The sequence below is a fragment of the Parambassis ranga genome, chromosome 16 (genome assembly GCF_900634625.1).
Source record: "Parambassis ranga chromosome 16, fParRan2.1, whole genome shotgun sequence".
Lineage (NCBI taxonomy): Eukaryota > Metazoa > Chordata > Actinopteri > Ambassidae > Parambassis > Parambassis ranga.
In genome coordinates, this window is record NC_041036.1 from 12,813,085 (window position 1) to 13,066,211 (window position 253,127).

General features: G+C 41.8%; 17 protein-coding genes and 1 pseudogene across 24 annotated transcripts; 7 read left to right on the top strand and 11 right to left on the bottom strand.

The window, feature by feature from the left end:
- Positions 1 to 795: 795 nt before the first annotated feature.
- znf804b (zinc finger protein 804B) lies at positions 796 to 31,072 on the bottom strand. The gene is made up of 5 exons (XM_028425888.1): positions 30,917 to 31,072; positions 30,513 to 30,811; positions 11,506 to 11,643; positions 6,220 to 6,350; positions 796 to 5,505 (listed from the first exon to the last, which is right to left on the bottom strand). The coding sequence occupies exons 2-5, from the start codon at positions 30,663 to 30,665 to the stop codon at positions 1,527 to 1,529; spliced, it is 4,401 nt and encodes a 1,466-aa protein (XP_028281689.1). The 5' UTR covers positions 30,666 to 30,811; positions 30,917 to 31,072; the 3' UTR covers positions 796 to 1,526.
- Positions 31,073 to 53,908: 22,836 nt separating this feature from the next.
- On the top strand, positions 53,909 to 57,420 carry LOC114448371 (metalloreductase STEAP4-like; annotated as a pseudogene).
- Positions 57,421 to 61,026: 3,606 nt separating this feature from the next.
- LOC114448032 (serum amyloid P-component-like) lies at positions 61,027 to 62,455 on the bottom strand. The gene is made up of 5 exons (XM_028424647.1): positions 62,429 to 62,455; positions 62,058 to 62,112; positions 61,821 to 61,923; positions 61,447 to 61,735; positions 61,027 to 61,341 (listed from the first exon to the last, which is right to left on the bottom strand). The coding sequence occupies exons 2-5, from the start codon at positions 62,110 to 62,112 to the stop codon at positions 61,123 to 61,125; spliced, it is 666 nt and encodes a 221-aa protein (XP_028280448.1). The 5' UTR covers positions 62,429 to 62,455; the 3' UTR covers positions 61,027 to 61,122.
- A 1,295-nt stretch (positions 62,456 to 63,750) lies between these two features.
- Positions 63,751 to 68,115, bottom strand: LOC114448030 (serum amyloid P-component-like). Its single transcript, XM_028424645.1, has 5 exons — positions 67,982 to 68,115; positions 65,025 to 65,079; positions 64,779 to 64,881; positions 64,411 to 64,693; positions 63,751 to 64,327 (listed from the first exon to the last, which is right to left on the bottom strand). The coding sequence occupies exons 1-5, from the start codon at positions 67,997 to 67,999 to the stop codon at positions 64,109 to 64,111; spliced, it is 678 nt and encodes a 225-aa protein (XP_028280446.1). The 5' UTR covers positions 68,000 to 68,115; the 3' UTR covers positions 63,751 to 64,108.
- Positions 68,116 to 68,667: 552 nt separating this feature from the next.
- LOC114448031 (C-reactive protein-like) lies at positions 68,668 to 70,426 on the bottom strand. The gene is made up of 5 exons (XM_028424646.1): positions 70,326 to 70,426; positions 70,178 to 70,232; positions 69,633 to 69,735; positions 69,265 to 69,562; positions 68,668 to 69,188 (listed from the first exon to the last, which is right to left on the bottom strand). Exons 2-5 carry the CDS (start codon positions 70,230 to 70,232, stop codon positions 68,970 to 68,972), a joined length of 675 nt encoding a protein of 224 aa, XP_028280447.1. The 5' UTR covers positions 70,326 to 70,426; the 3' UTR covers positions 68,668 to 68,969.
- Positions 70,427 to 71,001: 575 nt separating this feature from the next.
- On the bottom strand, positions 71,002 to 76,425 carry LOC114448029 (STEAP family member 4). 2 transcript variants are annotated; one of them, XM_028424643.1, is made up of 11 exons: positions 76,266 to 76,425; positions 75,899 to 76,164; positions 75,483 to 75,590; positions 75,319 to 75,389; positions 75,115 to 75,202; positions 74,070 to 74,348; positions 73,884 to 73,978; positions 73,692 to 73,802; positions 73,393 to 73,435; positions 73,144 to 73,308; positions 71,002 to 71,536 (listed from the first exon to the last, which is right to left on the bottom strand). In XM_028424643.1, exons 2-11 carry the CDS (start codon positions 76,097 to 76,099, stop codon positions 71,279 to 71,281), a joined length of 1,419 nt encoding a protein of 472 aa, XP_028280444.1. In that variant the 5' UTR covers positions 76,100 to 76,164; positions 76,266 to 76,425; the 3' UTR covers positions 71,002 to 71,278. The 2 variants fall into 2 exon arrangements, with proteins under 2 accessions (XP_028280444.1, XP_028280445.1); XM_028424644.1 differs by having other exon boundaries at positions 75,899 to 76,183.
- Positions 76,426 to 90,973: 14,548 nt separating this feature from the next.
- On the top strand, positions 90,974 to 96,078 carry glipr2l (GLI pathogenesis-related 2, like). Its single transcript, XM_028425396.1, has 5 exons — positions 90,974 to 91,323; positions 92,276 to 92,384; positions 93,752 to 93,855; positions 94,284 to 94,361; positions 94,912 to 96,078. Exons 1-5 carry the CDS (start codon positions 91,311 to 91,313, stop codon positions 95,076 to 95,078), a joined length of 471 nt encoding a protein of 156 aa, XP_028281197.1. The 5' UTR covers positions 90,974 to 91,310; the 3' UTR covers positions 95,079 to 96,078.
- A 309-nt stretch (positions 96,079 to 96,387) lies between these two features.
- nacad (NAC alpha domain containing) lies at positions 96,388 to 107,041 on the bottom strand. The gene is made up of 10 exons (XM_028425495.1): positions 106,613 to 107,041; positions 104,370 to 104,650; positions 98,946 to 104,271; positions 98,602 to 98,850; positions 98,058 to 98,149; positions 97,673 to 97,741; positions 97,369 to 97,515; positions 97,141 to 97,275; positions 96,935 to 97,057; positions 96,388 to 96,528 (listed from the first exon to the last, which is right to left on the bottom strand). Exons 1-10 carry the CDS (start codon positions 106,695 to 106,697, stop codon positions 96,514 to 96,516), a joined length of 6,522 nt encoding a protein of 2,173 aa, XP_028281296.1. The 5' UTR covers positions 106,698 to 107,041; the 3' UTR covers positions 96,388 to 96,513.
- Positions 107,042 to 110,746: 3,705 nt separating this feature from the next.
- Positions 110,747 to 115,501, bottom strand: tbrg4 (transforming growth factor beta regulator 4). Of its 2 annotated transcripts, none has more exons than XM_028425440.1 (11): positions 115,400 to 115,501; positions 114,394 to 114,906; positions 113,973 to 114,293; positions 113,714 to 113,888; positions 113,462 to 113,619; positions 113,229 to 113,339; positions 113,000 to 113,144; positions 112,114 to 112,356; positions 111,912 to 112,023; positions 111,710 to 111,824; positions 110,747 to 111,275 (listed from the first exon to the last, which is right to left on the bottom strand). In XM_028425440.1, the coding sequence occupies exons 2-11, from the start codon at positions 114,811 to 114,813 to the stop codon at positions 111,174 to 111,176; spliced, it is 1,902 nt and encodes a 633-aa protein (XP_028281241.1). In that variant the 5' UTR covers positions 114,814 to 114,906; positions 115,400 to 115,501; the 3' UTR covers positions 110,747 to 111,173. The 2 variants fall into 2 exon arrangements, with proteins under 2 accessions (XP_028281241.1, XP_028281242.1); XM_028425441.1 differs by having other exon boundaries at positions 111,139 to 111,275; positions 115,405 to 115,468.
- A 1,333-nt stretch (positions 115,502 to 116,834) lies between these two features.
- LOC114448852 (potassium-transporting ATPase alpha chain 1) lies at positions 116,835 to 124,133 on the top strand. Of its 2 annotated transcripts, XM_028426059.1 has the most exons (24): positions 116,840 to 117,078; positions 117,610 to 117,711; positions 117,929 to 117,988; positions 118,187 to 118,390; positions 118,539 to 118,652; positions 118,751 to 118,885; positions 118,966 to 119,083; positions 119,168 to 119,436; positions 120,142 to 120,220; positions 120,328 to 120,447; positions 120,522 to 120,631; positions 120,720 to 120,854; positions 120,965 to 121,157; positions 121,247 to 121,422; positions 121,512 to 121,648; positions 121,725 to 121,875; positions 122,096 to 122,264; positions 122,378 to 122,532; positions 122,662 to 122,785; positions 122,896 to 123,041; positions 123,113 to 123,246; positions 123,348 to 123,449; positions 123,714 to 123,805; positions 123,914 to 124,133. In XM_028426059.1, the coding sequence occupies exons 1-24, from the start codon at positions 117,067 to 117,069 to the stop codon at positions 123,940 to 123,942; spliced, it is 3,066 nt and encodes a 1,021-aa protein (XP_028281860.1). In that variant the 5' UTR covers positions 116,840 to 117,066; the 3' UTR covers positions 123,943 to 124,133. The 2 variants fall into 2 exon arrangements, with proteins under 2 accessions (XP_028281859.1, XP_028281860.1); XM_028426058.1 differs by having other exon boundaries at positions 116,835 to 117,078; positions 118,966 to 119,436.
- Positions 124,134 to 124,368: 235 nt separating this feature from the next.
- LOC114448851 (DENN domain-containing protein 3-like) lies at positions 124,369 to 134,857 on the bottom strand. Its single transcript, XM_028426057.1, has 28 exons — positions 134,719 to 134,857; positions 133,009 to 133,106; positions 132,726 to 132,915; positions 132,538 to 132,630; positions 132,315 to 132,430; positions 132,019 to 132,143; positions 131,684 to 131,795; positions 131,429 to 131,551; positions 131,248 to 131,346; positions 131,030 to 131,149; positions 130,698 to 130,813; positions 130,281 to 130,436; positions 130,096 to 130,192; positions 129,924 to 130,027; positions 129,610 to 129,797; positions 129,354 to 129,513; positions 129,069 to 129,264; positions 128,824 to 128,992; positions 127,854 to 128,113; positions 127,605 to 127,775; positions 126,860 to 126,983; positions 126,604 to 126,711; positions 126,382 to 126,521; positions 126,043 to 126,203; positions 125,832 to 125,968; positions 125,576 to 125,694; positions 125,105 to 125,242; positions 124,369 to 125,000 (listed from the first exon to the last, which is right to left on the bottom strand). Exons 2-28 carry the CDS (start codon positions 133,090 to 133,092, stop codon positions 124,782 to 124,784), a joined length of 3,825 nt encoding a protein of 1,274 aa, XP_028281858.1. The 5' UTR covers positions 133,093 to 133,106; positions 134,719 to 134,857; the 3' UTR covers positions 124,369 to 124,781.
- Positions 134,858 to 135,617: 760 nt separating this feature from the next.
- On the bottom strand, positions 135,618 to 145,648 carry LOC114449076 (solute carrier family 45 member 4-like). 2 transcript variants are annotated; one of them, XM_028426428.1, is made up of 13 exons: positions 145,498 to 145,648; positions 143,882 to 144,585; positions 142,515 to 142,703; positions 142,239 to 142,418; positions 141,400 to 142,010; positions 141,176 to 141,301; positions 140,826 to 141,059; positions 140,607 to 140,726; positions 140,322 to 140,421; positions 140,011 to 140,091; positions 138,155 to 138,285; positions 137,849 to 137,917; positions 135,618 to 137,706 (listed from the first exon to the last, which is right to left on the bottom strand). In XM_028426428.1, the coding sequence occupies exons 2-13, from the start codon at positions 144,132 to 144,134 to the stop codon at positions 137,404 to 137,406; spliced, it is 2,397 nt and encodes a 798-aa protein (XP_028282229.1). In that variant the 5' UTR covers positions 144,135 to 144,585; positions 145,498 to 145,648; the 3' UTR covers positions 135,618 to 137,403. The 2 variants fall into 2 exon arrangements, with proteins under 2 accessions (XP_028282229.1, XP_028282228.1); XM_028426427.1 differs by having other exon boundaries at positions 141,176 to 141,304.
- A 3,800-nt stretch (positions 145,649 to 149,448) lies between these two features.
- LOC114448545 (carcinoembryonic antigen-related cell adhesion molecule 2-like) lies at positions 149,449 to 155,529 on the bottom strand. The gene is made up of 10 exons (XM_028425554.1): positions 155,419 to 155,529; positions 154,833 to 155,156; positions 154,296 to 154,574; positions 153,906 to 154,169; positions 152,325 to 152,600; positions 151,931 to 152,188; positions 151,697 to 151,799; positions 151,578 to 151,609; positions 151,469 to 151,503; positions 149,449 to 151,079 (listed from the first exon to the last, which is right to left on the bottom strand). The coding sequence occupies exons 1-10, from the start codon at positions 155,492 to 155,494 to the stop codon at positions 150,834 to 150,836; spliced, it is 1,893 nt and encodes a 630-aa protein (XP_028281355.1). The 5' UTR covers positions 155,495 to 155,529; the 3' UTR covers positions 149,449 to 150,833.
- A 7,776-nt stretch (positions 155,530 to 163,305) lies between these two features.
- LOC114448778 (carcinoembryonic antigen-related cell adhesion molecule 1-like) lies at positions 163,306 to 165,915 on the top strand. Of its 2 annotated transcripts, none has more exons than XM_028425950.1 (8): positions 163,306 to 163,429; positions 163,604 to 163,924; positions 164,181 to 164,459; positions 164,674 to 164,931; positions 165,152 to 165,245; positions 165,324 to 165,394; positions 165,496 to 165,569; positions 165,639 to 165,915. In XM_028425950.1, exons 1-7 carry the CDS (start codon positions 163,384 to 163,386, stop codon positions 165,546 to 165,548), a joined length of 1,122 nt encoding a protein of 373 aa, XP_028281751.1. In that variant the 5' UTR covers positions 163,306 to 163,383; the 3' UTR covers positions 165,549 to 165,569; positions 165,639 to 165,915. The 2 variants fall into 2 exon arrangements, with proteins under 2 accessions (XP_028281751.1, XP_028281753.1); XM_028425952.1 differs by having other exon boundaries at positions 165,363 to 165,394.
- A 3,380-nt stretch (positions 165,916 to 169,295) lies between these two features.
- On the top strand, positions 169,296 to 170,694 carry LOC114448373 (carcinoembryonic antigen-related cell adhesion molecule 16-like). Its single transcript, XM_028425290.1, has 5 exons — positions 169,296 to 169,614; positions 169,704 to 169,979; positions 170,063 to 170,311; positions 170,390 to 170,475; positions 170,572 to 170,694. The coding sequence occupies exons 1-4, from the start codon at positions 169,296 to 169,298 to the stop codon at positions 170,461 to 170,463; spliced, it is 918 nt and encodes a 305-aa protein (XP_028281091.1). The 3' UTR covers positions 170,464 to 170,475; positions 170,572 to 170,694.
- Positions 170,695 to 172,790: 2,096 nt separating this feature from the next.
- LOC114449048 (nectin-2-like) lies at positions 172,791 to 176,780 on the top strand. 3 transcript variants are annotated; one of them, XM_028426384.1, is made up of 8 exons: positions 172,806 to 172,939; positions 173,114 to 173,195; positions 173,457 to 173,529; positions 173,688 to 174,026; positions 174,350 to 174,452; positions 175,063 to 175,097; positions 175,185 to 175,237; positions 175,328 to 176,780. In XM_028426384.1, the coding sequence occupies exons 3-8, from the start codon at positions 173,466 to 173,468 to the stop codon at positions 175,484 to 175,486; spliced, it is 753 nt and encodes a 250-aa protein (XP_028282185.1). In that variant the 5' UTR covers positions 172,806 to 172,939; positions 173,114 to 173,195; positions 173,457 to 173,465; the 3' UTR covers positions 175,487 to 176,780. The 3 variants fall into 3 exon arrangements, with proteins under 3 accessions (XP_028282184.1, XP_028282185.1, XP_028282186.1); XM_028426385.1 differs by having other exon boundaries at positions 172,876 to 172,939; positions 173,152 to 173,195; XM_028426383.1 differs by lacking the exon at positions 173,114 to 173,195 and having other exon boundaries at positions 172,791 to 172,939.
- Positions 176,781 to 177,332: 552 nt separating this feature from the next.
- On the top strand, positions 177,333 to 179,437 carry LOC114449049 (nectin-2-like). Its single transcript, XM_028426386.1, has 5 exons — positions 177,333 to 177,679; positions 177,836 to 178,177; positions 178,288 to 178,393; positions 178,510 to 178,544; positions 178,615 to 179,437. The coding sequence occupies exons 1-5, from the start codon at positions 177,637 to 177,639 to the stop codon at positions 178,632 to 178,634; spliced, it is 546 nt and encodes a 181-aa protein (XP_028282187.1). The 5' UTR covers positions 177,333 to 177,636; the 3' UTR covers positions 178,635 to 179,437.
- A 4,840-nt stretch (positions 179,438 to 184,277) lies between these two features.
- grik5 (glutamate receptor, ionotropic, kainate 5) lies at positions 184,278 to 210,999 on the bottom strand. The gene is made up of 19 exons (XM_028424620.1): positions 210,888 to 210,999; positions 210,001 to 210,165; positions 207,352 to 207,449; positions 206,862 to 207,027; positions 202,487 to 202,665; positions 201,681 to 201,734; positions 200,825 to 200,983; positions 200,311 to 200,463; positions 198,918 to 199,022; positions 196,404 to 196,511; positions 194,672 to 194,875; positions 193,708 to 193,821; positions 193,093 to 193,202; positions 192,693 to 192,866; positions 191,469 to 191,634; positions 190,361 to 190,586; positions 187,225 to 187,353; positions 186,095 to 186,261; positions 184,278 to 184,898 (listed from the first exon to the last, which is right to left on the bottom strand). Exons 1-19 carry the CDS (start codon positions 210,997 to 210,999, stop codon positions 184,278 to 184,280), a joined length of 3,210 nt encoding a protein of 1,069 aa, XP_028280421.1.
- Between the last annotated feature and the right edge of the window lie 42,128 nt (positions 211,000 to 253,127).

The following is a 253,127-nucleotide window of genomic DNA, read 5'->3' on the forward strand; positions in this document are numbered from 1 at the left end:
CATCACCAATCGCCAGGCTTGAACGCATAGCAACAGTTACCAGCATCTATAACCCTTGGCAAGACATATTAGAAAGAGCTCATCAGGGTTTAATTGATGCAAAAGATTTTTTTAACCTCCTGATGAAGACACTTTTAGTTTCAAAATCTTCATTCTGATCGATTTATATTTAAGAAAGGCAAATAAAAGCTTAACTCTCCTCTTTTTATATTAAAACAAATTGTTATATTAGTAAATAAACTTAATTGCACCTGTCAGTCAATGCAATTAACAAGAGGTTAGACCCTATAAAAAATGCTGCATTATCTTCCTCTCATTTTAGACTGAGAGCAGACAAAATACTACACTGACTCTCTATCTCATCAAACATACATTTTTAAAGTATCTAATTTACAAGTTGTATTTTTAGGGATCAAAATCAGAAATCCATGTTGCTCTATGATATAACACTGTGAGGAATTGGAGCCTTCACTTTTAGGAAGTAGGATCAGTACTAATTCATTATGTGGACCTTGTTGCAAACATATTGCATGATCAACAAGAATCAACAGAATAAGCAAAAGCATTAAAGCCCATTTTGTTTTTACTCACTCTTTAATGTAACATATCAGATTCATTCAATGCTGTCTCCATGACTGATTTATTAAATGCAGTGTGGAAAAATAAACATCATGTCACACATGAAAAGATGTGAAAAATGTCTCTATCACTGAAGCCATTGAGTGTGGAATAAGCATTGTACCACCGGTCAAGGTTAAATTCACTTTTTACTTTGAATGGATCCTGTCTTTGTAATATTATCGCTCACCGTCACAATATTTACACTATAGAGACAAAACGAGTCTTTACATGTGTCAGATATGGAAATTATTTGTTGTTCTTCTGGCTGTGAATGTGTGTGTCTGATTAGAACTATCTTACACACACTTTCACACACACAAATAAAATAATACAAGGTTGAAATGGCCGTGCCGTGTCCCCCCAGTCTCTGGGACGTTATTTACGTTTGTTGAAAGTAATACTCTAACTCAGATAACCTGAATGAAAGCAAGATAAGGGGAGAGCATTATCAGTTCCTCTTGCCCCTCTGTCCATGGCATGAAGGATACTTCAAAAGGCAGCTGGTCTGTCTGTGGTTCAGAAGCAAAGAGCGAGGATGACACAAGCCCACCTTGTCTTTGAATAACAGGTGCACCTAGCTCTTTATTCTGGGCCTGAATGAAGAATGATGGAAAAAGGATCAAAGTCTGTTTTTTTCACCATCTGCAACACAGCAGAGGCTAAATGGAGTAACAAATTTTTATTTGAAAACAGTCAATAATTTGGCTGCTTGTGTGTATGCACAAGTTAGTGTGTCTGTGTATGGAGGCATATGTGAATAAGAGTTGATGCTAGTCAAAGCACTGACACATCCTCATTGCAAATAGCAGGCTGCAGTTTGTTCAAACTAAAAAAATCCTTCCCCTTAACTCACTGGCCAGTGTTGCCAGGGAAGATTAATAAACATGGCAGCTGCTCTGTGAAAATCATAATGCCTTCTGTTGGAACTTTACTGGCCATGCTCTGTCCATGAAAGGATGTGGGTTCAAGGGTTGCAAGGCTACGGGGGAGAGCGGGGTGAGTGGGGCCGTGTGGAAAGCAGGGGACTGGGGAAGGAGAGGGATGGGATGATGGGACAGCAGGATGGAGGGAAACAGGGAGGAGATGGAGAAGGGGGAGAGAGGAATATGGTGAGGGAGGGTAGGGTGGCGATGAGGCAGGGGGGGAGGAAGTGGAGCTGGGTGTGGATGGATGCCAGGTGAGGGGGATGGGCTGGATGTGGAGGAGTGGGGGGGCATAGTGAGAGCTGCATGTTGTAAAATAATATGATGGAGATTGGAGAGAGGGGGGGATGGTGGAAGAGGGGTGAGGCTGGGGACTCTGACAGCCATAGGCTGAGGAAAGTTCTCTTGCTGGGTCATATGTGGAAGAGAGAGACTGAGCTGGAGTGAGTGCTGTACTTGTCGTTGCATGGCATCTGTATGAATTAACTGGGTTTGAGGCAGCGCTGGGTTTTGAAAGGGTGCAGGTGCGTATTGTTCCCCTGAAGTCCCGCTGCTGTCTGTGTGTGTATAGTTTGTCTGTGTGTGCGTGTCTGAATTTTCTTGTGTATTTTCCAGGACTTTCTGCATGTGCTCCCTCGCCTGCTCTTGCAGGAGACGATATTTGTCCATCTCCTCAGCAGTAAAGCTGATTGGCGGAGCTGTCTCCCCACCTGTCTGTTTGTCATCAGTCCTAATCTGTGACAGGCAGGGATTTGGCATACTGCTGGGGTTTGACTCAACCATGTCCAGAGGACATTTCTGACTGTCACTGGCTGCTCCAGGATCCACTCCACATCCCTTAACTTCCTCCTCCTCTCTGTCATTCTCCTGCCTCTTCTCCAGCTGCCCCTTTTTGCTCTTCGCTTTTCTCTGGATTGCAGGTCGTTTTCCTATCAGGGGCAGAAGCAGCATCCTAGCTGGTTTCTGTGGTTGAGTCTTACTGAGGGACAATGCTGGAAGAGTTGTGCCTGAGCGACTTGTGGTGATGGGAGCAGATTGTCTATGGTCGGACTGTGTATCTGTTTCCTTTTGTCGTGGGGAACTTGTATCACAATGGTGCATGTTGAGGCCTGGAGCTGTTGAAACAGGGGCAGATCTACAGGGAGAGGAGTAAGAAAGTGTGTTAGTAGAAAGCGCAGATGAAGTGGACAGGGGGCTTCTGTGCTTTTTTGCCTCTTGAAGGGACTCTTCTGCCCTTGAGGACATCCAGGGTGGGCTAACTGTCAACCCATCAACAGTGACTCCTGAGCAGGTACTACTCCTGCTCCACTCCCAGCTGAGCTCGGACATGCTGGTGCTGCTACAAGGGCTGCATGAGCGTGGGCTGTGGCATCTGCTGCCCTGTGCGTTGATGACACTCTGACAGCTGTACGTCTGTCTGCTTGTCCACCACTCAGGACTTGAAAAGTGTCTTGAACTTGAGCGTCTGGTTCCTGCACATCTCCAGACACCACCTGGGCTGTCTCTGCTGTCAGCGCCTGTCCTGGAGCCTGGCATTGACCTTTGTGTTCGTGTGTCTTCCCAGCTGTCGCTGCTGCCCCATGTCCATCTGTCCACACTGCTTCTGTCCCAGTCAATATCTTCTGTGCTAAGATGTCTGTGTCTCCTACACTTGTTACTAGGACTGGCACTAAATCTTGCCTCCTGATCCCACTCCACTGCTCTGTTTCTCCAACTCCATCCAGTTTTTGACCTGCCCTCCTCACCCCCTCGCATCCACTCCCACTGCTCTACATCTGAAATCAGGCCTCTGTCTCTGCAACCTGAATATCCCCCCGTTTTCCTCCCCCTATCCTCCCAGACTTCATAATGCCTCAAACTCTTCCTCTTACTATGAATGAATTTCCTGTCCCTGCGGAGGAGTTTTCTCTTTTTCGCTGGGCTGCTACCACAGCTGTTGTCAGGGTAACAGCAGTCAATGAAACTCCTGGGGTTGCTATGGTGACCCCTTTCCCAAAACAGCTTTGAGTTACATCCTGGTGAGAAAGAGTGTAAGGAGAAGTGAGACCGCCAGGGAAAAGTCACTGCATCGCTGTCTCGCTTTCCCTCCCCCTCTGTATCTCTGTCTGCTGTGTGTCTGCTGAGCTGGGAGTAGGCACTGGAGTGTTCTGCCTGCTCTCTGTCTGGCTGTGACCGGCATTCAGTGCTGTGGCTCCTATGAGGCCTCCTCTTCCTGACAGAGACAGATACTGGCTCAGCCTCACATCTCCCCAGGAGACAGCTGCTCCCTGTTCTCCCTACCCTCCTCATCCTCGCCTCTCTTTGCCTCCTTTTCTTCCCTCCAGCCTCCCCTCCCCTCTCCTTTCCAGTGGAGACTGTAGAGACAACACTCCTCACTTTGCACCTTGCTGATTGGCGCTTGTTTGAACCTTTTTCCTTTTCAGCCCTCTTCCGCTTTCCCAGCTTGTGTTTCTTTGTGCTGGCTTTCTTCTTTTTGCGTGACACTTCTGAGACGCCCACGTGTGGCTGTGGAGTGCTGGCACACTTGCACATTGTCTTACTCCCACATTCACACCTGGATGGGCTGATGCTTGTCCCCTGTGTGCCAGGCTGGGTGACAGACTCTAATTTACAGCTCAGGGCTGTGATGGCTCTCTTCCTGATCCCTCTTGCACCCTCTAATCTGCCTCCCAGAGGATTCTGGGAGTTTGTGTCAGAGCTGTCACTATGAGTGAGGTCAAATAGATGGGAGGTTGCCCTCACACAATTCTCCATACTTAGCATGCATGCCCCTCTTTCTGGTCCAGTTTCTGATGAAGAAAGAGTTTTGTTCTTAAGGAACAGGTGTGCGTCTGTCTCCGCATCAATGTGTTGCTCCTCAGTGATTTTCTGCCGGTGTGCACTCAACTTGTGTTTTGTCTGTCTCTGTAAACAGGAGTGAGCGTCTGGTGTAAGAATAGCTGGCACACATGGATTTGATTCATCTGAAAGAGCACACAGCTGATTTTGTTGTGACTCCTGCAGATCCTCCGTGAGTTTCTCTGGACTTTGAAGGTTCAGGCAGAGTGGGTTGCAGCTGTAGGAGATGTGTGGCTGAGACTTGGTAAACTTAAGCAAACTGACAGGCCATCTCAGACGGGTAGAGCCATCTTTCCCTAGCACACACACATACTGACCCGCCTCTTTCTCTGTTTCCTTCCTCCTCTCAGCCTCACCGTCTGTGTTTTTGGTGTGCATATGTGCTGCTGCCAGTGCCGTGCCCCGGATGGTCACCTGGATCTGTGATGGCGCGAATGGAGAATTCTGGCTCCGACTATCAGGTGCTGCTGTGGATATAGGAAAGTGTTCTTTCACTGTGTCTCCTGTTTCAATCTGTTCCTCTACCCTTGCAGTCTCTCTGGGGATTGGCCGCATGTCTTTTTGTAAGACACTTTCAGAGCTGGATTTATCCTTTTCACCCTCACTGTGTTTCCTCTCATCTACTACCCCGATTTCCCTGTCGATGTCTTCCATTATTCCCTTTATTCTTTCTTTCATTTGTTCCCTCTTTTCTCTCTCCTCCTCCTCCAGGTCTGAGAAGACAGAAGCAGAAGGCTCCAGCCTGGGCCCCCTGCGTGAGAAGCAGAAGGATACTCCAAGCCTGCCTCCCACTCTCCCCTGCGCAGGGAGAGGCAGCTGGGGACACAAACTGCGGCAAGACTGGGGGTTCACTGCAGGAGGGTCTGTACTGGATGTTGGAGTGATTAGTTGCGACTCTGCTAGAGCAGTGACCAGTCGTATTTGGGGCAGAGATTGGCATGGATCATGTGACTGCTGACTGAGAGGAGTTGTCCTGTGTGGCTGTGTATCAAAGGGTCGCTGGGCTTGGGTGGAGGTTTCAGGTTTGTCCTCAGGGCTGTGATCTCTTTGGCCCACATCTTTATTTCGCTGTTGGCTCACAACTCTGACTGCACGTCTCAGCCCATAGGTCCTTCTAGGAACTCTGTAATAATATAAGACAAATAACCTTTAGTTTACAACACTTGATTTGCAACAGCTGATTTGCTGATGAACAATAGTGTACAGTGTGGTCATGATGACTCCACTAGGGGGTGTGGGGTGTAATCCAGGGTCTACAACCCTCTGTGATTGTTTCAGTGTATGTTCTATTTTATGACATTTGCAGGAGCAGACATTTAAGAAAGAAAAAGATGGAAGGAAGGAGGGAAGGAAGGAAGGAAGAGGCAAACAGAGTTGCAGAATAAATATGCTGTTCACATACCATCATCTGATTGTAGAAAGCACATTTAATTGCACATGAAACAGGTGCAATCAAGTTGGTTATTGCATGATGCATTGTTTATTAATGGTTGTTTTGATTGCTATAGGTGTGCGAACCCAGAGGCAAGTTTTATCTCTACCTTGCTCACTCATTTTATTTACTAAATGTTTTTTCCTGTTGTTCATTCTTTTCTAAAGCTCCACCTACAAATCATCTGCTCTCAGTGTCAGCAAGAATGTGTCCTCATGTCATATTTACTTCACCTGTGGCCTATCTAGGCCAACTGAGTGCTCTCACATCTGTGGATGCATCCATCAAATCTAAGAAATGTTGACTAGATGTGACGCTCTCTAACCTCTCTGGACTCCTGCCTCTGGTCTCATTACACACACACACTGCCACAGACACACACAAGTACACACTCTTCCCACTCACCGCTGGGTTTCCAGTTGCAGCTGCGCGGTCTGGTGCAGACGCCTGAGAGCCTTCTCCTGTTTACGCTGGTCCTTCCATGATTTTGAGGCCACGTTACGAACAAACTCTCTGTGCTTGAGTTCCTTCAGCCTCTGCGGGAAATGGAAATAAAGCAGGAGAGAGGGCATGGCAGAAAGAGTGTGTGGAAGGCAGGGGGTAATGAGGAAGGAGAGAGATGCAAGACAGGGACAAAGAGCAGAGAGGAGAGGGTAAGCGAGAGATCAGCTTTAGGAAGCTCTCTGCAGGCATCTGTCTTTCAAACCATGCACATCAGTCAGCAGTGTTTGCAGATGTTCTCCTCCAAAGCTCAAGTCCAATTAACTCCATTCAGCCCAGAAGGAAGAGCCTTCCTTTTAACTAACAGCTTAAGAGCAAACACAACGCAACTTGTGAATAGCAGATTACAGACACAGTTGAGAAAAATGGCATGAATGAGTAAATGATGATGATGATGATGATGCTCTTTCTGAACTGTACGACTGACAATTTTCTATTTTCTTAAACACATTCAGTCTGATGGTTTGCCATCAAATTTAAAGAAATAAAAATAAAATTCAACTCTGCTTTGATCAAACAGAGTGAATTGAGAGAACTTCTGATTCAATGATCGGCTTTTGTACTAGTTTGTTTGCTGAGGTTGGTTATACATCACAGAGCACAAAGGCACAGACCTAAAGGCCTTGACAACCAGAGATTTCATTTGGAAAAAATGCAGAGTGAATGTGTAGACTGTATGTGTGGTTGTACATATGAAACTGTCCTCATGAAAAATAAAGGGACAATAGACCAGCTGTGATGTGGTGGGCCTTTACTGGCATTATATTATAGGAAAATTAATAATAAGCTCAGTGTGTGTGTTTTTGTGTATGTGTGTCTATATGGCTATAGCCATAGGTGTGCCAGTCCTCTCAGGGACACAATGATTCATGCCTTCTCTCTGGTTTCCTATTCTGACACACTTTAATCCCTTCTTTATCCATGCTTGGCAGGTGTGTGTATGTGTGTGTGTGTGTGCATGTATGTGCATTTCTGTGAATGTGTGAACATGTTTTTTATTGTCTGTGCATGTCTAAAGGGTAGGGAAGGACTCAGGAGGCTGGGAATAGCGGCAGTATCGTGCACCTCCATCCTTATCTACCTTCTTATTCTCTCTCCTTCTTCAGTACATTTTAGCTCCTCTGCTGTGCAATCCCCCATTGACTTATGAATTTAGAAATGTTGTTTATTTTGTATAATTGTGAACCTATCCCATAGCATAAGTTACAACAGGATTACACCGCACTCACATTTAGATGATGTTACGCTATTATCCACCCATACAATATGTATCACATGCACACATGCACACAAGCACACATCAGATTAGCCCCTCAGACATCAGATTTATTTATACACTCACTCTCTTTCACACCCAGATCTTATGCAGGAGCTGACAGTTGTCAGGTTAATCTTAGCTGAGTCTTACACAAGCTGGTGTCTTTTTACATTATCGCTTGATGCTTAACATCCCACTGTCAGCTCACTGCAAGACAGCATTAAGTATGTGCCACTGGAGCAGCACTTGTGGGTTTGCATCCATTAAACATACAAGTCTTAGGATATAGGTGCCTATGGGTTGCAGACATCATATGTGTGTGTATGTATGCAGTGGAAATATATTCTATAGGAAATATTAATCTTTTTGAAGCACAGGGGCATGGATCATGAACTACTGTAGATAGAGTCGAGTCAGGAACAGGGAGGAAGAAGACATAAGAGCATTATTTCCTGTGTTTTATTTTGAAATCACTGTGTCTTGTCTTCATCTTCCTCATGTGGTCTCTCCTCCTGGTGATTACCTGCTCCTCCTCAGTGTTTCTCACCTGCCTCCCTTCACTCCCTGCCAGTTTGTCTTGTGTGGTTAATCAAGCTTTACCAGCTTTCCAGAACCTGAGTGTATTTCTTAGAACCTCTGTGTATGACCTTTGTGTGTATTTTTGGATTTAGCCTCAGCCCTTTGGTACTTTTGCCTGTGCCTGTTAGTTTATGACCCCAGCGTGTTTTTTGGACTAGCCTTTAGCTGTAGCCTCCTGTACCTCTGCCTTCTGATTTTTCTGGTTCCTGACTCCTGCCTGCCCGATGATCCTCCTGCCTAGTCTTTCTGTACTTTTGCCTTTGACTGACCACCCGAGTAACAACCCCTTTTTGTAATTATTGACTTTGTTTTTGCAAACTATACTGCCTCCTGCCCCTCGCTTGTGTTCGCTCTGACAAACTCTGACAAATAGATGGGGTATATGAGGATAAATGCTTCCTTCTTCCTTGCATTCTGCACACCGCCAGGTTATTGTTGTCTCTTAAAACAGCTCCCACTGCAGGGAAACCTGTAGCTATATTTAGAGATAAACAAAATGTTGCACATGAACCGCTTTGACTGAGCACACAGGGCAGACACTGCTTCCCATGTTAAAGTAGATTCTTTTGTCTTTGGTGGTAATGTCATGCCTGCTCTCCAACATGCCAATCTAGCTGTGTGCTGTGAAGCCTGATGCGTCGGTCAAAGCCTCAATCAATATTCCTTTAGATGTGTTGAGTGCTCAGGCTGAGGCAACTATAGATGAGTCAGAGTTGATTCACATCCACTCGGTCTTTAGAATGGAAGGATGATGTATTCATAGGTAGCATGTGAGGGCCCATGCTAATAGGCGGATTGCTTTTTTTTATTTAAAAGGGAGTGTAATTCTGTTGTAATGAGCAATTTCTGTAATCTGCAGTAAATGCTGATAAAGCCCTGTATTCAGACATGTTTATCCCTGAATCGATGACAGGGAAAAGAGACAGGGCAAACGCAATCAGCTTCCTTTCTCTAAAGCCAATACTCCTGCAGGGGAGTTGTCTTCAACTAGAATTTCATCTGTTGTCTGCATTCCTGTGTGTGTGTGTGTCTGTGTATGTGGGTTCCTACAGTGCCAGTGGCTACTGTCATCTCAGTGCCTCATCCACATCGTTTCATGTGCTTGCCGCTGGCTAAAACAAAGCATTAACATTAGCCTGCAGTTGCTTCAATTCATTTTCAAAGAACAATGACAGAGGAGGAACAGTCTTATTTAATGTTTATTTCATGATGCACAGTGTGGGCGTTCAGAAGTGGGAAGCAGCTTGGCTTGGTTGAGAGATTGCCTGTGTTTGAGGACAAGTGTGTACACGCGTAAGTGCATGACTGTAGGTTTGTCCATGTGAGTGTGTGTCTTGGCATGACAACAGATAGCTGTAGGAGAATCAGCTATCAGCAGAACCTTCAGCTTGTTAGTCCAGAGTGGAGGTTTTGTTATGAAAATGGATGTGAAAGCAGAATGCAGGAGAAAACCTGCTGCCGGGGTTTTTTCCTAATGGTCCATTGGCCTCAACTTGTCCAAACCAGAATAACAGAATCATGCTTGAGCTATGACTAATAGCTTCATGTTTTATTTGGCACTGAATATTTATTCTCCTTTCGAAGGAAGTACAAATTAAAGAATAAAGTGAATTGTAGATAGAACATGTTCTAGTTACATACAAATCAACTGCTCTAATTTTTGGACTAGAGACCGATAGTGTTTCAGTTCTTAAGCAGTAAAATATGTCTAAATGTATTTTTTACAGTGTCTTTAACATAGTGCCATAATTTCCTGATAAAGTGTTTAAACATCTGTTTTTGTAGAACTGTAATGTTTTATAAGATGCCATCCCTCCCCAGTAGGATGACACGGTATTATACTGTACATATTCCGGTTTATAAATTGCCTAGATGTGTAACTTTAATATCTCATGGAAACGTCTACTGTAAAATCCAACTTTATGTTCAAAGGTCAAAATTTTACTTTTACAATTTTAAAAAGCGGTATATTATCTTCCATGGTCCAGAGGTGCAACCTTCCCTTTCCCTTTCCATCAGTACAAATGTGCTACATGCTAAAGAAATGTTCAAGGTAAATACAGCTGAGATGTGACCATGATTCATAAATGAAACATCCAAACTGGGTGGGAGTAACTGTTGTAGCGATTTCATTTACTCCACCTGAATGATAGATTATTGTTTTGGAATCGTAGAAATTTGTTTTTGTTCTAAACACAAGCTTTGAACTTTACACGGCTAGCACTCTAATGCTGTTTTTGGACTGTAATCCTTCATCCAAGTCCCAAGTTTCTTTTTTACACTTCTATCAGCCTGTTAAACCTGCACAGCTATATTTGGTGTCCTCTTTGGCTTAGCTGTACCAAAACGCCAGGGTAGGAATGTCAGCACACACTCTAGATGTAAATTTGATAGATTTAATCAGAAACATATTTATTTGGTAACTGCTTGGATGTAATGCTTTTTGAAAAAACAGAAATATATATACGCAACATTCAATAACTTATAATCTTTCTGCTCCATCACATGACCCCCAAGTGCTCCACTTCTTGGCTACAAATGACCAAATAATGACCCTCACTCCGCTGACCTAAATTCTCTTGGAGTGTGAGATTCAGAGTGAGGGAGGACGGAGCACCTTTGAACAGCAGGTGGGAGGCTGTAGTTGCTGCTTCACCAAATATTGATCGTGAACAGCAACATAAAAAACACTAAAAGATTCCATATATGGAAATTATTGATCAATTAAATACTTGTTTTTTAGGGCCAAAAATGTTTTTTTAAACATTAAGCAAGGTAGATTTTTCAAAAAACAAAACAACCCCAGAGCAACCTATAGGTTGCTTAAAATTCAACTGAAGTTGCACTTATTAATATTTTTATAGGAAAATTTTTGCTGTGTATGTGAAAAGCAAAAACCAAAGTTAACAACATGCACAAGACTATACAACGCACACTGTTAGTTCTGTATCCGACCCTTGGAATGGACTTTTTATTTTGTCTTAGAACTTAAATTACCACAGTTTGGATCAATTGGCATTAAGATCTCAGTATGGAAACAAGTGTAAATACAGTGCTGTCGTTCCTCTGTGTGTGTGTGTGTGTTTGTTTATGTGCCTGCCTTAAATTGAGGTGTTCCACCTCAGTGTGTGTGCTTGTAAGAGATGATGTGGTTGTCACTCTCCTACAGCTACCTGCTGGGAGACTGTACCCAATGGGCAGATTGACATGAAAATGTAAAGTAGCTTTCCATCAAACACCTAATGCCAACACATCCAACGTTCTACAACAAGAGATTATGTAAAAAACGTCGGCTCTGTTTGTCTGCCGGCATGCATGTGTCTGTGTGTGTGTGTCAGGTGCATCTTGTTTACCTGCTTGTGTGCGTGGTCGTAGGAGTTGATGTGGTTGTCAAACTCCTGATGTCTGAGGTACTGCTTGTCACACAGCTCACAGTAGAAGAGAGCCTTTAGATCCTCCACTGAGCAACCCAAAGCTCTCTCTGCACATTCCTGGAGAAGGAGAGAGAGAAGATACTGGCATAAACAGACAAAGACATAAAGGGTTAGAGGGGCAGAGACAGAAAATGGAAGCAGTGTGTGGGGGAAGAGGATGGGGAGACTGGCAGATTGTTAGCCATTTAGAGTAAATCTGCATCCTAGAGACATCAGCAATAATAGCCTCTACATGTGCTCTGCATAAAACTGTTAAACGGCTTCCCATTAAAGTGTGCTGCCTTTGCTGCTGCTGCTGCTGGCGGTTGGACAAAGCCATCGAAGCCCTGTGCTCATGGCAACTTGAGCCTGGGGACACATTTAATACAACCTCTATAATAGAAACCTGTGTATGTAACCTGTAATGGCAAATAGTCTGACTGCAGTGAATGTGCTGTCTAACAATGCCAAATTGTGCATGTGAAAAGTTTCGGACAAATACACAACGTATGAATGCACGTAAATACACACACACACATGCACTGTGCAAATGGCACATAGACCTGAGGGGGGTAAATCACTTGTCTGCATGCTCACATCAGCCACAGGGTGACATGCACAGTTTTGTATATGTGTACAATAGATGTGTGTGCTTGCTTGTGTATGTGTGCTGAGGAGAGTGTGTGCATTCATGCCATGCTCTGCTTCAGAATGTAATTTCCCTCAGGCTAGGGGCTGCCAATAAACACTATTGAATTCTGTTCTACACTGACATGATGGGAATTTAATTTGAGGTTGTCACTTCTGTCTCTCCCCTCCTTCTCCGTTTCTTTCCCTCTGTCCATCTCCCCTCTCTTTCTCCACGCTCTTGTGCTATTCCAGCCCTCTAACACTTTTCCTTCAACTTACTCTTTTCTGCTTCACTTTATCTCCCTTTTTTACCCACTCCGTTTGCCTTTTTTTTTCTCCCTCTGTCTTCCTGGCATGCTCCTTTTCTGTTTGGTGAGTCCTGGGTCATGCAGTGACAGAGTCTATTGCCCCCAATTTGCTTCAGTAATATGCCTGCACACAGGAACAGAGGTGAGCGGAAAAGAGAGGGAGGATGCAGACAAGAGATGGAATGACCCCCGTCTGCCCTCGCAGAGAGATACAAACAGGCCCTCAGCATTATTTTTACAAGCCATCATTAAGCATCTGTAGCTGTATATTTAACTATATGTCATTCACACATATACACACACACAGAAACATATAGTCCTCCCACAGACCACTTCCATCTGCTGCAGCTGGATTAGTTGGAATAGATGAAGAGGGGTGAAGGAAAGGATCAGCAGAGAGGTAACTAATATACATTGATCTTGGGGTGCTCCAGGTATACGTGTGTGCCATGGTATTGATCTGCTTTCCAGGATTAAGTCACTAACTGGAAATGATCCCATCTCCCACTTCATTTGAGTGCTAGCAGGGTGATGAGATTGAGGTAATGAATGCTGTGTATTTGTCAACTTTAGAGCTAATACTAGATCACACAGGAACTGCCTATGAGCATGCGTTTATTATACAGTGTGTGTGTTCAGTGTAGAACTGCTCACAAGCACGTTCCATGCATGTGCAGTTTGACTCTTTTGAGGTTATTTTGAAGAAAAACTGCCAAAGGATAATGGCAGATGTCCACAACAGTGACGCCTGCCACCTCAAAAAAAAAAAAACCTGTTCACCACCATTTGCCTCCTTTGACAACCTAAAACTAGTTCTTCTGCCCAGAGCTCAGTATTCAACTTTTTGACAATGCTGCTGCTGTAAACGACTTTCTGCAGATCCAACTTCTGAATGCTCCACTGGTCAAAGTGTGTAAATATAAGAGCTAAAAGTTAAATGTGATACGTTTTCTAAAATCATCTCTTTGTACCTTTGTGCTCTGTGTATGTGCTCTGCTTTTTTTTCTCACCTTTTGCGCTCTGTCAGGATAATTACTTTTACAATGTAAAATACACACAGAAAGCAGAGTGAACGTACGTGAGCAAAGGTGTGAATGCATCAAAGCAGAAGTGTTTGCTTGTGTGTCCATGTGCGTGAACTCAGAAGTGATTTGTTTGTGTTGGAGCTGTCCTGACAAGTGATTGCCCATTTTTTTTCTGTTGAATACTAAAATCAAACACGAGAGCTTAAATGTAAACACCTCATGATATCTACTCACCCCTATGCACCAACATGCACAGACACACTTATAGAAATTCATCTACACACACCTACACACACTTACGCATGCACAGTCACACAGTCTGTCATCCTGATATACCAATGCCAAATTAATCTAGACCTCAATTTACCTCACTAGCATAAATCTGCTTGTAGAATAAGCACAACTGATGTATCTGCAGACCTGAATGGACAGTGATTGTTTGCATGATTATGCGTGTCAGTGTTTGTGCAGGGCAGGGAATGTCAATGTGTTTCCATGCTTCCTTTCCTGTTCATTTACATAAGAGAAGGGCCATTTTATCCCTCTTCATTGCTGAAATTGTCTCACAAATAAGAGTCGTTATGGGCCGTAACCAGAGTTTCAGACACACACGCATGTAATTTAATGTCTTGAGCTACTGTGGAAAGGAACAGGTCACGCTTAAAGTGTTTCACAGACGTGGTCTGTCAGCATTCCTGAATGTGTGCACTGGAAAGTAACGATATACAATATATTCATGGAAAATTCTTCAGAAACAAAATAACCCTTAAGAAACCGTTCTGATGCAATCACACCGTCACTGCTGTCATTTCTGGTAAAACTGCTAGGACATAAAAATCTAAAGCAGTAACCACATGTTCGTTAGGTTTATGGAGTTCATGTTTAACTAAACGTTTTTCTTTTTTTTTTTAATTTCGCGATTGACCTTCAATACCGCTGATCTACGCAAAAATCCCATTAATCTCATTAAAAATAATATGCTCATCTCTGTCATAACTCAACTCTTACCAGCGTCTTGGCATTGATTTGAAGTGAGGTGGACATAGAGCAGCATGATGTCCCTTTGAGGGCAGGTTTATATGTCTTAATGTTTTATAGAGAGCTGGCCTATGTTATTATTTTTTTTTATTATGCTCTTTGATAATTCACTCCTATGCAAACAATGCATACCATAAATGATGTCCAAAAAATGCGCGTTAACGTGTTAATTTTCACAATTTATTTGAAATATTTAAGTATTTTAAAAAAAGCAGCTGAAGCAAAACGCCCCTCTGACATGTGTACTGAAACATGTACATGAAAAGCTCATTAACGGTTTGGCCAATTAGTTAAGACTCAATTAGCATGGTGGAAGATGATGGCACTGCATCAAGAGACAGTTCTACAATCTAACCGGAAAAAAATGATCGTATTAAGAACACACATGTTTGGCAAAAGGGCGCAGAGGATGAACATGAGCAGCTGATGAAAAATCATCTGCATGAACTGTGAGTAAAACAGAAACAGCACCTCTCTAAATGTACTTCTCTAATGTCTATTATTACAAGCCTTAGTTTGAAAAGACAAAACAAAGGTAATACAGTAGCAAATTGAGTGACTGATTTGATTATGTTTTAAATTGATTGAGTGCCTTAACAAATACAAAGTTATTATTTTTTTCAATTATGCATCCCATAGGTCAGATTTTGTTATTTTTGTTTCATTGCAAATTAATGTTTTGTGACATGCACTTGAACCAAATGGTGTGTTTTGTCAAATGAAGTGGTTCTAATATCTGATAAATAAAAGCAGCTTACTCTGAGAGCTATCAGCGAGGGAAGCAGCTTTTTTTAATTGGAAAGTCTACATTATACTGACGTGATAATTTGCTATGATTCAATCAATTACACGAAAATAAAGAAGTAAAATAGTGTTCAGCCACCCACTGCCTGGAGCAACATTGTCTCCCTCAACTCACAGGTCACTTTCTTGTTGGTTGTAATTAAATATTGAACAGCATTTTCATGGTTTGCTGAGTTCCGCATAGTGAGAGTGTGAAGGATGGCTTATGATATAGTAAACAGTCTGAAAGCATTTTTTCTGCTTAATCTGATGTATTTACTGTTTTAATGGGATGTTTGGTGAGAGATCATTAAATTTGAGCAGGATAACCCACACTGAGATTATGATATAAAAAATACTGTAAACGTATGTTTGTCAATAATTATCTAAAATATGTTTTTCTTTTTAACAATATTGTATTTTTTCTTAGTGGTCATATATAGTCGCATATAGACAGATGGGGACATCATTAATAGTATTTTATCATGAGAGCGGCTTATTAAATATGTTGTGTTGGACATGTGTGATGTAACTGATCGGATGTGATCATTATTAACAGCACAACAGTATGTTTTAATTGCGCTCCCACTATGAAATTCCAACGCATTAAAACTAGCAAAAAAACATGATGAAACAACACTCAGCATGCATAATAAATCTATGATGAGAGAGAGCGTGAGCCTTATAAAAGCTGATTCCCTCTGTTCACATGTATCTGAAGACAGTTCTACTGCTAAGGGACGAAACTTCCTGAATAGGGCTGACTTTGAAGAAACTAGCCCTGATTGAGAGATACACGTCAGGTAACTGGTAGCTGATTGAAATGAGCAATCTTTATGTACAGTGTGTCTCCTCCGGATATAATTGCCTTAGGCTTCATGCGGACAGGCCTGCCTTGTGATGGTGTTTATTGTTGTGAAAGTGTAATCATGTAGGTCTGATGGTTAAACGTAACCAAACAGCAAATGGATGTTAAATTAAAATGAATAAGTAATGGCCCGATGTGAACCTCAGACTGTGTGAAAGTTGGGTTGAGTTGGGTTAATACCACCATCTGCCTACCCAGACTTGTCATGTTGTTGGCCTTAATAACAGCTCAGTAGGCATCTGAATGTGAAGTAAATATTTTTGCAAAGAAGAGAGAAGAAGAGCGGCGAAGAGTGACAGGGACAAAGAGCAGAGAGATGTTTTTGAATTGCTACTGTGCTTTGAGGGAACAATTCAATAAACAATTCACCAATGTTTATCAAGCCCAATTAAGTCTTTAATTATCTTCAGCTATAATTATCACTCTAACTTGGCCACTGTAATGAAAAGAAGCAATTCCATTTGTGGTAAAAAGAAAAATAATTTAGCAAATCTGTTTGCCTCCCTCTCTCTCTGCATATTTACATGTTACTCTTCCTGTTATTCATCCCAGCAGACACACATGTATTCACACAAGTGGAGAGACTTTGGCAGTGTGAGTCTGGCAGTGCTGTGTGATTTCTTGCCATTCCTCTATAGCCAATGACAGCTGACCTGAGGGCTATAAGGCTTGTTACTGTAATGACCTGTAGAACACATACACAAACAGGCTAGCTGAGTGTTAATGAGCTGATATTTGCAGCCTTAATGTCACTCCCTTGACTGCCTTTAATGTGCCTCCATCGTTTGTACCTACCCATTTATTCATTTGGCGTGTGTGTATGCAGAATTTGCATGTGCATCTGAAGCCTTTCTTTTGTCTGCTAGAGTTTGTGTGTGTGTCACACAGAAATATGGCCAAAGCAAGTATATATGTATAAGTGACCAAAGCCAGAATCACAGATGTGATGATCATATATGCGCTCATTAGGGTTTTCTTACAGCCAGAAGAACAGATGTGTTAGCTCAGCTACGTCATTTCACACTCTGTCAACTTCGTGGTTGTGAGAGACACTAATAGGCTAAAAATAAGTAAGTCAAAAAGATTAAAGCAAGCACAGAAAAGTACAAAGTGCTCAGGTGTCAGGTGTGCGTCATTGTGTTTCTCTGTGTGCTGAAGGCTATCAAAGCACTATCCTCTGCGCCATGATATCACCCGTGGTGTCACTATATATATATAAATACATAACAAAATGTTTCTCTGACCTTTCAAGCTGCAGAGACTAACCAAATCAGAACATAATGAAGAGATTGTATTTGCTTGTTTGCCCTGTGGCCTTTGTTGCCATGTTGAAATGAAGAGTGGATTTGATCTTTAATCATCTCCGTCGTCTGTGGACTGTTTAAATTAACAATTCAGTAGACACGTAACATGGAAATCATGTTCATATCTAGTTATTTTTCATTGACTACTGATATCTATTGGCTCCTGCTCTATTAGTACATTCAAAGAACTGCCATAATGCTAACATTCTGCACATTTAGTGCTACTCTAATGAGACGCCTATTGCTCTTATGAGTGCTGTCAGTTCTAAACACATCTGTAGGCAATCATGTTGCTCATGGATTTAAAGTTCTGAAGATTCAAAGCGTCACACCCTAACTCCATGTATGAAAAGCAACATATTACTTCCAACTATAAAAGAAGATGAAGCTCAAAATAACTGCACTGCTTTTCTGGGCTACAGCAGGGAGCTTGTAGCATCGACAAATTGCACCGCTCTCCTGTTGAAGTCATAAATCTATGATTAGTCACAAGGCCCAACCAAACGATCACTCAGCAGGCAATCAAAATTTAATTCCCTGTCCATCACAATGCAAGGCCAAAGGGCCTCTGGGCTGCTCCATCCACCCCTCCCTGCCTTCATTCTTTCTGTCTGTCACTATTTCTCCTCTCCATTCAACAGGGCTACCTTGTTTTCACAGAGTTAGAGAAATACCCAGGCGCTCCACGAACTGAGGTCTCCTCTGTGCCTTTTAATGTATTTTTATGATCTTACCACTCATTTACTCTGCGCTCTTCAGGGACTTGCATTTGAAGATTTCCTTCCTCTTCTTTCATTGCACATCAAGGAGAACATCATATCCAAATTAGAGCACAACAAAGGATGGTGGGAGTAATGGAAGGAGAGCTGAACTTTACTTTCCATGGGTACATGCTGTATGCAGTGGGTTTTGATTTCATTCCCTCTCCACAGCTGCTCTGTGAGAAATGATATCCGAAGATCAGCTAATCTCTTATGGACACTCAAAACCAAAACCAGAAGGGTCAAGGTCAACTATGTTGTAGAGCTGCAACTAATGACTATTTCAATAGTCAACTAGTCATTGACTACCTTAATGACTAATCGACTAATAGTCGACTACTTTGGACCGCTAATTTGTCGTTGATTCATCCGCCTCCATGCTGCTGCTTAGATCTATAAAGCTGAAGATCTTGGGCCAAAGCCCTCGGTTCACGCTCTTTTTTAAAAACAAAAAATGTGTGTGTGTGCTTATTCCCGCATATGCCCAAAGCACATTAAAGTGACAGTTCTCGGACAACCAACAGAGGGCTCGTCCTGGTTTCAAACCCATGACTTTTTGCACCCAAAGTGCCAATCATCCTGCTCCACCATGAGCCACAGAACTTTTCCCTGGTGCAAATGCGCTACACTTGCATGCCATGCAATGACATCACAACGACCCGTCAACTAAAAAAAAGGTCTACTAAATTAGTTATCGACAGATTTTGCCGTTGACTATTAGTCAACTGGTTGTTGCAGCCCTACTATGTTGGTGCCAGATATGCACTTGAACACTCTGCAGAGACTATACAGCCAAAAAGGGGGTAACTCTTTATTTGTGGCTTATATTTTAACATTTGTTGGTGACCATAGATGGATCGTTTGGACTTTGCGTGATGAAGGTGACAAATGAGAACAGCCTGCTATTCTGTGTCTCCTTATTTTCATCACTTCCATTTTCTTGTTATTCACTGGTTCACTATGCTGAACTGCTGTTTAATTGTTCAATGTTAGAAGAAGCAGAGAGCAAAGAGAAAAATTAAGACTGTGTCATGCACTGCAAATACAATACAAGCAAAATTATAAATCATACAACAAATAGTGTAGACAACAAAGTAAATATTTCAAGGGGATTGCAAAGAGTATCTGGGCCAACAGGCTGAGGAACCATGTGGTGACAGTGTTTTGTCTATTTGCATATATTTTCTTGCTGTGGTGCTGGTGTTGGTGGTAAGCCCCTTTAGCTGCTGTTTAATTGATATGTGAAGAACACAAGGCAAAGGCCACAAAAGCTCACTGACTGACAACTGAATGCTGCCCCACATCCCTCATCCTTTCACTCTCCTCCCTCTCATTTTTTTCACTTTAGACTTTTATACTATTTCGGATTCTCCCACATATTGCTTTTCCTCTCTTATACACTAAAAGCACTTGTCACTTATGTGTCCTTCCATCTGTGCGCCTATCGGGCTTCTCTCCCCTCTCGCTAAATGTCACCTCCAATATCAAATGCTTTCCTCTCTCCGAACTGGCAGGGAAAAAAATGGAATTATATGGACCATACACTCTTGACATTTAAATTACAGACACAATTGAAAACCCTGCATGGATAAATGGATATAGAACGTTGTTGAGTTATCACACAAACACACAAATACATCAAACGTCCATGGTTTCCTCTCAGGTGCTGTCTGTCAGAGTGCTCTGGCAGTTGAGTGACTGCATCAAAGAGGATTGTGTCTCTATCTGTTAAAGTGATCAAACTAGCCCTGTAATCTGTCAGAGTGTGATTATACAGATTAGTGAAGAAGACAAGTTAAGAAGATGAAGGTAATCAGTTTTGGAGACAGATTTAAAGCACAGGATTACCATGACCGAAGATTACACCCTCATCTAACTGCTAAGTCTTGCAGATGTGCAGATGTGTGTTGGGCGAGGACGGCTGAGCGGGAAGGATGGGCTGCTGGTGTCGGTGAAGTGAGGAGCGATTGCTCTTTTTCAGGCATTTGTGATTTCAGATTCTTTTGAAGCTCTCCAGTGCAGGCGTGCCGTCGTTTGTGTGTGTGGTTCATTTGTGCTATCAGGGGATAACATGAGTGTGTCCAATATGAGTGAATGATCTTTTATGTGGCGCATTACAGTGTGAGTGCACGGATGACTAATGATACTAAGGACGAGAAGGATGAAATTTACACACAAGCAGAGGCTCCATGTATTTGCTCTACAGTGCTCATCAGACCAACTTTGCGAGAGCAGGTTTCACGGGCCTGTGCAGCAGCTAAGAACCTGTGCTGGGCCTGGGATTGAAATCCTGCGAGACCTCTCTGTTTTCAGCATCCTTCTCTGCTTCTTTCCATCCCTCTGCTCTCCACATCTCCTTCTTTGGGCATCCTTGTTATCTTTCTTAACTTCTATCCAGCCCTCTGTACAGCTGCATTAGTATGTATGGCCGTGTAGCTCAGGGTTTAGAGGTTTATGTCTCCTAATAGACAGAGATTTGTCCTGTCACGCCAACACCCACATGCAGCTTATAGTGTGAGACAGAGGGAGAACGACTCCTTCCGCGCTGTGTGGAGGGTAGAGAAAGAACATTTATGTCCCTGTCTTATCTCCGGAGAGAAAGGTTCCATTTCTGTACAAATCATAAAGCATTCATTTGTGGGTTTCTCTTCTTTTCTCCCACGCTTTCCATCTTCTTCTTCCTTGCCCCGTTCCTGCTCTCTCTCTGTCTTTCTCTCTCTCTACCCCTTTCTCTGCCTCTCTCATTCGCTGTGATTGGATTAAGACCAAAGAAACAGAGTGAGGAGATGCGGAAGGGATGAGAGCTTATTAAGCATGTGAGAGGTGAGATGACATTAAGCTGTACAAAAAGAGATTGAGGAAGAGGTGTGTGTGAGCACATGTGCAAGAGGCGTGTGTGTGTGTGTGTCTGAGTGGAGGTGTGTGTGTGCAGCACATTTCTGTATTTATCCCCACAGAAGGTAGGGTGAGAAGAGGGAGGAGGTGAGGCGTTTAGCTGTGGAGCACTTTAATCAAGGGGCGAGCAATCCAGCATGACCCACTCTGTCATCCATTATTGATGCCTGCCTCAGCCAGGCTGATGAATCATTAAGCCACTCATCAGGCCTGGGAATTCTGCCTCCACCTAGGCCGATGACACTCATTTACATAAATCACACGCTGCTATTTTTCACATGCTTGCACATAAACACAAACACACACCCACATACAGCCACACACACAAAGTTCGTAGGCTTGCTCTGTGATGTTTGTGGCTCACACACACATTTTTTTTAAAGCTTTACCAAAAACACACATTTCTGTCATACCTAGAAGAGGCAAGTTACTCGAGCTGCAAATACAGAATTTAGAATGGAGCTTACGCTGTTCATGACAAGCACTCAGCAGCTGCAACACCAGCAGATAAAAGAGAACATGTTCCACATCCTCCAGACCTCACAGTGTATTTGTTTCCTTTTGCTAGACGTGTAATCCAAACAATCACACATGGCTAACCTTAAATGTGGAGAGAGGAGAGTGAAGCAGGAGCAATGAGAAACAAAAAGAAGCAGAGAGAAGGAGATCTTACAGAGTTTCTGTTTACTGTACTTTTTGCCTCTGGGTTTATGGAAGAGGAAAAGGGGAGAATCTTAGGGAAATTGATGACTACCAACGCAATCCACCCACACATTTCTTCTCATTTTCTTGGGGTCTCCTCTCCTCTCCTCTCCTCTCCTCTCCTCTCCTCTCCTCTCCTCTCCTCCTGCTGTTTCCATATCTTCCCATTCTCTGTTGTGACTAATCCTGTACCACAGGGTAAGAATATACCTCACAGCAAGGGTAAGAAGGCCCCATTGCAGACTTGTGCAAAAAAATGCAGAAACACAATCATGCCAAACATATATACACAAACAGACAGACAGAGGAAACAGGCACCCTGCCCATACAAAGGAGTTAGCCAAGCCCGGTGGCTGCTAGCTGGGGGCTGCTTGCAGACCACTGTGATCCTGCCATTCTGGCATCACGCAGCCAGGACATTTCTGCACAGCGCTAAGCTGAGCGCCTGGCATCTCCAATCTGCTAAACACAGGAATGCTGCTGCTCATGGTAATTGCAGTGGGATGTTTTCTCCATCACGGCTGATATGAAGACCGGTTGAAGCAAAACGGCATGAATTATTAGTATCTGCATCATGTCTTGTGCTGCTGGTGGAGGTATGTCTGATATAATTTGATGCATTGTTACTGATGCATGACTGACCCTGCACTATCAGAATGTCCTAGTAGGTTCTATCTGCTGTAATACATAAACATGAGAGCACACCAGGATGAACACACATGAGAACACACACAATGTTATAATAATACTACATGCAATTACGATTTGTTTTGTTTCTCCTCCCCTATGTGTGTGTCATTTAGTTATGTCATTTAAAAAGGTAATAAGCTCAATAATATCCCTTTCATTTTTCAGAATCCTTGACCCTAACACTGACTTTTTCACCACCCTATTTTTACACAAGTTTTTGTTTGTCACAGGCGAGAGGGCAAAAGTGAAATGAGTGGCGTATGAGAATGTGTCTAAGGCAGCAGAAACATGAAGGACTCACAGCCAAACTATAATCAGATCGTGTTGGTGGATTTCATGTTCAAGTATTGACTGAATGAGGTAGGAATTTCTCACTTTAGTGAAGATTCGGCAATAAAAATTCAAATTGCAAAAAAGACAAAGACACTTACATCAACTTTCCCACCAGTAACAACATTTCTAGTATCCAAACTATGTTTCATCATGCCTTCATCATTACCACATTTATGGAAAATGTTTCTAAAATGGCACTGATACACTCATTTGGGAAGAGATCAAGAACCTATTAGGGATGGAGCCTGATATTTCTATATAGTCTGCATTCACTCTATGACTCTGTGTGAGTGTATTGGTGCACCCAGCAGTGCAGTATGCACTATAACAGTATATTCAGGCAAAGAAATGCAAAACATGAAAGCCTTGATCTTATGTCAACGAATTCAGGGAAATAAACCTTGTTCCATTGCATTAAAATTCTTCTGCCACTTTGATCTATAAATGCAAAGCGCCTTCTTCACTTCTTTCAGTGGTAGTTATTTTTATAAATCGTCCTTATGCACATGAAAAGTGGGAAGAAAAAAGTGATGTGTAGATCAAGCTGAGAATGATATTGGATTTTATTCAGACGGAGTCCTGTGGTTTCTGTTAGGGTGGGAGACATTCCTGGGCTCCTGCTCAGCCAGAAGGTGGTGGTTCACAGCCTCTCTTTCAGTGAGTCATCGCTCCTCCAGAGGAGAGATAATTAATTTGTCTGAGCTGCTCTTAACCCCGGCCTGCGTGTCAGCGGTGGAAACACACGCAGGCGTTCAAGCACACAGGTGCAAATATGTGTAACACTCACGCCTACATTTGCATGCAGGCCCATATAGGATGCAAGCAGCAGTTAATGGAGCTATAACTGTATCGCCACATGTTCCTTTGTGAAAGCACGTGAGTCCAGGTGGAGCAGCAGAATAGGACGAAGAGTTGAGGAGTAAAATGGGGGTCACCGAAAGAACAGAAAAACTGCCCAGCAAATACAACACACCCTCTCTTTCATTCCTTCAAGGATTTTTCTGCAATATTGCTACTGCAATATTACTCCCATCACCCACCCACACACACAGACCCTCATACAGACATATTATACACACACACATACACACACCGGATTCAAAGGCCTAAACAGTTGAACCTTTGACCTGCTAAAAAATGAATGGGCCTCAGAGATGAGATGAAAAGCAATGGGAGGGGGAGATAAGAGGAGTGTCACCCAGAGGGAGATGAGAGCAAAGGTATTGGCTTGAGAAATACATAAAGGAAGAGACAGAAGGTAGTGGCAAACCATAGTTTAAAAAAAAGAAGGGAGGCAGACAGAGGATGTAGAGTTTAGACTGCAGGGAAAATGACTTCTCAGAGAATAAAAGAGGATAAAACCGAACCCTGAATGAGACATGACATCCTAATGACTGTGAAACAAAACGCTTTCATCTCCTCATCTCTTACCTGTCGTCTTCCTTTCCTCAGTTTTTTTCTCAGACACTGGGGCAATGATACTCTTTTGATAACAATATTTTTTGTGTGTAGGATTTGGTTTCGAGTGTGTCAGTTTCTGCTGGAGGTAGCATTCCAGATGGTTCATCAAACATCCCGTAATTATCAAACACTCACTAATTGTATGTGAGTGTGTGTTTATGTGCTGGTGTGTCTCCAGGTGATTATCTGATGCTGCGATCACTAATGACCACACAGACAAACAGCTGTCCCAAGGTAATATACAAAATGAGAGGTAGGCCATCTGCTGTGTCTGTGTGTGCGTGTGACACTGTAACAGCTTGTGTGTCACTCAACACGCATGTGATTCCACAAATGTACAATCTGTAGGATTGCACAATCTGTGGGATTGTACAGTGATTAGCAATAGCGTCTATATATCAGAGACATTAACTGTATGCTAACCTGCTAGCTTCTGACAGTAGCATTGTGCCACTTGGTGCCGCAGGTCAGGACAGTGAGTCAAAAATATTTTTAATTTATAACCCAGCACCCCGTTTCCAGAAGGCACCAAGACAAAGAGACGCAAATAAAGAATGAGTCAAGCATCAGTAAATTGAATAAAAATCATCTCAGTCTCAGATGAGCAAACATCACAGAGGCAGGAAGCACACTCCAACAGAAACACACAAAAGACGCCTATACATAGGTAGAGATGAATATGCTCATGCATCTTGCGCCTCCTTCTTTTATTCCATTCCTGAGGGCATGCTGTGCTGTTGTCGAAAGACTGGCAGGTTGTGTCACCTCAAACAGCGAGTTCATTTACAAGTTACACAATGCCGCACAAACAAATGAGGGGAAACATGCTACGTAGAAGAAACTGAAGGAAAAAAGAAAAACAGAAAAAAACGCTGCAGAGTGAGTTTGGAAAAGTCAGAAAATAGCGAAGCAACAGAGCATCGGCAGCACTTCTCCTCCAGGGAACTATTCTGGTTATCAAGTAGAGGTTATTATGCTATGAAGCACTAATGAATTCATTAGCTAAATGAAATGTCAATAAAGGCTTGAGAGAGTGTTAAAATCGATGGCAACTGTCTCAATCTCACCCCCCCTTCACTCTTTCTCTTTATCCTATCTCACCCATCTGTCCCAATTATCCACCTTTCTCCCCAACACACACTCGCGCTCACTCTCTCTCTCTCTGGAGTGCTGAGTGTAAACTGTGATGGAGGACATTAGCGGTGATCAGTGGGAGCACTTTGCAGCGGTCAGCAGGAATGGTCCAGTCATACAGGACTTTAGCATTCAGCAGCACTCACCTGCTCACTCTCAAACTGCTCCACAAGGGCCTGATGTGAGCTGCTGTGTGTGCGTGCGCGTGCATTAACATTAGGCTTTATGAATGTGAGTGATGGCAGCTTTAAGGACCTTGACTCTGAAATGACTTAACAACTCAGCAGCTACCTGTACACACACTTTCATCCAAATTTAACTAATCTCTATCTTTCTGACATTTGTTGAACTTCATGAATGTCAAGGTGTAATTATCAACTTGATCTTCTCCTGTGAGCCTGATTCTCTCATTATTTTGATCATTATTCTATTTGTGGGTTTTTGTTTACGTTCATGATTAGACTGGCATGGCAAATGGCAACCCCGTTGGCTCATCTCACCTCAGTCCCCTCATGATGGCTTAGTATTTGTAGCTAACTACTTGACTCCCTTTGAACACGGCGGTGTTTTTACGCAGCTAAATGGCTGTTTCAAGGTAATTGTTCAGGGCATATGTTTAAATGCCACCTCATTTACATAAACACTGTTCAGCTCCCTGCGGAATCAATGAAAACACGAGAGTGCAAACGCACACACACACACACACTGCGCTGACTTTGACACTAGTCCTGTACAGCCAGCAATTCATCTGTTTTCTGCAACGGCAGTGAAATATACATCAAAGTGGTCTTCAGTGGATGAGCAGCTATGCATACACAAAGCTATTCTGTTCTACAGTGGGACAGTTTAATGGGGGAGGATTTAAGAATTTTCAGAAATGGAAGGTATGTATCAGGCGGGATCTAAACTGTTAGGAAAATCAACCCAGCTAGATTTTATTTTTTTTCTGAGTCTGAACACGAATCCGGATATAGATCTCGATAAAATCTTGGAGGTGGATCTAGCTGGATTGGCGCAAATGTGGCTCAGGTCTGAATGCAAATGCAGCTAGCGAATCTGGCTAGCGACGTGATACTTTTGGTTCACAGGGACAGTGTTTGGGTCGTGTACAAAAGCCATATGTAAACAACCGTCAAACTATGACAGCTTTGCCCCGAGTTTATGTTCGACAGGGCTACCAAGGAATAAACTGCTTTTTGAACCGGAAAAAACAAAAGAAGGAGCGAAACAGGACAAAAAATAAAACGTATGACGCATGCGCACATGTGTTTTGAATGCTATGTATATTACGAGGTGCCACCAAGTGGTTTGGAGGACAACAAACAAGCCGGATTAAGCCAGATTCAATCCCACTCTAGCTGGATTGACTCTCCAGTGTGAACAGGGCCTTAGAGAGCACTTTAGTTCTGAATGTGTCTTCCTTTCCCCACACCTTCTCACTGCTTCACCTCTTTGTGTCCTCACTCAATGCTGACATTAAAAAACCCTTTGAGTGTTTGAATAATGACTCACTGGAGATGATTAAGCAGTAATATGCATCCAGGATCCAAAGTTAGACACGTCTGAGAGACCTATCACAATGATAATTAGTGGTGATAAAATAGTAATGAGCAAAATCCTAAACCAGAAAAAAACCACAGTACACCACAGGAAGCTAACTAAACAAGGAAACAGTTCTCTTAACAAACAGGAGAGGGTTTGTTGTGGAGCAAGAAGACGGCTGCGTGTTGAAACGGCACTCAACGGGTTCCTGGTGTTTTTGTAATGCAGCGCTGCCTTATCAAAGAGGAGTTACCCCCGACAAATCCCTGTTGTAATATCCTTTGTACTCTACTGATCTAAGCTAAATCAAAGAGCAGCAGGGTGTTGTGCTGGCTGGTGTGGCATTCTCTACAATGGGATGGACAGAAGCAAAAGATGCTGCTCAGCATGTTTAACTGCCTTGAAGAGATGTGTTAAACTTCCTCACTCCAGCCTGAAGGACTCTGTTTCACCTAAAGCAAAGGGGTCACTTTTGAACTGCTTGACCACATGTGCTGACTGTTTATCATGCCGACAGGCTCATCTATCAGGTCATGTCTGAACTAATATGGATAAATCTGAGAGCACATCTTTTTTTTGACCTTCCATACATCCTTAGCCAGCATTTTGCACCACTGAAAACTTTCCACATGTAGATTTATCTACATTAGATTGGACATGGCCTTTGAGGTGAATGGTGTCCTTCCTGCCATGAGTAACATTTGAAAAACACAGCTTGGACAGAACAAAATGTATTTAACATAATTCAGTCCTAGGTCAGCTTTATTTACATCTGTGGTGCTGTGTGTTGAGTTTCTGTGAAAGATGCTCCCGCACAGCAAAGTGATGAATTTGAATCAAGTTGAAAGGAAATCTTCAGAGCGTCTGCTGCTCATGTTATTTGCTTGAATGATTTTCTTTGATGGCATTTCTTCTTTTTGATGATATTTGAAGGGTTGTAGTTCTACATTATGGCTGATACAGACTCTTAATTGTCAGTGTCAGATCTCATTATGTGGCTCGATAAAAGCGGCAATTTCCTGAACTGAGAAATTAAGCCAGCACAAAAATGCAAAAAACTGCAGTTTCTCAAATGACCACTTGAGGTTGACTCAAAAAATGATTCAACCCCCTCCATATTAAATGTACAAATTTGAGCAGAAATAGACATGTTTACATAAGAGTAAAAAACGGTCGCTGTGGATGATCTCACCCTTAAGGGGATGACTTCTCTACTAATGATGCCAACATGTATATGCCAAAAGAATGTGCTCCTCGAGTGGACAGCGTATCCACATTAGACTGTATCTAAAAATGTTTTTAGTGTAGTACAAAAAGAAAAAAAGATCAGATTATTTAATTTTCCTGTTCATGAAATGTATGCAAGGGTAATGTTTATATATCACTTGTTTAGTGTAGTCTTAGGTGCAAGGCCATGGGTGTCTCATTTAGCTGTCTCAAACGGTGTCAAGATGACAATAACCAGAGTCAAACGCACTGAGCTTTAAAACCATTCTCACAAGGGTCGTCTGTCTTTATTTACAGTCTATGATATCTGCAGAGAGCTGATGATGGCAGCTCTGCAGCCGGCGGCTTATGTATGAAATGCAAAGCAGCATAACATGTAATAAGACAAAGCAATGACTGTAATGCCGGAACACAATCACAGGCATAAGTTTAATAGACACTCTACACATCAGTTAAAAGGCACATTTGAAAAGATTATTAAATGTGTAATGTATGTAAAAAATGATGTCATCTTGTAATAGTGTAATTTTTAAGCATTTTTTCATAGCTATAAAACACAGATTGCTTCATTATCATGCTGTAATATCATAGACCTATATATGTTTGCTCTTGAATAGATAATTAAATGTTCTCACGGTTCATTATTCATTCAGCAATGCATATTAATGTATATTTAAATGCCCTACACTGACCCTGCTGTAAACTAAATGTACAGCTCGGCAAACAGCTAGATGATTTAATTTATACAGATTAAAAAAGATGTGATGCCAACGTATGTTCAACATGAAAAGCCATGATAATCATAGCCTGACTTTCATATCATATTTCTGATTAACTCAGAAATCAGCATTTGTCTAGAAATCTATTCCTCACTCTAAAATACAGATATGCCTGATATAGTCAGTGAGCTTTAAATTAGACTTTCCCTGAGAAATTAGACTTGTTTCTGAGAGAGGACTGAACTTTGTGCAGGATCAATAAAAAACTGAGCTTTTGATGATTTTACAAGAAGATGAAGCAGACAGGTGGAAGATCAAGTTCAAAAAGGGAAGCCCTGGTTTGTAGAAAGAGAGATATGTGCTGCATATACTGTCCTTAAAAAGCATGATGGACTGATAGACTATCTAGAAATTGTTTCTCTGTGTGTATTCAAAAGCATGTATAAAATTATGAAGGAATATTTGTGCACTTGACTCATTGCAGCATCTCTGCCAGTCTGACTGCTCAACACTGTTCGCTCATTTACATCACACAGTAAACGCGGGCCGAACATGACAGACTGGTAATGACTTGACTACAAACACACACGCAGACGCACACTCTCTCTCACACACACACTCACATGCACACACTGTTATACACACATACCAGCTGCTCCTTTCCTCCTTTCTCATCAAACTTGTCATCAGCTCCACCAGTTTGTCTCATCTCACATTAAGAGCTCATGAATAATGTGTGATTACCAGAGACCCTCTGAGCAACTCCTGGATCTACAGTACACACACACACACACACACACACACACACACACACCCTAACAGCACAAAATATCATGTACATATTTACATGTACTATAATTTCCTTTGCTTCTCTCTCTTCCTTGTTTTCCCTGCTCTGCTACACACATACACAAACACACACATGTCCACAAATCCCAAAACACACACTGGGCAAGTGCACGCAACAAAATGCCAGTCTGGTGGCTCAAAGGAACCCTGGGCACCAGGAAAAGGTCATAGAGTTAACTTACAAGCCTGGACACAGGTCTCTCTCATGCACACACACACAGAACAAATACTCCGAAGGTAATTAAGCCTATTTTAGTCTGGTCAATTCGTCTCCTCAAAGAATTACTGTAATTTGATGTGTATAATTCACCTAGCTGTGGGGAGGCATGCAGGGACAAAGGCTTCATACACAATTTTCTCCTCTGTGTAAAATCACATCCACAGCCTTCCATCAAAAAGTCTCACAAAAAGATCATGCCATGCAGAAATATTCACCTCCACTGTACTCTATCACAGCATGACTATGTCTGATGGCTTTTTTTCTCTCCTCCCCACAGTAACCCCTATTCACGCACCCACTTATCCAAGCTTGTGAAGAACTTAGTACAAAAACACGTGAACAAGAATGACCCCACTTAAACTCCTTTACAGTCTCCAGGACTAAGGTGTTCCAAAAACCACACACGCGTCCTCCCACTGCGCACACTCTGAAGGGGAGCTATCATCATGTTCTCTTACCGGTGAATCGCTGGTTGCGGTTGGACACAACGGTCCCCTGAAGACCCCTTTGACGCGCCGAAAGTGTCCATTGCTCAGGTGTGTGGAGCTGATAACCAGGTAGTAACAAGCGCTGCACGCCATCCCGGGGGCTTCGCGAGGTTTTGGGCCCATGAAGTGGGTTCTGCTACAATGGTCCTGGTTGTTGGATGTGGTGTCCCAGCGGACGCAAAGTCAGGTCCGTCAGTGCAGGTAGGAAGGATGCCGGACCGGTGAGACGGAGGACGTCTCACTCTCGTCCTCTGTTTGGAAGTCTCTGCCTACGTGAGACAAAAAGGACAAGAGTGGAGGTTTGCTCTGATGTGTTTCCATGAGAGTGCGTGAAGTAGAAAGAGAGGGAGCAGAGAGAGAGACGTTATACTGACCGCGCTCTGCCGCTGGAGTCTGCGTTTGGCATGCTGTCGTCGGCCAGGCTTAAATAAATGAATGAGCGCCTGTGGAGTGCCAGAGGAAGAGAGAGATCCATCCAGGCTCTGTTACACACACACACACACCCACACACACTCTCTCTCTCGCTCTCTCTCTCCTGTTCCTCCCTCCTCTTGCTCTCTTTTCCTCTCAGTCCTCTGGTCCAGTCTGTAAAGTGTATGCAGCCTCAGCCAAGCAGCAGCAGCAGCAGCAGCACAGTTTGAGTTCTCACTAAAGAAAAGAGGAACAAACAGTCTCGCAAGTGCGCCTTCCCTTCAAGCACGTCGAACGGAAAACATCTGACCTCCTTCTTCTTCTGCCGTTTTGCTGCGTATTGATTAGCATCTGTTTTACAGACACCTGTCTTGTGAAATCCGCGGAGCTCCGTGGGAGGGACAGTATATCCATCCACAGCAGTCTGTAGTTATTATCGAGCTCCAGCGCAGGATGACTGAAGTGGTTCCGACTCTTTCTGAGAAACACACTCTCTCCCTCTCTCTCTCTATGTGTGTGTGTGTGTGTGTGTGTGTCTCCCCCTCTTCTCGGGGGCTGCACCGGACCGGATTTCTGTCTAGCCTATAATATGCAGCCCGTGTCGCTGCGTGGGTGTGGGATAGTGGGGATCACTTCAGTCCACGCCGCGCCTGAGTAACTCCGAATTGACCGCCTCCTTCCACACACTTCTCATTTCTTTCAGTTTTTCTCTCCTGTGCGCCACAAGAATAACTTTGTTTGCAAACAGTGTGTGTGTGTGTGTGTGATTTCTGCAGATGACCCACTGATAACATAATGGTCACATGTCAATCTTCCCCCTCATGTCCTCAGGTCCATCTCTTCTCGTCTTTCCTTTGGAGGACATTAAAGTAAAAGCACTATGATCTTGGTACCGTTTGTGGGAAAGGAGCATCTCTCTTGTTGCATCTTCGGGACTGATGATTTGATGCCAGATAAAAGGCTCTTTCTCCGGCTCGGCTTGTCAGACTGCGCCAGTTGCCGTCAAAGAGCAGCTCGGAACCAGCTGCAGCTGTGTGTCAGCGGCGTATGGCGCTGTTCCCTAACGCGGTGCTGAAACTATTAAACTGCGAGCACCCACAGCACTGCACGGCGCGTCATGCATATTTAGCTCTGGATTAGGGTGCCTTTTTTGTGCTCGACAGTGAACGCTGCAGACAGCTCCTGACTTTAGAAGTAAACACAAAGGGAAAAAGTTGCTTTCTTTTGGTTCCCTTGATGAATTCACATACAAGGACACGAGTCTGTGAGGTTGGCACAACTTTTGTTTTGCTGTCAAGTTTAAGCCGTAAGGCAGGACTTTTATTGTGGGTAATTTTCTGTAAAGATACAATGCATCTTAACAAAATGGCAAAGTCTGATAGGCTACTTACAGCCTTTAGATTTAGTGCAGCTTATCTGCCAGCACTGACAATAGAAAACCAAAGAGTGGATGCCATTCCCCTGCATAGAACTTTAATGCACTTCCATTGTTTGTTTTATTAACAACAATATCCAAAGGACACCCTCAAAAGCTCTTAGAAATATTTCTGAGGCAATTGAACTTCCAGGCTCTGCTAACAGAAAACCCTGGCTGGTCCCTGTCCTTTTGCAGCTTCTGCAAACATTTTATTTTCTCAGCAACCTCCTACTCTTTGTGGAACTGTTGCTCCTCACCTACTCACTCTCTCCTTCTACAGCATTTTTCCTGCACTTCAACCGGTGTCTGTCCACTCCTTGAGGCCAGTTCTCCACTTCTTAGCCATGGTCCTCTGTAGTCCACCTGCACCACATTACACAAACCAGCCTCAGAGCTGTGTTATTCAAAGCAGCTTTGCAGTTTGGTTTTGATTTGTTATGACTAAGAGAGTGTGTGATTGTGCTTTTTTTATCTGCATGCACTCTCACACATGAGAGGATTGTTCCTCTGGGAATCCTATTACATGTAAACAAAGAGAAGTGAAGAGTAGGTCTGTTTGATTATTATGCTCCTATAGGCATATTAATAAAATTTTCTTTTGTTGCACTTACATGTTTGTGAGCTAACTTGCGCTTGCATCATTGTTTTCTAGGTCTGTCCCTTGTATATTGGAAGAATGGATCTCCATGTGGGCTGTATGACTGAAAAATCTTTACATGTTACCCTAACAGCCAATGTGCATCGCATGCAAACATTTGCCTCTGTGAGCATTCCTACATAATCATTGAACAGACTTGAACTTGAACTACCCACCACTGTTTTCAGTAGGTTTGATTGCTGGCAGAATAATAAAGAACAAGACAGAACTACAATTGAGCTATAGAGATCTAAAGCTGGAAATCCCTCCAAAGCAAGGCTTATATGAAATCCCCTTCTTTTATCAGGCAGATACTGACTAAAACTCACATTTAATGAGTAAAGGTAACATGTTGATGCATAGGTGACAACATCCTGGTCCATTTTAAACCTATGACAACACTAAGACAGAAACTGCTTCACCCGAAGTACCAAAATACCCAGGGACAAACATATTAATGTCATATATGCAGTCCATTGCAGTGAGGAATGCTCTGATCTGTGGTGAGGCCAAACAACAACTCCACAGAAGAATGTCACAGCACAAGAGAGCCACCTCCACAGGACAAGGCTTGTCTTAACAGAGAGGTGGTGGACTTGGATCCAAGCAAGAACAACGGGCTGCCAACCAGTCCCACCACCACAGCCCTGTAGTATCATTAGCCAGTCGATGGACACACGTGACACAGAGAGGCAGACCAACACAGGTTAGTATGGAGACATTTAGAGCTATCTTAGTTTCACACAGACCCACCCACTGAGGTCCTCCACCACATATAAACCATGTTTCCCCACCAAACAGAACGGATGAAACTACTTGAAAGAGCAGAGAAATGCCTTCTAAGAAAACTCTACAAGTCCAGTGCACAAAAATTTAGAGGCCATCTTTTACTTATTAAAATGCACACTTCCAAATCTCAGCTTAGTTACTTCAAAGCTTTCAAAAATTTCCATTGATTTCCCTGTCTGGTTCCACTTTGTTATTTATTTAGTGAAGGCAGAATTGTATGCCTCCTCAGCAGGCCGTGGCCAGAGGCATTATGTTTTTATGAATGTATTAGGAACACAATGTTGTTCAAACATTCACTTGGACTGAAGCTTAAATTTCAACAAAGGTTACTAAGATTTCATGCCAGTTTTACTGAACGCGATCAATACATCAGGATCATTCTCTCTGACTCAAGTATGAAGTCAATAGAATCTGGTGGTCAGATGTCAACACAATTCTGGCCATGACTCAGGAATTTTTATGCTATATATACAAATTTTCCACACAAATGTCTCATCAGTCATTTCTTCTCCATGAGGTCGCTGTGGCCTCATCATGTTCTGTAACAACACTATGAAAATGTCCAGTGAAAGCCATCTGCACTTTCGTTGCTTGGTGTTTTTGATTTCAAGGACTCACTGTTCTCTTGTACTTGTCACGCTGAGCCGTTTAAAGATCCACTCAAAATTATCTGAAAAATACATTTTTACAAAGCTAAGAACAGGTCTGTTTTTTTCTGAGCAGCAAAGTGGTGAAGTCTGGGTGAAGCTATATGTGTTTGCACAGAATAAAGACATTTGCTAATTGTATCTTGTGTGCAAATCTACCTTGAAGTGTCATTTGCAGTCGAGATTAGTTGTGTTTTTGTAAAACAGGGTCCAGTGTTAAATTATCTCAGAATGTATTCAAAACAGCATCATCATTATGTAGACAGAGGAAGGAGCACAGAAAGACTAGCTGTCCATATTTAGCATTTAGACATCAGCTGCTGCAGAGGAAACAAAGCATACAGGCTTAGCATTATTAGGTCCAACGTGGTGTGATTGTACATACAGTATAATATGCCTGTTTATATAGTAGAGCTTTATCTGCTTGCTGGTTCTGCTCTGCAGTCTAAACTCTAACTCTGTACAGTTGTTGTAATTTCCTCTTGTATCCAGTGGCCCACATTTTACATCAACACAACTCCCTAATGACACTAAAGCTGACTGGGCACCAGGGGAACCTGTTGGCACGCTTACACACACACCCCTACAGATACCCACATATGTGCTATGTCAGATGTCAGTCTGATGGAAATTAACTGTGTGCTTTTTAAGGCACTTTACAGCGTGGGAATACACTTTCCTCACACAAGAAAAGAGAAACCAATTTCATGAAGAAAATGACCTTCATGCTATCTTCTGGCACAATGCCTAGGTTAATGTCTCATACACTTAAACAGTGCTCGGTAATGCATTTTCTACATCCTGGAGTGACAGTGAGAGCAAAGCAGCAGCAGTAATATGTGTCTCCTGTACAATCAGGTAATGCAAAAGACAATGGCACAAACACTAAGACTCAATGTGCAGCTGCGTGGCACACTCATTCACTACCTGCTGGTTCTGCTGGGTGTATGTACAGGGGGGGGGGGGGGGGTATTTGCACTGATCATCCACAAGAGGAAAACTGTTGTGTATATTTTAAACACTCTAATTCCCTGAAGTGCCTCCCCTCTCTCTTGCTCTCTCCCTGCTCCTGGTGCACTCATTACTGCTGGAAATGATGCAGTAATACTGAGAGGAGGAAGGTGGGTGGGTGGGAGCGAGAGGCAAACAGTGAGAGAAAGAGAGAGGAAAGGCAAAATCTCGGTGGTATCTGTTTTCCCCAGTTGCTGCCTCTGGGTCTTTTCCCCTCTCCTCTCTCCTTATAAACCTTTGAAATATTACAGTTAGGTTTTGGGCACATATTGCTGTCTTTTATGCACAGTGGATGAGATTGCTTCTGAATGTATTATGATCCAGAAGTGGGTAGGTTTATGTGTGTGTGAAAATAAATGTGTGTGTATGGCTGTATGAGGATATGAGACGTGTGTTTTCCTCCACAGAAGACCCACCATGGTGAAAACACTATGCAAAGATTTTGTGTAAGTGTGGAGGAAGATGAATATTTGTACAAAAAAGATTTTCTTTCACTGCTCACATATACAGACCAGCAATCCTCAGAGAGGATGATCTCCTTCAACAGATAAATATTGCACAGTTCAAGGTAAATTTGAGCTTTGAAACATTCAATTGCATTCAATTTATGAACAGAAACATACCTGTGGCACAGTTTGACTCTAAGATCCACAATCTATAAGTGACTTTCACTGTGGGTGTACATATGTTTGCACCTATAAATATGTGGGCTTAGTGAAATTAGGATTTAACCTCCCAATATGTCACAGTGTGTGCTAGTACACATTTAGATTTATTGCTCGCCGTTTCTCTGAGTGTGTGTTTATTTTTTTTACCTGCGTGGGTTTGAGGACTTGTTGTGTTCATGTATGTGTCTATTTGAGTGCAAGCACTTCATCAAACTGCCCAAACTGCCCCCCCACTGTATGTGTGTGTGTGTGTACATGCACCAGTGACAATATAAAAAAATGCCATGAACAGTTGTGTCTGCATATGGACAAAGCCATGCAGTGCTGGTCTTGCACTGCAGATTGATGGGAATGAAATATTCTTTAATCTAAATGTAAATGGAAGTGAAATTTACCGGTGGGTTCTATGTAATTACCAGTGCCACAATTTATTAGAGTTGTGTTTGTGTAAGGTGGAGAGTGAGAAAGAGAGAATATGAGAGACAGAATGTGTGTTGGAGGGGGTGGGGGGGTTGAAAGAAATAAAGAGAACAAATGAAAGTGTGGAAAGCCTATCAGAATGACAGAGTAAGAGAGGGGATGATTTATATTTAGTTATGGCTTCATGGTTGAGCAGTGTGTAGGTGCACATTCACTGCAAACTGAGAGGGAACAGGAAATAAGAAGCTGGTCAAATCTGGTCAGAGAAGTGCGCTGAGACAGAACCCTGAGGACCCTGAGGACCCGCAGCACCGTGGCGCTGAATACAACTCTTTTCAGCACAAAGCAGAGAGCAGGGGAAGGAGGATGTGGAAGAGGGTGGGGTTGAGGGGGAATATGGGACAAGGGCCAGACTTCCGTCTGTCAGAACTGACAACCTGGCGTCAGATGTGGACTCGATCTCAATTAGTCACTCTCTGGTGAAGTGTACTGGTATCTTTGATATATGGACGGTGTGTGCTCTGTCCTGACATGAACTGCACTGGCCCAGCAGTTAAAGTGAAATTGTGTCAGAGGCAGATGCACTAAGAAAGATCGACATCATTAAGGTGTGCTGCTGTTTTAATGAGAGTGGAACTCTCACTCGTACTTATGCAGAGAAAGTATGTGTAAGTCTCTCTTTTTGTCTGCATTTGTATGCTTTGGCTTCAACCACACTCTGCTACATTCCATTGGGGTGGAGATTTAATATGTAGTTTTAATCCACTTTAAGAGAAATCCATTTCACATCTCCACATGACTCCTCCATCTTTGCCCCCTCTCTGTATCTGTCTAACCTTACTTTGCTTGTGTCTTGTTAGTTAATCCGTGTACACTGTATTCTGCTGCAGATAGGACCCATATTGGAATACACAACACCAAATGGATCTCCACTAACAGAGCCTGACCAAAAATAAAGTTTGAGGGGCTGAGGCTAATATCAATTACATTAAGTAAAAAATGTGATTATCGCGGTTGTCAATTAAATGAAGATATTATTTGACACGGCACCCATCTGTTCAGTTATAATGCATTCTCTGCATCCTGTGGTTCAAATTAAGGATCTAACATCTTCCACTGCTCAATGAATTTGTGGTGTTACCAGTGTCAAAACCCTGACAACATGCATTTAAATAAATAGTGATATTAACCCACAGAGCAGTATCTCTGCACTGAAGACAGCCCTCATGAAGAAGCACCAAACTCTGAGAAGTTTACAAATTGCAACATTAACATTATCAGCTTTTGATTTTCAGCTTGGTACCAAATGATCTGCCATTGTCTCATCGCCTTTTAAGTGAAATCTGACATCTGCTGCTCCGACACTTTACAAGTGTCTGTTGTCCTATGGAGTATTGATAACATGCTGAATATACACAAAAATGAAAATACAAACAAGCACTGCTGTTGCTGACTACTGGGGAAAATATTTCTCCATACTTCCACCACTTCCCCTGCCTGGTGTGTGAATATCTCTCCTTTTTGTTGTTGGTGTCTCTGCATGTGTGCCATGAACTTTTTGTTGCCTCGATCAACCCCATGCTTGTTTGTCATTGTGAAGCCTTTTTCCAAATGCTTTTCACTACATCAAAAGATAGCGCTGCAACTGGGTGCCATAAAGCATATGAATATGTTTCTCTTGTTTGTGACAGAGGAAAGTTGTTTAGAATGGCACTTCATTTATTTATTGGAATATCAATGGTGCTGTGTAAATAATTGATAAGGTCTGTTGACGGGGTCTCTGGTTTGTCCCAAAGGACAGCAGGAAATAGACTATGGAAACACACAGAGCCAATTTTAGTCAAATAACACTCAAGAGTCCTCTCTTCTATAGTTATTGTACTTCAAAGCCATGACGGTTAAGATTAAAATGGTGTTAGAAAGAGCAGACTCCACCACCCTATGTCAAGGATAGTGTGGAGAGAGGAGTGGAGAGGAGCTATCAGAGCAGTCCAAGCTGATTTGGAGAAGCCCTTATCTGGCCTGGCTTGGCGCCCTTCTGCTCTTGGCTGCCAGCCACACTGAGCGGAGCCTAGCAGGGTCAGAGGAAGTGAGGTCATGTGAATCATGGATGCAGTTAAAGATCCACTTGGCAGCAAACGCCAAATTCACAACTGAAGGTCACACATACATCACCTATATCAGAGAGAGAGAGAGAGAGAGAGAGAGAGAGAGGCATGCTGAGGTAGCAGAGAGAGATAGAACAGGGGGAGAGGGGGTGAAGGAAGAACGAGATAAACATCTTCCATCTTTCACTCTATTGTTCTTTTTAAGCAGAGAGAGAAGTGCTAGTGATGCACAGAGTGGGATATAGAGCCCGTCTTTGCTTGCAGTAACATATAGCCCACCAAGGGAGCTTTATAGTGTTGTTCTAGTGCTTGTGCTTGAAAGCAGAGATGCCATGCAGATAAACAGCAGCTGCTCCTCTATTCATTTTGTCCCTTCTTCCATCCAACTGCACACATACAAATACACACAAACACCTTTTAATCTCAACAAAAGAATTGTATTTCCCAGAGAATTAAACACAGGCAAGTACCAGGGCTCATCCCTGGTGTGTATCATGCTGGTGGTGAGAGCTTTTGGAGCCAAAGGACCAGAACAGTGACCCATCTCAGCCTGCTTTAATCTAATCAGTCCCTTCAACTTCCTAATAGGCTGGTTTCCCAACAGTCTGCTCTACAGGGACTGTGGCTGCTTTTATCTGTTGTATGGCTGTTTACTGATCAGGGGTCAGCACGCTGCCTCGTTCTTTGTACAAGAAACCAAAGCCACATTACAGAACATCACATCCAGGCACACTTTGATTAATGTGCTAGGGTAGCCACTTTTGTGTTTAAACACACAAATAGTGTGTGTGTGCATGTTTGTGTGTGCCTTTTAATGTGCTTGGCCGGGTCTATCAGCTAGACTTTAATCTAATCTGGTAGCTAGGCCTGCCATGGTGACCTGTAATGATTTAGAGCTGACCTCAACACTCTAACTCAATACACTCTTTTCCACTGAGCTGCATCGTGCATTTTTGTGTGCATGGGTGTGTGTGTGTACAAATGTGTTTGTAACAGCAAGCTTGCTTATATGTCAATATAAACTCATTACCATACAACAAGTGAGCACGGGGTAGTGTGCCATGATGCCACCTTGACATTGTGTGTCAGTGAAGGGGTCACTTTTTGACCCCCTCACACACACACACACACACACACACACACACACACACACACACACACACACACACACACACACTTATTCTCCATCTTCTTCTCTCTTTCTTTATCTCTTTGACCTTCAGTTTGCCTTCAGTTTGAGTTTATGGGAGTAACCTCCAATCCTATAAACAAGCCACAGTCTACCCCACACACACATAATCACACACACATACGCACACACAATGGTTATTGGATTCATAACTGGGAGACTCCTATCCTCCTGCTCTCTGTGCAAGATGAGAGGTGTTGAAATGAAATTCTCCCGCAGAAAAGCTCTGCTCTTACCTGGGATTTAGAAAAGCTCTAGTAGGGCTCTCTCTTTCTCTCTCTCTCTCTCTCTTTCTCGCTTGCTCTCTATCTCTCTCTGTCTTATGCACGCACACACTCATACAGAGAAAGACACACACACACACACACACCTCAAGGCTAGAAGAGGCTGTACACCCAAGGAAAGTGAAAAATAAGCAGCATGAGCAAATGAGAGTCAGACAGACAGAGAGGGATTACAATAGGGTACGCAGGGAATGGTGGTGGGATGACAGGAAGAGGAAGAGGAGTTGTGAAGATACTCAAAAAGACATGGGGAGAACTGAGTTTTAGACAAAATTGATCTGTATTTCTGTGAGGCTGCAGAGAGGCGGATGAGGTGACCAGGGATAGTCAGTGGGTTTAGAGGAAGAAAGAAACAAAAACAGCATTAGAGAACTCAATCTGTTCCCATAGTGGAGCTCTAACAACTGCACCTAACCCACAAACACATAAATACAATATACGTTGGGTAGTTTTCCTTATATCAGATCATAAATCTACAAAACACATATATACCTAAACAATAAACAATGAGAATGCATGGATATTGCAGACACGGCTCACATTACATCAGCTTTATTATTGACTTTTGTAAACAACAGCTGACAACAATCTCACCCCCAACTGTTCTGGGATTTTCATTCAGATTGGATGTGCAGTGTTGAACTCGCCAAGCTTTTGCCAAGTCAAATAGACAGTTTAACCCCTGATTAACAACAGTGAATGTCCCTGTCTGCATTATATTTTGTGTATGCCAGAGTCTGGTGTCAGTAGCACACCCAAAACAATGCAAGGCTACAGCACATCTATTCCTCTGCTACTGTAGCAGCATATGGTGCTACAGTGCAACCTCTCTGTGCTGAGTGACATTTTCTGTTATTTTTTTTTTATTGTTGTGCTTATATTTATCAGTGCTCTGGCATTGCATGCCGAAGTCTTACTGTGATATTAAGATCCTTTGAATTGCAGAGGCACAAACACAAAGGGACTGTGACATTATTGAAACACCCTCTAAAAAACTCAATAGACCCTCTAGCACGAAGGAAGATAATAGTCAAAACACAATATAGAAAGTGAACTCTGGACAACCCAGGTCATTTTATACTTTTATACTCAAAGTCATTTACACAATTTTATTCCAGCCTCTCTGCATTCATGCCCCAAAGAATCACATCCCTTCAGCTGCGCATGCTAACATGCATAGCTGCTTAAAAACAAGAGAAATACTAATTATAGCCTTCATAATTACAGCAGTAGAATAAATAACTAGAGTAACTTGCCCGAAGAGTTTGCTTTGGTTAAATTGAGACGACAATAAGAGACTGAATCTCTCAATTATCTGCCTGAAGCAATTAAACGGCTGCAATGATTGCATCCATAAAATATTCTGTCTTGAACAGGTCCTCTTTTCTGTGTTGTTAAGCAGAGCCATTACATCTGAAAATGATTTTTGTTGATGGAGAGAGTACGGTTGAAAAAAGAGCGAGGGGAAAAAAAAAACAGCAGTTGGATGAATCCTGTGAATGATTTCATGAAGTCTCTATTTTAATTATGTCAGAGCAGAGAGAACAGAGATGAGGTCTCAGTGGCCCTCTTGCACTCTCTCCGCTATCGGTCTATCTTTTAATTATCTAACACTCCTGTATGGAAAGCAGAGGGTTGGTATGGAAAGGCAGAGATAGCAGAGGCTTACATTTCTCTCATCAACTGCCTGATAGTACACATACACTACATATCTTTGTTTTGTACCATCTTAAACACCTGTCTTTTTCCATCTCTGACTGGACAATCACTTTTGCCTGTACATACAGCAGGACATTGAAATTCATTGAACTAGAGAATATCATGGCAAGAAACTTTGACTTTCTTTTCCCTGTAGATTAGGCATTAGTTGGGTGTGATATATGATGAAACAAACATGAAGAATGCTGACTGCACCTTCAAAATACAATCTGAAGATGCCTGAATCTCCTGCTACAAGGATACATTAATGGAAAGCATTATGAGATGTGTCACCAAACCATGAATCACCCTCAGTGGTTTGATATTTACCTTGACCCAGGAGCCACCGCAGCTTATTCACTGTGCCCAGCCTCAGTGTGGCCTGATGAAGCGGAGGATCCTAAAAGACATTGATGCTGGTTTTTCATTACAAACCATGTGTATATAAATAATAAGAGGAATTACTTGCCTGAGGAATTTCATCATCTGACCAAGTCTGTGTCAACAGACCTCTACAGATCTATAAGAAGACTGCATGCAGTATTTACACTGCAGGCCCACCAACTGCACATCTACAGTATAATTCACCATTAAAAAGAACAACATACTTCTGCTATTGAAACTCGTTCTGATACAAAAATGGCTTTGGTCTCTGTTGATAAGTTTCTTTTAGTAATTGTAGAGGTATGCAAACATTTTTTTAACTCACAGTTTGAGCCTCTGGCTTCAAAGATGCTGCCACAGGAACTGTAGACAGCTTTTCATAAGCCATGGGCGATGTCACAGACACTTTTTCTATTGTTATATACAGGCTCTGTGAAGACTGAGCCCACAGTTAGCTGCTAAACATTTTTTCAGAATCCTCCACTGGGAGCCCTGTGTGTTTTTCTGTGTTGGATGTGAGTAGCAATAAAACAATAATCTAGCAAACCTGAACTTAAGGAATCACAAAGCATTGCTTGAATTTGATGCAGGTGGCTAAGGCTAGCCAAAACACCAGAAAAACAAACAAGTAACCGCAGTTAGGACCATCTGTAACCTGATTGGAGAATGTTACTGTTAATAATTTATAAAGAGGTATAAGCTCACTTTTTGTCTCCACATTAGTTTTTCTGTTTGATTTGAGCTTATACATAAACGCAGCTCAAAGGAGCTCATTACAGTTTATTGCATTGATCCATAACTTTGTAAAACCACAGAAGATCCCACTGTTACTCTTGGTGTGAGGAAGCATGTGTGGATGTATTACTTGTTTAATCATTTAATCATTGCCACTGTCCCAGAATCAGGATTTTTTCACTAGTGATTGTGAAGTGCTACTCCACTCTCTCTCTCTCTCTCTCTCTCTCTCATGGGACGGGTCTATTTTAGGAACCTGATGTTCTCTGACAGCTTTCACACATTCCTCTGTGGCATTATCGCAGACAGATACACACACGTAATAAGGGAAAGTGTGCACACCTCCATGAAGGAATACTGAGTCCCTCTAACGTTAACATTTACAGACAGTCGCCAGGACATGTCAGCTGCATTCCAGTAAATTGGCTGCAGAACAGACAAGGAGTAGCCTAACACAATACAAAAAATCCAAATGGCATAGTGTATTAAAGGACAAGACATTAACATACAATACAATACAATGTGCCGGAACACAACACATCACCATGTATTACTGTAAAACACACGGAACAGTGCAGATATCCTCATCCATTTAGTATTGAGTGCAGTCAGCCTGTCTCTGTTAGGGATCTGCCAGACATGATATGATATCATGTCATAGTTTCTGTCATAACTTGTCAAGTAAGATTATGGCCAGCTTCAGCCATAACATAGAAAGGGCGAATCTCTCATCGAGGTCTTGTACAGTGTGTGTGTGTGTGTGTGTGTGTGCGATTACAGCATGTGCAAAAAATCAACAGTAGCAGAAAAAACTCAATATGTCTGAATCCTTTGCACCAACATAACACACACACATTTTTGCACTAATGCACACACACTCACTGAGACTGAGGAGTGTGAATGACACTTAAATGTCACTCTAAAGCTCAGGAAGTCAGGGACTAATTACACTCCTCTGCTGACACGAAGCGTTCCATTGGCTCTTTCCTTGAATCTCCACGGCTACCTGACAGGATACGTGACCCGGACAGAGCTGGAGGGATTTATGTACTCAGCAACACACGCGCGTGTCACACACACACACACACACACACACACACACACACACACACACACACACACACACACACACACACACACACACACACACACACACACACACACACAGTGATTTGACAAATGTGATTTGACAACTACATGTACTTTTCACACAAAATGATCTCTTTTACACACATTCTCACTTTTAGAATAACTGACAGGAAGGGCTATAAGTTGTCATCATGGTCACTGCTATTGAGATCAATAAACTCAGCGCAAGTACCCAATAAAGAAAGAGTTCCTCTGGCATTTTAAGTTGTGGATTTAGTTATTCTCTGAGTGCTTCTTTATTCTTGTAATCCTAAAGTCATCCAGTTGTTTGAATAAAATATTCTTCAGAAAGAAGAAGCAGTTTGCCCAATGAATTAAACACGCGTGTTATGTTGCTCAGTTTAAAAAATAGTGGATAAAAATGGGGAAAAGGTTGCAAGACTGGAATGCAGCCCTGGCAACGATGTGTGTACATGCCCGTGTCTATATATACGTACACCTGAAGTGTGTTCTGCGGAATATGAAGGTCATCAGCAAGGCTATTCAGAGTAATTATACAGTTTCTTTTCAGCAAGCCAATCAGAGACGACCATGCCTGACCCTTGACAGGCCAGAGTTCACTGCTCTCAGTGTGGTCACACAGCAATTAACCTACACATACTGTACAAACTGTCTCTCCTCTTTACGTGTCGCCTGTCTCTCTCTCGCTACACACACACACACGCACACACGTAGTCATACACACACACGTGCATGCACATGCATGAATAAACTGCAACTAATGCAAATTTGAATTGCATGTCTCTCTCTCCACTCCCTTTCCATCTGCACCCATATAAATGGGGTCAATTTTATCAAATAGAATATTTTAGCAGTCATTTGCACATTGAAGTGAACCGATTTAGAGGGAATAGAATTTAATGCAAATTACTGTGTACAGCAAGTTCCTTTTGTCAAATACCCTTACAAATATACAGAACTTCCTGCATCCCACAGACTTTCTATTCTCTGGCTGACACACATGCACAGACGCAGAAGTGTTTACCTGTAAAATGACCAGGTAGCTTTTTTTCCTCAATAGGGAGACGAGTCCATACAATGTGACTAGTATGAGTAAGAACGCACACGCACACACCGAAGTACAATGCATCATTGAGTGTGTGTGTGTGTGATTTTTCACCCGTTCTCACAGACACCTGCCATTTGAGGTTTGCATGCGCTGCATTTTGCACACATTCCCCCAACAAGGATGGTTTCTTGTGACACATATACACACTCACTCACACACTCACACACACACATTCACATCATTCATGCTTGAATTCTGTAGTATTTGATTGCTGCAAGTCATTAATTATTTCTGCTTCTCTCAAACTATATTTTCCTGCATGACAGGGACATTTGCCAGCATTGTCTCTCTCTTTCTTTCTTTTGTTTCTCTCTCTATCACAGAATGACAGTCAGCTATGTTTCAAAGGGTAGTTTCCAAGACTTTCAAGACAGATAGTGTTTTCCATTATAAGTCATGCTTGTATGTAGGCTACAGCAGGTTAAATGCTTCATAAAAAAATGACATGTTAATCAAGCCCTCTTTTACACCCATGCAGAATAAAAAGAGAGCAAAAATGATGTCCTTTTGTCAGCTTGGCAGAGTATGAATATTATATATTTAACCAATTACATTTTATATTTATTCATTTATCTGCTAAACGTCTCGTCCTTATCGCTTCTAGCAAGACATCCGCTATTTGGAAACACATTGTTGAATGAAAGCACAGGAATATTCATCACAATGGAACATATTAGAAACACACAAAAGTGTGTGTATGTTTTTTTTAGTCCTAGCAGATTTGTGTAAAAGACAATGAATAATTCCCTTTCTCCATTAAAAATCTTCTTGATGCAGCAGGATGCACAAGAATCTGGTGTGTCTTATCAGCGATGACAGTGTGTACAGTTGTATTTTCTCCCGGGGAGCATGAAACACAAAAATGCCGGATGTTTCTGAATTACTGGGAATGTTTTTTTTTTCTCCCCAATTAAGGAGAAATTTAAGTGACAAAGCTTTTTACATTAACATTACAATTCATAGAAAATCCTACCAAAACTATTGTCACTCACTGAATCATCGCAATATCGCAATAGGTGCCTAAGAACAGACAGACTGTCAGGCAGGGAGGGAAACAGGCAAACATAGACAGACAGGTACTGTAAGAGGTATAAAGATATCAATAAACAGATCTCTTGTGGCGTTTACTTTTATGTTCAGTTTGTGCACAGGCCGAAAACACAGGAAAACACACCATCTTTCAATTTGTGGTTTATTTGAGATCACCAGAAAGATGAGAGATGAGAGAGCTCAGAGATTCTGAGCTGATAATATGACAGTTATGCAAATAAAAGAAGTTGAACTGATATTCATCATTACCATTATACCTTCATATACCTACAATCATCTGAAGATCCAATCATATTTTGGGAAACTATCGAGTCACCATACACCATATCTGAACAAATGAAGTAGGCAGGCATGTCAATTTTTCAACTATGCTCCCACAGTACACTTATTTATCTTACTTTGAAATGCATAACATTAAAACCAGTGTTACAGACGATGTGCCAATGATCTGAACCCCACTCAGGAAGTTATATATGTCTTATTCAAAGCTCTTACATGGAGTGCTCTTAATGCAATTGATGTCATTATGAGCTCTTTCAGGCCTTGAGGAAAAAAGAAATGTTGTGGGCGCCAGTGACTCTTAAATTATTTGAAATAAACTGTTATACCGTGAGAAAATCAGCTACAAGTGGCATAGATGTCAAATGTTTGCCAAACTGCACTGCCAGACCTCAATAATTCAGTCTATGATTGTTTAATGCAATGACAAAGAACTGCAAAATATAAGAAAACACCCAAATTTCATCTCAGCATCAGCAGGTACATTGTACAGCAGTTGGTGTTAAAGTTAAAATGCATCTTTAATCTGAAATAGATTGCACGTAACTGACCTGCATGAGGCTTGTCAGGAACAAAGCCTGTGCTGATTGCATTGTAGCAAAGCTGCTATTTTCAAATCAACATACTGACAAAGACAAGGCCTCTTGGAATAATATGCTTTGGGCAGAAAATAGGTGTTTTATGCCTCTCACCAACTCTGTTTCTGGAAAAGATCTGAATCCCATTTAAATCCACCCAAAAGAGAAAAGGGCAGGAAATTCAAGAAATCAACTCACACACTCACACATGCTTATGTTTATGTTTACCCTAACAGAACTTATGATTGCCTGACACCCTGGAACTGATGCAGCTGCAAAGAGAAAAAGAAAAAGAAAAAGAAAGAAACACCAAGGACTGACACTCAGGAGTCTGAAGGTCAAGTCGTAAACACTTGACTTCAGGTCAAGAGTTTATACCCTCGTCTGAGTTTGAGTCATTAAAAACAGGTTAAAGAATTAGGTAAAGATCGTTTTATTCCTAACATTAAGCACATTTTAGAGAGACACTGCTGGAGAAATGTGCACATTTTTCAAGGACTGAAGTATCGCCCTTGTGTTATGTTTTCTTGATGAGGACAGGCTGGAGGGTTGTGTTGCTGAAGGGCTTTGTCGCTTGACATGAGCACAACAAAATGTGTTTGGATTGAGAAAAACATGATCTGAGAAAGAGAGAGTTTAAACAAAAACAACAAACAAACAAACAAAACAAATCCAACAGTTATTATCAGATTTAATAAGAGATGGACAAAAAGATAAATGTTCATCCAGACTGACAGTCAAGGCCTCAATTAAACTTGGTTACCATGCTGCTGATCTAACACGCCTGCTGGCTCGTAATTATTTTTCACCAATCCTGGGTCTACGCGAGCAGCCTCATTTAGGTGCCGTATCCCAGAGGGAAGTTTGAAGGGGAATGAGAACAAATGGCATCCTTGCCTGTTAGGAGAATTTTTGGCCCCCTTGTTAACTATAGATTTAGTACAAAAATGTACCTAGCAACAACAACCTCATCACTATTAATCATCATACTGCTCATTAAACTCATGCTCTTTCCCCCTCAGATTTCCTGCTTTAAAAATACAGAGCAGGAAAATTGCACCTCTGATGAGTATGTGATTTTCATCCTTATAGAATCAGACTTCTGCGTCAGCTTTTTCCTACCTTGTCAGCTCTTTCACTTGACTGGAGGTATGGCTGAGGAGATGAGGCGAAAAATTCTTTAGGCCTATTTCAGCCTTATAATGGGCTGCCGATTTCCCTGCAGCCACAAAAGAGGAGCAGTGTGGATGCGTGCTATTTGCAGACCACAGCTGTTTGTCAAAGATATGATTATACAGAATGACACAGATACATCAGAGATTTTAATCTCAACTTTCTCAGCATGGCAGACCGAAGAGGGCTCTGTTCAGTTTCATCTATCTCAGATCATACAAGGAGTGACATGGAGTGGATGGGAAGAAGGAAGAAGCTAGATGAGGCGAAAAGATTATCAAAGCTTGCTTTCCAAGGAAAGGATAAGACAATCCCATGCAAGCACTGTCTTTGTGGAGATATTTTCAAAGCGTCTCAGTCCCTTTTGTTGTTGAAAAAAAGGCTGAATTCTGAAATAAGCAAGGCCATTTAATTCAGCAGCGATGTGTGTCGGACGACGGAGGAAAATCTCTAAATCTGCAGTTTGATGCAGCTCCTCCCCGCCTCTGATTTCTGCCGCTTGGCTTGCCAGATAAGATTCTGAACTTTAAACATGCAGTCACTGCTCATCCTGTTAAAGCAGAGAGGGGAGGATGAGGCTCTCTGAGTAGAGATGTTTACTGTATGTGGCATGCAGGTCTGTAACAATAGCAACATGTATGTTCAGTTTCTCTGCATCAGTGTGCACAGTGACATGAACATGATCAATATCAGGACTCTGAGAGATGCATGTGCACATGAATGTATTAATCAGGTCTAAAGCAGCACAGGCATCTGCAGAAATAGGTTACACTTACATCCAAACTGGTTTGTATTCTCCTTAAACCTGCTCTAAGTGTTTCATAATGAACATCCCATGTGTGTCTGTCTGGAAAGCTGGTAATGGAATATTTATAGAATATTTCTGGGAATACTTGTGGGAAACCCTAGTTATAACAAGTGTCTTTGTTCTACCCAGGCACAATTTCTGCTTTCCTGCACTGCATCTGTCTCTCTGTTTCTGTCTATTGTGTCTCATTGTATATACAGTACTTTTTTCCTACCTTTTCTGTCTGCCTGGTTTTCAACAACCTCAAAACCTGAGCTCAGTGAGAACTTCAATCTGAACCTCATATGTAATGCATTACCACAGGAGCCATGATATGAGAGAAATCCCCCAGAACACACCTGTTCTGTGGGCTATTGTTTGTCATTTGTTGTGGCGTGGTACTGTGCAATATGCAACAACTGCACCCCGTCATTCTGTGCACTTTTGTGACCGCTTGAAAATGACCCTCAGGAATTCATCCGTGAATCTGAATTGTTCAGTTTTGGCCCAAAAAAGGTTCACTAAATACATGTTCTTAATGTACAACATGTACTGACAAATTTTGGGCTCCCATGCGAGTTTTAATCAGCAACTCCACCGTGACATTTATAAAATGGCGGTTCAGCATTTGCTTGATGTAAATATGTCCCAGAGAGCATAACTGTAAAATGTCGCAAGATGTTTTCAGATAAGCACAAAAACACTCAGAGTAGAAGGGCCTGTTCAGTGTGTCTGTGTCTGTGTGTGTGTCTGTGTGCGTTTTGTCATGCTACAAATTTTTGCAGGCAAATGCTAAATTTAGATCCAACAATGCATGTTCCAGGCAGTTCATCGCCCTGAGTGAATGTGTTCAGTGTAGTGTATGCTGCTTGGATCATTAATTTTACACTCTCAGGAAACATTTGATCATTTTTTATTGTATAGATTGGTTTTCAGATTAAAATAATTATCTTATTTTCTATGTTCATTGAAGTAAAAATTAACTTTTAATAGAAATCATTTAAAAGTTGACCAGCTGATCTCTTGACATTGTATTTAAAATGTGTGAGAAACGGAGATCACAAACCTTGGACATGGCCTTGGAGCACGTCATTCCACCCGGCGTTATCTAAATTTACTCATTGGGTTCAATAGACAATAACTCAGACAAAGTCTGGTAAAAGATAAGAAAACTAGGAATGAACTGGAGAGTAAAAAGAGCTAAAGAAATAAAGCCAGACTCTGGAGCAGAGTGGCGATGTGACAGAGAGAGAGAGAGAGAGAGAGAGGAAAAGGACAAGAAAAGAGAGTTACCCCCGAGGCAGAGCTAGTAAATGAGTCATCGGAGTGGATCTGCTATCAGGTCTATTCTAACAGTGCTACAAGTGAATGGATGCCTTAAAGGTTAGGCATAAAATGATTTCTCATTTTGCTGCAATATTCCCCCAGGTAGACATTAATGCTTTAGTTATGGACTCGACTGTAAAAGCTCCTGAGGTAACGTGCTGCTTGTCTGCCATAAATACTGCTGGCTATGTATATTTATATTGTGGCTTCAATGAGGCTGCTTTTATGGAGACGGGTGTATTTTTGTGCAAATAGTCAGTAAAGTTGATGTGATGCTGTGTGTCATTTCTACTGCCAGGTAGTCACCCTGTCTACAGAGCCAACTCCCCAGGTGCTGCGGATCACAGCTGAGACTCCATTCAGCTCTGATCGTCCTCACCCACACACACAGTACACACACACACACACACAGAGCTGTGAACTCTTGCAAGCAAAGTCATGCATTCATACAAAGTAAAAAGCCGACACACACAAAGCACTTACGTATGTGCCAAGCTTCATTTCTGCTCTGTTGAGTCTGTTTGTGTCACAACTTTGCAGATGTTTCAGCCATTGGGACATGAACACTAAATTTGCACATATTCTCTTCCCAGTCGTTTGGTTGGAACAGTGGGTTTTGAAATGATAATGAATCTGTGGGCCAGGATCTCCCACATGGCATTGCGTCTGGTGTGGAAACAGAAGAAAGAGAATGAGGCAGCCCTGGAAAGCAGCAGCATAAAAAACTGTTTTCATGTCAAATGTGAAAGTCAAATTCTGGCTAGAAGATGGCTAAAACTTTCCGTGTTTCTAAGAAGTGATCAAAAAAATGACAATGTGAGTCTGAGGTTTCCATCACAGCTACAGAGCTCCTCGTGCAGCTAATTTACAGTTTAAAGTTCGGCTCTATCAATCAACAAAACAATAAGAAAAGCAAAACTATATATAAACTCTGGTGGAGCATCATATTGTGTAATGATTGCACACTTAATAGTTGATTATGAGTGTACACACCAGACAGACAGGTTGAAATGCAGAGAGCGAGGGAAAGGCAGTGCACAGATCAGGTTCCACAGCAATAAAACTAGGAACACTGACCATCAGAACACAGTGTGTGAACATGACAGTGGATAGAGAAATGTCAGAAGAGATGAATCCAAACAGTGTGGTGCTGCATTCTTTGTACACAGCAGCTGCCCAAGGGCCAGATCTGCTGTGTATCTCTGGGAAGGGGGACTTAGGACTCTCTCTGGGGCTGCGTCTGCTCCAGTCTGGCTTCAGTGTGGTGTACGGCAGCCACAGACCTCACAGCTGTGGCCCCTTGCCTCAGGGAGCTCAGGTACAACACAAGGCATAACACAGAGCTTGCAGTGTGTTCAAAAAAGCTCAAACATAATTGTGTGTATTGTATAGGTGATGACCCACGCAGCAGCCAGATCAGCTGATCAGATCAGGGTTAGAGTTAGGAAGGTCGCAGAGTTGTGGTTCAATGTTTATTACATTCGGCTCACTGAGACCATTATTGAAATGTCTCAGTTGAGGCCCTAGCTCTGCATTAGGGTTAGGGTTAGGGTTACAGCTAGGGCTAGGGCTAGAGTTAGGAAAGTCAGTTACCTACCACATGTATACCTTATTTTAACTGTATTCACATCTTTATTGCAAACATCAAACGTATGAGATAACGGATCAGTAATAACTGAAAACATACTTAACATTATTTTTCATTCTTCATCCATCCTGATGGGTTGAACTGAAGGTGTTGGTGGACCTGAGTAACAACCTCAGAAGCCAATGCTGCAGAGGTAACAGACTCCTGTGAAAGCATGAAAAGCAAATGTCTCATTCATAAATGTGTTATGCATTTTAAATAATTCCTCTGGATGTCTCCCATGCTCTAACAGAGGGAACCTTACCTTTGAGCAAATATTTCCTGGCTAGTTGTCAAAATAATTTTTGCCTCAGTATAAGCATCACAAAGTCTGGACATCTCAGGATGTGAGTATAACATTATTTTATTAAAGTGTTCCTAAACACTGCCTAGAGAATAAAACATCAAAACTGTCCCGAATCTCAAAAAAATGGAAAGGGTTGATGCTCCCTCGGCCTGCTGTGTATTTTGCTGAAGTGGAAACATTGATTCTCATCATTTTGAAACCCGTCTGTGTATTTGTAGACAGAAACAATATCAAGTTAAGTCTTTGCTGTGTGTTCTACAGGCTGGTCCCTAAAGCTGCTGCTGTGAAAGTCCTGAACACACTGTCTGCCCGGGTCCTGCAGAATGGACTCCTGGTAGAGCAGACTTAAGGAGTCTGTTAAAAAGACATCAGTGGGACCAAACAGGGGCTAGATGACTAGACTAGACTAGACTAGACTAGATGGTGGGGACTATAAACCAGACAGCTGGAATGTGATGAGAAAAGTGGTTCTCAAGCTTTATTTATTTCTTTTTTGTTGTTGCTGATTATTGATTTTTCTGTATTTTCATAGCAATGCATTGAAAATGAGGATGGTTCTTGGATAAATACACAAACACTTTATGATCTTACAAAGTCAAAAGACCAGTGTTTGTTGCAGCTTTCACTGCTACAAAGAGAAACACAAACATGCCGGAATCTCCAGAGACCAAACCTGAATCTGCCTCAAAATCCTCTTCAACACAAACAAGCTCTCTCTCTCTCTCTCTCTCTCAAACACACACACACACGCCCTCTCTCTCACGCGTTCAGACACATACCACTGCAGTGCTCTATTTCTTTGAAAACAGGTAGCTGTGAGAGTACAGAAGTGTGTGTGTGTGTGTGTGTGTGTGTCTTCATCAGAGCTTGTGTAGTTACAGTATATATCCACATGCACATGCTTGTAAGTGTGTCCTATTCCCTGGCCAGCAATTTGATTAGATCCACAGCAGGGCTGTGGCTCTGTCACATTTACATTCAGATGGAGATTTAGTCTGTCGGCCGTCCCCTGCTGTTACTGGTGCAGTAATGTAGGGAGACATGGCTGGCTGCCCGGTCCACTTATACACACACCTGGGGAAAACTGCTCAATCCTACTGACTCCACTATGTGCCTGTCAAACTGCTCTCTCTCTCTCTCTCTCTCTCTCTCTCTCTTTTTCTCCAACACTCTCTTGCTCTCAGTATCTCCCATCTTTTACAAACAACTTAATCGTCTTATCACAGAGCTGTGAGTGTGATAATAAGCTTTAGCATGGTGAGATCTAGAAACAGGATTACATATTCAGCAGCATATATATATCTCTACATGTGTGTGTCTTTACGTAGTCCCACACTTCCAGGGGCTTCATCTCAAAATTACTGAACAGCACTGAGAGCTAAACAACACAAGGGTAATTCTGTAGACAGACATTGTAGGGGTACACTGTGCAGTCATGCACTAGATATTCCAAACAAGGCCGGTGAGTCATCTAAAAACACTCTTAGAGCATTTATTAGCAACAGAAAGACACAGCTAATTAGAATGCAGCAAGAGAAAGATATTTATATTTGAATGCTATTCGGAGGCACTTTAGAAGAAAGGATTGATTTGTTTTATTGAAATTACTGAATGATAGACAGCATGATCGCACATAAACCGGATGTGAGGTATACAGCTCTCATTACATGCATGTGTGCTTCAGCTCTTTAAATGTTTGTGCAGAAAGTTTTTGTAGAACTTTGGTTTGTGGTTAAAAATTACCTCACTAACCTCGGACTGGGGGGTGGGGTCTAGTGCAGGTGGAGGTCGGATTCACCAAAGAAAGTTCAGGGGGCATGGTGGTCCCTGCTTACAGTAAATATATTCACAGCACAGCCAGCTCCTCAGGGTCAAGGGCACATGTTGGACAGAGATGAGAGATGGTTTGAAAGTGGAGTGACTATGTTAAATGGCAAAATCTCTAAAAAGAAACAGAGATGCTGTAAGCAGCCATGAAGATTTACCAGATGAAACCAACAGTGCAGAAGCTCATTAGCCTTTTCTTAATGAAACAATATGGGTGTGTTCCCACATTTAGTACACCAGCAGTAGAAAGAGGTTTTGGGCTGAGAGCAAAGACAGAGAAATGTACTATTTACTATTGATTGTGGTCATTTTGTGGTGTTGTTCTTGTCAATCACACCAGTATAGATTATTTCCACTGCATCCAAAAATAACAAACACCTCCATGCTCCAGGTGTACCTGTGTGGGAACAGTGCTCTTCCCAGAGTGGAGGCTGCCCTTTCGTATTGCCTCACGGCCTTCTTCTTCTTCTGTCTGCTTATCAGAGACGTCATCTACACATACGTTGAACAGGAAAAAGACATCTCCTTCAGAATCATGGTGTCTCTGGCCAACAAGGTGATGATCTGTCCCTCTCTGCTTGGTCTCATGTTGTGTTACTTGTCCTCAGTGGTTGGGTTCTCTGTGTGTTCCATATTTCAGGTGTTTTTCTGCTGTGTCACTTGTAATGCTGTCTCTGTGCCGTCTGCCTGGTGTTATAGCAGCTTTCATTTAGCTCTACAGAGGGACAAAGTACAAGTATGACAGCAAACCAAGACAAACATTTTTTTTGCTGTGGTTATGATTTGCAATTGAGGGTTCATCACTTCTTGCAGAGTAAAGTGCCTGGCTCATTTTTGCATCTTTCAGGCGCTTCCTTCCCTGACTGGCTGGACTGCTGGATGCTGTGCAGAAAGCAGATGGGTCTCATTGCACTGAGCTTTGCTTTTCTCCATACTATCTACACATTTATCATTCCTATTCTCTACACTGTCAGACACAAACTCATCTCATGAGCGGTGGATGAAGTGCAGCATGCTGCTCCAAAACAATTGCAGTGTTTCTGTATTTTTGTACAAACATATAACACAAAGTGTATATTACATACAGGGGGGTCCACTACAATTACTGTACTCACTCTCTCTTTTTCTTTTAGATTAAGACAATAAAACAAGCCCATTTTACTTTGATAATATTAAAGCATGGGGCACTGACTCATTCTATGTGTTGGGAATCCTGGGCTTCTTTCTTTATGTCCTACTAGCACTAACATCCCTGTCCTCAGTGGGAGGCAGTCTCAGCTGGAGAGAGTTCAGCTTCATTCAGGTCAGAGCACAGTTGGAAATGTACAGTTCTGTGTGTGTGTGTGTTTGCTTGTGTTATCAGTTATGTGCTTACCATAAGTAATATATGAATGTTGTATTGGAGTTTTATCAGCGCTACTCAAGTGTTGTAGACGTAATATGTCAGCGGCACTCGTCTCCACGGACTCTGGGTAACTAACACAGGCACACAGGCACACACAGTGAAAGCCTGGCTGACTTTAGCCTGGGATTTTAAATGTTAAGTTATTCATTAAACAGAATTATGATACCTGGCATAATCCCCAGCAGGAAGATTGTTAATACAGGTCACAGGCCCATTTGTGTAAAGGTCAGGTCCACAGGTAGTGAATAAGAGTCAGAGATAGAGGTCGAGATCAAAACAACTTTTATGATCTGGTGAGAAGTCGTAAAACATATCAAATAATAAGAATGCCAGTTTACTTATTTTGTTGTCGTGTTCACTATTGTCAACAAGGGAGCATCAAGTTTTTAATATAGCTGTTAACTCTGAAAAAAAGTTCAAGATCACTAATGAGCATTAATCAAGCTATCTATTACTGCACCACATTATTATGAATCCTTACTGTGCTGTTTGTACTTATTGTGACTCAGTAGATGAAAACATCAGCAGTCAAATGCTAAAAATGTAAATGAAAGAACATTATCCAAGTAATTAACAATAACTGAGCCTCAAAGGCCACTGGTGCTACAAAACCAATTATTCTGGAACGGCTGTGAAACAGTGTATTTATATCTTATTGTAACACTTGAGGATTACAGGCACACAAAATATCCAAGCATCTATTTTTAAATCTACCAGAAAATACTTTAGCTTTAGTGTATGCTATGGTTTAATTGTATATTCGGTAGCAGAGCATTTTTATTTTAACCAAGCAGCATTTATCCACTGGGAGAAATGACTGTAATTTACTAAAATCCAGCTTGTATTAGGCCAGCGTCATGTCAAAATGTGTAATAGCTACACACTTATAAAAACATATTAATTTCACAAAAAAGGCCCTACAACTGTGCAATTCTCTTTCTTTTGGTCTATTTTATTTGACAGCAGGTGACAGAAGTCCACATGTGGAGTTCGGAGTGGATCGTGGAGCAGTCAGTCAGAGCAGTACACTGTCACACACCATGACACTGTGGGATTAGATTTCCACATGGAACCATGATATTTTCCTTCATTTATTTTCTGTTTTAACTTACTTTGTTTGGTCCCTTTCTTTTTTTTCCTCATTTTAGTCATGGCTGGATTAGATTTAATAAAAAGAAATGCAAGGTTAGATTTAAGGTTTGTGTTCAGCTCAATATCCAAACGTTTAAATTCGAGGCACCTTTGGCTTCATCAATTCTGCCACTTGGAGGAGTGGTGAAACAGAAAACTACGCTAGGAGTCCAGTTGCCTTGACTTTAAATCCTTGAAAGTAACATGACATGGACAGTCTTCACAGACTGTGTGATGGTAAAATATGATGTTGCTCACTGTTTTGCTTTGTATGTTTTCACTGTGTGTGTGTTTCAATGAGCACCTGTCTTCAAGGACACTGGGTAAGGCTCTCCCTAGCACGAAGAGCTGTTTGTTAGAATGTAGCTTGTTAGAGATGAAGTTTAGCATTATCCATGTAACCACATTTGACCCAGCCTATGTTGTGCAGAGAAGTCGTACCATCCTACCAGAGGCCAATCTGCTCAACAACAGCTCAGCCAGAGACTGGACTCTGTATGACCCTCTTGTGCAAAATAATCTAAAATCTAAAAAAACAACTCTTTTTGTAAAAATGTATTCCTCTCATCATTCGTGCATCAAATTAGAGAAACATATTTATTTTTTGTCAATGCTTTGTAAATGTTCCCTGACTATGTCTCATGTTTTGTCCTTCTGCAGTCTAAGTTGGGCCAACTGACTTTGTCCATATGCACGGCACACAGCTTTGTTTATGGCTGAATTAAATTCCTTTGCTCCTCTATGGTACACTCCTCCTGGCTACATGCTCTGATCTGATCTGTCACTCTGTGGTTTTGGTGTTTAAGCTTTTCCCCTGCATTGACCGCACCCTCGACAAGGCTGGGAGAGGACCACACCCAGGGAGAGATGGGCGAGAGCAAGGCCACCGATCTGTGAACTCTTTCCCTCCAAGTCATTAGGATTCCTGGGGGATTTATTCCCCAGAAGGATTCACAGTAGTCATTGTTTTAAATTTGAGCACAGGATATTTTAGGAGACGCGTTATTCTCAGTGATTAATGTTGTTGAAAAGAGGAAAAAAATATATTTACATAACTGCATCCATGCTCAGTTTGTGTGTTATTGTGTCCTCTCATCAGTCCTCTCAATTGTGCAAGAGAGAAACTAAAAAAGGAAAAGCCCAATGGACAAGTCTGTACATATAAACATTTTTTATGTCTATCATCTTGAGCATTAAAAATAAAAAAAGAGATTTCATGTTTGTGTTGCATCTTTTTTTCCACAGAATATGGCGACCAATAGATTGATATCCCCTGCTGAATTCTATTGTTTTGATAAACATAGGCAATAGTTTCTGTTTTCCACTCTCGTCTCCCTTCAAGTGGTGCAATTGTATCCCTGAGGTTGCTCTCTTTTCAGGATGTTATTGATCTCCCTGTTTTCTAACACCTCACTGCTCAAACCAGCCTGCCTCCCTTTCGATGCCTGACACACACACACACACACACATACACACTAGCACACATGAGTAGTCTTTGCTTACACATGCACCTGCACAATGTAGGGGAGAGCAGGGTTAAGCTAATTATATTTCCACATGCAGAGTTGACAAGTGCACACGCAGATGCGCTCTTAGCAGTGACTAAACAGGGAGTGTGGAGGTGGTTGGTAGAAAAGGTACCATAAGATCAGTCTCCACTGTACGTTTTTAAGGGCAATTATTCTCCCTTGTGCGACAGCTGCTGCAGCAACATGTCCTAATAAATTAACGCCACAGTGGGTTGGTTTTCACCTACACCTGGCTATGACTTCACATCTTCACTCAGAAGGCTTTTGTCTAAGTGGGGCTTGATTAAGTTTGGAAAAATATTGTGCTTCCCTGCCATTTTCATGGCTGCCATGGTGAGCTATCTCACCTCATGCAACACATTTAAAATGGACTACAACTGTACAACCCCAGGAGGGCGCCAGATACACAAACAGTGGTGAGTTTTTGAGGAAAAAAACGTCTACAAGTATATATTTACGCTAACACATGCTAGCTTTTTTTTTAACAAACAAAAAAGTCTGGGCAGCATGGGATAGCACAATGTGTACATGGAGAGGTTGTTTGTAATGCTAAATGCTAAATGCTAAATGCAAAAAAATTGGTCTGCAAACATAACCTGGACACATATCAGTTTATTATCAGGTTATTTTCCATCTACTAGCCAGGGACAAGCTCCAGCCTCTCTGTGACCTTGTACAGGATAAAGCAGGCTTGTCTGTCTTACTGATGACACCTTATGATATACAGGAAACACATACCATTTCATACTATTAGCACAACTTGTAATACATCACACACACGGAAAGTTGCATAAAAGAGAGTTGTAGGTGCAAAATTGCAGGCCGGTGACAATAGAGAGTTAACATAGATGGTCAATGAGGAGTGGGCAAATCAGGTCGGACCTGATCAGCCAGCACTGACAGCTAGTGAATAGGTGCAGAGTGGTTAGTATGTACAACACTAATGAGCCACCCACAGAAGAGGAAGACAGAGCAGCTGTCACCATGACTGCTCATACAGTAAAAGAACTATGCAGCGCCTCTTTTGCCCAAAGCAGAACATTTAGTCAGAGACATCCTGTTATCTTGCATCTAACAGCATTATCTGCACACACAATCTGTAATCCGTTACACCCGCTCCCATTGTATTATGCTCTTATTACCACACAACTGCTGCTGATTTTAGCCTATTTCCTGCTGTTGGTGTGTGTGTGTCTGCGTGCTTGTGTGTGTGTGTGTGTGTGTGTGTGAGTTAAAGTATAAAGCCCCAGGATAGAATTTAGATGCAGAAAAGCTGTGTAGCTAGCTATCTTACATACTTAATTCCCTCTCATGTTTAATTTCACACAGACAATTGTGAGACCTATAATAACTTTATGTGTGTCCGGTTATGGAAGCTCAACTCTATATATGCATAAACAAACAGCAAGGAATTATGGGTGAATTCAGTGATCATGGAACACATTTAATTTGGAGTTTGCAGAAGGATTGATTTGTGATATGTACAAGTGGATGTAGAATAAGGAGCATAATTAAAGTGATTACTTGAAATCATGAGTGCTCTCCTGATGTTTGTACTTCAGCAAGAAAATCTTTAGATTTACCATGAAGCATGTGAAATATTCCTGTGCATTGTGCTTATAAAAAACTCTAACACTGCAGAATACATATATAGTTTTAATAACCATTGACACCAGACCTGGGCAAGGTATGGCTTATGGTCGTCACCCCCCCCCCCTTCACTTCTTGTGTCCACACTGCACTGACTGTGTGCGGAGACACATTCCCAGACACACAGTGGATATGTGAGGTGCACATTTTTTTAAAGAAAAGAAAAATGGAAAAAAATAATGGTGGATGTGGCCCCCACAAAAACAGAGAGAAAACCACGGATATACACTGTTGTATAAATGCAATATTTTTGTTTTGCCTTGATGTTTTGTCTTGCCCCAACAATGGTTTTCTTTGAGAGAAACCCAAGGCTGTGCACAAATTTAACACACAGATCATAAGGGGCTTAGAAATAATTTCTGAGATAATAGAATACATCATTTTGAATGGAAAACTCTCTGAAGTTATTTGTGAAGTTTACTCAGAAGTGTTACATCAACATTTCTGATTTAAAATGATGTGTTATTTGGTTTCAAAGAAAATTGCCTTATTGAATGAAATAAATGGTCTTTATATGGTTACATACATTTATACAGATATAAAATTGGACCACTGAAAGCCTCGGGATTGTATTTAAAACCTATTTTCAGCACAGCATGTGGCACTTCAATGGAGCAAATGGGCATCTGAAGATTTCTCATGGTCTGATGGATTAGACCTTTATAATATTCTGAGTTTGTCTGTCTCTCACTCTTTTGAGGTAAAAGTTGCCCTCCATTACATCAGGAAGCTGCCAGTTCTCACGCAGCACATAGTGCTTAATTGATTCAGCGGGAATGTCAAAAGAGAGGTGTTTAAGGTGAGTAGTGTTACCACTGCAGCTCTTTTCTCGCAGCCTAATTTATTGTGGGAGTCCCTGGAGGTTTACAAGTAGGCTACAGCATCACCGGCACTGCCACAGTCTGAGCAAATGTTACAATTACTTCAGAGAAGAGTTCAGTCTGGTCAAAAAATGATGATGATGAACAACTTTGTCCCACTGGGTTATTGCTGAATTTCTACAACACTAGTTCAGCTTTGCAGACCTTCTGCATACTGTATGTCCTATAATATACTGATGCAACGTATAAGGAAGGATTTTGTGCTTTTTAATTTTACACTGACCTGGGTATAATTATAATAAATATAAATAATAAATATTAAAACAATGAAAGACTGAACATGAGCCAAGGATGCAGGGTTTTTATTTATCTGTCGAAAAGAGCAGCTTATATGTCCCAAGATGTACACCACATGGTCCCAGTTAGAGATAAGGTTTAAGACAAAGAACATGATGACTTATTATTTTTGTGACTTTAGTAGCAGGTTGTTTGTTTATCTTCGATCAGCACTCTTCCAGTCATCTGGAAGTCCAGGGCCCGCCAGTTCAGCACATTTCCTGGAGTGAAGTCCAGTTCATCCATGAACCACTGGATTTTACAGGAGGAGAGGGTGTGGTCCCACATGTGGACATCAGACATCATACCAACAAAAGACGCCTGGATGTCAAAACCCCCACCAAGGGAATCCTGCTCCTGTAGATGTGACAGGAGGTTCAGAAGGAAACAACTCTCAGAAATGTTTTCTATGACTGAATAACAGAATATCACAGATGTTTCTGGAGTACTCATCAACCTTACCTGTCCTAAGATAATGACTGGATTGTTGATGACAGGTCCACCAGTGAATTTTCTAATTGAGTGCTTCCCATTCACCCACAGTTGCACCAGACCGGATGCAGCGTCCCATGTGGAACAAATGGAGTTCCACACATTTCGCGGGTAGATCATACCTGGAAACTTTGTCAGTTTGCCGTTGATGTTAAGTGCAAGTACACCATTTTCATCCATAAATATCACAAAGGCATTGTCAGTAGTGCGCGTGGCCAGAGAGAAAAGGCTGTGGCTTCTGCTGAGGTCTGTAATGGACCTGTGTCATGACATAAGCAGGATTATACAGTGCATGTTGCTTTAACAGTCATAGAAACTCTTCATTCATTAAGATGTAACACTACCTGAAGCAGACAGTCAGAGCATTAAAGCTGTGTGTGGATGGACTCAGCTTTACATTAGCTGTGTTGGTTTCTTCTGGAAAAGTAAACATTTTGCCAGAAAGATCTAAAAGAAGAAAAAAATCAGCAGGCAGTCACATTAGTCATACTGTAAAGCACTGTGCCATGCAAACAAAACCTCACTAAAGAATCTCATGTAAACGATCAATAATTATTTAAATAAATTATGAAAACGTTTACCTTGACGGCTGGCAGCACACACTGTCAGCATCATCAGGAGAAGCAAACGCATCATCTGATGAAAAAACAATCAAAAAAACAGTGTAATGGTTAAATCACTGTGTTTTCCTGCACTCTTTGAAAATCTTCAGCCAGCCACTCTGAATGACTGATCTCCCTCTTGCTGCACAAGATAGTAAATCTAAAAAGACAACTCTTGTAAAACTTTACTCATCAAATTAGAGAAACTTCCATAACAACAGATAGCACAGAAATAATCCGTTTTGTTTTACTAACCCCAGCCTGTTGTTCTGCCATCAGTACTGTTTGTACTAACATAATGTAAAGTGCAGGCCTGCTGTATTTCTTTTATCTTGCATCGAGCATCTTACCTTTAAGTTGTTCAAGAGGCGTGGCAACTATGGACAAGAATTAACATTTTCAAATTCTCATTGCCTTTTTATTGCCTTACCTCATTAATGATAAACTAAATAGAAAATCATTAACTATCTCTACACAGGTTCTTTCCCATCAAAAAGTTATATAACCCCATTACATCAGAATACTATGTTCAAATTCTGTCTCAACATGATGACCCCTGTCATGTGGCAGAGTCTGCTCGTTGTCACGTACCAGTAACTTCATTGTGGGACAGACTTGCCTTCTGATGGCACCTGGGTGGATGTCCTCTGTATAATTATCCTGCTGCTCTTAATTCTCTGTTTCCTTCAGCAGGAACGTTCTTTGGTGATGTGACTTCTTCTGATCCTTCTGCTCTTAACTTGTTTTACACACTATACAACACACGCTCACACATGACACCTTCCACTAAGATACAAAGCGTGCACTACTGACCTCCACCCCCATACTGACAACTGTTACTTGTATTTGCCATGAAACATACTAAAATAAAAACATGTACTGGCATAAGGTGCATTGTGCATTGTGATGGCATTTGATTGACTTTGAGTCAGGTTATGACACTCAGAACTCATTGTAAAGGACCACACTAGTTATCAAGGAGTTGTTGTGGATCTAAGTGTATTTGCGTGTGTTTTAGTTAGTGAAGTGATGTGTGTGTGTGTGTGTGTGTTGATTTTCATTATTAATGTATCTATTTGTATTTAATTTTACTTTTAGTATGCCTGTGCACTTTTGACTTATGCTAGCTTCTTGTTTCTAACAATGAGCCAGGAAAGGCAAAGTTTGTTATATTGACTGCACGGTTTTTAACATCATGATAATACTAAGATATTAATTAATTACACTTGAACATGAATAGTTGCCTACAGTACATAACTTGCTATAGGACTACATGTGCATGAAGCATGTATTCACACAGTAAATGTTAACTAATCAGTAACTGATCATTAATGAATTATAAAATTACAATTAATAAACACAGGATAGATATGATTATAAAAAGCCTTTAAAACTACCTGTATATTCTACTTATTAATGGCTAATAATGTAGGAGTGATGCTTTATATGATGAATTAAGTATTTACTAATGCTTAACTAATGCCTCATAGTGTGCAGTTATTATAAAGTGCTATCAATACAATTTATTGTAAGATTCATAAACGTCAAAAACAAAAAAAACAAACAAAACGAGGAAACAAATTCAAATTGGACCTGAACTAAATTAAAACTTCATAATAGTAACACATCTGTTCATATTGTAATGTGTTTGTTCCAGGACTGGGATCACACATATGTTGGAACTCTTTACACCTTTATTGTTCCTCAAGCCTGTGAAAGAGGGCAAAAAGACACCCAGCTGTGACCATGTGGTGTTGAACTGGTCTGCCCATCAACAAAAATCTGCACATCCCACAATGTGAATACAATAGACACAGAGGACAATTCATCATACTTGGAAAAAAACACACCCACTGTATGGACCACAGTAAGCATACAAGGGCTAAGATACAAAAAAGCCTACAAGTGAGTTTTTGAGAAGATCAGTTTTACCTAATATCCATCCTGTCCAGAAAAAAAGTAACCCAGTTTAAAACTAAACATAAGACCTTATGCACAGGAGGACTTGGTGGTTGTTTTGGGATATGAATTTAGTTGCAGGTTGTTTGTTTATCTTCGATCAGCACTCTTCCAGTCATCTGGAAGTCCAGCACCTGCCAGTTCAGCACATTTCCGGGACTGAAGTTCTGTTTATCCATGTACTGCTGGATCTCACAGGAGGAGAGGGTGTGGTCCCACATGTGGACATCAGACATCATACCAACAAAAGACTGCTGGATGACAAAACTCCCACCAAGGGAATCCTGCTCCTGTAGATGTGACAGAAATGATCTCTATAAGTAAATTACAGAATATAATAGATTTAAGTTTCTTAAGTACACCTGAACCTTACCTGTCCTAAGATAATGACTGGATTGTTGATGGCTGGTCCACCAGTGAATTTCCTAACTGAGTGTTTCCCATTCACCCACAACTGTGCCAGACCGGATGCAGCATCCCATGTGGAACAAATGGAGTTCCACACATTCTGTGGGGATATCAATCCTGGAAACTTTGTCAGTTTGTCATTGATGTTAAGCTGAAGTTCACCATCCATATATATCAGAAAGCTATTGTCAGTAGTGGGTGTGGCCAGAGAGAAAAGGCTGTGGCCTCTGCTGAGGTCTGTAATGGACCTGTGTCACGACATAAGCAGGATTATACAGTGCATGTTGCTTTAACAGTCATAGAAACTCTTCATTCATTGAGATGTAACACTACCTGAAACAGACAGTCAGAGCATTAAAGCTGTGTGTGGATGGACTCAGCTTTACATTAGCTGTGTTGGTTTCTTCTGGAAAAGTAAACATTTTGCCAGAAAGATCTAAAAGAAGAAAAATCAGCAGGCAGTCACATTAGTCATAGAAAACCTTAGCAAATATCTATAAGGAATTCTTATTTAACAGAATTGGTCCATCAACTAAATCTAAATAATCACGACACTTAAAATATATAAAAAGGTTATACCTTGAGGACTGGCAGCACATGCTGCCAGCATCATCAGGAGAAGCAAACACACCATCTGATAAAATACATAAACATAATTAATAATTAATTAACTAAACCCAACCATTGTAATGCCATCAGTGCTAAACTGCTACTAGTAAAATACATAAAAGAAAGTGCAGTGCATTACTTAATGTTGCATTGAGCATCTTACCTTCAAGTTCTTCACAACGTTGTGACAACTATGAACATGAATTCACATTTTTAAATCCTCATTGCTTTCTTATTGCTTTAAGGATGAACCGATCACTGCCTCTTTCTAATGAAATAGTTTTATGACCACTTCATATGAATTGTTTGTTCAAAGTTGTAAAAACCTGTTACTCAATAACTCACCTACCTTATATTTTACAGTATAATTCAGTTCAGTTTCTTTCATTCTTCTATTTTTCCCTGAATTTTAAATCTCACACATGTATGAGTTAAAATATGGCAGGATATCTGCAGAGGACTGCTGTAATGTGCCTGCTTTGTGGAGAACAGCATCAAATCAGCAGAGTGAACCCTGGAGAGGGAACAGACTGCGACGGCTAGACAGAGCCCACTCAACTCAGCAGGGAAAAGCTGAGTTTGACTGACCTTCCAGAGAGGGTGACATGTGGTTACCAGGGAAGAACCACAGGAAGCAACACCAAATCACACAGTCTTATTTACTGATGTTTATTTCTTAATGGTGTATGTTAAGACATAAACATCGGTAGCATAGTTGTGTACAGTTTTGTTTGTTTTCGTGCTGTTCTTCATGAGACCGGTTGAGAACTCATCACTATCAATGGCAGCTCTGTACAATCCTAATGTGGATTGAGGATTGTTTATAAATTCCTATATTCTTATTGACAAAGATGGATAGAAACACTGAAAAAGAAGTTTAGTCTGTGCCCAAAGTTTACCAGCATCAATACTGATATTGAAGAACCTGAAATAAATGTTGTCGGCAACATTGCACTGTGGCCTGACGAGAAAATGGCATGATATAAAGTATCAATCTAAAAGCAACAAAAAAAGTCTGTAAAACAATATGGTGCAGCAGAAGATAACACCGGACAGCAACCTGCAAAAAGCGCCTCAGGCAGCTGTCAGAGTGAGAGAGCTAACCACTCAGCTGCTGTGCTAACATTTAAACTACATGTCAGTCAATCTGCAAGCTGTCCTGATATGGTGAACAAGTCCATTATAACATACACGACTTCAGGTCACATTAGGACAGTAGCAGACTGTCTGTAAGCTTGTGTAACAGTCTGGTGAATGTTTTCGTTCTCGGCTGAATGGCAAACATGCCACCTGGCAAGCACCTCTGGGAAAACTTATCAAGACACACACCAAAGCACTTTCAGCATGCGCTTAACTTGACACACAAGGTGGAATTAAAAAGATAAGCTGAGGAGACAAAAACATTTCATTTAAAATGATGCACACTAATGAATGTAAAACATCGGGAAAGCAGAAAGCAAATCAAACAGTTAAGGGGAGGAGGGAAAATATGTCAGGAAAATATTTAGTCCCTATATTTTTGTTTTATTGCTCCATTATCAAGAAGCTGTTCTTTATTTTAACCTGTTTCCTGGGTGCAGTGTGTGTGTGAGCGCTGATGTATAATCAGATATGAAGCCATGGGAAAAAATTAACTCGTAGCATAACAGGGTTGCCTGCATTCATCATATCTACTTGTACTTAATTTCACACATCTGGACAACCTTGAAAAACAGAAATAAGATTATATTTGTCTTGCCATAAAGGCTCGATTTTCTATCCAAGCATGAACACATCCACACACACACACACACACACACACACACTGGTGGGAGTTGTACATTTTGCTGTTTACATAGTTTATCTGCGGTGTGTTTGCTGACATCTACCCTGCCTGTGTACATTGGACTTGTTTACTTCATCATAACAGTTTGTTGCTAAAAATAAAAGCAAAGAAAACCTTCTTCTTTAAAATTAAAACATATGACTACAGGTACAGACACATTTCTTTTGCTGTTTTCACTTCAGACATTTTATGATTTTATGATCTGCTCTTTGCAGTGGTGATTATTTCCTATAAATAAAAGCAGGCTGTGATGGACTGTAATTTCCCTTTATTTAGTTGGTAGTTTTGGGGTGTGGTGATTTATTGGTTGGAACCCAACCCTACCTCTGCACAACACAGCTGATGGTGTTAAACACATCTAATAGGCAAGAAATTCAAGAGATTAACTCATTACAATACACACTTGTTAATTTACAACAATTCCAGGTGACAACTGTGAGAACACTAATGGTGAGCAAAGCTGTCATCAAAGCAAATGGTAGCTACACTGAAGAATGTAAAATAAAAAACAATCTGAAATGGATGGTTTGGATTTTTTGTTGTCTGCATAGTTCCATGTGTTCCTTCACTTCAGTATTAATCTACAATGTAAAAAATAATGAACAGGAAGAGAAACCCAAAAGAAAGTCGCCCAAACTTTTGACTGCTAGTGCAGCTATAGCCACTGACAGTGCATAAAGAGTATTTGTATACTCGTGTTAGTGCACTTCCAAGTACATCTGCACACCTGTGAACTTGTACTATACTGCATTATAGGTTAGCTCTACCAGGTTCATTCATCAATCGTATTTTAATTCTCAAGAAGAATCTAGAAACAGAGGTCTTTATGGTGGGCAGTGTTGCTGCTACAGCTGATATTGTGCAGGCTGATTTTTTTAAATCCCTGAAGGTTTGGAAGTGGCCTGCAGCATCCTGAGTGTCTGAGCACATGTTACAAGTCCCCCAGAGAGAGAGAGGTGATATGAGTGGAGATACTCAGAAAGGAAGGTTCATCTAATGAGCTTCACCCTTCCAAAAATCTTCAGGCTATTGGAGCTTCATGAGCAGCTACTTCAGAAAAAAAACAGAAATGTGTGTTAAACAAGAATTTGTAAACACTTACAGTCTTAAAGAGAACCATTTCCCATTCGTAGCTGTGGATCCATGAGAGAGACTAGTAGTTTACTGATAGAGTGACAGACAGCTACCAACCGCTCACAAACAAACCTGAGTGTCAGAGTGTTTGCTCCTGTCTCTATCCCTGGGACTTGTTTACTTATCCTCACTGTCCATACAGCTGCAATGACAATATAGCTACAATCTTTCTATATTGTGATTTTTAGTATTAATGTTTGACACCATTACATATGCTACAAACATGGTTTGTTACCAGTTTTAGGCTTCTCACAATAGATTGTAAATCTGTTTGTAGTTGTTGTGTTTGTACACTGTAAAAAAATGTAGCATAATATTTCTTTCTACTTTATTGGGTTTAAAGACAGAATCGTAGAACATCAGGAGCTCAAAGTTGGGCTGACCTTTAAACTCATCCCCTTAAATATGTGCGTGAGACTTTATTATAATCAGCTCTTGACCTTTGACCTCAGTTTAAATGTGATTCCAGTACTGGAGAAAAACACTCAACAACAGCTTTGTGAAAACGCCTCAGCCTAACAGTACAGGTGGAGCAACCACAAGAGGGGAATCAGGAACTAACACCAGTGACCACACTTAAATGTGGGCACAGACACAGACGGAAGTGTGTATCCTCACATCAGCTGAATGAAAAAAAAAACCCACATTCTGCACTTATTTGTTTATTCATTTATGATAAATCAGCAACAAGATCATTTTTGTTGTACTCTGCACTTTACTCGTCTCCATAAAGGTGAAGAACAAGTTTAGAAAAACACAATTTTATTACACTTGGCTTAAATCTTACATGAAAAATTCCCAGCATGCAGACAGAGCAGAGAAAAGATAACAGACTGAATAATACAGTGAGTGATTGTTGTTAAAAAGTCATTCATTAATAAAACACATAGGGCTCACACTGGTAAGTTCTTAGTTAACACAGAAACTGTGAACTTTGAGGATACTGATGCTGCTGTTTAGTGACAAACTGTTTGTTTATCTTCGATCAGCACTTTGTCAAAAATCTGAAAATCCAGCGCCCTCCAGTTCAGCACGTTCCCCGGAGTGAAGTTCAGTTCATCAACATAGTTCTGTATCTCACAGGAAGAAAGGGTGTAGTCCCACATGTGGACGTCAGACATCATGCCGATGAAAGACTGCTTCACGTCAAACCCACCGCCATGGGAGTCCTGCTCCTGTAAGGAGAGCAGGCAGTGAATAAAAGTTGTTTTTGTTTATTCATCGTGGTGCTTAAACTCAATAAAAGTGTACCTGTCCAATTATGATAATAACAGATCCTCTAATGTTTGAGCCAGCGCTGATAAATCTCCTTATGGTGGGTCGTCCATCAAACCACACCTGCACCAGTCCTGAGTCTGAGTCCCATGTGGTGCAGATAGAGTGCCACATGTTTCGCTTGTAGTCAAGTCCTCCATATTCTACCTTCATGTCCACGACATGGGGCTCGATCTCCTTGTTGGTTTCATCCCAGAAAATTAGGAAGGAATTGGAATTAGACGGAGTGGCCAAGGAGAACAGGATGTGGTCTCGTTTGAGGTCTGTAAATGATCTGATGACAGGACAAAGACATCAGTGCTGACATGTGAGAGTTCTCTCATGTGTTTTACAGTCTTTGCTACCTGTGACAGACAGTTAGAGCTCTAAAATCCTGTTGTGATGTCTTCAGCCTCACGTGAGCTCTGTTGTTTTGCTGTGGGAAGGTAAACATTTTACCTGACAAATCTGAGGAGACACAAAGGATAAAATGTGTCATTGTCACCAAAAAGATGAAGCTAAAATCTGATCACATCCTTATAACACAAAATGTCTGTACCCACACTGACACAAGATCAATTTACCGTATTTCCTGGATTAAGACATTACAGGAAATTAGGAACAGATGCACTGCTCCCCATGCTGCCCACATTCAGAGCTTCCTTTCAGGAAGTTGCTTTCTGCGGTTGCTTTGTGAAGCATCACACTCTTCATGCAACCACTACTACATGTAAACATTCACTCAAAGCAAATGTAGTTTTTTTATAGTTTTCAAGTAAAAAAATCATGGTTGATATATGCCGTTATGTTGTGATATATTTAAAGTCATGATAGTACACATAGTCTGAACATCTAATATGTTCATATCTCACACTTAAAAATGATTTTTAAGAAAAAGACATAAAAACACCTTGAGGGCTTGCAGCACATGTTGTCAGCATCACCACAACAATCAGTGACTTCATCTGCAAGAGAGAGAGATTAAAAAACAATTAAATCTAGAAAATCCTATTTGTGTGAATTGTTGCTAATTCTGAGTGCCTTGATTGTGATCTTACCTTTAAGACTGTGTCAGGATCTTCTGTGGAGCTGTGCGTGAGAATGGGTGTGTTATAGACTCACTTCTTCCCCATTTCTGTGTGTGTGTGTGTGTGTGTTTCCTTCTTTTACTCCACACAAGTGCTTGATATTGCAGAATCAACAGAATTCACAGAATGCTTCCCTTACATTTTAATAGAGATGTTCTTGGCACTCTTAAGAGGAACTAGACAGGCTCACATACGACAAAGTTTGTGCTGTGTTACGACATTAAATTTGTGAAATGAATATGGGATTACAGTGGTACGTTTGAGACTTAAAGGTGAGGGAGATGAGGAGAGGCAGGCGCAGTTCAACTCTTTACACAACAACACAACGAAACACAGCACAACATCAGTAGCCTATCTATACTGTCACAATGAAATGTCCCAGCCCTTCTGCAGCCGCCTGTGATGGAGGAGTCCTTACACCTCTCTTTCTGCTGATGTGATGAGATCCAGCACTGACTGGGGAGAAGCCGGATGCTGATTGTTTCCTGGAGAAACAGAATCAGATCAGCTAAAGGGATAAACCCTAGAGAGGGATCAGACCGACACGACCAGACAGAGCACATTTAATTCAGCAGGGGGAGAAAAAAATCCCAAAGCTTGACTGAGCTTGCAGATAGAATGAGAAGAAGAGAAAGAAGACAGAGCCTTTTAGTCATGCTGAAGTTTATTTTGAAGAGAATTTAACAGACCTTCACAGAAAGAAGAGAAAAAAGAAAAAAAAATCCAAGTTACAACAGCTAAAATACATCCAATAATACATAAACCTCGGACAGGGGTGCAACAGAGGAACAGTAAGAACAGTGTGTTTTTAGAAGCTGCTTTGACCTGTGTTCAAACTGCACCATTAGCTGTGATTACAAAATGGAACATTTCCATCATTGCATAAAAAGAGGAAATGTGCCAGTGTATTAGTTCTAATGGACCTATGTAAGCAGTGATTTCTTGCTGTCATTCTCTGGATCAGTCTTCTCCCAGCCCTGTCGGATGCGGGTGAGGGTGCGGTCCACGCAGGGCAGGAGGAGCAGCAGCTTCAGCACTAGCACCACCGACGGCACCACCAGAGAGAGCATGTAGGCTGGAGGAGTGTACCATTTGTAGTAGGACGGCTTAAGAAACATGCTCCAGCCATACAGGTAGGTGTGAAAGGTGCAGAAGAACAACGTCAGGTAGCCCAGCTTGGACTGTAAAGGAAAAGCACACACATTATGGGTTTACAGCAGTTTACTGAGAGCAACTGCTTTGTAATAAGTTGTAAAAATGTTTAATGAGGTTTTTGTGCCTAAAACAAACAGCAAATGGAAGCAATACCAGTTGGTCTAAAAGTGACTAAAAAGATCTGAATTCAAATATTGAAAAGACATCACTGCCTTCTGAATCGAGCTGTGTACAACCTCAGTCAGTAAAAGGGCTTTTTTAATATGACACAAAGGGGATTTGTTGCAAGTATGTGTTGACACTAAAGGATCCAGAAGATTGTGCAATATTGTCTCTTCTCTCACAGCTGCTTTTATTATCAGTGCACAGACCCCACACAGTTCCTCATACAAGAGAAGCTCAGCTGTGGTGGGGCAGGCTTTCTAAACTGGCACTGGTTTGTCATCCCATCCTGTTTAGATTAAAAGAAGACCTGCTCCCAGCTGCAGCAACTGAAGAATTCACACCAAATCTTCGATTCAGTTGAAACATGAATCCATGTCTGAGTCTGCAGCATACATTCTAACTTGTTTTAGCATCCTTGCAGTGATGCAGGTTAAGAAATACAGTGATGGACTGACCTTTAATGAGACACACAGAGACAATCCAACTTCTGCACACACATGCAGAAAAACCATAAGACTGGCTGGGGATAATGTATGCCCCCAAATTACATTTGATGAATAACTTAACATTTAAAGCTCTGCTCTAATTTGGGCTGGAGTAAAGGGGAGGGGTGGAATGAGAAAATGAGCTTGACATGACCCAGTTACATTTATGAATACGTTTTTTTTTTCCTGTAGTGCCACTGATTTTATTTTCAGTTGGTCAAAGCAGGAAAAAAGGTAAACATTAGTGTCTGCCAGAGTAAAAACAATTGCAGTGGAGGGGAAGGAGGAAAGTATCACTAACAGACTTTCAGCAGATCACTTCCAGCAGGAAGTGGAAAGCAGCTCTCTGGCCCACGCAACTATTTTCCATCTGTGCTGAAGCACAGAATGATCGTCATCAGTCACAGCTTGAATGGTGGCTGATGGATTCAATAAGACGATTGTAGCAAACTGTTTTTTCTGCCAGTCACAGTGTCTCTTAAAAGTCCAGCAAATCTCCAATGAACTGCACCTCTGCAGCCTGGAGCATAAACAAATGTGAGTGCTGATGCAAAATGTCATGAATACTTATATATTCAATATGTTCAACAGAGATGGATACAAACTGTGTTTGTTTGATAAGAGCATCTCTGTGTTATAATTAAAACATCAATTTACCTATAGCCTGTTTGTGTTTCATTACAGTCTCTTTCTTTCATTTTGTTACAGCAAATGCAGATTCACATGGAAAGTATATTTTCAAGTTTCAGTTTCTGGGAAAAGCAACATGCGCCCAAACAAAGGTCCGTTAGTCAGACTGCTCATCCCAACACAGCACCAGCACCACTGGATCATTCCACAGGCACATGCCCAATCAGTTGTGTGACCTGCGGCGTGTCATCATTTAAACAAGTTTCAGAGGTTGAGCCAAGTGTTGATGCTCATCACAGAGTAGGGCTCTCTCTCTCTCTCTCTCTCACACACACACACACACCAGTATGTACCTGTATAAAGCTAAACTCTCTCCAACTGAGAACATTGCTGACAGACGGGAGGGAGCTTATTCCCAACAGGATGTACAGGCCAAACCCCAGAATCCCCACAGAGTAGTAGGAGTCCGTGCGCCAGGCCATGGTGGTGTCAAACTTATATGTTATGTTTTCCCTGATCTTAAAGTGGCAGAGCAGAGACACGTATTAACATTGCATTACATACTTATAGAAAAATATTTTCATGGAAAACACGAGTCTTACCTGTGATATAGTAATTTCTGAAATCCTGTGTCTCACATAATACCTGCAGAGAAAAAGAACGAATGCCTTCATTCATTTGAAACAATCAGTAACACATAATTCAGTCAGTAACACATTATGGACAAGTTACTGTTTTCTACATGTGTGACCCCAGCCTATTGCATCAAACACAGGATGCATATTGTGCCAAATTATTTCTGTTAATTTCTGCTCACTGATGTTGTCTAACACATCTTCAGCCTAAAAACTAAAGACAAGGCAAGATGTTTCAAATGAGGAGGTGTGCATCTGCTTCCTACCGTATGGGAATGATAAGAGTGTACATCGCATGCAGGGAAGCAAAGGCAAGTGCGAGCAGTCCCAGCTGCTTCCTGCACAGCATCCAGCGATCCAACCAGTCAGGGAAGCGCCTGCACAAACATACTAAAGATTAAATTTGTTGTGACGGCTGTGTGCAGGCGTTAAATATCAGTTCATCTGATATGTCTGACTTGTATTTGGTTCCTCTGTACAGCTGAAGGAAGGCAGCTATAACTCCAGGCAGGTAACACAGAGACAGCATGATGAGAGACACAATGGGAAACACCTGAGTGAAGGGCGATAAACACCAAAGAGGTTATTGCGAAGACACAATTTTAAAGAGAAACATGTACTGTTTAATTTGTAAATGTCTTCACCTTGTTGGCGAGAGACACCATGATTCTGAAGGAGACGTCTTTCCCTTGTACAACATATGCGTAGACGATATCTCTGATGATCAGATAGAAGAAGAAGGCGGCGGTTAGGCCGACGGCCAGGCGTAAGGGCAGCCTCCACTCTGGGAACAGCTGCAGGGGGAAGTCCTCCAGCTCTCTGGCTGCAGACAGAGACCCCCTGTCCACAACAGTGAAGCCCAGTTTGGTAGCCGTCTCAGTGACTGCTTGCTTTGCCTCTGCCATGTTCCCACACAGGTACACCTGGAGCACACAAAAACATCCAGCACAAAAATGCCCTGTGAGAGCACCATACAATAGGTTCTCATTATTATTCATTCAGTTATGTTTATGGACATTCACACAGTGATGGTTGAGACTCTGGAGAACTCAACATAAAAGTGGAACCATGGCTTCCTGTATGAAGAACTAAATTTAGTTTAGGAAAGCAGGTAAACAGTGCTAAGTCAACACCTATGTGATGTTGCTGATGGTGCTCCAAATACAACACATACACACACACACACACACACACGCACACACACACACACTTCTGTGTGTTTTGTACTGTCCTCTGGGATTGCACAACCAGATCAAAATGAAACAGAAAAACCCACATATGCTGCAGCTTTGCAGTACAGAGCGGGAGCAAAACATGTGATGGGAAGCTCAGATCTAAGAGAGACTGTGGAGTTAATTGATTCAAGGATACATCAGAGATGGCATTCACAGTGAAGACATAAGGCTGACTCCTTGGATTTGGCTTCTTTTACTTGGATTTGGTTTGATGAAAACTTCAAAATGAGTTAATAATATAATTTGGACTGAACTGCATTCCTGTGTGAAAGACACTATTATTTTTATCTTGTTGGTCAGCACCCAGTGTGTGAACACATCAGAGAAACTGTCAAACGTAGTTTTGCAGTGGGATGAGGAAATTTGCAAATCCAAAATAAGCAACATAAACATTACAAAAAGAGTTGCATGCCAAAAAGGCAAAAGAAAAAAATCATATTGACATATTGAGTACCTGTCTATTTGAATCTGAGGGTCCATTCTGAAGGGCCCATGCAGACAACGTGTTAAATCCCTTCACCACGTGCGCTCCAGGGATTAATCTGGATAATAAACAGCAAACATGTGCTTAGTGTACTGCAAGTTGTTGTCAAAACACATGATCCACGAGATGTCTCGGTGTGTTAAGATGTTAGGTTATTGCCTAATTTCCCATTACCTCTGCAGATACTCAGCATTGGCCTCTGGGTATAGATTCTTCTTGAGGTTGTTGCTGACATCCACCAGCACCTTCAAATCAATAAAATCAGTCTTGTGGATAAAAAGTCATACATTAACCAAGTGTTGTGTTGCACGAAGACATCTGACTGCACAGCATGGTACCTTCCCGTTCAGCTGAGGTGCAAGCGTTTGCAGAAAGTCATAGTTTTGTCTGTGAATGCAGACAAAGATCAGATTGGCTGACTGGGTCGCAGCTCCGTGGCTCACCGCCTGCATGACACAACACAGCACAACACTATTTGTCTCAACATGTTCAACTGGTTTAACTTGGGCAGTGAGTTCAGTTGTTGCAAAAACAAATAAAAAATTAACTCTGACAAACATTTACAGAAATAATCACTGACCTTGTTTAGTTAATCAGTTTTCATAGCCTGATGGAGTTTTTTAACTACACAAATGATGCACTTTCATCAACGCAGTCTTATCAGCTATCAATTACACAACAACCATCTGGAACAGCATACAGTTGGTCTATGGTGTCTGTGGGAAAAAAATAAATAAATTTCATGCAGTTCTACCTGAGTTCCTGGAGGCAAGGGGCCACAGCTGTGAGGTCTGCGGCTGCCGTACACCACCCTGTAGCCACACTGGAGCAGGCGCTGGCCCAGGGAGCGTCCTAAGTCCCCTGTCCCAAAGATACACAGCAGCTCCTGCTCAGGGGCAGCTGCTGTGTTCAGAGGACACAGCGACACGCTCTCTGAATTCACCTCCTTTGACATGCTGCTCAGTCTGTCAGCCGACACAGCCACAGTCTGACACAAACTGTGAGAGTGTCTCCTGTGGTCTTAAAAGAACAAAACACACTAACCGGTCTTCTGTCAGTACTAGACAGCTGTATTGAAATATGACTGAGTAATGTGTCCTGATTCAAGACTAAATCTTTACCAGCTCTCCTGGGAACAAAGTCAGTGGTTCAAAACATCAGATTTTTTAGTCCATATCGCTGTTCTTCTTATCACATCACTTTGTAGACTGACAGATATTCAGTCTTATTCCAGTTTTTGTATTGGTTTATCCCCTCCCCTTTTAGGATGGGCTCAGGAGTTAGGTCTGTCTAAACTGGGAAACTCTGTGGCAAAAAAACAAGTGTCAGCGAGTAATGTTTTCTTTGTGTTTGTCTAGGAAATATTGTTGCAAAGTATCAGCCTCCTTCTGGGAAACCACTGGACCATCTGTGACAGATTATGCAACACTGGAAAGCAGCACTCGCCTGCCAAAACACTTTGTTTTTTTCTGGTTTTACCTAATCACTGAACTTACATGAAATGAACCCAGTGTTGTGCAGTAAGTGAAAGTCCTGGAGAAATGTAATCCAAAAGAGAAATCTGAAAGGAGTCTGATGGATTTTGTCAGGTCCATATAAGGTTAGAAGGTTTAGGCTTTTACATATCAAGATAAATGTTAAAGTAGAACCTTAAATGAGAGTAAAATGACAGATTATCTGGCAGTATTGTGGAGCACTAAGCTCTCTACTAACACTATCTGGATGAATTCTAGGTCACTGTATGCACACACAGTGTGCAAGAATGCTCCCCACTCCCCTCCTCTTTTTCACTCCACAGTCTTCATTATGTGACCATTAAATTCACATGCCCTGTACCAAGTGTGTGTATAATTATTTTGACACAAATGCAAAACAAATAGCACACATTGTTATTAGCAGGAGGTTATTTGGTGCGCACTTGGAGTCAAAGAACCCGGTCCTTATAATCAGTCACTGATATGGTGGTCAGTAGAGGCGCTCACTGATTCATGGAGTTTGCAGACAAACCCACCAATTACCGAGTAATCTGCACTCTTGTGTTGCCCCTATGAGTAATTAATGATCTTAACCTTTCATTGCTGAAGTTGGCCTCTGAGTGCGGCCCCTCTTATTTTCCCAAAGGTCCAGAATAGCTCTGCTGTTCAGGGCTGAGGTGAACCACAGGCCTAGTGACCTGTCCTAAACTGTAATTACTCCCCCTGCTCTGCTTCTTCTCTAAGTGGCCAGTGTGTGTGTTTACATGTGACACAAATATAATACTAGTGCGCACGTACACACACACACGCACACACACAGACAAATGTAATGTAATGAAATTTGTCGCTGATCTGGTTTCTTGGACAGTAATTAGCCTGAGACCTTAACAGAAATTAATCTGCTGCTTGGTAAACAATTTTTCTTCCTCCCACAAGGACCTAAATTCTTGAAAGAAGAGGGGAGGCTTGATAAACAAGGGGAAATCAAGACTTTTTGTATCAGTGACTAAGAACAAAATCAAACAAAAGAATGCCTGAAGTGTTAAAGTTTAATGTTAATCCATCAGGTCAGTGTTCGTATATGGGGTTTTGTTGTTTGTTTTGCTTTTCCCATATTAAATGGTCAGTTATAACTGATCCAGAGTTCTTTGCCCTCTGAAGGCAAGCTGAAAGATAAAAGCCCAAGCACAAAAGAACAGAGCTTGACCTCACCGAGCACAAGAGATGCAGTCAGGCACTCGTGAGCTATGCAGCAAAACAATCTAGCCTAAAACATTGTAGGTGGTTTTCTGATGATCAAAACAAAACTGAATGGAAGCAGCAATCACATATCAAATGTCAAGACTGGAAAGAGGCACTCTCAGTTGAGGGTGATGATTGGACATTCTAGTATTACCAGGCTGCAGCCATTACCATGATTGGCTTTACACTATGCAATATCTGATTGTCTAAGCAAAATGCAGGCTGCATTAGAGCCACACGTCCATGCTAATGAATTCTGGGACATTAAATGAAGCTCACTGATCCTGCTTTCTTGTACAATATATAATGCAGATGATTGATTGTTTGTTACAGAATATTTCTTGAGGTTTTAATGTATCTTTTTTTGTTTTATGTAGTTTTAAAACCAATAGATTTAAAACTGTGACCTTGGAGATACTTAGACCTTTAGAGGAATAAAGTGAAGTGGATTTTCTCCGGTGATGGGGTTATCAGAGCAGATGGTCCCCAGATAATGGATTACCAGATACATAAATAACTGTAGCAGTTATTCAGTGTAGCATGGTCAGGGTGGGGATAAATTATTAATGATCTACTGCAGAAAGATTTGTTGCAGAGTGTGATTTGATGTCTAAAAGAAAGAGGAAGATGAGGGGGGAGGCGTTGGGAGTGGTTTTAGATAATGGCTCCACAGTACTACATGGGTTTGGTGGATAGAGGAAGTTAGATCTGAAGTGTGACCAAACCAAGGAGCTGCTGTGCTGAAGGGCAAAAAAACATGTCCTGATCTGAGGCCGATGTTTGGTACAGTGACTTTTTTCCTCTTCTCGCTTCACTTCCTCTGCACGACACATCTGCTGCTCTTGTTTCCCTTAAGGCTCAGAATGTCCTCATACAAGCCCCAAAAGCTATCTTTTGGAGGTTGTGTTTTGGGGTTGCAGGCCATGACCCAACACAGCCAGAAAGGCCACATCTAAAAACATCTTATCTGTAGGCTGAAATATGAGAGGACCAGGCTGAAAAACAACCCACCAACACTCTCATCATTTTCTCAGAAAATGGCTGAGCTGAAAGAGTTTTTTTTCTTTCATCAAGTGCCTGCTCACAAATGTAACTGCCGATTCTCTCTGTTTGAGGGTCAATTCATGCTTTTAACATCAGTGTACCAGCATGTGTCTATGACCACCATTGTCTGAATGTTTGTGCATGCATTCAGCTTATTATTTGGTGACAACTGTATTAAATTTGCTTTGTAAAGCATTTGCATGAGTATCAGAAGAAAATAAAGTCCATCTGCCTGGTTGGCAGGAGATATATTTCTTTGCTGAAACCTATCTTGGCTTTGGACAGAATCAGGAACAGTGTAAATGTGCTTCTCTCTATCTCTCTCGCTCTTCCTCTTACACACACACACACACCCTTCCTGTCTCACCTCAGCCCACTGGTCTATCAATGTGATCGTTGTAGAGATTTACAGTGAAATCTCCCTACTGACCCCTACTGCTCTGCTGCTCAATGAGTGGCCTGTAAAGTTAATGGGTCAGATCCAATCTTTCCTTGTAACACACTTCACCCACCCACCCACCCACCCACACACACACACACACACATACACAGTCTCTCTCTTGCAATTCAGAAGAGCATCAGGACATGGTCTCAGCTTTATACAGGTCCTAATCACAGAGGTTATAAAGCTTGACTGATTAAGTGAGCAACAGCCCTGGTAACACTTATTTATGCAATATCAGTGGGGCTCAGAGGAATTCAGACCCTGCATATTGGGTCTGTCTAGTGTGCACAGTTGACAATCGGTCCACAAATAAAACTAAACATATGTGCAGGCACCTTAAATCTTCTGCAGTCTCACAGGGATTTTTTTACTTATGTGTGGGCATGTACAACCTAGGTACAATCTAGGTTCAGAAAGAGGTGATACATTTCATTCATATTAGCAAAATATAATTTATGGAGATCATGCATTTTCTTGCATACCACTGCAAAATTAACAAGGGACCAGGGAAGAGACGGCACTGTCATTGTATGTCCCATTGGATTTTTTTCTATCATCACACTGATGGCAGTTGTCAGGGTGTTTTTTAATTGTCAGTTGCAATTAAACCTAACTGACAGCTGACATGGAGCTCTATTATGCAAAAGTTGGCCCTTTTTCAAGATAATAGGGCCATGTCCCCAACGCATCTAGAAACCCACACTAACTAAACAAACTATATGAGAGACAGCCATCGCCTCATTTCTTTTCTTTCTCCAATAAACCCCCTAAGAAGTCATTCAGGTTTTCAGCCCCTTGTGATGTCATAAGGGGAAGAGCTCCACCATCATCTTCTGCTGGGATCAGTGTGCTTAAACAAGTGATTATTCCACTGCCTATATGTCACCTGATTTTGACAACTGCTAATGATCAATTAAAGCAATTAAAGCTAGCGTTACCGAGGGGGACCCAGGCAATGGAATAGAATTACTATTTTAAACTCAAGTTTAGACAAAAGACAAAATGAAAAAGATAAAATGCTAACACTGTAGTCAGTTTAGTCAGATGTATTTAATGTTACAGTCAAATATATTTTTAGCTCTTAATAGTCTAGTGATTTTATAGCACGCAGTTTGAAAAATAAGGCTTCCAAATTCAACAGCCACATTATTCATAGTCATGTCATCAACTGTATTATGCAGGATTTTCTGTGTCAGTGAGAACTACCAGTGAGACACCTCAAGGCCCTGAGAGGAATATCTATCTGGTGAGACCTGTGTGTGGGTCAGGCACTGCAGGCCAATGATGAAATGCAGCAGGAGCAGCAGGAAGTGTGGCAGCACAAACTGCAAACTGAGTCATAAAAGCAGCAACACTGCTCGACCTGTAGTGTAACTAGAGCTTTTGACAGCTTAAATACATCACCTTATTACAAAGGCTCTGTTGGATGTTGCAACAAAATACTGTAGTGTGACACCTTTGCAGATTTTGCTTCAACGATGCCATTTAAGACTTACTGTCAGTATAACCTGCCAAACTTTCAGACAATTTATGAATATTGCAATTATCCTTCCAAGCACACAAACAACAGAAGTGAAACTTCAAAAAAGCTGGGATCAGCACAGACTGTTGTGTTCTGCTTAGGTAAATCTGTAACTCCAAATGAGCAGAAAGACATTTAGACAAAAGCATTTGAATTACGATTTGTAAAAAGTATGTTAAAAAAGCAAACATAGAGCCTCTGTTTGACTCCAAGTCAGCGGTGCCCAGCATACATCATTGATGCACCTGTGAGTATTTCAGCTGTAGAATAAAACTTCACTTCCTCCGTGTCCGGCCTAATCTGCCCTCCATTTCTGTCTTTAATCACACCAATCCCTCCTCTCTGTGGGAGTTTTCCTCTCCATTCGATCCCATTTCTTCTCAGCTCCTACAACATCAAATCCCACTCTAGAACAGAGGTCCTAACGGTAGTGAATATATAATTCATCCCCATGACCACACACTGCTGAATATTTCACTCTGACAGTCATGTATAATTATAGTTGACTCTGTGTCAGGCTGTCACTCCAGTGCCCCCTCTCTGGTAGTTTTTCCCTTCAGGCCTAAAAAAAAAAACTGTTTCCTGGCAGTGTGGGCCGCCTTTTTGTCGTTCTGGAGGCAGTGGATTGCTCAATTACTGTCAAACATTGACTGGCTAAGCACCATTCACACCTGGTCCCACCTCCAGTAAAACACATAAGGATTCACAATTACTGACAAAAATTATGTTGCACTGAACAAACATCCACAGAATACACACTGCGGTGTTTAGGAAATGTGATAAAGTAAGCAGTGATGATCCTCACGAGGGTGGTAATGAGACTTAATGGGAGTTAATGGGGTTACACTGATCGGGGGAGCACAGAGACCCCAGGTTAATACAGCTACTAACAGGACAGCGGCTGAGCGAGGGGGGGGGGTATATAAACACACGCATGCACACACATGCACGCACAGCCAAAATAAAGGCCTATCTATGCTGTAGCCTGAAATCATTAGATCATTATAACTCTCCTTAGTTTAAGAATAATACATGAGCCCTCTGGAAGGTTCCTGTCTTTGATTCTCATGTCCTATGCAACTGTTAGGGTTATACAAGCTGTGTGTGTGTGTGTCTGTGTGTGCACATGTGCACGCTTGAAACAGTGTGTTCTTGCAAGTCCTTTGCGCTTAGCAGCAGTTAATTAGATCAGGGTGAGTGTTACCTGTGTGGAGGCCTTTGATGAAATATGTTCAGAAAGAGAGGGGGGGTCGCAGAGAATGAGATGGGAGGAGAGAGCCAGGAGGAGAGACGAAAGTGTCAGCATGTGTGTGTGTATGATGTGTGTATGAGAGGGTTGATATATAGAGACGGCTTGAAGAACATAGAGAGGATATAGGAGGGATAATAGTGAAAAAGGAGAGGGAGCAGAAACGGGGAAAAGTGACAAAGAGCAGAAGGGTAGGCATTCATTTTTAATCGAGAGGAAAAGTCAGCCTCACTGCAAAGAGAGAGGCAGATAGATGAGCTCCATTCACTTATATTCCCACACAGATAAACACAGCGCACACCTGTAAATGCAGCCTAAAAACAAACACACTCACATTCACACGCACAGTAAAAAAAAAACAAATGGTGTTTGGGCTGTTTAGCTTTGTGTGTTTAAAAGAGTGGATTGCACTGAAATTTTATGAAACCCATGAGGGAATGTTTGGATTATAGTTTTCCTTCATCATAATCAGACCCAAATCCTCCTTTTTAACTCTAATACTTTAAGTCTAATTACTCCACACAAGCTTCAGTGAGCTGCAGACTGGGAGGGTCTTTATCCCTTGGGAGAGAAAGAAGGAGAGACTGTCAAAGACAAAGGCAGACAGAGCCAGAAAGAGGCAAACAGAAAGACACACAGAGCTGAAAGTGAATAAGAGCACTGCTTTGCTTATCACTATTTTACTGTTATTTTTTTTTTTTAAAAAAAAGCTTAGATTTCCTGACAGGCGCAGAGAGGTACATCAGCATATTTTATCTGATGAGGAAAAAGGCAACAATAATCCAAACATGCCACTTAAAAACCAGCAGGTCGGTTTGGTGGAGCAGGCCAAACAAATGGTTGTCTCTCTGCTCGACAGTGTTCCATTGTTGAAAACTGACAAAAATCAAATGGCTGTGCAGGTACATGTTGACAAGGCATCCAAAATCTAATGAGATCTCTCATTGATTTCCAAAGCACTGCCAGAAGATGAATTTTGATAGTACTCCTGCCTCACTGAAGGCACTTTGTGGTATGCATGCCCTAAGAGGGCACAGTCAGGTCTGCCAGACAGAAATAATTTATTAAGACGAGCCGCTCTTGGTCCAAAAAGGTGGAAGGAAAGAAAAAAAACAGTATTTTGGTCAAATGCCTGATTATAAAATATTAATGACTATTGGTGGAACATTACACTGAGTAGAATTAATCCTGTGTGTCATATGGCCCATCCTCAGCTGAAAGGCAACCAAAAGGACTGGTGTTCAAGCAGTGATGCACCCTCCAGCAATCATGAAATAAGCACATGCAAAGTCTGTTAGTAAGAACAGAACTCATCTCTGTACTCATCCTGAGATTTTTCTCGTGGAGTCGTTCTGACACAATGACACGAGTATCAGGAACACCTCTGACAATCCGGCTTGGGTATTATGCCAGTTCAAACACTGATCCAACATCAAAGTTTCCCTGCGTAAAATATTCTTGTAGTAGATTCACGAGGTCAACAATCCATCATGATAGGCCCCGGGCTATGTGTTTCTGTCTGTACAATGCCCTGCGAGGCGCTGACAGCAGTTACAAACATGCTTTAGTTTTAGGGTCAGCTATATTTTACAAATCCTGCCAGTATGGGTGCTAGTTTTGAGGGGTGGCACAAGAGTGACAGAATTATCAACACATGACATTAAAAGAGTACATCAAAATGGGAAAAGGGACAAACTACAGCAACAAACAAACAAACAAACAACGTTAAAAATGTACAGATCCACTGCAGAACCACATGTTACAGACACAACCTCTAATATTCAGGGTGAACATGTGTGATCCCACTCCTGTTCACCTGCACACTTTATTAGCACTCAACCTACATTGTGTTGTTTATGTAAAACAATGCGTTGTAGAAGCAAACAAGACTATATAAAATTAATATTATACTAATATATTCTGAAAAACCCACTATGGTTTGTACGGCTTTGTTTTTTCCTTTGTGTTCCTTTAAAATGACCCAAACCTGTCCCACTGCTGCCTGAAATGAAAAACACACACTAAATACTTCAACCTGTCCTACTGCTGCCAGAAATGAGGAACACACTCACACTAAGGGATTTACAATAGCATCTTTTGTAAGAGCATTAAAAATGATTACCCCCAGGTATCACCAACCCAGAAGACAGCCAGATTCTCTGCGGGATTTAATAACACTTTACTGACCATTGGCCCAATGGGAATTCAGTTCAAACTACATCTGAACATGAAAACGAAACAGGAAGGACGTTTCATTCTCCCCAGGGGGCTCTCCCCCCCACCCTCTCGTTTGGCTCATTCCCTACTGTTATCTCCCTTCACATTGGCTCCTTTCATCCTGCTTCCAGAGCTGAGGTGATACACAACACAGAGAAGTTTAAAAACACACATACACACAGAAAAGGACAGCGCGCGCACACACACACACACGCACACACACTCACATATAGGTATATACAGACACAGTGGGCCCTATTTCAGGATGCTGTCAGCAGGGGGACAGAGGCTAGAGGAAACACAGGATGAATTCTCCTCTGCCTCATTCCATCACGCTGCCATGACACCCCTATTTACCTCCTCCATCTATCTCTAGCTGACTGTCTACCACCTTGGCTCGCCTATGTGTATCTCTTACTGTGTGTGTGTGTGTGTGTACATGTGCATGTGTATCAGCACATTCACAGTGATGGAGTGAGCTTAGGTGGACACTGTATATTGTGCTCTGTAGTGTTAGAACATGCTGTGTATCCCATCAGCGATTGACAGAAACCCTGTGTTTTTGTTCAGACGGCTGAAACACTGGTACTCATTCTCAGTGGACAGACTTGGAAAGTTTCTTCATTAAGTTTACAGTGGTGCCAGTTCAGAGGTTTCTCAAGCAATCTTTCCAAATGATGCCCCCCACCCCCACCCTTTAACTCAGATGCTTTTTGTTTCTTTCTTTCTTGTCAGCTCTGCATGCTCGGGAGTGTTCCTCTGTCGCTGTCCCGCGGCTTTGCTCCACACTCCATATGTCCTCCTGCAAATATGAGAGAGAGCCACTTTCATTGGGGGAGAACAAAACTGTTTTATCCAATTCCCCAACCTCATTTTTGCTCTGAGAGAAATGGTCCCTTTCTTTATGTCTTTTACACATGTGCACACACACACACATACAAATTGTCCCTACCCTGCTGTCCTTCTATTCCCTGAGGCTATGACCATGCATTTTCACTTCATATTAATTTTTTTGTATGCTCTCGCTGGCCCTCTATGATCCATGACCACAAAGACAGAGAGAGAAACAGTGAGAGCAAATAAAATGGATATTAGCAGAACAGACGTGCCGTATTGAGCTGTCCAGTGGCTTTATCTCTTACTGAAATACTAGCTCGTAATTCTGTAGGCGAGGTACTTTCTTCGTTTTGTGTTTGCTCTGAGGCCACATAGACATGTTTACACAGTAATGTTATTGTTCCTATGAACACTTAGACTGAATTACATATTGCATTTGTCATCGGACAGTATAATGAAGCATTTATCCATCTACACACCATCCAAGGTTCAGTGAGCCTAATACAAATTGATGTGATACACCATATGCATCTCCATAGAAAATGACCTTAAAAAGAATGAATGAACCCACGCTGCAATAGCCAGGGGTCATTACCTCCAATCATCACTTACAGCCTTCTGACAGCCTTGCGACAGACAAGACGGAAAAACTTGTACTTGCTGAAAGGCGGCACTATAGTGCCAACAACCACATCCTCCTGGATATGATTCCAATCCTTACATCCAGGATAAATGACATCAGGCTGTTAATGCAACAATGCTATTCATTCCATTTCTCTACCTAGTTAATTCACTTCGGTGCCGTGAGGAGGCAATCAGTTTAGAAGCAGCAGCGGCACAGATACGCCCTCACATGTACTGATTAATATCATCATTTTCTGCTGCTGAACACATAGAAAAAAAAGTTCCTTAAATGTGCTGTGATGCGTGCTTAGAAATCCAGTCCGCTTAGAGGTTACTATTTTTATCATAAAATATTTATTAACACGTGGTATTCAAATACCTCAAGGACATAGGCTACAGTATGTATGAATATTTGAAAAAGTGCTTACTTGCTGCAATGTGCTTTAAGATGTGATTCCTGCTGGGTTTGCAGAAGTTGATTTGATTAAATCCAATGCACAAACTCTGTTCATAATACTCACATGACAGTTGAAACACTGCAGGGTGACAAATGTGGCTCGTATCAAAATGTTTGTTGGCAGGTATATCCATATGGATAGCATATTCTTAGATATGTATGCATACTGGTGGAGCCACTGGAAGAAAAAAAATACATTTTCTATTCTTCAGAAGTTGATGGCTGTATGTTATTCGTAGGTGTGTGTGTGTGTGTGTGTGTGTGTGTGAGAGAGAGAGAGAGAGAGAGAGAGAGAGAGGAGTGTGGTTGACAGTTGCTGATGGGCTAACACCCTTTTCCAGACAGCTTGTACTCCTGTATCGTCTCGCCAGAGCAATGCAGACTTCGTCAGCATAACAAACAATCCACACCTGGGCAAGTGCGACCCTCCATCCAGTCCCCCATCCTCCCACTCACACACATACACACACACACACGCTTGCATATTCACAAGCACTCACAGTTAACAAATATCTTTTTTTACATGTTAACCCAAAGCTGCACTTCAGCATTCCCAGGGCAAGGTCAGAAGTCATTACAGACACAGACACAAAATAACCCCTGAAACATTTCCATGCTGCCCTGCCCAACCACAAAAGCTGTCCCAGATGCTGAGAAAAGCTCCATCGGGGGCAACACCCCCCATCCCCCCCCTCATGCATAATGCTTAAGGGTGCTTAGTTATTTTCAGGAGCACAAAAAATAGTGTCCATAGTGTCAGGAGTTCTTTTCAGGCTCTGCAAATAACATTTTGTACGACAACTATTAAAGAGCATTAAATCAGCTTGAAGAGCTCATTAGTTACACTGCTTGGACATAACTGTTTAAATTTGAATATATATAAAGCAGGGTGAGAGAGGAAGGAGGCTGGAAGAAACAGGCAGCAGATCCAAATGTCAGAGAGAATTACAAAGCATGTGTACACACTGAGAGCAAAGAGGGAAATGGAAATTATGTACAAACAGGTAGAGAGTACAAAGAGGTGCAATGCCATAATTGCCTCACCATTTTTTGGGAAATTTCCTGGAAGTAATTGAATTATCTTTAAAGGGAACACACTTTTTGACATCAGGAAGAACTTTTTCTTTAAATAAGAGCTTCTTTTAAACCCAAATACAGACATGAATCTTTTTTTTTCACTGATGGAAATGCACTTATAACCACGTGTGTACAAGTAAGAGATTGGATGCAATGAAAAGGGTCAAGTTTTTCCTCTAAGAACAGTATAGAACAATATATAGTCTCACTCCTATATACAGTGCATTGCTTTCCAATCAAAAAAGATCATCATTGAAGCTTATTAAGGACCTCACTGACAAGTGGAAGCATTAGTATCTAAGGGGGTTTCTTGTTGTAACAGCCATCAAACAGCCACAGCACGTCAGTCAGAGACAAGGTCAGACAATACTTGTACTGGTGCTCCTATGGATTCCTCACCATATCACCAGTCTTTATGGCTCCACTTCCTGTGAACATGATTGCATAAGTGTGTGGTTGCGGTGTGTACATGTGTGTCTGTATGAGAATGAGGATGTGAGGATAATTTAATTATGGACCAGATAGAGCGGGTTACTGAGGTTAATATTCTGCATGCACTCTGTTCCTCTCTGGACACAGTAATTGCTTTAAGCACATTAGGAACTTTATTGACTGCGATGGCCTTTTAAGACATTACATTTCTGCTGCTTAGTGTCAGACAGGAGTCTTCCAGCTTTGCTTACTGTCTCCCTCTATCTCATCCTTTCCTGCCTTCCTAAATTTCCCCTCTCTCCTCCTCCTGTCACTCTTCTCTGTCTTTGCATGTGTCTCCTTGTCTGTATCTGCTTAATTGAGGCCCCGTAAATATGATGAGATTTGTATAGCAGCTCATCCGTAGAGGCGGCTTGATGAGGTTTGACTGGCAGGTGATTAACTCCTCTTAACCCACAGAATCATTTGTCCTCGGTGGAACAGTTGCACTAATGACACCATAAAAGGCTTCTTGATGTGTCAAATTCAGGAGTGGCGCTGAGGAGAGAGAGCTTCCAACAACTCCCTCGAAAGAGTTCTGCCCCCTCACTTTCTTTTTCTCTCAGCTAAGATCAATCCTCTCAACACCCCCTCAGTAGATGTCTCCATTTTCACTCAACTAGACCCCTTAATGAGGATAGAGGTGAATGGAAGGAGTTATTAAAAAGTCCTCACCTTCCTCCTGGGACTGCTAAAGAGGAATTATATGCAACTAAGTGCTCTTACAGCCCCAGTTAGAGTTATTTCACATTTCTGTTGCTATAAATCCACATACACTGCAGTCATAGTGGGAAATTATTTCTGGTCCACAAAGACTTCTTTTCTTTTTTTCTTTCTTTTTTTACAAGGGATCTGCAGGAAGATTTTCATTTGGGGTTTCAGGTGAGGAAAAATGAAAATTACAGATTGGAGGGATGGAGGGAGGGGTAGAGAGACATGAGGAAAAAAAGTATTGGGAGGCGATGAGAAGCAAAGGAACGATGTCACAGCTGACAGGGAAGGGAGCCAAGCAATAACTACAGCAGATATAGCCAATGTGCAGAGATAAATGATGTAATATCTGCATGGATCAATGTCTGCACTGTCCCACTAAAAGGGGCTCTCTATAAATTACACTACAATGCACACACATCCACATCACAGACGCACAAATACACACACACACACACACACACACTCTCCACAACTATCTCAATTAGTATGAATTAAGATGTATGGCTGTAAAGTTCCAGCGTCTTGAGAGCACAATGTAAATGTCTTCTTCCAGCTGTCTGCTCCCATTGCCATGCAGATGGAAGGAGGAAACCAATTTGTTAAGATAGCACTATCCGGCTAATGAGAAATCAAGTGGCTTGACTTTTCACATGAATCCCATCATGTCTACTCATATTACCAAACCAAGATGGCATTAGCTGCACTTAGTGAGACTAATAGTTCAGCCATGTCCTAGTTTAGTGTCTGTGCTAACAGTCCCACCTTGTGGCAAATTAAATCATTGCACTCAAAAGCACCACAGAGTGAGGCCGTGCAGAGAAAGATTTACAACCCTTTTCCTCTAAAATGACCGAGTGACAGCACATGAAGTATAATCATTTTTAGCCTAGTCTCACAAGCACTTAAATTCCTGCATAATGAAACGTCGGCATACAGACTCTAATACTAGATCAGACGATGTGACATAAATAAAATCCTTATTCCCACTGTGCCAATTTTTATAGTTTGAAAACATGACTTATATTTTAGTCTTTCAGATCTTTAGGAGGGACCTCTGATGCATATACCACAAACTGGCATTCAGCTTAATAGCTGACTCATTTATGAAGCTGTCTTTATTATGATTTATTGGACTCACAGCATGACTTGCTGCATCAGTTGCCAGGGCAGCAAAAAGCGCAACTGTTGCAAAAAAGAAAAGACTCAACAAGAGTTTATACAAGCTTTCAGTTCTGTGTGGTTAAATCAGATATAAAGACTACCTGCCAACATGCTCACGATGACTATTTATTTGATATTTATCATACTTAGTGCATTGCTTGTGTGTTTTGCACTTTTGCTTAATAGAGTAAAGTAGTTTAACAAATGGATACTGAATCAAACTGTTGATATCAGCAAAGTATAAAAATTAAAAATGTACTTTAGAAGATGTTGATGTCTTCTTGCGTCTGCTCAAGCCACAGAAACTGACCAATCAGTGGGCTTTTCAAGTGGGAGTGGAGGAAGCTGGTCTCTGTAGTTCTTATATGTTAAGTATATCTTAAGTGTGCTAACAGATAACACTCCACTATCTAGTGCAATTGTCTCTACTGACTTTATTCAATTCAAGTCTAACAAAGAGTGGATAAACTCACATTTATTTCTGTTGGGAAATTAGCCAATCAAAATGTAGCATTTACTCACACACACATTAAGCAGTTTCATCAGAGCACTGGTGCTGACACAATGATGTCCTATTGATCAGAAGCTATAAGAGGCTTTTTTTCTAGCGTATTCATTCATTACACAAGCTGTAGCCTGTTAAAACAATGCAGAGACAATTTCAAAAGCTTGTTATGAGATATGCAGTAAAAAAAATGAAGTAATCCATTGTGGGCACTTGCTACAGGCTCAGTGACGCCTTTGTTAAAGCAGGTGCCATTTATTTAGTTTTTGAAATGGTAAATATGTCAGTTCAGAAATGCCACTAGAGCATGGGAGGCAGCATACATCATACCAACAAAACAAACAGTACAAAGCAAATCTACAACATGATGAATGGGGACCCTGCCTTTGCCTGTGTGTCATTTGCTGAAAGCAAATTGTTCAATCAATGCTTTTCACCCAAGACGAAGGTTAAGGAATAACTCATTTTCTATTGGGTTACGTTTGGGGTTGATACAGGAGTGACAGAAGCAGCTGGAAGATAGCAGTGGAAAGCCCTGTATAACGTATAGTGAAAGGACATTATTGTCCTTAGTGAAACACGAGCCAGCAGCAGGGTGCTGTATCATGACAGTATGGATGGTGAGAAAGCTACAGCTGCCATAAAGGCTCTCCCTGGCTACAAACTTACAGAATCTCAGAGCCATATATGGGCATATGTCTCACAGTGATGATGTCACTGATGACAGAAAGGTCTCCCCTTTCATTTGCAGGAATACTGGGGGGGGTGTGCCCGTCTGGGCCACAAAGATAGACAGAGGATATGCAGATAGTAGGGTGTGTGTTTAAGAGAGCAGGTTAGTACAAATAAAGTGGAACCAAACTGGAGGAAGAAGTAAGTTGTGCAATACACTTTACATCCAGAGAAACAGCTGAAAAGGAACATTGCACAATTTCTGTGGGTGGAATGAGACAGGAGAGACCTGAAGTGAATGGAGAAGAAACACTTTCACTGGATCAGTGTTAGATAGACAGCACTAGGGGAAGAGAGGGAGCGATAGAGACTGGAAACAAGACAGAGAAGAGGCTGCTTTCTCTCTGTGGTAAGCTTGTTACTGATCTTACTGAAGGCTTCCTGTGTCAGCACCATGGGAAAATCAGGTAAGTGGATACACTGACTGTACCCTGAGGATTTAAACTTGTTGGCTGTTTGATTGTTGCTTGAGTTAGGACTTTGTAGGTTAGGAGGACCCTATAAAACTGAGTGTGCCTGAGCTTCACATGAGAAGTATTTGATTATTGTATATTTCTTGGCCTAAGTGAAGCAATTTATGGGGAAGAAAACTACCACATGACATATTTGGAATACTTAGAATACCCAGCATAAAATAAGGTAAACATTAGCTGTGGAGACCATACTACTCCACTAGCTATGAGACGTAACCAGAGACTAACAAAGAGGTGATGTTAACAGGCAAAACCAGGGGAGCCCATCTCAGCCATTTCAGCCTACACAGGCTGTGAAGCACACTTGGTAAAATTAAGTCTATTTTATTGTACATTGAGTAGATATATTGGTAGCAGTCAGCATCTGATGTCAGATTAAGTAGACTAACTCATTTAGTTACATGGAGGTATGCTCTGCTTGCTAGCTGGTTAGCATGTCAGCAGTACAAACATGTCATCAATGATTCAGGATGTCACTGATTTTACTGATTTGACCTATAAAGGTTCTTAGTCAGGACAGCACCGGCAACATTTCTGTTGTTTCTGTGTGACTATTTGAATGTGCCCATTGTGTGAGCACTCGAGTGACTGTGAGACTTATGAAAAGGCCAGTGAGTGATAGGCACCAGGCAGAGGGGGGTGGGGTGTGTGTGTGTGTGTGGGGGGGGGGGGGGGGGGGGTGAACGGCATGACGTTTTCTACTCCATCATCTGTCACCAAGTTGGTACTTGCTGTCTGAGGTCAGTCAGTCAGTCTGTAGGTTTCAGCTCAAGTTTGTACTCTGCAGCCATGCGATGAGTCTTCATGTTGCATCATCATGTCTCTTTTGTCAGATGCTGTCAGAGGCTGTCTAACCCTTCCTGTCTCTGTCCTCCCTGTCTCTCAGCCTCAAAGCAGTTTGCTGAGGAGGTGCTGTGCTGCCATAACGAGTACAGGGCCAAGCACCAGGCTCCTCCACTGAAGCTCTGCAGAAAGTTGAGCAGAGAGGCTGCCCGGTGGGTTAATGCACACACAGATCAAATTAGAAAGCTAATTAGCAAGGACTACACATACGCATACCAGTCATTGTCAAACTGCTGTGGATAACAGTGACACTTCCAGCCTAGCTTGTCAAATCTAATACCCACAAAATGTAATATGATATCTAGGGTTTGTTTTCACTGTGATTACAGGTAATATTGACAATTTGTTGGCACTAATTAATGCTACATTAGCATTTTATTCAAATGAAGTGAGTAAATAAAGACTTCACTTGCACAAATGATTACCAATAAGCTCAGAGAAACAGTGATGCTGTGAATTTATTCTTGTGAGTAAACTTGTCCTGTGCTGTCGGGAAGGACAGAAGCAACAATTTGACATAATAGCCTTACAGTCCATTTGCTCAGGAATGTCTGATGGCCGAGCAGCAGCAGCAGCACGGTGCATGGATGGTTTACTGGAACACGATGAATGCTGTCTCTGCCTCTCCCCTTCTGTAAACTGACCACTTTGTAAGCAAGCAGCTGTAACTGTTTCACCCCACTTCAAGAGGGACTTGAGCCAACATTCTTCCATTTACAGCTCGATGTCTTTTGTACAACTTATCAAATGGTGTTGTTTTTTTTAAAAAATATGGTGATTTGTATTTATTTAGGCTAGAACATGTTTCACAAAGGACATGATGATCATTGTGACACATCAGCTTAACACCCTGTGAGAGGCAGGTCAGATTATCACAGGGACTCATTCACTGCAGAGCCATAAAGCTGTAACATGTGCTAAAGATGGTTTGGCATTGTGTTTGCGTAGTTACTATAAAACCTGCCTGCACAGATGTACCACAGTAACCTACAGCATGTGGCTCAGCCCACAGCACAGTCTCCACTATGACTCAGTCCATGTCTAATGAGCTCAGGTCCAGGGGACAGTGAAGTCTATTGATCCATGATAATGCAGTGCTGCTTGACAGCTTGATGATCACAACCATTCAATATTATACCCATTCCATTTATACAAAGATTACTTGACAAATGATATTCTTCTATTGCTATTTGCTTTGACTGAGCTCTGCCCCATCGTTACTTTTAAAAGACTTTTCTCATATGCTGTTTCTGTTCTGAATCATGTCACTGATATGTTGCAAGTTTACTTAATTAATAGTGTTGGTAAAACAGCATTACTAAACTATTTCCAGTCATTGGATGCTCCTCTTCCAACGGTTTAAGCACTATTCATACAAAGGATGATTCACTGTGGTGGTGAACAGCAAGCTTTTAACAATGGAAACATCTGGGGTTTGGTCTACGTATGAGGAAAGGGTGAATTTTACAATCATAGGAAGAGTTGCTCTGGTGTTGTATGACGTCTTTTGTCTCCACAGATATGCTGAAAGTCTGGCCAGCACACGAATCCTGAAACACAGTGTGGAGTCCAGTAGAGGGAGCTGTGGAGAAAACTTAGCATGGGCCTCCTATGACCAAACAGGTGCACACACATACTGTTCAATGACACTGCATATATCTCTTAGCTTCAGTGTAGCTCTGTGGTCCATCCCAGCTGTACGATGACATAATAAAGAAGAGACAATCCGATGACATTCTTCCATTAAAGCCTAAAGTAGAAGCTCTGTGCTGACTGACAGTCCCTGCAAGTGAACAGCTGGGATCTCTTTCCCCTCCACTTCAGAAACCATGACTCACTGCAGAAAAATGTCACCGCAGGCCAGTGTGATTCATGAAACATCCACAGTGCAGTACCGAGTGAGAAAAAGTGCAGCATGGTAAACATGTGCCTGTGGGGGATTTGTAGCTGAAGGGTGTTGTCATCTCACGTTGCTATCATTTTGATTAATAGGCACAACACATGACTCATTTCACTGTCCTTCAAGCTGGACTTTTTTGTTGCACATGCAGGAAAGGACGTGGCAGACCGCTGGTATGATGAAGTGAAACAATACAACTTCAACCGGCCCGGGTTCACATCCGGCACCGGTGAGTGTCTCCGATTTTCTTGTTTTTATCACAGTTGACATCTTGTTTGTTTTATTTCTTTGTCAATTTCTATTTACTTGTTGACAGTTTCTCTCTCGCGGCATCACACTTGCACAGATACGGGGAAGGGTTGTTGGTATTCTTGTGCTGATGTCACACTTCATTCAATGTGTGACTGTCTGACTCAGCGAGCAGCCATGGAGATACTAAGGGGAAATTACAGTCCTCTCTATCACTCCTCAGCTCACATGCCATATCCAGTCAGCCCCATTTCCTCCAGATGGTTTCTCTTAGCCTCAGACACCCCTGTGCATGATTCCATGTAACTTAATCGCACATAAAGCAGATAACTCGCAAGTCATTGCAGTGATTCACATGATTTACTCTCAAAAAAGAAAACAGTCAAGTCTACAAGGCTTGAGCTGGCCAGCTAGAGAGAAATTAAAATTCCTGTATCTGTAAATATTTAGAGCAACTTCACTCTGCATGCAGCCATGTCTTAACAATCGATTCCTTACTCATGTCTTTCTGTTTCATTCATCACTCACAGGCCACTTCACAGCGATGGTGTGGAAGAGCAGCACAAAGCTGGGTGTTGGCAAAGCCATCGCATCCGATGGTTCTTCCTTTGTGGTGGCCAGATACTTCCCAGCTGGGAATATCACAAACCAGGGACACTTTGACAATAATGTCCTCCCAGCTAAAGCCAGCTCCTAAAGAGATATTGATCCTGTGACTTGAATCAGGAATTTATTCCATTTTCTGGGGAGAAGTTGTCTGCCTGCAGTGCTTTAGAAACAAACTCAGGAGAGAATCATTTACTGCATCTAAAGAGAGCCATGCTGTGTTGTGTGGAAAGGCTTTAGTTTATGTGTTTATATTTTTGAAGAGGTCTGTGTATGATATAGTGTTTGAAACAAAGCTATCACTTCTGTTTGACATTGCTAACAAAACATTTCCACTGACCATGGGGATTGTATAATCTTAATTCTGAGATGTTTCCATTACCTGTGACAGTATTTCCTCTATTAATGTCAATACTGAAATAGACCATATCTTCACTGGTGTAAGAGCTAATGCATGTTAAAATAACTGCAGCACTTCTTCTATTTTTAGGGGGGTTTAAATGATTAACATGGGCAAAACAATGTCTATTACTGACAGCCATGAAACACATTTGTGAATTTGTCTGCAGTCCACTGAAAATATAATGATAAGTGTTAGCTGTTTGTATTTTATTTTGAATTTGACAGATCATGAGCTACACTTTAGCTCTTTCTAAACACTTTCTGCATTACAATGCCACTCTCTGTAACTTCACTTACAACTGACCTCCGCATGTTTTAGATACTTCAGATAACAATCTGAGGTTTCAGTGCCAAAAAAACAAGCACCTGTAGGTTGACAAATGTCTCATTTTTGATGTTGCAGACTATTGTGATTTCACTCAGAATTTGAGTATTCCAAATATTTTTATCCCTATTAATCTTTTAAACCCAAGGGACTGAGAAAATAGGTCCCAGCTTCAAAAATGGAATTTCATTTAACATTGAGCTGATGACTCAGTGTGCTTGGTATGTTTGTGTACACTTGTAAAAGCAAACCCAGCATTCCCACGCCTGTGTCCTCTACATCTGATCAGTTGGGGTTTTTTCCCTTTTTTTCTACAATAAATTTGACAGATTGCCAGGAAGACATTTGGCATCTGCCCATGTAAGTTTGTGTCATACATATTTTGTGACATACAGTGAGAGACAAGACAAATCCGCTGGAGATTGCCTCCCCAAAACATTTACATAATTTGTGAACAATTATATGCTATGCTACTTTTATAATGCAGCCTATTATCAAAGCAAGCTATTACAAGAAAATCTGTTCATCTTATTTCATCTAGTCAAGTGACTGGATGAAGTGTGCACTGTAAGACATCTTTTTGACTGTATGTACATTATCTTTTGTTGTTAAAAAAGGTGAAAATGTGAAAATGGTTTAAACAATAAGACTTGTGATGCAGTCAGAGCCCACATTGGAACAGACTTTATTTAGCAGATACTGGGGATGCAACATAGAGTAGCAGCGATACAGAAGAGTCAATGGTGTTTAGGCTTTAGGCTGGAGAAAAGGGAGTCAGGAGTCGAGCGGCCTTCGCCACTTACATGGTCAGCTCCTGTGAGAAGGTGGGGAAGGAAAAAAAAGAAGAGAATAAGACAGGGAATAGTTTAAGAAATGTATTGAAGAGTGAAAAATGAAACAATATCAACAACACCTCGAGAAAAAAATCAGCTGCATCCCTGAAACGCCTCCCACTATTTATTTTTAGTGTTAAGTGTTGCTGCCATCTAGTGGACATAAAGCTGCACATATGACCTACAGAACTGTAGAGGTTACTCAGTTACTGGGGAGAAATTCTACTTGTCATTTGTCCTCCGTTCTTCCTCCTCACATCCCCCATCACCATCCCTTCCCTGCCTGCTCACTGCCTATGACTCATTATTTTGTTCACCATCTGCCCTCCCTCCATCTTTCTCTCTCTCTCTCTCTCTCGTTCCCTTCTTCCCGTCCTCTTTCCTCACCATGATAGCGTTCACAATGTCATTCTTGTTGTGTTTCAGTGCACGGACGGCCTTGGCTCGTGACACATTGGCCTGTGCCATCACCAGCTCAATGTCTCTCTGCTCAAGTCCTCCCTCATCCACCTGATGTAAAGAGACAAAGACAAAGAAAGGTTGTTTAGTTGACAACACAACAGTCCTTTGCATATAGCTCAGACAATAAATACCTCTTCCTCCTCCTCTTCACTTTCCTCCTTGATGGTGAGGCTGGGTGGGACAGGTGGGGCTAAAGGAGAAGAGGTCACAGGCACCTTGAATTTCTCTGCAGCTGCTTTGTGAGCCTGCTGAGATAGATCCTCAATCTGAAGAGAGGAAATGAGTGCACAAGAGGAGAGGAATCAGAGTAAGAGCATACTAAACATGTTTAAGTCATCAAAAGGGCAAGAAAGACTGACCTTTGCCTCTCCAAACACGATATAAATGTCAGATACAGGGCTCTTGAATACATCAGGTCTGCTGATGACAAACAGGATACTCTTGGACTTCCTAATAGTGATTCTGGTCACACCATGGACGGGCTTCAGACCCAGTTTAGACATGGCCTACATACACATACAGCAACAGTAAGGGCTGGGATTAGGTACAGAATTACACAGATTAAACACAGTCGCTGTACTGACTGTCTTTGACCACTGTATGTTTTATATCTACTGTTTTATATCTACTGTTTGTGTAACCATATAGAACTTGTAGTCTGACCTTGCGGGCCTTCTTTTCACTGCGGCTCTGTTTTGGTCTGTTCAGGCCTTCATCTGCAGAGGAGATAGACTGGAGACGCAAACACAAACATCACATTACTCTGAATATTCTCTATATGTCAGGGTCGATAACATGCTAATTTATGAATTTTCCAAGTGCCACTTCTGCTAATCTCACAAACATGGTTCAGCTGTTGTGTTTTCAGCAGGTTCTTACTATACAAAGGACTGGCATACGTCAGTATCACTGACTCAGAAAATGACCTGCAGGTAGTGAACTATCTTAGGAAAAGATTTGTTTAAAACACTTTTCACATTCTACCAGCAGCTTGTTACAAAAAATGCTGACTGATTGAACAGCCCCTAATAAAGCCCAACAGACCAACCTGTGGCTCTGATGGTCTCAGTGGTTCTGGCTCTTCTAGCTCAGGTACTGACCCTTCACTTTCAGACTCATTACAGGAAGCCAGCGTGGAACCTACACAAGGATTTCGAAAAATAAGTGTGTTATGTCCATATTGCCACAGAAACCAATAACTGTAGTACAAGTGATGAGCACATTATAGAGTCTTTCTCATTAGAGCTATGCTGATGGAGAGTGTTCTTTATGAATTCCAAAAGAGCATCTAAACAGTACCAGGGGACTCAAGCAGCCAATGGAAAATAAATCTGATTCTCCCCCTAGACTATATGATTTTTACATCATATGCAATCTGCCACTGGCAATGATAGAAAACATGTCATCCGTAAGCCAGGAAAATACTTAAATGTATGATTATTTTCTATTCTGAATCATATAAATGTATTATTTATATGATTCAGAGTAGTATTTGAGGTCATATAAACATAAAAGAACAAAGGGTGGAGTGTTTAAAAGATGAGCTAAAGAAATTTAGGGGATTTCTGCTCAGGAGATATGAAGCAACCCACAGTTGTGTTTGAAGGAGAGGTCAATCTCTTCAGAAATGTTGTGGCTGTGGTTAACTGGACAGCCTAACTGTCTTTCAGCAAGTTGGCGTGAAGAGAAGGGCTGGATTTCCCATTGATTGGCTGGTCCAGACTCATTCTGCAGGGCTCCGTTTCTGCCTCCTGTAACTCTGCCTGGCTGGCATCTTTGGCCTTGACGGGGCAATCTGCCATCATCTTCACTGTCAGTGTCCTCATCAGCCAAACTGGGACCTTACAGAGCACATATTGATCATTAAACATATACTACAAGATTCAGATTGTTTTGAGGGGTTGTGATATCTACCAGCAATACTTTCTTTACTCACCTCTGCGTCTGTCTTGTGTGCTCCATGCATGAGCTTGCTTGATTTGTTTGTGAGGCTGTGTTTTGACATCAGCCTGAGACTGTGAAAATGACTGGGAAAGAGAGTCTTGAACACATGGTGATTCTTGAGTCCCAGGTTTAGGTAAAGCTGACTCCTGGGTAGCCCGGAGCAGAGTTAATGGGATGGCAGTGGAAACAGATGGTAAAGAGACACTTGTGGGAGATGAAGAAAGGACACCAGTTACCTCCTGGAGGTTCTTGTTGGGAAATCTGGAGTTGGTGGCTGGCCCTGTAGGAGGGGAGGTGGAGAAAATTGCAGGGGTGGTGTGGACCATGGAAGAAGAAGATTGCTGTTGGACTGAGAGAACAGGTTGGGATTCCTGAACAGGCGTGGTAAGTTTATTTTCTGGCTCTGTTGAGGCACAAGGTAGGGAGAGGGAGGACGAGGAGGAGGAAGAAACAGGAGATGTTGTGGAGGAAAGTGGAGTCAGAGATTGTGATATGTTATTATAAGTAGGTGGGCTGTCGTCTGTGTTTATGTTGTTGTCATTAATGTCCACTGTTGTGCCTCTCTGACTTTGAGACAATGGTCTGTTGTCGAGTACTTCCTCCTTTTCATGCAAGTCTTGTTTTTTTGCCAGCAGAATATTGAGGTTGTCTGGAGAGTGCTTGGTAGAATTGCAGTGTCCATGTCTAGGACTTTTGACATCAGGACTGGGACTGCTATCCCGCTGCATCTGTGAACCAGGTTGAACCTTGCCTGTCCTAGATGCCCTCTGTTGACAATCCAGTGAAAAAATGTTTTTGTTGGCATTATGACCAGTCTTAGTTTTAGAATTGTCTGGGATCCCCTTTGACCATCCATCTGCTGTGGTATTAAATGGAACAGAAGGTTTCTTTGGATCATCAATAGTTTCAGGGCTTGAGTCTGCATGGCTGCCTGTCTTGGATGCCCTGCGTTTGTCCTGCTTCCTTCTCCTCCCTTTCTTAGCAGCACTTGGGGTATCTGTGCAAAGTTCCCTCTTGGGGCTGTGGCATGCAAAGTGCTCTGAGCCATTCTGTGCAAAGGAAGATTTTTTCTTCTTTTTGTGTTTTTCTTCATCACTCTCTTTTTCCTTCTCTTCTTCATCGTCCCCTGAGTTACAAACAACACACTCCTGACCTCTAAAGGCATCTTCATTCTTTGGATCAACATCTTTGTCAGTAACAGGACTGGCATCACATTGTCTTTGGCTTTCATTCTTAGACTTCACCATCTTTGTTTCTGACAGAGAACCAGTATTTTCCACTTTATCTTGACAAGTTCTGCTTGGTCTGGAATTATCAGATTTAAATTTAGGAGTGAATGATCCAAAGGATCCTTGTGGTAAAGAAAATGTTGTAATACCCCCTGAAGTGAATGTCTGACTCTCTGCTTCCGAAGACTGTTTGTTTATTTGTGTTGCATTTGCATTTGTTTCTGAGCAGTCTGTTGGCTCCTGTTCTTCATCAGGAGTCATGTCAGAAACCTGATGTGGCATCTCTTCAAGTGGAATATTAGACAAAGACTCTTTAATGGTGACACTCTGGGGTCTCACTTCCTCTGACAGAGCATTAAGACTTCCACACACACCTACCTGCAAGGAGTCAAAGGCAGAGTTGTTATCAATATTATTAGAGTTCTTCCATGGGTCTTGCATTTGTGTGCCTGCATTATCTCCATCATTGTCTGGATTTAGATAACTGACACCATCCTCTGGGAATCTGGAGCTTCTGTCCTCTCCACCTCCTGCTTCTGAAATCTCCTCAATGGACTTCCAATGAGCTAAGTTGGACTCAGAAATTCCCTCCTCATTCTCTGTTTGGTCCTTCTCTCCAATCAGACTGTTGTTATCTTCTCCATCCAGAACAGAGTCCAGAACATTGGTCATACTGGGAACCATGGCCATCTGTGTGCTTTGGCCTTCTGCATCACATGTGAGAAGGCTCTCTCCCTCTAATTCATACCTCTTCCCCAGAGACAGTGAGAGAGACCCCTCTGCTTCCCAGACACCATATTCAGCTCCAGGTCCTGCTAACCCTAGACCAAACCCAAGCCCCATCTTGGTATTGGACCATGCACCAGCTCTAGGACCCAACTCCTTACTTGTGTCTGTTTCTGAGTTTTCCCTTTTAGGGGAGATAGCAAGTGGGGAGTGTGGAGATCCAACAGCTCCCAGCACCCCTTCATCAGTACTCAAGGTGTTCTCCCTTAGGTTGTCCTGAGCAGAGTCTCCAGGGCAGTGGTCAGGGTTTAGGGCCAAATTGTCCCCAAGCTCTGACATGACTTCTGGAGAGGCAGAAATGGGAATATTACTTGGGTTAGGACTAGTGTCTTTAGGGCAGGACAGAAGAAGAACACCTTTATTCAAGTCATTGGTAGCATTGACCATAGAGGGACTAGAATCACCACCTCTACATTCCACACTTGTAGACTCAGCTGAAGCCCTACCATCCATTTGGTCAGACTCAACATCAGGCTCATCGTGAATGCCAGATCGATACATGGCCTTTGCTCCCACAGGCACATCATATTTCCTGGAGAAGGACTTTGATAGTAAAAGTTGACTTGCTCCCACAGTGCTTTGACTTTCCGGGTTGTGATGAGAAGTCTTGATGAGCAATTTGAAAGAGTCTCTTTCTGGTTCTTTTGTCGGCTCTTCCCCAGGATAATCACTGTGTAGCTGCAAGTCATTTTCATGATCATCCTCAAGCATATCATCTGAAAGGACTGAACTGTTTGAGTCCACTATTTCCTGCAATGGAGCGACAGAAGAGAGAAAGGTGTGTGATTCAGTGACAAAGTCAGGTGAAACAGCACAGACAGGAGGAGTGGTGAAGGAGCTTTCCTGAGGCTCTTCAGGAAAGTTAGAAGAAAGAGTAGTGTCTTTCATCTCACTTTCAGTCTCAGTTTGGTTCAGATTGCTGGAGGACTCTGATTGACAAGTTTCCGCTTCTGAAGGACAGGGAAGTTCCTGCTCATCCACCAATTTATCGTTGTTCATGTGCAATGTCTTTATCTTATCTGTTCCACTGGTAGATTCCTGCCCAGACTCTTTTTGGGGTGTAGAGGTTTCAGGGATATCAAGAGGTTTGGGTTCTGTATTGTTGCCTTCGTGTTGGGCTGCGATGGCTTCAGAAAGGCAGGTGGTTTTATGGTACTTCACTTGTTCGTCCATGCTTTGTTGCATGTGCATAGGTTCTCTTTGACCTTTACCAACATCAGACCCCTTCTCAGATTCTGTTTGGATGTCAGTTGGACCAAGTCCATCCACTGGTGGGGGTTCTAGTGATTGTGCATGCCTCTCAGTGCTGTAAAGACGTTCGTCCTCCTCGCCATTATAGGAGGCAGAATCTAATGAGTCATCTGTATCATCCTGGAAACAGAAGGATTCATCCAATCCCTCATTGATTGATGTTTCAGAGAGAGAATGAAGGAAGGATGCTGAGCTGTCCTCATCTGTGGGATCGTCCACTACTTTGCTATCACACCCCTCCTCCTCATCTTCTTGTTCTTCTTCCTCCTCTTCCTCCTCCTCCTCCTCTTCTTCGTCTTCTACTACTTTCACTTCTACCTTAGCTTCTTCACATGCATCCTCTTGGCTGTCCCTGTCATCCCCCTTATTATTTTCTTCATTGTCATCACTGTCAGGAGTGCCAGTGGCATTGCCATCATCGTCTTCATCATAATCATAATCCTCGTCATCATCCTCTTCATCATCATCATCTTCGATATCCGCTTCCTCCTCTCCTGCTGCATATGCATCAACATCCTTTCCTTCGTTTCGGTTATTAACTTCTATTTCAGTTTCATCTTCTGTGGGGAAGAGGGTGATTTCCATTGAATCAGCCTTAAAGATAAGACTGGTGTGGAGGGGAAAAGAGATTAGGGAGGCAGGAATCATCCTTTCCTCTACTGGAATATCATCAACACAGGCTGCTTGTGAGAGCATGAACGAGCTGGGGCCAAGCCTATCAAAAGCTCCAGGACAGAAGGCATCCAGGGGAAACAGGGGCGAGTCAGGGCTAAGGCTAGAAGAGGCCATCGTCATGTTCTCTGTATCAGGAGTCAAAGCAGTGGAGGAACGTTCAGGATGGCTATCCATCTGTCCATACTGTTCCTCTGACATACAGGCACCCAGTTGAAGGCTCAGGCCTGTCTGTATAGGCCCAGTGTACTCTGCTGTCCCTGCACTGGCCTCTTCAAGTGGGCAGAGTGAACTTTCAGACTCTCCCCCATCCTCCTGAGAGTCACTGCTGCTACTGCTCCTTAAAGGTGATTTGTCCTCAGTCACCCAGCAAGGACGACAACTTTCTCTACAAATGCCAGTCTCTTCATCTTTTAGAGTTTCTTCCTCCTCAAGTATCACTCTGTTTGTTATATCTGCCTGGGAATTCATGACAAAATCTTCAGCGTGGTACAGGCAGAAGTCCCCTGCCTTATCCTCCTCACGCTCTGGGCCTGCTCGTCCCTTTTCCTCTGCAACTTCATCTCCTATCTCTGATAATGAGCTCACAAAACAAGCAGGGGCCTCTTGTGTTTCTTCTGTAATGAGCAGGTTAGGAGAAGTGGAGGGAGATGTGGAAGACGTGTAAGAGGAGGTCCAGCTGCCTCCCTCTGCTGTGATATAAGAACCAGAAGGAGAGGTAAGTGGGGAACAGAGGTCTTCACTGTCAGAGGGTGAGCAAGGGGAGAGAGGGTAGGCCGGGGTGCCAGGATACGAATGATGTTTAAGGTGCGAAGAGCGAGAAGCCATTTTAATTGGAGTGGATGGGGCAGTGTAGAAAAGGTCTGGGTCAAGAGATGAGGGCACACCCACTCGCAGTGGGTCAACAGCATAGGCTGGCTCAGAGAAGGACAAAGCCACTGGACAGGCCAGATCAGAAAGAGAGAAGGAAGGCACTTCATCTTGAGAGAGGGATTGACCCTCTACCTTGTTGTCGGCCAGACTGTTATCTGTGGTGACTGGCTCCTGGGATGTAGAGGCAGGGATTAAAGGGTGGTGAAAGTAGGAGGGGGCTGCGGGTGAAGACTGTGGAGGGTCTTTTTTCTGATCCTCCTGTTTTGTCGGGATTTGAGGTTGACTCTCCTCTTTGCCTGCTTCCAGCGGAGTCTTTTTTGCTTGTGCCTGAGTATCTAAAAAGCGTGGGATATCTGGCAAAGGGATAGCTTGACCACTGGGCCTAATCAATGGATTCCCTTTCTGGATTTCTGTTGTTTTGAGCAGAGTCTCTTGACCCATCACCACCCTTGTGTCAATGGTCTGTGGCTCCTGATAGTCACTCTCCACCTCAGAGCCAGTTAGAACCTGTAAATAATACAGTACATTACAGTACAAGTCAAAATCAGACAGTGCTGAAATGTTGCTGTAAAATTGCAATGATTCTCAAAAGCACACACACACACCTTTATTCTTTCCATTTTAACAGGAATATGGCGCCCACATGGTCCATGACCTCCTAATTTTCCAGAGAGTCTGGGTGTGTTGTTGAGGTCAGAGCCTTCTGGTTGGGGTCTTGGAGTCCCAGAAGAGCTTGGAGTCACATGGTATAGTCGTGGTCCAAATGGAGAAGTGCATGCTGGAAGTAACTTCTGTGGAGTGCTGGGAGAAGGGCTAGAACCGCTGTCACTAGGAGACGAGCCACTGTCACTTGGGGAAGAGTCACTGGAAGGGTGTCTGGTCATGTCTGAAAAACAGAAATGTAAAACATTTTGAGGTTAAGAAGAGAAGCAGGTGCATCAAAAATAAAATGGATTTATTGGAAGATAAATAAATAAGATTAGCCAAAAAATTAAACAAATATCAATATAAAGTGTTTAAATATAAATTATCTGGTCTGCAATGGTCCTCCATAAGGCTGGACAATAGAGATTGAAGTGAAACTCTCTGCACGCCCAGTTTCGTTTCTTTACCTTTGTGAGGTTTTGTTTCTCTGTTTCTGTATTAAATAAGGCAAATTGAATTACAGTTTTCTCTCTCTTTTCTCTTTCTCTACACTTTAGTATTTATCATTTGTTTTTTTACATTTTATTACAATCACACAAAACTATACATTCTCTAAACCATCCTCACAAGATGGGCATGCAGAGAGTACAGATCCTTCATTTGCTCTCTTAACTGGGCCACTGCCACAGTGACCTCAATCCACATGCTGATTGGCCATTACAACACACAAGTGGCCGAGCCCAGTGCCAGCCACAAACACACGTCCTTACACACACACACACACACACACACACACACACACACACACACACACACGTTTTACTCTGCTATTCATTCTCTCTTCTGTAGCTCCTGCTTCCTCTCTCGCCCTGAAATCATCTGTAAGCCCTTTCTCATCTAATCCTCTACTCTATGAGGCAGGAGTGACTTGCTGGTTCCTTCTCATGCCTCCTTTCTTATTTTCTTTCTCTCTTAATAAATAGCACATCTGTGCTTCTCCTCCCTTGCTGCTATCCTGCAAGCATCAGCACTCAGCACTCCTGCCTGATCACTGCCCCAATAATAAACTCAAGGTTTGTGTGTGTTGCTGACTCATACCTTGGAGATTTAAACCTTAGAGATGTACAGTAAAGCATGCGAAAATGCCTCTAACACAATTATATGTAGAGTACAGCTTCTTATTATTTCAAAAAGGAGCCAAGCTTCTAAGACCATGTGCACAGGCTACCAAACCATGATTATATATGCATCACACTAAACATCCAACACAGGAACACATTTAGAATGCACCATTGCACCAATAAGAATTAGCACCTGCTTCCTGCCTGTTGGAAAACACAGTAAAAACGAGTGTCTGGCTTGCTGTATGGCAGAAACAGGCCGCAGTTGAGCCGACTGGAGCTGCGTCACAGAGGCTGCAGTGCTGTACTGCCACCCCCAAGAGGAGTCTCTATTTCAGCTACCGCTTAGAATGAGCCATGAAAAACTCCCCACACAACACACAAACACTCACATTTAGTGTATATAGGCTAATCTATTTACTAATATTACTATTGCAAGAGCAGAAATTAGTCAACCCCCCCTTCTGCCATGTCAGAGAGCCTAAATCAGTGCAATAATAAAGCTAAAGGCCTTAAAAAAACCAACCACTGTAAAAACATAAAAATCTCACATCAGCGCAATTAGGTTTCCATGACTTTTAACAGCAGCAATGAACGACAACAAAAGCCGCTGTCCTCATGAGGTTGTGTTTTTATGTCACAGAGTGCTCTGCCATGCTGCTGTGTCATGTTCCTGTTAAGGATGGGGGGATGGGAGGAGCCACTCCACGCCGCTCTGCTCACAAAACAGCGATGCAGATGAAGAGGGGCTAATGGGAGGAGGAAGTATGGTAGTGAGGACGTCAATTTTAGGGTGGGGGGGATGGCTACATAGACCAGATGATTACAATATTTATACTTAGATTACAATTATTTAGAATGTCAGTTGACAAAAAGCAGAGCTCTAAAATGAGTCTTCTCCACACAGCAGATTTATTATAATCTCTTACCCCTTTATTAGTTTTTATATAACTGTCATATTTTCTCCTCTTTCTCCAACCATGCCTGTAAAGCACTATAACAACCTTTCTTCTCTTTCTGTAATCACATCAGCTGCATCCTCTAACACTTATTCGTCCATCACCAAACAACAGAGGTCCTACCTGGTCCGGGGAGCCCCGTCTCCTCAGCTCCATGCTCTGGATGCTTGTCAGTGGGGACGGATCTGTGAGAGCTCTCCCCCGGCATGCTTCTTGCTGGCTCTCTTTGGCTCTGACGCAACAATAAACCATACAGCCGGAACAGACAAGGTGAACAGAGAGAGAGAGGGAGTGAGAGTGAGAAAATGAAGAAGAAGAAGATGAAAAAGGGGAGGGGGATCTGAATGCTCAGCGACCCAGTACTCAGATCTTCCCTGCAGCACGTGTCTGTGTGTGTGTGTGAGACAGAATGAGGCAGACAGAGAGTGAAAGAGGGAGAGTCAGAGATGGGAGTATAGGCTGGTCTCTTTCTGTGGTGCAGCACAGTGATGCTGCTGTTGTGGGCGTGTTTTAGAGCCTCATGAGCCAGTTCATCTGAATATATGTGTGTGTGTGTGTAGAATCTAAAAGCAAGCTGCAGTATTCTCTCTTGATGTACAGTTCCTGCTTTCCTTTCTCATCCCCCTCCCTCCTTTCTATCCTCCCTTTATCTCTCTCAAGCTCTTCTCTGCCCCCCACCTCATCCCCCCCGCACTCTCAGCCAAGCTATGACTGGATCTTGAGAGATGATGTCAGCAGATTTCTGTTGATCTCTCAATGCTGCCCCTCCAACCTTGAAGGAAAGGACCAGTACTGCAAAAACAAGAATGTGGAGAAGCTGGGGGGATTCAGGGAAAACAAAACCGAACAGACAAATAAAACAGAAGCCTGCTTCACCCAGAATCAAAAGAGCAGAAGTGAAACTTAAAAGTACTCAGCTAATTATACCTTCTGTCTCCATGTCTCCTGCTCTGATTACATCCCGGGGGTTTCAACAGGGAGACATTTCCCTAAAGGGCAAGTACAGCATCTGTTTCTGCCTTCCATCTTCAGCTCTCATCATGATAGAGCTCAGTTTAAACACATAGAAATAAAATATAATACAGTAAAAGAAAAACAGACAAAAATACTTATATAGTGATTTAAAGGCCACTAGATTTGGGGCACAGTTTAGATCATTGTGCAGGTAGGTACATCCTTGTGTCTGTTCTCAGATCTATGCTGTCACAACTCTGACTGAACTGATGTTGTTGATGACAAATTGCAACAGTCCATGCAAAATAAGAATATGTCCCATTAACTGTTTTCTAACCTGGTTTTGTCTGATTATACATGTGAATTTAACTTTGAATCATTATTTAATGATCAACAAGTTTCAGCGAGTTTCAGTGGAATAATTTGCCTGTTTTGTCTTCAAAAGTCACAAAAAATGTTTTTCTCATTTCAATTTAATTCAGTTTGTATATTGTCTCTGCTGACCACATCTCAACTTTATAAGCCAAACAGTGAGGGGAAAGACGGTTAGATTGAAATAGAAATAGAGGGGGCTGCACCATTAAACCAAATGATCAGCAACAGCAGTTTCCATAGCAACCCCAAACTTCCCATCACAGTGCCAATTCAGCAAAAATGATTTCAGCTTTAGGCAATGACATCTAACAGATTCCAAACAAGACAGTTAAGTGCTACAAATAAAGCTGCTGATCATTTTTAAAACCTTAAAGACATTTTAAAAACATATTTTTCCTTCAGGCTGTGACACAGAACGGACCTCACAGGCATCAGTGATGCATTGGTAAGCAATAGAGGCTAATTAAAAAAGGTGGATGCATCATCTTATCAGGAGTAATCATTTATTTTAATTTTTTTCCCTTTGCCTTTATATGATCCTTGCTCTTAGTTTCTCCCCTCTGACCTGGCTAGCATGTGTCACTCTTCATCCTTCAGCCTCTGACTGAAGTGCTACTGCCTATAATGTGTAAGCAGTTTCAGGTCAGCAAAGTGTTTAACTCTGAGTCTAGCTGTTTCTTCTGTGAGCTGTTCCTGTTCTGCACAATAAAACTCTTTGACATAAAGAGGCGGCTTTCAAATAAAACCTGATTTGATGACTATTTAAGCACACTCACTAATAAGCTGCCAATAAATATTATCTGCATTAACCCTTGTGTTTTCTTCACATTTTGGACCCTCTGGTATCCCTCGGGTCAAATTGACCCGGGACATATTTGGGGTGTTAAAAGCAATTACAAATCAAAATTTAACTTCATAAGCCATTAACATATATGACCTTTATCTCAATTTCAAACAACAGAGACAACATATGTGTTAAATTATTGCAATCATCCCTACTAGAACACAATTAAAAATGGAAGTTTGATTTGTTTTTGTAATTTTAATATCCACTGTCACTGTCAAATCATGCATAACTCTGAACTTTCTTGGTATGTAAGATACCAGAGCAGTGTTGACTGTGAACAGGAAGTTAGAGGAATGCACAGGCCTTTTCTTCACAGTTAGAACCTCAGGTAGGAGCTCCGTCCTGTTTTTGCACATTGTTCCAACCATTGTCAGCTTTCTTTTGAGAAGCTCCTGTCCCAGGTTGTATGATGTGAAAAAGTTGTCACAGGTAATGTTGTGACCACTTAGGCCTTGTGACATATCTAGCACCACTCGTGTTCCCTGGTTTCTTTCAGCAACCCCTCCTTCTGGCTTCCCTGTATAAATTTGCATGTTCCATGCATAAGATGAAACAGCATCACAGGCAGACCAGATTTTGATGCCGTACCTTGCATATATTGCCTGAAAGGGCAGCGGCCTGTAAACCCCACAAGTCGTTCATCCCCGGTTACACGCTGTCTTACAGGTCTTGATTCCTGGTTGTCAAATCTGATGATTCTTGAAAATACATGGAAGCTCTTCAGAGACATTGTGGCTCTAAAAATCACTCTCCCTGTCTCAGCATCCCACAGACTTTCAGATGACAGATGCCAAAGTAGGCATGCAGATGCATGAAATCCTCCTCTTTCCACTGCTCACCAAAAACACCTCTCCCTTCAAGATTGGTCATATCCAGAACAATTTTCTGAATTGAGTGAGGAATCAGCAGCTCAAAGGATGACTTTACATCCTGAACATGCGTCACTGCAAATCTTGTGGGCCCTGGTACTATCCGTATTATGTTAGCAGCTGAGCAAGGGGGTTCTCCCACTGGGGATGAAGACCATACAGCCTTTCCATTTTTTGACAAAGATATCTGTGGGCCTCTTCCAGTGGCTGGCTCTTGGGCTGCTCCAGCAGCTCCTTGTAGTGCTTCATCTGGAGTTCTTCTTTGCATGTTCAGTGCCTGTTCCTGGTCATCTTCAAATTCACTCTCAGAATCAGAATTTATTTCTAAATTGTCTTCATATTCTTCACATTGCTGTGTGCCTGGCTCTCTTCAAATATGAGCTCTAAAGCCCTCTGACAGCTGAATCTTTTGGTCATATTGAGAGTGGAAGATTCTCTACTGTGAAGTAGAGCTATTTATATCGTTTGTCCTCTCCCCTTGATCAGCAGGTGTAAGACAAATAGTGTCTTTGATGTACAGAATGTTACAAAATATTGCTCTAAATAAGTGGACACATGACACAGTGTCAAGAGAGCGGGAAAATGAGATCAGAGAGCTTCTCTGTGCTTAGATGTGCTTAATGTGTGTGTACATCTATCTATGTGGGTCAAAGTGACCCGAATACCATATGAAGGATGTAAATGTGTGGGGTATAGTAGCAAGTGTGCTCAATTATTTATTTTTTTTTGTACATGTTTATCACAGAAAATAAGCTAAGGCCATGGAGTTTCAGGTAGAACAAATGTATACTTCTAACATTTTTATCCTTGTAAAAATTTGAAACGGGTCAATTTGACCCGAATACCACACAAGGGTTAACATGTCTTTTATGTTTGGATGCATGAGTCTGTTATGAGACATCCCTAATCTCATCAATGACACAGATAACACAGAGGGACCAGTGGAAGAAGCTTGATTAAAGTGCCTTGTATCAGACCTTTCCAATTAAAAACCACAGAGGACATTCCTGCTCAGTGTTGCTCTGGTGATTGTTTGCTAATAATAATAGAGCACTCACACACAGCAGCATGCTGAGATGTACGAACTGGCAGTTAGATGTAAAATGAAGCATCCTCTGCTTGAATTCCACACAAAACACACCCAAAGAGAACACGAGCATCACACACACCACCACATTCTGAATAGTCTTGTGAGAATTAAAAGGTGAAACCTGGCAATAAAACTATTTATTCCATCACAAGATGACACACATTCACAGAGATAATTAAGTTATTCCAATCTATTGACATGCTGATATTCAGCACATTTTGACCAATATTCAACACAACCCAGGAGCTTCTGTTTTGACACAATCCTTGATCATATCATTCCTACAGAAGATCTCGGTAGTGTGTTTATTTCTGTCTCCCTCTGCCTCCAAAACTCTTATGCCTCGTCACCATGGAAACAGGGAAAGCCCCACACGTTGCCAAGGGAACCAGAGTTAAAATATGTTTTTTTCTGCCAAAGTATGAGACCTGTTCTGCAGTGCTGCTCTGTGTGTGAACGTGGGTGTTTGTGTGTGTGTGTGTGTGTTCCCTGTGGTCCCATTTGTTTGTGAAAGCTCTGATTTAGCTGAGCCTGCAAATGTTGTCCAGTTCATTTAGCCATCTCTTCAGCCATAGCCTTTCCCAGTTTATCCTTTAGGTAGGCTAATTTCTGCCAGTCTGTCTTTAGCTCCAGCCACTCATAGTACGGCACCTGTAAGAGAAACATTTTTATTATTTATTTAGATATTTTTTTTAAAAAATGACATAATGCTGTTTTTCAGGCCAGCTAAAAAAATCCTGCACCACTGCAAACCTGAGAGACAAGCGATGCTACCATTGGCTAAGAAGACTGTCCTAGATGAGAAAGAGACAGAGCTTGGATTGGCCTAGATGAAGCAGAGCTGCAGCGGGAGCTCTATTTATACCACAGAATGCAGCGGGGCCCACCTGACTCCCAGCTCTACACAAGTACTAGGTCCAATGTTAGGGTGGCCTTAACCTGTCTGCAGCACTGCTCCTCTGCCTCTGTTCACTGAAATCCTGCTCAGTATCACAGTAAATGCAACATACCACAACCTTCCTGTTGCTTTTAGGTATAACCAAAAACACTGTTTCAGTGCTGGCTCATCTCCTGTCTCTGCCTACCTCCACTATGATGAAGCCAGCCAACTGAAGATGTCGCTTCATCATGGTAAACCGTCCCAAAAGGTCTTTGCTCTTTGAGCCAAAGTTAGGGAAGTCCCAAGCCAAGAAGGCAACCCTAAAAAAGGCAGCAGGAAAATCTTTAGATGTCACCAAAACTGTTGCTGAAAAGCAAAACGTTAAGTAATTCTTCCATATGACTCACCGCCGTGCCCCTACAGGTAAAGCCTGATCGCCCCCGCCACCTGGTAAATGAGGGGCTTTTATATTTGACAGGTCAACTGGTGTATTCTCACAATCCAGAACCAGCTCACCATCTGATTGAGAACAGCATGTCAGATATGAAGTGATATTAGTAGGTGTATTCACAGATCAAGTATATTTATTGTGTACCTTAACTTGCTTACCAATAGTCCACCCATACACAGTGTTAACACCCGTGCGAACAGCCTCAGCCTTTCCACCCACCAAGCTCAGTAATGTTTCTCTGAGACCGCTCTGCAGGGGGGACAGCTGGGAGCTGTGGTCCAGCAAAGACAGGACACTCTGAGAGGACCGAGTGTCTGAGGCACCTGGATGCTCTAAGTGGAGAGTGGTGGCAATATGCCAGAGCTTCAGCCTATAGTTCACCACGTGTGCTGGACTGCCCTCTGCAGACAGAAAGACAGCAGAAAGAGAGGGGACATGTTTCCCAGCCTTATTTCCAAAATCATTCCAAATATGTTTTAGCAACCTGTGAGTAAAAGGGATCAATGTGCCCGCACTGACACATCAACTGATGTTGTGCTGCCACCTGCTGAGTCAAAATGGTATTTTGGCAGTCACCCTGAGTGACCGCAGGACTTCAGCATATATACATGTTTCCTGTCTCTCTCTCTCTCTCTCTCTCTATATATATATATATATATATATATATATATATATATATATATATATATATATATATATATATATATATAAAATATTTTCAAGCTGAAAAGGCTTTGGATAGTTACAGCATGCTTCACAAGCATTAAGCAAAATATGAATAATTGGTAGACACATTTTTTTTTTTATGTCAACTGATATAATTTCCCGAGCCTGACTGGATACACTATTGTTGTGTAGGTATCATATAAAGGCATTTTATCACCCATTACCACTTTCTCCATCTTCTCACTGTTTAGATGAGCAGGTGTGTTAATCAAAGTTCCCAAATGTCTGCTGACACTTCAGGGCGAACTCACTGAAGTAACATGTGTATTGTTCCAAAGTGTTTGTTCTCAAAAACAGGGGTAGGATAATGTCTCTTACCTGACTGTTTAATGACATTATTTTTTTGTAGAAGTGGGATGAGATACTGGGGCTTAGCCTGCTGCAGCACACACAGAGACCAAACCACATCTGTCTGCAGAAAAGGTTCCAGGTCTGAAAGAGATTCCTCTAGCACACAGTGAACCTGCACACAAGGGATATATATTAAAAAAAGGAAGCAGGTCCAACTATGTACAGTCAGCAGAGCAGACTTTACATTCACTAGTACCTTGGTATAGAACTCGTCCCCTTTGCTGGGCTGGAATCCCAGTCGGGCAAAAGTCAAGAGCAGATTGCAGAGTTGAAGCATACTATAGTTTTGACTGTTGTCTACATAGTGCTGGGATAACAAAGAGAGACAGAGAGAGAGTTACCCAGAGAGCAGATTAAATAAACAAAATATTATTAGATAGTTGAACCGTGTTTCACAATTTAATTCAGACAGTCTTGCGTATTACTGACCTCAGCAAAGGCCTCAAAGAGCGGGAGGTGGAGCCATTTGAGGAAACCCAGTGACTTTGCAAAGCGTGTGACATCAGCTGAGTTGAGCTCAGGCACTCTGGGTAACAACTCAGAGGCCATTCGCTGAAATACCTGAGAATGGTGGAAATTCAGCTTCCCTAAACAGCAGCAGAGTCAGGGTTATTACTGTATCACACAGTGTAGTACATATGATGCAAACTACACTCTGTCAAAAATTGTAGGTGCTATTACCATATGCAAAGGCCATGTCCATTATCAGTGGAGTGGTGAACTCGGATGACGGCTTCTGAAGAAGGTGGTAGGACAGAGCCCTGAGCAGTGGGACACACCTGCGACTCTGAGCTGCCAAAGACACACAGACTTTGCGAATCTCTTCAGCTGAAAAGCCCTCAGCGAGCTCCAAAGCCTAAAGAGAGACAGACAATAGGTTAACATCATGGTTAAATATATAATATGTGACAATATATTTCAAAGTATTCAATTGTGACACCTTGTCTTCAAGTCTGTCCATCAGTGTAGGTGCCATCCTCTCTCCTCTGGATATCAGTGCACTGACAGTTTTAGTATCAGCAATTTCAATCCAGCGCAGTTCCAGATGTTTTAATGCAGCATTCACTATGGCCATATCCTGATGTCCTTTCCTGTTTGCTCCCCAGTCCACCAGGTAGCCCAACTGCTTATATGTAAGCCTGCGGATTCTCCACAAAACCTCTGTCTGCACAGAAGTGAGCACTGGGTCAGAAGGAGGAAAACCTATAATCCAGAGAGTCCGCAAGACAGACACCAGAGAGCTGTTCCACACTGTAGACACCTGGAAAGATAGACCCATGCAGAAAGGAGAGGTTAACCTCATCAAGGATTAGCTTCCTTACAAACTGATAATTCACCTAAATCTCATCCTGCTTCCTTACCTGCTGAGATACAATTCTCATCATATCTTGTACTCTCAAATCCATCATCAGGTCTGGTTTTTGCTCCTTAAACTTCCCCTGTGTCTTCAGCACCAACTGGGCCCACTTCATCAGGGCATTAGCAGCTTGATTACCATTTCCTCCATACTTCCCCCAAGCCACCAGGATGTCCTCTGGTGCTACTGCTTTTTCCACCATGTCTTCCAGTGGGGTGCGAGCAGGCATAGCTGGTGGGTTGTTTTCTTTGGTGACTTCCATAGTTCCAAACATTACTCTCTCTGTGACCCATGGCCAGCCTTTTCCTTTTGGTATTTCTGCAGGTCCTGCCACAGCAGGAAGCAAGCGGCCAGCTGCAGCAGGAGCCTGAGCGGAGGCCCTGCAGAGCAGGCGGGCACATCTGCCCAAGAGGCGGCTGGCCATCTTATATCAGAGGCAAGATAGTGTCCACAGGTGGGAATGAAGAGAAGGGGTTTCTTACAATTCAACAGCTAGGGTCACCATCCCACACTGAACCTAAGGGGCAGTACAGAATTAGTGGTGTTGAAAGGAAAGGTGAACAGGCATAACATACAGAATAAGCTCCATTTTCTCAACAACCTAACACAAGTTTTTACCTTTATATCTGCCTAAGCCATCTTATATTATCTGGCCCCGAGACAGAAGGAGGAACTGGACAGTGTCACTGTTACTAAGGTTGTGTAAGCGTTACCTGGCCTGTTCCAACGACACACAGTACCAACACCGCAGCCTGACCTAGTCTTACACTGTATGTTGGTGCAACGCTGATCTAAAAGACCAGATGTATTTTTGTTTGCAAAACCGGCAGATTCTGTCACGTAACGTTATGATCCTGACCTTGTCATGCAACGAAAGAGACGCACGGAAATGCTGCTAACCAGCAACGCTGCGTTCTGCCTTTAAATTCATACAAATGAACTTTATTTAAAAAGACAGAGCGCAGACAAATACACGGGGCCCATGGTTAATGTATAAACAAACAGCTTACCTTACATTACAGATAACTTTGGCGGAAGGTTTTCACATGGAATATCTGTCGGAGATAGTCGCAGGAATGTGACGTCAGGCGACGTCACCACGTGACGGGCGGACGCGACTGTAATAGGCTAAAAGGGTTAAACTCAACCGGTGTTACACAGCCCTGATGTCTGATCCCCACATGACAGTATCAGGTTGAACTGTGAGTTTTGTGATATCCAAATTCGTAATTAGTTTGAATTATCAGTTGTGTGTTAATAATCTGTAGATAGATAGAAAGAAGGTTGACCTAAATCAGGGGACTCTGTATATTTAAAGTGGGTCTGTGCATCCTCCACACCTGAACACCATTCTGTAGAGCTGATAAAATCATGCTGATAACATTGATTACTGTACAATATACACAATATTGACTTTCTACACAACTTATCTTAGCTGGCTGTTATTTACACAGTTTGCACCATGTTCGTGGTAGGACCAGAAAAAAGGACAGTGTGACCTTAGGTCTATTATAGTTATTTGTGCTTCAGATCAAAGTATGATTTTAAAATGTTTTGGTCAGTTGGTTTTCTACATTTTTCTTAATAATAAAGTAAATATTGGCTTTTCACTTTGATTAAATTTATAATCTGTGGTTCTGGATTTAGTTGTAAGCTTTCTGTACCTATTGTATTAATGATTAAATGTGTCATGAGTGTCAAAAAAAGACACAGACTGGGTGCTTTTTGTGTAAAGAAACTCGGAGGAGCACTCGTATTTGCCAGTAGTGGATTGATGAGGGGTGAATTCTGCTGAGGAGGAAGGGCAGGAGTTGAACTTGGAATTGTGGTCATTCCTGTACCACTTTTCTTGCAGCAGGGAGCAGGTGACCACCATTAACCTTCCTCTGGGAGGTTTCCTGCTCCTGCTGATGAGCAGCAGGCATGAGAGCTGATTAACTGCAGCTGCAGGCGATTTTCTCCCTGATGTTGTCTCCCTTTGGGTTTGGCTCGGTGAGGCTGCAGGGCATCACTATCAGTTTGGTCTGGTGGTCATCGGGCCGAGTTCTTTGTTATTTTAATTGGCCATCTGCTCATAATTGCCCCTGCACTTGTATAACCAGTAACATACTGACTCAGCTTGTCCCATTCTCATGTGTGAAATGACTCTGTAGGCAATAGTAAATGGTAACTGTGCAGTACACTGTACACAGCGGCCTTGCAGTGAAAATGACATTGGTCTGTCTCTAACCTTCACTGTTCTTTGCTGTGTATTCCAGCCAGTTTATCAGGAACAGAAACGTGCTGAGGAGAGATAAGAGATACAAAAGATACACAGAGGCACAACTTATGATATGAGTTGTGTACAACCTAACTAGGGGTGACATTGTTGCCACTTGACTTAATGTTTTACGCAGGTTGTTGAATCAAAGTGTCCAGTGTGTGTGTGTGTCCTAAAGTGTGTGCGCATGTACAAATTAAAAAAAAAAGGGGAGTTCCAGGTATTAAAGCGTTTTCCAGATTTTTTTTTTCTATTTCTGACAAATGTATGAGCGTGATTGTGTGTGTGTGTGAGAGAAGCAGTTGTGTCTGGGACTAGACTCTTTTACCTTAAGCCAAAATTTCGGGGGTGAAGAAGGATCGAGTGGTCTGGACCTCCATTGATTTAGGAGAGCAGTCCCCTATCCCACCTGCAACCATGAGTAAAAAGGTAGGCGACACAGAATAGCTGATTGATCATTATCTACATATTTATAATGACCATTCTAAGTGTAAAATTGCTGTTTCTTGTGAATTAGTTGTTGTAAAATTGGATAAGAACATGAAAACAAAAACAATATTGGCCTTAAAACAATATATAAAATGGGGTCAATAAAAAATACTAAAGGAATTCTAAATATAAAACAAATAAACACTTTCTAAAGATACCCAAATGCTGTCACAAGACCCTTCACCCATACAAATATATTCTTTAATTAAATAACCATCTTTAATGTGGTATCCTTAGGGATACAAAATAAATAAATATATGCAAAATATGCAAAATAAATCATTCTACTGAAACAGAGCACTATTTCAGTATGCCTTGATTTCCTCAAACGATTTAATTATAAGTGGCTCATTCACAAAAAGCACAGAGTATTTAAAGAATGTGAAGAAAATGTGAATAAAAAAGAATTTAGCCTGAAAGCTTTTCAGCATAAATCCATTCACATGTCCTTCAACTTCTGCCTGCATACAGGACACTTACGATATGTTTGAGATGAATGGAGAGACGGACAAGAAGAAGAAAAAGATGAAGAAGAAGGAGAAGCTGGAGGGCATGAAGAAAGAAATGGATATAGTGAGTAATGGCTGCAGTTACCTTGACATATATTTAAATGTAGAAGTTAGTCATTATTGATAATGAGTGTATGCTGCTGTAAATCATCTCACAATTCATACTGTATGTTACTGTTCTAACCAAAAAAGAAAAACAGCTGCCAGTATGCATAAATCACCTCAGTTCACTGATCCTTTGACGTTGTCCTGATTCTGATGTCGTCTGTCTCCCCCTGCAGGATGACCATGAGATTACAATTGAAGAGTTAGAAATGAGGTACAACACCAGTGTTACCAAGGTAAGGCATTTTAATTCACTGCATTATGTGTTTCGTTTGTGAATGTGTGTGCATATATATATATATATATATATATATATATATATATATATGTACATATATATATCTGTACTCTTATGTGTATATCCTTCATATTCTAAGTCAACAATAGTTTGCCATACTCACTTATTTCATCTGTCTTCTGTCCTCCACCTTCAGGGTTTGACGACCACCTTTGCCTGTCAGATCTTGGAGAGAGATGGCCCCAATGAGCTGAAGCCTCCTAAAGGAACTCCAGAGTATGTGAAGTTTGCCAGGCAGCTGGCTGGAGGCCTGCAGTGTCTGATGTGGGTGGCAGCTGTCATCTGCTTCATCGCCTTTGGAATTGAGCTTGCAAGAGGGAACCTGACCAGCTTTGATAATGTGAGTCACATTTCCATTGCTTATCCCTCAATGAACTGTGAGGATAAAATCATATGGCTTATAAGGATTGCTCTGAACAGAAAGGATGAGAGAGCTATGCAGAACCTCATCACTGACTACTCGCTTTATTTCCTCTCTCCTGCTCCAGCTGTACTTAGCCATCACCCTAATTGCTGTTGTCGTAGTAACTGGTTGCTTCGGTTACTACCAAGAATTCAAGAGTACTAACATCATTGCCAGCTTCAAAAACCTAGTGCCACAGGTAAGCTGTAGATACACTCAACAACACTATTACAGCCAATGTTTCTTCATATTATGTGTTCACCTTCCTCTGTCTTACTCCCCAAACATCTAAATTAGCAAGCTACTGTGATCCGTGATGGCCAGAAGAATCAGATCAATGCCAACCAGTTGGTGGTGGGAGATTTGGTGGAGATAAAAGGTGGAGACAGAGTTCCTGCTGACATTCGCATCATCACTGCCCAGAGCTGTAAGGTAAATCCTGAAACCTAATCCTCACTCCCATTCCTCCCTGTCTTTCCACACAATCCTGTGTGAATGTACTTGTTTGGCAGGTTGACAACTCATCCTTGACAGGAGAGTCTGAACCGCAAACCAGGACTCCAGAATACACTCATGAGAGTCCACTGGAGACCAGAAACGTTGCTTTCTTTTCCACAACATGTTTGGAAGGTACATCATATGCTACACACACCAATATAAATATTTCTCTCATTCAGGAGCAGTGTTTTAGTCACTGTATCCTCTGCTCTCCAGGCATAGCCACGGGTATGATCATTAACACGGGCGATCGTACCATCATCGGCCGGATTGCCAGCTTGGCAAGTGGTGTCGGCAATGAGAAGACACCTATTGCTATCGAAATTGAGCATTTTGTCGATATCATTGCGGGTCTTGCTATATTTTTTGGGTTTACCTTCTTTGTGGTTGCCATGTTTATTGGATATGCCTTCCTGGAAGCCATGATCTTCTTCATGGCTATTGTGGTGGCTTATGTGCCAGAGGGGCTACTTGCTACAGTTACTGTAAGTTATCCCAAACAAACATTTCATGTTTGTATCTACACTACTGTTTATCATAAAGTTCCATTTTGTCTTTTATCATAAGAACTTGACACATTACTCTTATGTTTAATGTGGATGTGGGTGATTGATAAGTTACTGTATATAGCTCTCATTAGATGTATGCCTCAGCCTCACTGTGATGACACAGTGGCAACACCAGTGGAGGGTGTCACTTCTTACAGTAATTCAAATTGGGCATAACAAAGTGTCACTGTCATGTCACAGGAGACCATTGGCAAGCCCAGGGGTATGATCTTGACACATCAATAAATAACACAATGGTACATAGCCACAGAAACGCATTACCCTTGAACATGCAGTACACAAGCTCACTTCGTCCTGATATACATGATGGGAAGCAGAGTAAGCACAATGTGTTAAGGGACAATAAAATATTTCTCAGTAAGTCAGTAAGTTCTTTAAGCAAGATTCAGATTCATCACAGGACGGTGACAAGTGCTCTTTCACCATACCCACAACCCACTGTATTCACTCTATTTGGCAGACTAGTACCTCCTCAAGATAAAGAAAATGCTCAGTGGACACCATATTGACCATTTGGATGACAATAACCTTAGACCACTAACTTATCAATCACCACTTATGTGTACCATATGTAACTGTGGTAACATATCAGCTTACACCAATCTGCTTCTTTGATAACAGGTGTGTCTGTCTCTGACTGCTAAGCGACTTGCCAGGAAGAACTGTGTAGTAAAAAACCTGGAGGCTGTGGAGACATTAGGTTTGTCTGAATACCTCAAACATGCTGTTAAAAGGCAGTTTTATGATCTGAGGAATCTGATAATGATTTAATTGATCAACTTTTGTCACCAACTTTTGTGTGTTTAGGCTCCACCTCAGTGATCTGCTCTGATAAGACGGGCACACTGACCCAGAACAGGATGACTGTAGCTCACCTTTGGTTCGACAACTACATTCATGCGGCCGATACCACTGAAGATCAGTCGGGTAAATACATACCACTCTTTGTTTATTATCTCACTAGCTGTCCACTGATAATCTGTTCAATATGCGCTCCCCAGGCCAGAGTTTTGACCAGTCATCAGAGACATGGCGTTTCTTGGGGCGAGTGGCAGCCCTGTGTAACAGAGCTACATTTAGACCTGATCAGGAAGGAGTGCCCATTCCCAAGGTACAAGTTTACTGTTGTAACACAGTTTTAAGCCTATTATTTATAATATTTTATGAAAGTATTGCATTGCATTTACCCCCTCTTACAGCGACTTGTGGTGGGAGATGCGTCTGAGACAGCTCTGCTGAAGTTCACTGAGCTCACCATAGGAAACATCCCGGACTACCGTAACCGCTTTAAGAAATTAGTGGAGGTGCCCTTCAACTCAACCAACAAGTTCCAGGTGACAACTGGAGAATTTGAGGATTTAGTGTGCATTCACTCCCACGAACGATCCTCAGATTTATGGCAGAGGTTAATGTCCAGTTTCAATAACACTTTCTCTGTCTTCAGCTCTCTATCCATGAACTGGAGGACCCACTGGACCTGCGCTACCTGCTGGTGATGAAGGGAGCACCAGAACGCATTTTAGAGCGCTGCTCCACTATTTTGATAAAAGGCCAGGAGCTGCCTCTGGATGATCAGTGGAAAGAATCTTTTCAGACAGCTTACATGGACCTTGGAGGACTGGGAGAAAGAGTGCTGGGTTAGAGTGCTTATCATGACACTGATGAGGCCTAATAGTGTGTAACTGAGAGGGTTTCTTTTTACTTTTTTTCTTCTCTGCCCTATCAGGATTCTGTCACCTCTATCTCAATGAGAAAGAGTATCCACGTGGCTTTCGATTTGATGCTGACGAGATGAATTTCACCACGTCAGGACTGTGCTTTGCTGGTCTCATCTCAATGATTGACCCTCCTAGAGCTACTGTACCTGATGCAGTAATGAAATGTCGCACTGCTGGTATCAGGGTGTGTTCATATCTCTTAACAGAAACACTGCTACTTTTAAAAACTCTTGTACAGAACTCAAGTTTTTTTTATATATGTTGGATCTTCAGGTTATTATGGTGACTGGAGACCATCCAATTACAGCCAGGGCCATAGCAGCTAATGTTGGTATCATCTCAGAGGGCAGTGAAACAGTGGAAGATATAGCACAGAGGAAGCGCATACCTGTTGAACAAGTTAATAAGAGGTGTGCACACACTTTAAACAGTAGATTATTCAGGTCTGCATGTATCTGAGTGTAACTTTTGTCTGTCTGTGTGCAGGGAAGCTCGAGCGTGCGTGATCAGCGGCGGTCAGCTGAAAGACATGAGCAGTGACGATTTAGACGAGGCACTACGGAACCATCCTGAGATGGTGTTTGCAAGAACATCCCCTCAGCAAAAACTGATAATCGTGGAGAGTTGTCAACGTTTGGTAAAAACACATACACAAAACTAAAATTGTCCATGTTGCATCAACATCTCATTGATTGAATACATTTGATCATAGACAGTTTAAATGTGATGTCCTGTGTCAGTGTGGTCCCCTGACAATAAAGCTGCAGCAGTTGAGGAGACCAGTTTGCATATCAGTGTTTTTGATAAAACTACTTTTTCAGATGTGTGACAGATGTTTGTATCTTTCATCACTGTAGGGCTCTATCGTCGCTGTAACAGGTGACGGAGTGAATGACTCTCCTGCTCTCAAGAAGGCCGATATTGGCGTTGCCATGGGGATTGCTGGTTCAGATGCAGCCAAGAATGCCGCAGACATGATCCTACTGGACGATAACTTCGCTTCTATTGTCACTGGAGTGGAACAGGGTGATCCAAAAATAATAAAAAAAGATATCACTACAGCACAGTCACTGTATGATGTATGTGCTGAATTAGAAACAGTTAGTATGTGACAGTGTATTAAGTTTGCTTGTCTGTAGGCCGCCTGATCTTTGACAACCTAAAGAAGTCTATTGCCTACACGCTGACCAAGAACATTCCTGAACTGACTCCATATTTAATCTACATCACTGTCAGTGTGCCTCTTCCTCTGGGCTGCATCACCATCCTCTTCATTGAATTGGCCACTGACATTGTGAGTGTCATTATTAGTTCATCCATTAATTAAGTCAGTTTGTTTTCTTACTTTATCCTCTACAGAGAGTAATTAACAACATCTACTTTACTGTAATATGCTGTTTGTTTATGCCTGTTTCTACTGTAGTTCCCCTCCGTCTCACTGGCCTATGAGAAAGCAGAGAGTGACATCATGCACCTGAAGCCCAGGAACCCTCGTCGTGATCGCCTGGTAAACGAAGCCCTGGCTGTGTACTCATATTTCCAGATAGGTGAGACTGTCTGTGTGTATGTCAGCCCTCAGTATTAATGAATGCACTTGTAAGTCCATTTACCTTTTTTTTTAAAAAACCAATTTGTTCTCATTTCCCCTTAAATTTAGGAGCCATTCAGTCTTTCGCAGGTTTTACAGATTACTTCACAGCCATGGCACAGGAGGGCTGGTTTCCACTCCTTTGTGTTGGCCTGCGGTCTCAGTGGGAGGATGTGCACCTTCAAGACTTACAAGACAGTTACGGACAAGAATGGGTTAGTTTAGACTATAAAATATGTTGGTAATATTTTAAATCAAATAACTGTTTCCTCTCCTCTGCTTCCAGACCTTCAGTCAGAGGTTGTACCAGGAATACACATGCTACACTGTGTTCTTCGTCAGCATAGAGATCTGTCAGATCTCAGATGTGCTGATCAGGAAAACTCGACGACTCTCAGTGTTTCAGCAAGGCTTCTTCAGGTCAGAGAAAGACCTACCCCTGACATAATGACCACAGCATTGTGTGTTTTAGGAGTGAAAGGGGGAATTCTGAGTCTATTTCTGTGTTTGTTTGTGTGCAGGAACCGTGTGCTGGTGTCTGCTATAGTCTTCCAGCTCTGCCTGGGAAATCTGCTTTGTTACTGCCCTGGAATGCCCAACATCTTTAACTTCATGCCCATCAGGTAGGAATCCCCAAGATAAACATAGTGTATGGATGATTTTAGTCCTATGTAGTCAAAGGTGACATATGTCAGACTTCTGTAGCTAGAATGAGTTAAGACAAGAATCTATTCTCACAGATGAAATCAGATCAGACTAAAGATAAATTATAGGGCAGTTTTTATTTGCCTCTGAGGTCCCCTATATATCTTCCATATTTTAGGAACACAGCTACCCTGTAGCTTGTTATCTGATTCAGGCTGCATGTGTTTTGTTTTGGTCTGCAGAGTCCAGTGGTGGTTCGTGCCCGTTCCATACGGCATTTTAATTTTCGTCTATGATGAAATCAGGAAGTTAGGAGTAAGAAGATATCCAGGAAGTATGTTTATGTTCTCTAGCCTTTTTTAACAACATTTATCAACATGAAATCTTCAGTCATCATTAACATTGCTGTACCTATTCATTAATCGATGGATTGTAATTTCAGGCTGGTGGGATCAGGAATTATACTACTGAGACCAGAAGTCCTTTCATTCACTCATCTACCCACAAGCACGAAAGCAGAATGCAGCAAAACCCAGAAGAGTTTGCCTCATTCGTCTCTATTTCTAGTGATCCATATTGTGCTTAAAGAATCTTTAATGTTTGTGTGCTCATATTCTGCCAAAGGTGTAATTATCAGTAAAAGTCAACATTGAAAATATTCACACATTTGTTGTTCGCATTAATAAAACATTTTTAGTGTTGAAGTTATACATTTAAGCACAAAAGTTGCATATTTGTGTGTCATGTTTGAGTTTTACCTAATTTAAAAAAAATGGAAATGAATGAAATGGAGACCCCTTCTAACACTGTGTTGTGAATTCAGTCCAGAAAATGGTGGCACACCAAGGGGCCTCCATGCAGCCTGTTTAGACTGTGATAGTACCTCATGCAAATTTGTTTAGTGAAATAAAGGACTGCTTTTAATAATGTGACAAAAAGTTAAAAAAAAACATAGGTAAAGTTACATAAGGTACATGAACAATTCATGAAATTAACAGTAAATTCACTTATTGTCAATATTTGACAACAGAACTAGTGTGATGTTATGACATTTTAACATTGCACTGCTGCTGTCACATCAAGTTTTTATGGTCTGCTTTCAGCATTTTGTGCCCTGACAGGAACTGACATGTTGGTAAAAACATGTCTTCTATGCATTCCATCTTTCCATTCCATTTTTTTTGTTAACAATTCACCTTTTGTCTACTTGTTGACAACTTGCTCTATTGCACTGCCAGCAGAATGATCTTGCATTTACAGTCAAATTCACTAAGTTGGAACCATTTTTTTGGCTTTTTTTCTTGGCCTTTCTACTCGACCTTCCAGATGGCGATCTTACCATCACGGCACGCCGAGCCACTCAGCACATAGCGACCCTCAGCAGAGCAGAGTGTCTGGACGCTGTCTGAATGGGCCTGTAGCTCCTTTGCCAGCGTGTAGCTCTCTGAGTCCACCACGAACACCTGGCTTCTGAGCTGACCATCACACTGACCTCCAACACCACTCTGTCCCCGGCAGCCCACCCAGATCTGATCGAGGAATGATGATTGTGGTATTGAACGGTTAAGGACCATGTGCATGCACTATGATAGTCTGTCCCATTTCAGTAACATGGCGTGTCATCACAGCTTACCTGGTCTTTGACTTGGATCATACAGGAGACTCCTGAGCTGCCTGGCAGGGAGATTCTTTTGAATGGCTGTCTGGGGTTGTTGATGTGCCAGAGACATAACTCCATTGAGTTTGTGCAGCCCGTCCACAACTGCCCTCTCTGGAACAAACACAAGTTTACTGGTACCAAGCAGGTCTTTATGGTGGTCAAAAGAATGTGGTTCTCTTCCATTGTTAAAAAGACCAGTGTGGACGTTCTATTGCATAATTTGAATATAATATACACCTAAAGACCTGAAAGAGAGGGGTTGTTTCTAGCTGATTGCAATCCACAGCTTTACCACTAGATGACACTATATCCTAATTCCCTGGCCACTGAAGTGTCAGTACTGTCAGTAAATGTTTCAGTTTCTGTGCTTGCATTAAATAGTTCTTCCAGCTTTTCTGTACTTTGTACTTGTACCGATTCAACAAGACTACGGAGGAAAGTCACCTCTGGCATGACAATGAAGCTGCTGAAGTTACTGGGCATGCTCTGTAGGGCATCAGGAAGCACTATCCTTCTTTGTGGTGTCCCACTTTTTCTCAGTTCCACAATGCTGTCACCACAGCCTGTACACATTGAGAATACTTTGTTACAAGAGGTCATCAGTGAACATTTAGATTAAATAAACAAAACTTTTACCATACATTTTTAACATACATTTTGAATTTCTAAATCAACTGACTAAAGAGTAAAACACACTTACAGCACCACAGATTGGCGTTGTGGATCTGTATGGAGGAGAGACGGTCACAGCTAATGTGAAACTGCCTCTTCACTTTAAGGCTGAATGCATCCCACTGCAGCAGTGTGCCATCACAGCTGCAAGAGTATGCCAGCTGACTGGGAAAGGAAGAAAAACCTGATAAATACACAAATATAGTGATGTAAGTCATGATCCGCATGAACTTTTCTACCTGCTGTGTTGATCACCAGTGTCCACAGAGAGCCCAGTCACTTCGTGTCTGTGTTCAGTCAGCTGCTTGTTGCAGGACATGCTTTGAGTGTCAATGATGTAAATTACAGAGTCCTGAGAGCCAATCCACACCTGCTCCTGGACCAATCCCATCATACAATTCTGCACAAAGGCAGATGTGACGTGTAACCTCAGTTTCACTTCCTTTACAAAACTGTAAGCAGCCACTCAAAATCTGTATGATTATGAGTAAGATTATGACAACATTACGCAGAACGCAAAACTCCCAAGACATATAAACAAATGTATAAACTCTACAGTACAGAATGCAGGCTCTCACCAGCTGTGACTCTCCGACCTGGATGCAGACCTGCAGCATGGACCAGCTGGCTGCATCAAATACAACCACTCTGCCCCCGCTGAGAGCCACCCACAGCTTTGGGTTTATCTCTACCTCTGACTTATTGCAAGACAACTGTCCTAAATGAGAGAAACAATTAAAGGTTGAGAGAGAAGTGGGCAGTAAACACACACACACACTACAAACAGCTTCAAATGATACCTGGTGTATATAGCAACACATGCACGGTCTGAGGTTCAGCCAGGTTCCATGATGGATTGATCTTGTGTTTTAGAGTCTCTGAGGTAGTTTCAGGCACCACCATAGGCTCTGTTCAGAAATACAATAATCAATGGATAATGAATGAAGGACTATGAACATTCTCTTTGTGATCATTTACTTTGTAGTTTATTTTAGTTTGATTAGAAGTTTATTTTTGAATTAACCCTGTAAGCAAACAGTGATACTGGGCCTTCACCTTTGATCTTATCAAAGTAAGCCAGCTTTGCTGCGACAGTGATGGACCTCTGAGTCTGCAAGCAGCCCACAACAGCATCCATTAACAGGACATTGGTCAGTGCCTGAGTCATGTACTGAGGGTCCTATGGAGACATAATGTGAGGTAAATGTAAGCAATTATATAACACAGTGATGCATGCACATTGGCACAAAGAAATTGTGGTGACATACATCTTAATCCAAGAATTACTTGGATGATTGAATGATTTAATTAAAATCTAACATCTATCATCAGAATATTGTCTATCATACACTTTAAAGGCAGGGTAGGAGATTTCATTCTGATGTTTTGTTAAATTAGTGTAACTTCTCTTTACAATCTGATAGCAACCAATTAGTTTGGCAGTTTCACATTAAAACGAAGAACATTAATCATCTGTGGAAGCTATAAAACGCTAAAAAAAATCAGCCAATCCTCCGGGTGGACCCTGTGCGGAGAGTTGGCTGGTTGTCACTCTCTTCCTGCTCTGCGTGCACCAAAGAGGTACGTGCATGATGGGCAAAGTGAGTTTTCAAAATCTCCTACCCTACCTTTAAGTTTTCTTATAACCTTTGCACAAACCCACAAATTTGTTAAATCACACTATTGTAGAATTGTTAGAATTGTAGAATTACATTTTCAACTCAAGTTGAAAAGAATTAGATCCACATTTAATGTCCTTTCTCAGACCTCAAATGTCAAAATGTTCTTTGGCAGACTTTACCTTGTGTTGGTCTGCTATCTTACGCCCAGCGCACATCTCTTTGACCACTAGGTTCCAGAGTTCAGTCTCTGTCTTGAGGTTGGCCTCAAACGCCTCAGGCCTGCTGGAGGTCTGGACCCGAAGGGAAGGAATACGAACCAGTAGAAAAGGTGCAGAGGCAATCTTCACCTCCTGTAGAGTGATGGGGTTATTAAACAATAGTGTAGTGCAGAAACTTGACAGTAAGGCAAGTGTTTAAAGGCCCTTCACCTTAATGTTCCTGAACTTAGCTATTTCCAGGAATCCGGGTCGTCCCTCGGTAAGCAGAAACAAACGTTTCTGTGTCATGGCGATTTTACCAACACCGTGGGAGGTCTTTACACAGGATGACAACTTGTATACACATTCGCTATTGTCAAGGTGGTCAATGACCTCAGAGGGCAGGTTGACATCTTGTGCTTCAGCTTCCCTCTCTTTCCAGAAAGTGTAGAAATGTCGGAAGAGTTCGTGGTTCACTTGCCTTGGCTGGCCTGGGACAATATGTGAAAACAAGAAAATATGAGCTGAAAAAAAACACACACACCAAGCCCATGACATTAGCTCCTCGTCTAGTTTCATGTATCTTAGAATAGAGTGTATTGTTCTTCATGTGTTACTTCAAGTGACCATCATAATTCACAAAGATCCACAAAATGTACAACTGCAAAGCATGCACAATTTGTCGTCCTTCCATCCCGTCATATATTTCACATCAAACAGATTTTAAAACAAAGAATTGGGAAAAATAAGAACATCAATGGTCTTTTATATAGTTTAAGGCTATGACTGTGTGTAAAGTAGCCCAGTGGACACTTAAGTATTAAAATGTGTTATCTTATTGTTTCTTAACAGGGCACTTTATTTCCCTCTTAATAATGACCTCCTGTTAAGCCTTTATGTCTTATGATGTGGCAGACTCATACTAAAAATGTAATTATTTAATCAGTACAATAATTTGTACTACATCTACTTTAATATTTTCATGTCTTGCATCAATCATCAGCATTTGGAGTCAGACTGTGCTCTAAGTATCAACCGAGAACATCATTAATAGATCATCTGACAGCTGTTACTCTCATGATTATTTTGTTGTCAACAATTCAACATTCCTTATTTCAGGTCTCAGCTTTTAGAGCTCTTAGACACACTGAACACAGGTTATGTCCTATTTACTGACATGATCCCTCTTGTCCTCACTTACCATCTGTCAGAGCATCAAATAAACGGTGTATGGTTGGCACATCTTTGACAATCCCACATTCTTGAACGCAACGCACAAACTCATCCTGATGAAGATCCTTTCGTGGAAGTTCAAACTTCTTGACGTGGTTGTCAGGCTCCAAAATCGGCTTCTCATTATCCGTCTTTACCTAATGAAGACAAGAAGAGTATCTCACCAAACACGTAACCACACCACACTAAAATTAAATGTGTGAACTGCCTCACCTTGAGGATAAGTCTCTTGAGTTCAGGTCGTCTGTGAGCTTGCTGTGTCTCATCTCTGTGAAGTGAGTCCACCAGCCATGTGACCAGCTGCGTGGGAAAGATAGCAGTGTCAGTCTTGTAGAGGTTCTGGAAGTCACTCAGAGCATCCAGCCGCCGCAAACACAATGTGTTGATGAGACCACGCAAGTAGTAGAACCTGGAAATGTAATTGATTCAGTCAGTCAGTGAGGTCACGAATAAAGAATGGACAGGTTCCTTTGTGTAAAGTAAAAGACAAAAACATACCTGGCCAGCAGAGTGGAGTTCTCATTTTGGACAGAGAAAATAGCTTTTCCAAGCTGCAGGATGAGCTCGTTGTAATAACTCTGGACAGAGTGGAAGGACAGAGACACTGGGAAGTCTGGCAGTTTAAACACCTTTACAGGCTTAGGAGGAGTTCTCAGAGCTGGGGGAGGAGATCGGGGCAACAGAGGGAAGTAAAAAGCATAAGTTTCTTTTTCTTTATTTCATGACAGTGTCTTTGTGATATTTATCATCTCACTGGGGTCGGAGACGATGATCCTCGGCAGCAGGGTGTTTCTTTGGAAGCTGAATGTCTGGTCATCTCCTAAATTAGGGAGGCTCATGCCCAGTCTTTTATTCAGCCTGTTCTCTGTGATGGAGCTCTTCCTCCTGGCTTGAATCTCCTGCATGGTGGGTCTGCGGGGTACTTCAACCATAGCCTTCATTCTAGAAGACACAGAAACAATGCAGCCTTCTAGGCTCTCTCTACTGCATACATATGTGTGGATAAATACTTTTTTTATGAATGTTAACAGTTACTCTAAGGCTTGTTGGATAAATTGAATAACATACTTTTGCATCTCAGAACGAGTGCAAAGTTCCATTCGAGCAAAATTGTCCATTTTCCGGTTGAGACGATCCTTGAGGAAGGAATGGAAGATGTGCGTCTCCAACACCTGCAACACAGCCATGTTACTTTGCTCATCATCTCATGTCTGTGAAGTAAAACACTGCTGCTGTGTACCTTTGTGTAAAAAAGTTGCTCAGCTGGCTCTCTGGTTTTCAGGAACTCCTCATTGTGAAATACTCGATGTTCATAGTTCAGATGACTGCTAACATCTCTATGAAATACACACATATATAAGCTGTATATGAACAAAACATAAATGTACATTTATGTAATCTATTGCACTCGCTCTTGCTGCAGACCGGAATATGTTGACAATCAATTCCAGTGCAATCCTCTGGATGTCGTGGTTTAGGTCGTGTTGCCACTCTCTCCTCAGCGCCCGCTGCTCATTGATGTCAGTGCAGCTCGCATGGTGGCACTGATCCAAGTCGAAATGTATCTGCAGCGTCTGACACCTGCAAAACATACAAAACAAAATGTCTCCACATCCCTGGTCTCTGCCAACTGTCAGTAAGGAGGAACTTCTTGAGTTGAAGCCTATCCATCTATTCATCTTTGTAACCCACTTTGAGGGGCTGTCAATGAGTGAGAGGTGGGAGTACATCCTGAAACAGGACACCAGTCCATTGCAGTGCCTCCACAGGCACATGGAGAACATGTAAACCCCATCCAGCCAGCATAGTTCAAGTCTACAGTATACATAATAATGATAATACCTCTGTGCAAAGCAGTCTGCAGCAGCTGCTGGAATGTCAGGAAGGTCAACAGTGTCAGACGAAGACGTGGAGATGCTTCCGTTATCAATATTAATAAGGATCAGATCATCTGTTTCCTAAAGAGCAACAAGATTAAATGCATATATTAACAAGCACAATTCAAAAACAAATGAAACCAAATCAACTTAAAGCAGGTGTGTCACTCATCTCCTTCTAACTTCTAACATCTCCTTTCATGCCTGAAAACATATTAATCACTCCTTGCACAATCAATCCTAAAGACAAAACTCACTTACTGTATTTGCCCATACTTTTAAATGTTATGTACTCACAGCTGCAACCTCTGCAAAATGGCTGAGGTGACATCCCATAAGAAAGGCAGTTGGAGCCATTAAAAAGTCCAGCATGCCTCTGGCCAGGACAGGAACATAAGGCTGCTGCCATGACAGAGGCTGAAAGAACGAACAGGAATGTATGGAAGAGAAAATGTCATACATGGTTCGATTGATTCAATGTTTGAATCAAAAGAGAAATATGTGTCCTAAGTAACCTGCAGAAAGAGCAAGAAGCACTCAGCCACAAGTGTGAGTCTGGCCCAATCAGCAGAGAACAACACCACTTGCTGTTCCTGCAGGAGGCAAGACAGCACCTACGGAGAAGGCAGCAGAAAGACGGACAGTTTAATGAGATTCTTACTTGATTAACACAAACAGTAAATGTGTTTGTAGCACCTGCAGTAGTTGATGTGGCTTGAAGCAAAGGAAAGGAAGGTGGAGGTCTAAATCTATAGCTGGATGGTCTTTGTCTTCTCTGGGGGGTAAGATGATGGTCAGAGGATATCGTAATGTAAACATCTGGAAAACACACACAGCAGAACACGGCTCATCGTGGCTCTGCCGGTTTACTCAGAGCTACAGATGTGGTTGTTTAGTGTAATACATCAAGTACTCTTGACTGTGAAATATGTCATTTGATTACACACAAACCATATGCAGTTGTCCCAGAGGAGGAACTGGAACCAGAGTCAGCCTGGCTGCAAACTCCCTCACTCTCTCCTCCATGTCAAATAACCGACAAGTTCTCAGCTGGATTAAAAGACTAGAAAGTAAAAAAAATAATGTAAAGAACATAAACGGGTGCAAACAGCCAATGAAACATATTTTTCTATCTATCTTTAAAATGAAAGGAATAAAGTGAAGGATTTATGGCTTGTGGTGGTGAGGTTGCAGACTGCAAAACAACTAAATACCACTGAGCATGAAACCACATTGATTTTACCAGTTTAATTTGGCATTGCTACGCTTGAGTGCTGTTTCCTCACCATGACAGGCAGTCTTTGAGTGCAGTGAAGTAAGGATACTTGGATATAACACAGATACTGTAGGCAGAGAAAAGCTTTGAAAACCTAGAAGACCCAGATCCATTCTGATAGAAACACGTCCCCTCCTGTGAAAACACACACGATCCGACAGTAACTTTAACTCAGCTGTGCAATGCAGTCATTTGATTTGTGGCCACGTGTTCACTGCATATGAAACATCTTATATTGTGACAGCAGCCCACTCACGGCACAGGTGAGTAAGGTTTACTGTAAGTATTACATGTGGTGCTTTGTACCATTATGGGACGATAACACTGCATTACGACTCCATATGTCTTCTGGCCAAAGACATCAGTGAAAACCAGGAAGTGGAACTGTTCATCCTTCTGTTCATTGGTTACTTGCAGACCACCTGGTTATATTACATAATGTTTTAGTACAGAAATACCAGTTGGAAAGCACTAAAAGAAAGTCTTGCATTGTTCATGCCTGAGGTTGTGTTTATGTCATTGAAATTACCAGGGAAGCAGAGCTGAGGTAAAGCCATGAGGTCGATGTCTTTGGGTACACTGACATCTTCGCTTCCTCCTCTTCCCTCTGCTGCAACTCCACCTGCAAACATGACTTGTCTTGTAATGAAAGAAACTCTGATAGTAAAGAGTGCTATGAAAATAAATATTGTAAATGCTGTGTGTATGAGTTTGTACCTTGACTATGTGTTGCTGCAGCTGAAGGGGGGTGTTCCCTCTTCTTCCTCAGAAAGGAGCGCCGGCGCCTCCCCCGTGGCCTCGGTGCTTCACCCTCTATCTGTGGTTTGCTAAAAAATGGAGGAGCCAGAACGTGGAGAACCTCTGGCTCCAACAGGAGGTTTTCTGGAGTTCCATTAGTGTTAAAGGTCTGAGTGGGAGACATGTGGCGACAGTAGGTCACACATATTCTACACACCTTTATGTGGCTTATTTATTATTAGTATTTTTATAAAGCAGATACCTGGTAGACTTCCTGAAGTTTGTCACTAGATGCCCCCACCACCACACAGGCCTCCAGCAAAGCAGGCGGCAAACAGTCTGCCATCACTGGCTCAACCACTGAAAATATGAGAGAAACAATTCAAACATGTGCATGAGGGGGGAAAAACATTTAAACTGGTCTATTTGTTAATTAGTTGTGTAAAGTCTCTCATATTTGCGTTTGCATTACTTTGAAAACAGCATCCACCAGCGAAATAAAGTTAAAGCACATGACCGAGTGGCCGTTCCAGCTCATTATCAGAGCCACTGCTCTCGTCAACAACACGCTCAGATAAAACTTCTCACCACCCTGTCAGGCTGTTTTATTTCCCACCACAGCATTCACCCAAGATGCAGACTGTAGGAATGACCTACAAGATGTTCTCAAAAACATCCAAAATGACACGGTGCAATTATTATTTGTTCCACAGTTGTTCTCAGAGCAGCTGCACAACACCGTGTAATGTGGGATCTACTGAACTATTCTGTTTTTCTGTTTTCACTGCAGCCATAATACACATTTGTATGAATATTGGATTCAAATCACTATAATACATAAGGCAATGACAACATTTTGTGTCTTTTTAATGCGTATGAGAGCTGTAATTCAAACAATAACACCCACTAAATTAAGCGTGACCACTCAGAACATGCTTCAGATGAAGTGTGAAAGTCATCATCATGTCTTTTATATCTTCTCTGCTGTCCATTGTTTACATTTAAGAATGAATGCACTGTGATATTGATGACTGTTACATCTGAAACAAAGCACTGTCTATTTCACTCTAAGATGACGTCTGTGAGTGTTCTGCATGAAAAAGTTAAACTGCATTAAACCGTGCAGGGAAGATATGAGCATGAAATAACATCTGATTTTATTTTTAACCACAATTCTGTTGTTCCCATCTACGATCTGCTGATCCGTCCTTAGCTTTGTCACGAAAGTGAGGAGCAAATGAGTTGTAATCACATTTCCATGATACTTCAGACACTATAGCAGTCTGTTCTTGGAAAATTGGGCTCAAGCGTGCAAAGGAAGAAGAACACTGTGAACCAAAAGAGAAGTATCCCACACACTAAAAGGCATAAATGACATGTTAACATCGTTATTCATACGTGATTTTTTTTTTACTTTGTAAGCTCAACAGAATCACTTCAACTTCCCTTTCAGGTTTTTATTTTAGCCAAAAGAATGTGCAGGATAATTGAACTGTTAACCTTCTCTAAAGCATGCCATGTGCTGCCAAACACACATGCTTCTCTTCATTACTGCTCAAAGGATGTAACATCATGACACAGAGCACAGTCATATGATCCTATGCAGACATCTTCTGATTCTGTAGCAACACTAACTGCATGAGCAGCACCAGAGTTTCCAGAGCAGCACATGTTCAGACATCATACTGTAGCTGTGTGTGACATATATATATTATGTACACATGTGGGCTGCAACACTGAACTGAATCTTCCTAGTTCTACTGTTGCAGTAATCCTGCAGCTGAAATGTGGCATCAGTAACATTTTAACTACAGGTTTATAGCCGCTGTGACATGTGATCCTGAGTCATAAGCTCTACAGGTGAGAGGATGCTTCTCTACAGTCTCTGCAAACTTAAACGAGATTTAAAGTAAAACCGAAACTCTTACAAATTCATGAATGCAAAAAGACTTTAACGTTTACGGTCACAAACCTCCTTAAAATCTGTCGGCGTGCATTCTTATTCCTCCCCCTTCATTCTCATGACGGCAGTCCGGAGAACACCACAGTCTGACACCACAGCGCGCTGCTCAGTGAACACAGCGGATCCCAGACAGATCCCATGTTCACAGCCTGCTTCCTGTTCGTGTGAGCGCAGCCTCAAACATGCGCATTCAACTCATCAGGAAGCACAATAGATACATTACATATATTAACTATACTATATAAATTTGCATCTACAGTGTTTCCGTAGTGAAAACAAAAACGAACCGGCTGAACGCGAGTTTTCAAATTAAACCCCCACATTTAAATAACAGTGAAATTTACAAAGGATTAAATAGGACACAAAATTCTCTTTATGTTCCGATTATAAATCTAGACTCAGCAGAGACATTTATCACCCTGGAAGTTCGTAGATTTTCTATTCTTTGGAGAAAAAAGGGAAGTTTGACCTTGTTGTAATGTGCCAGTCTGACCTGAAGAGGGCGATGGTTGAGTTCATCATGCACTTGGATGTTTTTATAAGAGACGTGGAAAATCCAAAAGGTCTTCCCTAAGGCAAAATGTTATGTTTGGAAAGGGATTATTTTCATGGTATTAAGGAGTTACTTTGTTAAATCAACCAGCATCTGTCTTGGACATGCTGTCTAAGACAGACAGTCGTTGCTAAGATTGTACATTTGAACTTTTGGGCAGGTTCTGTGGCAGGTTCAGTTAATAACTTTAACATTTAACAAAAGACAAAAATGAGCCAATAACTTTGTGAGAAATGTGATCTTCAAAAAACACAGAATCGTCTGAAGGTGCATTATTTTCTTTCAAGTAAATTGTACAAAATTATCTGTTACAAAAAAAATCTGTACAGCAGCACAAAAAAACTAAAAATCACTCTTAAAGAACACACCAAGTATCAACTGGTTAATTTTTGGAGGAGGAATGTCATCCTAAATTTTAAGTCAGGAGCATTTCACAGCTGGCACCTGATACAAGAAATTCTTATTCAGCACAGTAGTTTAATAAATATGGACTATATTCCCCCACTTCAAGGTCAACAACACCCATAAACCATTAACTTGTTCATTAATCTGAAGTAAAGCAATAGAAACATTCCTTCCCAGAAACAGCAAAAAAATCTCTGTACAGGTTTCTATTTGGAAAATGTTGATGTGTTTGAAGAGTAGAAGAGTTTGATTTTGTTTGTAGTTAAGCAAATAAAATTACTCTGCATCAGTACCTTATAATGGGTGAAAAACATAATGCTTTCATCGTGATCTCTTAACGCCAACAAAACAAAACACTCTTAATTTGGTCAAAATGTGCTTTAAAAACGACACACATACACCCTGTGCAACACAGGCAGTTATTAATAATACAATTCTCTCAACAATTTCCTTTCATATCTAACTAACAGAGAATGAGGAGGGCCCCTTCATAGTGTTTGTAAATCAGGTTGTGTAAGTAAAGCATTGGCATATAATACAAGGTCCCAACAAAGATAGTTGGCATTGACCAATTACTCATAAACAGGCCTCTAAATTATGCATTTATGATGCAAGGCTAACCCTCAATCACTCAATAAGAACCTTACATACAGTGAAACAAGGAACCTGTGCAACATTTTCACAATGTTTCGTTAAAGGCATCACATTTTAAATTCAGCATCTTTGAATATCCCTTTAGATTAATACATTATCTATCTAGGAACAAAAGCAGACAGAGAAGGTCCTGTGTCTTTTTAAAGATTCATTTGGTCACAACACCCCAATCCAAGGAGTCTGCATGGGTGTTCTGCTGGCCTTGCATAGATGTGGTCCTTGCTACTATTCAATAAGCAGTATACCAAACAGTCTCGAGCTGCCATAAATACTTCTCAATGAAAACTTCTTCCGACTTTTGTTCTCTCATGTTGGTGATCCTGAACTAAAGTTAAATTCTTCTTTTGACTCATCCCTTCTGTACAACAGGACAAAGATTTACAGCTGCCAATCGACCACAAAGGCACACTAAACTATAAATACAACCAGGCAAAGGTCAATACAAAGGACAAACAGAAACTTGGATCACTTTACTGAAAATCAGCCATATAACGTGTAAACTCCCTGCAATAAAATCTATCTGCTGCTTTAACCAGACTCTGAAATATGTCAGTACATACCATCAAGAAATATTTAGCTCTGTATTCAGCTTGCAGATACACACAAAGTAACACTTTAACAGCATTATGATTGTCAGTCGAGCAGCTTTCCTGAAGTAAAATGTCACACAGTATATCACTGTGAAAGTACAATGCACAAGTGAGACAGAGCTCTGTGTGCTTCCCATTTGTTTTTGCTATAAAGATCATGTTTGTTTCACTACTTACTTTCAACAATGATCAAAAGCTTTTTGTGTTTTAATAGCTTACATTTAAATATCTAAACATCTGACCAGCTAAACATTTATTTAAATCAGAAATGAGGTAGCTACATAACAAGCAGAGGCACCCAAATCGTTCTTCAGGTTAGTTCTCCACTCCCAGAAGACAATCTGTTAAAAAACTGATCCCACCCACATTTCAGTAAAAGGGATTTTAACATTGTGCATGTGCATGTTTTTTTTTTCCATCTTGGTTCCTTCAGAGACACAAATTTGATATAATCCTCTCACACGCTGTGGCTTTTATTGTTAATGTTAATATTTAGGCAACAGAGTGATTCTCTGTCTTCTTCAAATTCTCTGTGTTTGAGAGTTCCAGCAGAGCTGGTCTCTGCTCAACAGTCTTCAGTTCTCCATTTTGCTCTTCCTCTTTAGGTAAGTCTACTGAACCCTGCTCCTGCTCTGAGCTGCTAGGCTCCAGATCAGGATATACAACAAGGAAACAGGCTGTAAGAAAGCCCAAGAAGGAGCCCCCAGAGGCCACCATGGGAATGACACGCACACTGCCAACTGCATCCACCACAGACCCAAGGGCAGATGCAACCAAAATCTGGCTGATGTAGACCTGGGAAATATAAATGGGTACATTTTCATCAAATAATGACACCTTTGCTTTTAAACTGCCATCATCAATTTATTAAAGCCCACAGTGGATTCCACAAGACATTTTAGTTTGGCTCAAGGAAGTGGAAAAGATGAATACTCACCTGACAGGATAAGATGGCGCAGTCAATACCAAAACCTCTTCGAGTGTTTGCTGGGCTGTGGTTGATGTACTATGAAAGCAACAGAAGAGGACAGTTGAATGCAACTGGCAGCATTTTTTTTTTAATCAATGGTATTTCCCTCGGGATCAATAAAGTATCTTTTCATGCTCAGACCTTCATTCAACTAAGGCTTAAGACTTCTGTGTTCACATTTGTCTAAACTCAAAAGCTCCCTAAGACCAAACCAAAATAATACCTGAAATCTTGTTTGTATGTGTGTATTATGATATATATGAGTGACTCTACCTCCTTGATTTCATGGTACTGTCCGAGTAATGCATAGGGACAGTAGGAGATACTCATGGAGATGATGCCCATGCTACTGATCATCACCATGGCAACATAAACATTAGGGAAGATTGCCATGACTGCAGTTCCTATGATAAGAGAGAAAACAAGCCATCAGTAATTCTGTGTAAATATACACTCAACAAAAATATAAACGCAACACTTTTGTTTTTGCTCCCATGTTTCATGAGATGGACTTGAAGATCTAAACTTCATTCCAGATACACAATATTACCATTCCTCTCAAACATTGTTCACAAATCTGTCTAAATGTGTGATAGTGAGCACTTCTGCTTTGCTGAGATAATCCATCCCACCTCACAGGTGTGCCACATCAAGATGCTGATCTGACATCATGATTAGTGCACAGGTGTACCTTAAACTGCCCACAATAAAAGGCCACCCTGAAATGTGCATTTTGTTTCTGCTTTATTGGCGGTCTGGGGACTCAGAACCAGTCAGTATCTGGTGTGACCACCATTTGCCTCATGCAGTGCAACACATCTTCTTCGCATAGAGTTTATCAGATTGTCTATTGTGGCCTGTGGAATGTTGGTCCACTCCTCTTCAATGGCTGTGCGAAGTTGCTGGATATTAGTGGGAACTGGTGCACGCTGTCGTATACGCCGGTCAAGCACATCCCAAACATGTTCAATGGGTGACATGTCCGGTGAGTATGCTGGCCATGCAAGAACTGGGACATTTTCAGCTTCCAAGAATTGTGTACAGATACTTGCAACATGGGGCCGTGCATTATCTTGCTGAAACATGAGGTGATGTTCATGGATGTATGGCACAACAATGGGCCTCAGGATCTCATCACGGTATCTCTGTGCATTCAAAATGCCATCAATAAAATGCACCTGTGCTCTTCGTCCATAACAGATGCCTGCCCATACCATGACCCCACCACCACCATGGGCCACTCGATCCACAACATTGACATCAGCAAAGCGCTCACCCACACGACGCCACACACGCTGTCTGCCATCTGCCCTGAACAATGTAAACCGAGATTCATCCGTGAAGAGAACACCTCTCCAACGTGCTAGACGCCATCGAATGTGAGCATTTGCCCACTCAAGTCTGTTACGGCGACGATCTGGAGTCAGGTTAAGACCCCGATGAGGACGACGAGCATGCAGTTGAGCTTCCCTGAGACGGTTTCTGACAGTTTGTGCAGAAATTGTTTGGTTATGCAAACCAATTGTTTCAGCAGCTGTCTGAGTGGCTGGTCTCAGACGATCTCGGAGGTGAACCTGCTGGATGTGGAGGTCCTGGGCTGGTGTGGTTACTTGTGGTCTGCGGTTGTGAGGCCGGTTGGATGTACTGCCATATTCTCTGAAACGCCTTTGGAGACGGCTTATGGTGGAGAAATGAACATTCAATGCACGAGCAACAGATCTGGTTGACATTCCTGCTGTCAGCATGCCAATTGCACGCTCCCTCAATGCTTGTGGCATCTGTGGCATTTTGCTGTGAGACAAAACTGCACATTTCAGGGTGGCCTTTTATTGTGGGCAGTTTGAGGTACACCTGTGCACTAATCATGATGTCAGATCAGCATCTTGATGTGGCACACCTGTGAGGTGGGATGGATTATCTCAGCAAAGCAGAAGTGCTCACTATCACACATTTAGACAGATTTGTGAACAATGTTTGAGAGGAATGGTAATATTGTGTATCTGGAATGAAGTTTAGATCTTCAAGTCCATCTCATGAAACATGGGAGCAAAAACAAAAGTGTTGCGTTTATATTTTTGTTGAGTGTAAGTACTGCTCTGCAGCAGCATAAGCCTTTTTATATAACTTACCTATTGAGAATGCCAGAGTTCCGACGATGTAGATGATCTTAATACTCAGATCAAAATTATCCAGATACTTCTGAAGGATGGCTGTGTGGAGAGAAATCAGTTAGATGAGACATTTCTGTCAAGAAGTTTGGAAAAAGGAACGTGAGTTTATTACAGTATTTTTTATTAGGTTTTTAACACTAAAGTTTACTTAAAGGTGAGCTTCAAAAAAAAAATCTAAGTTGTATGTGTAGTGGAATTTTGATTAAACAGATGGCCAAACACTGCAGCCTTATCTAAATTATGAAATCAAACTAGTGTGTGTGTTCTACCTGAGCAGAGAGCAGCCGTAGCAGCATACACCACCAGTCCCCAGCAGCCCATCTGTACCCCTTTGTGGTAATTTTGCAACTGCGTAGAATTGGCTGGTGCCTAAAGAAAGAGAATAATGCTGCTGTAATATTACATAAAAACACTTGACATGCTGTCACTTTAGTGTCTATATTAATGAATTACACTGTGTAACTTGCTACCTCTGTGTTATCTCCATGATACACAAAATGCCAGTAATGTCAGTTAGTTTGTGTGTTTGTGTGTGTGTGTGTGTGGGTTCATACCGTGGGGTCTCCATTGAAAATGACTTGCCCCATGAAATCAGTATAAAACACAGCTTCAGCTATAATAGAGAACCATGTGACGAGGTGACACACACATAATCTCCAGAGCTGCCGTGGCATCTAATTTGTAGTGAAATAAAAATGAAAACAGGTAGTTATAAAGAAAGAATTCCAAATAATAATCTTATATTGCAGTAAAATAGGAAACAAAAACATTACTTTCAACATGGACAGCCAGAGCAGTCGCACAGTTGTTCCCTGGTCTGGTTCTCCTTCACTGCTGGAGGCCTCGGATGACAGACTGCTAGCCGAGAGCTGCAGCTGTCGCCTGTGCGCATGCTGCTTGATGTCGCTGAGATCATTCAAACTGCGGGAAGTGGTGATTGGCCCTGTACGACGTAAGCGATAACGTTGTGATCCGACTCGACCGTAATATGAAAACGTAAAGGAGGGCTGCAGAGGGAAAAAAAAGACCAACATCAGCAAATTCACATTTAAACAAAAATAAACTATGGTGTGATTCACAAATATAAAACTACAATATGCAGTTTTTAAAAATGAAATTGTACCTGTCTGTAGAAGAGGTGTGGGTGTGGCCGAGATGAAATCGAAGCATTGGAAGTGCGGATCCCTGGTTTGGTGTGGTCTTTGACTGAGGAGTGCACACCGGCATTAACACCATTAACAGCCTTCAACTGCTGTGACAGGAGAGATACACAGAGGTACATATTACAGACCCAAATGGGAACTGGAAATAAAAATCTCTGTCTTCTGTTCTGTAAAGAGTAATTACCCTTCTCAGAGGTATGTCTCCAGAACCAGAGCTGATCTGAAGATAAGAGGGATAACCATTTATAGGGTCCTTATATTCAGAGAAAACAGGAGGAGGTGGTGGTGATGTCCCACTTGGCTGGAAAGCAACTTCTAAGTCTGTATGCGTTTCTGGTAACCAATGTAACTCTGGCAAGAAAATCTGTGCCTCTGGATCAAGGTCAGGATCCAGCTCAATAGTAGCATCTGGCATGGCTAAGACTGAATCGCTTTTACTCCGCACTCGCTCCACAGCAAGGAAGTCCATTTCTCCCTCCTCAGTGTCCGATTCTTTGCCCTCTCGTGATGAAGGTGGAGCATCTTCCTCTAAAATTACATCTAGTATAAGCGGTGTGTGGCCAACTGGCCTGAAAGAACACTGGCTGGTCGACTCTGCACTCCCTGTGTCCTTTAGGTGGCTGGATGAAGTGAAAGGCTGCTCAGGGATGCTGAACATGTGCAGTGTGACTGAGGTAATGAAGATGACGCCTGCAAACAGGAAGAGGACCTGTTCCTGTGATTTAAATGCTTGGCCAAGAGCAGTGCCAGTCCAGTCGAGGCCTCCTAACATGTATCCCACTGCGCCACCGAGCCCTAGAGAGACAGGTATGAGGGTATTATTCATTTTTACACACTCAACAAAATATTTGGAAAGAGTCCCTCCACAATAATACCGTCACAGACGGACACAAACAGAGACACATGATCAAACAAATGCAAGGGAAACAAAAGGAAAATCACAATCTCAGAAACAGTTTGTCTACATTTTGTTGGTATAATTTAGAGCTGATTATTTCAACATGAGTGGCTGCTGTGTCCTACCAGCAGAGAAGGCATGAATATTTAGTGCCATATCCTGCTCCTCAGTGTCAGCAACATCAAGAAGGTAAGCTCTGATTGGTCCCTCGGAGGCATCAGCAGAGAAGTCCAGCACCACCACACCTAATACAGTAAGAATGATGCCAATGGTTTGACTGTTGGGACTGTCCCCAACAGAAAGGCCTAGAAAAGTAGGAAAAACATGTACACAGATGTAATTACTGTCATGCACACATAATAACTTATATGTGGTTCATTCTTTAAAGACCTTCTACTAACCTATTAATGACCCATTTAAAAACAGCGCCACTCCTAACAGCACACCAACACAAAGAGCCAGAATGAATGGTCTTCTGCGGCCCCATCGCAGAGTGCAGCGGTCACTGGCTGACCCAATCACAGGTGTGAAGAGGAGACCCAGGACAGGACTAAGGAACCAGGTCAAACTGTAGTATTGCTCAGGAAGACCTAGAAAAGTCACACAGTGGATTCAGTCTTAAATTATCATCAACCAGGCTCAGTTGAATATGTCACCCTTGTCATGCAGAAGCATGTCAGAATAGTATGAGCAAAGAGAAAAGGGCCAGAGTTTTCACATGTTCCATTGTTTATGAAAGCATAGCACACGTCAGCGTTTGTATACCAGTGCTTTGCTACTGGTCTTCCTCTTTCAGTAGTGAAAAGAACATTTCAGGGACACACACACACACACAACAGTGCACAAACCAGGAAGGAAAGTGGCAAAACTACCTCTGGTTGCTGTGACACAGCACTACACTTCAGTGTGCACTTACACTGGGAAACACTCCTCTTCAGTCTCTCTGTGTGGCAGGCCAACTTTCACAGTACATTACTCTAATTTGTAATTTAAAAAGCTGTTGGCTGGTTTGGTTGTTCTCACAGGAACCGTTTTCCTTGTGAAACTGATTTTCTAGGTGTAGTTTCCTGTTTATTGGCACATGTCCAATTAGGGAGAAAAAGCATATTTGCTTTGGCTGGTGAGTAAGAGTCTGGTAAACATAACTGCTGTTTGTTTAAAACAGAACTCTCCTGAGTGCACTTGATTAATAGCATCACATGTTCATAAGGCAGGTTTGTGCTGCAAAATGGCTGAATATAGTTACACTCTGCCCCTCCTGTCATAAGTAATCCAGTTAGAACATTTTCTAACAATATTGTGAACAGGGAGGAAAACAGTGAGACATAAATGTGCTGTGTTAGACATTCCTGTCATACCTAGCCACGGAAAAATGCCTTTGTTTCATTTCTGCTATGGTGGCAACCTTGACATGTAACTGTATAGCACACCATTGGTTACTGCATGGGGTTAGGTGACACAGGGTTGAAACCAGGGCAATCAAAGTGGTGTGATGACAAATTCTATGTGTTACAGCTATTATGCCAATGCTGCTACAAGTGCAGGCTGATGCAGCCATTTCTGGATGGTAGTGCTACTTAATGCAATCCAAATCCTTAATGCAATCAGAGTCAATTTGGAAACTGGACAGTGTAAATTTTCTCTAATATATGTGCTTCCAGGGGCTCAAATGAAACCGTGGATGACACTGCTAATGTTTGCACTCCATACCTAAAAAAGTTCATGTCCAAGTGCTGAGATGAGATTAGGTGTCAATGCATCTCCTTACCTATCTGCAGCAAGACTGGTGTCACTAGGGCTGTTTCCATGGCGTAGCAAAACTCCCGTCCAAACATCACTGCTCCGTGCATTACCCAGCGATGAAGAGGGATTCGCACTCCTCTGCCCTCCGCCTCCAGCTCCTTCTCACTGTCACTGTCTTCTGCTTCATCCTTGGGTTTTCTCTTCTCTGAGAGGCCAGAAGCATCTCTTTCCGGTGCTCCACTCCCCATCTCAGCATGGTCTGACTTCAGGGGAACCATTTGTTTGTTGGCATATATCAGTATGACTTATTGCCACCAGCGCAACTCCAGTACGTTATAATAACCTAATAGAATATATAATGTCCACAGTTTTCATCTTGATCATGCACTGCATGAAAAGTCCCAAAGTTATTTGGACAAATGAGCAAAATAAGAAGTACCTATTCACAAAATGATGGTCATCATGTAGACAAATGCGTGCGTGTAGGAAAAGCAGAAATCTGCACAGCTTCAAGGGCGTATAGAGGGGAGGAGCAGACGAGGCTTGTGACAGGCTGAAAGAAACATGCGAACAGGCCTGGGAATATGTTTGCTGTAGTGCGTGTGCCTCTGGATTGGGCAGGAACAGGTCTAGGTCAGTAGAAGTGTTTGAGCACCTAAGTGTATTTAAGGCACGTGATGTTTAAAAAAATTCCTTGGCAAAGAAGAATCATGTTTGTCACACAACAATCTGCAGAAAAACAGAAACCAGAGAGATATTAAGTTAGTCATAAAACAGCACAAGATGAAGCTTTGAACATGGCCTCTCTCTATTATCTTGAATCCTTCTACATATACCAATAGATTAATATAGTACATCTTATTTTGTACGAATGGTGGCAAGGGTCCAATACTAAACAGTTCCCATGTGTAAAAATGTTCTAGTGCAGCTGGTTCCCATGATAGGAAAACAAAAATTCTCTTGGCTTAGGAAATACAGTGCCAATATAGTGCCCCCCAAAAAATAAAAGCCAATATGTAACTTGTGCCATTAGAATCAGAGATCAGATGACACAATATACAACTACCTGTTAAAGTCCTGATTTCACCTCTAACCGTTATCGTCACCTCACAACTGACATCAGTCATTAACAAAAGCCAAATTACGAAATGAACCACTATTACAACACCACAGGGATAGCACAAGTCAGAGGGTGAAGCAAGCAGATCAGCTCTGCTTAGCCACCTTGTGCACCTACACACCATGTGACAACAGTTAACTCTCTCCAGTTTTGACTCACTTGGTTATAGGTTCATATTTTATCGCTGCAAGCCATGGGAGCACTCCTCTGTACGCTAGTGCCCTGCTTTCCACATGTACGCTGAGTAGCTTGAGTGCTATCAGTCATTACAATGTAAAGTATGATACACGCAACTACGCACTTTTTTATGTCTTGAGATCCTCACGTGAATGTGGCGTGCACCGATAATACCGATGTTTTATCAGTCATGTTAGCACACGAAGACGACACAGACGTGATCGATGAGCATCGATGTAACACCTCACTTTGAAATGTTGGCTCTGATGTTACCTTACCGAGCTAATGAGGGCTAATATATCGGGCAGGGAAACTTGTATAGGAGCTCTAAGGATGTGACATACCTGAGCTTTTACTCCGCTGTGGTGAAGTCCTGCCAGCTCCCCTCTGTGTTACATTTCCCTACAACAGCGGGCAGCACAAGTTCTCGTTTCAGAATAGCAATCCAGCTAACCTTCGCCAGCTAACCGAGTGACCCTCAGCTTTACTACGCTCATCAATTCCATTGGTTGCCACAGTAACAAAGCGGGGCGTGGTCTATAGTCAATGCCGTGATGTCACAGACGTGGCAACTGTAATGCCTTCAAAAACTCTCTATTGAATAATATTTACTCGACTTTCCCCCCCCCCATGCCATCTCATTTAAAATGTATTTATTTTATTTTATTTCTTTTTTTCTTTTACAGATGCTTATTTTCTTGACTATTGAATATCTGTATATTTGCTTAATGAATTCTATTTATTTTTATATATTGACATTTTATATTGTAGTCCCCCCCCCCCCCATTTCCTAGGATCATATGTATTCCTAGTCATTGTATGTTCTGTATACGTTAAACCGTTCAATAAAGATTTGAGAAAAAACTATTTCAAAAACTTTCCATTGGACCCCCGTTCGAAAATCGCTTATAAAATACTTAAATCTCATTACGGTTACCATAGCAACACAATCGAAGTATTAAATTACTTAAATGAAAACCTGAATAGCAACAACGAGTGGATGTTTTGCATTTAAACATGAAATGATGTGTCTGTAACTCTGTGTGTCTGGCTTTCTGTGGGTTTTGTGGATTTCTGTCATGTTTCAAGTGTTTGTTGCACATTAGTGTAACACATGGTTCATTAAACCCACTTCTACACTTTAAAAACTGGCCCAGGGATAAATATTGATCAGTTTTTAGATAATATTGATTTGCGAATTAGTGAAAATAACAGCAGCAGAATTAGAATGTTGGTGTTACACTGCTCAAAAAAATAAAGGGAACACAATGTAACTCCAAGTCAGTCACACTTCTGTGAAATCAGCCTGTCCAGTTAGGATCAACACTGATTGTGAATCAGTTTCAGCTGCTGTTGTGCTAATAGAACAGACAACAGGTGGAAATGAGAGGCCGTTATCAAGACAAGCCCTATAAAGGAGAGGTTCTGCAGGTGCTGACCACAGACCATTTCTCAGCTCTCATCCTTTCTGCTTGATGTTCGATCACTTTTGCATTTTGTCAGTGCTCTCAGCATACAACCCACACAAGTTGCTCAGGTAGTGCAGCTCATCCAGGATGGCACATCAATGAGAGCTGTGGCAAGAAGGTTTGCTGTGTCTGTCAGCACAGTGTCCAGAGAATTTTGAGTTTGACCAGACCTCCATGGGTTAATAATTTAGATTTACATTGATCTTTTTTTTATTTTGTTCTCAATGTATTCCACTATGTAATGAATGAAAAATTTCAACTGGAACATTTCTTTTATTTTTTTTAACAGTGTATTTGAGTTCACTTTGTCAAATCTACCATAAGTAATTTAATGATCTTAATTTTCCACTAAATCTTGGAAAAATACTTTGGGATCATTTTTTGGGTGCTACACATTTAGCTGTATCGCTCAATCCACAGAAGCACAATATGTATAAATTATGTCTGGTGGCAAAGGTGACAAAAAGGCTTGAAACAATATGATACAAGAGCAATTAGTATTATTATGAAGAAGAAATCACCACAAAAATGTTTCAAACTATTTTTGAATTACGCATGGATTTGACGTGTCATATACATATATCATATATATGTATGACATGTCAAATCATGCGTATATGACGTCATACATATATGACGTCTCTAACTAAACTAACAAAGTATTAAACAAAAGTTCAAAGTTAAATAAAAAAATTAAAAATAATAATAATAAATAAATAAAAATGAGGAGCAGCAGTGGCGCAGTGATAGAGCAGCGTTGTCCAATACCCGGAAGGTTGGTGGTTCGATCCCAACTCCTCTCTAGTCATTGTTGTGTGTGTCCTTGGGCAAGGCACATGACGTATGACACTGCACAGCAGCCTTAAGCAATTTCTCATCTGGGATTATTAAAGTATTAAAAATTAAAAATAAAATAAAAAAGGGACAAAGTGCATGCTGGAGACACTGGAGACACTGAACAAGCCAGGACAAACTGACAAAGGAGAGCACAAGACTTAAAAACACTAAGGTCAACACACAGGTGAGAAGAATCACTGCAGGATGCAAATAAAAACAAAACTGGGAATCATGGCAATTGTCATACTTAACCCTCAGGCGTCACTTTAATTTACTACCCTTTTGTGTCATTAGGGGACAAAAAAGTCCACTTCCAGAAAACTGCTATAAAAAATTAACAGATTAATATTTTTTCTTACTTTTTTCTGCATAAATATGTTAAACAACTTCAGCCCTGCTCAAAACTACCAAACATTAAATCATTTTGAGGAATTTAACCCTTTAAATGCCAGTTTGATTACTTGATGTCACAGTAATTTTTTTATGAAGAAAACACAAAAAATGAGTTATTTTCCACAAAACAAAAGTTAGGTGGCTGAGGCATTATTTTTATATCTGTCATGGATAGGTCAAAGATTAGCCAAAATATTGAGTTTAATGCATTATTAGTTTTTAAGTTCCAAAGGTGCACCTTGGCATGTTAGGACTTGACGTATCATAGATCATCTGCAAAAGCCCAGAACACTTAAAACAGTAAATGTTTGTGTTTTATCAGACTATCTTCTCCATCTTTGAACAAGTACAGCCGAATATATTGGCCAAGGTGAAAAGTCCTCCCTGTATAGAAGGATGCATTAACCAGCAGAGGGCAGCAGAGACTTAAAATGAACTGTTTTGTAGAAGCTGCAGATTGTTTACAGATTGACTCTCAGTCTCCTCTCCTGGTCTGTGGCTGTCCATTACAAACCTAATGCCTAATGTTCAACCTGACAAAGGTTTAGCCCACACACCCCCCATACTTGAGGCTGACCAGTCCTACTGACTGAAAGGTTTCATATGCAGTAATTCACATGACCACAGGAGGGCACACTATTATATAAACTATGGAACTAGTGTTGTTTTCCTGATGAGGACACACTGAAAGTGTTTTTACACTTCACTCCATGGACACATGAATTAATAAGAAAGCGTTGAAACTAAATTTTGCCAATACATATGTCTAAATGTACTCCTAATCTTGTGGGGTTAAAGTTGTTTCTACCATATGTGGAAATTTAAACTGTATACATTGCTTTTAACATTGTTTTCCTTTATTTGTAACTCCACACAGACTCCTCACTCAGTACTCTATGTGACAACCACTGTTCATCTGTGACACATCTGTCTTTATGGCACACAGTTCAGATAAGCATTTAGCCAACATCCAACCCAATCATATAAAAATAAAGCAACATGCTGGTGTATGACCACAATTCTTAAATCTGCCACTATAATATTTTTTAATACTTTAATCCATACTGTAATCATTAAACATCAGCCTCGGGAATGTGGCTGTCCAGCCCTGTTAAAAGGCAAATAGACCGTGAAGGCATGCCTAATTACTTTAAAACCTAACAAGCGTTCCCAGCTGTCACATTGTGAGATAAATCAGTATATACTGTCAACCAGTGGCGCTTTTCTGGTGAAAGACCTACAGGGGCAAACTAACGACACAATGGAACAATACCATAAACTCTTCCCCACTCCTTAACAAGGCTCTTTTACAGCACTGCCAGCATGCCAAGTATGGCATCGGGCTGGCACAACAACATTGAACTTTGAATTTACTGCTGCAATTTCAATGCTGTATCATGCTTGGAAAATTAATTAAAATTTGCTTAACTTCCTCTTCCTCCTAGTTCTTTTTCTACTTTCTACATTTCTGCACTTTCTCTGTCCCTGAATTTCTACCTATTCACTATTGACTGGATTTTAAATATCAGAAACTAATCAGCAATTGTGGAATCAACACATGCAAATACATACACATCACAGCAGCAAAACATGCTCTGCAAATCTGACGTTTATTTATTTGAATAAGCTGTCAGAAAAAAAATAAATTTAGAACAGTTCCATTCACTGCTTTCATTTAGTGAAAAAAAATCATCACAACACTTGACAGAACAGAGTGGAAAACAATGCAGGTCAACTCACCTGGGTAATAAGTGACCAATGTGGGTAAGAAACATATTGATCTAGCAAGCTGTGCAGCAGAGCTTAAGATAAATCATGGTTTGCTTTTAACTGGTGGTCATGCTCTTCAAACATGTCTGTCATGTCAACAAATACTGCGGCACCTCTCATACATGACTGTACACAGCACCTGCTAGATCCTGCCTGTTGCAAAATCATAATTTTTCAATGATATGATATGAAGCAAATAGAACTGTAAGAAGAACAGCTTGTTAAAGTTATCAAATAATAATAAAAAGCTCAGCTTGAAAAGCTCAATTTCTTCTTGCCATGCATGTTTCTCAGTGTAAGCAATGTCATATATTTCCTAGCAATGATTCCTGTTCCCTAATAAAACTAAAACATTTTTTTTTAAATCACATTTAAGTTATTAAGATTACAATAGAGATGCTCTCATCAGTGATGATTTTCCGTTTACTAACTGCAACCTTCAATGGAACTGAACATCCTCCTCCAGCATTTCCTGAAACCTGCCATTTAAAGCTTTACAAATACCACACAGACAGGATATAGTATAACTAACAGATCATAAAAGTTAATATGTTACAAAACATTTGTTTGTGATGAAAATAGCATGTTTGCTGCTTGCATTGTGCTGACTGAATTGTGCTGACAGAAGGAACATCCTGTCATCTCATCAGACATTTACCACAAGCCTGCTCTGAAGCTGTCCACATTTTCTGCATTTGTGCTGCAGAGACTTAATACCTGAGTTTACCTTTTTACCTTTTACCTTTTATCGTCAGTTGGTATCTACTGATATTAGTTTAAGTGGAGTCAGTGTAGAAAAGTATTTTGTTATTAGTAGACAAATCTTTCAACCACTAAAATATTATACTTAAGTAAGTATATATAAAACATTTCAAAGTCAAGTAGTCTCCAGGAGTTTTAGACAAACTGAATAATATAAACTTAATTTCCCAAAGGTATCAAAGTTCTGTCCAAGTCTAAAAGGTTTATGGTTCAGTTAACTGCGCTTTGCTTTGTACACAAACAGCGCTGAACAAAAAGATGGGACCGTATTATTGATTTTTAAAAGTAATGGGGAAATACTGCCTTTTCACATGAGCCATGGTAATAAGAGACTAATTATTAACCACTGCTAAAGTGCTTTGGCTAGGTAATCCCAAGGCTATATAACAAACCACAAGAATAGTGCACATATCTCCAAACACAACCGCTGCCTCTGAATCCATTCACATCTAATGTGATGGATGTTTGTGTACCTGAGCGGAGGTTTGTGCACCATTTACACCAGGCTGAGGAGCTGGCCTCTTCACTCGCTGCATGTGGACATCATAGGAAGGAGGCGTGGCTGCTGCAGGAGGTTTGTTGTTCACTTTGACTTGAGCGTAGTCTGATGAGTCGGTCAGTGAGTTAGTCTGAGGCTGCAGGACTGAGCCACTGTTTTCGTGCTTGAGAAAATTAACATCTGCATAGTTCAGCTCCTAAAAAAAAGTTTCATGGGCTGTATTAAGCAGTTGGAAAGGGTTAATGCACTACTATACTATCCGTCTGCTTCCTGGTTCAAAGTCTAACGTTAAGTGCTGTTGTAAAAACAGGTCATAGATGAGTGTGAGATGGGGGGAAGGGAGCTTGAGTTAATCAGACCACAGTCCTGATTACAGATGAGCTGCAAAACAATCTGTTGCAATGTATTTTTACCACAAAATTACGTGTCACTAATGTTGTGACTTCAAACTTAACACCGGCTTGAGTACACGCACACCAATACACCTGCCTGTTGTGAAAGTGCAGTACAGAACCAGCGGGACGCACACATACAGAATCCTTGCTTTGTCTCTAAATTGTGATTGAATGTAAACGCAGGCTTTACCTGAGCTGTGAAAGCTTGGTTGGTATGGTTTCCACCTACAATAGAAAAAAAGAACAAAGCTTAGAAATAAATGAAATGAGTTTCACCAACACATGCAACACTCATTTACCTTCAGAAAATCTTCTGTTAGAGGATTTGCTTCTGTTTAAAAAAGTGAAAAAGAACAGTAGTATTATCAACAAAAACAATACAATCACTATTTGTATTTCAAAGCTATTATCCACTTACTTCTTCTTATAAATGAAGTATGAACTGCCAGCAATCAACCCAATAATAACACAAACTGCAATTACTATTCCAGCGATACAACCAGGAGGACAGGGTGATGGTTCTGGGATTAGAAAGAACAGAAAAAAACCTCAGGAAGCTTGCTACTCTCCAGATAAATGTTTTAAAAGTATGAGCTAACCACAACATCTAATCAGTATCAACAGTATCTGCAATCAGTGCACCCATAGATACCTGTTACAGCCACATGATGCACTGCTGATGAAGATGATCTCCCAGTTATATCATTCTGCGCTTGACAGGTGTAGTCGCCACTGTGAGAATAATCCGCTTCTTCTTTAATGAACTCAGGGGCGTTGTAGAGAATCTCCTGGTCATTTAGTATCCAGGTGTAACTGGGAGCTGGTGTGGAGTCAGCAGAGCAGGTCAGCTTTAAGGTGTGTTTGAAGGTGATCTCATTTAGACCTGTGATACGAACATTTTCAGGTCCATCTGAAAGACAGATATTAGAAACTTATAGCAACACAGATATTGTCATTTAGTTTAAAAGCTACAAGATTATGTTTACTTTTCAGTGTAGGATTATGGTTTATATTCCAGAAGTTTTTCTGGGCAGTTAGTTACTTACAGTTAACAACCATGATGTATTTGGCTCCATCACTGCTGATGGGGTTGCTGACATTACAGAAATATTCGCTGCTGTGTTTTCTATTCACAGGGTCAAAAGACAGCACCCTGTTATTATCGTACAGTGTCATGTTGTCAGTCAGGATCAGATTTACGCCATCCTTCATCCAGGTTCTAGTGAAGATGGAGCCAGAGGCCTCACAGGTTAAGTTGACAGACATCCCTCCTTCAACCGTCAGGTTTGTTGATGATTTGACAGAAACGCCGGATATTTTCTCTGTTGGACCAAAAAAACAAAAAAAAACAAACATTTTTACCGTTACTGCTGGCAAACTACTGCCTATGTTACACATCCTGTAGCTACATACTGCACTGAGCAACATTTTCAACATTCACTCTCCTTCTAAGCTCTGCTTTGGTCTTTACCAACTCCAGAGAGCAACATCTGTCTCATTACAAAATCTATCAGGTTGCAGACAGCAAATCAGTTCTTTGAGTTGAGGTAATAACAATGACAATAATAATCACTCAGTACTTGTATTTTTTATATTTATATTTTTACTTCCTCCCCTTCCTACCCTCACCTATGGTCATGAGCTTTGGGTAGTGACCGAAAGAATGAGATCGCGAATACAGGCGGCCGAAATGAGTTTCCTTCGAAGGGTGGCTGGGCGCTCCCTTAGAGATAGGGTGAGAAGCTCAGTCACCCGAGAGGAGCTCGGAGTAGAGCCGCTGCTCCTTCACATCGAGAGGAGCCAGCTGAGGTGGCTCGGGCATCTGGTTCGGATGCCTCCTGGACGCCTCCCTGGGGAGGTGTTCCGGGCATGTCCCACTGGGAGGAGGCCCCGGGGAAGACCCAGGACGCGGTGGAGAGACTATGTCTCTCGGCTGGCCTGGGAACGCCTCGGGATTCCCCCAGAGGAGCTGGAGGAAGTGTCTGGTGAGAGGGAAGTCTGGGTGTCCCTGCTTAGACTGCTGCCCCCGCGACCCGGCCCCGGATAAGCGGTGGAAGATGGATGGATGGATTTTTACTTCAATAGTCAGTGGCATCAATGTATGTGAATACTAGAGTTAATTAGGCTAATCTCCATCAGCTGGTAAACCAACCCACCCAGGACACACAGCTAAAGGCAGCTAGAGACGTTTGAGATGTCAGAGTTTTGACAGCTGTAGTTTCCACTTTGCCTTAACTGAAGGTTTCAGAGTTTGAGCTCTGGTTCAGTATCCATCAGACTGTCTCTATTTAGAAACTGAAACATGGCAGCATGTTTGGAGACAGCTGAGCAGGACATGTTGATATTTGACCCTTGCTCAAAATAATTTTGTGATGGCGACTGTGTCAATGTAACATTTTCTGGGCCATTTTCTTGGGTGGAATACATGCTGTTCATCCACAGGAAGGAGGGAACAGAGGAGGAGCAGGGCAGGCTGCTGCTGCTTTTATTCATTAATAACCATCCTACATTTTTCATCTATATAATTTGTTCTCTGCAGTGTCAGACCACTCGTTTTCCTCTATAATTTCGTTATATTTAAAAAGATTTATCTAAGGATCTCATTTCTAACCAAGCTTTAGACTTACCCAGAACAGAGACGACTGAAGTCAGAGATGTCTGATATCTCAGAGTTTTGTTGTTAAAGGCCTGACAGCTGTAGTTTCTCTGACCCTCCTGAACGTTGGTCAGTCTGAGCTCCGGTTCAGTATGAGGCAGCTTGTCTCCATTCACAAACCACATGTACTGAGCAGGTGGACGAGAGACAGCTGAGCAGCTCAGGCTGATGTTTGAACCTTCCTCAAAGTATTCTTTTGGTGGAGACAACATCAAATTTATATTTTCTGGGCCGTCTTATTGTAGAGGACAAAAAACAACAACAATTTAGCTTAGTTATCTGAAAAACTAAATGGTATTTACAGCTCACTGAACAGTGGAACAGTGAGTTCTATAACTGAGAAGGAAGGTAAATCACTCACAGCTGATGGAGAGGTTTACAGGATCACTGGTGCCATTACTGACTGGATTGAACACATGACACCTGAATGGTCCCTGGTCATAACGGGTCACATTAACTATAATGAGAGTGGCTCCACCATCAGTGATCTGAACTCTGTCAATGTGCGCAACCTCAGAGCTGCTGTTCATCCACCGGAAAGAGAGGGAGGATCCAGAGGAGGAGCAGGACAGACGGACAGAGCTGCTGAACTCCACCAAGTCTGTGCTGTTGGAAGTCAGTGTAACGTTGGAGACCAGCACTGTGGGGGTGTACAACAAAATGGGATTTATGGTTCCCTTCATGAGACAAAGCTGCAGTTGAAGGAAATACTGCAGACTGACAGGGAATATATGAATATTAAAAGTTCACACCAGCTTCTAACTACAACATTGGGCTATTTGATGATCCTAACTCAACATCAAGGAAAATACATGTTAATATTATCTCTGAGACCTTTGAGACCTTTTTGTGTCTAATTTAGTGTCCAGCATGAAATAAATGTGAAACAAACTCTCACCAAATACATCCAGTCTGGTGGTTCCAACTATTGAGAATGAATCAGCTGGTGTAATGCTAACTGTGTACTCTCCGCTGTCACTAAGAGTCAGACCCCTGAGCTCCAGAGATGCAGTAGATGGGAAGAATGCGATCCTGTCTTCATACTCTGGTGCAGTAAAGTTCACATCAGAGTGTGAAGTGATTATGTCTTTACTCCCAAATTTCCAGCTCACTACTACAAAAGGTGTATTTGTTGGAGTCAGTGTTGTCCTCAATGTCACCGTCTCTCCCACAGAAGCATTAAAAGGACCATCTGGAAACACACGAGCTGCTTCACTTAAACCTGAAAGACAAAGTCACATTAAGTCGACGATCCATCAAATGGGTGTTGAGGTGTTGATCATTTTATTTCCGATCCCCAAAATGGAGTTGGTAGAGACTAACCATGTTACCATTTAACTCTGAACCAGAGACCAGGGAATGATACGTAAACAAAACCATAAAACATAGAAAACTGTACTGAAATACAGGCTACTCTTTTAAGAATATGGCCACTATTGAAATAGACGAATATCCTTACTACTTACATGTCAGTTATTACTTACATGTAATCGCCACAGAGACGATACAAAGTAAAGATAGATCCATTTCTGATGCGATACCAGCAGAGAAGTCAACCATCAACCTCTGTCTGTCACGGTGGAAGTGTCTGTGTACTTGTGACTCATTTGAAACAGTAAACCCGTCTGTGTGATAAGTTCACAAACCCGCTGTCTGCACAGTCACCTAAAGCTGGAAAACGATGCCATCTTGTGGCGTAGATCTTATTTACACAAATTAAACTGACATGAGCATATGGTTGCAATGGTTTACAATAAGTTTTCTAATTTCACTGACGGATCTGAGTACTTGTTTAGTATAACGATATGTATCTGTGAGGTTGGTGTGTGTCTGTGGAGGAAAAGAAAAGACATGATGATGATGGGCTGATGCCTCAAGCCGATGGAGTGTGGAAGAAGTGTCAGCGTGTCAATGTTTCTCCCCAAACTTTCCTTTGGGAGCGTGACAAGTTTCAGTACCAGATCTGACGAAACTGGTAGGAAGGGAAAAAGGACATTTGAAAAGAAAGATTCTGGACGGCCACAGTTTAACATGTAATAAACAGCACAAAACACACAACTTAAATGAAGCAGATGTAGGGCAAAGTCTCTAGTTATAGCAGAAACCCACAGACAAAAAGGCAGATAGAAGCAAAAAGGAAAGAAAGAGAAAACCCCACACACACCAACAGTCATTTGAAAATATCAAATCTTAGCACTAAAAAAACATTCAAAAATAAAATGCTGGCATTTAAAAAACTATATTCTCTAATAATCTATTTTACTTTGATGTTTGCATTATAATGCATTTTTCAGTGGCACTTTGCATTTTATGGCAATGACTGATCTGTTCTGGGCAGATGTTGGGGCAGGAGAGACAGGCAGGTTGGTATATAAACTGCATGCAGATTATAAGTAAATGAAGCTCCCTGAAGCCCTGCCCCCTCTGCGCTCAAACAGTGAATTGCGACCGAAAAACACATTCTAAAAAATACAGACAAGTTATGACTTGGACCTGGTCTATTTGAGGGAGCACATTATGCTTATATCATTTCAAATAAAAGTATAGTGTAAACTTCTGTGCCAGCTTTTATAACATTAAAAAGTTGAGGGAGGAAGAATAAACTAATCCGTAATTTAGAAATACATCTGTTATCTATTAACTAGTGAATCAGAGCTTCAGTGTTTACAGATAATCCCAATTTCTTTCATTAGCAAACACATTAATTTATAACCACAAAAACTGGCATAATATGTTTATATAAACGGACCCTGTGGACTTCATAAACCACGTTGTTGATGTTCAGCTGCTGATTTATTGCTGCTGTGTAGGCCACAGCTTCACCCTGTTTAACTTATATTAACTTTAAATTTAATTTGTCAACCTCATTAATTAAAACACTGCATTATATAACGGTACAAAAAAACAGAAACAGGTCACGGTCAGCATTGATAGCACACAGTTAAATCTAGTCTAACAAGCTAACACACCTGACAACAATTAAGCAACGCTGATTAGCATTAGCGGCTAACGTAGTTCGCCATTACGGCATAACTACACCTAAAAACGAGTCTCATGTCCTCACCTGTGGTAGAGAGGGAAGCCTGTAAGGATGCGTGACTCTTGTAGAAAGCAAAACTTCTTCTTGTTAAACGTAAAATGTCAATGAACAACAGAAGTGCTGCCAGCTCCAGTATGAAAAGCCACCTACATGCAAACTATGTGCACAATTTATTGGCATGAACTGAAACACCGTCCGCACCTACAGACCACGCAGCTCCTGTGAGGGAGGAGCGCAGCTACCGCTAATTAGCATATTGGCACACTCGTATGCGTAATAATGACATTGTTCTTTCTTTTTAGCCTCTAGTCTGAAGAGGGACAGTTTGAATTCAGTGTCTCTGGCTTGTGTTGAGTTTGTAACATAGAGGATGGAAAGCGGGCAGCATGTCCCTGCAGGCCCCCTGCTGGACATAACAATTAATGCTGGGAAATTAAATGAAGTGTACTGTACACTTGCAACACTTTATCTGCATTGGTAAATGGACATGCAATTAAAATAGTTTGACTTTTTACATGAACATTTTTCTTTTTAATTTGTACTGTGTGTGACCTTTTCCCATTGCAGACAAAAGCTGGTGGTTCCATCATACTCCAGGATTGATGAGCATCATTTTTTTCTTTCACTTTTTTGCAAAAGTTTAATTAAAAAATCTTTTAGACAGAAAAAAATCAACTGATCAAAATACTTAAATACAAATATAATAGCATTTTGTATACTTTTCTAAGAAAATCACACCTGTATTATCACAGGCCTTTATACATACAATCACATCAAATAAATCATAAATAAAAAAGTCACTGAAAACACAATAAATTAATGTTAAACATATCAGAGATATTTGTGCCTTTACATTGTATTTGATTAAAAAACAGTAGTAAATGTATGGATGTGAGGTTTTCACACTGAGAACTGCAGGTTTTAGAAAGCAACATTTGTTAATCTAACAAACATGTATAGATGTAAATGTATATCCCTGTTAAAAGTGGTCTATGTCTTGACAACTATTGCTGTGTGTGCTGTTTGCAGTGTATCCATGGATGTACAGGACTCAAAGGATTACTGTGATCCTGAAGGAAGGCCAAATACAGGAAGGTGTTTGTGTGTTAGCTCTTCAGTGCTGCCACCTGCTGGGCCCAGCAGTGAATACACTGGACAGATTCACACATTATGTTAAAGTCTGGTGGAGACGGGTTACAGGGAGTGGGTGAGGAGGAGGAGGAGTTGGATGCACACCATTCAGAATATTGGTCCAATCCGTTCTGAAAAAAAAAATACACACCCACATCACTAATCAGTCAAAAATTAATCCCTACAAACACTGCCGGCTAAAGTGGATCATCACAAAATCTGTCCAGTCTGAGGGGTGTTTTCTTTTGTCCCTTTCTTATTTTCTTCTTTTCCTTCATTTTTAGTTTAATTTCTCACTTTGTCAACAATTCTGTCCCCCCTCCCAATGTTTAAATTCTCTGTGTAAATCTGTTTGCACTCTGAGACTTACCAGGTGTTGCAACAGGTCCTGGTTCAGTCGGACCACTTCACACATTGCTCTGATGTCAGGACAGTAAGGTAGGAGCCTCTCTGCACACACCTGATACCTGGACAGTTTTTCCGCCAAGGTAGAAGCCTGCATCAAACCATAATCAAAATGAGCACCAAACACAAAAACACACAACACATTGTTTGTAAACAAACATGACCCTGACTCTTTATGCTGTCAGACGTGGGTACCTGGCTCAGAGGAACAATGTCTGTGCAGGGCAGGACTGGGAGGTCCCTCGTGATGTCCTGCATCAAAAGCAAACATGGAAACAAGCTTCATGAGAAATGTAGGAGAAAAACAGATGGGTCCTTTTTTTATGGATAACCTGTTCGCTGTTCTGTCTCACCATGTTGTCCAGGGTGAGGCTGTAGTTTTGCAGCGCCTCCTGCAGATCCTCAATGATACTTTGCACTTCAGCGTATTTTGGGAGCGCTTTACCCACAGCAAGCTCCACCCGCGTCACCAGGAACAAGAAGAGCAGGTACACACAATACACTGAAACAAGAGGAAAGGCTTTACTTTAAACCACTGAAGGGAATGACTGTGCAACAGTTGGTTCATAGGAAAACAGTCACTGTGGACGTGTCGAGTCATCTTGCTGTAACATAAAAAATGAACCTAAAAATGGATGCCTCCACATGACTGATGACAAAAATGTTTTGCGGCTCTGTCTGATGATCAAAGACTGAAGGGAGTAAAACCATTAATGTGGTCAGTACTGACTCACTGTGAAATGGATTTACTGAAAGAAAAGGTTAACCCTTTAATTCCCAGGCTATTGTTTAAAATGTTCATAGATGAAATAGTCTTTAAGTTAAGGATGTGCTGTATGAGCCTTGCTTACTGCAGAAACTACAGTGTACACAGATAACAAACACCATTAAGTTTCAATGACACCTCAAAAAATAAAACTCCTGTAGCTTGCTGACTAAAAAATGTGTAGGATTTACATTTCTGCTAACTTAATATCATTTTGCATGTAGACAAATAGTCCACACATGTATTTAAAGGGGCCCATTACTGACTCACAGTCTACACCTCACCAGTCAGACCCTACAGTTACAGTTACAGTTACACAGACTAATGACTATGTGCACCTGGGGCTCCATGAGATTTCGCCACTCTGAAACAGAATATCACAACTTTACCAATAGAGGAGTATACTCTGACTGTTGTCTTTGCAAATCAGGCTCCCCCAGAAATGTTATACAGCTTTATGGATACTTTAACTTGGTCTCGTTGTCAGGATACTATGACGTTTTGTGCAGCTGATCACTTCTCTCTACAGGTTTTACTGTGTTAGCTACACACAAGCTTCAGAGAATAAACATGCATGAAAAAAAAATACATTTAGATGTACTAAATCTACTAAAATACATACAATATGAATTATAAATGAAGAGAACAAGACTTGAATGCAGCCCTGCAGCTAACGAATAAGAAAATAAAAACTGACTTGTGTCTTCTGATGGAGGGATGAAGCAGCAGTGAAGGTCTGGACTTCAGCCTGGTCTCTGATCCTCTGGGCTGTGGAGGATGTGATGTGCAGCCTTTATGCTGCTGATGCTGATATTTATCCTCCATCCCTCCTGCATCAAAGTGTGTTCTGTGGAAAGCATGTGTTGTGTTCTTAGAAGGTTTGACATCAGTTAATTTCTGTAGAGTTGGATTCCAGGATCGTATAGAGACTCAAGGCGCTGAGTCAGACTGGGATTGTGTCAGTCCTTTAAAAAAGAAAAACAAATCTGCACGTTTCATCAAATGATGCGAGACAGGAACTCATACCTTCCTCATTTTACTCATTATTCAGATTTCACTTTAAATCCTGCTTTCATCACCCAGCTTAGTCACTGTCCAGACGGGTACAATGTCAGGAGGAAACAAAACTCATAAAACACTGTAAATCTCCTCCCCATAACACATTTTCATGTCAGAGAAGGTTGGCTGTTAATGACACTAGCAAATAAATAAAGTAATTAACTAACAAATGTCATGGATGACATAGTAGGCTATACAGGGGGACAAAGGTCAGCTGATGGGACCGCTCTTACATGAAGATTGCTGCTCCAATTAACCCTTATATGCTACTTTTCAGACTTTTTTTTCACACTTTCACACATCAAATTGCTGGCAAACAGAAGCCCTTTTAGAGAAGTTACCAGTGTGTGCAGCTGCAGAGTCATGTGACCTGGTTAAAAAGAAGTTAAATAACTGTTGAGTAAAATTATTCTGTTAGTATAATGTGGTGGTATTGTTCATCTATGAGTGGTAGTTCAGTGCAGCTATGTCTCCTTCCTGTCACTTTCTTCTGTTGAAACGTTACATTGGTGTCAGCAGTGTGAGCACTGGTTAAAGCTAAAAACTTACCGGTGTTGTGCAATCACAGTTGTGCCTCCTGTCAGTCAGTGCACTCTTGCATCACACAGAGTTTTTCTGTGACCCTATACTGCTGGCTCCAAGGCACAAATATCCAACCATTGCACTTCCATACCCATGATGCAGAGCGGCAAGATGCATTACAAGCCTAACAGTCCCACTTCAAGCACACCGTGTGGAAGAAGCTGTTGTCTTATGTCCTGCTCTGCAGTCTTTACCATATATTTCAGATACTGAACAGGACGACTGGACTGAGGAGACCAGTCACTGACTGACTACTGGAAGAAGCCATTAGGTGGTTAACCAGTCAGACTGTGATATTCAGACCTTATTTGAATGGCATTAATAGTACCGAGAAAGCATTTCCCATTGCACCAGCAGCATGACAGCAGCATCTGCTGCCTTAGCATGTGATGGAGATGATTCAGACCAGGCTACATATTCCAGTGTTAGTGATGCTGTAACCACTGTAATCTATATATTTTTGTATTTGCCTGACATGAATGAAGCCAGGCGTGGCTTCACTCATAGCATGTCATCATAGCTCCTCCATAGGTTTACGGTGTGCCTGGGTGGATGCTAAATCGGCTCTACATGTGGGAGTACATGGATGTGAAATCCTGCCATTCTAAGAATATTAATATGACATAAACAGCACTCAGACCTTTTTTTTAAATTAGTGATCCCTTTAATTGTTCAACTAAAAGAGTCTTCACTATTAGTAAAGGTCAATGAAGCAGAGCGTTCTGCAGGAAGGCATCTGAGCCTGCACCGGTGAGGAGTCTACAGTCTCCTGGTGGAAGGTGGAGTTGGGGTGGTGGTGGGTGTCTGCGGGACAAGGTGACATAACAAGATGGCAGGTTGTGTAATGTGATAGGACGAATGAAAGACAGAACAGGTGGAGCCACTTAAATATAGCTTAGTCTCATTGTTAAACCACAGTAAACTTAAAAAACTGTTTGATGTGTTGCCATGACACAAACAAACAACAATAATGGACACTGCGGTCACTCACTCTCTGTCTAATATCTGTAGGAGGGAATCATCCACCTCCATGTTGGACGTCTCATGAGTCTGAGCTGCTTTGTTGTCACAATACAGTTGTTTATCTGAGCATTCTGCCCTGTCTCATCTCTGACCATTAACATGCTGCTTCCTCCTTGGTTATTTGTGTTTTTCTGATATTTTGTGTAAAAATGTGTCACATTTCCTCAGTATTGATCAAAATCTAATCATTTCAACCATCCATGCTCTCCAGCCAGCAATCACAGCGACTCACTGTTTCATCATCTTCCTTCTCATTATTCATATTTCTGTTTAACTCAATTTTACATCACTCCAATTTAATGACTAAGGTCAAAAGCCCAGCCATTGACCTCAGTCACAGTTACAGGCAGGCAGATTGAAATCAGGGACAAATGGAAAACGTCTTCATTTGCCTGCTTGTCTTCCTTTCTTTCATACCAATCTCAGCCTGTGCTCTTCTTCCTTCCTCTTTCTGTCATTTTTGTTATCTTCTTCTTTCCTGTGTCATCTTCCACTTCCATTTTCTCTTTCTCTTTAATATATTAAACCTATGAATAAATAAACTGTGCACAGAAGCTGCACCACGTGTCTTACATTATCTGCCCTTTTCCCTAGACATTTAAAGTTGAGTTCCTCAACACAAATCCTCACTCATCAGGTGGTTGTTCATTGAACATGATTGATTGACACTTGCTGCATTATGTGCATTTACCATACTGTGTTTGTATACCTGATCTAATCAGTCGGTTTAATTTTTACCATCTTTGGACCATCTCTACCACAGAGTGAGGGATAACACAAAGTGATCACAACTACTGCACAAAGACACAAAGAAAACAAAGTGACACAAGCAATCTCATTAACAAAAAATATATATAATATACAAACAGGAAACAGCGACTCAGAGTATAAGGCTGGAAAAGAACACACACCTTAAATACACAAGAGGGATGGAAGACAACTAGACCCAGGTGGAGCACATTAACCACCCAACTAAACCGTGGACACGTTAGAGCTGAGACCTCGTCCTGGTGAAGCAATCCCAGTATCAGTCGCTGTCTTACTCATACCAACATACAAACACAAAACGATTTATCAAAGTCAGTATATATGTACGACCTCAGTAAATGTTGAACACATGTTGAGAGCTGGATGATCGTTTTTAAATCAATCGTGATATTGATATATTTTATGTATATTGTCTTCAGATTTATCACCTCAGTACGAAATAAATAGGACATCTCCTGTTACAGTAAGTTCCCTCTGTTTGAAACACTTCGCTGTTGTTGTGCATACTGTTAATGATCAATCCCATTCCACACAGGGGTCCTTTCAGAGCTATAATAGGAAATTCCATTTACTTCCTTGTTCTGCCTTCATATATTGATAACAGAGTATGTCAAACTAACACTAGAGGAGTGGGAAGGGGTCTAACTCATCACACTATATGTTATAACAGATGAAATGGAAAAAGCTGTGCGATGCATCGTTGTTCTGGGTATCATCTCAGGTAAATATATTTATTATATAAATGCCGCTATATTGATGTTTACAGAGGTTCTGTTGGTAGAGGGTTATTCAGCCAACAGACTGCAGCACTGTGCTTGGTGTGCAAATATTATAAGAAGAATTATTTACTTTACAATTTGTCATCTAATGTCATGAATTAAACCTTGTCTTTCAGGTTTAAGTGAAGCAGCTCGTGTGTTTCCAGATGGTCCTTTTAATGCTTCTGTGGGAGAGACAGTGACATTGAGGACAACACTGACTCCAACAAATACACCTTTTACAGTAGTGAGCTGGAAATTTGGGAGTAAAGACATAATCTCTTCACACTCTGTGAACTTTACTGCACCAGAGTATGAAGACAGGATCACATTCTTCCCATCTACTGCATCTCTGGAGCTCAGGGGTCTGACTCTTAATGACAGCGGAGAGTACACAGTTAGCATTACACCAGCTGATTCATTCTCAATAGTTGGAACCACCAGACTGGATGTATTTGGTGAGAGTTTGTTTCACATTTATTTCATGCTGGACACTAAATTAGACACAAAAAGGTCTCAAAGGTCTCAGAGATAATATTAACATGTATTTTCCTTGATGTTGAGGTAGGATCATCAAATAGCCCAATGTTGAAGTTAGAAGCTGGTGTGAACTTTTAATATTCATATATTCCCTGTCAGTCTGCAGTGTTTCCTTCAACTGCAGCTTTGTCTCATGAAGGGAACCATAAATCCCATTTTGTTGTACACCCACAGTGCTGGTCTCCAACGTTACACTGACTTCCAACAGCACAGACTTGGTGGAGTTCAGCAGCTCTGTCCGTCTGTCCTGCTCCTCCTCTGGATCCTCCCTCTCTTTCTGGTGGATGAACAGCAGCTCTGAGGTCGCGCACATTGACAGAGTTCAGATCACTGATGGTGGAGCCACTCTCACTATAGTTAATGTGACCCGTTATGACCAGGGACCGTTCAGGTGTCATGTGTTCAATCCAGTCAGTAATGGCACCAGTGATCCTGTAAACCTCTCCATCAGCTGTGAGTTATTTAACCAAGTCAAGTAGTAAAAAAAAGAAAAAATCATTTCGAATTTTATTTTTAATCTTTGTTGTTGTTGCTTCCTCTAAGTAAACCATTTTTTGTTTTTTGTTTGCCCACAAAAATCATATTTTTTTTCTTAAATAAAATTAATTGTAATCTTAGAGTATATATACATTTGTGTTGCTATGTGATTCTATTATCTGTCTTTCAGATGGACCAGAAAATGTTCGTATCAAAGGTCCAAATGAGATCATCTTCAAACACATCTTAAAGCTGTCCTGCTCTGCTGACTCCACACCAGCTCCCAGTTACACCTGGATACTAAATGACCAAGAGATTCCCTACAACACCTCAGAGTTCATTAAAGAAGAAGCTGATTATTCTGACAGTGGCGACTACACCTGTCGAGCACAGAATGATATAACTGAGAGATCATCATCATCAGCAGTGCATCACGTGGCTGTAACAGGTATTTTTCGGAAAATTGTAAGGTGTTGTTGCAACTATGAAAATTTAGGCACTTTTAGAGACTGTCCATGCATCTGTATGTGATTGATGATATTGGACTAACACTATCACTCCTGGTCCAGAATCTGTGCTGTAGATTAATCTGGTAAAGGTAGCAGGAGGAGGTCAGTCCACTATGATATTCACCATCTGAGCATTGTGTTTGGTTTTTACTCCCACAGATCTCTCAGATGGTGCCATCGCTGGAATAGTGATCGCATGTTTGATAGTTGCTTTTGCAGGAGTTGCTGGAGGATATGTTTTCTTTAAAAAGAAGTAAATCAAAATATTCTGTCATCAGATTTTATGATCTGACATGCAAACTGACTCATATTTAAAAACATTTGAATGTAGTTGTTTTGAACTATTTTCTTTCCTTTTTTCAAAACTCAGCATCAAAGCTAAACCTCATTCAGGTAATACAGGTTAGTATTTATCTTATTATGTATTTAATCTTATCCTATAGAGCAACACATGTAACATAAAACTGAATACTGAAACATAGATGATCTTTATCTTGGTTCAGAACAAGAAAATATGTATGAGAACATTTCAGTGATCTATGATAAGAAAATATGAACGCATCAGCCTTCCTTTGAGGTGAGTAACTTTTTAAAGTTTGATTCAAAGAAACAGGTTACTCAGTTTAACTTCCCTGTTCTCCTGCAGATAATCACTAAATGAGGAAGGATGGACCATAATAACCAGCTGGAACAAAGGAGAAGATAGCTTTGTTGTACTTGTTGATGTTTACATGAATAGATGTTTCAGACAAAAATGCCCTCAAAGTGATGTGCACTAACTAGTGTAATTTTGCATTTTAATTATTAAGAATACAGTGTCTGACTGTATCCTTTTCTACATACATATAACCAAATAAACTATAAATGCTGTGTACACGGAATGACACTGAATGATTAAATAAAAATTAACATATAATAGCTAATACATTAGACTTTGAAAGTACTTTAATGTTGCTGTTGACAATCCCGATGGCAGCTGAAGATGGCAACTATACAATGGTTCACTTAACAGCAGGTGAAAACCCCAGAGTCCTAAGTGAATGTATATACCCCTACATTCATTTTTATTCAGAAATTTGTAGCTGTTATGGCCCCATGATAAAAAAGTAAAAGTGACATTACTCTTTCATCTTAAGGCCTTTACTAGCTTGCCCTGCAGTGGAGTACTTTGATGCATGTGATTGTCATGGTCAAAACATTTATAGATGGTTTAAAGCTTGTTCTATTTACGATAAAAAAGATGGTGACAGCAACTATGAATGTTTTCATGTCACTGTTCTGTTATAGGTGTCATTCTTTGCCACTAGGTCAAGAGAATTATTATGACTATTTTACAATATTTGTCTTGTTTTTGTCGCTTGGTTTCATTCAGATTGGATGTGACATTCACCCAAGATGGTACCACAGAAACTGTGCCAAGACAACAATAAAAGGAAAAATGGCAAAATGCATCTGCAATGCCTGCAAATAAATGTGTATAACTCTCAAAATTGCAAACCAGCTTTTTATGCATTAATCTCGTTTCATCCATGACAGAATCATTGAGTTTGTTTAACTGAATAAAAGCAGCAATAGTACATTGTAAAAAAAAATAGTATTAACATGAAAATACATACGATGCCTGAAGTAAAAGTAACATTTTCACATTCAACATATAACATACAACAGTATGTTGAATACTCAATTGTGATTGGTCAAGACCAACAATGGACTGATTCAGTCCAGTTGCATGTAACTTGCATATCTGTGCTACATGCAAACAGTGGATTCTCTCAGCTGTAAAACATTAACTCAGCAGTCCGAGCTGCCAGTAGCTCTGCAGAGGCCACAGGTCAGCTAGGATCTATAAAGCTGAGGCTCTATCAGTAATGGAAATCTCCAACCTATGCTTTAATCTACTTATTTGTTGACTCCTTAAAGTTTTAAGACATCAGAAGTTTGGATCAACTGAACAATTATTTGATTTTTTTTAAACTTAATTGATAAATGAAAAAACCTTTACTAGCAGTCTTACTGTAGCTATTGTAAATACATAAATGAATATTTTTGTTTGAATATTTTTAAGTTAAACTTACTCTCTTAATATCTTGCAAAGAGAAATAAATCTATTTCTATACGGCGATAGTTCATCAGACAAAGTGTTGTGTAAGGGTTGTGTTTTCACTGCAGATGTGTGTACTTTACATTAAGAAGTGCTGTGTGTGTTCAGCCCTTCGTGGGCTCTTTGTCTGCATCACAGTGCATTTACAGACTTGGGAAAGAGCCAAAGAATCCATTCAGAGCTCATAAACATGTAGAACTGTAGCATGACTCCATAGGTGAACAATGTATTTTGTATCACATTAAAAAAAAAAAATCACATCATGCTTATTAGTTATGGGCGTTTCTGGTTATAATTATAGAGATATGATGCTACAACAGGTGAGTACTGTGAGTTAAAAAATATTATTAAAAAGTATTATTTTCATGCTCTCTAATCACATTAACCCCACCAGACACAGCACACAGTGTGAAGCAAGAGCTTTAAGTGACATATTTACTTTGTGTATGTCTCACAAGGGGTCATTGTTACTGAGGGGCTCCATGTTAAACAGCCAGTCACGTCTTTGCTTTTAACTCCTCTACTGTACATTTGCCTAAATCACACACAGACCCCACCTCACAATCTGTTTGTGAAGGAGGCTCAGTGTCTCCTGGTCCTCTTTGATCCTCCTCATGCTGGAATGCCACACGGCTCACCGCAGCCTCTCAAACCTGACCCTGATGGAGACATAAACACGCTCACTGAGGAGCTCATAAAACTGATGCAGCACACTTAGAGTACGAGTAAAACCTGGACACTGTGCATACAATCAAGCTCGCAAGAACAAGAACCCAAAACCCTGGCATCATTTTAACATTCGACATGTGACAAAAAGGAAGGAGTTTCACAGCTCTTATTGCATGCATATAGCTGTTAAATACAACAATCATATCAACTTCTTTTAAATTCAGCTGATTGCTCACCAAAACCTGACTGAACACACTGTATCTAACCAGAGGCAGCTTGGTGTGTGTGTGTGTACACAGTGGTCCCATAAACACTGCTTGTGCTTTTTATTGCTGAGTGGGGGGCTGGAGTTGGTCCTTGGTGTGGGTGTGCACAATAAAAAGAGAAGCAGCACCTGTCACTCTCCTGGTTGCTTCTGGGATAGAACTTTGGAGAGCATTAAAGAAGTCTGTAACCATGGACAAGAGGGCCAGCTGGGCTGCTGTGATGCTGCTTTTATCAGGTAGGAAGTCACTTTAATCTGATTTCATTATGATTTCATTGGAGTAAATAAAAATAAGTAAACCACACAAAAAATCCACAAACAGGTATGGATATATGATGCTATAGCTGACTAACTTTAAACAAAGGAAGCCTAGACAGCTACACAATCTACAAAGTAAGAGAAGCTATAAAGGTACAACAACATGGAAGGGATGTCAGCATCCTCTTTAAAAGTCACGGGAGACCAGCTGATTGGATCAGCACAACTTCAGGGAAGGAGCAGCCAAGCCAGCGCGCACCATGGATGCACCTGAACCCAGACACTGACAATATAGGTGTGAGAGGGAGAGTGGGGGGTGAAGAAAAACACAAAAACAAGTCTAATGGCCACAGGCCGTGTGTGACATTTCGTTTTTCACTACTGCGTTTGGAGTAAGGCGTGACTGCGCACACAGGAGGCCCTTGCTTCTACAGACATTAGCAATTCTTTCTTCTTAAGAATCAATCACATGTCCTGATTTGTGGCAGACCTGAGTCAGCATTAAACTTGTCAACTAATGCAGCAGCGGCAGACAATGACTCAACTTTTTTCATTTAAAAACGCCACCTGGCTGACACTGTTTAAACTCTTCCAATAAAACCAACTCCCACAGGGAATCACATCAACCAAGTTCCCTTCACCTTGTAGGTCTGAGGTGGGGCTTTTCTTCAATCCCTACATTTCTGTGGATAGGCCTCAGGCACTAATTCAGACACACGGAAGATTGCAGCTTTCGCAGAGTTACTCACAGGTTGTGTGTGTGTGTGCACCTTGGGCTGTTCTCTGGAACTCCAGCTCCAGCTGGTGCAGCCTCACTGCTTCAATTCCCAGCTGGAATCGTGTCTGCGCCGGTCCCTTTCTTCCACCTCCATTTCGAATCGAGCCAGACAGATCTATAGTCTGCATGTTCCAGCTTGCTGCTACCACGGTCACTCAGGGTGTCAGCAGACTTAACACTGCTGGTTAGAATTAGAGGAAGATTCTAACACCATGTTATTTCTCGGTCAGGTATGTGTGTAGGTGAAGATGTTTTACCCCCGGGACCCCTGAGTGGAGCTGTAGCAGGCTCAGTGAAGTTCACCACCACCCTTACACCTCCAGAGAGACCTTTCCTGTCTGTCGGTTGGAGCTTCAACAGGGTGAACATCATCACATCCACCAGCACCAATGTCACCAACCCTGGACACGTCAACAGAATCTCCTTAGACCGAGCCACTGGGTCCCTGGAGCTCAGAAACCTGGTGCTGGAGGACAGCGGGGAGTACACCGCCACCATCATACCAGACGGAGGCCTGCAGATCCAGGGGAGGATCACTCTGAATGTGTATGGTTGGTATGATGCCTCAGGTGGATTTAATAGTTGGGGTAGTGAAGTATCATACAATATTCTCACTGTACTGACATTTTGTTTTATGCAGCACTGATAACCGGTGCCACCATCCACAGCCCCGCTGTCACCCTGATAGAGGAGAGAAGCTCCACCAACCTCACCTGTGAAGCCACCGGCTCCATCAGCACCAGAGTGTGGACCAAAGATGGCCAGCCTCTCCTCCCTAGTGACAGAGTCAGCTTCTCCATCGACAGGAGGATGGTCTTCATACAACCTGTTCACAGTTCTAACCACGGCGTCTACCAGTGTCGGGTCAGCAACCCCGTCAGCTTCATGGCTGCAACATACAACCTCACTGTCAACTGTGAGGGTGTTTATTTGTATTTATTTATTTGCAGTCAGTCCTGAATTTTACAGCCCTAACGTATGTATTTTTCATTTGTGCAGTTGGACCATATAACGTATCAATTTTGGGCCCATCCACGGTCCCACCTGGTCACAGAGTGACCCTGCAGTGCACAGTGGACTCTGTCCCACCAGCAAACTTCAGCTGGATGTTCAACGGCAACGAGACACACGTCAACAGCTCCTTGTTTGTTATCGAGAGGTTAGAGGCAGAAAACACTGGGAATTACACCTGCACTGCCAGAAATATGGTAACCCTGAAGGAAAGCTCCACGGTACTGCATCTGAGAGGTAAAGAGAAGCACATGTGTTTAAAAAACACGAGTTTTTCACACATCACATGTTGACTGTCCTTTTTCCTGAATGAAGCTTCCTGCTCTGCCCCCTGCTGGTCGCTGACAGCGTTAGTCATGAGTGCATTGACTCTGACAAGGTCAACATAACAGCACCAACAGGTGAGAGTAATAATAATATTGGTATATTTGCATTATTGTTCATATTTAATCATCATACCATCACATTCATTCACCCTGCTGTTATTTTGTTCACAGATTTTGATCCCTCCTGGTGAATGTATCATTAAAATGACTCCAGAATGTGATTAACATGTCACATTGCTCTATGCTGAGACCTTTAAAATGTGTGAAAACACATCTGTTTTTCCTCCTTCTGTCACTTTTATCCAATTTATACAAATGATTTATACGTGTTTATTTTAAAGGAGCAAAAAACTGTTATTTTGTCTTTTTTAAAACAATTTTTTAGAATTGCTTCTTTAATCTTCTTTTATCATGATAATCATAACAATAATCATATGATTAAAAACAATTTTGTAATATTGTATTGTATAGTGAGTGGTGCTGCAATAAAAGAGTGTGTGTCTGCAACTGGTTTTACAAATTATAATGCTATGATTTTTATTTTAATACAGAACCAGCAGTGCTCTGTGGTAAGGTCACAGAGGTTTATAGATAAAGTGGAGTCATTAGATCATAAAGAATATGTTGATTTATGCATATTGTTGTGTTTTATGTCAGAGGAGCTTTTAACTGTTGGCTTCTGTTCAGTGTTATTTAAAAATATATTTTCTACATTGATGGACAATGCATTAATGTCTGAAGGTAACACAGGATGCACAGAACCCAGATAGCAAAATTGCTGTGGCCCAAATCTGGCTCACTTCAGCGCTCTTATACGGCCCACTTAAGGCGTGGAATTGGAACACCGGGGCCTGAATCAGTCACTTAGGACTGTGATTGGTGGAGATAATTACACATCACTTTTCTGAGCTGAGCAAAGTCTGACACAGGGTCACTGGGGCACTTCACAAACCGAGTCTATCCGCTGGTTATAAAATCGTCCGGCTGGTCTGTCAGGCTGACCTGTGAAGCCTCAGCTGCTGCCTTTCATTCTCCTGCTGCACTGTGTAGTGATCTTTAGCAGGATGCATCATAAGAAGTGAACCCTGGGAGCTACACCTGCTTGGCCTACATTTACTGCACTAATCAATGCACTTCTGACATACTAGAATATAATAAACCAGTGTTACCACCCTCATACCTCACATAACAAAAATAAAAATCAATTAGCCTGAAGCAGAGGATGATGAATGACTGTCCACAGTCAGAGTTCAACATACATTAATAAAGCTAAACATTTTGAGGACACTATGAGACAGTGAAAAATATAAGGCGAGTTTAAGTGAAGTGATATTTACCAGCAAATAAGCTAAAAAATGGTAAAAGAATGACTTTTGCTAAAGAATTCAAGCAGGTTAGTGATGTTTACTGAGATTGGATGAACACTGCAAGTACAAGGACAGCAGCGTGTTAGCTAAGTTGATTCTATTGTTCTTGTGAATGCAATATTTTAAGAATGCCTCGATGCCTGATTGTTCACTTGGACTGAGGGTAAACATATAAGAATTTGGTGAGCAAAGGTCAAAGGTCAAGCACCCTATAATCTTACATCTACATCACAATCTATATCTGAGGAAAACCCTTGAAGGAGTTCAGCCCATCCTCACCTCCTGGTGAGGATGGGCTGGTGGATGTAACAGGAGGTCAATATATCAGACACCGAAAACGTTTTGTCATGAGGGCTGGGACTCGTCCTGATTGCAGACAACAATAGAGATGAGAGCAGTTTTTAAGTTGTGTTAAATGTTGTGTTTAAAATGGTCTTTAAATACCCCCTTTCCACATTTTTAATCCCTAACCACTAACCAGCAGTATTCTTGCCAAATTCAGCCGCAAATAAAAATGCAAGTTAACCACGGGCAAAAGCAAAGCTAAACGGCAGGTGATGTGGTGGGGACTGAAAGTCTGCCACATGTGTGCCCTCACATATGTAATAATGAATGTGCTGCTTTTTATCTGAAAAAAAAGTGTTATGTTTGAAGTGACCTGCCAGCAGACACTGATAAACTGTCACCTAACATCACCCACAAACCACCTCACCACAGTCCACAATGAAAAGTCACCACTGCAACCACTGCTGAGCTTCACATTCAGGAAACATAGCTGCTCTGAAGTATCATTAACATTCATGTAAAAGAAGTAGAACTAATATTCACTTTTTAATCTGATGTATTTATTTGGTTTTAGTACATATGTACTGAATCCCAAAAAAGGATTTAATTCCCTTTACAGAGTCAGTACACAGCCGCACTCCAACAGGCCTCTCTGTTATTTTACCACACGGGGTCTCTGTTGTACAGGATACATGAAGAGCAGTGAAGAGCAGCGGAGTGTAAATCTGACATCGGCAATCACTCACGCTGAGAGTAAACTTTTGAAATGAGACTTGAACCTTGAAGAGTGACGATGACTGTACATCAGTGCTGTTTGCATTCCTGGTGAAAGGCTTTCTAACATGGGAGCGAGCTTCCTGCTGCAGTCATGTGCTTCTCCTCTCTGGGTGAGTTTATTTTTTTGTTGCTGCACAGGGTTGACCGTCTACATGTGCTCTTTTTATTTATAGTGTCTTATTTTGTGGACTGGTTTTGCACCACGGCAGCTGAACATACACTCTGTTCCTCTTTACAAATGCTCGCTCATATTTTGTTTGCAACACTGTGTCATGAATTGTCAGGCTTTTTTTCTGTTGCCACACTGAACCGCATTCTTTAGTCCTCAACTCCTGAAGCTTTAAAGATCCTCCTCTGTGTAAATCTGTAAGTTCACTTCCTATTATTTTGAATCACAAATGCAAAATACAAAAGAAATACTTCATTCTTTTGGCAGCAGCATTATACAGGCACTCAGCGTACTGGACATATACCTCTGATGGTAAAAATAAACAGGACAGACATTATTTACAGAAAATAGAAATATAACATATAAATACAATAACAGAAGTGTGCAATTTGTAAAAGTCTGTAGTAGCAGTACTGTTAGATACTAAAACCTGTGTGTGCAATTTTCTTGTGCTGTAGCTATTTGCAATGAAAACAAGCAGCACCTCATGTCTCCTGCTGTTGAAGCTGATGTACCTGGTATTACTCTCAGGTAAAACCTTTAACATTTTTTAAAGTATATTCATTTTGGACAAACGTTGTGGAACCTCCCTTTAACACAACATGTAATTTAGCTCTGTATTTATGTAGAGACATTGCTCAGATCATGTTTTTATTTCCATGTTTATTTATGTATTTATCTATTGGCAGTTTCTGAGGCACAAAGAGTTGAAGTCTTACCTGAAGTGACCGGATACCTCGGGCAAGATGTCACTCTGCCCTGTGCGTTCCAAGGACCACAAAGCGCCACTGTTACTCAGGTTCAGTGGAATCTTCTGCAGACAGGAGTAAATACAACTGCTCTTGGTGTTTTTAATGTTCAGCATGGAGTGTTTTATCCTGATTCTCCTCTGAAAGGAAGACTGAACATTACAGAACAGTCATTGATAATTAAGAACCTGGAGCTGACAGATGAAGGATTGTACGGCTGCAACATTGCAACCTTTCCCTCAGGTTCACTTGAAGGAAGCACCAGGCTTAATGTTCGAGGTGAGATGGTACAGCCTTTCATAACACCATGATGAATAAATACAGTATATCCTGATGAAGTCTGAATGTTTTCTGTATGATGTAGTTTAGGCACTTTCATCTGCTTTATCAAAGAATCCATGAGCTGTCATGTTTAAGATGGATTTTTATTATTACTTTGTCATGACTATGTCTCTTACTTGTCATACGAGATCAACATGGTTTTGTTGCTTGGTAGCAAGTTTCATGAGCATTTATTTCCTGAGTGCCGCACATCTGTCCCTGACTTTTATCACTCACCATGATCTCCTCTGAGTTAATCATAACCATGTTTCCTCTTTTAGCACAGATGCCGTTATCAACAGGGACAGTTTCCACCATAGTCACTGTGGTCGTGCTGCTGCTGGCGATCATGGCAGCCACAGCGTACCTCCTGTTCATTAGAAGGTAGGCCTGTGTGTATTTGTCCTCTTCCTTTGGGCTCATGAAGTTGTTTACACACAGATTTAAGAGACAAAAATCCCCCTTGGAGGTTCCCAACCCCTTTATCTGCAAAACTAAATGTGACTTACAGAATGATCTAAGTGGTCCTGTTGTCCATTGGAAGAGGCAGGAATTTGCAATAAATTTTTAATGTGAAGATCTTAATGCCTGTGTGCTGACAGCAGCCTTGACAAGAGAGTATTGTTTATTTATTTACACATTTTCTGGCCAATTGTCTTCAATGCAATACCTCAAGAGTTCTTTGCAGGATGTAACTGATGGATCAAAGTCGATCTAATTTTGTCTCCAGAGTTTATTGTAGAAATACAAAGTGATTTAAAAAGATCAGCTGTGACTGTAATGTTCTGTAAAGCACTATTAAACTGCTTCCGATTCTTCATTACACTTAAGTCTGGACAGCAGAAGTAAACTTATTCTGTAGTTTCTCATTGTATTGGTGAGTTTCAGACTAATTGTTGAGCTGTTATTGATAATCATACCTTCAGCCTCTGCTTCTGTTAAAAAAATGTCTATACCTGAAAAATGAACTGAGCCCTTCTGATCCTTTACTCAGACACAACTCTTCCTCAACACATCGTGTATTCATAGGTGAGAACAGACACACAAACCTTCCCTCAATTCTACACAAACAACTCGTCTGTTTCAGTTCCCATGAAAAGTGTTTGTGTCTTTCAGATACAGCAGGTGCAGCGATTGATGTGGCCCGGCCTTCTGTCATCATAAGAGAAGTAAGTTGAGTGTTAATATAGACACATTTAAAGACATGCCCTAAAAAAGAGCCTCCACTGACGCTTGTCAAACCCTGTCACACCTTGTAGGAGGTGGTCTACTCTGACGTAAAGCTCAAACCATCCAGAGATGTCACTGCTTCATCCGGGAGGAAATGCACCGTGCTGGCTGATGATGATGTCACATATGCTGAGGTCGTAGTTCGACCTGTGGTTAATAATTCAAGCACAGCAGATTTCTACGTGTGATCCTCTGCTTTTGCTGTTCAAAGTCGTTAACAAGTGGCTCAATGAGACTACAGCGGCTCACAATCTGTCTAAGTCCAAGACTCGCAGGAAGTTTCAGCTAAAATCACCTCCCCTGATATTTGAATGGTAAATTATAAACTAAAATAAAACGTTGCTGTTTTGTCCAGACATGGGTGTAAATGATTATTGTAGCTGTTTCCCTGTTTAATAAGTTTTAACGTAGACTACTATGTAAATTGCAGCTGGTTGCTGTTACACTGCACAAACAGGAAGTGGACAGGCTATCTGTAGATGGGGAAAGATAAATTCCCCAGTAGAGAAGTGCAGTAATGTCACATAATAAAACTTCCTCCTTTGCTAAGACATGGAAACTAAAAAGGACGAATAAAAGAGGAAAGTTCAATAGAGAAGTGACTGTGCATGTAAACCTCACCATGAAATGTCAGCTAAGGCTGCTAAAATACATGATATATGTGTGTGTGCAATTTCAAAAAACAGCTTTGAATCAATCAATAATTATGTATTATGAAACAATGTGTTGGCCAGTATCTGATAAAAGCTGTAATTTTTTCGGTTAGTCGTGCAGATTTGTTGTTCAGTGTTGGTGTCACAATCCTTCCTGCAGACACTGCAGCCTCGAACATGCCTGTGTAAGAGGAAAGGTGAGAAAATATGGTTTGCAAGCTGTAATGGTGAACAACCGCTTTCTCTCACCTACTGTTTTTCTGCCATCTTCCGTCAGCGTGATTTTCTTTTCTTTTTTTTGTAGGTGTGAAATATTGAACTCAAGACAGGCCGTTAGAACATGTGTGAACAAAAGATGTTTGCAGCTGAAACATTATATCAAAGGCTTCCATTTATGTTGCTACATTGTTGTAGTGTTTATAAGTACAGATATGTTTTGGTTAAATTCTTCTGTCATGACAATAAATACAAAGATAAGATTAGGTGTATACTGCTCGAGGAGACTCATGTCAGATTACTAAACCATGAAAAAAAAGAACCCACAGAAAACATCTCATTCCATCACATGTCATCGCTGAGACAAGCTACTGGAACTCACGAGCTGTGTTGAGAAGTGGGAGGAAAGATGAGCAAATAAGGGTGTTAACAGTGTGTTTTATCCCTCAAAACTCATTCTGTACCTGGTCTGCTTCTGTTTGTTATCTTTCGGCTGTCTCATGTTTGAATTGAGCAGGCCTTTGATTCACTGTGCTGTGTGCATGCTGTCATTTTTATTATTATATGTTCTTTGTATGCACCAATCACTAAGGCAAATTCCTAGTAATGTGAACCCCCTTCACTTACATGGCAATAAACACGATTCTGATTCTGATTCTGATTCTGATTTTGTTCTCATAGACTCTGCCTCATGATGCCTTCAGTTACCTGAAACAGGAAAAAGCACAACAGTTATTGACCTGAAACTTTCTGCACAATGACTCAGAGTTCACATCCATGTCGCAAACTTCTTCATTCTCGGCCAAAAACATATTTTTAACCGTTGTTGCTGGTTAGTTTTGAGAATCCTGATGACATTCTGCTGTTTTTTTCAGAACATTTCCAGGAAACCTTAAAGACAGTAACTCCCATAATTGAGAGTAAAGGAAGCAACACCCTGATATAAAAAGGAGATAGCAGAGAGCATGAAGGAAAGTGCACGAGGAAAGTTTAGCTTCAGGACAAACTAGTGCAACCAAGTGTCAGATTTAAGAAGATAATTCATGACGTACATTCATGGCAGCTGCATGAAGCAGGCTGTGGTTCATCAGTCATCAAATGATGTCAGAAAATATGAAAACAAAACTCCAAACCTTCAAAGGAAGCGCACAATTAATGACCCTGAATGAAGAGAGGCACACAGGAACCGAAAACCAAAAGCATTTCTGTACGTTATCATCGTCTGACCACACAGGGCCACTGTTGTCCTGGAATATGACTGCTTCACTGCAGTAAAAAGAGGAAATCCACAGCAGCGTTTGTCCGTGCAGACTTTCACAGTGGTTCTTTATTTTTGAGGAACTTGTGTTGAAAAAATAAAATCCGTTAGTGGGACTCGTGTCTTTATGGCATCTTATTGCTGAGTTGGTGATTGATCCTTTTTGCTTGAATCACTGTTGGAGGTTTTTTGCAAGGCGTAGTTGTGCACGATGAGAACTTCACCTCTCCTAGTGTTGCTGTTGACTTTGTCAGGTAAGAAAAGAGTTTATTGTAATGTGGAAAAACGCTTTTGAAAAGCTTTGACGGTCTCTGTTAAAGTTACACACAAAAACAGGCTGCATGGTTTCCTGTTTTTCATTAAGTATCTGTATTTTTTCTTCTGGAACAATATCTTTGTGATTTTGGCAGTTTCTGAGGCACAAAGAATTGAAGTCTTACCTGAAGTGACCGGATACCTCGGGCAAGACGTCACTCTGCCCTGTGCGCTCATCCAAGGACCACAAAGCGCCACTGTTACTCAGGTTCAGTGGGATCTCCTGCAGACAGGAGGAAATAAAACCATTCTTGTTGTTTCTAACACTTACGGTGGAGTGTTTTATCCTGATTCTCCTCTGAAAGGAAGACTGAACATTACAGAACAGTCATTGATAATTAAGAACCTGGAGCTGACAGATGAAGGATTGTACGGCTGCAAAATTGCAGGCTTTCCCTTAGGTTCATTTGAAGGAAGCACCAGGCTTAATGTTCGAGGTGAGATGGTACAGCCTTTCATAACACCATGATGAATAAATCCAATATATCCTGATGAAGTCTAAACTTGTCAGTGAATGGCCTAATCAAGGTTGTGCTTCCCCTCGCAGATAAGACACACGACACACAGATCCCGAGGCTGATAGCTGCTGGAGTATTCATGCTGACTGTACTGACCATGCTGGTCACAACCCATGTCCTTATCATCCGAATAAGGTACAGAACCATCTACAGTACCACATGATACATTAGTTTATGTTGCTTATGTACGTCATGCAAGCTTAGATTTCAAAATGTATGAGCAATAATCTGCTGTATTTTATTGTATTCAGACGTAAGGCTTCAGTCGGGCAGCGTGTCGACACCGGTGAGTCTCCCTTCCCCAGAAATATAATCTAATATTCAAATCTGCTTTTGTAAACATGTGCTTCTTTCAGATGCAGTGATGTGGGACTGAAATGGACATAGTAATCCCAGCTTGTAGACGTACTCCGCTTGCTGAGGGTCAAACATACTTCAAACTTTGGATGGTGCTCCTGCAGGCTGGAGTTTGATGGGGTGTTGGGTCAGTGGTCTGAGATAGAAGCAGACAGGTCATGTTAGATACACACAAACAGCCTTTTACATGTAGAAAATATGTGGTTAAAAATGTTTGCTGTCCTCTTTAGTAACTGAATCCATAACGCACCTCAGACTACCACCACCCCACCATGAAGCTCAGTGGCCACTATGACAGTGATGATGTGAAGTGTGTAAGGGGAGGGGCTTAATGTTACTGTAATGCTGTATTTATCAGAACTGGCCAAAACACAAAGAAACATTATTAAAGAAAACAAAAGAAAAGAGAAAACAACTTTATGTCTTCCTTCAAACATAAGGAAGAAACCATTCGCATTTTTGGGCTTTGTGAATCAGAGAGGATGGATGAAACTATCGACTTAAACAACAGCTACAAGTACATGAAAAACATGAGCATATCATTCATTGGACTGCAGTCTGTAGCTTCCTTTCTTTGTTGTTAACCCTATCTAGTACCCGTTACACCTACCTTGATGTTTCTGTGCGCTGATCCTGTTCGTGGCTGCTGCTGCCTCTGTGGTGTTTGTGGTTTGCAGGCTTGCTGTGGTACTGATGCCTACCTGACCACCAGCGTCTGTCACCTGCTGTGTGAGACATGGAGTGTCAGAAGGTGTGAGAACAAGTTAGGTATTTTAAAGGCTGATTTTAAATTAATACTTGTTTTTATTTCATACTTAATCATGTGATTACAGTAACAGCCTGCGCTGTCAGGGATAACAGCCGTTTTGTGTGTACCTGTCTTTGCTGAGCATCAGCTGTAAAAACAGAAGTTTGTTGCTAAAATAAAGTTGCTCCACACATCTGGGGTTTCTCGTGAAGTGTGGGGTTTTATCTTGACAGGAAATGGCTGCAAAGGAAGTGAGCAGTGTTGGAAAGTACATTTACTCAACTTTGATGTACCAAGAGACTGCAAAGTTATTTCATACTTTTGTTGTGATACTGTGCAGTTGTTACTCTTACAAATTCATTTTTGGTGGCTGATTAACACACAGCAGGGTGAATTCTGGCATTCTACCACTCCACAATATATATATTTGCCTTGAGTATCAGTGGCTGGTATTGGCAGCCTTTGAGTGAGTGAGTACCAATACTTTGAAATAAGGCTGGCATTTTGTCCAAGTCTGCTGCAGTGGCTCAGATTCTGGTCATATAGTGTCTTCATCAGCAAAGAGCAGCACCTTTGAATGGCCTCTCAGTTCCTTCAGCCATGACCTTCCAGGTACTCAGTCCCCATTGACTCCCTGTAATGGACACAAAACCAACAGAAACCAACAGATTAATGCCAGTATTGTTTTATTCTACAAATACACATCTTAAAAAACAAGGACATATAAAAGTTTGGTCTCCCTAGCCAATATCCAAACTCTTACAATCATTAAATTATTGATCTAAAAAGCACAAAACTAAGAGTAAAAGAAAGAAAACAGAAACAACTAATTTAATCTTATGCTCAACTAAAGGGCAGAGTTATAATAACACACCTACTAGCTATTTCACAATTAATTTTCTAATTTATAGGTTTTATTTGTAAATGAAACTCACCCTGAAATTCCCTTTCCATGGCATGCATTCAGCTGGCTCCTCTTCCTCTTCACAGGCCGATGGACTAAATTTCCATGTTTTCAACCTGGAGGCTTTGTTCTACTCTAAGATGCCGTTTGGTTACATTTAGGCACCAAAATGTTTAGATTATGAAATGATATGGGACTTATCCACACAAGCGGACATAAAGCTTTGTAAACAGTGTTTTCTGTTGTTGTAAAAACATGACTTTGACATTATTTTCCTGGTGAATACACATTAATATAAAGTTCAAACGAAGCAAACCACAACCAGTGACTGCAGTAACATGCTGCATACACAATGATGTATTAATATAATGTCTCGTATATTTGTATCGATCTCAGAGGACAATTTTTCAGCTTATGTACTTTGCAACATTTGAAATTCTATTTACAGCAGCTAGTTCCTCCATCTCTGGCATTCCAATTTAACGTATTGATCAGTGTTACCCAGACAAATCCAAAAAATGCAGACAACTTTCCAAGCAAAGCAAAGACACACCTCACTGTGCTGCTGTTTGAATATTTTTTATTCCAAAAGAAGTTTGTGTGTCTATAGGTTTGAACAACAGGGCGGTCTCTCTGAAGATCATTTCCCCTTTACTCCAACACCTCCCGTCCCCCACCCTTCACCCATGAGCACACTGTAGAGACTCTCGCTCTTCAATAGTAATAATAACAATTTAATCATAATATTCATCAGTTTTAATAATCCATTTAGCACTAGTATAGAAATATGAAAAAATACCAAAGAAAATAACATAAAAGTAAATCAAAATGTTTTGTTTTGTGGAGTGACTGTTCAGACACCCTGGTAGATTTGTTTTGTGACCCTCCCTTCCCTTTGTAGATTCACTTTGTAATATTTTGGCTTGGCTTGTGCCTCTCCTGCTTTCAGCTGATGGTTTACAGCTGTTGATGGCCACTTAATGACCACACAGTGCCGTTCACATATCGAGTTGTCATATGAACCAAAGAAGAAACCTTAAAAACAAACAAGGGTTTACAAACAACAATGGGTGAAGATATTGTGGGCGATTGTGTGTTTTTATCAGTGTGTGATGACTTGGCTCGTGTTGTCTTGTCAGTATTCTGGACACAAAGGCAGAGAGAGAAAGAGACGCATCACATGAGGCTTCTGCTGACAGCAATCATTCGGGAAAAAACAGCATAATGTGTGCAAACAAAGTTATCTATTAAAATCTGGAACAAAAGAAATGTGCTTCACAGCATTGGAGCGTCAGCCTTGACAACAATGGCTGTGTTTTTCAGAGGGAAAGTGTGAACTGGTGGCTTTGCATGTTATCACATACACTTCTGATTACTGCTGGGGTGGGAAGCCAGTGAGGAATCGTGTCCTTGTATCAGCTGCGGTTTGTTTTGATGTGAGATGAAGGCTTGATGCTCCTCAGTTCAAAACCAAAACAGCTAGATATGTGCATAAATAGCTTCAGATAAAAGTGGCAGGTGTTAAAAAATGTAACACTGCTGAGTGTTGGTGCTAGTTTTTGCCATGTGTCCTGCACCAGCTTTTTGACCTGCATGAGAGAGACTGGTTATAGTTTGTACTATTATAGTGCCAAACACAGACTACTGCCATCTGCTGGCATGGAGAGTTATTCCCTCACATGTGAGCATAGAGTGTACATGAACTTTTTCCATCACTGCTGATTCTTGATGCTTTGGGACTACTATACCCTGTTAAACAACACACTAGAAACTCACAGTGACTTTGTTGGTAGGCTACTTGGATGTTAAAAGGTGATACAAAGGTGGTGTGTAGTGAGACCTCAGTGGTGTTGATGTTTAAGATGTGTATGGACATCTGACAACACAGGGCAAAAAATAATGAAGGCTTTAAGAAAGCAGTGACTTCTAAGAATTGAGAATGACATTCATGAGCACTGCAGTCAGGAAAATGTGCCATAAGTGATGACCTATAAGAAAATGTTGCGTCAGTCAACTCTTGGATGTCACTTTTCTCAAACACAAGCGGACAGCACATTTTTCTGGTTGATGTGTCAACTCTGAGCGCACTAATACACAAACATGTTTATTTTAAACTGCCTCCAGTCCTGCAGATACTGAATCATTCAACGAAGAGCTGACTGATCACTGACCTGTGGAAAATGTGAATGCAAACAACATGACATTGAGGGGCTGATGTCTGCATTAAGGTTATGGCAGTTCAATCTTATGTTATGTATGATTTCAGTAATGATGCTGCTTTTGTCTGGTTTCTGTTTCATGTGAGGAAAAATGTATACATGCCTACAATGGGTCTGTTTGGAATCATAAACTGTAACAAGTCCAGAGCTAAACTGTGTTTGACTATCATGATGGTGAATGCAGATATTGAAATGAGTAGTAGCAGTGAAATGGTGGAAGACAGTCCATGTACTGGGACTATAGATAGACATTTGTGACATTTAGAAAGAACCCTTAAAATGTTGATACTGCTGAAAGCAGCACCTGTTTGAAAATGTTTGAAATTAGTGTTTATATGTATCGATATACAGTATCATGAGCAGTAATCTAAAGTGTAAATTTTAAGCACAAAAACATGCAGATCCACCAGCGTGTTCCCCTTCGGCACTCTTTAGTTTTTGTGGGAGTTTTACCGTGCATCACTACTGCGATGTTAGAAAATTAACAACATGATCAAAAGAGACAAGTATTTCTTCCTAGCCAGAGTGAAACACATTTCATTTCTTCTAAATCTATTTATCGGCATGTTTCGCAGTGTGCTCCTCCCCCCCCCCCACCCTCCTTCTTGAATGAGTCCCCAGCCACCGAGGGGAGTAATTAGACGATGAAAAGCTTGAGACAGTATTGACAAGGCGATGTGGAGTCTATCACTCTGGCAGGAGCCACCACCATGGACTGGCCAAGTCAGTCTGTTGTACAGAGAGAAGGGAAGAAGCTGCAGCCTGCTGGCGCTTTAACAAGCCCCTTAAAAGATGCCCAGAATTAACAGATCAGGACACATCTAATAATGGAAGAAGTTCAGTGTGGAATTTCTCATTCATATTCAGCAGTGTCCTTTTCAGTCTTTTTAGTTATTCTCTATCTTGTCTTGCCCAGTCTCTCTATATGTTGTCTACACTGTGTGAACAGAGGTGAAAAAGAAGAAAAAGCATTGGCAGGCATCACCCAGGATAACGAGGGACATTAATTTCACATTTCAAAGCCTCTCTCTCTCTCACTCTTTCTTTTTTGTGCCTGTCTGATTATCCAACATTGGTAGAAGGGTGCTGTTGCTGGGTACATGGATTTTCTTTTTTACAGACTTACAGGAAGCACAAATTTTACACACACACACATTCACACACACAGTGTAAAGAAAGGCAGATTGACAGTTTTCTTTGCTACTGTTTGCATTACTGTTGTTGTTGTCTTGGGGTTCATTTCTTCCAGGTTCCAAAAAGCAGGGAGGGACACAAAACTCACGATCAGTCGCTGTCAAGTCTCTTAGTATGTTATAATCCACCATATTGTCACATAAAGTCTGTATTGAACTCTGTACTTTCCACTTAGAACAATGGTAATAAAACAAAAGACAAGAAAAGAAAAAGAACTCATTTTCTGGAAGTCTTTCAGTTCCTGTTTTAAATCACATACAGACACAGTATGTCCTCTAGCAAGGCTTCGTTTTACTGAAGGGCCTGTCGGCTTCCAGGGAAGTGTCTGTGGAAGAAAACCAGCACCCTCAAGTCTGCAGGTGAAGTGAGAAGGGAGAAATAGGAACCCTCCAGTAACATCCAGGTCCAAACTGAAGTGTTCTACCATCTCAGAGTCCGTTCTGGATCAGTGTTTTTCCATATTTCCATTGGCTGCTTCTCATAATAATGAAACATGTCTTTTTGTTCTCAGATTAAATTTACTTCTTTCTCTAAGCAGCACAAATGTCCCTTCCTGGCTTCCTGAAGCCCCTCTCACTGACTCACCTGTCTCTGGTCTTAGTCCTGGTCCCCTAGCAGGTCTGTGGTGTTGCTGCTCTGTGGAGGTGGAATGGGTCGAGGGGTGTGAGGTGGGGGGCTGTGTTGCAGTCGCCGTGGACTAGGCCCCCCTCCGCCCTCACTGTCTGTGTTGGATGAGGAGGGGGGTGGGGGTGGAGGTAGTCGGGGCAGGGGGGCAGATGAGGGTGGTATTCTTGTTGAGGCTGATCCTATACTGCTGCCTGATCTCAGGCTCTGGATCCTTCGGCACTCCTGGCAAATCCTCACATGGGTGCAGCCACGGGCGGGCAGCATCACAGGGGTGGGGGCAGGTGGAGGTGGGGTGGTGTTGGCTCCTGCTGGATCGTCTAGGATCCGTTGGGGCCCCGGCCCTAGATCTGGCGGTCCTGTCACTCCAGCTCCAGCCCCACCTGTCAGGGGGCCAGCTCCACTGTACAACTTGCCATTGCTGAGCCGCATTTCCCGGACCAGGCGGAGGGGCCGCGGGGCCCCAAGAGCAATGCGGGTGGGGTGGCGCAAGGCTGCTGAGCTGCTCAGAGGCCGACGCCGGCGCATACGGGAGCTCTTTTTACAGGAGACGGCGTTTCGGAACTCTGTGATCATCTCCTGACAGACAGACACCTAGAGGATAACAGGAACGAGGGAGGAAAGAAGGAAAGACGGAAGGGAAGGAAAAAGAAAGGAGGCAAAGATAGGGAGGGGTGCCACAGACACAAAGTAGGCAGGCAGCAGAACAAGACAGTGGTAAGGCAGTACATAAATAGGAGAGCAGAGGGAAAATTGAAAGGAAAGAAATAAAACAAGGCGGCAACAAGGCAGAAAGAACAGACACAGTAGGCATGGTAAACAAAAGAGTAGTGGGAGAAGTGAGGGCACAGAGGTCAACAAATGGAGAGAGCAGAAGTGAAGAGGTGATGGGAAGGATGTGGAAATGGATAAGAGATCCAAGGAGCAGAGAGAATTATTACAATCCAAACACACTGGACACCAAAATGTTGTTTAGATTATGGGCACTTCATTATGGCACTATGAACAAACAGGCAAGCCTGCAAACTCAGGTGCACATAATACAAAAGCACTCACTCACACAGCAACTGTACACGCACTGAAAGACACACTTCCATATCCATAAATATTTGTCATCATTCCAGCAGCACGACTACTGTAATCTGCACACATGACCAAGAAAATGCATCGACGACACACAACATTCTTGTTGAAATCATGATAAAAAAGTCATGTGCTCACACAAACAGAAACAGTACTCGTTATTGGAGAACAGACACTGATGGCCGAATGACGGGAGGTGCGTGTGTGTGTGTGTTTGAGAAAGAGAAAGGGAGAGAGAGGGAGACGCACAGTGAGATGGGTGAGAAGTAATCCAACAATGGAAACGAAGAATACCAGCGTACATGTGAGGCATGTAAAAGAAGATACATCATGACATTTAATGCCAGGGAAAATAGATCACACTACTTCTTTATGCAAGCAAATATTGGCATTTCTCAATATTGCTTATCCATACTCTCATGTTTAGCTCACAAACACTGACTGCCATACTGTTAAACACCAAAGGGCACAAAAACATCAAAACAGGCAGGGCGTGCAAAGTGAAAACAAATCCTCCGTTACTAGTGTACGTTTTTGGACGCATACTTAAACATTCCTCTCATCTCACATGCATATAACACACCGAACTGTTACTGCACACACAAACAAATGGGAGGCAAAAGCTGGAAAAGAAAACTCACTCTCACACTTACACACACACAAAACAACATAATCAAAAGGGTTGGCGGGATGCCATGGGAACCTACTGGGGTGTGTCTGTGGGGTCGGCGAGGGCAGGTATGGGGGCATACCTCATCGGTCTCTGCCGAGCGACGCGTCGACCAGACAAACTCCATAATGGCCACAAACACGGCAATGATGAGGCCACAGATCAGCACTACAAAGATGCCCCCAATGTTCTCCATGCCCAGACCTGAGAGCGGGCCAGAGGAGGAAGACATTAGCACAGACATACACAAACACATCAACACTGGAACGTGTTATAACCACATTTATCTTGCTGTCTGTAGCCCTGGAGCTATCAAAGGAATCATTTTGAGATTTCTGTTTTGTTTTTTTTACTTGCAGAGAGTTACAAGAAGACATTAAAAAAACACAAAACAATGGAAGACACTTCTGTAGCAGCAACAGAGGAGCAAAGCAAAGACAATAAATACATGTTGTGTATACACAGTAAAATTACAGTTCAGTGAGGACCACTTGAGGCAAAGAAAAGTTCGGACATCTTGCTATCTCTGGCTAAACTCAGTATCTGGAGTCTACATAACAGGTTTCATTGTCCAGCCACTGCAGCTCTAATACACCCCAGTGTATTGGAGCAGCAGAGAAGGACTTGTTTGCAGTAGTGTAACACTGTTCAGAACTAGCAAAACAAGGTTATTATATATGTGGAAAATGTGGTATTGAATCTCTTTATCGAAAAGTTTGTCACCATGCTCGACCCACAGTAGGAACTACATACCACATTTCTCATTCTATGCAGTGTCACATTCAAATATTCCTTATAACAGAAAAATGCAGCTTTTGTCCACTAAATCATTAGAGTGCATTTCCATTGAATTAAAAAATGTGTGATGAGGTGGCTGAGTGTAACAGAACCTTGAGATGAAATGAACAGAAGAAGGTGAACGATACTGAAAGCAAGTATCAAGTTTGTAACACACAGGGCATTTTAACATGGATGTGGAAACAGACACAAACACCCTTATAAAATCTGAATTGAATTGGAAGAGTAGATTGTGGTAAGCACCCTTCACAAGGACATTAAGGTAGGCATTAGCCATTAGCCGGACTGTAGCAGAGAGTGAGGAGACTATAACTGGGAACATTAGAGAGGAGAGGAGGGAGAGCAGACAGACAGTTGCGGACGACTCACCCTTGGCACGGTGGTCCTCCTCTTTAGGACATTGGCCTCCCTCCCACCACCTCCTCTTTAGTATCTCCAGCCGGTTATTCTCCTGCAGCTGGAGGATAGCCAGCGTGATCTCATCTCTGAACGGAGATCCTGGCAAATGACAGGACAGCAGGATAAGCGTAAGTGGTGGACAAGATCTATGGCACAAAGGCCCAGACAAGACAAGGGCTGTTTCAAAAGAAAGCATGACGCAAAAGAGGAAGATTTGATGTTGCAGATGTGGGATGGCTACAGCTGATCTTGTGTTAAGAATAAAGAGAGGATTAGTGAGAGATAAACAACGAGATTACAACCAGCAGAGAATGTCCTCTGACTGAACTGTGCATGAAGCAGCTGTAGAATATTTAAATCTGATTTGTTGTACATACAACAATGCTGATGCGGCCTTGATTTAAATTAAAGGAATAGTGTGACATTTTTAGAAAAACATTTATGCTGTTAATAAGATCATTATCACTGTCATATCTGCACATTAAATATGACACTTAAGCCAGAAGATGATTATGTTCATTTAGTTAAAAGGCTTGTAGGCATGTGCTAGTTTGCAAATCTGGAGAGTGCATTGTGGTGTGAATGGGTATAAACACTCATGTGATTCATCATGCCTTAATCAGATGACCCTTTCCAACAGAAAACATAAGAAAACAGGATTCTTAACTACCAGTGGTTAGTTTGACTAGCTAACGTGTTGTCTAAGCTGTTAACTGTTATGCAGTTAAATCCAGCCACAGTCTGTTCAGGCAGGGAACAAAGTTAGGCTCAGTGCTAAATCCATGTCCATGAACCGATGTTAAAACCAGCCCACATCATTTGATGGCTCAACTGATGTCCTTCTACACATCTGATGCAGGTTGCCTCAGCCTGCTCCAACACTGATCCTCCTTTCAGTGTTATGTCTAACTTAATCAGCACCACATCTGTTTTCGCTGTGAGGTCCCAGAACATTATTTTCCAAGAGATTTGCCACAAATTCATGTGTTCAGGCCTTTGTGTAGCTGCATGCTTTTAAGGAGACGGTGGAATTGTTGTTAAAACACAGAATGGAATAAAAAACACAAACAGTATAGAGGTAGCCAAACTTGAGCACGGTGAGAGAGCCATTCAAACTGAATACCAGCTTTCCTCAATTAAAGCTTTATATGCAACACAGCTCCTCAATGTATAAACAGTGAGAGGTGTGTGTCACTGTTTTCTTCTGGAGTCTTGTTCAGTAGGTCACTGCTCAGCACAAAACCTCCTGTAACATGGTTTCTTTATTTAAATCTCTCTTCCTTGTTTGTCTCCAACAAAACCTTGTTCACCCTCAGTTGTGTGTCTCCAGTACAGATTCACAGTTAGCCTGCTTTACATTCCTCCACTGTATTGGTCGCTAACAGAAAATGAGATGTGACCATCTTCATTTTAACCACGTCATAGTGAATCGGTGACTCCTCGTCAACAGGAGCTTGACAAGGAGCTGGAAAAGCAATTAACTGCATGTTTGTTACCTCCAGTTGAAATACTAATCCTACTGATAAAACATAAATCAACAAGACATTTTTTCAGATCTAATCTCACAAAGCAGCTACAACTACATGTGTCTGTTTAGCATAATTGATCTCATGCAGGTGTTTCTGCCTCTCCCACTGACAAGTAATGAGTTGTCTTTTTGTTGATGAGGATTACAGTGTTAGATCCCAGATAGCTCTGAAGACCGTGCCCTCTGTTGGACAAGCTCGGTTACACACTGCCGTGTATCCTGTAACTGCTCTCCAGCAGACTTAATACCCATTCGACTCCTCAAAGAGGTCACTGGGGCTATAGGTGACCTATTTCATTCTAAACTGTAAATAGCTCCCAGACTAATGATTGTGTCCTTGACTATTGTAGGACAGCAAGAGTCCGGCCTCTCAAGAAACTCAGCCTTGAGGATTACAGCCCTGTAAAAGCAGCATTTTGCACGGTTTCATGCCATCAGTAAATCAACTGACAAAGAGAAAACATTTACACACCTGGTACTGCACTGGGATCATAATCATTTGGCTGTTTCTGCCTTTTAGGAACATAAAATTCAATTTCATCTCTCTACATAAAGTCTTACATTTTCTACATAAAGCAGGGAATCCGTCTGTGTGCTCGGTTGGCTGGTTCCCTGCTACATTCTGTTTATCAACACAAGTTCAAATAGGCACATTGTGAACAAGCAGTGTGCCCGTGTCCCTAAACTGTGACTCTTATTTCACAGTCACATCATTGTGCAATAACAACCAACCAATTTATAAGCAAGCTGTGTAACAGTATGTGTACATATTTGTTGATGTTCAACACTGGAGGTCTAGCATGCTCCTGATAGTAAACAAAGCTCATGCAAATTCACAGCAGTTCCTGATCTAGTGGCTGAGACTCTGGGAGTCGGTTATATAATGCCCTGTTTACATTTCTCTCTCTTATTTTTACTTGTGGAATGCTGCGTAGTTTGATGTTTATGTGCCTTTATCCATGCAAATGGAAGAAAGTCACTCTGTGAGATGCTCACAGTTGAAACATATAAACTCCAAAGGTTGCATGAAATCAGGATAACATCTATAATTGCTGTTAAAAGTTTGAAGACAAATTTTAACTTTTTAATGCCTAAATAAATGTATTACTATTATTAGGTGGAACTCATAGAAATTTGCATATTTATGACATAACAACATCTGATTCTTTTTATTCAGAAGCTCTGGCACAGATCCTGCAAAATGCTGCTGCAACATTCTCCCAGACGAGCTGGCTTCATAGCTGCCTGATTTATTGATCAATTGTGGGTTCAATCAAAGATGTGACAGCTGAATTTGTGACCTTTAAGACCCTGATAAGGCCCATTGCTGTTTTCAGGCATGTCAGGCGAGGTGAAAGACATATAGTGACTGTTTCTGAGGGGAACAGCTGTCTTTGCAACTTTTTCCAGTTGAAAAGTGAAAATTTGCACCTCCTGGCATGAAAAAGGGAACATCTGTGTCATTAAGCACAGAACAACTAATTTGAAATTACATTTAAAGTTATGGGATGAGACTGGGTTTTATCTTTTGCTGCATGAGCTTTGTAATGTGCAAAAGACTTTTTTTTATTTTATTACCTAATGGCATGCCAATGCCATAGCCCTTGGTGTCCAGCAGGCCTCCTATCTGTGTGAGGTTACAGTTGAGGCCGCGGTGGTACTCGTTCATCGTGCTCTCCATTAGAAAGGCATACTTGGAGTTGAGCACTCGGGCGATGCCCTCCTCTGTGCTTTTCACAAATACACTAGGCTGCTTGGAGTACATGTAGTTCCACATCCGCTGGTAGGTCTGGTACCGTGAGTTCTGCACAAGGAAAAGGGCACACAACAAAGAGTATTCAGCGGTGAGTGCAGGTCAGTGTTTGTATGAGCCCTCTAATATGTGTCAGCATCTGTCTGTGAGCCAGAATGAGAAGAGGGAAATGGAAAGAGATGCATCCTAGGTAAACACATACGTCAGAAAATCCAGCGTGAACAATGACAAGCAGAGTAAAACATCAATGGCAAACAGCAGGGAAACGCAGAGAGGGGAGTGCAGAGAGAAAAAAGCGAGGCAGCAGATTATTTGCTCATAGCGTAGCTGATGCATCATCCTTCATACAGATGGAGGTAAATAAGCACACAGGAGGTGGTTCAGCTCTTAACACAATATGGCAACCGACAAAACAGGATTAAGTGTTTAAAGTGTACAATTACATGTTGTATCTCTGTGTGTGAGAAGAAAGAAAAATAGTAAAGGAGGAAGCATCTGTGTGTTAGGATGTGGGAGTGGGTTTTATGCATGTGTGTAGCATTGAGTGGGGTAATGTAGTGCAGCAATAATGCAGGCTTATGTTAACCACACATATTGGTATACAGCCATTTACAATGCACTGCACAGAAATGTTTATGCACTCACCTATACACATTCTAACACACAAGGACAACACATAGACTATGACAAACACAGATGCTGCCACAAATGCCAGAGGCATTGTCATAAGCAAACACAGGCAGCCACTTAACACACAAAAACCATAAAGAAAACAACAAACTACTGTACATAGCAGCGAATACGAAGGCAGTCATTCACTCCACTCACAGCCATGAAGAGATCAACACTGCACTAAATCACACAATGACAGCACAAAGAACAATTTAACGTGTATATCAGTATGTGTTTCTGAAATGTTGTGGTGGGTCGTACCATGAAGAAGGTCATGGTGCTCCCTCCGTGGATGGTGCCATACTCAATGTTGGTCTGGTCTGCCAAATCGTCAGGAGACTCAATGGGAACCTCCATCCTCTGGACAGTCAGGAACGCAGCCAGATTAGCAGTGTAGGAGGAGATGATGATCAGGGTGAACGCCCACCTGTGAGGGCGAAACAAGGAGAAAGACCAAAGGCTTAGACACTCATGCACTAAGGGGCACTACACTCAAATCTGTGCAATTAGGCCCTCTAAGCTGTTGCACAGGAAATTCATTCATCCATTTAATTTTAATTACATTTCTGAATTCACACACAAACCAGTCGTTTACCTTTGCACATGAAACATTTTTATCATTGTCTTAAGGTTACATATAGGAGGCTTATTTTAAATATTCTTTGGTCAAATCAAATTAAAAACACACATAATAAAATAAGCTGGTACATATCCCCAAGCTTAAGCTCCACTTCAGCACCAGGACAGAAAAAAAATCCTGGCTCCATTCCTTTATATTCAAAATCAGCAAAGTAAACAATTAGCAGTCTTTGTGGCATTGAAGGACATTTGTAGAAATACAAGATATTTACTCACATTGAAAAAATTCTCCCAGAAAGTAGTGCAGCTCATTAATTTGCAAAAAGTGTGCCCTTCAAATGCTCTGTAAACACTGTCACAGGTAACCCTGAAGAAGTGACTCCCTTGTTATTGTTGCAAATTTCATTTAAGAACATCATGCACTTACTATGCTTAATAATGTCTCATTTCTTGCTAGACTTATTTTCAGTTGCTGTCCTCCTCTGCTCTCTGTAATTAGCATATTTTTCCCAACATGTGTCTCCTTCAGTGTCAAAACCACGCTAAGAGACTAAAGTAGTAAAGTAGTCTCAAATAATGGCACTCACATCTCGCTGTATATGTTTAATCCATGATAATCATTGCTGACAAAAATGTAAACTGTCAAAGGCACATCTGTAACTGGAGCTTGTCTTTAAAGATCTGATTTATTTATAGTCACATAAATGTTTCCCCCACCCCCCAACAAATCAGTAAGGACTTTTTCTGCCTCCTTGGCTCCTTTCTGCAGATGAAAACAGCCTCAAACTCAATGCACATACATTCCTACACAGTGAAGGTCAAACATTAACGCGAAGACAGAATGCATGAGGAGTGGAGGAAGGGCTTTTAACACATGCATACAAACTCAGCCATTCTGTAACTTACCAGACCCCACTAACACATCTGGTGGACAAGGCTCTAGGCATTATCTCTGATCCCTGCTGCATGAAGCCTCCGACAGGGAACCACAGGCTGTTTCCCAGCGTGTACTGGTTCTCCAGCATGTCCCTGCGCTCTCGCAAACAGGGGTGAGGGTTGTACCACTCATAGGGGCTTAACCTGTTGGGGAAACACAGCTGCAGTGAGTCAGCCTAGAAAACACACGGCCATAAAGTAAAGTGTACTGTCAAATCAGTCAATCAATTTAATATCAGTCAAACTGTATGTGGGAGGTTGTGAAAGGTGAAAGAAAGATTTCTATATGTGACAGGTGAGTCGTGTTAAAAAAGATAAATGGCTATAGAGCTGCAGACTATCAGTACAGTATGTAATGTAATGTACTGACCTTGCAGCTAGGAAGAGCACACAGCTGACAGCCAGGTAGGCAAGCAACATGAAGAGCCAGACAGCTGGAGAGAAGGGATCCAGAAAGGAAAAGTAACCCGGCTTCCGACCCTGACAAGACAAGAAGGAGTGAGATGGAGAAACTGATGGACAGACAGGAAGCGTCTATGTCTCGGTTGTCAGTAAATGTCCCCTTTGCACCACAGGAGGGCAGCGTGCCTCACTGCACTTGGATAGTAAGCCTGCAGTGCTTTGATACGCTAATGCTACAATCCATAAACGCTTCGTTTCACAATGCCTACTGCTGAAGAATACTTGGCTTAGACCCAAAACCTCATTAGCAATGTAAAGCTGCCACTGTTACCCAGTTACACAGCACAGACTTATTGAGCAATATAAATTATACCTATACATTTCAGTGGATGCAGCATAATCAAACAAATATAATCATCAGCTTTAAAGATGAGATCAGCTCTGATTCTTTAAGCTTCGTCTTAACAGCTTGTCGCCTTCCATTGGCTTTAAAACAGTGCAAGCAAGAGAAATGAAATCTAGTACACGATCTGTAGAGAGTATCACCCAGCGGGTGCCCTACAGCCCTAGATAACACCCTCACCAGTTGAACTCTGTACAAGATGCTGATCCCCAGGGTCATAAACGGCTTAGAGAAGTCGATAACTTTCTCTCTCTCTGATGTAATGGTGAAGCCTGCCACGGCCAGGTCTGCTTTCTGGAAGATTGACAAAGATAGATAGGTGAACAGATAGGAGCGGGGGCGAGAGAGAGAACGAGAGAGAGAACGAGAGAGAGCGAAAGAGAAATCAGCTGGTTTGCACTTTTTAAAAAAAATTCCAGGATGAAAAAGGAAAAGTGTGCTGATGCATATGTGCACTCTGTCTCTCTCACACATACACATCATCCACCATCCAAATGAGGCTAATTGCAAGTAAGCACTGGGTGGCTGGTCTCTCCACCTGTATAAAACCCTGCAGGTCTATGGTTGCTCTGCCTCCTCTCCATCTCTTCCATTAAAAGCTAATTGATGAACATGGTCTGCTAATTAGAGCAGAGTGATCAGGCAATGGGGAGGGCAAGGAGGGAGAGGAAGCGTGGAGAGCTGGGGGAGCACCAGTGTGGCAGGCCCCACACAGGGACCACAGTCCGGTAATTGAAGTATAGCGTATGGTAATTAAGCAGAGAGGGGCTCTCATTAGCCTGCTTCAACTAGAGTGTCTGTCAGAGGCACACTAGGCCTGGACAGGGAGAGAAAGAGGGGTGACAGGCTGGGACAGTGCCGGGTTACTGTAAGGAAAGATGGTGCAGACAATTTTAGGCAATGCTACCACTCTCTTTTGGGGAATTATCAAGTCAGCTTTTGTCCTAGATAAGAGTGTTACTCCCCTTTGAGGGCAATTTGAGACATGGGAAGTTACAGCAGAGTTGTGGTTTGGGGCTACATTGTGAGTGTGTGCGTACATAGCTGTATGTTCGGGTATAAGTTTCTGTTTGCAGAGACACTGGTTGGAACATTTTAGTGTGTCTAGTGTGTAAGAATAGTGCTGGAGAGAGAAAGTACTCACCCTGTTGATTAGCTCTCCAACCATCCCTGTCCAAGAGCCATTGGGCTCGGGAGCCCCGTACAGCCCATCATCCACCAGCTTGATCTTGAAGGAGAATTTCAAGATGTCTGCCAGCTCCCTAAGCATGTCAACGCAGAAGCCCTCATACTGGTCATTGCCCTGGAAATCTTGGTAGTTGTCTTTTCGCATCACATATGGATTTTCCTGAAGAGAGAAGGTGCATGAGGGACAAAAAATATAACTATGCTGTTTTAGCAGAGTTTAGTGACAGAAGATTTCATATCTGTTGATTAAATGTGAAGCTAAAACCCCGAGATGATTAGCTTTGCAAAAGCCTGCAGCCCATTTATTAATTCATATCTTGTTTGTTTAATCCAGAGAGTTTAGCAATTGTGCTGTGCAAAGCTAACTGGCTTCATATTTATTTTATATGTATGACTATTATACACTGCTATATCTTCACAACAAAACACATTTACCAACATATGAAACATTTTAAGTTTTTTTTCAGCATTTCATTTTTAATTTAATAAAAAAAAAAACGCACAAAGTTAACTTGCATCTATGTGCAATTTAAATGTGATGTATGTAAAGGAGCATTCTGATATTTTTTACACTACAAACTCTCCTCTGAAAGGCTGGAAATTCTGGTCACTGTGTGAACTTAAAAAACACAAGACACTAAATATCTACCAAAGAGAAAATATCAGGGGAATGAATTCAGCTTTTGTGAAGCCTCACTACTGACTAAATGTCAGGATATCTTGACCTCAGCAGAATCAATTTAGACCGTTCTGTTATGGAAGGCCTATACTAAATTTCTTTGAATTGAAAGACACAGGTGAGAAACAAAAGACAGACTGAGGTTAACCTCCCCACTGAGTGTTTCATAAAGTTACACTACACAATCAAAAGAGAAAAATGTGCACAACAACTTTTGTCCACCACACATAGTACATTCAGCATCGTGTAATTAGAGGGACATGTAAAGGATTGTGTCCAGATGCTGCCACAGCACAGAAATCTGCTGCATCTTCTGGATAAACCTCACAGTTTCTGCAAATGTGGTCAGGGCCGCTCACCAAATGCTTTAGCCATTGTTTTGTTTACAGTTTTATTCATTGACTACCTGTCAAAATGTTTGACGAGGGTTGGATTTTTAGACTTTACAAAAGAAAAATAGACACTGCTTTGTCTCACTATCCTCTCCTGTCCATGCGTGTCCAGTGTGAGCTGGTAAACATCCTACCTCCAGTAATTGTCTGCAAGTTGTGTTTTTGACAAATAGCTCTTATTGATTATTGTTAGCAATCTTTCTAATGTTAGTGAAATGTTTAAACCATTAGACCCCTAACAATCTTACATATTGGACCTTTAAATATAATAACGCATGGCTGCTCTAGTGTCATTAATGAAGCTGTGATGTAATGTGTTTTTGTATGTTTCTACAGTGATGCATAGCATTGTGCAACACATTCATTGATTTTCTGATGTGACATTACTCATATGAAAACCAGAAGGAGACAACTACTCCTGGGGTTTTGACATTATAGGAAGAACAGTCTGATTTTAGTACCACATCTCCCTCAGTGCTCTGTCAGTTTCTGTGACAGTTACAGCGACTGCGGAATTAGCAAAAACAGACCACAGAACAGCAGGAGCTCCGGCGCAGCCTAAGAAACCACACTAAAACAAGTCTGAACTCACCAGTGTGGGGTAACTGTGACCTTACCAATATGGTGGTGACAATGAGGGTCTTGTTTGCCAGCGTCTCTGAGACATTAATATCCAGACTGGTGGAGTTCATTGCCAGGGTGTTGTTGGAGTACCAGATCCCAATCTAATTGACGAGAAAGTAAAAATCAGTTACTATTGTGGGATAAATAACGTACTGTACTGTTGCTTCAGTGCAGCTGTTTTACTGCTGTAGTGGGCTATGTACCATCTGCAGCAAGTATTTCAGTAAGTATTTGTATCTAAAACATGTTTGCATGTTTTATACATTACACTTTGCTTTGCTTACAGTAACCTACTCTATATGCATATTGGTTTAATTGTTCCCACAGGAGTCATGCATAGTTGTGCAGTACCAGGCTCTGATGAAAAAAAAAATGCTGTTTACAAGCAGAGCAATGTGCTGGGACAAGTTGGCAAAGACACTAATGAAAAAGCATGCATTATCAGGAGTTTCATGTCTAACACCTTTCTTCAATTGCATTAAAAAAACAGCTCGCATTTTTCTGTTTTATGGAGACAGCAAAGTCGATTAGGTACGTAAGTGTGTGATTATGACCTAACCAATGTGCAGGGTGGAGCAGCAGCTCACAGAGGCACTTCTTTGGGAGATATTACTGTACATCTTTCAATAGGTCAGAGGAGAGGTAATGACTCCTCAGACAGAATCACAGCTTTTCTACGACACTCTTTATCCTGCCCTGACATTTAAGAGTGGTCTTTTTTTTCTGCGAGGCTGCCTGCCTGCAGAGTGGGTGTCACTGTGCAAAGAGGTGGGCAGAGGTAAAATGTTAATTACTGCAACCTTATGCTCAACTAAGTTTAAGTCATGCTTTAAGTATGGTTAGCAGGTGGTATGTTGTGTTAACATAGGAGACATTCAGTCAGGAGTAAAGACTGGGAGGATGTATTAAGAGAAAGTGTTTCCTCCAGAATGAACTGAGACATTATTTCCTCAATCTCTATCTGCATTAATGTGTATGCTTCATTAGTTTTGGCTTTAAAATGCAGGTGAAATGCATTTTTATTTCTATCTCCCCTCATCTTTCTTAACAATGCTTAGTGGAAAAGAATGCTTGGACAGAATAATGCACCAAAATGGTCCAGAACGCCTCATTGGCTGTGTCTGCCAACATTTTAATTTGGTTCCGCACATTGTCCAAATACCTTAACTAATTTGTTGTGGCTTGTAAGAAGTGGATTAAAAGATCAAATGGCCAAAATAACTGGGAGGATGAGGTCCAGGAAAATAAAAAGGGAACAAAAATAATGGTGTAAAGGAGAAGGTGGAAAGATATACAGCCCTCAAATGTGCAATCCAACTCGTACAGTGATTAGACAGGAAGGTTTAAGGCAATACATTTGTGGTTTTCCTTTTTTAGTAACACTGGCTGAGAAAATGGACAACATCGGCCTTTTGCACTGCTACATCGGTCTCAAGTGCTTATTAACTAAGGAGGTACATGAGGACAGGGTGGTAGCGTGAGTGGAGAGAGCTCTTACAACATGGTGAGAAAATGAGCTCCTGAATTTAAAAGAGGCAAAGAGAGCCTTGAAGATGACCCGTGTGCTGGAAGGCTGGTCACCACATGGAGACTATGACATGACAGATAAATGAAAAACTTAGTGGTACTTTGTCAGAGTGCCGAATATGTTCCAGGCAACTTCAAATGACCAATGTGTGGGCATGCTGGGTCCCTGAAACTCTTTCAGCAGATTCAACAGATGACAAAAGAGATTTCTCTATCAATTTGTAGCCACGGATGAGACTTGAGTCCACCTTCAGCCCCAGTTGAAAGAACAATCGCCCAGGCTTTGTGGCTCCAAAGAAAGCCAGTCAGTAAGATACACTGTCAAGGTGGCAAAGGGAGTGCTGCTGCTGGATAGGTTCACACTATAAACAGTGGCAGTTTGAGCTGAGGATTTAGACTGAGTGTTCTTATACCAGGACCAACAAAACTGATGCCTTCTCCTTTGGCTATGAATTTGTGAATCTGTTCTTGTAAGCCTGAAGCAAACCCAGTTCTATACAAGACAAGGAAAATAACCTCGAAGAAGGAGGGAAGCAAACATAATTTTTATGTTTGTAGATCAGAAAACATTAAGTCAACATTCAGCTAAGGGTGAAAACAGGTTGGAGCCAAAAGCAAAAAACATGTTCACAAAATGTGGACAGGAATTGATAAGACAGACCTGCAAGTTAAGCAATCATTTAAAAAGCAGCTGAAGACTAAACAAGCAGCTAATGTATTCTAGTAGCCTTCAGGTACAACAACTGTTAACACATATTTGGAGCTAAAACATGATTCTGCTAAAGTGCTGTCAGGTGAAACACGTATCAGCTTCACTAAGTAAAGACTTGGCTTCTACCAGGGGAGTCTGTGATGAGGCTGACCTTAGAGTTAAACGCCTCCCCTGGCTTTGTGAAGTCAGATATGTGACCTGTATCTAACCCTCAGCCTTAAGGCACTGTGACCTGGCTGCTGCATGATAACAACAGGTGACTCCTGACCTCTTTGTGGCCTCCTCTGTGTTTCTCCAGGATCCGCAGGGTGTAGTTGGTTCTCTGACCTTTGCTGTTGAACTCCACTCTCCCTGTCAGACCATCGTACTCCACCTGGCAGGCAGACAGGGAGTGAGATGAGGAAGTATGACAGAGGCATAGAAACATGAGAAAATGAGTATGAGCAATAAGAAGATGGAGAAAGAGATATAGCCAGTAATCTGCATAAAGCCAACACTCTCCCTCTCACTATCAATCATGATTAGACAGATACTAATAAGTGTGATTAGGAAGGAAGAGGGGGGTAAAAGAGAAAGACAGAGACAGACAGAAAGAAAGAGATTGAGGCTGGACTAGACAGGGATGAGCAGTTTTGGATCAACTAGGAGAAACTGACTGATCGAGAGGCTCAGACAGAGCAGCAGAGAGAGTCAACAGCTCCCTAATAAGACTCAGACCTGCACCTCATGGCTCAGCTCTGCCTCTCCTCAAAACCCAGGTGCTGGCACAGAACTATGATGAATGGCACATTGCTGAAGATAGAGCACACCATGATGTTGACTAACAAAGACAGATGTCGGGCCGGTGGGGCGGAGGCAATGAGAGATGGGGCTCAGACTGCCTTGACAACAGGTCGTCGATGAGAACAGACGACCGGAGATGGGAGATGACAAAGAACAACAAAAGACAGAAGTTATATGCAACATGAGATGATGAGGATGACGCACAATGTTGTTACACTGTCATCAATTATCAATTAGTCATTTAAAGGAAAAATTAATTAACAATTATAATTAGTGATTTATCACTTCTCAAGCACGTGTGCAATACATTTGTTGATTGTGATGAATGTCAGCTCTGAAAACACTCTCAGATGTGGGGCTGCAGCTGCTGATTATTCTCAGACATTTTTTTTTTGATTCATCAGTTGTCAGATGTGATATTTTTTATACATTTAGTTTTATCAAAGTTTAAGTGTGTAAAATTGTGATTTCTTAAACAATTAAATTAGGCCACAAATGTATCAGTCGCATCTATTTGGCCTGTCTGCTTGAAAATGGTTCCATTAATTGATTAGTAAAATAGGGCAATATTAATCTAATCAGCAACTCAGTAATTGCTTGAACTGTAATTTAAAGATGTCACCTCAGGTTTCAGGAAATCGCAATGCCATGACATGTTATTGACTATCCCTTAATAAGCAGCAGTTAATTAATAGTTAGTATTTATTAAAATTAGTGAAAATCAACCTAACTTACTTTGCTAATGTGAAACAGAAGTGGGTGATGCTTGATTTAAACTGAGCCCCCCTTGTTATGTATGTGTGTCCATGTTCATGAGCTCTCATATCGGTCTGTGATTATACACATATTGCACACATGGAGACTGATGAAGCTTTTACCATGCGAAGGTAGTTCATGAGACTGGTCCCATGTTGCCAGATCTGAGGTGAGGTGCAGCTGAGTGGCTTCACTCCAATTTCCTGACTGCGGTTCAATTCTCTCACCGCCCCCACCACCACGTGCACCGCATCAAACATCAGCGCTGACGAGAGCTGTGGAAGTTAGAGAGGACACATCAGGGGGGAGAAAAGGCAGAGAGGGCAGGATGGATGGAAACGGCAAGGGGCCAGGGGAGAGGATGCAATGAGAAGGGAGAGAGGTGTGAGGGGGTTAACAGTGATAGAGGGGGGGGGGAAATAACAGGAGAGAGAGGAAAAGCAATGGAGAGGAAACAAAAATGGAAACATCAATACCCATTAAATACAAGCAAAAGACGAGCTGAATCTCTTTAACTGCTCTATGTATCAGTGTGAGGAATAAAGTAGCTTAATGTTATGTGGCATACAAACACAGCTTTTAAAATTAGTGCTAATGGCGTGCATGCATGAGCACTTGTGGGTCCAAGGCACTGACCGCAGGGCCAGGGTACGTTAAATCGCAGCCCTCCCTCCAAGAGAGATTGAGGCTCCGGATGAACTCCAAATAGAAGGGATGGGTGGTGTTAAACATGGAGAAGCCCACGATGTTGGACTGCTCATCCACTATGTCATCCAGTCTCAGTAAGGGGAAGTCCTATAGAAGGAGGAGGAGGAGGACAGTGTTTGCAGAGAGAAATAGAAAATTTAGGTGAAAGACAATGTTGACAGTGTATCAAATCTTCTGTGAAGAAGAGAGCAGAAGAGAAAAAGAGAAGCTACGGGGAGTGAAAACATCTTATCTCTGACGGAGAGAGAAAAAAAGGGTAGACAAAAAATGTTGACAGCAATGACTCAAGGTGCTGATATACATACAAGTGCATCTAAACCACAAAAGCACATCACGTAGAGAGGGCAGGGAGGAGAGAGAGAAATAAAAATCAGACACACAGCACAAAATGACACATTAATTCAAATGTTAGAAGGGGGAGGCCAGTACATCAAGGAGGCAGATGAAAACACCGGAAGCACAGAAGAAGGTGGCGGGTGGCAGACGAAAAAGGCCACATCACATCTGTCATCACCTTCACCTCAGACCCTCTTTTTTCCCACTTTGCCATCCTCCCCTGCACATCCACATCTTTGTACAGTATGCTCAGATCTCTCCTTCCCTCTTCCCATCTTTCATCTCCTCTCCTTTTTTTCCCCCACTGTCACCTCTCACTGCCTCCCCTTATCGAATTCTTTCTCTGCCTTAGCACCTTTGCTCGCTCGTAAAGGGACAGAAGAGGAGGAAAACCAGTGAAAATGAAAGGAACAGAAGAAAGGAAGGAGGAAGAACTGTTCACTCTTACCATAGTGGTGAGGATGTACTTATAAAATGCTGATGTCATCCCCAGCTCTGATGCCTGTAGGACAAAGAGAAGGAAAGAAAATAAAGAATGGGCAGGTGGGATACATAATGTGAAAACAGACAATAAGGGTGGAGGGCAGCGAGAGATTGATAGAGAAAGAGAGCGAGGGGGCAAAGGAAAGGAGTTATTGGTGAGGCAGAGAGCAAAGGAGACAGTTGAGGGGCAAAATAGGAGAGAATGTGAGGAAGAAGAGGGGGAGGGAGAGGAAGCATACGTTAATCACAGTTTTACATCATCAGGCTAACACTAGGACATTTTGCTGAGGGCGGACAGCCGCTGTGATGTGCCCAGTGAAAACATCCCATACACATTCAAAATGTGACTCACTGTGCTGGCTATCGGCATCGCAGGCCGTACCATGAATCAGAACAAGCATAACATCTGCACCACATCCCAGAAAAAAAGATGTTCTTTTGTCAAATACATTCATAAGAGTTTAAGTGAACGCTGCTGGCAGACATGTATAAATATTGTTCCCTTTGCAGCTCTAGAGGGCAGAGAAGATAAAAATAGATGTTAATTCTAACGTGTAGGCTGTGGAGCACTGAGGGAGTTGATTTATTATTTTACTGATGTAAGATCTGCATGACCTTCAGGACTGGAACCTGAATTTCCCAACTGGATTCATAAAAGAGAAATACACAAATCCCCTTGAGTCATTGTGTATTTATTGTATTCAAGAGTAACTTTAAGTCATGAACATGTGTGGGTGTCTCTGAAGAACATATTGATGTTTGTGAACTGACCTTCTTCAGGATAAGATAGGAGACAGAAGCATTGGCGTCAATGATGATAGTGGCCACTTTGTCGTCACGGATCTCCTTTAGCAGTGGCGTAGGGTCCAGGTTGTCATCCAGCATCCTGACTGACAGCGTCTCCCGAGAGATGAGAAAGCGCCGGACTAGTTCCTCCAATCTCAGCAGGCCTGGGGGAGAGCCAAAGCAGAGCCGAGCTGCATATCAATGTCTGTATCAGTAGACACAACTCCTATTTCCAGCATGTGAGCTTTGAGGGACCTATGAAAATGTTGATTCATCCCAGATATGACCATATATTTGTGTCATTTTTGTAAAGCATGATAGATGGTTTGTCTAAATCCCAGGAAATGAAAGATCATTTAGCATGTCTGCATTAACAGTATCTCTCAGTAGGACTTATTTTTCATCCATTATGATGTCAGCCATAGAGGTTTTGTATTCTGTCCTGCATGTCTGTTTGTCTGCTAGTCATGTCTGGTTATACCCATTGGGATATCCTACAAGCTGCTTGATATTACTAAAAGGTATTTTACAGAACTCTGAAGCAGAGCTAAGCTGTGTGCCACTATAGTATATATGGTGGCACTACAGTAATAATTTACATTTTATCAAGTTAACACCTCAGATGTGATTCACAGAAGCTTTATTTATTTTCTATTGATTTTATGATTCTACATAAACCAACTTGGTTGACCCAAGTTTATTAAGTTATTTATTAAGTGAGGGATGTCAGAACTGCATTCTATATGTCTCAGATTTCCTTTGCTGTATATATTTTTTTACAGTTGCCTGGTACAGCTCCTCAAGTGGGTCAAGATTGCACTGACAGTGGTCCTCTTTGGTTCTGTTTTGGGAGGAGTACAGGAAGTCATTCCAGCCATCTGCCATCAAAGCTGGGCTCACAAACTTGGACTAATGCATCATCTCAGGTGTGTGTGTATCTATATAAGAGCTGTTTCCTATATATATTGTATTTATTGTTATTTATTGTTTGATTGTTTTTGATGTATGCTGCTGCTACCACAAGAAGATTTCCCTATGGGGATTAAAAAGACACCCAGATTAGAACACTGTTGTTTTGTTGATTATTCCCTTTGTCTGTTTTGTGTCTTTTTTGCTGTTTTGACAAGGCTTCAGTTTGGGCAGCCATGTTTTGAGTGTGGTTTGATGTGTTTGTGCTCCTTCTTCTTTCCTTCTGTTCTTGTGGGCACAGTCTGAGGAGCTTGATGGTGCAGGGGTCTGATAATCCTCAGCTTGTGCATCAGTGGGTGGTGGGAATCAAACGGTAAATATTCATCGTGTTGGTTGTCAGCACACTTTCATGCTGTCGCTTCTGTCATCTTCAGGTCATTAAGGACGCTTTAGTCATGGAACTTTCATTTAGTGATCTGGCCTTAAATAAAAACCTTAAAGAAGCTTCTGTGGATGTAAATAGCATGTTGAACTGCCAGCCAAGATCCAAGTATCTTTTCCATTTTTCCACTCTTGGTTTGACATAACTATACTTACAAATAACAAATGTAAAGAAAGAAATAAAATGTCAACGATAACAGTGTTTTAGCTAGGTAAGCAATGACAAGACAAGATGTATCTTCACGCCAAATATGAGTTTTAGGGAGCCTCCAAAATCCATGTCCTAACATCAAGCAATCAACACGATGAATTACTAAATATTATCTATGAATAGAAAAAATATACTTAGAAGGCTGCAGCCTTGGCAGAGGTACATACTCTAAGTGCTTTGAAATCCACTTTGTCTCAGCCTTCCTTTAGATATCAGTTCCTTGACAAATGCATGTACTATGAGAAAAAAAAAGCATGAGCTCAACAAACTAGAAACCCTAAAATTAAATAATAAAAACTAGAGATGCAATGATTCTGGACATCTAGAAAGGGGCAGGCAAGGAGAAGCAGAAAGAAGAAAATGTTGCACTCAAGACAGCTCTTCCACTTCAAGCGAATTCCTCTTGAAAATGAGCACAACCAGTGGCAATCGAGACTCACTTGACATCATGCATGGAATGGGCCTTTACTAGAAAGTCTACTCTGCTGCTTCCTAATTGTAATTCCATAGTAAAGTACCCCTAGCTATGTAAATAAGTGTTGGGGCAGGCATCTGGGGGAATGAGGGAAAGGGGAGAGAGGAAGAAGCGGAGGAGGAGGAGGAAAAGGAGGAGAAGGAGGAGGAGGGAAGAGGTACACACAGAGCCCTTCAGCAGGAGAAAGCCTCTGTAAGCAGTGGGGTAATCACTGAACCAGGCCAAAACTTTAATTAGTTTGAGGAAGGAGGGGAGAAAAAAAAATCAATGCACTTTACAGCCTCTTCCTCTCTCTCACTCTTCCTCTCTCTCACACTCTAAGCTCTAACCTCTCTATCTCTCTTGTCTTAGCCCTCTGCTCTAGTTACCTCTCTCTGTCTTTATCCATCTTGCTCGTACCCTGTCACTGTCTCCACCTCCTTGTGCTCTGTCTCTCGCTCTCACTGTCCTTAACCTCATCCATCTCATGAAAACTGCATAATGGAGTTAGGCTCATATAGTGTGCTGTGACCCAGGCACGGTGACAGAGGAATACATCGGAAATTACCCAAAAATCTGGGTCTCTCCCACATCTGACAAAATGAATTAGATTAATGAATAATGAAAATGACCAGATTTTAAACGCATTACTTATTTACAATGAATGTATGGTGAGTGTCAATGAAACGTGGGAAACATTACTCACTAACTGATAAAAAAACAGAATGTCTACCTCATTTGAACGCACCATGCTACACGGGGGTAAACAAGATGAATAAAACAAGTGGGCTGGTGGTAAACATTGTCTGATGTTGAACCTCTGCAGTGCTACATTAAAGCCTCACACACACACACACACATTTTCATACAAGTACCCCAAAACCTACTCCCTCTTGTACAGTACACTCTGGGGGTAGTAGAACACACACATGTACAGACAAAGTGACCTAAGCACACAGAACATCAAACACACACATACCGTGCCACACACACACACACACACACACACACCCACACGGTTGTTCAGAGTGTGGAACAAGCCTGTTGAGTGGCAGTTAGCACCTATTCGGCAGCCATGGCAACCAGCTCCACGGCAATAGATAGCGCAGCCAAGTGGGTCAGAGTCTGTGAGTGCGATAACCTTGTAAAGATCACCTTCAAGCCAAATATATTACACACAAAACGCACCCCTCAGTTTCTCCAACAGTAAAAGCTACATCTCTTTGGCCCAGACAGTATCTATCAGGCTATCTGTTGCCTCTAATTCTTGTGAGAGAAAAAGTCTGGTGAAAGACAAGGCTCTTATCTATCCATTCAATTGATGATCAAAAGCAAAAAAGATGTCTGATGCCATTTCAAAGCTCTCTAAGTTCAATAAAATGACAAGTCCACAAGGAATTCAGCTTACTTTCAGGGAACAGCAGGAAGGCTGGCTAACTGCTGGGGAGATAATGAAAGCATCTCAATGAATCAATCAATTTTTCATAATGTCACAGCTTTTTGTTCGTCAAAAGCTACCCTTTTCACACAGCCATGAGAAGTGATCAGCCTTCTGTGGTCCCACTAATTCTTTATGTAAGTGCCCTTTAGTTTTTGGACAGTTCTGCTTGGTTGGTGTGAGGAGTCAACAGCTATACCAGACATCCCAGCTCAGTTACACTCAGAAGTGGACAAAACGTCAGGCAATGATTTAGTTGGGGGAGAGAAAAAAAGAATCTGGCTTTTGCCACCTTCTACAGCACATAGCATATTCTGTCACATATTCACAAAGCTCTCTTTGAATACTCCGACCAAGCCCTTTAATTCCTGCAACTCTCGATAGGGAGTGCATAATAAATCAATAACGCACTCTTTCAAAATGAAAATAAAGAGGGCTAGTGACTAAGCCCCGAATCCCCTGTGATGTTAAAGCTCTCTGAGTGCCTGGCAAGTTAAATCAAATGTCCCCTAAGTTCTTCCAATACTGGAAAGCATTTCAGACATGAATATTTATTTAAATTGGTTTGGCCTAACAACCCTGTGAGGTGGATAAGAGACAGTGTGCAGGAGCATGAGTAATAAATAGCAAGGCTGCAGCATGAGCCATGTTCTGAACTCTGACATCAGACAGAACATCATGACCAGACTGTCAAAATGAGTGTCCAACAGCACCAAACAGTCATATCCGCCCAAACAGTGTGAGCGTGCCAACACGCCCCCAGAGGCACACACACACAAATGTACACACAAGACGAGGTAAACACTGAGCTCACAAGAACATAGCCGATGCATTTACACCCACCTAAGCAGCCGTGCAGTCACACTTAATATACTGTTTAACTATATCAGGGAGTGTGTGTACTCACACTCAGCCTTGGCACAGACCAGGCTTGCTGAGGGGTAACTGAACGAGCGCAAGATGGCTCCTATGGCCAGGCTCAGGTCCTCGTTGCTAGGGTACAGAGTAACAGAGGCGAAGCGCAGGTACGGCAGGCGGGGAGTTTCCTCTGGACCAATTTTTACATGAGGGATCTGCAAGAAGGAGGGGGAATGTGAAGCAAAGGAGAGAGGGAAAAAGGGAGGCTCAAACACACACAAGAAAAATAGTGAAGATCCATTAGAGTGGCCAGAGGGTGAAAAAAGGTGGCAGGTGCACAAAACTGAGAGAATTAGGAATAAAAGGCTCTGAAAGAGGAAAACAGCTGGAAGAAGTGGATGATGGTTGATTATATAAAACTCAGCAGGATATAAAAACTCACCAGGATTTGTCCATGTGAGCATAATAGTAAGTAACTAAGGACAGGGCAAAAAAATGCACAAATTTTGTGCAAATTTGTGGTTATCTGCCACACTCACCTCCTTCTCTCCACATATATGACTGACAGTAGAGCCAGAGGCGGGGCTAGAGGCGGGACCTATCACAGACACAACGCCTTTGGGTAGAATCTGACACACTGAAAAACAAGAAAGAAAAACACTGAATATGCAGACACACACACAGTCAATGGGGAAAGTATGGAAATTTAAACTGCAGCTGAAACACGGAGGATGCATTATGACTTTGGTTTAACCACTTATTTTATTGTAGCAGCACAATCTGTCTCATTAGAATCTGATTTATTTTGAGAGAAATACTCCAAGGACCACAACGGGGCTGCCCACGAGTTGCCTGCTGCTATTATTCTCAGTCGTTTTTTAATGAGTTTTTCTAATGATTTTTAAGACATTTTGCTCTAATTATAACCCTGGAATACTAACAGACTGGTTGTTGCCTTCAATTATCAAATGCCAGTTTGCATTACTACCCCTTCATGCAGGAAGCCATTAATATGAGGCCAAAACCCTTTGTAGTATTCTGAAAGTATGGGATGATTATCGGAATAATTTCTCTGCTCAGGAATAGCTCAAATAAACAACATTTTTGTGGTGCCGCTGTTAAAACCCCCCATCAGGCTGCATCAGTAGACGCCAGGTCTGCATGATGGTAAAATTACTTCCATATAAAAAAACTGACCAAGAAAATAACCACGTTGGCCTTAATTCTATGTTTTTATTTAGTGTTTTGTGTAATTTTCTGTGTCACGACACGTATGTGAAATGACCACAGGGTGGGAGGTGCAGGTCGAAAATACTGTAGTTTCAACATGAAAATTGTCACTACAAGGTTTGTAGATTTTCTTGAGGAGGCGGACCATAATTTCTAGAGAGAGACATTGCTGTTTAATTTTACAGCTGTATTTGTTTCTCACTTTGAGCATGACAAAAAGCGTCATCTTGTTCCATTATACGGGAGAGAAGCAGCAATCTGCACAGCTGATATTTCCTATTAAAGAGCCAAAGAATAAACACTTTGGAAAAATTGAAAAAATTAATTTTTTTTGCTGGGAGTTTTTATTTATTGTGTTTGCCTGTGCTGTCAACATAAAAAACTGCAGTGAGTGAAAACATGAGGAAACAAGGGCTGGCTCAAAGCTCGCCCATTAACACGTCACAGCACATGTAAGTGTAAAAACAAGTTGCCATGTGACAGAGGGTTATGCATGGGTCATTCTTGGCTCTGAGGAGCTACCAAAGGAAAGAATCCTACATATAAACACTGTCAAAAATAAATTGCCTTTATACACCTCATAGGATTAAACTAATTGGCCATAAATTGGTATTTAATAAGCTTTATAGGGGCTGGTAGGAGTATTTGTTATCTCAGCTGTTCATTTTTCATTTCTAGTCTTTATGCTGCGGGCTTCATATTTAACGCACAGACACGAGAAAGAGCAAGACTTAGACTGGCATACATCTGCTCCTGGCCAGTGGCCATAACGCCCAACCTGACATATTTTTGTATTTTGTAAGAATTCAGCTACTGTGCAAGCTGAATTCTTATTTATTGACAATCTATACCTCAGAAAAAGGATTTTACAGATACAGTAGAAATTAATTTTGTGTTTTAACTGTCTCATGTTCTTTTTGGTGTATTTGGCTGGTGTCATTAATTCATCCCAATTAGTTCTTTTCAGTATCTGCCACAGTCTGAATTTGCATGTGATATGCTCACATTGTGCCCATATGCGACCACAGAAAGGGAAGTGTTTGCATGCATGTGTAAATGCCTGAGTGTGGGTGTGTGTGCGTGTAAGCATCCCTCAGTCAGCTGTAGCTGTAAGATGATGAGCTCTCTGATCCACAGACCAAAAAAATGCTGTGAGCAAACAAGCCTGTCAGAGTCTCCTGCCCATCGGTCAAGGACACACACACAGATGCCTGCAACTCAAGCATGCACATATGTACACACAACCCTTCTCAAGCACACACAGACATTTTGCCAGTAGCTTGTGGCAGGGTCAGTGACCTATTAGAATAGGAGCAGGGAGTCTCTGTCTCCTCAGTGGCTGGATTCAGCCGCACGTCTTCTGTCTTAGCAGACATTCTGTTTTAACTCTGAATATCAAACTAGTGTTCATGGAGCAGCCTCTGTGCTTTAGTGCTGCTTTCTCTTAGCCTGCACTGCTGATCTGTATTAGTATTTGATGATTTGTTTATATCATGGCCCGCACAGTGTATGGTACCAGCTGTTACTGGAGGGCACGGGTCCACTGTTTTTAATGAGACAGTCTTAGTGGCCCATTACTGGTCTCCAATGACATGTAAACTAATCAGCAAAAGCCCTCCCTGGCTCTTAATCGCATGAAAGTGGTGGTGTTTTATCATTCTAGTTATTATTTGAGGTTTTTGCTCATAAAAGGGCAGCTTTTTAGAAAATGCAATTATCTTTTTAAAAGTATATATCAGCGCAACACTGGAATAAAACCTGCAGTATTGGAGCCTGCTGTTCATGCCTTTTTTTTTTTACTATACTTTGGGAAAAATGAATCATAAAATTTAATATTACTCATAACATCTTGGTGGTCAGTTTTTTCATGTGCTAATGAGACACCATGCCCTCATAGACTCCCCTTTCTGACAGGTTGATTGACTCGGCTACACTGGTCGTCTCATCGCTTTACTCACTGGTGTCTGTGGTGTCATACTGAGAGTCTTTCTGCAGCTCATATATGTCCACCTCCACTCGAGCTCGGGCCGGACCCTCCATCACACTGTTGATGTTCTCCCTGGCCAGGGCCAGTGCCAGCCGCTCCCCACGCCCACACACAGACTGGTCATCCAGGATCGCCGCTAGAGATGTGGACAGGGAGGCAGAGGAGACAACGACAAGAGAATGAAAATGGAGGACAATAAGAACATGATGAAGGTCAGTACTAATCCGCATGTGGAAAAATATGTTAAGAAAACTATAGGCATCAATTAACAGGCATTTTGGGACATTTTCTAGCTACATAAGAAGACTGGTCTCACCAAAGCTACAGCCTGAGGATCGTTTCACCTGGTTAGATACAGTGTGTTTACTATATGCTATCAGATGACCCATGTCCTGTCTCCCAATGACAGCTGTCATTTATCCTCCAACTGCCCATTACCCGTTACAGCCTATATAGTAAATAGATGGACGGATTGATGGATGACTGCCAGATCCTTTGAATACCTCTGATTGACATTCAGACCAACATTACCCAGTGTTGTGATTTATTTCATTATTTTGTGTAACATCTGTGCATGAGCCATCTCAGTCAGACAAAAGTTGAGTATAAAACTGACTAAAATGTTTGTATCTACTAAACAGAGAAGAAATTAAAACCCTTACCACAGAAATAATTAACAGCACTATTTGTGTTATTTGGGCATATTTTTAGGTGCTTCAGTGTCACTCAACAAAATCATATATAGCTCAATGTGGAAAGTCCCACTTTAAGGAACCAAAATGGAACAAAAAAAAGAAGAGACTCATGAGACTTTGTGACCCAGGTAAAGTGGCGACGGTAGGACATCTGGTCACTCACCCATGCGGACGGAGGAGAGCAAGGGGGCCTGACTGAGGGAGCGTGGCGGCATGGTGACTAGCAGGAAAGAGAGGAAGTGTATTGACAGCAGCAGTGCTGGCAGAGCCGGCATCTTCTACTGCTCCTCATGGAGAATGGTCTGCTGGCTGCCTGTACCACCACCTACAGGAATGGAGGACACACAGAGGTTATAAGACACACACAAAAATCTCCTCTGGGTAGAATATGTCTCCCCTTAAATTGTCATTGTACAGCTTATCTTCAGTTTGCACTGACAGATTTCCAGCAGTACCTGTAATTTGACAGGACATACAATGTACTTTTATACTCAGCTATGAAGATGTTCACTGTCATATCACAGAGACAGTCCAGTCCTGCACACACAGCCTGTCTAATAATAATATACTGTAATGCACACAGCTCTAGTCATGTCTCTACTGTGGAACTCTTCCGTTTAAAAGTGACAGGATCCAGCAAGAGGAGAGCTCCAGAGGCAGTTCAAAGAAAACATCAAGTAACCACGCATTTGTTCATACCGCATATACACACACACTTAATCACACACTGTACTGGCAGGAATGCATACATAATTACATACTGCACACACACCACCCATCTGTATCGCATGTTTTCTATAACCGAACCTCCACCACTACCTTCAAACACAAAAAAAGAACACAAAGAGAGCTCAGCTGAGCTCCAGTGGTGCTAAGCAACCCTCTCCAGGAGTGACAAATCCTTGCTCTGACTGACAACATGACAAGGCAGTGTGAAAGGATGGAGAGATGAAGGGAGGGATGGAGACAGGGGAGAGAAGAAGGAGTGTTGTGTGACAGACAGGGAGGTAGGTTGAGGGAGGGGTAGTGCTGGTGATGTTGACCTGAGAACATTTCAAACGTCTGGTTTACTGGTCTGAGCTGCAGACAGGTCTGATGGACAGCTGAAACACTCAGTTCAGGACCTTCAATTGACCCTTGCAGCTATAAACAGGCAGACACTGGAGCTGTGGGAGGCTGACCCTAGACCCTGACAAGTGCATGTGGGGATTAAAATGAGCTGTGTTTGTGAGCGTCAAAGAAGATGGTGATGTAGATTGTCGGTCACTTTGTTAAACGAACATCCCTCCACCTTCCATTCCATATTTTTCCATTTTTACTTTGAGATCTTCTCTTTATCTTTTTTCCCCTCAGTCACCTTTTCCACATTTGTTTGGCTTTGATGTTGTTAAAGCACATCAAAAATACCTCCGTGCTTTGAATCCCTCTTCACATCTCATAAATGAACTGTATTTTCCATTTTTCCTCTACTTTTCTTCACTCATTGTGCAGTTACTGACCTCCCCTTCTGACTTTGTGTGTCCCTCGTTCAAAGGGTGGGCAACCGTGTGTGCGTCAACATGTTTGTAATACTAATAGCACACAGCATTCTGTGCAGATGGCTGTGTTGCTCTCATTACGGTTACTGCAGCTCAAAGTGAACAGAGGCAGGGCTTATGGGAGGCCATCTGTATGTATGACACAACGCAGAATAACAAGCTCACAGTAGGCGCAATTTTCCCTCTCATTGTGGTCGATAAATCATTCTTGTTATGTTATAGTAAAGTTGGCAATAAATACTTGCTGCACCAACAGGCTAAAGGTTCCGTGCTGTCGTCATATTTGTACAATGGTTATGCAACAGCTGATTGCTGTGTCCACACTGCTGTCACACAGCCGTGCACCGTGCTGCACCTTACTCCATTTTGCTGCCTGTTACTATTCTGTTAGTTTCCCACACCCATGGTCTCCTTCTCAATCTACTCTTCCCCAAAGTGTGTGTAGGTGCACGTGGTGTCCGTTCCTGTGTGTTTATTCCAGGGCATGTATGAGCATGAAGCTTACTGTGTGTGTGTGTGTGATGGGGTATTGATCGAGCTCAGTTGAAGTGGCGGGCCCTCAGGTGCAGTCAATCAAAACAATGGGGAACCTATCATGGAAGTGCTGCCTTTCACAGGAGCCACCTGATTGGCTATTACCAAGAAGCAGATTGGCATGATGACAGATAAGATCCTAACTGAGGCTGTGCCTTCATCAATGATGGGATTGAACCGGTGCTATTTCATTATTGTTATTGAGAGCTATTGACAGCATTAGACAGTGAAGATTATAGTATCTATACTCCAAGGAGAAGAAGAAGAGGAGGAGGAGGAGGAGGAGGAGGAGGAGGAGGAGGGAGGATGAAGATGGAAACCTGTGATAGAAGTGAGGAGAATGAGAGAGGAAAAAAAGGAGCAGAAGGAATGGGCTAGCGGCGATGAGGGAATAAAAGAACAAAATTGAATACAGAGAGGAGAGATTGGAAAGAGACGCAGAGCAGAGCAGGATAGAGATAGAAAGAAAGCACTGGACGAAGTATATTTACTCAAAGAACCTGCTAAGGTATAAATCTGAAGTACATGCACTTTACTTGAGTGTTTTTAATTTTATGTTACTTTATTATATTTAGTGATGCAGCTTTAGCATCTAATAGGTTATTCACAGAAATAAAACACTGTATATAATTTGAAAATATGACTCAATTTAGCAGATGAAGCAAAAAGGAACTCCAAACTCAAAAACTACAATAATGCTGCTGCTGTACTGTGTGTTGAATATTGTGTACAAACAAGAGGTTATATTGGTAACATCGTTAGTTAAACAGGTTAACCCTGTGGTGTAATGCTCATTACTGATGTCCGCATCACAAAGTAGACTCACCTTCCTCTCCTTAACTACAGGAAGAAGTCATCTTCTTCATTTATGAAACTCTGCTCCAAAACTCTTGTAGCTAAATACACACTCCACAAACACACTCCACATAGAGTAGTAATTGATTATGAGCATAGTAAATTAAAGCAACAATATGTCTCTGGGTCCTCCTACTAATGTCTGCTACAACTGTTATAATATATATAAAATATTTCTACACGCACATTTGTTGACTAGCAGCCAAGGACACCGGTAAACTCCTACAATGAGCTGTGTGCTCAAACATGTCACCAGATCTACTAGCTAGCATGTTAGCTTCCAGCTAGCAATCAACTTTACTGGTCCAACAGTAACGCCAGGCCACCGCCTCGTGTTTTAGCTCTTGCGGGTGAAAGCAGACATTAATCCACGTTCAAGCTCTTTCTTTATCACACTCTCTCTCTCTCTCTCTTTTCTTTTCTTCGTCTCCTCAGACATCACTTTTACTTTCTGTAGATCATTCCAGTAAATGTTTGTATTTGCGCTGTGTGAACTCTAACATACGCCGTACCTATATGCGCATGCTCAGCAGTCTGTCGTTCTAACTATTTTTCTACAAAATCTCCTCCTCTAGACTGGACTACATGTGTAAACAGGCAAGTAACGAGGCATGCAGACTCTTCTAAATCTGTCTGTAATGTCCTTGAGGAAGAGCACTGCTTTTGTATTGCTGAATTGCTCTGGGTATTTCTTTTGTTTGTTTTTTTTTTTCATGTCTGATTGGAAGTAGTGGATCCCAGTTTAATCCATAGTTCCACATTACTGGAGAACCTTTCAATATTTTCCCTTGAAATGTGACCCAGAGAGCTGGCAGACACTTTGTTTATTTGGAGGTTGTTGTTGATAACTGCATAGACAGATTACTGGAAGATACCCAGCTCTGTGGCACTATCTTGTTAACAGCCTTCCAGTATGAGGTCCTGTATGAACGAGCACCATCACCACTCTGAATAACTAACACATGGCTAGTGTACTGGTGCATTTTGTGCATTTTTCTTGAATAAAACATTCCTAAACCTTTGTTATCATTTGTTGTGTCCAAATATTTAAACCTTTTTGGCATGAAACAACATGCCACAAACATAAAGCGCATAGATTTTCTTCCCAGGTCATGAACATAAATTACATTTTAACACAACTGTAGAATGAGATTGTTGTTCAGGCAGGTGAATGGAAGGAAATAAAGAGTAGAATAAGGTGAAGAGAGTGTAGGGAAACAGATACAGTCAGAAAGAAATAAGTACACATTGTGAGATGCTATAGCCGTGTTTAATTTGCAAGGGCCATGTTTCTGGCAGCTGTACGCTCTGCAGTGTATCACCGAGTACCTGTAGCAGCCGGGTGTCAGTCTGTGAGGAGCTGGAGCAGCAAGAGGGCTGAGAAGAGCCAGACTAGTCTGAGCTGCAGAGAACACTGACTTCTAGCTCCCCTCACTCGCTTTCATTCTGCACCCTGCTGTAAGTCACCCCACATGCTGGCACCGCTGAGAAATACAAAAAGTTAAAATGCATAAATATCCTGACTCACTCTGTGTGTGTAAGTATGAAAGACAGAACGGAGAGTTTGAGAGGGGACATTCATCCCAGTTGGAGATTTAGCTGTTTGTTGTATGCATTCATCTTTGTGTGTGTGTGTGTGTGTGTGTGTGTGTGTGTGTGTGTGTGTGTGTGTAAAAACATGCCTATTTGTGTGTGTATGTGTTCTTTTTGTTTGTGTGTGATAGAGACTTGGCGGCTTGCTCATAGTGTCTGCAGAGCCTATTATGAAAGAGAAAACCGTAAAATCAGAGATCTTAATTATCTAGAGAGAGCATGAGGGAGGGAGGGTGAAGGGGGTGAGTTGTGTGGTAGGCCAGCAAGAGTGGGAGAGAGGGGGTGGGGGGTGGGGGGGGGGGGGGGCGAGGGAATGCTATCTCGCCTAGCACCCCCAGGCAGAATGAAGGGAGAATAAGGCAGAGGAAGGAGGATGAACAATAGCAGGGGAGGAGGAGTGGAAAGAGAGAGAGGGATGCAGAGAAAGACAAAAAGAACTCAGATGGAGAAATGCTGCTGGGGGTGGGGAGGGGGGAGGGGGTATGGAGAATCATTTGTTTTTCCCCTTCTGCCTTATTGTATGACACATGAAAATCTGACAGTTATCATAATAGAAGGATGAATCATTGCCATAATTGAATTTGCAAGTGGAACGGCTTCAGTGGCTGTGAATTTAAAGAGACTGCACCGCCAGCCATTATGGGACACAAGTGTTGTTTTAGCTCATTCTTCTCACAATTAGCTGTTGACTACAGCATGCCTGTTGCAGACAGCTGGGCTGCTGTCCCCAAATGAACACGGTCAGGCCATTTCAGAACATTTGTTAACCCCCAGATGATGTGGATAAGCCGGGAGGTCAGCTTACTGTGTGTGTGTATATGGGAAATATACAAAGGACCCTTCGCTCACCCATTTTGGCATTTTGTTGGATTGATGTCTGCATGTATATTAAAGCAGTAGCATATTTTGGGTCGGACTGACTCAGCAGTTTCTTTATGCAACAATCCGCACACATCACCTCCGTTTACATCTCTGACTTGTCTCAGCTTCCTCCTCACACCACTGTGTCTCTCCTCCTGTATTTCTTTTACTTTGTGGACTTTTAACATCCCTTTTTCTTTTCCTTGTTTTTTTCCATTTTCGCCTTTTTTGCAGTGTTGCAGGCTCTTAATAATTTGAATTTGAGGCATGCAAGACTTCAAGGTGAGCATCTTTGAGGCAAATATGATTTATTCATGTGATGTCGCCTACCAGTAAGCTGGTACCTAGCCTATATCTCAAATTTGATTTTTGAAAAATGTTTACTTGAGTGGAGGATGTTGGATAAAAGGTTATATTAGTTTGGCCATGTGGAAGAAGAAAAAGTACAGGCGCCATATCTTTCAAACTACTCTAAAGCGGGCAGAATAACAGGAATAACTACGGTAAACAAAGCTATGTTTGTATTGAATATTAAGCGTATTTGGTCGGGTTAAGAGTCTGTATAATTGTATACAGCAGCATCACAACATCTTTGAAAGAAGATCTACTCCCCTCATATCAAACTTCTTAGACCAAGATTTAAGTGGAGAGTGGAGGAGAGTAACTAAACTGCTTCATTAGAGGTGCTGCTGTGGTTTAAATGAAAAACAAACTTTGTAGCATGGACAGAAATTCCTCCAGGACAGTCTCCTGTCCTGAAGGTCAGGATCAACTGATGTTCTGTGGTTTATGTTGGAGTTTTCCTGTAATGTTCAATGTTGTACTACAAATATCTGTTTTAACTCAAACCAAAGAGCAACATGACAAAATATGTCACCACTGTTACTTCAACTCTTCTGTCCCCATTAACAAATGAAACTTATAATATTATATAACATATAGAAAACATATTGGCTCTAACTTATTATTATTCTGTGAAGATCTCATTTTGGCATTTGCATACAATTTCTTCAGCCTACATTTGTCAGAATAAAGAAATATTCAGAAAATGATCACACTAATGGGTTCCTGTGGTGTTCGTGTTATTGTGTCCAACCCCAGTCTCCAGCTTTCAGTCTCACTGTTACTTCATCCCACTTCCTGCTTGTCTTTACCTCGTCCTCCCTCAGCAGGGCTGCAGACACTTTGATCTCTTATTTTCTCCCTCTACTCCCGCGCTCTCTCTCGCCTTCCTCCCCCACCTCTGTATCTCGTCTCCCATAGCCTCTATCTATTTTGTCTCTCTTCCTCAGGAACACTCTATACCCCTGTCTCTCTACTGACCTCTCTCTTCTCTCTCTCTCTCTCCCTATCTTAGCTCTCAGCGGTCTCTTCAATCTCGACAGTGCACTTTCTCTGTTACAGTCCCTCTCTCTCTCTCTCTCTCTCCCCCTCTGTTCATTGAACATGGATAAATTCTTCCCAGTGTTCTCCTTGACAAAGAGGCCCTCAGTCAGTGACACCGCCTGCTTGGGGAACCACCGTGCTCCTGTGACACTGTCACATCTGAGTATGTCACACACAAACATTACACACAATAGTCCACTGGCTGCACACACACACACACACACACACACACTCTCAAAGGAGGTTCAAAGAACATGATTGTGTGTGCCTGCTTATGAATAAGCACATCTTTTTGTTTTCTCCACATCTCGATGCATGCCTGCGTGTTATTTGTTTGTACATGCCAACACTTTGTTTGCATTTCACCCTTGCTGCATGCATATGTGCCACCCGCTGTTCAGATCGGGGCAGGGCGGGTGAGGCTCAGCGCTTTCCTCAGGAACTGTTTAACAAAGATGTGGTGTTCTGTGTCTCTAGCAGTCGATGCAGGTCGCACTTGTTGCAGCTGTGGCTTATGTAAGCGCAGTGGTTTAATCACAATTAGGAAGCTCTCCTTGAACTCACTCGCCCTCTGGCTTGTTTGAAAAGCTTACATTTGCATCCCGAGTAAAGCCTTGGAAATACAAGAGTGATATTATTACACGTGGCACTGCAAAGAGAACAATGTCTGAGTAAGAATAAGCGCTGTCAGTTTACATCAGTTTTGGGTATTAGGTGGATGCCACAGTGGATATGAAGTATTTTTACTTTAAGTGTAAACTGATGGTATCGTGGATTTCATATAATATGACTGGAATGTTCTTTAGTATCTGACTAAACCACGTCCCACTGGTGGACTATAAATGTCTTCTGTTTTCAACTTTTATTAACTATTGTAATTTTTGATCCTTTTTCCCTCTAACTGCTGCTCCTCCTGCATGTGTCTCCTGAGGTCACTTCCATATTTTTTCTGCTTATTTCTTCTATTTTTTTCTGCGTATGGACTTTGCTACAAAGCTGTCATCCTGTAAAGTATAAAATATTTGTTTGGCATCCATTTTTATAGAAACATATCAGCGGCAGGTTCTCATGATAATAATACAGGTCATTTGTGCAAAGGCAAGTGAATGGCATCTGCTACTTTGGAGGACACGCTGTCAAATATCAGGGGACGATGCTTCATGGTGAATAATTAGAACAACACAGTACACTTAGAGGTGGCAGACAAAGGCCATTCACTGGCTCCTCAAACTCCTGATAAGACAGTAATTGGTGCATCGTGTCAATGGACAATCTATCATTTTGAGGCAGTTCCTGCGAGATATCTCCAGCAAATTGTCATGACAGATCTAACACCCAAAGTCAAAACTGTCTCTTTACAGAAACCCGGAGAGTCACACCTGAGCAAGGGACAGTGGCAAGGCAAAGCTCCCCTTTTGTACTTGGTATCCTGTAGCCTACTTGGATCATATATGTGACCCTCCTGCTGAAAAGATGATGATGGTGTTGCTGCCGAGGACCACTTTCTAAAAGTCCAAGACAAAGAATTTACAACAAGAAAGGATGGGTTTGCTTCAATTGTGTGAATGCAGCAGGGGACTTCCTCCTCATGTATTTCTATGACTGTTTAGCAAGAGAAAACTATATTATCAAGAAAGCACTTCTGAGTTGCAACTATTGTTTGCTCCATCAGTCAGCACACAAAGTTCTCACAACACAGAGAGTACACTGCTTTAAAATGACAATATATTTACAGTTCACATGAAACAGAGAACGGAAACAAGGCTGCACGCAGAGAGACAGACAAAGGTAGTGTGTTTGCCTTCGCACTGCCATAGCTCTGTGTGAACTGATGAACTGACTACACAGCTCTCCCACTTACCCACCCACGCGCCGCACTCATCATACACACACACACACACACACAAATAGAGATTCACGCAAACATATCCAGCATATTCTCGCACACACACACACATGCATACATACACAGGTTTGGGATTAAATGACTCAGATGGCATTTGCTCTCTATGTCTCTCTCCCTCTCTCGTCAGCTTTTGCTGCCGTGGCAACAGAGTCGAGGAGGAGAGGAGGAGGAGGAGGAGGAGGAGGGAGTGGGAGTGGGAGTGGGGAGGTGTGTGAGAGAGACGGAGAGTGAGAGAGGGAAAGGAGAGGAGCCAGTGACGGAACAGGTAAATGAGAGATTGGGAGTCAGAGCCCACTGCTCATGTGAAGCTTTGTCGATGCTGCAGTGTGTGCCTTTCTGTGTGTGTGTGTGTGTGTGTGTGTGTGGATGATTGGCTCACTAGTAATGAGAGGCAGTAAGAATGTGTTTTTGCTATGTGACCGGGAACTAGTGTGCAAGCTGCGCCTGACTCAAGTGTGTGTACTGTATGACTCGGACATGATGTGTGTCAACTTGTGTGGTTGTGTAATTTTGTCTCCCACAACTATATGTGAGATCAGCAATTAATACAATCAGTGCTGATAGAGAGTGAGCAGGAGGAGGAGAGAAGAAACACTAACAAACACACAAAGGGACATCTGAGTGCTGCGAATGTGCTTTTGCAATTCAAGTTTACATGTGGGCCTTCTGGTTTGTGTTTTCGTCTGTACTAATTTGCTCTGCAGAAAGCAGAATGCTCAAATTTGGTTTGTTTTCAGCTGCCCCAGGCAAGAGACAAATTCTCTCTGACTGCACTTCTCAGACTCGCTTCAACATCTGAAAAAGGATTCACTTGCATCTATGCAAAGTAACTATGCAAAGAAAAAAATATGTAGGGCAGGCCAGAGCACTCGATCTAGAGAGGAATGTTGTCTCAAAGAGTTAAATTGTCAAGTATTAATGTGCAAGGGTTAAAATCTTACATCATCACGGAAGAGTTGTACACTGCTCAAGAGATTTATAATAAATGATCAAGACTTGAATCATCTTAAAGTTGGATGAAGTGCATTTTTACAACCACTGTAGGTGCTGTGAATGACCGTCAGAGAGCCAGCAAGACATTAAATCAGTACATCCCACCAAGATCACCCTCCTTTAAGGTGCCAGAACATGAATGAAAACACACTAATGAGAACAAATGTAGTAATTATCTTGTCTTATCGATTCATGTTTCTTGGGATGACATTGTTTTGTGGTTGTGTTGAGGATTGTGCCTCGGGATAAAAGCATGAAAAATACTTTTTTTGCTTTTGATGCTGCTGCTAAAATAGATGAGAACTTTGCATTAGTGCCAGATGGTGAATATAAGCCGTGAATAATGCCATGCAACTCAAGACCGCGCCAATCTGTGTTGACTCAGTGACAATCTGAAGTCTGCGTCTTAACAGATAATACTGAATCTGGCCTTTGTGTTACTATAGTGGGAAAAAAAAAAAAAAGTCTGAATGTCTACAAATGAGGGAATGAATAAAATCATACAAATCTAATGCTAATCTCTAAAATATGTATAGGAACAAAGTCTGTGATTGACAGGGCCTCTCCCGATACTTTACATTGAACTACACGATTGATCCCATTATTTATGAGCAGTGCTGTTAAAAAAAGAAAGAAAAAAAGCGCTAGCAATTTTAATAAGGGTCACAGAAGTGATAGGACGACACAACGAAGCCCTGAGGGATTTGTTTTTATTCTGCCTCATGTTGAAAACAACATGGCTATGAGTATAGCTCCTGACCTTGGTTGATGTCATTATTTCTCTCCCATGTTGCCTTTCTTTCTGCTGCAGCCACCGAATGAAAATGCCTGGAAAATAATTTGTAATGATGCCAGATTGTGGGTAAACTCACAATAAATGCCAGGTTGGAAGAAAATAAGAAAAACAAAAAATAATGACTTTTCTGTATTCTGTTTGTCTTCAGCCAGAAATTGTGCTTTCACCCTGAATACACAATAATATCTGAATTAACTGACGGTCTTTCATCTCACTGTGTTTTATTATTCTACTCCTAAAGCTGTTTTTATACCGTCTATCACTTTCATTTTGAATGATTAAAAGTTTAATTTATTGATATTTATGATGTGTAAATTGCCCCTAGATAGTTTGTCCAATCCTGACTGATGTTAGCCTTGCTGAGCTGTTCAACCAGCTGTGATTGTTATTAATCAGATCAAATTAGTCATATAATTACATTTTTAGATTTGTGGTCTAACCAGGGGCTAATGGTCGATATTTATCAAATTTTTTAATCCGCAACGAATTATTTAACACTTTGCCTGAATATCAGCATGTCTCCTTGAGATGTTGTATAATTCTGACACCCATGACTGTCTAAAATTGGTCATCTCTGCTCAAGAAGAGAGACGTCACTCTGTTAGGCCTGACAGCGACTGACTGGAGACAGGAGAGGGAGGGGACGCCGGGGCCAAACAACAACACTGAAATATGGAGTGACTGGGCACTTTCAAAACATTGCTGTGCATCACTTTTGCATAAAAAAAGTTCTGTATTTGTGAATCCATCTGTGCTAAATGCACTGCCGACAACAGCAATCTCAAATTGTTTTCAGAGGCCCCGAGCAAGAGGCATTTTCTCTTTCTTTGTACTGCACAGGCTCATCTGAGAAAAAACAGGATGTCACTCACAAAAAAGTGAGGCTGAATGCTCCAATGTTTTCACAAAATACTGTTTATGCATTGTCATTTTCAGTGTAATATGCCAAAGGTGCAAAGTGTATGTGGCAACAACAATCTGTTCTTTTGAAAGTTTAAACATGAAGAATAAAAAAAAAACCCTTCTTAACAATGACACATCTGGTTGTTCGGGAAACTGTGGATCATCATTGATATGAATTCATCTACACACACCTTCAGCTTACAATGTAATCATAGAAAACGTAATAAATAAATGTTAGAATATTCTGTATCTGGGTGCCCTGTGATGGACTGGCCACCTGTCCAGGATCATACCTCTCGCCTGTAGATAGCCGGGACCCTGTGACCCTGTACTACAGAATAAAAGCAGGTTCAGAAGATGGATAGATGTATCTGGGGTTTAATTGCATTTATTTGTTAACATTATGCACACAGGCATGATATACTGGTTCTACTAACCATATGCTAGGACATTTGCTAATGTTAGATGTCAGATCTCAGAGTAACATTGCTCAGTCTCAGAGTCTCAGGTCTTGAGAAATGTAATTTTCTTTTTATGCTTAAAGAAAAAGCAACGGCTCTCTTTCATGAAATGTGTAAATGCCTAATAGTCTCACATCCTGTTTTGAAAAAGCCGGCTGTTAACTTCAATACATATTTCATCTTAACTTGGGTAAGATGGGATTCTGTCCAAGGTCAAAAGCAGAGCACCAGAGGCCAGGGGTCTGAAGGATAATAATAGCTCGGATGATGGAAAACACCATATCTGACAAATGATAAAAACATTTCTTGCAATTTGGGCCTTGATTTTATCTGTAAGTCAATATTTAATGTCCCTCTCTTGCAGGACATGTTGGCTGTTCAACCATATCCACAAACCCTGCTTCAGGAAAATAGCAGCTTCACTGCAAAGCAGCCACTGAATATCTGTATGAGAAATGCAGGTCACATACAGACTGTGTGTGTGTCCATGGACCAGAGTGTAACCTTCACAAGGTTAATTAAGTGATTCAGTTTGCCATTCAGTGGTCAAACCCTGCTGCACTAGACTCTGCTCAGCTTTCTCATGCTAAACCGTTTGTTATCCCTCTGCAAGCTAATATGCTAATAGACCTTAGCATATGCTAAAAGCAATATCTGTTAGAATATGCATGCAGCAGCACCATATTTAATGCAGTATTAGCATTTTGTTTGCTCCATTGTTCAGTAATTCAGTACCAAGCACTGTTGGTGAATAAATGCATAAAACATTCGGTTAGCCCATGGTACATTAGCCTTAGAAGTTCCACAACTTACTACAGAATTATGAATATCCACATTCATTTTTTATGCAGCTTACAACTGGCAACTCAAATTAGAATCACTCATTCATGTTACTTGATCTAGGTCAGGTTCAGCTTAATTATGCATGAGACTGTGTGTTTATTCAATGGCTTATTTATTTGAATTACTATTTGTTGTGTAATATCACCACTGTCGTGCCTAACAGCTGTACTTCTTCACATTTGAATACATCAATTCAAAGACATAAATTAGTATAATGAGGTTTGAGGATGAATATGATATAATATGTGCTAGTCACACCAGGTGATTTAATGTTTAATATTTACGTAGGTATGTGCTGCACACTCTGCCAGCGGGGAATGATGAAAACACATGTGAGGTTCATCAGTGACAATGAGGTGTATGCAGTGTGCTGGTGGCTACAGACATCACATAAATAAGCTGTTGGCATGCAGCAGATGTATTAGAATTATATGTGCACGGCGTGTATATACAGTGTCTGACCTGCACACAAATGTCACAAGCTCACACTATTAGATCAGCACCGTGAAACAAAAGCCATTCCACTGTCACATACACTGCTGCATTAGGCTCCGCAATCATCATGAGCATGTCCAAAAACCACCTGAGAGAAAATAAACCGCCTTTCTGTTTAGCTAATATTCCATAAAGGAATGGACACAAAACACCACAAAACAGTGTTATGTGCGATAAAATGGAGATAGTTTTAATTGAATCGCCCATATTAGCATTTTTACTGCAGCTTACACTGTGCTGCTGTCCACGCTGCAATGGTGGTTTTTGAGAAGCACTGCTCAGGTTTTGGCTCTGTGGGAGAGACTGGTCACCGGCGTGCCTGAATTTACATATGTGTTTTATTGGCAGTGTTTTCACAAGGTGCGTCTGGTCAAAAACAAGTTCCACTAAGGAGGAAATAGGGTGTGATTTGAAAGTTGCCCTATATTTGGCTCAGTTACTTTCAAATGCAGCCTGTCAGGTGGCACAGTGCGCTGCGGCACCGCTCACTCTGCCTGCCCGGTGGACATCCGCTTGGTCAGGTGAGTTATTGCCAGGATTGCTGCCTAAACACCCCCTCACCCCCTCAACCTCACACACACACACAATCCAAGTCGTCCATTACTGTACCTGTCAGCAATCATGCAATCAATACTCCCCCCTCCGACAGCATGCACACATGTGATGGAAGGCCAAAAAAAGGAGAAGAGGAGGAGCAGGAGGACAGCAAGGGTAAAGAAGGGATGTTGGAGGGTGAAGAGGGAGGAGACAGGCTGGGCAGGGGGGAAGTGTTAGTGATGGGGTGAGTGGGGCTCGAGGGCAGCGGGTGAGGAGACGAGGGAAAAAAAGAGAGATGACAAGAAAAATGTCCAGAGACTGGAGACAAACAACAGAGAGCAGTAATACATAACAAAACAGCAGAGATAGAGTGAGTGTGGGAGTAAAAGATGGAGGACAGAGATGAGGAGTGGCAGAGCAGCAGAGAGATGGAAAGCAGATGGAAAAAAAAGAGAAAAATGGAGAGGGGTTGTGGGTGGATGAGGAGAATGCTATATATAATGGCAGAGGTTCAGGAATAGATCAGAATGATTGTGTTTTGTGATTACCTAACGCTGCAAACAGTAGCAGCCACCAGCTGACATCAAAGACCACGCAAACACTCTAAATACACACACATTCATTGACACACAGGAATACACCCGCTGGCACACACGAGCCAACAAACCTCATCTTCATGCTAAACTGAACTAACTCTCCACTAAAGGGCTTCTGTCGCCTGGTCCAGATTGATAACACTACTCACTCACAAATACAAACAGTCAGACACAAACACACTCCCACCGTGCACATCTCATATACATAAAAAGACTCATAATCACATATAAACACACGGACATGGCCGCATTGTAAACACTCCATCCAAGTAGCCATGTCTGTCTCTCTCCCACCACACAGGGACAAATGATTGTGTGTTTGTGCACACCTGCGTGTTTACATACATGCCATAAAAAAAGCATGTTTTCTGCTTAAAGCAGACTTGAGATGGACCTGGCATTAATATGGTAATACAACAAGGTCAATGCCTGCTAAAATCAATTGTTACAGTTCAGCATATTTTAGAAGAGCTGTGAGCGAAAGAATGAAAACATGTTTAAGAAGCAGCTTAATCAGACAAATTACACTGAAAGGTTCAACAGGTAAATATAAACCTCCAACTGCTGTGTATGAAATGTAGCATTACCACATATAATATTTGCACAGTTTAAATGTAGATTTTACAGCTTAATTTTAAGCTAATACTTTATAGAATTTTAGAATGTTTATACTCTTATTTAAATCTATTGTATATTTTATTGGTAGTTTACTTTATAATGTATATTTTTAATATACATTAATATTAATTATTAATAAATAAAATGTCTACATTTGACTACAAAGGATTTCTGCTTCTGTGTACTTGAGCCTATACTGAGTTTGGTGACGTTATGTTCACCGACACAGCCCTGAACTCAACACATTTCACTTCTATATGTTTGTGAGCAACATTTCACCATTAAAGGGTTAAATGCAGGTCTTCATAGATCCACACGTGTCAACTGTACAGGCTCATAAAAACCAGAGAATATAACAATGAGCACTCACATGAACTATGTGATCTTCCAGACATGTATTTATTGTGCATGTATGGAATGTGAACTCCAGCTAGACCTTAAAGCAGCATGGTAAAAACAACTACAGGTCCACAGAGTGCCCAGTAAACATTCACAAGTGAGTATAATGCTCATCTCAGTGGATTCGGTGGGATCAAGAAAGGTGCATTTGGTTGCATGGTCTTACTTGTGTACTTTATCTGGCTTTGTATGACGATGCTGTCATTCATCCAGCTCATAGTCTTTTTAGTTTTTTTATAACCCAGATAAATTTCCAAGAGTTTAAATCGAAGCAACTGGACTCAAGGATATGAGTGGAGAAACATCTTCACAACAAATCCTTGATTCCATTTGCCTCGATTTAAACTCGTGGAAGTGTATCTGGGTTATAAAAAACTGACATACATACATGTGCACAATTCAAACAAGAAAAAAATTTGTTGGTCTCCTGCAATCGACTACCATACACAGGTCAGCTGGAATGGGTGCCTCTGCAGTCTTGTGTGTCACCTTTGTTGTCTGAGGCAACAAGAGGAGAAGCAGTGGGCTCAGAGGGAATGCTATGGCCAGGCCACAGGTGGAGGCTCTCCCATCTCCACTTACAAATGGGCTAACAAAAGCCAAATATCACTTTGTGTCTTCGTACCAAAGCTGTAGAATCCAAGAATATCTGAATAGGGAGGTAGGTATGGAGGTGCTCCAGTTTCATGCCTGCATAGAGCAGGCGGTGAGCTGCACACAGCCAAGGTGATCCCTGCCAGCCATTTTGCCCTGCATTTAGTTTTCATTTTCCAGGTGATCAAACCCGCTGCCAGGAGGTGGAGAGTGCGTGAGTATTAACGTGCTCCCACAAATTGAGTGTGTGTGTAAGTGTGCATGCATTAACAAACACATGGGTGTGAGTGATGACATACATAACAAAAAGTGTTCCGCATAGCTGTGAGAATGTGTGTACGTTAATGAATTTGCAAACATGTGCGCATCATTCAGGACTGATTAGGAACACAGGGCCAGAGTCAGAATAGGCCAGGGGCCAGCAGCCCAGGCTCCCTGTGCACACCCCAATGAAGTAAACCTGGATGCCACAGCTTCCTGCTGGGGAAGGATAAGGGAGATAGAGGGAACACAGGAAGTAATGAGAAGGGCGAGAACAAAGGAAGCCGCAAAGAGGGGTAAAACAGGGAGAAGGTGGATGAGCGGAAGGAGCGGGTTTGGGGAGAAAAGACAAAAAAGCGCAGTAACAGGATGAGTGGGAGAGAGGAGGAGGGGAAAGGAGTGATAAGAAGGAAAGTGAGCCGAAAGCAAAAGAGGACTAAAAAATGTTCTCTTATGGGGGTGGAAAAGAAGAAGGGGAGGAAAACAGAAGAAAGAGGATCGACAACAGAGGGGAAGAAACTGAGCAGCAGTGCCCTGGCAGCATGTGGTGGAGGAAGGCAAGATGGCTGCAGGGGACAGAGCACCCGGCCAAATATGGTCATCAGGACCCTGCTCTGTCCTACTTTCTCTAAAGGGCTAAACCAGTGCCTAGATGATGCAGGAAGAACCATATATGGTCAGTGGGCAGCAGCATCGGCTCCTGTCTCTATGATGTGTTGTGCTGGAATGAGTGATGCAGGACTTGGGCCTAATACACAAACAAAGCCCTACAGCATGCTCACACACATGCACGCACAGTCATCTCTCTAATTATCGTTCTTTCAGGGTGCGCTCATTGAGATGCTGACCCCATCTACAGAACAGCGATGAGGGATGTTTCTGGAGGACGTGAGGGTGACTGAACACAGCACACCTGCCCATCTGTGTCTGCATGTGTTTGTGGGTCTTTCTCTGACCAAAAAAGTGTGCCTGCTTGTTTATATGTGTCTGTGCCACCCCACCCGGCGGCTAAACCAAGCTGCGTGAACTCTCATCAATCTACAAAGGCTGCCCCTCAGGTTGCACTTCAGGCAACAGTGTAATAGTGCACTATACACACACCATGTGGCCAGGTCAGCAACCTTCAGCTGCAACATCTGTACGCATGGCCAGCAATCTGGAATGTACAAATACGTATCAACCGGGGGCATCGCTGCAAGTGGCTCCTCTTCTGTCATCGGACACGAGGGCAGAGCTCTCTGATAAAAGCAACGCTGCATCTATGTTGTAATAACTATGTTGTTTCCCTTTTGAATTATTCCAGCTAGTAATTAGATTCTTTTGTCCACCGTGTTTTTCTTGGCAGTGTTATCCACCCCTGAATGCAAGGACAAACTGAGAAACACTGATCACAAAGGCGTTGCCATGGCCATGATATGAAGCATGTCAACAGTAAAGCACTGCTACTGATTCATCTCATCTATTTCAGCTGTCCTACACAGGTCTTGTTGCTATGTGAGTTGCTATGATTGACCAGCAGGTTTCACATCCGCATGCACAGCAAACTCCATTCGTGCTTGAATTAAACCATTATGTGAAAGGCAGGGACTCAAAAATGTGAGGTCTCTTTCATTATGGTTTCTGTGTCACGAGCGGCAGAAACAATCACATTCCTGCAGCTGTGGAAACAATTTCAGCGACTCATACTGTGTACCCTGAACCCTGTCATGTGGAAAGAAATGTAAACTGATGTGCCCTTACACTGCTCCATATATGAGCACATAAAGGGAGGTGTCACTCTTGCTATCATTGAAGCGAATAAGTCTTAAATGATCCCATCACAAGGGCCTGCAGGCTATAACAACAACAGCTGACAAACTATATGCACAGGAGCAGCCAGGAGGGTAGCATATGGATGCGGAGAACTGCAACTATTATTACAGTTCCACAGGGTGGACATACATTTCATGGGAAAACTGAAACATACGCCCACAATGTATCTGCCAGTATACTGTAAACGCTGGCTCACCAAAGAGATGTGTTAAACAGTATGTTTGTGACAGCCTTCTTATTATCATCAAAAAACCAGCACAACAGTAAACCCCCCTGCCCAGGAAACATTTTAACAACAACTCAGGGAACTGTTTAAACATCGTTTGTATTCTTCTGCGAGGCACCATCCTGTTCATCGGCTCCTCATCTGCTGTACGTTTGAAACAGGCCCCTGTCTGGGGCTCAGTTCCTGTTCTTCCTGACAGCTACACTCACAATGATGCCTGATGGCATTACATTGTTGGTTAACATTCAGCCTAAAATGCTGCTAACAACTCCGCTGTGGCTGCTAAGCCCTGTATTAAAGCATAGATAGCATGCCAAAATACTTCTCTGCATGCCACATTAGACAGGCATGCTTTCATTCAGAACCCTGCTGAGCGGGAAAATGACAGACTTTCTAAAAAAATTTAAAAAAAATAAAAAAAACAATCAGAAGTGAGCAATTACTGTGTATCCTGGCAACTGGTTTATAATAAAACATTCGTGAGTGGTTTATCTCCTGGTCAGTTGTGTAGAGGGAACCGAATAAAGAGGAGAAGAAGAAGAAGAAGGGTGTCCATGTTAAGTAAGTAAATGTCAGCTTCAGTTGAATTTGAGAGCTGTGTGAAGAGTCTGCCTCAGGATGAATGAGGCTGGACTGAAAGTGGGATAGCGAAGGAGGAAGATGGCCCACTGTTCCTGTCAGGTGAGCTGACACACGCTCACACTTTTTGACAGTGTTTTGTTATGAGTTTGCATAACACGGACACTCACCAGCGGCCAGTGGGAGAACTGACGGAGCAGGAAGCACGCGCATACACGTGGGAGTATACGTGCGTGTCCCGTTTTTGTTTGTGCTTGCAGAATGTCTCCTAAAGAGTACATTAGACATGCACCTGCATGTGAATATTTGTGTGCCTGTGAAGGTGTGTGCCTCTCTGTCAGTGTTCAGAAAGCAGCCAGCAGTGTGCTGATGGCTGAGCTGCATGGATGACACCTCCTGTTGACAGTGGGCTTGGAGCGAGGATGCTAGTCATAACATAACAGCAGGAAGGTGGGAGGACATCACCTCCAAGCACACACACACACATACACAGTGACACACTATGACACAGTGTTAAAGTCATATCAAGGTCCTTATTTAGATTGGCTATCATCTCTGACCTCTCTCTCCATCCTCATTAGTCGGCCCAGACAGCCTCTGCAGGCCTGAAGCTGCTGCAGGCCCACACACAAGATGTCACATTGCTTCATCATTGGTACAGTAACTAACGCACAGAGCCCGTAGGTTTCATCCTGCTCATGGATGTGTTGTTGTTCCATAATCGACTGTTTCATTGACATTCTTCTGAAAGCCCTTTTATTAAGGCCAATGCAGAACTAGTTTCCAAATAAACTCATCAACATTCATTTCAGCAAATCAATCTGCCTGCACTTTGTGTTAATATTTCAGGACACAGATAAGGTGGGTTGAACAGAATGTCTTGATAGATATTAAACAGATAACAGCATGATAGAACATCAGAGCAGACTCCTGTTGTCATTGGAGGAGCAGACAAAGGTGCAGAGTGACTGGGGAGGAGAGCTTAACGTGACATCTGGTAATGCTCCAGCACTGACACAGGAGCCAGAAATGGGTTCAATTCAGGTCTGTGTCACATTTCTCTCTCTTCATATTTTATCTTCAATGTAATACCCCACCCTCTAAAATAAAATGGCAAAGTGCAGTCTACCACCCATTCCTTTAAAATGTTAGAATGTCAAAATGTCAAATGCTCCTCAAGTACGACCTTCAAAATCAAAATGAGGGTTGAAACAAGCACTATCTACCAACGTCACCTGCCCTTATCTGGCGACCTCATCCAACCTGCCTTCCCTTTAATCATCAGCATGGACAATGTAAAAAAAAACTTGAAAATTTCACAGACTTGTATCTGGACTGGTCTCTACCTGGAGGACAAGACCTTTCATTAGCTCTTTCTTTCATTCAGTCTTTGTTCCTAATTCCATTTCTCTTTCTGTTTTTTCTCCCCCTCCCCGTTCCTCAGCATGTCTCAAGTAAATTCGGTTCAGTTCAAAGGGTCTTTAATAGCGTGACCAGCCCTGTGGCGAAGTGCCAGCTCACTGCAAGGGAACGGTGTGATGGAACATCAGCAAACCACGGGAATCTCAGCACTGCTGCATAAACACTCGCATCAGGTGTAAGACAATGGTCATAGAAAATAGATGCCTGTTATGTATGTCTGTGACCATGTGTTTCTGTGTGTGCAGCTTAAAAGGTCTCTGCATGCCATTTTGTGTCGTATGGTATAATCCAGCCTTGTGTACTGTATATTTAGCGAATGAAACACAAAAGGTAAATGTGAGAATGCTCTCGCCCACACACGTCTCGCTTACTTTGACTGGCAGATGTATTGTGTGATCCATGCATTAGTCACGTCTGCAAAGAGGACACATTCATAGCAAGCCAAACAGCTACAGCTAAAGAGAGAGAGAGAGATGTATTGATTGGCTAAACTCATTCATTCAGTGTCAAAAGCCAGAGGATAGCATCTGTAACATCATAAAAAAGGGTGTAAGGAGAGTTTAAAGGGACGGTTTGGTGCTATTTATGCAGTGAGATTGTTTTAGGAGCAGGTGGTTGAATTTGGACATACTGACTTCGCTCCACTATAATAGAACTAGATGGCACTTGTGATGCTCAAAGCTCAATAGTAAAGTCTTTCAGGGGACTTTAAAGCACATACCTCGTGGTGAGTAATTTTCTACTAAACTACAAGCAGCAACCACTACACAGTGTCCACCTACAGCAAGCTTGTTACAGCATGACATTAGATATAAACATTACTGACATCCTTCTTGGTTAAGATGAGTGCTAACTATGTACTGGAACGAAGGCTAAAATCTCAGAAACTTTACAACCCACACCAAAGCAGTCTAGATTAGATTGATTTATTTTCCCTACTAAAGGAAGCCTGGGATCATTCTCATGTCTCAACACTCCATGTTAGACCTGAGCCCGCCTAATAAAAAACAGTAAAATTCTCTAGCTGAACTGTGAGTTAACTAAATCACACAAACATACAACAGTCCACCTCAAACTTAAAAAGACTGTGACTTAAAAAGACTCTGATACCTCTGATCTAGAACTATAAGAATAGAAGAGATAAGACCGTCTAATTTGGGGTGGACTGTGTACAAAACATTGTTCTTGATTAATTCTGGCTGCTATCAGACAACAGAGCCAAAATTTCACACATTAACAACCTGCTTGAATTGGGCAGTAATTAGTAAGCACAGATGCCTATTGTGAGTCAGAGCAGTGACTTTAGATTCGTAAATAAAAGCTGAGGGCAGTCCTGACAAAAAAGTCGAAGTGTCTCTTCTACCAGCTTCATTAAAGCTCTGTTTACTATGCATATGCTAAGAGAGATGAGAATCTGCTAATGCACTATTTTTAGACTCTGAACCTAATAAAGCTGAATGATTTATTTGCTGGTGCTCAGAAACAGTTTTTCTGTTATCTGTCTGTCTTTTTATGCCTTCTGGATCATCTCTGGTGCTGTTGTTATGGACACGACTGATCTGGAGACTGACAAGCCCATTAGCTCTCCACTCAACCAGCCACTGTCTGGTAACCTTTAAATGAACAGTGTGCTGTCGCTATTTTGTGGCTATTATGAGAACTGTAAGTTATCTAGTTGCAAAGTGGTGCATTTTGTTTTAAGGTTGTTGCACCTCAACAAACATTTCTACAAATGACGCACAGTCTCTTTTTTCTTCTCCTTTCTCATTCTGTAATTAGCACATGCTCATAATGGCATAATGAGCACAACCAAGGGTGAATGCAGCTACACGCACTACACACACACACACACTGCTGTCAAACATGCCATGAAGCACATGTGCGCATACACACACCCAGGTGGTCCCATATCCTCCACGCGTCTGAAGCCAGCTTACCTATTAGAAAACCAATCATGTTCTGCACCTGGGCCTATAAATCTGACTTGTTTTCTAACAATATGCTTATTTCTTGTCCTACAAATGTTCTATTTGTCATAGAAGAAAAATCATGAATGCCGCTAGAAATCCTAAGAAATTGGGCAGCATTTGGTAGATTGTTTATATATTGGAATAAATGGCTTCTGTCAGGCAGGTACACACACACACACACTGTGTGTGTGTGTGTGTGTGCTAGAGAGAGAGAGAGTGTGTGTACACAGTTAATGTGCTTTCAAAGCATAAACAGTGATCCAGGATCACTTTAGAATCATAAATAATAGAAGAAAGGAGAAGGTCAAAGTGGTCAACAACCTCTCTGTGTTGGTACATTTTTATAACAAGAGAGAGGGTGAAGTGAAGCTACATGGCTGATTCAAACTTAGATTATGGCAAAAAGAGGGGTCGACACAACAACATGTGCACAATAAACTCTGCAACAGTTATATATTAGGAACCAAACAGTTCTGAGGAGTGATGGGGGGTCTGTTCACTGGAAAGCTCCTGCAAGAACTACGCACCTTGAAGAGCTGTTGTTTTTGTTCACTTATAGGAACACAGAGGTGATGTAACTGTTGGCCAGCGGCACAACAACAACAACATCAGATATGGCCCAATAAATCCTGACTACACTTTGAGATCATTTGGCTTAGTGATATTTGTTTTTATATGTGTGCTATCAATTACCATGCAGTAAACTATACTGTATCTCAACTTAGGTGTTTGTCTAAGGGAAGCCAACATGCTGCAGGAATGCTTTTATTTTATTAGTTTGTATTAGTTTGTGGCCTTAACAATGCATTCAACTTTAGCTTTAGTCTTTGGTCCTTTGAACATGATGAAGCTGTTCTTTAAACAGTAGCATTATTTGATACAACAACAAATGACACATTTTAAGCCATTTAAAGGCACATTTCTACAGCCATGACTTTCCTTACAGGAGCTTGTTTAGAGCTCAGGAGAGAAAAAGGTTCCTACAGCAGTACTGAGATGAAAAAAAGACAACAAGCAAGCTTGTAAAAACAACATAAAGCCAGCAGATGCAACAAAAACCAACAAGGTCAGGCTTTGTTTGTTGATTAGGAAGCAGATCACGATGAAAGGCATTTTGGATTGTACTCCGCACAGGCTGATGAGATGACTGTTCCTGTTAACAATCATCATGTCCCTGCGGTTGAAAACACCTATTGTTGTCTATCTGAGCCCTGGTACCAGCCTTGAGTCCCTTATAAGATGTATAAAATGCCAGCGGTCACATAATGTATATGAGAATGTAGCCCAGCCTACGTCCCCTATGTGACAACCTTACATTACATACATGGACCAAAACAAGATGCAAGTTACTCATCCACATCCTTCGGATTATGTAAGATTTTCTCACTCATTCTCACTTAAAAACATTATAGAAGACACAGTTTATAGTCTCTTCTAACTGTTACCGATGAAGACAGCTTAAAATATTAAAGTCTGACAAAATCCAAACATGTGACATGTAATTAACAGCTCCCGTGTCCTCACTGACACTGTGATAGCTGAATGCAGCCCCCTAATTATCATGGGCTCTAAATATTGCATAATTTCATACTGAACCACTAATTACAGAAGGGCAACACGTCCGGTACTAAATACTGCTGATAAGAGATGACATTCTGAAGCCTCCCTCTGCAGGCTGGCCCCCTTCCCTCACCTTTCACCTGTCTCTCAACATGCCATCATCATCATCACTCCCACACACACACACACACACACACACCATAAACCACCTAATGCGCCATCCACCGTAATCACTTTTACTCCAAACAGGGACACTGAGAGGCAGAGCAGCAGATAGGAGCAGCGTGACTAGGTAGACATCACACAAAATAAGGGTGTGATGGAGGAGGGGGCGGGAGAGTGTAAGAGGAAAAATGAAGAACAGGTGAGAGGCAGGGAATGAGAACAAAGCTAATAAGATGGTGAGATAGAGACAGTCGCAGAACAGAAGCATGGAAATGAGAGTGGGACAAAAGACATGGACAGTCTGTGCTAAAACAGAGATGTGATGTGGAGACATGGTGAAGGCAGACAATGAAAATCAACACCATTTCATTTTTATTCAAAAGAGAGGCTAAGAGACAGAGAAAGAATTTCTTCACGGCCAAGGAAAAAAAGAGCGATAGATAGAACATGCCTGGAGGATATCACTATATTTATACTCTACTATGCCATTATTTATTTCTTTCTCTCCTCTCTTCCTTGCTCCCTCGCTCCCTTTGACGGGCCTGATTTTTAATAACATGCATATCTTTGTTCTTCTTCTTGATTAAGGGATGGAGATTGGGACGACAGTGCCGCAGGGGCCAGTGGAGACCACACTCCTACTGGATGGAGGACAAATCCCGATCCGTCTCTTCCTTCTAACAATCCCTCCTATTCTGACCCTCCACCCCTCCTCTCCTCCATGTGTATTCATCCCAACAACAACTTCCCATCTTGCATTTTCAGTGCTGACTTCTCTCCCCTCCCCCGTCCTTCTGCCCCTCTCTAACTCCCCATCTCCCTCGTTTCTCATCTCTTCATCTCATCAACCTCTCTGCATCCTCCTCCATTTACATAGCAGGGCCTCTGTTCCACACCTCTGTTTATTCAGTGGGAATAAATTACCACTTAAAGCTGATCATTGGCCCTAGAAAACATTATTTAAATCAACATCACATCACTAATTGGTTAGGTTTAAAAAGAGTTTATCTGCAGACAGACACTGTCGCAACGTTAAAATATATCATAGGCAAATATTTGTCATCTTCAACGAGCCTCAGTGCTTTGTGTGCATAACATGGTCATGGGTCCCACACTGACCGGAGGATTTTTTACATTTCTGTGATGGGAACAGGCTGGAATATTGTATGAGAAATGACTGTTGATACAAAAAAGAATTAGCAGAATATTTAAGGCATAGAGAATGTTAGCTAAGGTTAAGATTACTGTAATATTTTCTAATGTCAGAGGACCTTTACATAAGCAAAACAATAAGAACGTGGTTAAGCTGTTTTAATCTGGCAAATGAACAGAGGGCTGTTTAAATGAGAGACAAACCACACTATCGACTGATGTTTGTAGCAATAAGCCTCGCTTTAAAATGAAAGGAAAACAAAACACATGCTTGGATTTATGAGTTATTGTTCCAAACTCCTTTTTGACAAGAAAACAGGCTTTAAGGATGAAGACTAACCGATGAGTTTGGCAAATGTAATGCTATTGTGGGTATTATGTCTGGCTGCGATTTCTGGAGTGTATACTTTCCCAAATCCAATAAAAAGCAGGAAAGAGCTGCAAACATTTAAATCCTGATGTAGTCATAGTTTTCTGATATAATATAATGTGCTTTTTTGGCGCCGTAAATGACACAAACACTGCTGTAGTATTGGAGCGGACAAACACATCACTTATATGAAGAGTAACACTGAATTTACTGTTTCCCGTGAATGTATGACGACTTTGTCTGACTGACACATAAAAAGAGTTTTGTGCACTTAATCAGTCTGCAGGAAAAAAAGGAAAGAAAAGCTGGATAAATTATTTAAGAATGAAAGTTTTCCTCGCCCCCCTCCTTCACACATTACCTTTCTCCACCCTCCACTCTACTCCTCCAACTCAGCCTGCTGGTAACAACCCTATCCTCCAGCCTTCTTGGCATATTAACATGACAGCCGTCAACACCTCAGTGCAGCATGGCCTTTGCGCTGTGAGTCTGTAAGGATGCGTGGATGGGTGTGTATCTGTCAAGATGTGTCACTGCACGTGTGGTTCACTCAAGGGTGTGCAAGTTCTCAGTGCAAGCATGCAGTATACGTATCGGTACTTTTTGCAGGAGTTTGTGTGAGTGTTCTCTGTATTTGTTGATTTTTGGATCATTGTAGTTGTTACTCTGCCAAATGTATCTCTCAGCTCCAGGCTGATGTGTCACATTGACTTTCACATTATCATTATTTTCAGTTAAAATATTAGGAAACTATGCAATGGACACTTTTCAAACTATTAGTATAGTATAATTGCCTTGCTGTATAATATGTAAGCATTATATTATATTATTATGTATAATAAACTGTATTACACTATCTATTTGTACTTACTATATTACGTACATCACCTAATGAGGAAGTTGTTTTTAGTACACAGCTCCTTTGACAAAAATATTTTGAATATTCCACACATGTCTATGAGAATCAAACAAGCAAACACAAGACAATGACACATTTCAGCACCTTCAGCACTGGACAGTGCCGAACAGTTCATGTTCCCAGCAGTAACAACACATTTCACCCAAAATGCACCAAGAACTGTGTTTGTATTGGATGAAATGACAATCACAATATGAAGAATACATAAATGAAGGTGTGGTCCCCTCAAACACCTGCATTTTCTACCTACACCTTTTCTATCTTAAAACCTCATTGTGTGGTTGTGGCTGGAACAAAGTCAGAGAAATATTACCATCTCCTCACGTAAACTATGAAATGCAACATATGGATGCATTGCTGCTTTGTTTTAACTAAGGGATCAGTACGCTTTCTCCACAGCTACGGTCTGCCTTCTACTTTGGCAAGCATCACCACAGCAACCAAACCCAGACAGGCTGCTGTCTGATGCTGGCTTTTATTGGTCCAATAAAGCCTGAACAACGAACCGCTGCCTGCACTTAGCTGCTGTAACTAAATGTATCTGCTGGACGTGTGTGTCACAGCCGTTCTCTTTGAATTAGGAGAGACCGTCTATCTATGTCTGTGTGTCATACTGCATCAAAAGCACTGCCTTACACACTATTATCATACATCTGTACACTCTGCCACTGTCTAACTCTCAGTATAGCTTCTTTTTTTCCCATTTTGCACTATGTGTCTCACAATGACGCATTTCTTTCTTCTTTCCCTTAAGCCTGTTATACATATGTGGCTGTAGACACACATACATACACACACAATGGATTGAGGATGTGCTGACACAAGTATATTCTTCCTTCCGCATGAGCCTTCTCCTCTAAGCTTTGGGTCAGAACACAGCACGTAGCATCTGATACTAACATCAAGACTTGATCTGTGAAATCATCAAATACACACGTACACAGTATCACTTGAGCTGTGTTTATTTGTCATTATCCTTCACATTCCCTCATCAGATTTAGTTGTCTTTTAGTCATCTTCCTCCTGCCTCATTCCCTCCAGGAACAAAGGTGAAGGGCAAAAAAAAGAGCAGATGAGGGAAAGAGAAGGAGGCTCTAATGGTGATGTTTTTTTTATTGGGTTGATTTATGGCTCACTGTTACTATTATTTTGTCATTTACTCCAGTGGACTGGAGGAACCAGGCTGGACAGCTAAAGCCTGAGGGGGGACAGAGGGGAGAAAAAAATGAAAAAACAGGCAAACATCCGACCTACAGGAAACATACAGTAGGAAGGACACAATGCAGAAGAATGCAGCCAAGAGGGCAGAGAAAGATAGAAGAAAATGAAGAAGTAAAACAACGAGCAGGAGAAAGATAAAGAGAGGCAGGGGAGAGAACAGAAGGGGCTTAATGAATGTAAAGGCTATAACAATGAGGTGAGGTAAATCAGCCATTAACTCAAGAGTTTCTCATGCATGTGTGTTGCCTCACCATAACATTCTAATTTAGCAGGTTACACTCTGATGCTTCCCGGCCAGAGACACACGCATTGTGTCTTTAGGATACCAAGTAAGGCTGAAGTGAGACAGAAGAGGTGGACAAAGAAGAGAACTGTGACAAGACGAGGGAACAGGAGGAGAGTAAGACAGTAAGAGGGAGCAACGTGGAGTAAATGTGGTGGTGAGGGAGAGATAAGAGCAGAAGATAGGACAGCTGGAGAGGAAATATTGAAAGTTAAGAAAGAGAGCAATAGGGGAGAATGGATAATTCAGCTGGAGAGCAGGAAATTCACAGGGGGAGGGAGATATCATCAGTTCTTCAGATACAGAGGGAGATAGCCACTGCAGAGGGACAGGATCGAGATTTCAATACAGACCCGAACGGAACAGAGAGCACCGCATTATCACACAGCAAGAAACACAATTATTACTTTCGACAGCCCCTGAGAGAGTGGAACAAAAAAAAAAACAAACTGTGATCTTGGGCAGCCATAATGCTCTGCAAATGACACAACAATTCAGTGGCTAAAGGATGAACTGGATGGGAGGTTAATTTGTTTTAATTGCTCTGTGCAATCACAGGGCACGATGAGGGAAAGGACACAATTACTTCTTACTCTGGTGGTAGCCTAACTGGTAAAATTGAGTCTGTCACATCAATGTCATCAGAGTGATTCAACAATGGATATCAAATGTCAGATATCAATGAATTATTAATGAGTAAAATGAGTGTGAATAGATAAGGCCCCTCATCCTACAGAATATTTTTACACCGCAGTGTTTGACGTTAGTCATGGCAGGCATTTGGCAGCACTTTAATACCATAAACCAAACACGACGGGACACCTGTCATTAGCACTTATAATGAGTCAATTTGGTGTCTAAGCAGTTGGCAGCGCCATGCCAGGAAAGGCCATACGCTGTGCTTTGGCACCTTAGCTGCTAGCATGACTAGGGGCGATGTTTTCTGGCCGAGGCCTTGGTAGGAAGACAACATTTATTTAGCTGCAGTGGCCTGAGTGGTTTTGACACATGTCAGGTCACACCGATGAGACATGTCAAGAAATGATCACAGTTCAAAGGCCATTCATCAGTTCAGCCAAGAACACTAAGATGAGTGCACGCGCATGCTCGTGTGTGGCGCATCTGTATGTGTTAGGATGTTCCCGATGTGTGTAACGAAAGGAAGACAGACACACGCATACTGAATAAAACGGATTAGCTGACTATTATGGAGGAGCTGTCAGATGCCTATAAGACCAAAACACATTTCTCCTCCCGTCTCCCTTTAACCGATGCTTCTTAATCTCCACCCCAATCCGCCTCAGAAAGACTTAAGGGCTGTTACTGATTCCTCTAATGCTTTTAGATGAACTCTATGCTTTGACATGTATTCAGTTAGCTAGAAAAAAAGCCTAAAGAGCACAGCCTAAAACACTGATGGAAAGGCGGGGAAATCTGTATATTTTGCCCTTTAGTGTGAGGGGGTTGGTGTGATGTGCAGGGTTATTCATAACCAGCAGCCTGCCATACTGGAGGCTACCAAACAGCAGCGAGTGTATTAGCAGTTCACCAGGCAGGGTTTCTAATCACACCACCTCTGCACAGGGCTGCATGGACTTATATGGTGTTGGTTCATATTCTGAGCCTTAGGGGAGCACTGGGTTAATAATCCAAGTGCCTATAGGTGAGTTATGATTTGGAGTGAAAGTGCTGGGAGAGTTATGTAGCAACTATATTAGACATTATCATCTGTTTGTTTCCAGCAATGAATATAAGGAATGCTATCCCCACAGAGAGACATACTGTAAAGATGATTATAATGGTTTTCTTAATAAATGTGCAGACAAAGTAGCACCATTAGGTGGCTGACAGTGTAATTGGTGGGTAATTTTGAAATACCCAGCAATGAATAGATAATACAGTACAGTAGATGATCTCTGTTTTCATGTCGCTATTTTCTGTTTTATTAGTGTCTGTGGTGTTCTCAACATGATTAACAAAACATGAAGGTAAAAAATGATTAAATACTGCCACTGAACTTTCAGAGTTTGCCGATGCAGTAAATGATCATGGCCGCTGTTCTTTTATCAACATGGCCCCCTGCTCTTTAATGAGCCTCACAGCTTCAGCCTTGCTTTGCTCGAAAGCAAACATTGCTCATGTTTATTCATGTTATGCCAATATGGGCCACTTCAAAAGATTGTCCGGTTGGCACTTTCAAGAGAGTTGCTCTCTTCCCCTCTCACTCTCTCTCTCTCTCTCTCTCTCTCTCTCTCTCCTCCTGAGTTACAGTAGCTCTCCTTTGGCCCAGCCTGCTGCACCTGTCTCCCTGCCAGGACTCGAGCTTTATTTACCGTAAAGCTTTCGCACAAATAAACACAGCGACTCAGCAGCTGCCATGCACACACTCACACACAAACAGGCACACGCAAGCTCAACAGTGCACACGCATACTCTCAGATTTTGGCTTATGATCAGAGCAAAACAAAACAGGGCTCTTCTGGGCTTGCCTGTTTGTTTGATTCCTGTCTTTCTCTCTGTCGATTATTCTCGCTCGGCACACCTTCCTCATTTTTCCTACACTTCATTCTTAACTGCTTTCCTTCCATTCTCAATCTTCTCCACCATACCGGCATGTTCCCGTGAGAAACTAGTGGCCTATGCAGGAGGAGGTAGTCAAAGTAGATGGAGGTAGAAGAGGTAAGGAGACAGAAAGTTAGACCCACCACACACACACACAACACACCCCTCCCTCACTCAAACCTCCTTGTGATGGCTAATCGATGTGTTTGGATTTCCCCAGTGTGGCTGTTGCCCAGGTGGCTTTAAAGTTGAGCCTAACAGAGCTTGCTCTCTTTTCTCCATGCCTGCATGGAGAAAACCAACCGCTCTAAGCCTGGCAGATTAGCTAACCACCGGAGGACTTTACACCTTTCTGCTGAGCTATCGCTTCCTATCTCCTCTCCCCCACACCTCCTCCCCACTGACTCCAACATCCCCACGCTGAAGAAGGCACACACTTCGCCTTATTAGCATATTTTAAAATTTGGGTATACTTTCGAAATGGATTATTGTACAACAGTGTATTAATATCAAAAGAAGTGAGGAAGAGTAAATCATTCTGCTGTTGTAATGATGTGGACTCCTGTGAAAGGGGCACTGTGTTTTCTCTGCTTCGCAGCAATGAGATGGATACACAGAGGCAGCAAAGATGATGGCCCACAGGTAACCGTTTAGATGAATTACCTGCATGCGCGCACACACACACACACACACACAGACATTACCTCCAAATGGTACATTGATCTCTGCAGCAGCGTGGCCCGACAGGCCTGATTGCCAAATGAAAACAAAGGCTGCATGTACAGTGCTGACACACACCATCAGTCACAGATAGCCTGCAGTAACAACGATTACCTGCTGTATGTAAATCCATTGAGCAATAAGGCAGGTTATCCCCTTATGAGACACTGTTGTTATTATCGTAGACAAAATATCACTGGTAAGTGCCACTGGCCAACTGCTAGCAACCAAATTATGCCCCATTGAGACTAGATGGTGAAATTGGAAAATGGTGATATCAGGAGGCGAGCTTGTGCCATTCTTCAGGCAGTGCAAATAAAGGCTGCATGGTTTCTGTTCATTTTTCAGACTGGCCAAAGGTCTGACATTATCAGGTAAACAATTAATCTTCAGAGGGAGAACAACATATAACTGCAAACTGGCTAGCTGTTATATGTTTGGATCTCCATGAGAAGATCAAATAACAAATCTAACGTCATATTTTCCGTCGTATCCTGCACATTCATCTTAATTGCACTGTCAGTGGATGAAATATTTAATATAGAAGGGGTCACGCTCCATGATGTCAGCTACAGGTTTCCTGAAGAGCGGTTGCCATCCTGGCTGTGCCCTCTAAATCTAACTAATAAGCAACACCACAGGGAAAGAGACAGCACCCACCTGTCACTCACTTTATATATTTATTTATTTAATTATTTATAATGGGGATTGACTTAGAAACTGCTCAGCTGAGGAACTGCAACTGCAAGATTTACTTCAATAACACAGTGTTAATTCATTCAAACGTTGTGGATCTCGGGCTCTGCTGGAGGAGTTTGTGATGTCAGGGACTGTCTATGTCATGGAAACATTTGTATTAAAAGTGCCATGCTTGAAATGGATCATCTGGCAGCTAAAGAGCCAGTTATCTCCCTCAGGAGATTGTGGAGGCCAAGAATATAAGTAAAAGAGAATAAACCTATTTATCAAGTGACCAGAAACATTTCTCTGTGTGAATACCACCAAATATGTGCTTGGGTGTTTAAATATCGTTATTCCAGGCTTGAAATCACATTTAAATCAGGGCGGCACCTGGTATTTAATACCTGTGATGTTTTCCTAATCCCCAATTTCCTCACTAATACCCACTGCCTAACCAGTTTTAACCAAACAGCTTTTAAGTAAAACACACAATATGTTGTGTCCCAAGTTATCCACGCTGACATTTTTTTTTTATTATATGCTACTGACCTGCAAACAGCAGAGCGGAGGATGACTGTAGGTGCTAATGGGCTGGCATCGCCTGTGTGGATCAGTGGAGTAAGTGTTTCCTGTTTTCCCTCGGATCAAAGACTGTCTCATGAGCAGTCAGACATTCTTTGTGCCTCGCAGCATGACCAGAGCTGCGCTTGTATGAAATACATTGATTCTGGCATCTACCGCACACTGACGCTAGCCATGACATTGGCAGAATGCACAGATGAAAACCCCCTATTGGCTTTCATCATGTCTCGTATTCAAAGAAAGCATAAACACAGACGGGCAGCACAATACAGCTTCCATCCTGACGGATCGCTCATGTTGACACAGATGGAAAGAAACACCTACACAGCATACTGCATGTAGAGGCAGAGTGCACATACTGTGCATACACACATAAAATGATCACGTATGATCAGACAAAGATACAGAACAGTATCAGTCATGTTGTTGCTCACATGTACACATATTTCTTTACTTTCCTTAGGTTTTAGTCTCAAAATCTGATATAATATAGTACTATATGATGACACCCCTGAAATGGTGCCATATTTTCCAGACCCACCACACATTTGTAGAGATCAAAAGCTCATAAACCCTCAAATGAGTTAATTATTCGCATCTGTTGTATTTTTTATTTTTAATTTAGTTATGATGACATGATATGAGTCTATTTGGAGGATTCATGTTTCATTGAGTCAATTATATATGCAGCAGTCTGGGGAAAAAAAGCACGTAGTCAACTGCTGCATCACCATTTGGACAGAAGCAGCTGAGCTCAAATGACTCGCATGTTAATACATCTGACTGGTGGGGCTGATTACAGGCTCTTGACTCACAATCCTAAAATACCAGTGCTGCGGAAAGAATGAGATGGAGGGGCAAAACATAGAAGTCGTGATGAAATCTGGCCTTAGACTACATTTTAGGAAATACAAGTATCAGATTTGATGTCAGTTTTCAATGGATTACACTGCCACAGGGTCACAGACCACGATAAAGTTTGCACGAGGAGGTAGGAAGGGTGGCGGTGTGTCACTCAGGCACAGGTGACCTGAGGGATTTTGCTTGTTTGTTTAGCTGAAGTGGTGCTGTGCTTTTAAATCAAGCAGAGAGGACAGTGCTTCTGTTTAAAATCATTATGTATGGCACTCAAATACGCTAGTGTCCACCAGCTTTGTGCTCTGGGAATATTAAATCATATATTTTTTTTATGTGCTATATGAAACAGGGCCACTATCAGAGCTAACACTGCCATTCCTCTACATATGATGATTGCCATTAATACCATGCCAGTCAATCTTGTGCTCAGCAGGAGCAACAGTGAAACATTAAAATGTAAAATAGACTCCCTAGAGCGAGGCTGACAGCTCAAACATTGAACTTTTTTTCTACACAAAAGCAGTTCTGTAGAGCAGCTGAACAGTACAAGACTGCTTTCAGAGTGCTTCAGCTCATACTGTAATAAAAGACATCACAAACAGACACATACTGTACATTGCATCGTCGATCCACTACAATACAGCAGCTGTTTATGCTGTGATGCTAATGACGCATCTGATCACAACACTCATTGTTAAATTGTTCCCTGTAAACTCTTCAACTAAAATAACTGAAATTAAACCAGTTTTACTTAGTTTGCAGCATGACCCCCCCTGTGCCCCCCTCAGGGGTTGGCATCCAGGTTTGATCAGTGATTGCAGTACGACATTCCCTGCTGAGACTCAATTTTCCAGCTACAGGCTTCGCCGGCTTAGAAACTGATTAGATTAAAAGGTGCACTCTTTTACTCTGAAATGCATTTTCTGATCTTCTGATACACAGACTGATAGATAAATATGGTTACTACCAAAATAAAATAAAATGTTACGTCAGACTGTTACAACATGTAATGGCATACATAATATACATGTGCAGTCCCTGTGTTATCAGGTCTGGACAGCAGCAGCAGCAACAGTATAATTCACAGCACAAATTTCACTTAACCCTTGTGCATCATTAGGGACTTTTTTGCCTATTTTTTTCCTCTTTACCTGGCCACCATTTTGTCTGTTGGTGCATGTGGCACACAGACTCTCTCTTGACAAATTTTAAAATTCTAATTTGAATTTTTCTAATACATCAATAGAACACAGTGAAACTAATTTACTACCCTCTTGAGTCATTAGGGACAAAACTGTCCACCTCCAAACACCTGATTTATATTTTTCTCTCTCTCGCTCTCTCTTAAACAACCCATCTATCCTCAAAACTACCAAATATTAAATCCTTTTAAAGCAATTTAACCCTTTAAAGGCCAGTTATATTACTATTGATGTCACAGTTGGTCCCATCAACTCCCATTATATAACCACATTTTTAGCCATTACAAGATTCCTTCCTGTAAGGGTTTTATTTTTGAGAAAAAACTGTAAAATTTGACATTGTGTGTGTGTGTGTGTGTGTGTGTAGTTTTGATTTGTAGGTTTTATAGCAGTTTTTGAAGGTGGACTAATGACTGAAGAGGGTAGTAAATTAAAGTGACGCCTGAGGGTTAAGAGGCCATGTTAATGAAGAACACTGTAAATTTTGTCTAATAAATGTGTAGAGGTAACACCTCTAACCTACACACACACACACACCTTAGAGCACAGGAGCAAAAGCCTAACACTCACATACTGGGGAGATGGAAGGATCACAAAAGTGTGAATAAATGCCTGATAGTATGTCACTCTGTTGACTGACTGCCCTATTTCTGTCTAATTAAAGGTTTCTGTTTTTATTTTCTCATGTTGATTTAAGGTTAATTCTGCCTGCAAACTAATCTTCACAGGCTGACTGTCAATGAAAACAAAAAGTGAATGAGTCAAGCTGGACCAAACACAGCTGAAGCTTAAAACATGATGGTGGGCACAGTGACATAAGCTAACCCTCTGGTAAGAATCAAGAAACTGACAATCCTAATGAGCAGTCATGCCACCATGAAAACAACACGCAATGCTACCCAGAATGCCTTTCTCCATCCTTGCCATATTCTCTTGGGGACAGGTCCTGAAATGACCTCAAATCAGGCTTATCAGACTTTGTCACTCACACACACCCACACAAGGCAGCAGCAATTTGAGCTGTGGAGCATTGTAGCTGTGACTTTCTGGGCCTCCATCAGCTGGGCTGATGAGGACCGGCTGGGTCCAGACTGATCACCTGGTTCTCAGGCCGTATTACAATTACACTGACAGAACACTGACCTTTTCTAATAATGCTAATGCGGGAAGGTGTCATTGCTAAGTGTTGTCCTGTGTATCTACTAAATAACTACAAATACACAAAGTGGTTACAGTAACAGAACACAAATATAAATGATCCCACTTCTACTCCAGTTCATGCACATTATACACATTGCTTTTATCTTCTTGCAATCCAGTCTTAATGACTCCATTAACTGAGAGGCCATTAGCAGCATTCACTTTATGGGCAGCCCAACAGCCCAGCCGGGAGCACATTATGGAAAGGGCATGTGTGTCCTAATGTCCATTTCTTGTCACCCTCCTCTCTCACTCTCACACATACACACACACACTCACTCAATCATTCCCCCAAGGCCAGCTAGCCTGGAGCAAGCAGGACTGGACAAACGACTAAGCAAACAGGGCCATTTTTTGTGCTCCATTAGGCAATGGGGAGCAAAGGTTTAGTGCAGGCTGCACTGCCTTGCGCTGGTGGTCAAGCGGCCGAGGAGTGAAGGCAGAGGAAGTGCTGCTCAGTGTTTGAAGAGATCTCATATCCCAAATTAGCCTGGCTCACTTGGAGCAGAGGCTGCCAGAGACACTTCAGGGGTGAACCCTCATGTGAGAGGCATCAGAGGGCATGACAGCAGCCGACAATCACAGTCCCAACATGATGAGAAAATTAGGGATTCAGTGTTGTTAACACACCAACAATCAACTATTCCTGTGATAACACTTTAACTGAATGCCTTTTTACAGGAAGAAATCCCTGCTATGCTGCAGTTTAGACTAAAAAAGAACAGCTGTCCTCACCAAAAAACTGTGAAGCCGTGCAAACAATACTGAAAATGTGTTTTTGTTTAAACCATAACACATGTGGAAAATCATCAAGGAAAGAGAGATATTCTCCAGCACAATCAGTAATAGAATCAGAAAAGAAAAATGTGAACCAGCGATTAGAAAACGTAACCTGCAGGGATGAGCGGATCACTGATCTAAAAGAACCTGACTGGTACAAACTGGCAATGGGAAGCTCAGAAATTCAATGAAGAGCTTATCCTGTGAAACCTGTGCATTTCAACAGTTTAGACCAAGTCAAGTGGAATGACTGGGGTCTACTGTACCAACACTCTATAGTGCTGCTGCTATTAGAAGCAATTAAAGAAGGGAGGGCTAAATGACATGAACACACAGCGGATAATTTGGCACATCATCTTCATACTGCCTTCTTGTTTCTGCATGTCTGGGCTCAATGAGCAGAGTGCATGCAATCCACCATGGATGCGTCTTGACTTGGGCTCTACTGGTTGAACGGAGTGAGTCACGCAGTTATTTTGTGACCATGGGGAAAAGCTGGGAAAGGCCTCGGGTCAAAGGTTATTTAATGTCACTGAAGCAAATACACATGGCACACACATGGAACCTCCTCAGATGACAACTGTGCTGCACAGGAACAGAAGCTGAAATGAATGGTTGCCAACTTGGTTTAGGGCTGTTTTGGGCTACACATTTGTGCCGTGTGTCATACTTCATTGATTTCGTTTTGTGTGTCCTCTGCTCAGATTTGTTATTTGTTGCTTTTAGAACACACTATCACAAGCTAAATGTGACTTTTCTCTTTCCTGCTCCAAGCTAATCTTTAGCTCTGCAAGCAAATGGCTTCTCCTGCTGAGTGGAGAGTGGAAATACTTCATATCTCATAGGAGGGGGGTTGAGCCCATCACAACCCTGATATTAGCTCACTACAGTGGGAGCCCAGGGTTTCAGACGGTTGTACTTTACTTCCGCTGAGCAGGACTGGACAGCGGTTTCTGCTGCCTGCTTGTTTTTCCCCCTCTCCCGAGGGAGGTGAGACCATTTATCAGCTGCTAGTAGAACACGTATCGATGTGCAACATAGCCTGGGAATTCAGCTTTTATTACACTTCAAACTGCAAGGTCAACTTGGCAGGAATCTGTGTCAAAGCTGTCAAGCATGGAAACATAAAACAAATAGCCCACGCAAAAGGATGTGGCGTAAAACATCAAGATAGGGAGCAGATGTCTCACCATGAGAGTTCTGGTTTATGTTTACACGTGTGATCAGGTAATATACTGAGAGCTCTCCCTGTTGTCTTGTTTGTAGTAGCTTGTGGAACTGACAGTACAACATTAGAGATGAGTTCAAATTTATGTCTGACTGCACAAAATGTCAACATCCACCTATTTGGAAAAAAAAAATAATGCACCGGGGATAGCAGTGTATTTTCTCTCAGTGTCCTTCTGTGTACGGCCTCTTGTCGTATAAAAGTCATCTCTTCCCTCTCTTACTCAGCGAGGCAGCAGAGAAGCCATGTTGAAAAGCCTGGGCCCCTGTGACAGTGTAATGTAGTCAGTATTGTCATGCCTTTGATGCCATCATATGCCACTCCCCCTGTCTTCTGTGGGTTTTCTGACAGCGACAAAGGGGATTGGCAGCAGTGTGTTATCAGTGTGCAGCTGCAGTAATCGTATTATTTAGTAATCTTAATTCTGAGTGGCTGACCAACAGTGTGAACAAAGCGGGGCCTTGCTAAGCCCATCAGAGTGCTCCCATGGAGCAGAGGTCTTTTCCTGCTTCACGGCCCCTCTAGACGCATGCAGTCCCTCTTTGCTCTCTGTTTCTCACCCTCCCTCCTCTCCTCTCTTGCTTTCTGTCTCACACTCTCTGTCTCCTGTCTTGTTTTTGTTCAATTTCCTGAATGGTTTTATTCTCTCTCTCTCTCTTTTTATTTCCTATCATTTTTCCACCCCTCCCGATCTTTCTGTCTCTGTAACGCTCTGAGCTGGGAGTTTGTGTAATGGCGTTATTCACAGTTCATTGGTCTGTTTGAAGGGACTATCTTGATTGAGCGTCTCCCGGTGCAGGGCCTGGTGACTGTGGGAGTGTATAAAGATGTGGATGTGTCCGTGCAGATAGATGGGCTTAGTAATATGCAGGACATTGCAGAGGCTGGGTCTCAGCAAAGGGGTTTCAACCAAGCAACACATAGAGAGATAAAAGCAGGCTGAAATGATATACAGCCGGAGTGTATCGCTCAGGGCATTAGACGTGAAATGGAGGCAACAAAGAACTAGTCAGGGAATCAGAGTCATTCTCATTAGCTGGTTCACCCACTTCAGTTTTAGCCCCACATCTCCTCTCCATCCCATCCTAATGAACACAAGTACACTGACACAGAACCCAAAAAGTGCTCTGAGAAGCAAAAATATGTACCATTAATTAGTTCAAATTAACCTCAGGACCAATATGTAAGAGCACGCGCACACACACACACATAAAGGAAAACAACACCTCATTCGCCTCTTTCTGACACCACTCTGATGCTGTTGTAAGCTTGGCTGTAAGATCAAAATCTCTTTCTTTGGCACACACACACACACACACACACATACACACACATATATATACACACACACACTGCCTGGAGCAGAGGAAGCACAGGAAAGCAAATCCGCTGCAAAGACACCATAAAACCAGCACTGCAGAAAGACAGTCCACTTCTGTGTTTCTGCATACATAGGCTAAATACACATTAATGACATGCGCTGAACATGTGACACACACACACAGAAAAAGAGAGAGTCCTACTTACAGAATGAATCAGACGGTATCAGAAGCGCTGTGCCATATTATTGCCGTAGTAGTGAGTCAACATGGGCATTGAGATCTGAGACCACAGAGTTTTAGCACTTCAGCCAGGGGGGAGGATGCGGTGGGGGAGTCAGAGGAGTTCACACTGTGTCATCGGGAGGTGAGGACATATAGAGGAAATTTAGAAGAATCCAGTGTTTATACACAGATGGAAAAATAATCCCTACAGAACCAGGCAAGAAAAAAAATCAACAATTGATGAAAAAGGGAGGTTCAGTTCTGTGTACAAAGAGAATTTATGATAAACTGGGCTGGTGTTTTTCTCTTTTAGCCTTCACAACTAAAAAAAAAGAAGGGGTAAAAAAATTAGTCAATCTGTTTTTTTGCAGTCTTTCTCTGCTTTCCTCTGTTTGCCCACCTCTTGTTTTCCTTGGGATTGCAGAGGGCCTATGAGCAGAGGAACGCCGGCATCAGAAAACCAATCACTGCACCAGACGATGAGAGAGCATAAAGGAGTAAATGACAAGCAGATGAAGGGGAGGATTTCCGACACCTGCTCTCTCCCTCTGTTTCTCTGCCTGTCTCTCTACTTCGCTCTCCCTCTCTCACCAACCTGTATTTCCTTTCTAGTAACGTCCCCCTCCCTCCCAGCTTGTTTTTTTAGTGCATGGGCTTGCCACAGAACAGACTGAGAAGAGTGCAGATGAAGTGAGATTCTCCAGAAGCTACAACCACAGGGATGCTCCCCTCCTCTGTCTCTGCTTTATTTCCTTTCCCTCACACACTGCACAGAATGACAATGAATTGCAGACTGTCTACTGTGCCGGCACCGGATGTCTGCCTGGCTCTCTGCCTAAAAACTGGGCTGCGTACCTGTCTTCCTGTCCGTCTGTCTGCCCGCCTGTCAGTACAGCTGTCTGTTTACCTGGCCATCTTTCTTTCTTCCTTCCAAGCACCAAGATGAAGACCAGGCAGGTGCAGATAGAACATAACCAAAGTCTACAGCTCAAGTCCCCTGACTGGTGCCAATCCTGAAGCCTCCCCTTCCCATTGCACTAGCCTCAAACACAGCACAGACAAATTACAAAGTTATTTCTGTGTTTTTCCTTTCTCTCCCTCCATGCTAGTACTTTGTCCACCTGTTTCCCTGTTTTCAGTTTTTTTTGTCCTCTTCTCCCTTTACTCAGTCTCCTTGCTCTTTATCTATTCTGGACAGTCTGTCCCTCCTCTCCCTCCGTCACTGAGGGAGGATGAAGAAGAATGGTGCTGCTTCATAATGTATTTCTCTGCAATGTGAGAGAAAGATGGTGTAAAAGAAAAAAAAGGGGGAAACTGTTTTTTTTTGTTTTTTTTTAAACTGTTCCTTAAAAAAATAAGCCCTCCTCCCTCACAACAAATCAGAACTGAGAGCCTCTGGAGGGGGGATTTTCAATTACTCGCTTTTGCCCACAAGCCAATCTGAAAAAAGCGGCCCAGCTCTGAGGTGTGCACCAAAGTGTCGTAATCTCGATAGGATATCCAGTCGATAAATCCGGACATGTCCAAAAGCTCCATACCATTGCTCAAGCATCACTGCTGCCTATTTTATTTTAGATGAAGTCCAAGAAGCTCAGTTGTATGCTCAGCACGCTGATTGGTTTGTTGTTCGTCGACTCCTCTGAGGCCTGTCGGCGCACGCTTATCTCTGCTTCCTGTAGACGGCTCCTGGTATCACAGTCCAGCCTCAACTCTGCAGGCTCAGGCCTCGCTGGGATGGTGCAAGCTGATTGCTGGAGATGGTGGAGGCGGTTAGGTGTGGAAAGCTAGTCGCTGGAGGGTGGATGTTGGCTTCCATGCTGCCCATTTGGTGTCCATCTCTGCAAGGCTTCAGATCTGGAAGGAGAAGAAGACGAGAGGTAAAATAGAGAAGAAGAGAGAGTGAGAGTGCATGAAAGGTTAGCGTGGTGACATTTGTGTCACTCTGCCTTATCGCGTATGTCATTCTCGTCCTCGTCACACTCCACCCTGCCTGTCGTCCTGCTGTCTATTTCGTCCTTGTCACTCTTCCACTGACTTTGCTGCTTGTTTGCTCCTTCCTCCTCACCACTCACTGTGCGATTTGATCCTTTCACTCTCTCCCAACAAGCTCATCTCCAAAGACTCACCCCATCACATTTCTCTTCTGTTCCCTCTATCCAATTTAATATCTACACCTCTACCTCTTTTATCCAATCATTTCTGCACACTTTTTCTTCAAATCCAAGTTAGCTGTCCATCATGCTCCACAGGATGGATGTGCAGGAGTACACTGAAGGACAGAAAGAGACCTCTGACTGAATGTGCCTGAGGTGGAGGACTGCAGCTCAGGCTCATTGCGCTTCAGGTGCGAGCAGACATACTTGACTGGTCTAGACAAGGGCTGTCACATTTTATTCTAAATTCAAACACCTGTTAAACATAGGAGAAAATCCAATGTTCAATATTTACAGAGCTGGCTGTTTGAAATATTACATGCCATCAATATCATCAATACTACATATGTTTGTTCTCATGTCAGGCTGTATGGATGACAACCAGCCTCGGACCAACCTTTGTGGGTCATGTTTAATATCAGAGAATAAGGCAGAATACTGATTACAGCATTTCACAGACAGGTCTCAGCTGTGGTATTTAATTGCACTAACTTGCATTTAATGAATGTAAACAAAGGCCGATATATTGTTGGAATGGTAGACTCTTGTTTATACCCTTGATCAATTTTTCAACTATAGGCTGCATAATTTCATATTTATATATTGCCAAGATCTATCCCTTCATTCCCTCAATGCTACAGCCAGTCGGGTATGCATGCAGAGGACAGATGGCAAAACGAACGCTGGCCAGAGTTCAGACAGAGTCAGGTGGCTGCTGCATTTCTTTATTTTTCTTCTCTTAATAAACCACCTCACCTTTTGTCAAATAAATTACCTAAATCTAAAAATAGCAGCCTGGTGTCAAGTCGTACCCAACAAGCAGGCTTGCCTCTGTTACTATGCAACAGTTTGCACCTGTTGAATATGAAGAAGTCAATTTTGAATCCTTAACAAAAAGCTCTCTGCAGTGATGAACAGTGATGGATCCATTTTTTATTCCCAAAAAAAAAAATCAATTTTATGAAAAGCAAGAACCATATCACTATATCAAAAGGTTTTGTAGGTAGTGATGACCTTTTTTTCCCAAAATCCACTGAGGTGACAG

What these genes read in the sequence shown, in the direction of transcription:
- znf804b (XM_028425888.1), bottom strand. Translation starts at nt 30,665, where the DNA reads ATGGGCCCAAAACCTCGCGAAGCCCCCGGGATGGCGTGCAGCGCTTGT. An exon ending in CCGCAACCAGCGATTCACCG is followed by an intron (nt 11,644 to 30,512) that starts GTAAGAGAACAT and finishes CTCCTTCTCCAG; the next exon opens with GAATGTGCAGAGAGAGCTTT. An exon ending in CTGCAACTGGAAACCCAGCG is followed by an intron (nt 5,506 to 6,219) that starts GTGAGTGGGAAG and finishes ATATTATTACAG; the next exon opens with AGTTCCTAGAAGGACCTATG.
- LOC114448032 (XM_028424647.1), bottom strand. Translation starts at nt 62,112, where the DNA reads ATGATGCGTTTGCTTCTCCTGATGATGCTGACAGTGTGTGCTGCCAGC. An exon ending in GTGTGCTGCCAGCCGTCAAG is followed by an intron (nt 61,924 to 62,057) that starts GTAAACGTTTTC and finishes TTCTTCTTTTAG; the next exon opens with ATCTTTCTGGCAAAATGTTT. An exon ending in GCTCTGACTGTCTGCTTCAG is followed by an intron (nt 61,736 to 61,820) that starts GTAGTGTTACAT and finishes GTCATGACACAG; the next exon opens with GTCCATTACAGACCTCAGCA.
- LOC114448030 (XM_028424645.1), bottom strand. An exon ending in ATGTGCTGCCAGTCCTCAAG is followed by an intron (nt 64,882 to 65,024) that starts GTATAACCTTTT and finishes TTCTTCTTTTAG; the next exon opens with ATCTTTCTGGCAAAATGTTT. An exon ending in GCTCTGACTGTCTGTTTCAG is followed by an intron (nt 64,694 to 64,778) that starts GTAGTGTTACAT and finishes GTCGTGACACAG; the next exon opens with GTCCATTACAGACCTCAGCA.
- LOC114448031 (XM_028424646.1), bottom strand. Translation starts at nt 70,232, where the DNA reads ATGAAGTCACTGATTGTTGTGGTGATGCTGACAACATGTGCTGCAAGC. An exon ending in GCTCTAACTGTCTGTCACAG is followed by an intron (nt 69,563 to 69,632) that starts GTAGCAAAGACT and finishes TCCTGTCATCAG; the next exon opens with ATCATTTACAGACCTCAAAC. An exon ending in TTATTATCATAATTGGACAG is followed by an intron (nt 69,189 to 69,264) that starts GTACACTTTTAT and finishes CTCTCCTTACAG; the next exon opens with GAGCAGGACTCCCATGGCGG.
- LOC114448029 (XM_028424643.1), bottom strand. Translation starts at nt 76,099, where the DNA reads ATGTCAAAGGAGGTGAATTCAGAGAGCGTGTCGCTGTGTCCTCTGAAC. An exon ending in CAGAAATTACTATATCACAG is followed by an intron (nt 73,309 to 73,392) that starts GTAAGACTCGTG and finishes TGCCACTTTAAG; the next exon opens with ATCAGGGAAAACATAACATA. An exon ending in GAGAGTTTAGCTTTATACAG is followed by an intron (nt 71,537 to 73,143) that starts GTACATACTGGT and finishes TTTCCTTTACAG; the next exon opens with TCCAAGCTGGGCTACCTGAC.
- glipr2l (XM_028425396.1), top strand. An exon ending in TTGAGCAGAGAGGCTGCCCG is followed by an intron (nt 92,385 to 93,751) that starts GTGGGTTAATGC and finishes TTGTCTCCACAG; the next exon opens with ATATGCTGAAAGTCTGGCCA. An exon ending in CGGGTTCACATCCGGCACCG is followed by an intron (nt 94,362 to 94,911) that starts GTGAGTGTCTCC and finishes CATCACTCACAG; the next exon opens with GCCACTTCACAGCGATGGTG.
- nacad (XM_028425495.1), bottom strand. Translation starts at nt 106,697, where the DNA reads ATGCCGGGGGAGAGCTCTCACAGATCCGTCCCCACTGACAAGCATCCA. An exon ending in TTAAAATGGAAAGAATAAAG is followed by an intron (nt 104,272 to 104,369) that starts GTGTGTGTGTGT and finishes TATTATTTACAG; the next exon opens with GTTCTAACTGGCTCTGAGGT. An exon ending in CCTCTCCTTCAAACACAACT is followed by an intron (nt 98,150 to 98,601) that starts GTGGGTTGCTTC and finishes ATCCTTGTGTAG; the next exon opens with GTTCCACGCTGGCTTCCTGT.
- tbrg4 (XM_028425440.1), bottom strand. Translation starts at nt 114,813, where the DNA reads ATGGCCAGCCGCCTCTTGGGCAGATGTGCCCGCCTGCTCTGCAGGGCC. An exon ending in TGGACAGACTTGAAGACAAG is followed by an intron (nt 113,889 to 113,972) that starts GTGTCACAATTG and finishes GTCTCTCTTTAG; the next exon opens with GCTTTGGAGCTCGCTGAGGG. An exon ending in TGTGTATGGGTGGACTATTG is followed by an intron (nt 112,024 to 112,113) that starts GTAAGCAAGTTA and finishes GTTCTCAATCAG; the next exon opens with ATGGTGAGCTGGTTCTGGAT.
- LOC114448852 (XM_028426058.1), top strand. An exon ending in ACAGTTACGGACAAGAATGG is followed by an intron (nt 123,042 to 123,112) that starts GTTAGTTTAGAC and finishes CTCTGCTTCCAG; the next exon opens with ACCTTCAGTCAGAGGTTGTA. An exon ending in AGTAAGAAGATATCCAGGAA is followed by an intron (nt 123,806 to 123,913) that starts GTATGTTTATGT and finishes TTGTAATTTCAG; the next exon opens with GCTGGTGGGATCAGGAATTA.
- LOC114448851 (XM_028426057.1), bottom strand. Translation starts at nt 133,092, where the DNA reads ATGGCAGACTGTTTGCCGCCTGCTTTGCTGGAGGCCTGTGTGGTGGTG. An exon ending in ACTCGTTCTGAGATGCAAAA is followed by an intron (nt 129,798 to 129,923) that starts GTATGTTATTCA and finishes TGTGTCTTCTAG; the next exon opens with AATGAAGGCTATGGTTGAAG. An exon ending in GATCATCGTCTCCGACCCCA is followed by an intron (nt 129,514 to 129,609) that starts GTGAGATGATAA and finishes CTCCTCCCCCAG; the next exon opens with CTCTGAGAACTCCTCCTAAG.
- LOC114449076 (XM_028426427.1), bottom strand. Translation starts at nt 144,134, where the DNA reads ATGGTTCCCCTGAAGTCAGACCATGCTGAGATGGGGAGTGGAGCACCG. An exon ending in ACCAGTCTTGCTGCAGATAG is followed by an intron (nt 142,704 to 143,881) that starts GTAAGGAGATGC and finishes TGACTTTTCTAG; the next exon opens with GTCTTCCTGAGCAATACTAC. An exon ending in GCGCCATCTTATCCTGTCAG is followed by an intron (nt 137,707 to 137,848) that starts GTGAGTATTCAT and finishes TATATTTCCCAG; the next exon opens with GTCTACATCAGCCAGATTTT.
- LOC114448545 (XM_028425554.1), bottom strand. Translation starts at nt 155,494, where the DNA reads ATGGTTGACTTCTCTGCTGGTATCGCATCAGAAATGGATCTATCTTTA. An exon ending in CACCAGACTGGATGTATTTG is followed by an intron (nt 154,575 to 154,832) that starts GTGAGAGTTTGT and finishes ACACCCCCACAG; the next exon opens with TGCTGGTCTCCAACGTTACA. An exon ending in GCATCATGTGGCTGTAACAG is followed by an intron (nt 151,800 to 151,930) that starts GTATCTATGGGT and finishes TTCTAATCCCAG; the next exon opens with AACCATCACCCTGTCCTCCT.
- LOC114448778 (XM_028425950.1), top strand. Translation starts at nt 163,384, where the DNA reads ATGGAAAAAGCTGTGCGATGCATCGTTGTTCTGGGTATCATCTCAG. An exon ending in GCATCACGTGGCTGTAACAG is followed by an intron (nt 164,932 to 165,151) that starts GTATTTTTCGGA and finishes TTACTCCCACAG; the next exon opens with ATCTCTCAGATGGTGCCATC. An exon ending in ACCTCATTCAGGTAATACAG is followed by an intron (nt 165,395 to 165,495) that starts GTTAGTATTTAT and finishes ATCTTGGTTCAG; the next exon opens with AACAAGAAAATATGTATGAG.
- LOC114448373 (XM_028425290.1), top strand. Translation starts at nt 169,296, where the DNA reads ATGTGTGTAGGTGAAGATGTTTTACCCCCGGGACCCCTGAGTGGAGCT. An exon ending in ATACAACCTCACTGTCAACT is followed by an intron (nt 169,980 to 170,062) that starts GTGAGGGTGTTT and finishes TCATTTGTGCAG; the next exon opens with TTGGACCATATAACGTATCA. An exon ending in CACGGTACTGCATCTGAGAG is followed by an intron (nt 170,312 to 170,389) that starts GTAAAGAGAAGC and finishes TCCTGAATGAAG; the next exon opens with CTTCCTGCTCTGCCCCCTGC.
- LOC114449048 (XM_028426383.1), top strand. Translation starts at nt 172,895, where the DNA reads ATGGGAGCGAGCTTCCTGCTGCAGTCATGTGCTTCTCCTCTCTGG. An exon ending in CATGTGCTTCTCCTCTCTGG is followed by an intron (nt 172,940 to 173,456) that starts GTGAGTTTATTT and finishes CTTGTGCTGTAG; the next exon opens with CTATTTGCAATGAAAACAAG. An exon ending in GTACCTGGTATTACTCTCAG is followed by an intron (nt 173,530 to 173,687) that starts GTAAAACCTTTA and finishes ATCTATTGGCAG; the next exon opens with TTTCTGAGGCACAAAGAGTT.
- LOC114449049 (XM_028426386.1), top strand. Translation starts at nt 177,637, where the DNA reads ATGAGAACTTCACCTCTCCTAGTGTTGCTGTTGACTTTGTCAG. An exon ending in GTCCTTATCATCCGAATAAG is followed by an intron (nt 178,394 to 178,509) that starts GTACAGAACCAT and finishes TATTGTATTCAG; the next exon opens with ACGTAAGGCTTCAGTCGGGC. An exon ending in CGGGCAGCGTGTCGACACCG is followed by an intron (nt 178,545 to 178,614) that starts GTGAGTCTCCCT and finishes TGCTTCTTTCAG; the next exon opens with ATGCAGTGATGTGGGACTGA.
- grik5 (XM_028424620.1), bottom strand. Translation starts at nt 210,999, where the DNA reads ATGCCGGCTCTGCCAGCACTGCTGCTGTCAATACACTTCCTCTCTTTC. An exon ending in TCATTGTCACCACCATATTG is followed by an intron (nt 194,876 to 196,403) that starts GTAAGGTCACAG and finishes TTCTCTCTTCAG; the next exon opens with GAAAATCCATATGTGATGCG. An exon ending in TCTTGTACAGAGTTCAACTG is followed by an intron (nt 193,203 to 193,707) that starts GTGAGGGTGTTA and finishes TTGTCTTGTCAG; the next exon opens with GGTCGGAAGCCGGGTTACTT.